The sequence below is a fragment of the Balaenoptera musculus genome, chromosome 2 (genome assembly GCF_009873245.2).
Source record: "Balaenoptera musculus isolate JJ_BM4_2016_0621 chromosome 2, mBalMus1.pri.v3, whole genome shotgun sequence".
In the NCBI taxonomy this organism is placed as follows: Eukaryota; Metazoa; Chordata; class Mammalia; order Artiodactyla; family Balaenopteridae; genus Balaenoptera; species Balaenoptera musculus.
In genome coordinates, this window is record NC_045786.1 from 84450256 (window position 1) to 84738613 (window position 288358).

Below are 288358 nucleotides of genomic sequence, written 5' to 3' on the forward strand. Positions count from 1 at the left end.
TGTCCCCAAGTCTTCCAGTCTTTTAGAGTTGCTCTTCATTTTAATAATAAAACACACACACACACACACACACACACACAGCCCTGCCTGAAGCCCTTCTCTGACTTCCTGCAGAAAATCTATCATCCCTTTCCGCCCTGCATTCCCCCAATAATTTCAAGAATTCTTGGGAACTCTGCTTATTCTTAATCTCAGCTCTGCATCAAGCTTAATACTACTGTCTTATTCTTTATCCACTTCAGCCCAAATGCAAACTTTTTTTTTGCTTTTTGCCCCTGCTCCAAAGTGACACTTAAGCAATGTGTGTAGTCAACTTTATTGAAGTTTGGGTAATAGGAGGGAAGCTAAAGCACAGACGGCTCAGTAAACAGATTAAAATGTAATCTATGCAGTGATACTATGTCTGGGCTTTGTTTCAAAATAATTCATCGGGGTTGGGGATGGGGGAATAGGTGGAGACACAGAAGAAACAAAATCAGCTAAGAGCTGATAATTGTTGAAGTTGAGTGATGAGTACATGGGATTCCTCATACTACTAATTCTACTTTTGTACGTGATTGAAATTTGTATAATAGCTATTTGAGACAGTAAGTTCCTTGATCATCCCTGATGCAGGAAATTTCTCTGGCTTGCAGTCCCTTCTCCAATTAGCCTCCTACCACATTTTGGGACCCCCTCCCAGAACTTCTGAGTCTCACTGCCTCTCCTCCTTCTCAGGCTGCCCAAGCAAGCCTTGAGCTCTGGGACACACTGTAATACAGGGGGAGCCCAGCAGAATGGTTTGCTGATTCCCTAAAAATTCAAGAAACCAGTTTTCACCCTAAGAGGAATTTTGCCCTAGCTTTACAGAATAACATCAGGTAAAACTAGCATAACACCTGGAGTGTATAGAATTTTTTAAAAAGTTAGTTCTCTTCCTCTTACTATTTGTATTTTAATTGAAGTCCTGACAATTGATTCTAACAAAAGTTAATATAGATAGTGTATCAGGACAAAGCAGCTAAAAGATGATATTCTATACCTACAAACAAGCCTTGGGGAGAAATAACAAGTAAACTGTGGCAAAAGGGTAATTATTTTTGCCTTTTAACAAAAGATGTTCAATGTAGACGTTGTGTCATACATAAATAAAACGATCTTTAAAAATAATTTTTTTTTTTTTTTTTTGCTACTCAATTATACTGCAGTAGCCAAGTGCTAGGCAGCTATCCCAGTAGGCTCACCAGAGGTGCATGGGAGGCCTGCGGAGTCTGAACCCTGCCCCCAGCCATGAACTTGGTGAGGGGGGGAGGGAGGTGCACCCCTGGCTCCCGGCTCCTGATGGTGATTAACCCAGTCTCTCTCCTATCTTAGCATCAGTTAGCAACCGCTCCTTTCCCTTTGTCTGCTTTGGCCTAGAAAATGAAAGCTTTGCTTAGTGCAGGTCTGAAGTCAGCTGAGACTAACGTTCAAACCCCCAAAAAATGTGTGCTTACAAAAAGAGGAAATGAGGTCATGTAAGGAAAAAGACTTTTCACGCTTTTCACAAAATACATGTACAGGAAGAATAAGAGAATTCACTCTGGATGATTATGCTAATAATGCAAAGGTAGAAACTGTGCCTGTTGTCCCCTTTTAATATTCCCAAGAGGAAGGAAAGGGATTCAGAGATTTGGGGACGGGGAGGGAGCCACTTGCCACAGGCCTCTGAGCAAGGGACTCAAAAAAGTGGACGTGTTACCATTGGCATGTGCCATTGTCCCCAAACACATGCGAGACAATGTCAGCACTCACTTCTGGCTCTAAATTGAAAAAACACTTCCTCTTCTTCTGCCAGCACCATTTTCCCTCCTCCTCACCCCTGGAGTCTGACACAGTTTCCATTCCGAGGAGACCCGGTAATGACTCCAAGGAGACTGGGTAACATATTCCAATGAAAGAGCTGGCAGACAGCGTGAGACAGCACGGGGATAAGTTTAGGCTGACATGAATTAGGAAACATTTTCAAGTTACCCTTTGAAGTTTTTATTGCCTTATCATCAAACGGCTTCTCTTCTTTGGCTGTATATTGATTTTTCTGACTATGAAAAAACGTTTCATCTCTTCTATGATAATCAAACACAGTCTCAGTCAACGGGCACCTTCTTTTTTCTGAACCGTATTATTGCACATTTCATGGAATTATCCTACACTCCCCATCTGACAGGACCCCCATACAGCATTAGTCTCTTTCTAATGTTATTTTCCCTGTCATGCCCAACAATATAATGTTTACATTCCAAACATATAGCTAGCTGCAGGGATCATATCATTATTTGCGTTTGCTCTAGTCAAGGTCTATTTTATGAGAGCTTCCTGTCATTTGTCCTGATCTATGCTACTGTTTGTCAAAACATCACCTCTGAAATTGCCTGCTTCCCTAAGATGCCAGAAAAAAAATATTTCATGTCAACTAAAAATTAAGTCATTATAAATCCCACAGAGGTTTCTAAATGGGGCCACCCTTGGGGTTTTATTTTTCTTTAAGTATAATGCGCTTTCTAATAGTCAAAGTGATTGGACTTGAAGAGTATTTTTGTCATATTTCCCCTCTAGCCCCTGGCACATCAGGAAATAGTCACAAAAAGGTTGCTTCTTTTTAATCTACTTGTACAATGTGTGATGACAGGGCCAACCTCATATTTGGTTCAGTGTTCATACCTGAGTGGAAAGTTGGGTTAACATCTTTCCTGAGTGGAGAAGGGGTATGAGACCCTTAATCAGGAACCTGGAAACTAGCCCTACAACTGCTGTGGTTTGGTTGGTTTCGTGACCCCAAACACATAGCCTCCTTTAGGCTCAGGCAGTTCATTTGTTATCTAACAATGTCTTAGGTCAGCTTGAAAGATGCAGTCCCTGTTTTGTTCTTACAGTTTCTCACTGTCATTTCCATCCATCTTTCCTTTGCCATCCTCTGTGCTCATTAGCTGGCTATTTTGGTGATGGCTTCTTAACCTCATTGTCACAGACATCAGATTAATATCAATTCCTGAAGCTCAGCTCTGGTGATGTTACCCTTTGCCCCAGACTCTTCCATGGCTGGCCATTGCTTCCCTGGTGTTTAGGACCCAACAGAGTGAACCTGCAACCTACAATTCCAGGATACTTACCAGCGATTTTCTATATGTCCTTTACACTCCAGTCTATTTGAACTTTCCTTTTGCCATTTTATGAATATGCCTTGTGTCTTCTTTGTATTTTCAAGGTATATCGCCTACTGCAGAGATTTCTATATTTATCTTACTTCCCCTGCTAGATGGTAACATTCCTGAAGATGATTGTGACCATTTATTGACCAAATATTCTTTGCTATGGACTGTGTGAGATACTTTACATCCATCAACTCTAGATTTTCTAATAATGTAAGGTGGATATTACTATCTTGATTTTTCAGATGGGAAGATAGTGGTTAGATGACATCCTCAAGATCATGTAGCTAGCATGTGACAGCTCATGTCTTAGTTGTTTCACGTATATCATCTAGAAAAACACTAAATTGAATGAATGATGATGCTGGCACTTGTTCAGCACACAGATGCTAGGCAATTACAAGTGTGAATAAATGAATGAATGACGGGATTTTATACCTTAAATTAGCCCCCTAAATTTAGATAATTGCCACCAGGTGGCAGTAGTTCTCCACAGCCATACAGTCTGGTCGCAAGATTCACTAAATGGAATAAGAGAGCTGGAAGGGACCCTGGAGATTATCTGACGCGTTTGCCCTATTTTATGCTAAGAAAATTGAGAATCCGTAAAGTTATTTTATTTACTCAACATCTTTTAGTTAGTGAAAGAGCGGAACTTAAACTTAGGTCTAAAATTCCCAAATCCAGTGTTTTACCGTTAGACCAACTTGTATATTTTTTCTTCAAAACTTATAATTTATAGTAATAATTTTCCCACTGAGTATTAAAATATTCAGTAAAATAGTAAATGTAATCAAAATTAAACAAATATATTTTATCATAAAGTTTTAAGTGTTTCCCTTAACCAAGTAATATAGTTTTCATGTTAAAAGATGTTAAGCTATAGATAATGCAAAAAGGAAAAATACCAGCAATTCCAACAGGCAGAGATAATCATTATTTTGGAATATATTCTCCCAGAGGATTCTTTACTCATCTGTAAAACCCATTTTTTAAAATTAGGATCAAACCAAGACATAATTTAGTAATTTGTTAACTATAATTTCTCTCTATAATCTTACTTTCATAAATAGTTAATTGACATTATCTTTAGGAGACCTCCTGGATCTTAAAAATTCTCCCAAATTAACCACGTTTAGTTGCTAGTAAAGGAAGACCATTTTCAAATTTATTTTTATTTATTTATTTAACATCTTTATTGGAGTATAACTGCTTTACAATGGTGTGTTAGTTTCTGCTTTATAACAAAGTGAATCAGCTTTACGTATACATATATCCCCATATCTCCTCCTTCTTGCGTCTCCCTCCCACCCTCCCTATCCCACCACTCTAGGTGGTCACAAAACACCCAGCTGATCTCCCTGTGCTATGCGGCTGCTTCCCACTAGCTATCTATTTTACATTTGGTAGTGTATATATGTCCATGCCACTCTCTCACTTCATCCCAGCTTACCCTTCCCCCTCCCCATGTCCTCAAGTCCATTCTCTATGTCTGCGTCTTTATTCTTGTCCTGCCCCTAGGTTCTTCAGAACCATTATTTTTTTTCTTTAGATTCCATATATATGTGTTAGCATACGGTATTTGTTTTTATCTTTCTGACTTAACTTCACTCTGTATGACAGACTCTAGGTCCATCCACCTCACTAGAAATAACTCAATTTCGTTTCTTGTTATGGCTGGGCAATATTCCATTGTATATATGTGCCACATCTTCTTTATCCATTCATCTGTTGATGGACACTTAGGTTGCTTCCATGTCCTGGCTATTGTAAATAAAGCTGCAATGAGCATTGTGGTATATGACTCTTTTTGAATTATGGATTGCTCAGGGTATACGGCCAGTAGTGGGATTGTTGGGTCGTATGGTAGTTCTATTTTTAGTTTTTTAAGGACCCTCCATACTGTTCTCCATAGTGGCTGTATCCATTTACATTCCCACCAACAGTGTAGGAGGGTTCCCTTTTCTCCACACCCTCTCCAGCATTTATTGTTTGTAGATATTTTGATGATGGCCATTCTGACTGGTGTGAGGTGATACCTCATTGTAGTTTTGATTTGCATTTCTCTAATGATTAGTGATGTTGAGCATCCTTTCATGTGTTTGTTGGCAATCTGTATATCTTCTTTGGAGAAATGTCTATTTAGGTCTTCTGCCCATTTTTGGATTGGGTTGTTTGTTTTTTTGATATTGAGCTGCATGAGCTGCTTGTATATTTTGGAGATTAATCCTTTGTCAGTTGCTTCGTTTGCAAATATTTTCTCCCATTCTGAGGGTTGCCTTTTCGTCCTGTTTATGGTTTCCTTTGCTGTGCAAAAGCTTTGAAGTTTCATTAGGTCCCATTTGTTTATTTTTGTTTTTATTTCCATTTCTCTGGGAGGTGTGTCAAAAAGGATCTTGCGGGCTTCCCTGGTGGCGCAGTGGTTGAGAATCTGCCTGCCAATGCAGGGGACACGGGTTCGAGCCCTGGTCTGGGAAGATCCCACATGCCGCGGAGCAACTAGGCCCGTGAGCCACAACTACTGAGCCTGCGCGTCTGGAGCCTGTGCTCCACAACAGGAGAGGCCGCAATAGTGAGAGGCCCACGCACCGCGATGAAGAGTGGCCCCCACTTGCCACAACTAGAGAAAGCCCTCGCACAGAAACGAAGACCCAACACAGCCAAGAATAAATAATAAATAAATAATAAATAAGTTAAAAAAAATTTTAAAAAAAATTAAAAAAAAAAAAAAAAAAGGATCTTGCTGTGATGTATGTCATAGAGTGTTCTGCCTATGTTTTCCTCTTCCTAAGAGTTTAATAGTGTCTGGCCTTACATTTAGGTCTTTAATCCATTTGGAGTTTATTTTTGTGTATGGTGTTAGGGACCGTTCTAATTTCATTCTTTTCCATGTAGCTATCCAGTTTTCCCAGCACCACTTATTGAAGAGGCTGTCTTTTCTCCATTGTGTATTGTTGCCTCCTTTATCAAAGATTAGGTGACCATATGTGTGTGGGTTTATCTCAAGGCTTTCTATCTTGTTCCATTTAAATATATTTCTGTTTTTGTGCCAGTACCGTATGGTCTTCATTACTATAGCTTTGTAGTATTGTCTGAAGTCAGGGAGCCTGATTCCTCCAGCTCCGTTTTTCTTTCTCAAGATTGCTTTGGCTATTCGGGGTCTTTTGTGTTTCCAGACAAATTGTGAAAATTTTTGTTCTAGTTCTGTGAAGAATGCCATTGGTAGTTTGATAGGGATTGCATTGAATCTGTAGATTGCTTTGGGTAGTATAGTAATTTTCACACTGTTGATTCTTCCAACCCAAGAACATGGTATATCTCTCCATCTGTTTGTATCATCTTTAATTTCTTTCATCAGTGTCTTATAGTTTTCTGCATACACGTCTTTTGTCTCCTTAGGTAGGTTTACTCCTGGGTATTTTATTCTTTTTGTTGCAATGGTAAATGGGAGTGTTTCCTTAATTTCTCTTTCAGATTTTTCATCATTAGTGTATAGAAATGCAAGGGATTTCTGTGCATTAATTTTGTGTCCTGCTACTTTACCAAATTCATTGATTAGCTCTACTAGTTTTCTGGTAGCATCTTTAGGATTCTCTGTATAGTATCATGTCATCTGCAAACAGTGACAGCTTTATTTCTTCTTTTCCTATTTGGATTCCTTTTATTTCTTTTTCTTCTCAGATTGCTGTGGCTAAAACTTCGAAAACTATCTTGAATAATAGTGGTGAGAGTGGACAACCTTGTCTTGTTCCTGATCTTTGAGGAAATGGTTTCAGTTTTTCACCATTGAGAATGATGTTGGCTCTGGTTTTGTCATATATGGCCTTCATTATGTTGAGGTAAGTTCCCTCTATGCCTGCTTTCTGGAGGGTTTTTATCATAAATGGGTGTTGAATTTTGTTGAAAGCTTTTCTGCATCTATTGACATGATCATATGGTTTTTATCCTTCAATTTGTTAATATGGTGTATCACATTGATTGATTTGCATATATTGAAGAATCCTTGCATTCCTGGGATAAACCCCACTTGATCATGGTGTATGATCCTTTTTTTTTTTTTTTTTTTGATCCTTTTAATGTGCTGTTGGATTCTGTTTGCTAGTATTTTGTTGAGGATTTTTGCATCTATGTTCATCAGTGATATTGGCCTGTAGTTTTCTTTCTTTGTGACATCTTTGTCTGGTTTTGGTATCAGGGTGATGGTGGCCTTGTAGAATGAGTTTGGGAGTGTTCCTCCCTGTGCTATATTTTGGAAGATTTTAAGGAGGATAGGTGTTAGCTCTTCTCTGAACATTTGATCGAATTCGCCTGTGAAGCCATCTGGTCCTGGGCTTTGTTTGTTGGAAGATTTTTAATCACAGTTTCAATTTCAGTGCTTGTGATTGGTCTGTTTATATTTTCTATTTCTTCTTGGTTCAGTCTTGGAAGGTTGTGCTTTTCTAAGAATTTTTCCATTTCTTCCAGGTTGTCCATTTTACTGGCATATAGTTGCTTGTAATAATCTCTCATGATCCTTTGTATTTCTGCAGTGTCAGTTGTTACTTCTTTTTCATTTCTAATTCTATTGATTTGAGTCTTCTCCCTTTTTCTCTTGATGAGTCTGGCTAATGGTTTATCAATTTTGTTTACCTTCCTAAAGAATCAGCTTTTCGTTTTATTGATCTTTGCTATCGTTTCCTTCATTTCTTTTTCATTTATTTCTGATCTGATCTTTATGATTTCTTTCCTTCTGCTAACTTTGGGGGGTTTTTTGTTCTCCTTTCTCTAATTGCTTTAGGTGTAAGGTTAGGTTGTTTATTTGAGATGTTTCTTGTTTCTTGAGGTAGGATTTTATTGCTATAAACCTCCCTCTTAGAACTGCTTTTGCTGCATCCCATTGGTTTTGGGTCATTGTGTTTTCTTTGTCATTTGTTTCTAGGTATTTTTTGATTTCCTCTTTGATTTCTTCAGTGATCTCTTGGTTATTAAGTAATGCATTGTTTAGCCTCCATGTATTTGTATTTTTTACAGATTTTTTCTTATAATTGATATCTAGTCTCATAGCATTGTGGTTGGAAAAGATACTTGATATGATTTCAATTTTCTTAAATTTACCAAGGCTTGATTTGTGACCCAAGATATGATCTATCCTGGAGACTATTCCATGAGCACTTGAGAAGAAAGTGTATTCTGTTGTTTTTGGATGGAATGTCCTATAAATATCAATTAAGTCCATCTTGTTTAATGTATCATTTAAAGCTTGTGTTTCCTTATTTATTTTTATTTTGGATGATCTGTCCATTGGTGAAAGTGGGGTATTAAAGTCCCCTACTATGATTGTGTTACTGTCGATTTCCCCTTTTATGGCTGTTAGCATTTGCTGTATGTATTGAGGTGCTCCTATGTTGGGTGCATAAATATTTACAATTGTTATATCTTCTTGGATTGATCCCTTGATCATTATGTAGTGTCTTTCTTTGTCTCTTGTAATAGTCTTTATTTTAAAGTCCATTTTGTCTGATATGAGAATTGCTTCTCCAGCGTTCTTTGATTTTCATTTGCATGGAATATCTTTTTCCATCCCCTCACTTTCAGTCTGTATGTGTCCCTAGGTCTGAATTGAGTCTCTTGTAGACAGCATATATATGGGTCTTGTTTTTGTATCCATTCAGCCAGTTTATGTCTTTTGGTGGGAGCATTTAATACGTTTACATTTAAGGTAGTTATCAATATGTATGTTCCTATTACCATTTTCTTAATTGTTTTGGGTTTGTTATTGTAGGTCTTTTCCTTCTCTTGTGTTTCCTGCCTAGAGAAGTTCCTTTAGCATGTGTTTTAAAGCTGGTTTGGTGGTGCTGAATTCTCTTAGCTTTTGCTTGTCTGTAAATGTTTTAATTTCTCCGTCACATCTGAATGAGATCCTTGCTGGGTAGAGTAATCTTGGTTGTAGGTTTTTCCCTTTCATCACTTTAGATATGTCCTGCCACTCCCTTCTGGCTTGCAGAATATCTGCTGAAAGATCGGCTGTTAACTTTATGGGGATTCCCTTGTATGTTATTTGTTGTTTTTCCCTTTCTGCTTTTAATATTTTTTCTTTGTATTTAATTTTTGATAGCTTGGTTAATATGTGTCTTCGTGTGTTTCTCTTTGGAATTATCCTGTATGGGACTTTCTGTGCTTCCTGGACTTGATTAACCATTTCCTTTCCCACATTAGGGAAGTTTTCAACTATAATCTCTTCAAATATTTTCTCAGTCCCTTTCTTTTTCTCTTCTTCTTCTGGGTCCCCTATAATTCAAATGTTGGTGTGTTTAATGTTGTCCCAGAGGTCTCTGAGACTGTCCTCAATTCTTCCATTCTTTTTCCTTATTCTGCTCTGCAGTAGTTATTTCCAGTATTTTATCTTCCAGGTCACTTATCTGTTCTTCTGCCTCGGTCATTTTGCTATTGATTCCTTGCAGAGAATTTTTAGTTTCATTTATGGTGTTGTAAGAACACTCACAAAAAGAGAAAAAGGAAAAAAAAAATATATCATTGCTCCCCAAGTCCACCACCTCAATTTTGGGATGGTTCGTTGTCTACTCAGGTATTCCACAGATGCAGGGGACATCAAGTTGATTGTGGAGATTTAATCTGCTGCTCCTGAGGCTGCTGGGAGAGTTTTCCCTTTCTCTTCTTTGTTTGCATAGCTCCTGGGGTTCAGCTTTGGATTTGGCCCCGCCTCTGCATGTAGGTCACGTGCGGGCATCTGTTCTTCACCCAGACAGGATGGGGTTAAAGTAGCAGCTGATTAGGGGGCTCTGGCTCACTCAGGCCGCGGGGAGTGAGGGGCATGGAATGCGGGGTGAGCCTGCAGCGGCAGAGGCCATTATGACGTTGCAGCAGCCTGAGGCGCGCCTTGTGTTCTCCCAGGGAAGTTGTCCCTGGATCACGGCACCCTGGCAGTGGCAGGCTGCACAGGCTCCTGGGACGGGAGGTGTGGAGAGTGACCTGTGCTTGCACACAGGCTTCTTGGTGGCTGCAGCAGCAGCTTTAACGTTTCATGCCCGTCTCTGGTGTCCGCACTGATAGCCATGGTTCGCACTCGTCTCTGGAGCTCGTTTAGGCAGTGCTCTGAATTCCCTCTCCTCGCCCACACCGAAACAGTGGTCTCTTGCCTCTTAGGCAGTTCCAGACTTTTTCCCGGACTCCCTCCCGGCTAGCTGTGGCGCACTAGCCCCCTTCAGGCTGTGTTCATGCAGCCAACCCCAGTCCTCTCCCTGGGAACTGACCTTCGAAGCCCGAGCCTCAGCTCCCAGCCCCCACCCATCTCAGCCAGTGGGTGAGCAGACAAGCCTCTCGGGCTGGTGAGTGCTGTTCAGCACCAATCCTCTGTGTGTGAGTCTCTCTGCTTTGCCCTCTGCACCCCTGTTGCCATGCTCTCCTCCATGCCTCCAAAGCTTCCCCCCCACTACCCACTGTCTCCTCCAGTGAAGGGGCTTCCTAGTGTGTGGAAACTTTTCCTCCTTCACGGCTCCCACCCAGAGGTGCAGGTCCTGTCCCTATTATTTTGTCTTTTTTTTCTTTTTTCTTTTGCCCTACCCAGGTATGTGGGGAGTTTCTTGCCTTTTGGGAAGTCAGGTCTTCTGCCAGCGTTCAGTAGGTGTTCTGTAGTTGTTCCACATGTAGATGTATTTTTGATGTATTTGTGGGGAGCAAGGTGGTCTCTACGTCTTACTCTTCCGCCATCTTGAAGGTCCGACCATTTTTAATATATTTTTCTTCATATACTTCTTGAGAAGATTCCCTCAGTGAAAATTTCAGTTTCATTTATATTTTTCCCTTTTCTCATTCTCTTTTCAGTAAGTAAAAGAGCAATGTCAGGGCTTCCCTGGTGGCGCAGTAGTTGAGAATCCTCCTGCAAATGCAGGGGACACGGGTTTCCTCCCTGGTCTGGGAAGATCCCACATGCCGCTGAGCAACTAAGCCCCGTGCGCTACAACTACTGAGCCTGTGCTCTAGAGCCTGTGAGCCACAACTACGAGCCCGTGTGCTGCAACTACTGAAGCCCACGTGCTTAGAGCCAGTGCTCCGCAAAAAGTGAAGCCACCGCAATGAGAAGCCTGTGCACCGCAACAAAGAGTAGCCCCTGCTCACCGCAACTAGGGAAACCCTGTGCGCAGCAATGAAGACCCAATACAGCCAAACATAAATAAATTTTTAAAAAAAGAGAGCAATGTCAAAACACTGTGTACACAATCCATCCAAATGGAGATGTCTTTCAGCAAAAGGCATTTTACTTTCACTTTTGAGAAATTGTTCCTCCCCACCTCACCTCTCTTCTCAGGATGATGATACAATACTAGAGGGTATTTCTCAGCTAAAAGGATCAGGTCAGTTACAAAAATAGTATATTTTACACTAATGAGCAGAAGATAAAATGGCTCCAAATGCCTAATCAAAGATCACAGTATTACCTTTACTTGAGTGATTACATGCCTCTTAGCGTGGATTTTGCATGTAAAGCTTTCTCTGCGTCCAGGGATGCTCTCTGAATCTATAATTATTACTACAAAAATTATCGTTGAATTTTGGCCCACATGATTTCTGTCCTCTGTAATTGTCAATTCTTGTAACTCAATCTATCACCATTACCTTAAGGGTATATGTAGTAGAGGTTAGCAGTAGGAAAAGAAAGTTGTGAGGGGTGGGGGTTGGGGGGTGTGTGTGTTGGTGTGTTGGTGCTCTCCTAACAAGGACCACTGCTGGAGCTGAAGTGGGGAAAGAAGAGCAAATGAGAAGTTGGATCAAGTGTGATTTGGGGATGGTCAAAGCAAGAGGATCGGGGTAGGTAGGAGCCCTGCTGAGAATGGTCTATATGACAACTTGGACTCAGTACTTATGTAATTATGTTAATATGTCCAAGGTCCATTAACCCCAAACACAAAACTCCAAGTACCTACATATCTCAGCCCTCTAGTCTTCTCATTCTTTCACTGATAAGATGGAAAATGAATTTGAGGAAATAATCATTTGACATCTCCTGCCAGGTGGGATGGAGATGGTCACATGGCAAGAAATACAGTACATTCCCTACATACACACGAGTTCCGTTCTGAGAGCGCGTTCATAAGTCCAATTTGTTCCTACGTCCAACAAAGTTAGCCTAGATACCCAACTAACTAACTAACAATCAGCTATACAGCAGAGGATTGTAATAGGTTTATAATACTTTTCACACAAATAATACATAAAAAACAAACACAAAAAATAAAACATTTTTAATCTTACAGTACAGTACCTTGAAAAATACAGTAGTATAGCACAACAGCTGGCATACAGGGGCTGGCATCGAGTGAACAGGCAAGAAGAGTTACTGATTGGAGGAGGGAGAGGAGGTGGGAGATGGTAGAGCTGAAGGATCGTCAGCAATAGGAGATGGAGGGCAAGATGCAATTTCACTCACGCCTGACGTTGATGGCAGAGGTTCTGGTTCCTTGCTGGATTCAATTCTATCTACCCTCTTGAAAAAACGATCCAGTGGTGTCTGGGTAGTAGCTCTTTTATTCTCATCGTAGATGACACGGTAGCACTGGATTGCATTCTGAACGGCTGCTGCAACCTTTGTGTACCGTTCTGTGTTCAGGTCCTGTGCCTCAAAAACTAACAGTGCCTCCTCAAATAAAGAAAATCCCCTTGCCATTTCCTGCGTCATGAATCTCTTCGGTTCTTCAGTTACTTCTTCTTCCTCTTGTCTCTCTTCATCCCTTCTCTGGGCCTCCAATACCTGGCACTTCTTAGCAGTACCAGCTACATCACCACTGCTTTTATGCTTGCTTCCGGACATCCTGGGCTTGAAATAAAGATACTGTACTACTGTACTCTGTACAGTACTGTAAAGTACACAAAAGCAAACCACTTGTAGAGGATGCACATACGTGACAATGTACGCCAGACACATGAACTAACTTACGTGATTGGACATGCAGATGCATGTTCGCATCTTTGAAAGCCTGCAACTTGAAGGTTCATACGTAGGGGACTTACTGTACTGTGTAGGGAAGGTGCTCTGAAATCCAAATCTTGGGCGTTCCCCCACCTATATCCCCCCATTCATTTAGGCTGCCTGTTTAAACACTAGTATGTAGCTTCCTCTACAGATAGCCACCAAGGGAAATTAACTGAAGGAGCATCAGATTAGTTTGTAGGAGTCTCCCTGATTATTTCTCTTCTGATGAATACAGCACCAAGGACAGGAGTGGATAGTGGGCATCATTAGTGAGTGAGGCAGAACTGTCAAGGGAGAGGAAAACTGCCTAGTTTCTGCCTGGAAAGAAACTGAATGGTAATTGCTATTCAATTTGTAGTTAATTGATAATCAAAGTGCAGCCCTACATGTGAAAATGATGCTTCTCTTTGGTCATCAGTAAAAAACTGGTTTCCTTTGTAGCAGAAAGGAAGACTTGCCCTAATAAAGTGCTGCTTCTTGGTTTTCCTTTGCTACCAACTGAATCTAGCTGACTGAAATAAGGCAAAGCTGAAATGAGCTCAGGAACCAAGCCTCATTAACATAGGGTTTCACTTCCTAGAAAACTGGTCCAGACCACTATTTAGGTGTTTCTATTCTGCAGTTATTCACTATTCCATCCACTTTTGTTTCATACTCTTTTCTAAACGTTGTACTTCATAATAAAACAAAGTAAAAATATTATATTTGAACTTTACATACATAACAGAGAAGATGTCCAATAATCCCAACCCAACAGACTGTATTGTACTCTTTCACATGGCATTTCCTTTTCTTGCTTTTTCCATATGGCATTTGCACTTTCTTTGCTTTTTTCACTGTTTTAGGCAAGTTCCATGAGTCTGCCCTATGCCACTGTTAAGGAAAAACAGCTTTTATCCTTCCTGTGTAGGGAAAAACCTAGTTCTTTCCTAACATCTTTCCTCCCTGTGAGTCTCCTTTACTACTCACAGAAAACACTTCACTTCTGGGCACCAAACGTGTGCAAGCTTTTTCCCACACCAAGCAATTCTCTGACACCAGCTGCATGTTCTACAATTTCTCAATTCTGACACTGTGTACTTGGAGATAGCCTCAGATACTGCAGGTTAAGGGCTCAGTCCCATAAGACTGACCACTCTCCCCCAGCCATCCCTCCCACCACACTCAGACACCAGCTGCAAGCTCAGGTTTTCACCTGTGCTTCTGACCAACTACAGAAGTTCCAAAGACCTCCTCTCCTTGGGGTCGATTAATTTGCTAGAGCAGTTCACAGAACTCAGGAAAACACTAATGTTTACTAGTTTATTATAAAAGGATATAAAAGATACAGGTGAAAATACAGATGGGAGAGGTGCAGAGGGCAAGATACGTGGGAAGGGGCACGGAGCTTCCATAACCTGTCCAGGCGCACCACTCTCCCAGCGCAACCTGTGAGCTCTCTGAGCCCTATTTTTGGGGGGATTTTATAGAGGCTTCATCACGTAGGAACGATCCACGATTACTTCCAATTTCAGCCCTTCTCCCTTCACAAGAGAATGGGGCTGGGGGGGGGGCACGGGGTGGGCACTGAAAATTCCAAGCTTCTGATCATGTCTCGGTCCGTCTTTCCAGTGACCAGCCCTCATTCAGGAGCCATCCGTGTCAGGAACAGAGGTCAAAGACCAATATAGAACAAGAGATGCTCCCAGTGTTCTTATCACCAGGGGGTCAGAGACCAATATCTATTTTCTGTTATCTCACAGCCACTCTCTTCTATAGATTAAATTCACTGATCCTAGCTTCAGTCTCTCAGGTCACATATGACAAGCCTAATTCCCTGAGTCTTTAGACTATAAGAACATCTATTATATCCCTGGGACCTTCTCACCCCCCACCCCATTCCTCCCATCCCAACAAATACACTTCTCCAGACAAAAACCAAAACTTAAGACAAAAAAAAAACTCCACACCAGGTCTCTCATCTATCCCCCATGGATATCATTCTGGTCTCTAATTTTAGAGTAGCTTTAGATCTGAGCATCTTCCTTTAAGTATGGTACCAAGATGGAAACATATTCCGGGTATGAACAAACTAGAGGAAGATTTTCATTAACCATCTCTTCCATTCTATATTCTCTTTACCACTCGAAAGACTGAAGATACTGCAAAGAACATGAGCTTTGAAGCCACAGGACCTGAATTTTAATAGTGGTCATCATTAGCTGAAATGTCTCTGAGCCGATTTTTGTTATCTACAAAAACTGTTTTATCTGTTCTCCCACAGGCATGTTATGAGAAAGAAATGAGCAGTTTGTAAGTGCTTAATATAGTGGACTTAATGTTAACAGTGTAAGCTAAGACCATATCTCTTGGTAGTCACATCATACTCTTTGTTCGTATTCAACTGTTACTATGTATTGGTCAGGGTTCAGAGAACCTGACTGGCTAGTTTAGCAGAAAAGAATTTATTTAAATTTTACTGACTTCAGAAATAACTTATACCATGACCCAGTACAAACATGCACACATAAATATATAATTCAAATAATCTTCACAATTTTACCCATCTGACATGTTGTCCTCTGCAGTTTTTCTATTCAATTTTTTTTTTTAATGCTAGTTATGACCCACTGAGTTGATTTCATGACTCACTAATGAATCGTGACCCATAGTTACATTTCCAGAGTAATGGAAAACACTACACTGCAGGGTATTAAATGGCCTAGAGAATCACTAGAAGGACAGAAAAAAAAACTCTAACCTGTGTTTCCAGGAACTGGGTGGCCAAAAGAGCTGCCAGCTCCAGAAGCATTCCATCTGTATGACCCACACCTGCAAAATGATGCGTTTTGAGTCTCACACTAGTGCATCTGATTGAAAAAATCCTGGTGTAAAGGGGTTTGGGAAATGCAGAAAAGGAAAGCACACCAAAAAGAAGGCTGCAATAGATGTTACTCAAGCTAATTCATGCTGCCGAGACTTACTCAAAGGTGCTTGGTTTGGACAAACCCAGTGGCCTAAGCATACCTCTTTTACATCTATTTATCCCTATTAAATTGTATATTTTCTTGGATGCAGCCTATTCCTGCTACTTCAGTGAGGGAAACTCACATAACTACAGTTTACTTGATAGAATGAAATTCAGAAGAACCAACCAACTGGAAATTCCCAAGTTACATTTCCTTTCACAAACACACCTCTACCCAGTTAACCTGGGGTCTACAAAAAAGGGAGGTTAAAAAAAAAGGAAAAACCTAAAAATAAAAATAATAAACTGAGGATTCTCTTCTTCCCGCCCTCACAAAGAATCTTAAGTTTAAAAAGACATTTTTTAGATCACTGAAGAGAAGGGAAGAATTAGGAATAATTTTAACTTCTTTTTATTGTCCTTCAGTTCAGTTTATACAGTAATTTGTATCTGTGAAAGAATTCAAATTTATTGAATGAAAGGCATTGCTTATGATATATAAAGCAATTAAAAAATAAGTTACTGAAGGGATAATATATAGTGAATTAAATAATACAGGTTTTGGGGTAACTGATGTGCATTTAATTTAAAAGAAACTGTGTGAGGTCACCACACAGATTTATATAACAGTCAAATGCAGAAAAACACAAGAAAGTAAGTTTCTATGTGATCCCAACAGAGGTATCCTTTCCTTGATCATAAGAGAACCAAGTATTTTTAGAAGCTAAAACTGTTAAGTTTACAGAAGTGCAAAACACCAGAACACTTTAAGCAAAGTCTTTATTTTCAAGGAAAAAGTATATTTTCTCATTTTCTGTTCTTGGCGTAAATTTTAATTATTTCCAGTGGAACCAAAACCTCCTGAACCCCTTTCAGTGTCATCTAAAACCTGAAAAGACATAAAGGTAGTAAGCCATGTAGTTAATTTCAGATCCTCTTTCAGTTCTCTCCAGCTCTAAATTTGTAAGACTTTTATTCTTGCGATACCATTGTTTCAAAAAGGAGATTGCAGAAAATTAAATTTTTTAAGTTTCAGAAATTAAAATATTGAATAAGTTCCAAAAAAGCTAAGGGAACAGTAGAATTTCACAGGCTATTTCAGTGGTTTATTATCCAAAGTAATGCTGTATAAGAGCTATGGAAAACATTTCAAGAAATACTAAGATTTTAATTTTGCCTAAAATAGGACTAGTCACATTTTCTACTACAGATGGTCCCCAACTTAGGATGGTTTGACTTATGATTTTTTGACTTTATGATGGTGCGAAAGTGATTTGCATTTGGTAAAAACTGTGCCCCAAATATTGAATTCTGACCTTTTCCTGGACTAGTGATACACGGCGTGATACTCTTGTGATGCTGGGCAATGGCCGCGAGCTGTAGCCACCAGTCAGCCATGCCATCACAAGGGTGAACCACTGATAACACAGCTGTTCTGTACTCATACAACCATCCTATTTTTCACTTTCATCATGGTAGTCAATAAATTACATGAGATATTCAACACTTTCTTATAAAACAGGCTTTGTGGTAGATGCCTTTTGTCCAACTGTAGGTTAACGTAAGCATTCTGAGCACGTTTAAGTTAGGCTAGGCTAAGCTATGATGTTCGGTAGGTTAGGTGTATTAAGTGCATTTTCAACTTAAGATATTTTCAACTTACGATGGATTTATTGGGATGTAATCCCATTGTTAAGTCAAGGAAGATCTGTATTTAGTTACAAATACCATATTAAATCCTCAAAATTTTGTTTTTCCTTCACTGAAGATGTTACATCATTTATTCCCTATTCAGCTTTTATGATACTTACTTGAACTTCCTCTATTTCTGGGTAAAATATCCGTTCACAAATGAGCTGTGCAATTCGATCACCCTTTTTGACTTCAAAGGAAAAAAACAAAACAATTTATTACTGATATTGAGGCATTCTCTGTATCCTGCCCTGTACAGTACAATGAGAATTAGAGTAGTATGTGTTACTTAGACATACATAACTTGGAAAACTCACTGCACTTATGTGACTGCATGTATTTGACATACCTTCGAACTTTTCTTTGCCAAAATTAAACAGTACAACACCAACATTTCCTCTATAATCTTCATCTATGACACCAGCTAGAAAAAAGAAAAATAATATTAGCTTGGTTTATGGTACCGAAAGATTAAGGGTATATGATTACCTCAAAATCATTCCTAAGTAGCTCTGAGAGTTTTATCCTTACAACGAATATGTGAATCTTGCTTTGGTATTATGTAAAGCCTCAAAACTAACAAATTACTAAAATGCAAATAAGAATTAAGAAAGTGGTCCTAATTTTCCAACCTGTCATCCTTACAAATGGTGACCACTACCTACTCTAAAATTGGGAGTAGGCACTTAGCATCTCAGACAAGTCATCCTGAATTGCTCTCTCCAATCCTACTATTTGTGGCACACCTGCCCAAAAGACTAGGAGAAAATTCTGATTTGGGTTTTAAAGGCTTCTCCTGGTAGCAACTTCCCACTAACATCCAGATTGAAATATGATTGAGTCATAAATAAAAATGTCAAAAAGCCTAAAGATCTGCAGTAGAGTAAGTCAATGTTAAGCAGCAGTCTAGCAAATATCAGAACATTCCATTTTTATAATGAAAATGGAGCTGAATCATTCAGTTCACATTCTTCTTCTCCTTTTAATTTAAGCTACCAGCCTTTCTCAGAGCATGATCTCTCAGAAGACATTAGCACATAAGCTTAATAATGAGTACACTTCTACACAGAACCGTGTGTAATTAGTACCTGTTTGAGATTATAAACACAAAGGCAGCAAATCTTTGCAGGGGAGAAACTTGAGCCAGGGCCCTGCCTTGGCCCAGAAAAGTACATTTACCAGACTTGCTAGCATTTATCTTTGGTCCAAGAATCCAAAACATTTCCATAAACACAAGCACAGATAATATAGGTGCACCAGGCCTTCTCATTTCCTTTTTTAATATTGAGACATAATTCAACGGTTCTTAGCATAATCAAAGTTGTGCAAACACGACCACAATCAATTTTAGAACATTTTTATTACCACAAAAAGAAACCCCCTACCTGTTAGCAGTCACTCTCCTACCCCCTTCATCCCCCTCAGTGCCTGTCTCCTTTTATACATGTTCTTTCCCCCCAGTTTGTAAAATGCTGGATAGGATTCATGTGAATCTAATTAAACGTACCTCCATGTCACATCTTACAGCTTCTTACTAACACCTCACTTCTTTAGAAAACAAAACAAAACTCTTATCAAAGAAGAGAAAAGAAAATAAAAAGAATCAGGAATTTAGCTCAATGGGCACTAATGCTGGTTGGTCAGACTCATAATTATTTGAAGGTTAACTGACAAAAACTTTTTTTTCTTTTTTAGAACAAGGGTAAGCATCCCCTTTCAATTTTCTCATGTAGGGGTAAAAAAAAAGCAAAATTTAAAAAAGTTCCACCATGGGGAAAAATATTCAGAAAACCAACATTTTAGATTTTTCCAGTGGATTAGAGTAGAAGTTTAAATGAACCCCTGTGGTTTACGCATGAATTACTAGGGATAAGTGAAACTGAACTTAAGCACTTCTTAAAAGGTTCCTGATACAACACTTTTAAGAGTTTGAATTAAAGATAAACACATTTTTAACAGTGAGAAGGGTGAGTATAAAAGTGGCTGAAAGTGGTTCATATCATGTCTAGACTGAAGGAAACAGTATTCTTTTCTGGTTCTACAGCAATAAAACTTTGACCAATTCAAAAAATACTGAAGCCTGGCATCTTTCCCCACTGCCAGTTGATCATTAAATTAGTCCTTGATATTTATTGAAAGAATGGATATAAAAATGAGACCAGCTGTTTTCTATATTATCTAGATGTAGAAAGTTTCAGCTGCAGGAACAGTTTAGATCAGAGTTAATGAAGGAACCCCTTAGCAGCAGGTCATTCCATGCCTCCCATGCCGGAACAAATGACCACACGAGGCCTTGGCATCTCCATGTGGGAGTGCTGAAGTACATTCACCTAGAATGCATTAGATGAAGGCAATGTGGGCTGACTTCTGAACTCTTGTTTCATTACCCAAATAGTACAAATACATATGAAGTAAAGGCCAATAATGTTCCCTGACCCTCCCTCAGGTAGCCAATGTTACAATAATATATTTTACACATTTTTTCCACCTAAAATATTATTGATATCCTTGGGGAGTAATATATCTAAAAGTCATTCTTTTAGATCCAAGATATGGAAATACAGCACCGTTATTTCTAACTATTCTCTTATGTAACATCAGACATTCAGGTTGTTTTCACATTTTTCCCATAATAATCAAGGCAGTCCTTTACATACGTTCTTGAGTATTAGTGTTTTTTATTCTCATCAAATAGTTTCAAAAAAGCACTTTCCTGGGTTGAAGGGTGTGTATATTTAAAATTTTAATGGATATCGCTAGATAACTTTGCAAAAAAGGTATAGCAATTCAAATTTCTATCAGCGACATTTAAGAATGCCCATTTCCAAACTCCCTGACAGTACCAGATAGTAGCAATCTTTTAAATTCTGGCCAACCTGATGAGTAAAAAATGGTATCTCATGGCTTTATTTAATTTCCCTGATGACTAGTGAGGCTCGGCTTTTTTCCTCCTTATGTTCATCGCACATTTGCTCTTCCTCTTGTACATTTTATGATCAGTTTTGTTTTTTTCTTATCTGTTTGGATATTTAACTCTTTTTCATATGACTTGCAAGTATTTATTTGTTTACTTTATGGTATCTTCTACCATACAAAAACACTCCCTTTTGTAAAGGCCTTTGCTATGTATCTGTAAAGTAGTCCTATCACACTTACATGTTTGGGTGTCTTGAATTCTGCAAAGCCAGATTATCTACCTAGATTTTATGCTTGGCACACAAAAGTTTGAAAAGTCCTTAACTAAAAGAAATGAAGTCATTTGAAGTCAATTAAAATGTATAACAAAAAAAAGGCCTTTCTTTTTTTTTAAGTATGAATGCCAATAGTATAAAAAAAAAATCTAATAGTTCTAAGTTCATTTATTACTTATTACTCAAAGGCAAACTGACCTTCAAAAAAAACCCAAGACTTACTCCTTTTCTACATAAGGGACATAAACATCAGGGATATTTCTCTTCATGAGAAAGCAGAAAGTATTTTGAAGTTATCACTGGAAAAATCATGCATTGGAACTGGCGGAGTGATTAACTGACTTCAGGCAAAAGTTTTACTGTGTCAAGACTTTGGCATGTCATTTGTTGGAAACCCTCTTTAGTGAAAACTATCCACACCTACCAGATGTGAATTCTGAACGGAATCCTGCATACTCAACTTTTCCCTTTGACCCTTATTTACAGCCTGGGATTTCTAACAACATCCCTCTTCTGAAATAAAAACTGTGGCCAACTATGATAAACTTGTGCCTAACAGACATTTCTAAGATACTATGCATCCAAGAACACACCACAATGTGATTGTGTGAATAATACCACACCAACCACCAGGCAAACTAACTTTCCACTGCTTTTACATGAATTTTTTTCAGAGGATTGTTTTAAACAGAGCAAAAATTAGTAACAAAGTCGGAAAAAAAGTTTCCATTTAAAAAATAAAAGATCTGATAAGTCCCTAAGGGACAGGAAATATTAGATACATTATCATTCAATCTTCCCATCCTTCAGGGACAAACACACTAATTTTCATTGTTACAGATGAGGAAACTGAGGCTCAGAAAAGTTAAGTAATAACTAGCTTGTTAGTGACAAAGCTGGGGCCCAAATCCTGTTGTTATTCCAAAGCTCATGTTCCTTTCACAACCCTTTGAAATTTATTTAAAAATATATACATACAGTCTTTTACATCCTTAAGTTATAGGCCTAAGTGACCATACTGACCTTGTAAAAGTATTTTTGAAAGTCAAGCATAACTGAACCCAGGCAATCCTCAGCCCCCGAGGTCTGTCCATCTCAGTCAAACTCTGCTCCTCTTCAGTTCCTAAGACCTACTTTTAGGCTCCCGACTTGCCCCACAGCACCATCTAGTGACACCATGGGGAGACAGCCCAGGGACAGGCCTCAGCCACATGTTAACCCCTGAAGTGCAGGTAACAGTGAGCTAATTCAGGGCAGGGCTCCGCTGGTGGAGGGAAGGGGCAGGGTAATTCACAGTATTTAACTGCAGTGGAAAGAACAAGGGGATTGGAATAATATGGATGGATTCCAGTTTTTAACGTGTCAACTTGGGCTCATTTCCTTTTTTTTTTAATAAATTTATTCATTTATTTATTTTTGGCTGTGCTGGGTCATCGTTGGTGTGTGTAGGCTTTTCTCTAGTTGCGGTGAGCAGGGGTTACTCTTCATTGCGATGTGCGGGCTTCTCTTGTTGCAGAGCATGGGCCCTAGAGCGCATGGGCTTCAGCAGTTGTGGCATGTGGGCTCAGCAGTTGTGGCTCACGGGCTTAGTTGCTCCACGGCATGTGGGATCTTCCCGGACCAGGGCTCGAACCCGTATCTCCTGCATTGGCAGGCGGATTCTTAACCACTGTGCCGCCAGGGAAGTCCCAACTTGGGCTCATTTCTAAGCCAGTTTCCTGGTCTGTTAAAAAGTAGCTTTGTAAAAACGGCAAGAGGTGGAGAATTTAGCATATGCACTTATCCGAGGGCCAGGATGTCTTGTTAGAGAAGCACTCACTGAAGTTGCTTAAATAATGATATAAAAGCTTTTCCTTTCCTTATAATAACAAACTTCCTTCTATGAATAGAGTCATTTTTGGACTAAATGCTGATTATCACTAAACCAAGGCAAAATCCTATCTGTCAGATAGTGTCTAGCTTATTAGGAAAATAACATGCATTTCACATAATGGTCATTAAAAAATTAGACATACTCAAATAGCATTTAAAACTATATCATAGTTGTAACTTCAGAGACAGAAATTTCTAAAAGGCAAGACACAACAAAAATCATTTTCTTTTCTTGATGATAAAAATAAAATTTGTCATTTGATTACTGCCTCTTAAGCAAAGACAAAGTAAGCACTTGCAAATATTTACAGAATAAAAATGTAAATGTATTACCTCCTACATCTATGAAGTGTTTTGCAGCCAAGCCAGAACGTGGAGCTACAAAACAAAAAAGGAGAAATTGGCTGTCTTAAGAGGGAAGGGCAATACTGAATATAATTGACAGAATTTAAGCATGTCGCTCTCATCTCCTATAACATCCGTATCTGAATCTTAATCTTAGCAGATGGCTCTGAATTAAAAATGTATTTATCACATTGTATTACCAAAGTAGAAAAGAACAGTTTAGAAAATGTTGACAAGGTTTGATTCAAAACCAAGTTAAACCACTCCAGCATGTCTTTAGGCAACTGAGGATCTATGGTGGGGAAGCTGTGGGCCGCTGGAATGAACTGGGAGGTGAACAAGTGGGGACAACTGTAGACAACTCTGTCCAGACGTCTGGTCACAAAGGGAGGATGGTAGCTGGCAGGGACATGGGGCAGAGGAAGAGGACTTTTATTTTAAGGTAGGAAATCAGAGCATGTTGCAGTATGGGAACAGACATACATGGGAACATGCAGGATGGGAACATCATACTGGGAAGAAGGCAGAGAGAGAGAGAGAGAGAGAGGCATAAACGCAACCACAGAGTAGCAGAGCTTAGCCTAGAACTTGGAACTTCTACTCATAATTCAGATGCCAAAAGACATGTTTGTATGAAACATATGAACCAGAGTAAGAAGCTAAGTTTATACCTTATTCTTGCTGACTTGAGCATCAGACCTACCATTAATTACCCTAACTTCTAGTATTTTATTCCAGAATAACCTAAATCAGGCACTTTGTCAATAAATGCTACACCTTCCTGCCTTCACTGTTATTTCACCCCATCTCCTAACTGCCCCCCCCGCAAAATACACTAAAAACACAGTCAGTGCTGCCAAAAAGAGATGAAGAGAGAGCTCATCTCATTTTTCTTTTAAAGGCTGAAGTATTAGCAGTTCTCTGACTCATGGCTAACAAGATTCCCCCGGGGATCACAGTTCCATTTGCTCCTTTATGTTTACTCTGAAGTTAGCAAGTAATTATGCTCTTGAAAAGAAGTTTTAAACTCTTTCTATAGTGACAACTGACTCGGGGCAGAAAAGTCAAACCTGTTGACCTGCCCTGCATTTTGTCCTCTCTCCTCCCACTGTGAGGCATTTCCCTCTAGTGCACTGAAGTGCATCCCTTACCTAGCACACCCCATGAGAGGATACCCAAAGGGTGAAAGGCTAAGGGGCCTGATGTTTTCAGGGGTTAGAAACTTTACTCTCATAAGATGCCATGTGCCATTATCCTGAGCCTGCCTCTTTTTTCTTATAAAACAAATACCACCTTCACAAAGAAATCTGACTTCATATGCAATCTGATCCTTGAAGGGGGAGTTGGTGGTAAGACTGGAAAAAGCACCAGTTAAAAATCACCTATACTTTCAGTTTTTCTCACAGTGAGTAGTTGTGAAAACAACCTCCTGGGCCAATGTGAGTGTCCTAAAAGCTTAAGTAAAGGAATTGAAAGAATAAAAAAAAAAAAGCAAAGCGATAGAGGCAAAAGTAGATATGTAAAGGAAAGTTTTCAAATGACTGCAATTGCCATCACAGGTGGCACGTCTTTATTTTAGGACACAGGCCGAGCAATACCCCTTCCCTCATTTATACCCCAAATGAAACTAAGATGAAAGAACGTATCACAAAGGAAGAGCCTGACAAGGAGTTACCTGTGTCTCAAATCACTTACCTACTCTCCCATAGCACCCAGAAGGAAGAGCTATCTGAATGTCTGTTTTCACAAGGGCTTTCTCCATAGGTGGTACTGTGTAATCATAGGCACTAGGAAAATAATGAAAGATAACTGGTATTTAGATATAGTAATCTTCTGTGCATTTTTTGGTGAAAGAGGTGACATGTAAATGTATTCTCCCCTGAACAAAATTTTGTTGGCAAATTGAGGTAATTATTTAGCAGGAGGGGGCTGAAAGGCAGACTTTAAAAGGTATATGCTTCACTAACATGGTATGAAAAGAGGAAAATAAAGAACCAAGAAAGAAGGGTAGATAATAGCAAATAATAGCTAACATTTATTAAGCCCTTACTGTGTGCCAGGCACAGTTCTGATTGCTTTGTATAACTCATTTTATTCTCACAACAATCCTCTAATCATTAGGGAAAACATGTAGAAGGAAAGGAGAAAATAGATGGCCAACATAAATGGTGGTGGTGGGCGGGGGGTAGGTTCAGCTGTGTTGCATCTGTTCTGGTCTTGGTAGTATACCAAGCTTACCAAGCGGTGGCCATGAACTTCACTGGCTGAGGGAGAGAGCTGACCACTGTGAACAGGCCCTGGAGATGGACACTACTGAGGAACTGATTCTCTAAGGTCCACCCACCAAATACTGCTACTTTGTTATTACTGTAGCCCTCTCCTTGATAGAAATTTAAGAGATTTTACAATAAGCAGAACTGGAAGTTACTTTTGAGCCCTTAATTAAGACTGGTAAAGTGGTGCTATATTTTTACTTCTTTCATTGGAATTTCCTCTCTTGAAATAGTTAAAACTCTAATTTATCGAAGAGATATTTCCATGTCTATTTCAGTATACAGAAAGTCACCTGTGTTAGGAGGATGCTTACAAAGTATCTTAAATCGAAGTCTCTCCTAAGACTCACAACAGCGCCCAGATATGGTGTAGTCAATGTACATCACTCTACTTTTATTCATGAAAGTAAGGGACTGAACTATATCCATTTCAGCTACAACAGTCTATACCTCACTTTTCTTTTTCCTTCTTTTCTCCCACTATCATCACATACTCCTTTCTTCCCTTCTGTGGTACTTATGACTTAGACCAGTGGTTCTCACATTAGAATTATCTGGGATGCTTTAAAATAAATCCTAAGGCTTGGGACTTAGTCATGTAATCAACACCCCCTCCTCCCCAATATCACTTTTCACCTACCTTAATGGTTCTAAGAACTGGGGACAGTAGTCAAGTGGGAAAAAAAGCACTGAATTCAGGGTCAAAAATTCTATTATATTCAAGCCCTTGGGCAATCAATTCATCTCTTCACAAACTCCCACATCTGTAAAAAGTACCACTCATCTACTTCAGGATTGTTGTTGAGTATTAAATACAATAGCACATGTGCCAGTTTTTAGTACAGGTAAAAAGTGCTGTACAAGAGAGAAGGTGGTAGTATTCCCAACATCCCTGCTTTTCATATTTGGACCCTTTTGGAAATTTCCAGTCCTCGGAGTGAACCTAAATACGGACATATAGAGAAATGTTACTAACCCTTAAAGGCAGAAGCAACTTTCATTAATCTTTCTTAGCTACCTTATTACCTAAGAACCTAGGCTCCTACTCTGGCTTTTCTTTCTACTGAGCACAGCATCACTCTCAGGCCACTCCTTGAAGGCCAAAGTGGGCCTTCTTCATCTCTACTTTCCACTTAGAAAGGGCGCAATAAATGTTGCAAAATAAATAACACCTGGGCGGACATTCACTGGTATTTACCACTCCACACTCTGCCCAAATCCGTATTTAATTTATGCTAAAGAGGAAAGCTAAAATTTTCAACATTAAAAAAAGGCAGAAACCCTATATAATGCAAAAAGCGTTTGTTTCTGTACTTTTAAGCGGCTGTTTCAAGCTTTGGCAGCAGCGGGCTGGAATGTAAGCTAAGCTGAGAGCGCTATACCTCGGGAACTGGGACTTCTCTGCGAGAGGTAAGGATGACGGGACAGAAGGCGGCCCTCTCAGCCTCTTCGCCCGGGCCGGCCTTCCTCGGGGACGCGGGCGGACAGGGCGCCCACTCACCTGTATAGGTCATAACCCGCGGCGCGCTCGGACCCCCTGGTCGGAGCGGTGGCGTGCTCCGAAAGCCGGACAAAGCGGAGCCGCATGCCGCCCTCCTCCGCAGGCCGGGCCCGTTTGCTGGGGGAGATGACTTGTGCCTCTTGAGAGCAGGGCATGGCAGGGCAGAATGTGAGCACGAGGGAACAGGCGGAACAGGAGAGAGCAGGATGAGCGCAGCGCGCCGGTTCTAAACTTCCCGCCAACAACTCCCCGCCCCGCCCCCACCCCCACCCCCTCGGACGAGCCCACGGTTCTGGCTGAGAGGGGAGATGGGTCTCAAATTTGGGGCTGGAAATCCTCCTCGGAAGAGATCTGGGAACAGAAAGCACTGAGCCTTTTAAAGCTTTCCAAACTCAATGCATGGATCCAAAGTTAGTGGCAGCTTCTCTGGCCTTGCCCTCACCCCAAAATAGAAAACCATTCCCCTTCCCCATGAGGAGACGCGAATGAACTCGCTCCCGCGCCGCTGGGGCTGCGGTCCCTCCCACTCCCCCCAACGCCCAAAGCCCAAGGGCTTCTTCGGGGACTGAGTGTTGGCCTGCAGGCTCCCAGCCTCCCCACGCCGTGTCCTTCCAGCCTGGGCCCCGACATTACTGGCGCTGCGGCAACCTCGGCTCAGACTGCGGGCGCTGGTCAGCGGCCGGAGCGCCGGGAGCTGCACGGCCCCCCGCGGGGTGGGATTCAGGGGCGAGCCTGGCCAGGAGAGCCCTGCGGCCTCCGTCCCCGGTCTTGCCTGGCGCGCGCCGTTAAACACAGAGCGGAGCAAAGACGGAAGGAAATGGTAGCCGAGCACTGAGCGAGGGCAGAGGGAAGTCATTTGCCCGGGTTTGGGCGCAGGTTGGCGCCGCTCCTGCAGGCGCGCGCCAAGTCTGCACCGAAAGACGCGTCCCAGTCAAATGACCTCGGAAGCAGTAACCGCCGGCGTCTGACGAGGGGCGCACGGAGGCGGCGCATCAGCAGCCCTCGGGCGGGCGTAGCCCCGGGTTCTCCCGGAAAGCTGTGCACTCGGCGTCCTGAATCTCGCTGCTGCCTCCGGCTGCCTCTGCCTCCCTCTGTCGACCCTCACCTTTCATCTGGCGCTGGTTTTCCGAGGTCCGGACCCAGCGCTATGCCGATTTACCTGGGGCGGTGCAGCCCGCGGCCATGACTCGCCGGCTTCTAATCACAGGGGCCCCAACAGCCACGGAACCGCATCACGATGCCCGTAACGGTCACCGCTCAGTGCTGCGCCCTAGGCGGTGGGCAAGGCAGCGAGTTCGATTTCCTTCCAACACTGAAGAGTGCAAGCTGGAGTGTTGTGGAGTGTTGTTTATTCTCAAAGGGGGCGGGGGACACAGTCTTGAGGATAACCACGGGGACCTCTCGGTTGAAATCCTAGCACTCTTTCGGATGACCCCACAAGAGCACAGAGGAGGACCCCTGTGGCTGTGATTCGAACAAAGGTTCCGGGCCACACTGGTATAATTTACAGTGGAGATGAGGAAATAACTTTTCAGGTAATTGTAAATTGATTTTTCTAGGATACAAGTATCTCCACTTACCTCTGGAACTGATGCTAAAATCTCAAAACTAAATTGTAATGCATTTTGTCAAAAGAAATACAAACTATAGGGCAGTTTTAGGAAAATGACAAACAAAAATGTTAGGGAATTGTTGGGGAAGTTTTCAGACTTCCTGGCTGTGCCTTTCCTTACAGGCCCCACCTTTTCGGTCTCCTTCACTGGCTCTTCCTCTTAAATGCTGGAATTCCTCTGTGCGAGGAATGATCTATTTACACTCTTCACCCATGGCTTTGAATATCTGTACTCTGAGGACTCCCCAAATTTATACCTATAGCAAGGTGATCTGGGCCCTCTTCTTCAACCTTCTCTAGAGCCATCTGGCTCTCCCCTGCTGCTCCTGGCCACAGTGGCATTCTAACAGGTTCTAGACCCACCAGCCTTTCCTGCCTGGGAGTCTGTACACATCCTTCCTTGGTTTATGCTCCATGTGTTTCAAGTCTCACTCATCTCTGAAAGACCTTCCCTGACAAACAACTGAAGTAGCTGCCCTTTGTTTCCCTCACCACCATTTTCTAGCACACAATCAGTTTTTTTCTATTCACACCACTTGTTACTGCAGTCTGTATCTCTTCTATGTATTTATTTTCTTGTTCATTGTCTATTTGCTCTAGAAGACAGAAGCTCCATGAGGGCAGGGACCAAATGTGTCTTCATTCACCTTTGTATTCCTGGGGCCTAGCTTAGTGCCTGGCTCAGAATGTGCTTGATAACTACTTGTTGTATGAAGGAATGAATGATAAGAGATCTCACTGCCTATTCCATCGGGACCCTGCATATGATCTCAAAGTCTTCTGATTTTTCCGTCCATTCCTTTAATTTTTAATCAAAAGTTTTCTCCATATAATGCTTTTTCAAGGTCTACACTGAAAAACATCAATCCCTTTCCAACCCCTCCACAAACACCCTCCCTCAACTCTCACTCCTCAGGGGCAATACTTCCAACTTTTTTTGGTTCTTTCTATTGGAATCTACCTCCTTGTTTCTAAATTATATGTTGCTATTTATTTTTTTTATGGCATAGAAATGACCTTCTGAATTAGAGTAGTTGAGGATTAAGTCTCTTAACCCCCTCTCCACCCCATTCTGCCAATAGTTTGTAACAATTTTTTGTGTAAGTCAGCAGTTAGTATTTACTTTATTGTGACTGTTAAATATCGACTTCAGAGACAAGTAATATGTTAAGAGTATTTCATTTTTTTACACCTGTCCCCCTCAAGTTTATAACTGCCTTATTTTCCAATTTGCCTTTATTGGTGATGGTGTTTTTGATTCACCCATTGCTTGTTTTTTCCAAATGTTCCAGGGATCCTATACCTTAAACATCTATCGCATCAAATGAAACACTGAAACTTAAATTCCCTATCAGTTTGAATTTTCCCTCCCTCATTCCTCTATTCTTTTGCTCTGGTCTGTGCAAGTGACCCACTAGTCCTGGTGAATAACTGTTATCCTGGGACTTCCCTTTGCCCCTATCTTATGTTGAAGCCCTGGTTTTATGGCTCTAGTATCTTCCTTTTAGTTTACTTCCTCATTTTGCTGAAGTACTTTCTCTAGTAATTTCCTAAGGAAGTTTGCATTAAAGATAGTTTGAGTCCTTGCATATCCTAAAATGTAGTGACTGTAATGACTTCCTTTACCCAGACCCACACAAAAATCTCACTTCATTCGTGAAACTTCCTTAGACCCAGTAGTGAGAGCTCCCTTATCTTTTATAACACTTACCATATCATTCATTACCTATATACTCCCATGGTGTAATCATCTCAAGTACATGCATTTATCTTTCACATTAGTAAGAGTCATAAACTTTTATGAATGCTTCACAGCACCTACTTCAGTATTTTACACTGGAAATGTTTTGTTTGGCTCCATATAATAGCTAACACCAAGAAAGTATTAAGCTATTTCTTCTATTAATGTGGAGACTGAAAATTGTATTGTTGTCACTTTTTTTTTTTTTTTTAAAGGGGATGGATTATTGGGGGATTTTTTTTTAATTAATTAATTAATTTATTTATCTTTGGCTGTGTTGGGTCTTCGTTTCTGTGCGAGGGCTTTCTCTAGTTGCGGCAAGCGGGGGCCACTCTTAATCGCGGTGCGCGGGCCTCTCACTATCGTGGCCTCTCTTGTTGCGGAGCACAGGCTCCAGACGCGCAGGCTCAGTAGTTGTGGCTCACGGGCTTAGTTGCTCCGCGGCATGTGGGATCTTCCCGGACCAGGGCTCGAACCCGCGTCCCCTGCATTGGCAGGCAGACTCTCAACCACTGCGCCACCAGGGAAGCCCTGTTGTCACTTTTCATCTGAGTTTATTTTAGATAGAAAAGGGAATAATCCAGCTGGAAAAGAGTAACAGCTTAGGGGTCTGAACCACTAAGCATTTAAAGAATATTCCTTATGACACTGAAATATAATTTTATATGAAAATACACCTTAAATTCAAGATACTACAGTAAAGAAGAACCAGACATGTTTATTTTGTGCTGTATATTGATCAGAATATAATTATCCTATCAGTCATGCTGATAATTTAATTACTTAAATCTTGTGCCAGTGTGAACCTACTGAGAATGCAAGTCTGTACTTTACAAGCAAAGTTGTCCTTCCTATCTTTGCCATTTTAGGGACTTTTCTCTTTTTTTAACAAGGACATACATGGTGATTACTTTATATTCCAGGTATAGTCTAAGTGCTTTATAAATATTAACTCATTTAATCACAACAAACAGAGAAAACAAGTGCTATTACTATCCCCATTATACAGATGGGGAAACCAAAGCACAGAGAGGTCAAATAATTTGCCTAAGACCACACAACTCACAACCAGAAAGAGATGGAGCCAAGATTCAACTTCAGGTAGTCTGGCTTCAGAGTCCTTGCACTTAGCCACTCTCTGGGTTTATATATGCCTAATGAGACTATGACAACTCTTCTTAATACTGAGCCTGGCCCTTGTTCTCCAGGTCTGGGAAAGATGTGTGTAGAAAATTAACCAGACATTCTTTTTTTTTTTTTAAACATCCACATTTTTTTTTTTAAAGAAATTCACGTTCTTATTGATTGATTGATTGATTGCTGTGTTGGGTCTTCGTTTCTGTGCGAGGGCTTTCTCTAGTTGCGGTGAGTGGGGGCCACTCTTCATGGCGGTGCACGGGCCTCTCACTATCGCGGCCTCTCTTGTTGCGGAGCACACGCTCCAGACGCGCAGGCTCAGTAGTTGTGGCTCACGGGCCCAGTTGCTCCGTGGCATGTGGGATCTTCCCAGACCAGGGCTGGAACCCGTGTCCCCTGCATTGGCAGGCAGATTCTCAACCACTGCGCCGCCTGGTTAGGGAAGCCCCTAACCAGACATTCTTCGTTTCACAGTTGACCGTGCCCTCCTTGTTGAAACATTTCTTCACGGAGCCACACTCTGGTTTTCCTCCCACTTCACCTGCTGTCTCTTCTCAGTCTCTTTTCTGTCTCCTCTTCTCTTTTCAACCTTTTCTCTTGCTCAAGATAAAAAGCCTTAGAATCTTGCTTCCTCCCCTTTTCTCTCAGATCTTCCCTTATCTAAAAATAGTGTTCTTCTAAGCACCACCTAATGCTTTACCCTATTTGATTTTTCTTCATAGCACAATACTACATGAAATTATGTACGTAGTTATTCATTTCACTTGTATGTTTCTTCCACTAGCATGTAAACTCCATAATGGATTTAAATCTATCCTAATTTGGGATCCTTTCAGGTGTTCTCTCTTTCTTTTTACCCCTTTTGCCTTCTTTTAAATTTTATTATTTTATTATTAATTTTATTTAAATTAATATAATTATTTTATTGTTTTACTTTTCCCTCTATTTAGAAGTTTTACTCTCTGACTCTGTTGTTTCAGATAAATTAAAACATGCATGCTTAATTCATGAGTTTCAAAGGTCTAAAACTAAATTATTATCTTTCTCCTGGATAACATAAGGACCTTAGAATGCTTTAACTCCATTAATTTTTCTTTTGGCATATATACTGTTACTGTCTGGTACTTTAAACATATCTTTTTTTGTTGTTGTTGTTATTTCTGAGATATACATTTTAAAGTAATAACTAGAATTATGACTTATAACATTATACCAGAACATATAAGATTTTTAGAAATTTCATGTAATGTCTGAAACATTTATATTAACATATTTCCATACAAATAACCCAAAGAAAGTTTAGTATTAGTTGTTTTTTTTGTTTGCTTGTTTTTTTTATACTGCAGGTTCTTATTAGTCATCAATTTTTTACACATCAGTGTATACATGTCAATCCCAATCGCCCAGTTCAGCACACCACCATCCCCACCCCACCGCAGTTTTCCCCCCTTGGTGTCCATACGTTTCCCCCCTTGGTCTACATCTGTGTCTCAGTTTCTGCCCTGCAAACTGGTTCATCTGCACCATTTTTCTAGGTTTCACATACATGCGTTAATATACGATATTTGTTTTTCTCTTTCTGACTTACTTCACTCTGTATGACAGTCTCTAGATCCATCCACGTCTCAACAAATGACTCAATTTTGTTCCTTTTTACTGCTGAGTAATATTGCATTGTATATATGTACCTCAACTTCTTTATCCATTCATCTGTCAATGGGCATTTAGGTTGCTTCCATGACCTGGCTATTATAAATAGTGCTGCAATGAACATTGGGGTGCATGTGTCTTTTTGAATTATGGTTTTCTCTGGGTATATGCCCAGTAGTGGGATTGCTGGGTTATATGGTAGTTCCATTTTTAGTTTTTTAAGGAACCTCCATACTGTTCTCCATAGTGGCTGTATCAATTTACATTCCCACCAACAGTGCAAGAGGGTTCCCTTTTCTCCACACCCTCTCCAGCATTTGTTGTTTGTAGATTTTTTGATGATGCCCATTCTAACTGGTGTGAGGTGATCCCTCATTGTAGTTTTGATTTGCAATTCTCTGATAATTAGTGATGTTGAGCAGCTTTTCATGTGCTTCTTGGCCATTTGTATGTCTTCTTTGAGTAAATGTCTATTTAGGTCTTCTGCCCATTTTTGGATTGGGTTGTTTGTTTCTTTAATATTGAGCTGCATGAGCTGTTTATATATTTTGGAGATTAATCCTTTGTCCGTTGATTCGTTTGCAAATATTTTCTCCCATTCTGAGGGTTGCCTTTTCGTCTTGTTTATGGTTTCCTTTGCTGTGCAAAAGCTTTGAAGTTTCATTAGGTCCCATTTGTTTGTTTTTGTTTTTATTTCCATTGCTCTAGGAGGTGGATTTAAAAAGATCTTGCTGTGATTTATGTCAAAGAGTGTTCTTCGTATGTTTTCCTCTAAGAGTTTTATAGTGTCCGGTCTTACATTTAGGTCTCGAATCCATTTTGAGTTTATTTTTGTGTAAGGTGTTAGGGAGTGTTCTAATTTCATTCTTTTACATGTAGCTGTCCAGTTTTCCCAGCACCACTTATTGAAGAGTCTGTCTTTTCTCCATTGTATATCTTTGCCTCCTTTGTCATAAATTAGTTGACCATAGGTGCGTGCGTTTATCTTTGGGCTTTCTATCTTGTTCCATTGATCTCTGTTTCTGTTTTGTGCCAGTACCATATTGTCTTGATTACTGTAGCTTTGTAGTATAGTCTAAAGTCCGGGAGTCTGATTCCTCCAGCTCCGTTTTCTTCCCTCAAGACTGCTTTGGCTATTCAGGGTCTTTTGTGTCTCCATACAAATTTTAAGATGATTTGTTCTAGTTCCGTAAAAAATGCCATTGGTAATTTGATAGGGATTGCATTGAATCTGTAGATTGCTTTGGGTAGTATAGTCATTTTCACAATATTGATTCTTCCAATCCAAGAACATGGTATACCTCTCCATCTGTTGGTATCATCTTTAATTTCTTTCATCAGTGTCTTATAGTTTTCTGCATACAGGTCTTTTGTCTCCCTAGGTAGGTTTATTCCTAGGTAATTTATTCTTTTTGTTGCAATGGTAAATGGGAGTGTTTCCATAATTTCTCTTTCAGATTTTTCATCATTAGTGTACAGGAATGCAGGAGATTTCTGTGCATTAATTTTGTATCCAGCTACTTTACCAAATTCATTGATTAGCTCTAGTAGTTTTCTGGTAACATCTTTAGGATTCTCTATGTGTAGTATCTTGTCACCTGCAAACAGTGACATCTTTACTTCTTTTTTTCTGATTTGGATTCCTTTTATTTCTTCTTCTTCTCTGATTGCTGTGGCTAAAACTTCCAAAACTATGTTGAATAATAGTGGTGAGAGTGGACAACCTTGTCTTGTTCCTGATCTTAGAGGAAATGGTTTCAGTTTTTCACCATTAAGAAGGTTTGTCATATATGGCCTTTATTATGTTGAGGTAAGTTCCCTCTATGCCTACTTTCTGGAGGGTTTTTATCATAAATGGGTGTTGAATTTTGTTGAAAGCTTTTTCTGCATCTGTTGAGATGATCATATGGTTTTTATCCTTCAATTTGTTAATATGGTGTATCACATTGATTAATTTGCATATATTGAAGAATCCTTGCATTCCTGGGTTAAACCCCACTTGGTCATGGTGTATGATCCTTTTAATGTGCTGTTGGTTTCTGTTTGCTAGTATTTTGTTGAGGATATTTGCATCTATGTTCATCAGTGATATTGGCCTGTAGTTTTCTTTCTTCATGACATCTTTGTCTGGTTTTGGTATCAGGGTGATGGTGGCTTCGTAGAATGAGTTTGGGGGTGTTCCTCCCTCTGCTATATTTTGGAAGAGTTTGAGAAGGATAGGTGTTAGCTCTTCTCTAAATGTTTGATAGAATTCGCCTGTGAAGCCATCTGGTCCTGGGCTTTTATTTGTTGGAAGATTTTTAATCACAGTTTCAATTTCAGTGTTTGTGATTGGTCTGTTCATATTTTCTATTTCTTCCTGGTTCAGTCTCGGAAGGTAGTGGTTTTCTAAGAATTTGTCCATTTCTTCCAAGTTGTCCATTTTACTGGCATAGAGTTGCTTGCAGTAATCTCTCATGATCCTTTATATTTCTGCAGTGTCAGTTGTTACTTCTCCTTTTTAATTTCTAATTGTATTGATTTGAGTCTTCTCCCTTTTTTTATTGATGAGTCTGGCTAATGGTTTATCAATTTTCTTTATCTTCTCAAAGAACCAGCTTTTAGCTTTATTGATCTTTGCTACTGTTTTGTTTCTATTTCATTTATTTCTGCTCTGATCTTTATGATTTCTTTGCTTCTGCTAACTTTGAGTTTTGTTTGTTCTTCTTTCTCTAGTTCCTTTAGGTGTAAGGTTAGATTGTTTACTTGAGATTTTTCTTGTTTCTTGAGGTAGGCTTGTATAGCTATAAACTTCCCTCTTAGAACTGCTTTTGCTGCATCCCATAGGTTTTGGGTCGTCGTGTTTTCATTGTCATTTGTCTCTAGGTATTTTTTGATTTCCTCTTTGATTTCTTCAGTGATCTCTTGGTTTTTTAGTAACGTATTGTTTAGCCTCCATGTGTTTGTGTTTTTTACGTTTTTTTTTCCTGTAATTCATTTCTAATCTCATAGCGTTGTGGTCAGAAAAGATGCCTGATATGACTTCAGTTTTCTTAAACTTACTGAGGCTTGATTTGTGACCCAAGATGTGATCTATCCTGGAGAATGTTACCTGCGCACTCGAGAAGAAAGTGTAATCTGCTGTTTTTGGATGGAATTTCCTATAAATATCAATTAAATCTATCGGGTCTATTGTGTCATTTAAAGCTTCTGTTTCCTTATTAGTTTTCTGTTTGGATGATCTGTCCATTGGTGTAAGTGAGATGTTAAAGTTCCCCACTGTTCTTGTGTTACTGTCAATTTCCTCTTTTATAGCTGTTAGCAGTTGCCTTGTGTATTGAGGTGCTCCTCTGTTGGGTGCATATATATTTATAATTGTTATATCTTCTTCTTGGATTGATCCCTTGATCATTATGTATTGTCCTTCCTTGTTTCTTGTAACATTCTTTATTTTAAAGTCTATTTTATCTGATATGAGTATAGCTACTCCAGCTTTCTTTTGATTTCCATTTGCATGGAATATCTTTTTCCATCCCCTCACTTTCAGTCTGTACGTGTCCCTAGGTCTGAAGTGGGTCTCTTGTAAACAGCATATATATGGGTCTTGTTTTTGTATCCATTCAGCAAGCCTGTGTCTTTTGGTTGGAGCATTTAATCCATTCACGTTTAAGGTAATTATCGATATGTATGTTCCAATGACCATTTTCTTAATTGTTTTGGGTTTGTTTTTGTAGGTCCTCTTTCTTGTGTTTCCCACTTAGGGAAGTTCCTTTAGCATTTGTTTTAGAGCTGGTCTGTTCGTGCTGAATTCTCTTAGCTTTTGCTTGTCTGTAAAGCTTTTGATTTCTCCATAGAATCTGAATGAGATCCTTGCTGGGTAGAGTAACCTTGGTTGTAGGTTCTTCCTTTTCATCACTTTAGGTGATGCCACTCCCTTCTGGATCATGCCACTCCCTTCTGGCTTGTAGAGTTTCTGCTGAGAAATCAGCTGTTAACCTTATGGGAGTTCCCTTGTATGTTATTTGTCCTTTTTCCCTTGCTGCTTTCAATAATTTTTCTTTGTCTGTAATTTTTGCCAATTTGATTAGTATGTGTCTCAGCGTGTTTCTCCTTGGGTTTATCCTGTATGGGACTTGCCGCGCTTCCTGGACTTGGGTGGCTATTTCCTTTCCCATGTTAGGGAAGTTTTCGACTATAATCTCTTCAAACATTTTCTCTGGTCCTTTCTCTCTCTCTTCTCCTTCTGGGACCCCTATAATATGAATGTTGTTGCATTTAATGTTGTGCCAGAGGTCTCTTAGGCTGCCTTCATTTCTTTTCATTCTTTTTTCTTTAGTCTGTTCCACAGCAGTGAATTCCAGCATTCTGTCTTCCAGGTCACTTATCCGTTCATCTGCCTCAGTTATTCTGCTATTGATTCCTTCTAGTGTAGTTTTCATTTCAGTTATTGTATTGTTCATCTCTGTTTGTTTGTTCTTTAATTCTTCTAGGTCTTTGTTAAACATTTCTTGCACCTTCTCGATCTTTGCCTCCATTCTTTTTCCGAGGTCCTGGATCATCTTCACTATCATTATTCTGAATTCTTTTTCTGGAAGGTTGCCTATCTCCACTTCATGTAGTTGTTTTTCTGGGGTTTTTTCTTGTTCCTTCATCTGGTATATAGCCCTCTGCCTTTTCATCTTGTCTATCTTTCTGTGAATGTGGTTTTTGTTCCACAGGCTGCATGATTGTAGTTCATCTTGCTTCTGGTGTCTGCCCTCTGGTGGATGAGGCTAACTAAGAGGTTTGATGGGAGGGACTGGTGGTGGGTAGAGCTGCCTGTTGCTCTGGTGGGCAGAGCTCAGTAAAAGTTTAATCCACTTGACTGTTGATGGGTGGGGCTGGGTTCCCTCCCCCGCTGGTTGTTTGGCCTGAGGCAACCTAATGCTGAAGCCTACCTGGGCTCTTTGGTGGGGCTAATGACAGACTCTGGGAAGGCTCATGCCAAGGAGTACTTCCCAGAACTTCTGCTGCCAGTGTCCTTGTCTCCACGGTGAAACAGAGCCAGCCCCTGCCTCTGCAGGAGACCCTCCAACACTAGCAGGTAGGTCTGGTTCAGTCTCCCCTGGGGTCACTACTCCTTCCCCTGGGTCCCAATGCACACACTACTTTGTGTGTGCCCTCCAAGAGTGGGGTCTGTTTCCCCCAGTCCTGTCGAAGTCCTGTGATCAGTTCCCACTAGACTTCAAAGTCTGATTCTCTAGGAATTCCTCCTCCCGTTGCCGGACGCTCCAGGTTGGGAAGCCTGACGTGGGGCTCAGAACCTTCACTCCAGTGGGTGGACTTCTGTGGTATAAGTGAGTCAGTCTGTGAGTCACCCACCCACCACTTACGGTATTTGATTTTACTGTGATTGCGCCCCTCCTACCGTCTCATTGTGGCTTCTCCTTTGTCTTTGGATGTGGGGTATCTTTTTTGGTGATTTCCAGTGTCTTCTTGTTGATGATTGTCCAGCAGCTAGTTGTGATTCTGGTGTTCTTGCAAGAGGGAGTGAGAGCACGTCCTTCTACTCTGCCATCTTGGTTCCTCCTCCTGGTATTTTAAACATATCTTTTCTTGAATCCCAATAAGCGTTATTATTACTAATTTTAATAGTCATTTAAAAAAATGTTTACCCAGACTTTTATCATTTTCTTTGTTTTTCTTTCTGCACCTGAAACCTCCATCTCAGATTAATGTCCTTTTGCTCAGGCTTCCTATGGAGAGGTTTTCCAGTAGGTGAACTTTCTCAGTTTTTGTCAGTTTAAACCAGGGGTCCGCAACCCCCAGGCCACAGACCGTTATCTGTCTGTGGCCTGTTAGGAACTGGGCCACACAGCAGGAGGTGAGTGGTGGGCAACTGAGCGAAGCTTCATCTGTATTTATAGCCACTCCCCTGTCAGATCAGCGGTGGCATTAGATTCTCATAGGACCGCGAACCCTACTGTGAACTATGCGTGTGAAGGATCTAGATTGCATGCTCCTTATGAGAATCTAATGCCTGATGATCTGAGGTGGAGCTGAGGTGGTGATGCTAGCGCTGGGGAGCGGCTGCAAATGCAGATTATCATTAGCAGAGAGGTTTGACTGCACAGAGACCATAATAAATCAATTGCTTGCAGACTCATATCAAAGCCCTATCGGTGAGTGGCAAGTGAAAACAAGTTCAGGGCTCCCACTGATTCTGCATTATGGTGAGTTGTACAATTATTTAATTATATATTACAATGTACTAATAATCTAAATAAAGTGCACAATAAATGTAATGCACTTGAATCATCCCAAAGCAATCCCTCCCCCCACCCCAGTCCGTGGAAAAATTTTCTTCCATGAAACCGGTCCCTTTTGCCAAAAAGGTAGGGGACCGCTGGTTTAAACAAAACTCTTGAACTCTTCTTCAGGGGTAGTTCATTCTTTGACAATCATTCAGGAATGGAAACAGTAAGAATATTAATGGGAAAATATCATAATTCCCCATAACTGCACAATCCTGTAGCTGAATTTAGAACATCCCAACATTGGCAAAAATAGCTCATTTATCATGCCACACTTCATCTTGGCTAGAAATATGTGCAGGCCCCAAAATGGCAGAAGCCATATTTTGGGTTCTGTTACCAAAAATGTAGAAGTTCTCCTTTGTTTCAAGCCCAGAGTTTTTTACACCAAGGAAAAGCACCAGTTAGCCTGAAGTTGGTGAGTCATATGCCTAGCTTTTGTAAAAGGGCAATTATAATAAAGAAGATGGGAAAGAACTAGTATATAGGCAGATCAATTTCAGTAAAAAGTACATATGTATCACTATCTAGAAGTTCATTCTTTTAAAATTGTTTGGTCCAGAATGCCATCAAGATACCTCCTGGGATGTCTTTTGTTCCCCCAGGAGTATCTATAGCCCAATTTTAAAACACTAAACTAGCATATAGCTTGTGAAACCCACAAGAATGTTCCTACCAAGCTCTTGGGAAGAACACAAAGATCAGATAAATATATGTAGCCTTTCAGTTTCATAAAATCAGCACATGGATCTTAACCATAGAAGTAGCTCAGAAGGTTGACACTAAGGTGAGCGGCTGTTAAAAAGCAAGGAACTAGCCGATAGTCAACAAAACAAGTATTTATTGCTACAAAACTACTTTCGACTAACTCACGAATTACTGCCACAAAAGTCCAAGGGGATCAGAATAATTAACATACAGACTCAGAACTATAGTTCTCACTATGCACTGAGTACCCAATCTCTTAACATAATAATGAAAAGCTGACTCTGAATTATGCCATTCTGTATAGGAGTACCAGAAAGTGAAAGTTCTGTAAATAACAGCCCAGAGAAGGACTATTGTTATTTCATTTTAAAGCATCATCAACTTTTCAGGAAGAAAATAAAAGCAGATGGCTTAAGAGCAGGGTACACGTGAGAATCACCTAGAAAGACTGGTCAAATGCACATGTCCAAACCGTACTACAAACTGACTACTCGGGATCTCCAGGGTGATTCTTGTTGCCCACACTTAGTTAAGGACCACCGCTCTAGGGAATTTATTTCTAGAGAATCTGCTGGGGTCAAGACTTGTTAGAAAGAATTTCTTCACATTTAACCAATATTATGAATTTTACCAAAATCACTGTACTCAGGATCATTTTGATAGAGATTCCATTACCTTAAAAATAGAGGCAGGTCCAAGGCCTTTGTTCTTAACAATAAACAATATAATTTTACTAAGAATAATTGCAGACCAGGCATCATTCAGAATATCTGCTAGTTTCTTGGTTAAGCCAAAGGGAGGCCATCAAAGTAGGTCACAAAAGGTGCTCCACCAACAGTTAAATAGGACTAAAAGGCTGAAACTTACTATAGAATGTAAAGTGAAAGTTTGAGCAATAAGAAACGATATATTTGACAATTTTAATTGCAAGACTAGGAAAAGAGGAAAGGGTTAGGGGAAGGGGGATTATATGGATTAAACTGGAAAGTTGTCTGAGAACTAAGTCAGCTCTAGACTTCTACTGTCTTTCTTGGCTCACATGATCTCTTTCAAATCATGTCTCCCTCTTTCGCCTTTGAAGAGCATCTGATTGGACTGGAAAATTAGCTATATAATATATTGTCATATCCCTACTCACTAGCCCCCGGTTCAGAGATTAGTTGCATTGTCCACTCTGGCCAGAGTAGTAGAAATGGTTTCACCCCAGCACACTGACTGATTTTATCAGTAGGGCTGTGTAACTGGTAAATGCTGCAAGACTTTATAAACCAACCAGTGTATTCCTATTGTTCAACATTGATGATGAAGCCCCTGGAAAATCCTGTTGACCAGTCTCTCCAAGGACTCTTTTCAGGGCATTTTCAGCAGTATTCACTAACCTTCCACTTTGAACTTTGGCAGGTCCAGAAGAGGCACTTCAGACCTTCTGATATTTACAGGAGCTTAGTTTGAAAACATTGCCATTTGTAGGCTCTTGAACAGGGAAGTCGAATGAGTAGTGTGATAGTTGACAAGAGTTGGGTGAGTAACAGTTTCTAAGATGACCTAGAGACTTGAGAGCCTGGAGAAATTAAAAATTTTCTATTGTGCTAATCCAAGCTTGAGGTGAGGAAGACTGTATAAGTTTTTACATTGCTGCTGTAACAAATGACCACAGCGAATTACCTTAGTGGCTTAAACAATACAAATTTATTATCTTCAGTTCTTTAGGTCTGAAGTCTGGCATGGGTCTCACAGGGCTAAAATCAAGGTGTTGGCAAGGCTGCAATCCTTTCTAGAAGCTCTAATAGGGAACCCATTTCCTTGCCTTTTCCAGCTTCCAGAAGCTGACCACATTCCCTGCCTTGTGACCACCATCCTCTATCTTCAAAAACAGCAACAGCAGATTGAGTCCTTATGCTGCCATCTTTCTGGTTCTCTGATCGTAGCTGGGAAAGTTCCTCCACTTTTAAGGAATCATGTTATTAGATTTGGCCCACCCAGATAATCCAGGATAATCCCTCTATCTCAAGGTCAGTAATCTTAATGACATCTGCAAAGTCCCTTTTGCCATATAAAGTGTAACATAATCACATTTTCCAGGGATCAAAGTGTAGATATCTTTGGGTGCCATTACTATGTGTACCATAAAACACCTAGAACAGCTCTTTTAGGCAATCAATAGGCCTTCTCTTTTAGCTGGGTTGATGGCCCGTAGAGTCAGTTTGGTATGGAAATGGGGTGGAAGAGGTAAAAGAAGATATTGAGATCAAGCCTAGTCATTCGGGTAATTTCACCCCTTTTCAACCATTCTAAGATGGGTGAAAGTCTGTCTGCCTACTGCCTCTAAGAGGGCCAACCTGCTTCTCACGATAGCATGGTGTCGAGGGGAAGCTTCCAGATTTGTGATCAATAAGCCTTACAAAAGCAGGCCTGGTTTTTTCCCCAAATGTTCCCAGGGATGGGCTTATTTTCTCACATTCCCTGAGAGCACTGGTGCCTCTCCTGTTGGCTCCCAGTTGCTGGAAGCCATCTGCCTTCTTCTCCTCCTCTTCCCTCACGTGGGCCCCATCTCAGTCAGGGTTACTTCTTGGAGGGAGCAAATGGGACCAGGGAGCAGGATGTGGAGAATGACTGTGGAAGCAGAAGTCAGTGTTGGGGCCACCCTGGAACTGTTATGCTAGTGGAGACCCACTGGGTAGTTGATTTGGGTGCAGGCAAATGTTGTGGCAGTCATTCTGAGCAGAATGTGAGCACCAGAGCCTTTCTGTACCACTGGGAGTGGCTCCAGGAAAAAGGATGCCTAGCTAAGACACTACCTCTGAGAGTTTTGATATCTTTATTTCTCAGTCTCATTGGTTGCGCCTGATTTCCTCCATGACATTAAACAACTGTTGTATGATTTTTCTGTTGGTAGCACACAATTTTTCCAAATTAAAAAAAAAAAAGACAGGAACAAAAAGGTTATGCTTTTCATCTGTGTCTGTGTAAACAAACCCAGTAATTACCATAACTCAAATTGCTGCTGAAGCTCTCCATATTTTAATGTGCACACTGTAGCTCTTGCTACTAAATCTCTGCATATATCCTGGGAAGTTAATCCTGAATTAGGAAACAGAAAAACTGATTAAAATAACATTGGGCCAAGTCCATGATTTTTATATTCATAAGATTCAAAATTTCTGTGAGGAAATGTGCAATGCAAATTGAATTACCTTCCAGAGTAATAAAAAAAAAAAAAGAAGGAAACCAAAACAATGGTAAAATATGGGTATCCATACAGAGAGATGTATGAATTAGGCTTTCTGTGGTTTGCTTTGATTGTGATTCAATATTCCACTCCTCTGAAACAACCTTTACTTACCAGGCTGCATAAACTCAATTCTCTTCAGTATAAAGTGAATATTATCCAGTTTTCAAGTAGCAACATTTCCTTAAATTCTACACTTTTATCAAAAGAGGTTTTTCACTGAACTTTGAAGATAACATTATTAGTCCTTGCAAATGTTCTAATCACGGTCTTTCTTGATTGCCTTTAGGACAAAAGAGCAGTTGTAAATGTTCAAAGAAAAATGAGGAAGGTGAAAGGCCATTGTTTTTGTGCCTATTGTCATGGGGTAGGTGAAACTGAGTATTAAGGAAAGAGTGTAGAAAATTCAGGTCTCCACATTTTCTTTTAATAAATTGGGCTAATTTTAACTCTCTCCCACATATCTTTCTTTTTTCCCTCCATACCCACTCTTGTCCCTTTCTACCCTGTTTCCTGCCTGGGAAGGCTGACCTGTAGGAACTGAACCAATGAGCTCTCTTGCTCTCTGGCTTGCGTTTGGGTTTGGCAATAGACAGCCCCAGCAAGAGGTCAGAGGGAGAGGGGAGGGTAAGGTCAGAGTTCCCTCCGCATGGCTGTGCCTCTCCGCTGAAGACCACTGCTCTTGTCATGGTTGCCCTTTCTTCCAGGCTCTGGAAACTGCTTTCTCCCCCTTTTCCTTCAGGCCTGGCACTGTTTGGTATAAGCTTCAGGGTACTGTACTCTCCTTTGTGGTTTTGCTTTCCCATATCTTGCCAAACCTTTATATATACCCTCTTTAGTAAACACTCCTCAAATTATTCTAATTTGACTGAGCTCTGTTTCATATTTCAACCCTTACAGAGACAGAATCTGCCTCATCCAGCCCTATATCTAAATTCTTCCCACGTCCTGGGCCCACCAGGGCTACTAACTGACCTTTCTACTTCTACTCTTTTTTTTTTTCCCCAAAGGGAACGCTATTTATTTATTTATTTATTTGGCTGTGTTGGGTCTTCATTTCTGTGCGAGGGCTTTCTCCAGTTGCGGCGAGTGGGGGCCACCCTTCATCGCGGTGCGCGGGCCTCTCACTATCACGGCCTCTCGTTGCGGAGCACAGGCTCCAGACGCACAAGCTCAGTAGTTGTGGCTCACGGGCCCAATCGCTCCGCGGCATGTGGGATCTTCCCAGACCAGGGCTCGAACCCGTGTCCCCTGCATTGGCAGGCAGATTCTCAACCACTGCGCCACCAGGGAAGCCCCATCTACTTCTACTCTTTATGGCTCGAAATCTTATAAAAGTTTCTCATCACAAATATAGTAAAGTCCAAATTCCCTACCATGGCCCAGGGGCCTGTCACACTGTTAACATTCAACTTCATCTTGAGTCACGCTCATCTCCTAGGTTCTAGAACACACCAACTTCTCTTTTGCCTGAGGACCTTTGTCCATGTTGGTCACTCTGCCTGGGGTGTTCTGCTCCCCGTCCTTCGTATGGTTAGCACTGCCAAAGCCAAAAAAATGAGTAAGTGAGGAGATGGATTTTATTCAGGCTATTGCAATAGGGAAACACCTCAGATCTGAAGATTAGAGCACGTATTAAGTTTCCTATGGTTGGTGTAACAAATCATTGCAAATTAGCGGCTTTAAACAATAGAAAGTTATCCTATTATTGTTGTGTGGGCCAGAAATCCAAAATGAATCTTATGTGGCTAAAATCAAGGTGTTGGCAGGGCTGTGCTGCCTCTGGAGGGTCCAGGGGAGAATATGTTCCCTTTCTTTTTCCACATCTAGAGCTGAATTCCTTGTCTCCTGGTCCCTTCCTCTATCTTCAAAACCAGTGATGTAGCATCTTTTCTCTGACTCTGCTTCTCTCTGCTTCCATCACATGGCTGTCTTCTCTTTTATCTATGGTCGGGTCTCCTTCTGCGCCCTTCTTACAAGGATACTTGTGATTCTGTTTAGGGTCCAACCAGATAATCCAGGATAATTGTCCCGTCTCAAGCTCATTAATCACATCTACAAAAGCTCTTTTTCCGCATAAGGTAAGATATTCATAGATTCCAGGGATTAGGACCTGGATATCTTGTAGGGCCATTTTTCAGCCTACTACAGCGTGTCTCAGCAGAGGGGTTTGCCTTAGATTTTTATGGGGAGGAGGAGACAAGTTACAGGTGGGGTTATTTATAGTTGGGATTGTTTTTTCAATCAAAGCAAGTTTCAGTGGAACAGGAAATGCTTAGCTGGTTTCAGGGGAACAAACAATTCTAATCTTGGCTAATTATTCATGAGACAAAGAAGAAAGAGGATCTCTGACCATGTCAACAGATTCAGGCAAAAGGAGAATGGTCTGGGTTTAACCTTGTCACCAGTAAAAATGGGAGCCATCTACAAATCTTTTGGGAGTCCTGAGAAAGAGTGGATAGCAAGTCTTATCTAAGCCATGTGGGGAATGGTGGTTCCTTGCAGTTAGTCATTTTCTAGAACACAAAGGGGTGGGGGATTTGGGGAGAAAAAGACTGGGGAGATTTCTTTACCATCACTGTTTTCTGGGAGCATAGAAGTCAGGTAAAGTTCAACACTGTCATCACCTTCTCATCCTTAAGTATATTTTCATAAATGCCCTCCCTGAACACCCTATGTAAGTACCGCCCTCTGCATTATTCTCTGTCATAGTTTCCTCTTTATTTCCTTCACAATATTTTTCACAATCCATAATTATTTTGTATACTTATTTGCTTGTCTCTCTAGACCATAAACTTTTTGAGGACAGAAAATGGTTGTCTTATCTTAAGAGCTTAGAACAATGTATCTTTATATCTTTATAGCCTGGCACATTTTTGTTGAATTGACAAAAGAAGCAATACCAGATGGCCAATAAACTCATGATAAACTGTCTAGTAATTACCTCATTGGTAGTGAAATAAATAAGGATAAAAATAACAGTGAGGTAGACAAAAGAGAGTCAGACATCGTAGGCAGCAGGACCCACATGTTCAGAGACACACAGTGGTGTGTGTGGAATGTGGGGCATGGCTGGTGTGAGATGGGACCTGAGCCTGGCAGGCTGAGGCTCCACAGTGAGTCAAAGACCAAACCTCAAAGGAGGTGGGGCTCTATACTTCCTATTCCCCTCAGTGCCTGCATTCATTCATCCTTTCAACAAATATTTTTGAATGTGTTCAGTTTGCCAGGCACTGGTCTAGACTTTGGGGACATAACAGAGAACAGACCAGACAAAAATTAGTCTGACAGTAAATAGAAGAAGTGATTAAAATAAATAGTGCTGAATGTTAAAGAGAAAAGCAGAGCAGGAAAGTGAAATGTGGAATGTAGGCTTGCAATTTAGAGAGTGGCCAGGGAAGGCCTCAGTGAGAATATGCTACCTGCCAGGTGTGGGATTGAGGGTGGAGGGCATGTAACCAAACTTGAAAGAAGTGATATTTGGGAGAAAGGCATTCCAGGCAGAGGGCACAGCAAGCACTCAGGTCCTGAGGTGCAAACTCACCTGTAAGAAGGCTGGTGTGGTCTAAACAGAGTGACAGAGAGGGGTGCACAGTTGTAGGAGATGAGGCCACAGAGGCAAGGGGTGAGGGTTGCAGTTGTAGGGCCTTATAAGCTTTTGTAAGGACAGTGGCTTTTCCACTGAGTGAAATGGGAAACCATTGGAATAGTTTGATAAGAGGATTGACATGCTCTATTTCATTTAACAGGATTGCTTGGGCTGCTGTTTTGAAATGAGACAGAAGAGGATCAAGGCCCAATGCAGGAAGACCCTTTAGGAGGCTACTCCGTGATCCAGGTGAGAGATGATGGAAATAGCATGTATCAGGGAGGTAGCAGTGGAAATGATGAGAAATGGTTAGATTCCGGATATACTCTGAAGCCACTAGAATTTGCTGATGGGTCAGATGAGAAGTGAGGGAGAGAAGTCAAGGATGACTACAAGATTTACGGCAAGGATGGGGTTGCCATTTACTGAGATTTGGAAGAATACTAAAAGAGCAGCTTTGGGAAGGAAGGTCAAGAACTCAGTTTGGGACACATTAACTCCAAGGTGCACAAGTAATACTTTTAAAAATAGAACTCATTTTGAAAATGTTCCTGTGAACATTAGGAAATTATAGAACTGGTGATCATCTCTCTCCAGTGTGCTGGTTGTGTTAGTTTAATATCTTTCAAGACCTGTTATTGCTTACTTCTCTGAACTTCTCACCTTCCCGGAGAATATTTCTACCACTTCTTTGTTGGGAGAAGTACAACAGGAAAATTAGAAAATCTAAGTATATAACTGCTTTGGAAATAACAATAGAAAAGTCTGTATGTGAAATATCTCCTTTTCCTGATCTCTTGGGCATCCAAAAGAGCAGATGAATTGAATTTGGAAGTTGAAGAAAGCCACCAGCTTTGGGGAAAGAGCTGCATCAGAACAGAGGCCCAGCTTTGGCCCCCAGGACTCTGCAGCTGAGTCCACAGCTTGGCAGTTACCATGTCTTTCTCTAAAAAGTTGACTGCCTAGCTTTGGCCTCAGGCAACCCTGTGCTGAGAGATCTTCCAGGCAGAGAAAGAGAGCCCAGGCTCCTTGCTCCAGATGTCATTGCTTGTCACCTGCTCTGAAGTGATGACACTCATAACCTAGATCTTGGCCTTAACCTCTGAGTTCTTCTGCATCCCTCATCTTGAACTGCCCAACCTGAAAATACACTCTAAGTCTCACACAAGAGCTCCATACACTCTGCTTCACTGCAGAGTCATTCCATGTAAATTAATTTTCCAGGTAACTGAAGCTTAGCTGTCCTTTGATGTCAACCATATGAAGGAAAATTTTTCTGAGGCTGAACTGTAAACATTCTTGCTTTCTTAACCAGGGCACCTAGAACAAAACTGAACTTTTGTGACGTTAGGCTGTCTCCTCACAACTTGATGATGCCTTCAGGCTCTAGTGAGGTATGTAGAGTCTGTGCCTACTACACTTACAACCTCAAACTGCTGTGTATTCGAGGCTTGTATTTTCTTTTTTAAAATGTTTTTGTTGTTTTGCTGCATCATCCCTGCTGCCATTGCTAGTTACTGCTTGATTATTTGGATGCTTCACAGACCATTTTTAACTTATTATCTGATTCCAAGCTTGGGTCTTAGTAGCTAAAATATGATCTTCAGAAATGCAAGATAGCATTTGTGGTCGACAGAATTGTAAGGTGGCCTCTTCATGTTCACACCCTGTGTAATCTCCTCCCCTTGAATCTGATCAGGACTTGAGTATGATGGGATGGCCACTCCAATGATTAGGTTACCTGTATGTTTGGCAAAGGTGAAGGGACTTTGATTATGTAAAGTCCCATAATCATTTAACTTTAAGTTAATCAGAAGGAAGATTGACCCAGGTGGGCCTGACTTAAGCAGGCAAGCCCCTTAAAAGATGATCTAGAGGTTAAGAGGTTTTCTCTCCTGTTGGCTTTGAAGAAGTAAACTACCATGCACCTATAGCAGCACCTATCTATAGCAGCAAAAAAATTAATTTGGCCAAAAACCACATGAGCTTGGAAGAGGACCCTGAGCCTCAGATAAGAACACAGCCCTGAGCAACACCTTGACTGCAGTGCTGTGAAACCCTGGGCAGAAAATCCAGCTTAAGCTATGTCTGTACTCTCAACCCATGGAAACTGTGAGATAATAAATGGGTATTGTTTCATGCTGATAACGTTTGTGATAATTTATTATGAAGCAATAGAAAACTAATACAGTATCCTATTTGGATTTTGTATTTAAAAGGGTAAAAGCATACTGCACTTGCAATGCATGGGTTCATACAAACTTAATCACATTATTATAATTACCCCATCCTACTATGCATAATAGCAATTCTGAGTTTTATTCATCTCGGGAAATAAAACTCCAGAACCTATTAAGATTATGCTTGTCCATTCCTGAGCTTCAGCAAATAAAATATGCAGGGCTCTAGTGGAAATCCAACTCAATATTTCTTTTCTCTACTAATTTTTCTACCCAGGAGAGAATCATAAATTAGAAAAAAAAAGATCTCATGTTTTAAAAAAAAACTCAAATGGAACAAAACTAAACTTATCAGTGGCTGTGTGGTGGGGTCAACTTTTTCTACATGATATTTTAGTTACCTATATTATAAATAAATGCAAAAAAAATCATGATAGTATAATATCTCTTATATTTTTGAGCATTTTATAAAACTTTAAAAAGTTTATTTCATACGACCTTCACAATATATGTCACTTCAAACACGAATTAAGAACTAAACACAGCCTAGCAGGCTAGTAATTTGTTTATTTATATATTCAATTTTTTAAATATTGTTTTTGAGTAATTATTATTGGTGCATAGTAAAAATCAAATCTCTCTTTCACAGCCACCTTCATTAATCTTGTTTTCCTCTCCAGAGTCAACTCTTACTGGTTTCTTGTACATTTTTCTAGAGGTACTCTCTGCAGTTACAAATAAATATTCAAACATGATGTGTTAATTTTAGTAATTTATATTTTACTAGAAATTGATATATTTCACTGGAATTTAAATAATTTACCGGAATAAAGTTTTAAAGGGTGTTCTTCTCCATAGTTGTACTCATCGTTCCTTGCTCATTTGTAAATTAGTACATTTATATTTTATCCTTCGACATTCCTTTTTTTTTTAAGCGATAGCAACAAACAGCACTTGAGCTTATCAGTTGTACTGTTTTTGTCTGTCCTGGTCTAACATTTAGTTAAGTACTTACCATAAAGTGCTCAGCCAGGTACTGTGCTCTGCTTTTAATACACACGATCTCATTTCCCTGCAACAACCCTCCAGGGTAGATCTTTTAATAATGCTCATTTTACGTATGAGAAAGTGGATTCTGCAGGAGGCCAGGTAATGAGCCTTCCACTAGTAAGTGGGGAAAACTGAGACTCAACCCCTCTCTTTCTGACTCCAGAACCTCAGCTTTTAATTTTACTTCCCTGCTTTTCTTCCTTAATGTCTTCTTCATGCTTTCCTTTAATTATCTTGCACAGTTTCTAACTTCTTGAGTTGACCATTAACTTTCATTTTTCGTATTTATTAATAAATCCATTTATAGATATAAATCTACCTCTGAGCCTGCCTTATCAGCATAGACTATGTTTTGTTATGTGGAATTTGCAACGTCATTTTTGCTAAATAGTCAAAATGTGTTATTTCTTTCTTTTTTGACATGAGATATTTAGAATTTTATTTTCCCAGTGAGTAAGGTTTCTCATGTTGTTGTTTATATATTTGTAAATAATATTAGTTTTATTGTATTGTGATAAAAGCGTAATATTTCCTATTTCTACATGTTAGAATTTACTGAGTTATCTAATATATAATTTGTTTTCAAAAACATTCTATAGATTTCTAAAAGACAGTGTAGTGTTCGTGAGTGAGCACTATGGTACCTATTAAATCCATTTTTTTTTAAAATGTAGTTTGAATTCTCCTATTATTGATCTGTCTCAAAGTTGGAGAAATAGGTGAGCTGTTTCCTAAGAAAATTGACTTTCTTAGTGACTCTCTCCTCGCTTCCAATGATTCTTGTGTTATTTATGTCAATATGATGTTATTTATTTAGATAAAGCTCCATTATTATCATAGCTATATTATGGCTATATATCTTTTATAAATATAAAAAATGATGCTCTCTTATCCCTCCTAATTCTTTTAATCTTAAACTTTGAAATTAAAATTGCCAACTCTATTCTTTTTGTTTGAATGTTTCTCTATATTTTTTTATTCTTTTGTTTTTAGCCTTTTGGATATATAATTTAGAATATTATGCTAGCAGATCAAATAGAGTTTGATTTTATTTATTTTTTATTAAATTTGAGAGTCTGTTTAAAAAGATAAACACATTTATATTTTCTGGTTATTTCTTGTATGTTTCATCTGTCTTTTATTCTATTGTATGATTTCTCTTTTTTTAAATGATAATTTTTTCCTGACTTTTTGGGATTATTTTTTCCTTGTTTTTATGTTCTTTATGCATCAGAATTTACATACAATGTTTTAAATTCTGTTAGAAGACAAATTTAAGCTATTAAAAAACTGTACTCAAACCTAGAATTATCAAAATTATTAAAGCCAATGACAAAATAGTGTCCACTGGCTTTCTCTTGTGAGAAATGCTGAGTCACTAGTGCTCCTTCTGGCACTGAGGATCTGTCCTGTGAGAAAACAGACATAAAAAGAGTGGAAAGGTGAAAAGAAGAGTGGGACTTTCAAGTGGTACCAAATTTATTTCACTTATCATTTCCTTTTTTTATATGCACAAGAATGGTATGTGATTTAAAAATCTATACCTACATAAGCCTAAAAAAAGGCATCTCAATTAATATAACAAAATGCCAAGTGATAGGATATTATGTCATAATTTAAATCGCAGAAATTTTTCTTCCTTAGTGGGACCTAAAATAGTGTGTTTAGAATGGTGTCATAGATGAGATGAAATATTATATATTCTTTTTGAAAACACTTTTCTGCATTAAAAAAAGGGAGGCTGAGATGGTTCTTTTCAGCATCAGAAATCCTAAAGAGGTAAGACTGACCAACACACCTTCCCTGGACAGGAGATTTTGCCTGTAGACCAGGGCTGCCATGCTCTGGGGCAGCTGGTGGCCCCGTGGGAATGCCTGGGTCAGATGCTGGGCCCTGAGCACTCTTGGCTTGACCTCTTGGCTCTTACTGCAACTCATGGGGATGCCCTGATCTGTCAGCAACTGGGACATTTGAGTCACACCCAAAGAGGAATTTCTCCTGTTCTCCCCCTGGGAGTTCAGACAGATTTCATCCTTATGTCAACACGTCCCCTACATCTCTGCAGAGGAAAACATTAGAAATATCTAGGTGGACTGGCTCCAGGTGACCTGTGCAGCATTATCCAGCCAGCAAGGATCCTGCAGATGCTAAGTCTGACAACCAGCAGATGTGCTGATCTTCTGTGAATGACACAGGGACCTTCACCACATCACCTGGTTATCGTTACAATCCTCCTATTTAATTTTAGCTAAAGGCCTGGTTGATCCTGACTTGTAGTGCCAGTTTAGGAACCCAGCAGCCTAAGAACAGTGAGACCCAGGGACAAGATCGTCCATCTCTGAGTTTTCTTCTCCGTACAGTATTAGGAGAATTGTGCATCGAGGGCTGATTTTCTCTTTGGCTCAGCCTCTATTGCTGGCACATATCTTTCTGGTGCCTTTCAAGGACACCTATGAGATGCTCCACTGCAATACCCATGTCTGCTTTGAGTGCTCACTAAGCATACCATTTGGCCTCTCCAGGCAGCCATTTCTGAATATTCTCAGTATCCAACAAAAGGGATCCCACCCAGTGCTGCACTCTGTCTGTCGTACCTTCAGCTTCTTACCTTCACCTGCACACTTGGGGGAGGGGTTAGTGGAATTCTCCCAGGGTCTCCTGGAACTATTTCCTGTGACATGTTGGATTTTTCTCAGGAGCATTTGTTGCAAGCTGACCTTTTCTAGCTTTCATCAATCTCATCCCATGTAAACTCCAGCTTGATTGTATTTCTAAAAATATTATCATGTGAATGGCATCCTTCCTTAGTTTCCTGCCATGACGCAGAACTTTCCTATTTGTATGTCTCTTTGGTCATTTCAGAAAGGATCTGATAGGCAATGGAGAAAGAGAAATAGATGCCTTTGCTCTAGTTGTGTGTTTTGTTTTGTTTTTAACAGAAATCTGGTCATTTTGCATTTAGAGTGTCTGCAGGATATACAAAGAGAAACACCATGAAAATTAGTGATTGAATATATGGAACTGAGACTTAGGGGAGCTCTGTGTTAGAAATATAAATTTGGGAGGCATCAGCCCATGGTGGGAGTCAAGTCACAGGAACAGGGAAGACTGCCTAAAGCAGGAGTTCCAAAATCTTGTGGATCATCAGAATATACAGATTCCTTGGTCCTTCTCCCATAGATTCTAATTTAGTAGGCTTATGATTGTCCTCAAGAATCTATAATCTTTTTTTTTAAAGCTTCCATTGAAAGAGCTCTAAACTTGAGTACTGAGGGAAGAAATTGTAAGGCAATGCTCCCAGTGTGGTCTTCCTTACATAAGAAAGTTTTACGTCTATATGTACCTGGCTATGTTGTAGGGATGGTGGCAGGGTCATCAACTGAAAAAGTGATGAAGATTTTGAAAAGTCATTGTGAGAAAAGGGTAGGGATGCTGATGAGACACATGTACAAAGTGAGGGGACAGAGAAAGCTGGACATCAATGAGCATGAATGTGTAACCTTCTCCTTCTTGCTCAGCAACCTGAGTATAGACATAGAGATAGTAGGAGGTTGGGTTAATAGAGTTGGGTAGATCAAAGGACAAGGACAGGACACTGAGGACTACAAAAATCTGTTGGCATCTGACCATAGCCCCCATCCTTTCAATTTTCTGCTACCCTAACCTATTCCCAATACAGCTGCTCTTGACCTCAAGATCACCAGTCCCTTACTACCACCCATCCCCATTTTTCTCAGTCCACATTCTCCTCCTTTGTTAACCTGGAACCCAAGGGACATCCCTTCAGTCATTCTTTTGCCAATAACCCTCAAAATATTAAATAACTAGTTTAAGGTAATACCACTAATAAATGGTGAGACTGAGACTTGAACTTAGGCCAGCCTGAGTGTTTGTTTGTTTGTTTGTTTTTTGACCAATACTTTATATGACCCCTGCAGTTGGCATGGTGATATCCCACCCAGACCCTGTTTAATGAAGGACTTATTGCCGCAGCATCTGCTGTCAGCAGACAGACTTCAGCTGTCAGGCCCTTTGGTATGCCTCACTTGCAGAGAGTTGCCTCATCCAAGTTCACACTCCTTCCTGGGCCACCCACCTCCAATGACCGATAAGTGTGGGAGTATACAGTCCTGGCCCTCTCAGCCCTTCTTGGGACTACTCTGAAGGGACATTCTATCTCCAGAGCTCCCTGTGAGGTCACGGAGACTGTCCTTGGGACTGCATCACAGCTCACCTTTCCCTCACCCTTCCACAGGTGTTGATCCCAAGGGCACTCCTTTTTTTTTTTTTTTTTAAGGCATTGTTTACTTTGTTTATTTATTTATTTTTGGCTGTGTTGGGTCTTCGTTTCTGTGCGAGGGCTTTCTCTAGTTGCGGCAAGCGGGGGCCACTCTTCATCGCGGTGCGCGGGCCTCTCACTATCGCGGCCTCTCTTGTTGCGGAGCACAGGCTCCAGACGCGCAGGCTCAGTAGTTGTGGCTCACGGGCCTAGTTGCTCCGCGGCATGTGGGATCTTCCCAGACCAGGGCTCGAACCCGTAGTCCCCTGCATTGGCAGGCAGATTCTCAACCACTGCGCCACCAGGGAAGCCCTCAAGGGCACTCTTTAATAAACATGCTCCACGCTAAACTCTCTACGAGTCTGCTTCCTAAGGGACCTAACATAACAGCTTCTTCAAGAAATAAGAGCCAGAATTTACTGTTATAGAAGTCATATGACTTTTCACCTTTTCCAGAGACCCTATCAAGTGTTTTAGGGAAGTGTCAGATCCAGATGAAGCCGGGTGCTCCTTGCCCTGGTCACCAGGATGGCATCTAGCCATTTGGATTTCAGGTACATAGGGCTCAAGAGAGAGGGCTAATCCAGGCCTCAGTTAAGTCCAATGGTGTCAGATTTGGAATAGGGATAGCCTTCTTAAGCTTTGCTATTTCTCTTTTCCCTCCCTAGTCATCCTTCTGAGGCCAGAGTCTGGCCTGGAAGACTAATCTTGAATCCCAGCTTTAAACAACCTGCAGATGAGGCAACTGATTGAAAATTTCAGGCTCACATCTGATACACCATTGCACTGTGATTTTAGTGACTGAAAGGTAAAAACATGACCTAGGCCAGAGCAAATGAATTTAAGTGGTTTTATTTCAGGTTGATTTTTTCCCCTCATATTTTATCAGTTAGAATAAACAGTCATAATATGTCAGGAAAAAAAATAATCAAGCCATCCATCAGAAAAAAAATTTTGGTTGTTTTTTAATATGATTAAGTATTATAGGAACACTAACAAATGAAAAAAAATCGATACTTGTATATTTCAAATTTGCAAGTTTCTCCACTTCACATTTTAATTATTCTTTTAAATCTATACAATCACTATGTAAAGTAACTAAATATATGATTCAGGATATATTTCTTTATAACAGTTAGAAAATGTGTGGTATTTGGTTTTCAATTAAACATCTATGAAGACTTCATCTGTGCTACCCACTTAATTAGAAAAAAAATATGCTAAGTAATACCATGCTGGAAATGTCTAAATAGGGAAAGCAACTAAAATTTACATATTAAGGATGGAATATATTGCATTTAATTGGAATATGTTGCCTCCTAATCCAGCTAATATATTTTTCAATCAGCCCCAAATTGAAGCCATATGTTATCAGCGATCACTCAGATCACTCTAAGTATATAATCTGTGTTATATTAAATAACCTTATTTAGGTAACTGCTTTAAACATTGTGTAGAAGCAAGTACTTCTTAAAGGTTTCAGTTATTGATTTTCAAATCTTCTTTGTAGGTATAAGCTTCTCAGAAGGCCAAGCATAATCACGTTTCCTGCCCAGTTGGTCTTTTCCTTTGATAACCACCCATGGTTACTATACCAGCCTGTCAATAGTCATTTAATGAGAAACTGCTGGGGGCTGAAGCCTCTACCAGGGCCTAGAAGCAAACAAAAGATTAGGTGTGCCTGGAAAAGCTTACAATAAATTGGTGGTTTTCATGGGCATAAGCCAGCATGGGTTTGCTTAATTTTCTTGTTTTTCAACAGCAATGACAAGATGTTTTTCTAGGGGTAGCATTGGCTTTGACACCCCCTTAAGCTGATAGAAAAAAAAGAATAGCTCCTATTAAGTAATAATAAAAAAAATGACAAAGTTTACTTGGTCTCCAGAGGTTTGCATATCCACAGATTAGATTTATAACATGAAGTACTGAAACATGTCTCCTACGTATTCATACATTAAGTTAAAATGTGTTCTAATCCTTTATCTTTTAAGAATAAAATGTCAGGACATTTTTGTGATTTCCTCTAACTAGTAAGACAGGAGGGAGGTTCTTCGTGAGGATTTCCAACCAAGCCATGTACAACCAATCTGATATAGATCCTTTTCTTGCCACTGGAAGGCTCCTGACAGCATGGAAGAAAAATAAAGAACAAACGTGACAATTAGTACAGGCAGTAACATCACTAGTTATCTGAGCTATGTAATAACAAGTGGCCTGAACCTTTTATGTGCCTTCCCGACAAAATGAAAGCATGGAAATTATTTTGAATATAGATATTAAATTGATATATTTCTCAGATAATATAAATATCTACAAACCAGAAAAATAGGCTTGGGCATTGTAGGGTGGAGGCAAAGCATACATATAATAAATTTTCACTCTTTAAATAGAAAATGTGATCAACCAATACCTCTCCCCATTTTTGGAAAAAATGATTTTTCCTAATAGTTTAAAGCTATTACATTTGGGAGAAACAGCTATTTGAGCCCTACCACCCAATTCAGGAGAACAATCTATGTCTTAAATGGATAGTCCTCCAGTGTAGACCTTGTTTGAAGACATACTTACCTTTGTACACAGGAGTCAGTTCATGAGGTATAAATGTGAAATTGTTGGTTTTCATGTTTAGCAATGAATCTTTAGGTAAACATTCATATTTTCAGCAGGTACACCCCTAACATTTGTGGAGTGGAGGGCAAAGAGTGGAAATGGAAAAGCCCACTCCTTTATCTCCTGCCCTGGCCTCTTCCCCCATGGTAAAGAGCCTTGCAAACATGCTGTGGACTCCATACCTCAGGAGCAGCTATCTAGGGAAGGGGCCTGGGAACCTTGGTAGCCAACTTGGGGCTAATTAGGCAGGGAATTCCAGGGTCAGGTTCCCTGGAACCTGGGAGGAGCCAGGGTTCTAGATGGGCATTCACTATGCCCCTGGCCCTTTGGGTGGGGAACACCTGGTGGAAAGTCCAAATGGAGCCCTCTAAAGCCCATGGGCCTCAATTGTCAGTGTCTCAGGGTGGCCTTTATTTTCCCTTGCTGCCTAAAATCCCACATGTTCCAAATATAACTTTCCACCTGAATAGTTGTGGGCTTTTAAATTCACAACTAAGGTTTCTCTGTAACAATCTTAAATGTCTGCAATGATACTTACAGGACTATTAGATTAGCAGCTCTTGAGTGCTCCTGTAAGAGTTCATTCAGTCGAACTTGGCGGTAACTCTGTGGACAACATTCAGATTTTGTTGAGGGCAGTTTTCCCAGAATTATGAATGAGAATTTATCTTCTTACCTCAAATTATGGACAAGTAGAGAAACCTCATTTAAAAGAATTACAGTTATTTCATTCAGGTTTGGAAACTTAACAGTGTTTTTAAAACTCATGGGAAATTTTAGAAACATAAAGAATAAGACCATTGTGCTATAGTGGCTTATTAAATTCTAGAAGAATAAAACAAACAAGCAACATGGATAATGGTAAAAAGAAGATAAGAATGGCCAGTGCTGGGGAACAGGTTTGCAGCTGAAGAAAACCTAATCTTGATACTAATTTGATATCCTAAGAACATAGGTTATACCCTAGTCTATCCTTATTTAAGCTCTTTGATTTTTACCAGCACAGGGGACTGGTTTCAATGAAAGAGTCACCAAAAGACACATTTGGAAAAATAACTACATTAACTATTTTGCAGTGATGAGAGTAATATTTATTATTACATTTCACTGGTTCAGAAACCAAGGTTTAGATAAGTGATTTGCTCAATTATATGAAAACTTTTTGTTAGAACTGGGAAGTTTATCACACACAGAGCTTATGATTCTTAGCTCAGTATTTTTCCACTAAATTTGAAAGGCTTTTAGTATCTCCTGCTCTAATTTGTTCCAACTTCAGCTCCTAATATAATTTATTTAAATTTTGTAGTTTAGAGGTTCTTGTGGTCCTTTTCCTTGAATGTCTAATCCAATTCAGATGTCAATTCTACTGCCTTATTTTTATGTCCCTGCCTTTTTCATCATCCTCACTATTGCAACTTCATTCAGCTCAGGCCATGTGGGTAACTCCCATTTTATTGGGTTCTCTAGAAGAGCCCACCATTTTACATCCGTCCTACAAGATGTGCTGGATCCAACTTTCATATTCATTGCTCCAATTACATATTTTCTCAGATCCCTGTGTTAGTTTTTATAGCTAACTTTATCAGGTTAAAATTCTTTGTTATTGTCTCAAACTGTGAGTCAATCTATATTTACTTTTCATATGTATTGACTTAAATTATTTTAGACTGATGGGTCTGTCTCCTATTCTATAAAATTAAATTGGAAAGAAGACTTCACAATATGTATCAATAACCTGTTTTTAACTTAAAAATTGATTTTATACTAAAAAATGAAAACAATTTTCTAAATCCTCATATTCAATAATATGATTGAAAAATCACTTGAAATATGGAGAAACCCTGGATCTTGAATAATGAAATTCTATAATAGATACATTACTTCTTGATCTTTAAATCAACCATTGTTTTCTTTTTCAGCTAGTTAAATAGCAAAGTAAAGGTTAAGGGAGACAAGTCCTTACCTTTTCCTTGACTGCTTCCAGCTCTGCATCTGTAATTTTCCACGGAGTTTCTCTCTTTAATTTCTCAGCAGTTGTTAAATCTTTGCAGCTTTCATGGAGACGATATGGTTCAATCATTTCTTCAAAGAATTTCCAGCTGAAATTGGAATTATAAAAGAGGCCTCACAGTGGGAAACCAACTCATTATTTCACAGATACTCTAGGTATGACTAGCTCTGCTGGCTGCAGAATCAGAGCTGAATGTCATGCAAATCTTTTAAGAATTATCTTTGCAGGGGACTTTCCGTGAGTAAAACCATGGCTATAGTAGTGCCTCCCTATCCAGGGAAATGCCTTAACGTGTGTGAGGCCTTGATAGCCTACTAGGCATTAGATCCTCAATATAAATACACAAACACACAGATAGTAATTATTCTGCAAATACATGTTCTACATAATATAGTCAAAGACACAGTTGTAACGTAGACACTTCAGCCCATAAATGAGTTTTCCATCTGCTTATTTTATAGATTCTATGGGAGACATTCATGAATTAATGTAGGAGATGAACTAGCATCCCTGAGAGTTGGATAGGCTTGCCCTCCTCACCTTTAGTCCACATGGCAACTCCCACTCATGGCAGGAGGCTGCAGGCAGGTAGGAGAATAGTAACTAAGAGGAGCAAGTAAGTGCGTTTAATGGCTGTAAAACAATTTGAATGTTTGCTGTAAATAATGTAGCCTTTGTCCTTCTGGTATCTGATGTTGCTGCCTGAGATTTTCAAATGGCTATTGTTCAGGTGCATGTTAGAGGAAAACACAAAAATCAATAATATTTTAAAATCTGAGGGCATTTTAGAGCGATTAAGAAGAAATCACTGAATAGAAAAGTAGGAGCAGTATCTCAGAGCTGCGGAACATTTTAAAAATTGCTGAAAAATCTCATTCTTGTCTTTCATAAGAATCTCATAAGACTTTTTTTTTTTTTTTAAGTAGAGGGAAGGATTTTTTATTTTATTTGTTTATTTATTTTTGGCTGTGTTGGGTCTTCGTTTTGTGCGAGGGCTTTCTCTAGTTGCAGCAAGCGGGTGCCACTCTTCATCGCGGTGCGCGGGCCTTTCACTATCGCGGCCTCTCTTGTTGTGGGGCACAGGCTCCAGACGCGCAGGCTCAGTAGTTGTGGCTCACGGGCCCAGCTGCTCCGCGGCATGTGGGATCTTCCCAGACCAGGGCTCGAACCCGTGCCCCCTGCATTGGCAGGCAGAGTCTCAACCACTGAGCCACCAGGGAAGCCCCAGACATTTTTTTTTAATAGATTTATTTAATTAATTTATTTATTTTTGGCTGTGTTGGGTCTTCGTTGCTGTGCGCGGGCTTTTCTCTAGTTGTGGCGAGTGGGGGCTACTCTTCATCGTGGTGCGTGGGCTTCTTACTGCGGTGGCTTCTCATTGCGGAGCATGAGCTCTAGGCACGTGGGCTTCAGTAGTTGTGGCTCGCGGGCTCTAGAGCGCAGGCTCAGTAGTTGTGGCGCATGGGCTTAGTTGCTCCGCGGCATGTGGGATCTTCCTGGACCAGGGCTCGAACCCGTGTCCCCTGCACTGGCAGGCGGATTCTCAACCACTGTGCCACCAGGAAAGCCCCAAGACTTATTTTTAAAATAGCACAAAACAAAGTTTATAATTTATAGGAGTAGTTGTCTTTACTATGCTACTGTAAGATGATATCAAATATAAAGTTTTCTTTGGTTTTATATAATGTGGCTTACTTATAATTTAGTAACTTTGGAATGAGTGATAATTAGAATCAATGTGCTGTTAGGTTAAGAAATAAAAATATGAAGCAATGACTTCAGTGATCTCATCAGTTGTCCTGATTTAGGATTTGTACGAAGTACAGAGATTACAAAGGAGTAGGTTGTCCCTACCAGTGTGCTTTTTTTAAGGGATTGAAGAGATACTTAATGCAGTAGATTTCTGATGCTTTGACTTATTTAGAATGGTAGACAATGACAGGGAAGGAATAAGACTGATAGGCCCTATTATTCTTTCAACCACACAATACTTTTATTTGCTATTCCTCCCAACAGTGCTGTGCTTTCAGAGACCTTGGCAGTAATCAGTGCAAAGTTGCTGGCCTAGGAGAAAAGAGCCTGGGTTCTTGCTCCAGCTCTTCCATTGTCCTCCTTGACCTGGATAACCTTGCCTATAATAGAGGGTAACAATGGCTGCTCAAAGCTGGCACGTGGTTGGTGTGAGTGTTAATATGATGATTTGGGTGACAGTGCTCTGAAAAGTATGAAGAAGTGCCCTGTAAAAGCAAGGCATTCATTTTACTCAACAGCCATAGGACTGAGGTTAGCAATTGACAGTTTCTCTGTTTAAGCTCTACATATAATTATTTTGATCAGGATAAGAGTTTTCTTAGCATCTCAGCCCAGGTGCTTATTAGAAAGAGCAGTTCAAAAATAGTTTCCTAAGAAATGGAAAGTGGAAAGGCGATTGCTGGTTGTCCCCCCGGCATGCATACTATGTTTCTCCATTGTAGTTTGGGTGGGAATGACTCTATCCCCAGCATCAGCCAGTCAATACAATTCTATTCCTTCTGCCAGACTGATTGGCCAGGGTGGGCACATAACCCAGGAAAGCTTGACCAATAGACACCTTGCATTTTACTAACCACAGCAAGTGGCTCAGTGGCTTGGGTTGGTGCTACCTGAATGCAGCCAATAACCTGAGTTCAACAACTGGGGAAGAGACAAGCTTTTTCTCCCACTGAACACAAATGAGCAAATATGTAGTTCTGGCTACTATGGGCAGTCACCTTGGTTTTATAAGCTAAATCAACTTTGATTGATGATTTCATAATGTAAGGTAGAGTAGAGAGAATGAAGGAGAATTAGTCCTTAATTGTAAAATTAACCGTCTAGATCAAGCTTCACCTGAAAGCCAAAATACCCTTGGATTTTTCAGTTAAGTTTGATAATAATTTCCATTATTTAAGTCACTATGAGTTAAGTTTTCTTTTCCTTGCAATTGAAGCATGCTAAGTGACACAGTAGGTTATAATGGGGCTGTATTTGTTCATTTATTTTCTCTAAACTCTTACTGCTCCTTATCTATGTTTATCTTTGATTCCTTCATCCTAAGGCTCATCCCTGAGTTGGCCATTTTCCATTCTCCTAGCTTGGTTAACCAAACGTAGCTCAAGATTTCTATTTGATTCTTATTAAATCTGATCTTTCTTATAATTATTTTTTAATTGATTCTAGAATAGTTCAAGTATTACATACTATTAAATATAAGTGAGAATTAATTTAATTAAAAAAATTAACTTATAGCTGCCCTGCCTTCCCCATCCTTGTTCCTCATAATAACGAAGTTAAAAACATTTTTTGACTGCATAAAAATTTCCCCCTAAGTTCATATAAGAGTTCTTCTCTTAAATTAATGTATTTGTTGTTTTTGTGATCACACTAGCATCTTTCAACTAAATTATCTAGTTAATTGCTTCTAGTTTCTCTCTGATTTCTGTTTAAAGATTGCTGTTCTTTTGGCCTATTACTTTTAATTCAGTCTATGCAATAAAAAATGAAATTTAACCACAAGAGCTTTTCAGTTTTCCCTGGCCCAATTATTTTTCTCATTAACTTTGCTTTTGTACTCCCTTTCACCCTTGCTCTACCATATTTATAGATAATATTTTTATGATAGAATGTCTCCATCAAGACTTACTCATGTTTTATAGGTAGTTGAAAGATCTATTAAAGGCAATTGAAGGGCAGTTAACATTAGCCTCCAACATGGAAATCACTGACAAACTATTTTCAACATTGTGTGAAAATAGTGACCAAGAAAGAACAGTGACCAGGAGATAGCTGTTAGTGGTAGACAAGGGCTGCCTGACCAACAAGGCCCATGTGAAAGCTGAAGTTGAGACAGTGCTGTAAGCTTTGGGCCCTGGGCCTGGGGCTGCATCAGCCCAGGGGAAGAGTTCTCTTTCTCTTATTAAACCACTCAGAGGAGTTGCCTTTTAAAAATTATCACAAAGGTGCTAGGTGTGCTACCAGTGGCCGTTTGTGAGATTTACTGAATGACCATCCTCTGTTCTAAAATTTACCTTCAAATATTGGAAAAGCCATTGCCAGCATTGGACATGTGGTTGTTTTATAGAGTAATAGGGCATCAGTTATAGCTGAAGACTGAAGAGAGAAGGATGGCACTTCCAGCACACCTCTTCTTGGTGGCCTTTTGTCTTCACACCAGGGTACATTCACTGCAGTTATTCTAGTAAGAATGGACTTTTTTTCCTGCATCTTCCTCAAAACTTTGAAATATCACAGAGAGAATCTCCACAATTGTGAAAACTAATTCATTTTTTATTTTTTTCCTGAGAAAGGGAAATAGATCTCTTCACTGCAGCATGTGGAGGATATGTAAGAAACACCAAATCAGAATGGCGTCTAAAGTCAAACTTAGATACCAGGGCAAAGGCGCAAATGCCTGGGTCCTTTGTTTCTTACGACTGTGCATAGAGTTTTCTCCTTGAGAAGAGGAAACCATGGAACAAAGGTCAGGGGTAGGAAGATGAAGAGTGTCTAGCCTGTGATGGACACTCAAAGAAGGAAGAGGCATGGTTAGTAAAAGAGATACATCGGCATCCTCAGTGATAGGACAGAAAGGATGGGTATGCAGCAGGTGACCACGGCAGCTGGGCAGAGACTAGCACAAAAGAGAGGGAAGGAAACAGGAACTTGGGTAGAGAAAACCATATTGATGGATAAAGAGGCAAAGGATATAGAAACAAATTAATCAGCAAGCACAGACAGTCCTTAGCTGCTGATAAGACAAACAACAGCAAGAAGAATTCACCTACAAGAAGTAGGTGACTGATCTGTGCCCAGCATTGAGCCAGGGCTTATAGAAAATCCAAAGTCAGTAGGGGACACTGTGCCTGTGCTCTAGACAACAGTAAGTGGTCCTGTACTTGCAGAGCGCTGGCAGGCTCTGGCCTGTTGCTAAGTGGCACATACTAGGGAATCACTGGACCTGCTGTGTTATGAAAGAGAATGCATTCCCACCAATTAGAGCTATAAGATGAGCCCTTTTGATCACATCACTGCAAAAGCCAAGAGGCAGCGACTTAGGAATTAAAATTCTTCAAGTGAAATGTGGAAGGCAACCAGAGGTTACCACATGACAGTTCACTTCATATCAGAATGTTAATTCCATTTACCAAGGAGGATAAATCTGTTCTTAATTTTTCTTAACTGTTTGTAACTGTAGAAATACAGGAATGAAAGGCATTAGTGGTATATATGATGTAAGGAAATACTACATAGTAATAATCCAGGTTAACCCTGTCAATTATAGCTTTCTTATCACAGTTAAGATGTTTCATAAAGCTGTTTTAACTGGCCCATAACATTGGAGGAATCATGAATACCCTCAAACTATATGAAGTTCGAGGTTGCCATTTGGTCAGTAAGAATGCATCTTAAATCTGGATGATTTTCAGTTAGTTATTAAGCTCATCTGGGATAACAATGAATCAAAAGGAGGGAAGAGCAAGAAGGCTCAAGGAATATGGAATTGCAATCCATGAAGAACTGCAGGAGGAAGGAGAAATGATGGTCAACAGAAATGAGAAGAGGTCCAAGAGTCCAGCAAGGACCTAAGCCATACTGAGACCTTCGTGTCTCCCTCTACTCTAACCCTTGGAGACCCCATTCCACACCAAATCAAATGTATTAAACTGCATCTAGATGCAACAGTAAATATGATTTTGGACTGTAAACAATGGAAAATATTTTATAATTGCTAAGTCATTGCTCTAAGTACTTTATAATTGGCTATGATTTTCAGACAATCTTCTTACACCTCTGGGAACTCCTTTTAAGATCTACCTACAAATTGTTTTCAAGTATCATGGAGTTGACAAATTTAACAATCAATGAAGTTAAAACGATGTTCTTTTGAAGACATTTAAACAATTTTTTCAATGCTTTTCATTTAAAAATTTTGGAACCAATACATTTTCTTGCCAGGCTTCAGATAGTTTTAGAGACCCCCTTTAGGGGCTCTCATAGGCTTCCCATTCAGGATGCCCCACCAGTAATGTAAAAACTTACCCTGACTGCTCAGGTCAGAATTGTCTGAGCTTGTGCTTCCTGTTACTCTTGCCACCATAGAAACCAATAACATGAAGGGCAATTCTAAAATGTTAACTAAATGGTGTTTCAACAATTCTTCCTCTCAAGCTCATCTTCACCTTAAAACCTTTTCCTTCCATTAGAACGTGATAGCTCTGTGTCATGATTATTTGAAATCCCTTTTTATTATATCCTATCAGGAGTCACTGCAGTAAATCCATAACAGTTTTACCTTCTAATAATCAACACAGAAGAGGAGAGAGTACCACGAATAAACAATGGATCTTGTTAAATATTTCATACCTTTCTTTGTTTGGCTTAATGTTGATGTCACCAATGACATGGATGTCTGCAAATTTTATCCTAAATTTGCTCAGGAGGGAAGCCATTCTGAAAATATAAGAGAGAAACACTTCATCATTGCATATTTAGCTATTTTCAATCAAAGAGTTTTGATTTCATGTCTTATTTCAGCTTAGACTTCGGACAAAGGCTTCGGTTAGTGTTTGATTTTCATTACAGTACTTGATGAATACAGATAAATGTGGACCAAGTTATTCCATTGAAGGCAAAGAGAAATTTCTGTACGTGCAGTCACTGGAAACAGCAAACGCAGCTCTGCATTCATGTTTCAGGGAAGATAATGTGGAGCTGTCCACTCTTCCTTATCATTTGGGAAAAAGAGAGCAAGTTCCAATACTTATTGACTATTATGGATAATTTTTATAGAGTTACTGACAGACTACTGACAAACTAATAATTATTATATATTACATCATTATAGATTAAAGGTTTTTTCCCCTAGAAACTGAACATTTTGATATAATTTCAAAGTTACAAAAAAGTTACAAGAATAGTGCAAAGAAAGCTCAGATTCACCAATTGTTTATATTTTGCCCCATTTGATCTGTCATTCTCTTTTTCTCTTTTTCTATCTACATCTGTCTATCTATATATTTTTTGCTTGCTGGCTTTCTACCTCCTACCTATTTTCCATTTTAAAGTAAGTTGCAGATATCAGGCACCTTTACCTCTAAATACTTCAGTGGGTATTTCCTAAGAACAAGGACATTCTCTTTTATAAACAGAGTACAGTTTTTGAAATCAGGAAATTTAACACTGATGCCCTACTACCATCTAATCCACCAGCCATTTTCAAATTTTATCACTTGTCCCAATAAGGTACTAGAGGCTCTAAGAAAATATAAATTATTATAGACCTCATGTTAGTTTCCATTTTAGTATGACTCTCTTTACGAGGAATTAAATATTTTTAATACCTTTCTAAGAGGGGGGAGAAAATGTGAAAAACTACTGAATAAGAGCCAGTCATTATTTTGTGATTTCTGGAAGTAGCAGTTCCAGGAAGGGCTAGGACTTAGGCATGTCATGAGGGACCAAGTGCCGCCAAAGGTCATTCTCCAGATTTCCGCCAGAGACCTTTGGATGCACCACACTCTCGGCATGCCTGTTGCTCTCACAACTACAGATCAACTCTCCATGACTAAAGTAATAAGAAAGACACAGACTTACACCGTGGGACTTATTTATTTTTTTAATTAGAAGAGCTATCAACAGTCATCCATTTAAACACTTTTCACACTACAAGTGAAAAACTGGGGACCCAGATATGTGCAGTGACTGTTGCGAAGTCCTGCAGCTTGTTGGTGGCAGAGTTGTGGCTTGGACCAGATGCAGTCTCTCTGTTCTCTCCTAAGTGTGCTGTGCTAGAGTGACTGCTGTGAATTAATAGGTTTGAATCTCCCAGAAGAAACTATTGGACACAAATGCCTTCAGGCTCTTCCTTTCTTGGATGCATTTACGAGTCAGAACAAAATAAACATTATACAAGATAATGATACTCTCATTCAAGATTTGAGATGAGGCTTCTGTGCCAAATGCTTGTTGGAAGCATTTGTGGAAGGGGATAAAAGGACTGAAGACAATGATTAGAAAAATTACACAGATAATTTACTGACCAGAAACAAGTAAGCTTGAGGCCTATCATGGTGACTTTGTCTTTAAATTTATTGTGCCTCAAAGATGCTTACAATTCTTAAAATTAAAGCATTAAAACAGCAAACATCCAAACACAGGAGTGATAAATTACTTACGTAATTTTTTCTTCTTCAATGCGATTGATCTTCCCTCCGACATAGATTCTTAATTTACAGTCTTTCCATTTTTTTCTGAGAGTCAAGATATAGGGGATAAGGAGTGTTAACCCTAACAACAAAAAAAGAGTAGATTATGACAAAAGAATGAGCATATCCAACTGAAAGGAAATGAGTAGCTTCATATCTTTAGTCTTTCCCACACTCATAGCTCCTACATAATTTAAATCTTTGGAGAACACGGAAATGTTATTCTTTAACTGATATCGTTTCATATACGTTCCCATGCAGTTTGTTAAATTTATCAACATAGAAATTCTGCTCCCTAGTGTATATTCTGGAATTTTTTACCTCCATCATCAAACAACCACCAAACATCAATTGTGCCTTTTCCTTGCTTCTTTTTAAATTGGGTGCTGGCTTCCACCAGTTTCTGGTTGATCTCCCCCACATGCATCGACTGGATTGTGTTAATGCTGCTGTCTGTAATGAAAGAGAAAGTAGTACATCCATTTGTCTTTTGAGGAAAGAAGCAAAATAACTTTCTAATAAATCTCTTCAGGAAAATAGAGGAAGGGTCATGAATTTGTAAGTGTTTTTTATGCTTATGGGTAAATAGTGAGTCCTATTCTCCAAAAAAGGAGAGATGAAGGTCAAATTCCACAATAATTTAGATCACCTTCAATAGTTCAGAAAAACTTGATATTGATCTTATGATTACAGTTTTCATTATAAAGCAGCAGATTTTTTTTTCAGATCCTTAGTAATGTCTCTCAGAGCAGAACTATTATTTAGACAGGTAACAATGCTAAATTATCTGATACGAAAGCCAAAATATCCCGATTTTTCCAAATTTCAGGTATAACGCAACTTATATTTTCAGATGTACTTAAAAGTAGAACATGTGGTTATTGGTTTTCTAGAGATAAGCAGAAGAATCAGAAGTACTCCTTCACTAGACAATTTGTTCATTTGAGTGCAATTTTGGTGTAAATTCCATCAATGTCTGGATTATAAACGTTGCCAGGGACCATGAGCATCTTGACTCTCTATGACCCTTTGGTCCTAATGTGGGCCTGGCTTACTCTTCTGTTTTCTCTTCAAGGAATCTGTGACTCTAAGGTAAAGCCATTTGAGCTATTTGAATCTCTGTGAATGAGATGAAAAAGCCAGGAAATATGATTAAAAATACCTTTTCTTGAGTTATAGTTAAGAGTGTACATAAAGTACTTTAAAAAAAATTTTTAATGCAATTTCCACCCTCACATGGACACAGCAAAAGTGTACCAGGGAACTAGGGCAGTGTTTGCTCAGAACCGTTGTTCCTATTTCCCAGTAGGGGTTTCTTTCCTACTCCATATATATTATTTCTCATTTCCACATCTTTGAAAGTTGCGACTTCATTGCTCTATTTCAAAGCGATGGTGTCAGCATAGTGCTTAGAGTAGAGCTGACAGCCTCTTCAGAGCTTCCTGTCTGATCTAAGAGGTTCTGAGGGTGCTTTGTTCCGTCTTTTGTTGTTTTCATGTTTGGGCCTGTCGGTTCTGAAGCAATTATCTCATATTGTTTGTATCTCCCTAGGACCGCTAAGGGAGAAAGTTAAATATCTTTACAAAACGGACCAAACTCTGCCCCCACTTACATGCAAATCAAAGCATCCAGAGGACTGTGTATGAGTGCCTGGAGGCAGAGTTGGTCCCAACTCAGAAGAGTCGTCAGCTAACAAAGGCCTGGAGCAGTGAAGGGGCCTACTTCAGAGCTGTGTTTGAAAATTTAGGTGTTGGAAACAAAACATAACATAATCTTGCTTTTCTGAACAATGAGACATGTTGACTTTCAGAGGTGTACATTTTTGCCCAAAGTATTGCGATGCAGAAACAGCGTTCTAGAATAAATGAGTCCCACTTTCACTAATAAGGACCTTAATTCTTCCCTCCTCCCCATCAGCTAGAGAACAGTATGGGTTATGACTTCTGAATTTTCCATTGCTTTTCAGATTGTACCATTGCATAGTGCAGATTCAATGGATAGTTAATTCTTCTCATGGGTACACGAAATAATTGAAAAGGAAAGAAGATAGTAGTTAGTATCCAGATGGTCTTATTCTAATATTTACACCCTGAAAGACCTCATGTAACTCCAACTTTGGATTCAAACACATCATTTTTCTAGAAAATGTCCTTTTAAGGGGACAAAGGCACAGTAGGTTCTCCCCTAGTCCATGGAATGTTCCTGGCACCCAAGGGTACCTCTAGTGTTTGAAGAGGGGAAATGTTTGGATTTCCTATAATTCTATGTAAATATATAAAAATGTTGTATTACAGGTTAAATTTAGTCCTTGGGTCACAGTAGGAAAATAAGCAAACAGAACCAAACCTTTTCCAGGGTAGGAGACAACCTCTTTGAAGGGCCTCTTTGAAAGGTTGGCTCTTATTAACCTAGACCAGCAGCTAAGTCTCAATTTGGATCTTGCTACTTGACTTGGAGACCCTGCCAGAGAAATGATCTTTCCTGGGCCTTACACCAGTGAATGACTTCAGTAACTATATAGGATTATTTGTGCATGAAAGAAAAAAATGTTAACATTCTAATTTTCTACCAGCAGAGGTCGCTGTGGACCTCATTAAACTCAAACCGGCAGCGTTTCTGGAAAGAAAGCAATTTTCCAAAAAATCAGTTATTTGAATCACCTGTTTATTAAACTTATAAGAAGGTCTCATTCTGTGGTCCTCCATTTCTGGAATGTATACTGAACATTCAGAGATAAGTGTACCATTCAGCCAAGATCTGCAGGTAATTAGTGTCAATGAAGTTCCAAGTCCGGAATTCTGGTTTGTGATAGAGATGCATTTTTGAAATTAGAATTCTATCTGGATCCCTTATTTACCTGTACCCGTCGACTTTCAATCTCCTGAAATGTCTGCAAGGTGTGCGTGAGGTGTGTGGGTGTAGATAAACCAGTTTGGGGGCTGGGTCACGAATTTCTGTCCCCTTTACATCTTAACTAAGAATTTTCTATTTTATGACGTTCCATCTGCTTAAGCACGGTATGACTCCCAAACCAAATATTATTTTAAAACAAAGTTTTTACAGTAAGATGGTACAAAGGGGTGAATGTTGTTGATAAATGACAATAGCTTCTACCTTTTAGCCATACTATCTTCTCTTAAGGAAATATCTTTCAGTCCTTACCTACACTCAATGCCCCCAACGTCTTAGATGCTGACTACTGACCCCTATAGACACTCAAGTCGTGGCTCGTCTTGTAATCTTTCCTGTAAATTTTAAAGGCACTTACCTTTCTTGGGAGTTGGCTTAGTAATGTTCAGCTTGCCAGCTTTTTTAAACAAGCCTCTGAGGCCTCCACTTTCTTCTTCGCATTCATTATCTTTGATAGTGGCTTCCAAGGCCAGTCTCTCCTGTTCTAATTTCTCTAATTCATCTGATGAAAGAAGACAAAATCACTTACTCTGCTCAGAGCAACGAAGTTTCTAGGAACAATCTTATTAACGATTTTAATATTAAAAATGGTGTCTATGCAATTAAATGATTATTTATACATAATATGATTTTTCTGAATGATTATTAAAATAACGTATATCACTAAATTGTATTCAGAAAGTAACAACTAGCTCAGAAAAATGACTCTATGTGTTGTTATAATACATGAAGACACTGGGTTTTTTATGTGTGAGGGCAAGGGAGGCTATTTAATGCCATCTTTATTTACTACTGGCAACACAAAATACCAGATCCACTGTAATAAGATCTTGTACACCGAAAGCTACTGATTTACTGACCTAAGCTACTGGGCCAGATATTTTACAACTGGGAGTGACAAAAATTACGGAAGTATACTGGGTGTATATCAGGCACAGAGCAATGCCTCCTGAATTGAAACATAAAACTAGAGAACAAGAATTAAGGAAAGAGAACCATATCTAATAATAAACCCTGTGGGCTCCAAGTACAAATTACAGTGAAAAATATCCACCACCAACAATTCTTTCCAAGAAGGAAAATACTTTCTGGAGTGAGTGACCAAAGCAAAAGAAATAAAAGCTGAGGTTTCTGTGTGCCTGTCAGAATCCACATTGCTAAAAAGGGCCTCATGACACTGGAGTCTGGAATAAGAGTCAAGCTGTGCCAAATGTCCTGTCCAGGGTTTAGACCTACTATCCAAGCTTTTATGTTGCGTTTAGCTGCCTTTTATCTTTTTTGGATTCTGATTGTGACGGAAAATTCCTAGCTGCTATGTAATCATTGCATCCCTCTCTGACCTTAACCTGTGCTGAATCAGGGTAAATAAGACTTTAAAGGCAATCATATGGCTGTGTTAAAGAATGATGGGCATTCTTGCTTACAGTCGTAAGGTGGCACTCTTGTCAGAGTCCCTCATCTTCTTGCCTACTAAAGACAGAGCCTTAGAAAATGAGCCAGGTTCCGAGGAAGAGAGTAGAAAACCTAGATTCAGTGTCATGAAACACAGGTAGGGCTACTGTAAATGTCAACCCTCGGAGCCTGTTGCCTTATCTATCTGGGAAGTGAAGCTATACAAACTCTAGATTTATCAATTTTGTACTAACTAAATCTGTCAGGCCAGTCACATCCCTAGATGGTGCTGTTATTCAGCTACACAGAATTGTCTGGCCCCTTTCCAGGTGCTAGCAATTAATCTTTTGCCGGTGGCATGGGATTTAAGGTCAAATCACCCATGTGATTTCCCCAAAGCTTCAAAGGTTCTCAAGACCAGCAAGCAGCTATAGAAAATCTAAGAAATCAGATAGATGGTATTAAAGCTTAGACAGGAGTTGCTTACCCCTGACTTTCAAAAGGTGAACACGAGCTGCATTGCACTGGGGGTCATAACCTATTACAGCTCTGCTCCTGGCTTTATGTGACATTGGGCAAGTCATTTACTTTTCCTGTGCCTCTGATTTCCTATCTGTGAAATGGAAAATTGTAACCCTTCGCCTTTCCCACCCTCCTAGTGTTGCAAAAAAGAATAAACAGCTCCTGAATAGTGCTTGGTTGCTCCTTAGAGAACAAAGCAATGAGTGCATTTCTATAGGCAGTGTATTGATGCAACTTCTGGAAATCGGCTTAGTCATGCAAAGCAAATCAAGTATTTTGAGAAGGCTGGGAGTTATTTTAGAATTTAATATTTATTGTACACTCTTGGGTGCCAGGGACTGTGCTGCATATTATTCATTCCCAAACAACTCTGAGAAAGTTACTATTATTATCCTCATTTTGTAGATGAAGAAACTGAGGCTCAGAAAGTTTAAGTAATTTGTCTGATGTCACCCAGCAAATAACAGGGTTCCTGTGCAAAGAAGTCTGCTTGACTCCAAATTCTGTATGCTCTCCTCTATGAAGACCTTCTGCTGTTGGCTTATTGCTATTATTTCAGAGTTGTTTTTATTAACCTCCAACTCTTTATCCTCAGATGAACCTAAACACTCAGGCACATGGTGTAATGCCAAGTTAATTCCCCAAAACTGTGGTCCCCTCAAAATTGTCATTTTAAAGAGAAGACTCTAAGGATATGGGTACATATGACAGGCTGCCCCAGAAAAGCAGCATCACTGTTCTGGGTGATGGGTCACTAGCTATTACCCATTCTGTGGGTTGTTGCAGGGGTCAGCTATGGGGTCACCCGTTCTTTGCAGTCCTCTGGAAGGCACGTATTTGTGAGCTGCTTTGGGGGCAACTGCAAGGGTTACACTGGCGAGGGGGTCCTTTTACTTTTCTTTTTTTAGCATACCCTGTGATTAGCCACTACTTGCCATGTTCTTTGTCCTCTAATTTGGACAAAGGAGGAAAAATAAATAAATCCTCCTTTGTAAGGATTCAGCTGGCTGAGTGAACCGGGAGCTGCTCCAATAATTTGCTCAAAGGTATGTACAAAGCCTATCCTGGACAGGGCAAACTGCAAAATCCCAGGCCTGAGAGACAAAACTAGACTTTGTGTGAATGAGTCAGATTCAGCAGTTCCCTCAAAGACGACAGAGACAGAGGGTGACAGAGTCAATTCTAAAGGCTAAAATCTGCCTGCTTGGACATCTTGGATTTTCAGATCCACACGGTGGTATGACCACTCACAGTGATTTTGCAAATTCTTATTAAAGCGAATTCTTAATTATTCACTTTGTAGGTGATCTAAGGCCTCCTTCTGTGCACTCCCTCCTTTTCTCTTTTCAGTGCTAGGTAGAAGTGACATTTTGATTATCTATTCTCCTGAATTAGCTATCTGACCTACTGTTTGCCTCTGTTTGCATGAGAAATCACGAGTAGACTTTGTCCAAACATTTCTTTCAGCTGGAGTACTGGCTAGCTGACTTGCAAAAGTGTACCATTAATCACAGGAGAGATAAGGCAAGGGAGTTAGGAATGGATAGATGTAAACTGATTTCCACGAGGCTGACTGAAAACTACTCATTTCTTTACTGTTTCCACCACCACCACCATACACTGTGATGTTCAGGATTCACAATGCCCTTTCCAATAGTATTTTATTTCATCCCAGCACCAATACTGGGATGCAGGCAGAGCTAGTAGCATTCTCCTCGTTCTCCCCATTTTACTGTGAAGGAAACTTGGGTTCAGACTATTCAAGTGATTTGTCCGAGGTTGCATAGCTAGTGACTCAGGTCTTCTGTTTCCAATTCTAGTGTTCATCCTCCTACCGTCGTTCATCAGTGATATGCTCTGACTGCCAACACCTGTCTATTGAAAAAATACCCAGTATGCATTTTTTGAAAAAACCATCCTCAAATTTCTGTCAGAGAAATTTCTGTAACACTCCATATTTCCATAATATTCTTCCTCAACCTTTATTCCACTAACTATAACTATGTGACATGGAATAGAGTTTTAAGAGACATGTCTGTTATAACCCCACTAGTCTGCAAACTCCTGGAGGGTAGCTTATGTCATATTTCATTACCCCCATTTACTGAAAGTTTATTTTGTTTGAGGTACAATGCCAAGTACTTTGCAGCCATCATATCCTTTAATCCAAGCAACAAATCTGTGAGGTAGGTACTATAATTATTCCCATTTGGGTAACTGAGTTTGAACCCAGGCCTGTCTGATTCCCAAACCTATGCTTAGGCTTCCCAGACTCCCTCTCACATTCTTAGTTGTGCCCCTGCCTTGCTAGTGCTCACCACCATAATCACTCAAGAATAGTTTGTTGAAATAAAAGAACAGCTCAATTCTGTTCCCTACAGTTCAATACATTTGACAGCATTATCTCTATAAAGGAAGAAAAACATGTGAACTGTTGTCAGGGGTGGGAGTGTGTACAGTATGTATGTATGTAAGGGGGGTTGGTACAAAAGACAATGTTTGAAAGAAGTAGAGTTAATGCTACTATATACAGAGTTATAAAAAGAGGGGCTGATAGCAGCTGATGGTACAAACCAGGCTGGAATGTGACAGAAGGTAGGACAGGTGGGATTAATCTGAAGAATGCGAGGCAAGGAAAGGGCCCCTTACCCTGGAAAGCGCCACCACCTGGGCATCTGGTGGGACTCTGAATCTTGCATATTAGTTTCATATTATATCACATTTACAAAGCCACATAGCTAGGGAGAGAGAGTAAAAGCCTGCCCTTCTCTCATGCCAAGATTAAGAGGATCCCAGAGGTTCTAATGACGGAAGAAAAAGCTTAGACTTTTTGGATCTATCAGTTGAGAGTGAGTTTCTGAGTCTTCATATGTTCCCCAAAACAGCTCTCATAGGAAAAAACAAAGAGTGAATCCTGAGCTGTATCCTCATGCAAATGCCAAAACCACTTGAACAGTAGTTTATTTTCTAGTCCTTTATAAACTGATTGCATGATAACCAACTGGAGTGACTATTTTGAAATTCAGTTTAGTTGTCAAGATTGCCTCGAATGGTCTATTTCCAGTCTTTTTTTTTTTTCTTTTTTAGCAATGTCTTTTAGAAGTAGGCAGGAGTCTACACATTGCAGTTCAGTCTGAATCTGAAAGATAGAGAATAGTCAAATATCTGACAACAAAAGAGAGAGCAGGGAAACCCACCGAGGAATCACGTATCCTCCAACTTCACAGCATGCTTTTTCTTTATTAATTATTAAATTATGATTCTTTCTTGATCAATCAACTCAAAGCTGTAAATGCTCACATGAATCAATGTGCCGTACCCCAGGTGAAGTCTAGTTGAATTGAAGGCAGGAAGGAATCCTGCAGTGGTTGCCTTCCAATCAAGTAATTATTTACTACACTGCCATCTGTCTTTATTTTGCTAAGCCACTCTATCAGACACAGCAGAACCCTCGTGCTCTGAGATGGTCATAAATCGTGCAGTACTTACGTGGAACACTTGACCGCAGTATATTGCGAATCACGTTTCATCACGTTATTTCCTACCAGTACAATTTGGACTCTATGTTGTAGTTGGCAAACTTGCTAAATACCCGTGGGAAGTGAACAATATGAAATACTGCATTTTTTTGTGTTGTCAGGCAATAAACTAATTTCTTAAGAGAAACTATCAGCCATCAGTACTGGATGAGTTGCTGCGCTATACAGGTAATAATGCTATGAGCATCAATCTTATTTACATAAAAAGTTATTCTCCTCACATAAGCCTGAGACACAGTATAGAAATAATTGTCATTAGCTGGTAAATCACCTATAAAGTTGATTTCTATTCACTGCTTTATTAACTACAGTATATGGGCACTCTGAATTGCTAATATTTCCTTTAAATTATAATCTGTGATGACACTGTGGTGTCTGTTTTGGAAAAGCTATAATGATTATCATTACCATATTGTAATGCAATACTTAAGATTTATCAGGCTCTTATTAAGCCCTATATTATAGCATAATACAATTAAATGCAAGCTTATTTCTTCCAATTCAAAATCTAATATGAGGGTTGTGTCATAAATTACGTAACTTCAAAACAATGCATGGAAATGTGGGGTAAAGTTAATTTCTATCATTATGCTGTTGTTTTTCTGCATGTTCATGTATTTGTGTAACGCTGTTTTTTCATTTACTCTAGATAATTGGTACTTATAATTATTTTATTAGCATCCTACTGCATTTTCCCTTTCTTGACTAAGAAGCAAAAATATTTCAAACATCAAAGTTGATATAAATTAGATACATCCCTTGGGAAATTAAAAGGGGATGCAGTTCACTGCCAGGATTCTTTCAGAAACATGCAGAATTTGCTTGCTGTATTGCTTTATAGAACTAAATTGACGGTGCATTTTGGCAGATGGAGTAGCGAGGGGTGGGAGCTACATCACATCTTTCAGCTTGAAGAGATCAACATACAAAACAAATGCAAATGTATAATTCAATACAAATTGTATTTTGCGTTCTCATTTTTTTAGATGGAAAAACAGTACAGCACAAAAGGCTGAAAAATTAAAGTAAAATGTAGAAGGTTAACAGAACAGGTCTCTTCATATTAGGTTCTTGTGATTGTCCTCGACATCATGTCTATCTCACCACAGTCAGGCAGCCTCTATGCTGCATTTCTGAAGGAATAGCCTTGTTCCATTCCCATCTCTCAGATTTTACCACTGCTTCTCATTATGTAAGTCGTTTCCTCTCTAGCTCTCCTTTTAGAAAGGTAGAATAGAGGCTTCAAACAGACATAGGTTTGAATATTAGCTCTACTAATTACTAGCACTGTGAATCTTAAGGAAGCCTCAATTTTATTAGCTGTAAAATGGGGACAATGATTGTATTTTCTTTATAGGGTAGTTGGGATGATAACTGTTACACGTGAACATGAAGCATAACACATGGCACATAATAAGTGCTCAAAAATTTGAGCTACTATTGCTACAATGTATTAAGTTCTACTAGGAAGGAATATAAATGAATCATGAACACCATGTAGAATTAGTATATCTGACCTGGAGATATAAAGGGTCCATGAAAAGGAAAAGGGGCATAAAAAAGGAAGGCCGAAGGCACCAAAGATAACCTTTATATTGCAATTTTGCATAGGATGGACTCTACTCTCAGTTTTATTTTTTAAAGCTCTTCATACAAAATCATAGAGTATACATATCAGATAGTGGTTCTCCATCGTTTACAAGTGCTTGATTTCTAATTTCTTCTTCTTTCTCCTCTTCCCTTGCAAGAAAAGAATTGTTGCATCACAAAAATTCACCTAATTCACTCATGTTCCCTTCTGTTAGGATGCAGACAATCATGAAATGCCCAAATAGAATCTGAACCCATTAGGCACCTGCACTCTCAAATCTGTTGCAGGCTTTTCCTTTCTGTGAACCTATCCGGCAAAACCCTGATCCTCTTTACCCTAGAGACCAAGTGCCACTAGAGAAAAAGCAGACAGCTAGCAAAATTGCTCCAACTACATAGAGAGAATTGAGACTGTTGTGCATGATCTTCCTCAATTTACCACTCTTACAAATCCACAGACCTCTTCATCAGTCCTCCCCTCTTCACTGTAATTTTAGAAGATGAAGCATTTTTCTTCTGTGTTAGGCCAACTCTCATTCATGCCCTTCCCTGGATTCTTCCTGTTCCTCCAGGATCTTACTCCATGGTCATCTCTTTCTTTACCCTCATCTTCAATCTCTCCTACTCTCTTGAGCCCATCTTTTTCAGCCTGGAAACAAGCCTTTCTCCCATTCTAAGGTCTATAGGTCTCCCTGTAGGAAACCTCCTCAACCTCATTCCTCTCCTTAACTTCCAGACTTCTCATATGGTGGGCCACATCCACATTCTCTGCCTCATCATCGCATATTCTCTCCTTGACCTACTGCATTCTGGATTCTGCCAACACCGCTCTACAGAAATTGTTCTAAGATCATCTGTGCCATGTCAATTATATTTCATTTGCAATTTTACTGGTATTTTTTGCTGCATTTGGCAATGCTGATAATTCTTCTCATTCTGAGCACTCTGCTCCCGACTTTCATGACAACACAGACTCCTGGTTCCTTTACTTCTCTGGCCGCTCCTTCCCTGCTCCTCCTTGGGGACCCTTTTCCTGTGCCTTGGGGCTCTTGACTATACACACTTTTAGGGTTATATTTTCCAGTGTCACAGTTTCAGTTTTCACCTTAATTATGATGCCTCTTGTCTTAATTTGGTGGGGCTGTCATAACACATACCATAGACTGGACAGAACACAACCGAAATTTATTTTCTTGCAGTTCTGGAGACTAGAAGTCCAATGTCAGGGTGTTGGCAGGGTTGGTTTCATTCTGAGGCCTCTCTCCTTGGTTTGTAGATGGCCATCTTCTCCCTTTGTCTTCACATGATCTTTCCTCTGTGCTTGTCTGTGTCCTATCTCCTCTTTTCATAAGGACTCCATTCACATGGGATTAGGACCAAACCTACTGATCTCATTTTACCTTCCTTACTTCTTTAAAGGCCCTGTCTCTAAATACAGTCACATTCTGAGGTTAGGACCACAACATACGAGTTCTGGAGGACACAATTTGACCCAAAACATCTAACTCGACATCTCCAGCTCAGATTTCTCCTTTAAGACCAGGACTGTCTAAATGCCTATTGGACAATTCTGGTAGGATTTCCCACAGGACCTTGTTTAAAACTGAACCAGACATCTCTTCATTAAACCTGCTCTTCCTCCTGTGTTTCCCATTTCCATTGGTAGCACCACCGTTCATTGTCAGCCAAAGAATATTTTTTCACTCCTCCCTCTCCCACATCCCACACATCCTATCAAGCCTAAAATGCTGCTCTTTGTACCTCCAAAGTACTCTGTCCTTTTCTCTCCATCCCCTGAGAGAGGCTGCTCTAGTCCAGGCTGTCACCTTCTCTGGCTCTATTACAAAAATCTTTTTGATTTGTGTTTCTGTCTCTATTCTAGTCCTCTTCACGTCCGTGCCTCATGTAACTGAAAGAGTATGAGATCTAAAACTCAAATTTCACCATATTATTCCCTCACTTAAATCTCTTCAGCAGTTCCTCATTGTCTATAGAATATGGCCCACAATTTTTAATATGACAAATGAGCCTTTTAAAATCAGGATCTTATATCAGCAGCTTCATATTTCGCTATTTCACTATTGTCTGCTTCATACTTTTTTTTTTTTTTTTAAGGGAGCTTCCCGGACCAGGGCTGGAACCCGCGTCCCCTGCATTGGCAGGTGGATTCTTAACCACTGAGCCACCAGGGAAGCCCCATACTTTTCACTTCAGTTACATGAATCTGCTTTCGGTTGCCCATATACCCCATTCCTCCATATTCCTGTGTCTTCACATCTTTGCTAATGCTCTCCTCTTTGCCAGGAATACTGTTGCTCAAACTCTCATTTTTCTCTCTCCCAACATTGCCTGGTTAACTCCTACTCATCCACTAGATCTAAAATCAAAGGTAATTTCCTCCAGGAAGCCTTTTGGAGTTAAGTGCCCCTTTTCTCTTTCCCATAATACCCTATTATCACACTAACAGTACACCCATTTTCATCATGGGGCTGTGAGTGTCTTGAGATTACAGACTCTTATTAGTCTTAGTCTACCCAGCGCTGACATATACACCATGCCTGGTACACAAGAGGTACCTTTTGTTTTAGTGTCATCTTGTCAGTGGACTCTATTGTGAAGTTTAGCTAAAGAGATAAGTAATGGATTAGAGTTCTATCTTAATATTTTAGCGACTCTTTAGGTGTGTCCTTCACTCCATACACGAGAGGATGTGTTTAAACTCTAAGACTAAACAAGTAGTATATGGAATCCTCTACAGGGAAAAACCAGAATCACTAAACTGAATTAGCGTTTCTGCCTCTGACTTAGATTGGTGATTCACAGCATGATACATTCAGGCTCATTTCCATGTTAGCTACAAACCAGATCATAGACTCTTAAAAACAAAATACATGGTTTTCTGAGGAAACAATCTTCATTTTCTGAAACATCTTGCAAAAATCAATTTGGCAGTTTATTTTACCAAAGGTATTTATTTTTAGTGATGCTAGCTTTGTGGTTTTGTGACGAGAAGAATAATTGATATCTGCCCTGAATGATTCTATATTTTTGGTTAGCAGGACAAAGGCCACTTGCATTAGCAATGAGGAAAACACTGGGAAAGTGTACACAGCTCGTGTCAGCACAAGAACGTTAGCTGCACTGTTGGGGATTTTGTCTGTATTGGGTACTGTGCTATCCCCAGAACCTAGAACAATGCCAGGCAGGGAGTAGGTGCTCAATGAATATCTATTGGTTGAGTAAAGAAAATACATACCTTGCACCTGAAGAACCTGGGAGATGTCAAACCCTTGGCTGATTCTGACTATGACAACACCAATCTCAAAATCAAACGCATCACTGAAAGTGGAAGCAAAATGGTTAGTGATTTAAATGACTCCTTTAATCCTCAAGATTTGGACTAATACTGAACTTGCTTCTAGGATTTTAATGTAATTAAACTACAAAAATTCACTTTCAAACATAGCCAGGAGCTGATAGCCTTTTCTGTTTGTTTGTTTTCCCTTGATGTCTTTTAAAAATGTATTTTGAGTAAAGGTAACTAACTCTTATTCAAACAATACCATCAACTAGAATTTTGATTAAGATTAGAATTTTGATTATTTAAAATACTTGATTCTTTTCTAATGTAAACAAAACAATTGCTGAAATATTTAGAACAGAAGTTTCAAGGCTGCAAAGAGCCTTTGAAATTATCAGTCAAACCTCTTACCCATTGAGGAGGAATCCTACAACATTTTGGACATCAAGTTCCCAGTTAAAAACGTCTCCAGTTCCTCTAGGGAACTTTTATCATTGACTTTGGAGAGACCATTTGAAGCAACACTTTTTCATGGCAACTCTATCCTGTTGAAATTGGCAGTTGTGCCTTCTCTAAACCCAACCCAATGGAATTAGATTATCTAGAAGGGAAAGAAAGCCTTGCTCTTTTAACTGTGTTCTCGCAGAACATTTTTTCTTTGCCCTTAAATATTTGGCAAACTGATTAGTACTTTGAGTTCATTTGAAATATTCTCCTTGGGAGTTCCTTTGTTCAATCGTTTATGGATTGAACGAAGCCCAAGGAACCTTTCCGTTCGGTTGTCCTTTCCCAGAAACAATGCAGTTTGTGATTGTCTCACGATACGCAAACAAGTCTCTAGCCAAAGTAAACCTGAATTTTCAAATAGTGGTATAAATAAGTTCAGTATAATATGAATATCCATTCAAAATTTGAACCGTAAGTGAACTTCACTTAAAAAAATAGATCCATTCTAGCAAAAGTGCCACAAGGTAAATTTCTGATAAATCTTGTTTGAGGTGTCCTTGATTATAAAAAGTAGACAGTGTGTTCCACAAAAAATATCTGGATTCTGCGTTAGGCAGAATAATTGTGGATCCCCAAAGGCATCCACATTCTAATCCCTGGAACCTATGAATATGTTACTTTACATGGCAGAAAGGACTTTGCAGATGTGATTAGGTTAAGGCCCATGAGATGGGGAGACTATCTATCCTGGATAATGTGGGTGGGCCCAGTGTAATCACAAGGGTCCTTAAAAGTGAAATTGGGAGGCAGAAGAGGAGGTCAGAATAATGTGGTGTGAGAAGGACTTGACCCATCAAGAGCTTTGCGGATGGAGGCAGGGGCCATGAGCAGTGGGCAGCCTCTAGAACCTAGAAAAGGCAAGCCCAGGAATTCTCTCCTAGAGCCTCCAGAAGGGAAAACAGCTCAGCCCACACCTTGATTCCAGCTCAGGAAGTTAGTGTCTGAGCTTTTTTATAAAATTGAAGTATAGTTGACTTACAATGTTTTATTTGTTTCTGGTGTACAGCAAAGTGATTCAGTTATATATATATATTCTTTTTCATATTCTTTTCCATTATGGTTTATTAGAGGATATTGAATATAGTTCCCTGTGCTGTCCAGTAGGACCTTGTTGTTTATTTTATAAATAGTAGTTTGTATCTACTAGTACCAAACTCCTAATTTATCCCTCCCTCACCCCCTTTCCCCTTTGGTAACTAAACCTAAGTTTGTTTTCTAAGTCCATGAGTCTGTCTGTTTTGTAAATACGTTCATTTGTGTCATATTTTAGATTCCACGTATGAGTGATATCATATGGTATTTGTCTTTCTCTTTCTGAGTCTCAGACTTTTAACCTATGTATTTGTAAGCTAACACATTTGTGTTGTTTTAAGTCATTAAGTTTGAGGTAATTTTTTATGGCAGCCCATGGAAACTAATACAATTATTTTAATTAAAATTAAACCATACTTAAGAATATTACAGAAATTTAAAATCTTTTAGTCAAAGAAAAATGGTAAAATATTGTACTATTGTAGTGATACCCCTTTATGTTAATAATAATACTGTGCTTTACATCATAAAACAGAACAGAACAAAAAAGTTAGAAAGGGAAATACAACATGGATGTCTGATTGTCTTCCTTCTGTATTGACTGACCCCAGTGCTGTTGTAATAAAGTCATTTAACTTCACCAAATCAGCTAAGTTTTATACTATTACAAATCTAAGCCACCTTAACACTGAACTTTATTACCAAGAAGACCAATCATTAATTTGGTATGAAAGCCAGAAGTCTCCTCAGCTTGATATTACTGGGTTTGATTATTTTGGTCCTTTGAATTTTTACAATGTTTTGGATGGTAGGGAGTTTGGAAGACGAACTCAGATAATTTTGTATCAACTGATGGACTCTTTGACTGAAGATTCACATATTTCTTCCTATTTGCCCCACCCTTTTTTGTTCCTAAAGGTGAGGACAACATTTTACTGAAGAATCTGGATGACAGAGTGTGGATCTAATCCATTTCTAAGAATGTCTAGTCAGCAACTGAGTGTGATTTAAAATATATCAAAATGCCGTTTGCTAAGCCTGGCAAAATTCTGTCCCTGATCACCTGGTTTAGCCTTAACCTACTGAACTTAGAGCACCAGCAGGAGCCAGATAGCAGCACGTGGCATCCAGCCTTTATATGTTTAGGGAACACAATTCAGGAGGATACATTTAATACATGGGTTCCCCAGGTTAAGAGGACTGTTAAGTGAATGTTTGGTCAGTAATGCATATAATTTCAGAAGATGAAAATTATTTTCTTATGCTTCTTTTTTTTTTTTTTAAGGAACTCCTTTATTTACTTGTTTATTTATTTATTTTTGGCTGTGTTGGGTCTTCGTTTCTGTGCGAGGGCTTTCTCTAGTTGTGGCAAGTGGGGGCCACTCTTCATCGCGGTGCGCGGGCCTCTCACTATCGCGGCCTCTCTTATTGCGGAGCACAGGCTCCAGACGCGCAGGCTCAGTAGTTGTGGCTCACGGGCCTAGTTGCTCCGCGGCACGTGGGATCTTCCCAGACCAGGGCTCGAACCCGTGTCCCCTGCATTGGCAGGCAGATTCTCAACCACTGTGCCACCAGGGAAGCCCCCCCATGCTTCTTTTAATAGAACTAATATTAGAATACTTTTGTTATGTTCCCTAAATCTCCCCCAAATAATGGTAAATGTGATGCTCATTCTAGCAGGGGCCGGAGGACAGATCCTGGTATAAGGAGCACTGCGTATATGCTTGCTTTGCAGGGATGAGGATTTCTTTCCTGTGTATTAAGGACTTTTAAGTGCAGCCAGACCTCTCAGCACGTTCTCCACCCTGTGGTATGAAATCAGAGCGAAGTCAGAACCCAGACAGAGGAAATCTTCCATTTTCAGAGCTGTTGACACAAAAGATGGCTGTTAGGGGTAGCTAACATTGCCCCCCTTGAGACAAAGCTGGTTAAGTATGTTCAAGCCTGGAAGAAAGGCTCAATTTTCTAGAATGGTCACTGAGGACACCCTGAGCTTCTCTGTATGTGTAGAATTTGTTTTCTCTTACTCAAAAGAAGGAACCAAGCCAGGTAATACTTTGTGTATATATATACTTTTTGGAGGTCGCATAGCATTGGGATCATTAGTTTAAACTTTGAATTCAGTTGGTCCTGGGTCAGATTTCCAGCTTTGTCACTTATAAGACTCTGTCATTTTCTGCATTTTACTTAATTTTTTATTTATTTATTTATTTATTTATTTATTTATTTATTGGCTGTGTTGGGTCTTCGTTTCTGTGCGAGGGCTTTCTCTAGTTGCGGCAAGCGGGGGCCACTCTTCATCGCGGTGCGCGGGCCTCTCACTATCGCGGCCTCTCTTGTTGCGGAGCACAGGCTCCAGACGCGCAGGCTCAGTAGTTGTGGCTCACGGGCCTAGTTGCTCCGCGGTATGTGGGATCTTCCCAGACCAGGGCTCGAACCCGCGTCCCCTGCATTGGCAGGCAGATTCTCAACCACTGCGCCACCAGGGAAGCCCCATTTTACTTAATTTTTAATGTCGGTGTCTCTACTTTAAAAATGGGAACAGTACTTCCCATTTGAAGTACTTACTTCAAACGCTTCTTGTGAGAATTAAGTGGGATAATTCACGTTAAGGACATTAGCCTGGCACCGGCTAGTCTTTTAAGGATTATCATTATTATCCCTTTCCCAAGACTTCTTCAATTTTTAGATATTAGATGTCACATACCTTTTAGAACTTACTTTTTGTCTATAAACCAACACTGCTACATCAGTAAAGGGAGAGCTGAGGCTCTGGGGTAGTGAACTCATTATCCAAGGCTCGGGATAAGACAACGACTGAATTGAGCACACCAGTCAACCGAAGATCCAAGTGTTTTCAAAGAACAATTCCTTCCTTACCTAGCTGTCCTTTGCTTTTGCTCTTATAAATAGGTTTTAAGATTGTAGCTCTTAATATTTACCTTTTTCTTTGACACCAAATTTCCCCAACCCTGCCTCCTCTGATGCTATGATTCCCTCAAGTTCTATTATACTGGCAATGTTTTCTCACTTTGGTGAAGAATTCAGAGTACCAGGGGAATGTCTTCTTCTCAGGCAATTTATTCTGTACAACAGTGTCAGTTATGTACTGCCCTGGTTAGTGCTTTATAAACAAGAGCACGTCTTGAAAGCCATCACTTACTGTATGATTCCCACGTAGTTTTCAATCTCTGTCAGGGGAGCCTTCCTCCAGTTTTTTTTATATCCGATCACCAGAGTGTTTGGTTTCATTCTTCCTAAGCCTGAGGCCTAAACAGAGGAGATAAACACATGGGCAATCCTTACCAGGCCAGGAAACTACCACTGCAAATGAAAAATAATGTCCAAAAGAGCACTGAAGTAATGTTTGAAGATTCTGAAGATTAGATTACAGTTTAGTGCAGGTCCTTCATGCCTGTACTCAAGCATAAAATAGAAAGATTAGTTCTAAATCATCTCAGCCATAAATGGATTTTAGATGACAGAAATGAAGCTTTTCTAAATTAGCAGTCATTTGCATTTCTTCTGATACACTCATTAAAATGGTTCAGTAATTTAAAATCAAGTGAGGGTCGGCTTATCTGTTGGCATGCGTGTTGTAACTTAGTGGTTCAAAGCTCATTTCCACCTGCTGTATCCATAATGTCATTAGCAATAAAATCCATGTTTGGAAAGTTCTTATATAGAAGGATCGCTGAAACTTCTACTTACATTATTTATTGAAGAATAACTGAACTATGTTTCCAGAACCTAAATCTCTTACATGACAGTATCATGAATAACCATCTTCCATATCAGAAGTTTCACTACCCCCATTAGATGACAGAATACGGCTTCCAGTTAATTAAATTTAATCCGGCAATATTACTGAGCACCTATTAATTGCAAAGTGCTGTGTTAGGTGCTGTGAGAGAGTAGTGAGGCATATTCTTTGGCCTGAAGGAGCTTAGAATAAGGTTGAGGTGATGAGATATATAATAATTATAATTCAAGTGCAAATGCAGTAGGAAATCATATGGAAGCATAAAGGAAGAAAATTTGAATTCCAGCTAAGGATTCATGAATGGTTTCATGGGAGAGGTGGCATTTGTTTTGGATCTTGCAGGTTGGTTAGATGTTGCCAAGTAAAGGTAAGGAGAGCAGTGGAAGTGAAGGAAGGATATTCTGGGTTATGGGAAGAGTGAAACAAATGATCAGAGGGGGGTATTTTAGAGGGGACAGTAGCAAGTGGAAAGAGATAGGCATTGATGGAGGGTTCCTGGAATAAACTTTGCCTCCACCACATTTGGTGTATTGCCCTTAGAAATGTACAGGTAGCAGAACAGCTCCTTAGAGCTGTCATCTGGCCCCTGGCAGATGCACGGCAGTATGGATGTAGTCTTCTCCATGACTACAATTTGGGGATGTGGTCATTGATACCATAATTTCTTTATTCAAAATGCTGTAGTTCGATTTTTTAGTTTTTTAAGGAACCTCCATACTGTTCTCCATAGTGGCTGTATCAATTTACATTCCCACCAACAGTGCAAGAGTGTTCCCTTTTCTCCACACCCTCTCCAGCATTTATTGTTTCTAGATTTTTTGATGATGGCCATTCTGACCGGTGTGAGATGATACCTCATTGTAGTTTTGATTTGCATCTCTCTAATGATTAATGATGTTGAGCATTCTTTCATGTGTCTGTTGGCCATCTGTAGAACTACCATATGACCCAGCAATCCCACTACTGGGCATATATCCTGAGAAAACCATAATTCAAAAAGAGTCATGTACCAAAATGTTCATTGCAGCTCTGTTTACAATAGCCAGGACATGGAAGCAACCTAAGTGTCCATCATCAGATGAATGGATAAAGAAGATGTGGCACATATATACAATGGAATATTACTCAGCCATAAAAAGAAATGAAATGGAGGTATTTGTAATGAGGTGGATGGAGTTAGAGTCTGTCATACAGAGTGAAGTAAGTCAGAAAGAGAAAAACAAATACAGTATGCTAACACATATATATGGAATCTAAGGAAAAAAAAAAAAAGGTCATGAAGAACCTAGTGGCAAGACGGGAATAAAGACACAGACCTACTAGAGAATGGACTTGAGGATATGGGGAGGGGGAGGGGTGAGATGTGACAGGGTGAGAGAATGTCATGGACATATATACACTACCAAATGTAAAATAGATAGCTAGTGGGAAGCAGCCGCATAGCACAGGGAGATCAGCTCGGTGCTTTGTGACCACCTAGAGGGGTGGGATAGGGAGGGTGGGAGGGAGGGAGTTGCAAGAGGGAAGAGATATGGGAACATATGTATATGTATAACTGATTCACTTTGTTATAAAGCAGAAACTAACACCATTGTAAAGCAATTATACTCCAATAAAGATGTTAAAAAAAAAAAAATGCTGTAGTTGTCAGTGCTTCCCTTTAGTGCCACTCTGTCCTGCCCTTTTTGTCATGACCCCTCTGTACTCCACCATTTTTCTTTGAAGAAATTCAGGTGAACAAGCTTTATGCACTGTCGAAATTTTTTACAATTTCTTCTGGATTAGCATATGAATTGTTTCCCATACCAATGTCCTTTCAGTCCCTCTTCTTATTTTGTGTCTGTCCTCTCATTCCTAGTTGAAATTTATTATTTTACTAATCTTCCATGATAATTTTACATTAAATGTGTAACCTTCCCAACGTATTTAACCAAAGAGCTACTGAAAAGTAACTCACTACTGAAAGAAAAATCAGCATCTTGCAATGACACCTATTTCTGTGGTTTATCAAATTAAAAGCAGATGAAAAGAGACTCATGGGGGTACTAGATCTTTCAGAAATGGTTTCTCTGCAGACAGAAATGCATCAAATACTCTTACTCTCCAAAATATTACAGTTTAATCAACATGTTTTCTTTCTTGCCCGTATAAGCCATCAGAGTTACCTGGAAGCAATCCTGAATTTTGACACTCCTGTAGGTGGCAATTCTGAAAGCTAAATACATCATTTAGTATATGTAGAATCAGGTTTTCCCAACCATATTAAAGCCCAAATTATTAGAAAGCCAAGCCCTATAATTTCTGAGTTTCTCTTGGATTGTTTTAGGATTCCCTGGCACTCTAAATTATGAAAATCAGAACTAGGGAAAGACTCTATATATTTATTATAGAAGGTGAGGAAAAAGGAAAGAATAAGGGAAAAAAGATGGAAGGACTGTGGGTTTTAGTGTTGAACCACAGATATTATTACATTTTATTTAACATTCTGGAAATAATTTAGGAGGAGAGGGAGATTTTATGCCCGGGATCACCAGGAATTTATTTAGTCCAGTCTTGCAGCTGCCCTCACACCATTTGCAAAAGAAAAAAGGAAAAGAATGCCTGACTTGAGCATTGCTATATTCAGTATGAGATGTAAAAATAGTTTGAAGTTTTAATAGGATCTTGAATGTCGTCAACGATCAGAACAAATTTGCATTTCAATAAGTATGGGGACAGAATATATGCTGTTGGCCAAAGGCAACCTCATTTTCCATTTCCAGTGAATCACTCATAGTTCATTGTAATAGAACCTCTCTGCTTCTGTTTTAGCTTTGCCTATCCCCAGGAATTCAAAATGAATTCCTTAACCACCTGCATCGATCTCTGATGCTAGTCTGCCTAACTGGAGCCATTCCATTTGGGAGCTTCATTAAAATGGAGTGCTAATTAATTGTCTTTTGCCTCTGTACTCATTCCCTCAATGCCAGCCTTACCTGAAGGAGACTTCGGACACCATCCCTGAAACAATCTGCCGCCACTGCTGCATAAAAAGCCTTGATTTTGTTTTTTATAAGCCAGGCCTGCTTTTTTGCCATGCCACTGTTCATCTCTTTAACACACAGCTTGCGCGGTCCCTGTACGACACAATCAGATACTGGTTAGAAGCCCTGCTATTATACATCACACTGCTGTTGTTTTCTAAAGGACAAAAATAGCCAGCAATGCCCGCATTGAGTTAAGAAATGGGAAAGAGGGGAAAACACCTCACTAAACAGGATTCACAGAAATTCAACCTTCTGGAGAGGAGCTGGGTTGCTCACATTTTTCAATTTCCATGCAGAATGTCTAGATGTATTAGCACCTACTTAATTAACTGCCTCATGTCGAAAGAAAGAGCTGAGGGCATCATGGCACATGAGAAAAATACTGAAAATGTGATTGAAGAAGTTGAGGATAAATTCACAATCAACCTTCGACTCTATAGCGAGAGCCACATTTAGGAACACCAAGGAAATCTCAGCTAGAGCCCAGTTTCAAGAAATGTGACAGCACTCCTGGGAGCCAAAATATGGTGAGTTGCAAATCCTGGCAGGAACTACCACATCTTGACAATTCGATTAGGCCCATTCATTGCTTTTTGTGTATGGTGAAGACACCTTTGTACCACTTTTCCCTGTGTAATGTTGACATACTCCTATTTGAATTAACATTTCCCACTACTCAATGAGGTTGGTGGGATTAGAAATTCACATACCTATGGCATAGGAAGAACAGATTAAGAGAGAAGGAGGCAGGTGTTGCGGCGGTAGATGAAGCATTTTATAATTTCAAGATTTGAGTTCTGGAAGCTCATTTTAATTAAGATTTCTGTTCCTGTTTCTTCTTCCTTAAATGTCCAAGCTAGCGCTAGTCTTTGCATGTTTCAAATCAATCCCAAAGGTATTTCTGATTATCTACCATGTGCCTGACAAAGGTAGAAATCTACTATTTTCCTGGGAAATTCTTTCAATTCATAGAGAGATTTGGTATTTTATTGAATTGTCTTAGATTTCTTACTAACCACCTCAGATCTTGGTAAAAAGCAGTGAGCAGGACTGGAATGGGGCTTAAGATTCTGCATTTCTAACAGACTCACAGATGACACAGATGCTGCTCGTCCTCAGATCATGCCTGGAGTTGTAGTCTTAGAGGGTCTTGGATTGGAGAGAAAGGGCGTGGTGTGTATGAAAAAGATATCAGGTTTTGTGGTCAGACAGAATTGGGTTCTAAGTTTGGCCACTTTGGAGGTAGTTAATGATGTCTGAGCTTTGATAAGTTATTCTAGAAACAGGGATCAAATAGCTATCCTGCAAGGTCATCTCAAGCAGTCATAATAAACTACCTAGTATGATGTCTGGAATATAGTAAGTGCTCATCCAAAGTTGATTCTTATTATAATAAAAGAGTCCTCACAATCTTGTTGAAGTCCCAGACCTTATTCCACCACTGTGTCTCTTCTACAACAGAGCTGAAACAGTGCTCAACTGGGAGCTAGAGTGTAGGGTTTAGATCTGGTTCTTGGCACTGTCTAGCTGATACCCTGGGTATGCCATTTGTTTTCTCTCAATGTGGGCTCTACATTTATAAGAATAAGGAAATTGTCTAGGCCATCACTGTCCCTTATGCACATGTTGATATTGAGCATTTGAAATGTGACTAGTCCATAAAGAGAGGTACTGGAAATGTAAAACATACACTGGACTTTGAAGCCTTAGTATGAAAAAAAGAATGTAAAATATCTCATTAATACTTTAATACTGATTGTATATTGAAATGATAATCTGGATGCATTGCATTTACCTGTTTCTTTTTACTTTTTTTAATTGGCTACTAGAAAATTTTAAATTACATTTGTGGCACATATTATATGTCTATTATACAACACTAGTATTCTCTGGGGTCACTTCCATTTTAACATTCTATTTAAATTGGGTCAGATTCTTTTTTGCACTTATTTTTACCAGAATGTTTTCTAGAACTTACCAACATATCAAAACAGTTTGGATAACTTACATTACAGTTAAAAAATAAGAACCTCCAATGAAGATGGAGAAGGTAAAGGCATAGGAAGGATAGTTATTAAACCAGAAGACCTAGCCTGAGGAAACATATGTCATTATAGATCAAATTTTGCTCAGGGTTCTAACTGTCAATGCATTTCAACCACTAGTCCTTCTTGGTCATCCTAGACACCATCAATTGCAAAAGAAAGAAGAAATATTTTATTCAATGAAGTTGAATGGTAACAACAGCCATGACATAGAAGAATAACCAACAGCTAGGAAAGGTATCAGACTATGAGTATATTGAGTTGTACCACTATGACTTTGAACCCCTGGGGAAACTGGCATTTATTTAAATAAATATAGTCTAATATATATCTTTTAGTATTACAGAAATCCAAATTAAACATTAATTGTGACAGAGAGATTTACTTTAGTGCCTAAATTTGCCGTATTGAGAAGTCATAAAAATATTTCACGTAGAATCTCTCTTGGCTAAAAGCAATTATAATATCCTTGTAGCACACGTATTAATGTGAGGCAAGGCTACAATACAAATGTAATATGGAAAAAGCGAAGTAACAGAAAGGGAAGACACACTGGAATATAATTATTCAACATCCAAATACGTCATAGTCACAAAAATGAATTTAACCACCCAATTAAAATATTATAGAGGTTAGCTCAGTTAGGATCCAAAATACGAGTATATAAGTTAATTCAGGATTTGAACAAAGAAGCTCTAAAACTTTTGTATATATTATAACTTTGACATTGATTGAGAAAGGGGTAAAGGAATTCTAATTATTTAGTCTGGAGAAGAAACTGATGTGACATTACTTCAAATAAATGAATATTATGAAAAAGAATTTGCAAAGGATTTCCAATATTATTGGGATCAAATAGAGGAATTTGGGCCAAATGCAGTGTTCTTTCCAACTCTTACATTTTAAAACATTAAGAGTCTTATTGGTCTGTCTTTGCTTTGCTTTCCTTGCCTCTCTGGTTGGAACTGTGGGAAAGAAAATTTTTCCTTTTCTGATTTGGTGCATATTTCATTTCACCATGGATGCATGGTGCCCAGTCATAGGTCACTTCATTCTTCCCGTATTTTGTCATGTCATTATTTTATTAACATCATGACAGAGACTTAATGACTATAAAAGAATAAATTCATCTAAAAAAAGCATTTTCTTCTAGACGGAGGTGAAAGTTGAGATTAAAAGAAGGATGACAATAGAAAAAAAAAATGGAAATTTTAATTTTCCCTGTGTTATCTATGCTTGAACTGCCCTCCATGAGCCGTAGAGTTAAAAGTTGGTTGTCTTACCTGAATTTTCTAATTTTCTTAAGAGATTCTTTGAATTCAAAGAGAATTTTAGGCTTTATTAAGATATTTTGTAAATTTTCCAAAAAAAAGAGAGAGAGAGAGAGAGAGAGAAAGGGTAACAGGGTGATATCTTGTTAAAAGGGGATCTATATGAGGAAGCTGGTCAAAAGTTATTCCTTTTCTTCTTTACAGTGAGAGGGGAGAACAGGACAATCAAGGTTTAAAGAATATTAATGAGTAGGAAAACATTAATCAAAATAGATCTACATCTTGGTACACATAGGTGAAATGACTAGAAGAAAATCAATCAAACTCAGATAACATTGCCTTTGGAGACAGAGAGATCCCTGGGGCTGAGCAGCTATAAAGGGGACTTTAGCTTGATGTGCAATGGTTTATTTCATTTAAAAAGTGAGTGGAAGCATCTAAGAAAAATGCTAACTGTTGTTAATTAGGAGAAGTAGAATATGGGTGTTGTTTTATTGACTATAGTTTCGTCATATGAAATTGCCAATATTCAACAGCTTTTGACATCCAAAAATGTAAATTTCACATGATTCAACCTAATATTTTTCTTAACGCTTCAAAATAAAAAATAGAAGCAATCTAAAAAAAAAAATCTTTATTTTTCAGCCAACACAACACAATGTACTTAATAAAAGATGCCACTGTAAACTTGAAAGCCTTTTGCAGTTTTAAGACAAAATTTAGAAAAGAAGTAAGTGTTGCATTTTCTGGCAATAATGACTTTATCTAATTGGCATTTTAAATCCCAGATCAATTGGGCCACCTTTCCGTATTTAAAGTATATTTGTTTTAATAAAAAAAAAAAAACAACCTTCCTTTAAATGCAAAACTGAGAAGTAGATGAGTGAGTGACTGCTGAAGCACGATGCCTTTTCTCTTGATGAACTGACAGTGTAATACTTTTAGAACTGAATGTAGTGTACCCAGAGAATTAAGGGTACATAAGTCCAAACTAAGTAATCTGCAATGATTGGTTTTACTATCTCTCCAGCTACTATGAATAAGTGAGGAAACTAACTGACAAAGAAAGGCAGTGTTTTTTAAGCCACGGTACATAGGGTAGAATTGGTGGAGATCACAACCCTTGACTTAATATTTGCCTGTTGCTGAGCCCACTGAACTTGGCTATGCTCAGAAATACGAGGGGATGCTAGAAGGTGGAATCCTACTCCTAGTCTTCATATGGTGAGAGGAGTGAGGCACACAAGAAAAAGAAAATTACTTACATGTTGAATATAAAGGCTCCTGGGATATAAGTATATCACTGACTTATTATAAGGTAATTTACAGGAGAAGAATAGACATTATTTTAAGTTACCAAGCTGCATTCCTTAAAAAGTATCCCCTAATTTGTCCTGATGAGGAGTCCCTCATCTGAAATCTTTAGGCTTAGTAGAATAAGGCAAGAGGTAGGAAGAGGCTCTGATGGGTGAGTGTAAGAGTTAGTTGAATAGTTGGAAGGCTACAGTGTGGGCTTGGGGCCCAGCAAAAGAATAATTCTTAATTTCAACTTCAGCAGCTTGTAGGGCTACAATGTCTAGTCCTTTAAAAATGCCTCTTTGCAGGAAATGGCAGCTGGGGGCATGTGTTTTCTGTCTACCCACCAGCATCGAAATGCCAGTGAGCTCTGTGTCTTGCTCCTTCCTTGTAGTGTATGGCACTTCATGTCAGCACGTCAAGTAACTGGAGGTCACCAGAGGGATGGAGCACAGAGCCTGCTGTCCGGTGATTAGTTGCGTGGGAGTGCGTATCTCACTATTCTATCCTGATCAAGCCATTGGATACCTAAGAGTCCAAGATCCAAAGTTTGGACCTGGTTTCTCTAAGAGAGGGTGTTTTAGGTTTCTGTTGAAGGGGATATATTTTCAGAATGAAAATGGCAACCATGGTATATCGAAAATATACCATAATAATGACAATATCAACAGTAACAACTAAAATTAATTGAGCATTTACTATTTGACAGACACTGAGCTGACTACTAGAAAGCTTATCTTACAGATTTCTCACAACCCTGTAACAAACATAGGTGCTATCATCATCATATCATCATCATCATCATCATTATTGTGCCCATTTTATACCTGAGAAAACTGAGGCATAGGGAGACTAAATTATGGGCCCAAGGGACTCACAGCTAATAAGTGGCAAAACAGTGATTCAGAACTTGACTGTGTGTCTCAAAAGTCCATGAGCATGAACTTCCTAGAGTTAAAAATTAAATTGTTATCTCTCAACATCATTGTTACCATTTAACCTTTGCCACAAGGTTGGCCTAACCACCAACCGCTATGCTTTTGGGAAAAAAAATTTAATGGTAGGTCGACTTCTGCTACATTCCCTTCCATCTGTTTCTTTGCAAAGATGATTGACAACAGCATGGAGTTGAAAAATGCTGACAGCATCTGCAGCCCCAGGAGCTCACAGAGGGTAGCTAATTGGAAAGTCAGTAACTGATACAGTAACTATTTTCTGTCCCCAAGAGAACCTCAGCACCTGGGAGCAAGGCTCTTGGGCCTTACTCAGAGGGACCAGCATAGTGTTGTATAAAGTGGTCCAATATACATGTCAAACAACCAGGGCCATTAGAGATACAGACCTAAGTACCTATTTCACATGAAATGATATTCCAGAATCATACTGTTTTATTATAGTTAAAGCAGCAAAGGGTTAATTTAAGGTAATATCTCATCTCTATAAAAAGACCTTTTCTCCCTTGGTAATATATGACTGTTTATACTCCAAGTTCATTTCTCCTGTCCTAAAGATATTTTATTGCCTGCTAAACTAAGTTTTCTCTAAATTGCTAGAGAAGAAAAGCCCCCCAAACTGCTTATTCCATCAAAACTGGCTCCTGTGTTTTATTGGCCAAAATGAAATCCACTAATCCAGGGCACCAAAGACGAGAGAAGGGTTCTTGATAAGATTTTTAAAAATCCTCTGGAGTCACTGTTGGTCATTACTTAACCTGTCAATCTTATGTAGTCAGTAGGATTCCCTCTACCCACTACGGGATTATTACATTGAGTTATATTGTTTGAGTTATTATCATATAAGCACTGAGAGGAAAGAGAATATGACCAGCTTGCTTCATATTGCATTTTAGAGTATTGCCAAGTGTAAAAAGATGCTTAAGTGCTGGTCATGATGACATGTGGTGAATTAACCCCTGCATCATTGCACAGTCGGCTGGCCGCAGGGTTACGCAGCTTCCTGACAGCCCTATTCCCCAGCAAGTATTGGAAGTTTCGGGAGTGGTACCTGATTCTGACAGCACTCTCAGGGATACAAGTCTGCTAAGGCTTTCTCCTCATGCTGTAACACAGAGCACAATTGGGTGACTTGGACCGATATGCTGGCTCTGCCTCTTTCTTGTCATGTGACCCTGTGCATAATTTAATTTTCCTGAATCTCACTTTTCTAATCAGTATAGTGAGAACAGGGCTTCTTTTCCTCTCTGCCTCACTAGCCTGTTATGTAGATTGAAATAAGAAAAACTGTAGGAAAATACTTTGAAGAATAGGTAAGTACGATAATAATACACTGGCATTGTTGAGGATTTTGAGTGGTATGTGGGCATGAGAGAGAGAGAGAAACAGGGAGACACATACACAGAGAGAGAGAGAGCACGTGAGAGCACACTGTGCGAATACAAGTAGAAGTAGCTGGTTTGGAGAATTTAGACTTATTATTTTGTTATAATTTTAATGCTTTCTCCTCACTTTATAGATTGGTGATTGGTCAGTAATTATGGTTAAATGTTTAGCATCTACTTTGAATACCTCCTGGGAAAACCACGAATAAGTTATCATTAGTCTACCACATACTTCCTGAACAAAAAAGGAACTCATTCAGCTCTGAGTATTTATCTAAGGCATGGAGAACTTGGTTTAACTCCCTAGATATCTGTAGTGTCATTAAGTTTATCCAAATATTTAATCTAGATTCTACATGCTTTCATTTAAGGCCATTCTGTCTGGCTCTCTCCTCATCAGTTAATCTATATAATAGTGCTCTCTGGCTCTATCCTTTCTATTCTATCCTTTCATATTTCTGGGGACAGTTATCACCCCAAATAATTTCATTTTATTTCTGAGCCAATTCTCTTTTCCTTGACTCAAAGACCATCATTTAGAAATATTTATCACTTTTAGTTGGTCTCTTGTGAAATCTGAAACACATTGTATCCACTCATTTAAGTTCAGGATCATGGGCCCTTGCTAGTCCTTGCTATATGAATCAAGGAAAAGCGTCCTTGTCCAAACTGCCTTGCCATTCTCCAATCACTGTGTGTACCTGTTAGGCTCATCTAAAAGAACACAAGTGAGCAGGGAGGAAAAAGCACCTTCAGGGGAGGAAGTGGCTCTTACCACAAAGACTTCACAGCAGATGCAAAGGCCACTGTTCTTGGTAAAGGCGTGAGTTATATCCAAGAGAGCAGGTCTTGTCATGGGTCCCCCTGTTAAGACAATGCACTGGGGCCTGGAAGTGGAGAAGAGAAGATGTGAGAACTGGCCATGGCAAGAAGCCTGTGAGCCCAGAACCACCCCAATGGAATGGGCTGGTACAGAAGGCTTGGCAAAATGGGACAACCGCTCTCCTATTTCTTGGGTTTCTCACTAGAAGTCTTGAATCATCATGACTTCCTGCGAATCTTGCCATCTTTGCATTCTTAGTTTAGTTAGTGACAGTAAAAATGTAAAGTAAGGAAAAGGTAGTCTTGGGTTCCCCCTGTCTTTTTCCTCTGGACAATACCCTATCCCAAATCCCCAATACAACCTGTCCTTTTCCAACCAGTATTTTCATGTTATTTTCCTTCACCCTCCTTTCAAAGCTTGTGGTTTGAGGTTCCATTCAAAATAAGATATAACTAATGAAGAACTTAGAGTGTAACTTCTCCTAAGGGAATTCAGTAAGCCACAAAGCCTTAAGCTGAATGGAGACAGCAACAATGATTAATGTGTGTGGGGATTTGGGGACATCTCTCTGAAATCATGTCACTGAGATCCCCTCTCTATCTGTTCATGGAAGGTGACAGCCAGCACTATGAGAGATTATAGCTGGGGGTGAGCATAGCTCAGAGTAGAAGAAAAGAAGCACTCATTCATAGGAGGTGCTGTTGTGAAAATGCGGCAGTTTTGTAAGACTGCCTATCTTAGAATATATCCATAAAGCGTGTAACTAGTGCATTGGTCTCCCGTAGAGGAAAGCTACTTCTAATGTGAAGTAACACCAGGATGCCTGAGAAGCCAGTTTTACCTGAAATTTTTCACATGGTCTTCCACTGTAGTTAGTTCCAGAGCATTGTCTAAAGCACTCACGTAGGAAAGAGCCTGTGTGGAGGAGCCCCAGTTCACATCTGTGGACGAAGGAGAAATCTGGCATAAAAGCACCCAGCTTCCCTCTGTATACTGTGAATATTTTTATAAGCCACCCCCTTCTATGATTTTCCTTGGCTATGTCAGCAGTGACGAACACCCAAGTAAGAGAAAACATAATGTAGTATTTCCTAGAAAGAGAAGTGTGTCCTTCTATGAACACTTTGTGAATTCTTATAAGTGAGACCTCTCTTTCCAGCTAAGGATCAGACTTTAGAGCTGCAGCCTAAGAAACCTTACTCGGTGGGATAGGCTGTGTTATAACCACATTGCAGGCAGATAGATTTGGGAAAATGGTCAGCCCCTGAATAAATTCAAGAGGTCTTCACAAATTCTTAAACTGAAAAGAAAAGAGGCATTTCTGCATACATAAGACAGTGTGCAGTAATCTTTATATTTGAATAATGAAACTGAATAGCTCGGGAATTCTTACTTCCAGGTGTCCATGAAGAGGGTCAATCTTTAGCAAGCATTTTAGTTTAATTTTTTTAGGACCTAATCTTCATAACAAGGGAGGTAAGCACTGCCATGTCCTGACTTAAATTAAAAAAATTAAATATTAGATGGATCCTCTAAATTTTATAAGAAGTCCCTGATGGGAATGTACAGATTCATCCCAGATGGCAGACAGAACCATCTCCGCAGTCTTGCTCAGAATAGCCAGGAAAATGATGAGATATAATTATCTGGAGATAAAGAAGATTAATATTGATTGTGTTGACTATGCACTGGGCATTTAGCATAGCTTAGGTTCTTTCATTCTTTTAAAAGCCCTATTAATCAACTGGATATTTATATGCAAAAAAAATCAGCCTTGAGCCATTCCTCACACTACAAAAATTAACTCAAAATGGATGAGACATAAATTAAAAATTTAAAGCATTAAAACTTTCAGAAGAAGTTTGTAACCTTGGATTAGGGAAAGATAGATTAGAAGCAAAAAGCCCAACCATAAAAGAAAAACATGATAAATTAGACTTCATAAGAATTAAGAATGTCTGCTCTTCAAAAAAAAACTGTAAGGAAAATGAAAAAACAAGTCACAGACCTGCAGAAAACATTTGCAAAACATGTACTGCTAAAGGATTTGCATCTAGAATATATAAAGAGGTCTTACCACTGAATAATAAGAAAACAAACAACTCAAAAAATGGGCAAAAGATTTAAACAGACACTTGACGAAAGTAGATATGTGGATGGCAAATAAGATGTTTGACATCATTAGTCATCGGGAAAATGCAGACCAAACCACACCGATTAGAATTTTTTTTAAAAAATCAACTGACAGTAATAAGTGCTACCAAGGATGCAGAGCAAATAGGACTTCCATTCACTGCTGTTAGGAATGGAAAATGATACTGCTACTTTGGAAAACAGTTTGGCAGTTTCTTATAAAGTTATGTGTACACTTATTATATAATCATAAATCCCACTCCTAGAGAAACGAAAACATATGTCCACATAAAGCCCTGTGTGTGAATGTTTATAGCAGTTTTAGATATAATCACCCCAAGCTGGAAACAACCCAAAGGTCCATCAAAGGTGAATACATTTTTTAAAAAATTGAGATATATTCATACAATGGAATACTACTCAACAACAAAAAGGAACAAAATACTTTTACCTGCAACAACATGGATGAATCTAAAAACCTCATGTTAAGTGAAAGAAAGCATACACAAAGGCTACACACTATTTTATATGGTTCTGCATAATACTCTGGAAAAGACAAAGCTATAGGAACAGAAATCAGAAAAGTTGTTGCTAGGGGCTAAGTTGGGGGGAAGAGATTGCGCAGAATCTTTCAGCAATGACGGAAATGTCCTCTATCTTGATTGTGGTGTTGGTTACAAGACTGGGTAAGTTTGTTACAACTTACAGACTGTACATCTAAAGGGGGTTAATATTACCATACATAAATTGTACCTGATGTTAAAAATGGATAAAGTGATAAAGAAAAGCAACAAAAGCACACCCTCCAAAGTAGTTACTAGCTTCTCTGTTTTACTTGTGGAGTAATGGTAAGGAGAGTGTGAGGATGGCTCAGGGCCTGTCTGGCCCCTGAGACTGGACCTCTGAGTACTGCACTCCTTAATCTCTAGCCTCTGCCAGCTTCAATCCATCCTTCTCACTGGTTCTAGAGGTAACATCCAAAGTTCATATCCAACTGAATGATCTATGGTAGCTTCTTGCTGCTCCATATTCTTTAGCACGACACTTAAGTTTGTGTATCTGGCCCAACCTACCCTTCCAGGCTCACCTTCAGGCCCCTTCTCCTCAGCACCCGAGGACTCCGTCGTGCTAAAGGCCTTGGAGCTTCCTAAATATGCCACACACTTGCATGCTTCCTAACTTCACTCACACTTTTTCTTCTGCCTAGAATAACCTCCCCTGGCTCTATCTGATTAACCCATCCTAGTCTCTTGCCTTTTTTTAAAAAAGTAGCTTATGTGTTCATTCAACAAATATTTATAAGTGCCTACTGAGTGCTTGACCCTGGGAACGAAAGCCATGAACCAGGGAAGTTTTCTTTTCTTTTCTTTTCTTTTATAAATTTATTTACTTTATTTATTTATTTTTTTGGCTATGTTGGGTCTTCGTTGCTGAGCGTGGGCTTTCTCTAGTTGTGGCGAGTGGGGGCTGCTGTTCGTTTCAGTGCGCAGGCTTCTCATTGTGGTGGCTTCTCTTGTTGCGGAGCACGGGCTCTAGGCGTGTGGGCTTCTGTAGTTGTGGCTCACGGGCTCAGTAGTTGTGGCTCGCAGGCTCAGTAGTTGTGGCTCGTGGGCTCTAGAGCGCAGGCTCAGTAGTTGTGGCACATGGGCTTAGTTGCTCCGCGGCATGTGGGATCTTCCCGGACCAGGGCTCGAACCCGTGTCACCTGCATTGGCAGGCAGATTCTTAACCGCTGTGCCACCGGGGAAGCCCAGGGAAGTTTTCTTGTACATCTCTACTCACAGTTAGTCATTTCTTCTCCTTTTCTGAGTAACTTGTTCATGTCACTCTCACGGCGCTTGCTATATTGTAGTATAGTTAATTGCTTATGTGTAAGACTGTGCTTCCTGAGGACAGGGACTATATCTTGTTTATCAGGACTTTAGAAGGTGATATAGTGGACAGCTTGTGGGGTTTGGTATCATACACACTCTAGTTAAAATATCAGCTCCATCCCATCCTGACGGTCACCTCAGCAAGTGGTCATCTCTTTGAACTCTAGTTTCTTCATTTGTAAAATGGGACTAATAGTACCTAATATACAGCACTATTGTGAGGATTAAATGAGTACATTTAAGGTGCTCAACGAGTTTAACTATTGTTATCATAGTACATTATATTATTAATATCCACCATACACATGGCACAACTAAACACATAGAAGCTGCCAAATAAACATCTGTTGAGTGAATGGATAGTTAGAGAGTTCTTAGGAAACCCCCTGCAATACAATCTTATCTTACCTGGCTTCTTGTAAGTCACATAGATATAGAGGAAGAACTCAATGACATAGGTGATGACAGCTGCCCACCAGTTGATGACAAACATGACTGCACAGCACAAAATAGCTCCAAAAAGAGATACCCACATGTTGTAAATACCGTATGCAGGTCTCCATCCTGAAATTTAAAAAAAAATCTATGTGCCCAAGAAAAACATCCACACTATCACCATCATACCACTGTGTATTATTAGACTGTAGGTAACATGGTTTCTTTCCTAGCATAAAAATCAGAACTTTTACGTCAAGTTCCTAACTCTATTATTTGTTTTCTGTGATCTTGGTCCCTGGCCTATGAAGGTGTAATTACACCAAATAAGAAAGCTGTGAAATGTAGAAAATGTGTCAATCATAGCCCCTCCGCACTTCCTGCATGCCAGGATGTCTTCCCAAACAACGAATCCCTAAGCATCTGATATCTATGCCATCAAGAGTTGAAAGGAGGCAGGAGAGATGGAAAGAGTGGGGAGTAGCTGGTGGGGGGGTGGGTGCTTGGGGGATGAACACCTTGGTGGCTCAAGAAAGAGAAGGTTAAGACAATAGGCTTATTGTTCCCATGGGGAAGGCAGAGCAGTCATCAAAAGTCAATCCACTGAAAAAAAAAAAGTCAATCCACTGACTTCGTGCTAGCTCTTCTTTTACTCTAAGAGTATCGTGCTTGCCCTTTCAGAAATAATAATCTATGGCAAAAGAGGGAGAAATTTTTCTGTAATGGCTTCTTAAACGTGATGCATTAATTTATCATGCCTTTTGCAAAGAAAATATTTCTCACCATTCATATATGCATGGGGGTTTCCGTGTTCTATTAGTTCCCTGAAATGAAAGAAGCTGGGAGACAGTATGGTCAGGATAAAGGAGCTCTGATTTGAACGGCACATTTGGTCTACGGGTAAAGCATATTTTAAATTTGGAGTTGCCAAAACACAACAGAACTTTCCGTCTTCAGGAGCAATTTCCAAAGTGGCCACAAGATGGAAATAGCACTTCAAGAACATCACTGGAAATGCCTTTATTTTTCTCAGTCTGACTCGTGTGTGTGTGTGTGTGTGTGTGTGTGTGTGTGTTTCTGTGCTTTCCTGTTTTTCCTCTTTTCCTCCTTCCTTTCCACTCTTACCCCTGCCAACCTCAGTTACTTCACTTTGTTTTTTAAAAATGAACACAACATGGTATGGCAGCACACATTTCTATGATCTGCTGTATTCCCTGACTAGAACCTTCTGTTCTCTATTTAAAACAAGGCAACAAAACAGAAACAAAAATTCTTCAGTTATCTTCTGGAGCCTAGTGGCCTTGAGTGGATGAGGCTCTCCTTCCATGTATATTTTGTCATTTGCAGCAGGTTTTCCAAAGGAGGTTTGAGTTCCTGGCAGACCCTAATAAAGTGAAGATGTGTTTATATCCTTGATAAAAGTCCTTGTAGTGAAGAACTTTCTGAGGGCTGATAAAGACAAGTCTCTATTCTGGTGGAAAGGCAGAAGAAAATTAGAATTTCTTCTAACTGGCCAGTGGAAGCAAAGAAGAGGTGAGGGGTGACAAAGATAGGGGAAGGTTCTTTGGTGTGAAATTTTGCACCACTTTAAACAACAGTGTGAGGAGTGTAGGGATGTCACCAGCTTCAATGTGAATTTGCACTGACTGCACTCAGCAGGCAATTATGGGAACTATCATCCTTCTCTTCTGCACCATGGGCAGGAAACAGATTGATAGTAAGGAAGTTGCAAATACATACATTCATTCCACTTCTGTGGTCACTTTCACCCTGGAAATAAATGGTGGTGTTTTTCTATTGCTGAAATAAATGTGGTTTCTCTTGCAATGAATAATTTATTGCTGCAGGAGAAAATTGACTTTATGGTTGGTCAAAAAGGCCATTGCTCAAATGATTCTTTTTCTATTTCAGAAGTCATCCCCCAACTTACCAAAATAAAGTGAATTACACCACCCACTAGGATATAAGGAAACATATAAACACAGATCAGGCACTTTTCACTGACTTATTTCATTTTATTGAGACAAACTGTTTGCTTAGATTTATTTTAGTTTTGAAAAGTCAACTTACCTGGAGATTTGGCATAAGAGGCATGAAAGCAGGAGAAATTAATAAGTGCGTATGAGGCCAGGAAAAAGTTGGAGATGATGGGAGCAATGGTATTCAGTTCCGCTGTGAACGAAGCAGAATTGAGTATGTACATATGAGTGATGAGACCAGGGGCTGAACAGCTGTTATAGCCTGGAAGCTTGACTTTATTTGGAAATTGAAAGCATAGCTAGCATCTATCAAAGTTTAAGAAGTTAGTGATTTTTCTTTGGGGCTGCACTCATTTACAAATATATTTTCAGCCAGGGTTTCTATAAAGTAAGAAACGAGAAAACTTACCAATCAAAAAATATAGACAATCAAGACCTCTACCTACAGAAGATTCGAGTGGGAGTGGATAGAGTATTTGGAGACCAGGCAGATGACAAACTCCCCTGTAGCTATTTCAGAGGTACCAAACATAGTGTTCTTTATCTGCTTTGTATACAATCAAAAGGTTCTGCAGGGTGACAGGTTAGTTAAATACCAGTGCACCAGAATCATCTAATTGGATACATCTCTGCATATACCCAGCTTGCTCTCTCTGACTTTCAGAATTTTTGTTAGTCATTTGTACTTTTCTACATCTCTAGAGAATTCTACCTCTCAAGGTTTGCCAAAAAAAGTTTTACCTCAGTATCTAAATGTCCAATATGGTTGAATCCTAGCTGGGTTGTTTACTATATGATATAAAAATAATTTAGAGACATTCTCATTTATCTGAAAATCAGACAGCTATCAACCTCAGTGATGCAAATGTAGGTGGCAGCTGGGTGTGAATCTAGAACACGGACGCCAGCAAGAAAGTAGGCAAAAATAGCTGCCACGAAGCTGGCGCCACGAAGCTAATCTACAGCGTTCTGAAAGAGTGACCTTTGAGAGTATTATTTAATTTATATGATTTTTAAAATATTGGGCTATTTGATCACTTAAATGCAGTCTAGGACAATAATTTGAAGTCTTAAAGTTTAAATTACACAATTGAAACATATCTACACATAATCACTTTTTTTACTTAATTTTTAAAAATGTAACAAACATAGATTTAAAAAAAATAAACATTAGAGTGATTATGTGTAGATATAGAGAGTCACTTCCTGAGTTTATGTGATGAGGAGGAGCCCCCACCGTTTGGCACCACTGCTGAATCTGGCTCTGCCTGTCTATGCATAGGTGCCATCATCCTTGCCTTTTGCTTCTTTTCCTCTAATATGCTCACCCACAGTCGTGGTACCCTAGGGAGGGGTGAGGAATGTGCAGGCTAACTATGATGCATGTGCCTCTCCAAGACTGTGTAGCTATTTCTATATTGCTTCGGGAGGAGGAGCCGAGATTATTGCTTAAGGAGAAAGAGCTGAGCTAAGTGGTTCTCAAACCTTAGTGGTCTGTGAATTTCAGGAACTTGTAAGAATCAGATTCCTTTATCACCAGAGATTCTAACCCTGGCCTTGGGCCTAACGAATCTGCACTTTAACAAACCCACAGGTGATTTTCATTCTGACACAGGTGGTCAACAGACCACATTTTGAGAGCAGACACTTCACCTCTCCTGCTGGCTGTCAGGAGATGTAAAGACAGGTGGCAGCTGGGGGACACTGTGGGATTAGACAATATTGGGTGGGTTGGAGGAAGGCTTCGGTTGCATTTGGTTGGATGGATTTCCCACATTCAGATTCAAAGAAGAGATTAAAGTCCAAAGCCCACCTCAAGTCCCCAAAGGTCCTCCACACACAGGATTTCTCATTTCCTTCTTAGACAGACTCCAGTATTCCCAAATGGGGTATTAAACATAAAACAGGTAATGCCTCGAGCTCAAAGGAAAACCCTATGAGTAATCAGAATTCTTTGGCTTTCAGTAAGAACAAGAAAACTACAAACCAATAAGAATGAACGCCATGGCTATAACAAAAGTGAGAAAGTATCCTCTCAGGGGCTCATTGTTTTTCCCATATCCCTTTGCAAAGAACTGCAGGGCTTTGTAGATGTTGTCCTTGCACAGAGCCTAATGGAAAAGAAGAGGAGAAATTCGTCATTTATATCTATGCACAGTCATTTTCCCTGGGTGATTCTAACAAGATTTAGGGAAAGACGAAGTGATACATAATATGAAGCACAAGTTAACACTGCAGTTTATCATTCTTTATATTATTTGAATTGATCTTGACTATGTGGCAGACATAGCATTGGAGCCAGGTGCAAACATTAAACTGCTTCAGAAAGTGATGGAAAATGATTGCCGGTGAGAATGGATATTTCAGCTTGATCCATGTTCAGTGGCAACAGAAGGAGGGAGAAGCACATGCTCTTGTGCCTTTGTCACCTGGAAAACTTTGGGTGCGCTGACGAGGGAGGCCAGGGCCGAGGAGAGTGTTGCAGAAAAGATGCCAGCAGTGATGAGGGGGCCAAACCCTGACACCATGCTCATGACCTTGAGGAGAGAGGTTCAAGTTAGGCGACTCAGCCAACAGAGAGTAAAACAAAAAAAATTTAAGCCAAAATTTTATGCACATGCTTCCCTTTCCACTTTCTGTGATTTGGAATCTCTTTAATGAGCTATTTGCTTCTAGGCATATATTTTTTCCCCTGCTTCATTCTCAAGTTCTTAATAATTGTTTTTTCCAAAATGGAAATGGCTTTGTTATTGTTTGTTCTTTTTCTTTTTTAAATAAAAATAATAAATGCTCACCACAATACATCCAGAAGATACTGTAAAGAATAAACAGGGAAATGATTTCAAGGATTTTGACAACATTTTCCCCCTCTGTCCTTTCTGGGCATCTGTTTCTTGGACAATGGGAAATTCTATTCAGCAGAAAGTGGTATTTTAATAAGGTTTGGGGAGGGACCCAGCTGTTTACCAATCTTTTTAAAGGCATTAGCCTTTCTTGTTCTTCCTGCACATAGAGGCTTTTCAAACCTTTGCTTTTTCTGTGCTCATTAAACATAATTTTAGATCTGAGACATGATGAGATTCTATCAATTTAAGTCATATTTTGGAATAATGACTTCAGCTGAGTTAATTTCTCTTTGTTGGTTGTTAAACTAGATGAATGAAGCCTTCACGATAAATTTGCTTCTCCCTCTGCTCACCAATCATTCAGACAAATTAATATGTTTTAAGTTCCACAGTTTCCCCAACTTCCCTTGTTCCTTCCCCCTCACTTACCTCCCCGCAACTGCCACTCACAGTTTCCCTCTTGGCCTTGTCCTCCACACACTCCAGGACCACAACAGAGGCTTCTCCTAAGCTGAAGCCCAGGCATGAAATGCATTCCTAGTGCTAGCTAATCAAAGTCTCTCCATCTCCCCACCAGGAAATCTTACACAATTGATTGGAAGATGCATAATGGCGGTGGTAATCTTTCCCTGGTGACGCAATTCATACCACTGCCTGTCCTCCCCCCACCACAGTGAGTGTAACCACATAATGCATGCCTGTATGACTCCCTTCCCTCCCACACGAATTGTTCCTTGCTGAGTTCCAATCAGTCAATAACCAATCTGTTGCGGAGTCAGAAGTTTCATTATACATGATGTTCTAAAAATGGAAGCAGTATCAATAAACATTATTATTTTCTGAGGTTCGAACCTGGAAATTGTTCATCAGCCCATACTGACATGGTTCATGTCGACATCTTGAGAAGTCGTAGCCTAACCCACAGGCTGCTGAACCATTGCAGTTCATCCCAGAAATGACGGTGTCATTCATGCTCCCGGTGGCATCTCGGACCACACAGGCCCCTGGGAAAACAACGAAGCCTTGTCATTTCTTTATATGAAGGGTTCTGCTCCCTTAAGGTTTTTCTTCTGAAAACACACTTAGTTTACTTTGACCTATCCTGTCTTCATTGTCAACACTTCCTCTGACTGGTACCTGGAAGTTCGCATCCTCTGAGGCCTGGGAGTGACCCCTATCTCTAAGAGGTTGCCGCTTCCACTGCCTTGGGTAGTTTAAGTCCTAGCTTTTTGCCCGCCTCTGGAAGACACTCGGGATTGAGACTCCCTTCCTTTCAGCAGTGCTTTGCACATAATATTGATTCAATTCAAATTTCTGGGTTAGTGCTACTGATTGGGAGTTTTTCAGATAGAAGAATTTATTTTCTCATCTGTGAGAGAACCAAGGGATGACATTACTGAATTCTAGTGATTAGGAGAACTGAGCTCTTATTTTCAACTAATGATTTTCCTTGCCTAACTTTTTTAAACCATTATAATTTTACTTATACAATTTTAATGGTTTAAATGATACAGAAAATACTTTGAGATAAAATATTAAGAGTTCCTAGGTAATAGTCATGGTCAAATAATATCCTATCAAATACTTATTTCAGTCTATCCTATTATTTTTATACATTTGGGTATTTCTGTTATTTTCCATTACAAACAATCCTATGAACATCTTTGCACATAAAATCTTTCTTCTGTAATTCGAAGAATTTCTCTAGGATAGATTCCCTAAAATGAGTTATGAACTTTTTAAAGATTCTTGATATATATTTTAATCACTGACTGTTATTATTAATTTTTCTAACTGTAATCTCTGCCATTATGTATTTGATAGGATTATTGAAAGGTATGAATATAGGTGTGAGATATATATATATATATATATATATATATATATATATATATATATATATATATATATATAAACTTTTCTGAACTCCCTGAAGGATAAATACTTTGCAAACTAAATGCCAGTCAATGAAACTGTTCATTTGGCTTTTCAGTCTCCAGGCAGGGTGAGTTCTCATTCCTTGCTAATTATTTTAAGAGACGTCCCAGCAACAGATACTAATGGGAACCCTCAATTATAGTCATGGAATTCCTGCTCTTTGAATCTGGGGAAGACTTAAAGCTTGTAGAATCTTTTAGTTGAAAGAGCCATTTAAAATAATCAGTGCAGGAATCCTTTTTATATAGCCCTGAGAAGTGGCCTGCCAGCCTCTGCTTAAGTACTTTAAAGTATGGATGTTGGTTACCAAGCAAAACGATCCATTTCAGATTTTACATTTTTGCATTGTTCATTTATGTTGAGCTGACTTTTTAAAATCATGTGTTTTAACTTCTGCATAGTAGAACTCCCCAAATTCCTATGAAGCCAAGCCATGAACCATTATTTGCTCTAATGACAGGCCAGGGACCCCATGACTATCCTTTTCTTTCTCTGGAAAAAGTATAGAAACACAGATTTTTCTACCCATAAGAAGCAATAAAGGAGAAGAATCTCTGAAGTCAGGTCTATTCCTTTACTCATTTCTTCCTCCTTACTTTGTGTGAGAAAGAAAAACCATTTGGGAAATTTAGGTGATTTCAATGTCATTAAAAAATGTTTCGATTTCCTAAAGCACTGGAATAAAATCTCTTTGCATGTAACTAAACTTGGAAATGTCACAACAATACAATTAACAACATTATCCAATTTCTTGAAATAAGAGACAGTGAGAGAAGAAAGAACCTAAGTTAATTGTTTTGTTTTTTTCTAAAGAATCCAACTCCAGATATATGTACTTTCTCAATTTCCTTTATAGTAAGCAGAGGACAATTAGGATATGCCCTTTTAAATGGCCATCTGGGCTTCCATAGTGGTCCAGCCTGGAGCTGTATTCCTGAGTGTGCACAGAAGAGTTTTCTTCTCTGAATGTTCCACATTCCTTCCTCTCCAATAATGGCATAAGCTTGAGGTGACCCCCAACCAGGAGGAGGTGTGGCTGCAGGCAGCACGTGGAACAGAAGTCAGCTTAAGAACGGCAGGCGTGACAGTCTCTAAGTCCATCCACCTCACTACAAATAACTCAATTTTGTTTCTTTTTATGGCTGAGTAATAAGACTGTCATACAGAGTGAAGTAAGTCAGAAAGAGAAAAACAAATACCGCATGCTAACACATATATATGGAATCTAAAAAAAAAGAAAAAGGTTCTGAAGAACCTAGGGGCAGGACAGGAGTAAAGATGAAGACGTAGAGAATGGACTTGAGGACACGGGGACGGGGAAGGGTAAGCTGGGAAGAAGTGAGAGAGTGGCATGGACATATGTACACTACCAAATGTAAAATAGATAGCTAGTGGGAAGCAGCCGCATAGCACAGGGAGATCAGCTCGGTGCTTTGTGACCACCTAGAGGGGTGGGATAGGGATAGGGAGGGTGGGAGGGAGACGCAAGAGGGAGGGGATATGGGGATATATGTATATGTATAGCTGATTTACTTTGTTATAAAGCAGAAACTAACACACCATTGTAAAGCAGTTATACTCCCATAAAAATGTTAAAAAAATAAAATAAAATAAAATAAATTTTAAAAAAAGAACAGCAGGCAAATCCACATATTTTATGCTCACTGAGCAATGTGGGGGCTGGCTGCCCACACCGCTGGCAGCTGGGTCTAGTCTGATTGCCTGCCAATTGGTGACAGTGGCATTTCCATATTAGGGACAGCAGTGCAAGGAGGAGACACAGTCATCAATTCTGTATCTTGTGTACTTTCCTAAGGCTTTTGTCACTGTTGTTTTGTTTTTTGGGCTTCTTTTCTCTTACTCTGTTCCTCACCTGCCTCCTAAAGGCAAGGGAGGAGGGTGCTGGAAATGGTGGCTTCCTTGGCAGTGGAAATATCACCTAGAGCAGCAAAATGGGATCCTTTCTGTGTTCGGGTAGAATGACAATCTGATTACCTCTACTCTATCCCTGACCCAGAGACACCTGTGTTACAGCTTAATTGCATTCAAACTCCTAGAGCATCCAAGAAGGGAATTAAAATTGTTACCTATTTAAAAAATTTCAACTTACGTTCCATGGAAAGCCCACTTGACATGAAAAACAACTGGACCCCTTGTAATTCTGGCATTCTGACACCAGAGACACACAACTTACCTACACAAATAGCAACTCCTATGTAGGCGACAGTGGTGATGAAGATGGCCAGCATGGTCCCTCTGGGGATAGCATCTTGGGGATCCTTTGAAAAAATAATGTGGAGGAATGAGGAGATAGAGTGGAATAAGAAACAGACATCACTTGGAGTTAGTTCTGTATTTTGAAAATTTTAGGCTACCCTTCCTGAGGCGAGGTCTAAAGAAAAAAATCAAGCAAATGGCAAAGTGGTGAGCTCCAGTTCTTTTTGGACAAAGACAGGGTGTTTAGAGAGAATAAAGAAATCTGTATAACTTTGTGCTGAACAGAAGAGATTTATAACTGTCCAGGAGGGAGTTTTTATAGAAAAGTAGACTAGTTAGTTCACCACTGCCTTCCCCTCCCCTTTATCTCCTGAGAATTTCATGCAGATGTATCAGACCTTAAAGTATTAGGGGGGACACACAAACATACCCGGCACATTGACGATATCTGTGTGTGTATTTGTTTTGTACTAAGCTTAGGCTTACTTTAAAAAAAATTACTTTTGACTGAGCAAAAAGATGATCTGCTAAATTCTCCAATCCCTCAAATCTCCCATTTGGAATCTAGTTCAGGAATAACTACAATGGGAGATATTGATTTCCATAAGCAGGCATAAAGAAAGAGGCAAATTTAAGCTTATACCAGAAAATGGGCTTTTCTCTTGCCCATAAATATATATAAATTCACTGAGCTGAGCTCACATCATATATAATATACCACTTTATATCCTATTTTGGGGGCTAAATCATATAATAATCAATTTCCAAGCAGCATAACTTCTAAATAATAGAATTCAACTTAACAGGGATTATTAAATAGAGATTTCAGTGCATTCATTGCTTATAAAAGACAGTGCTGGCATATAGTAGGAGTCAATAAATACCGAATTGAAGAAAGCACAACCTCAGTAGACATCAGTTCCCCCACCAGAGGACATGAGACTCATCGATACAAGTGAGCAATCAATGCAGTCAAAGTCTGAGTTTTGTGTTTTGTTAACTTAAATCTGCTGATCAAATCCATCAGAAAAATCAACTCATGGTGAATGCAGATGCAACCTGACAGCTGGAAATGTTAACTAAACCAAGCAAATCTGCCCCCACAGGGGAGTAAGCCAGCCCTATGGAGCCACTCTGTAATTACTCATTCCTTCCCATCCTTGTAGGAATATCTCCACACATGGTTTGTTCTGATACAGACATATCCAACCTCTTCATTCCAAACTACTGTCTCCAAAAGAGAATGTGGCATGTGTGTGTAACTGAGTAGCACATAGAAGGAAGAAGAAGGCAACCGTGGCTGAAAGCGACCCCACTCAATCTCATTCATGGTATGTTCAAATTTTATTTTATTGATTAAGGATTTCTTGGGATCTGAGTGAAATGTGAAGAATTGATATAAGTGGGAAGAAAGGAAGTATATATAAGGAAAAGAGGTATGAAGATGGACAGCAGTCTTATACCTAAAACACAAAAACTTAGTTTATATTTAGAACTATCTGCTACAAGCTCTAAATTTACTTATTTAGGACTTACATGAGAGTCAAACTTGACCTGATATAAATCGGGATGCCAATATCTTAATGTCTGGTCATATACTCACGTTGTCTGCTCTGGATACATTTCCCCTAGACAGGGCTCAGGACGTAGATTCTTAGTTTTCACTCTAAATGTTAATTTTCGTCCCTTAAGCAGTAACCCAAAAGCTCACCTTCCTTCACCTTTCTTTATTAAATATTTTATTTTTTTCCTTAGGACAGAATGCAGTCTACTAGATTGATGCTGGTTGAGTGTCAACCATATCCTAATCTTACATCTCTGAAACTGCATCTTAACTGTCCTGATTAGACCTGGGTACCTCCCAGATCTTCTCCCAGGCACATATTTACAGATCATCAATACTGTGTTAACAAATAGAAGGTTCAGGATGGGAGCCTTGTAGCATCCCCTTGTGCTAATAATGCTTGTTAATTGTCACTGGCAGCCTGAAGAGCCATCTTGAGAAGGATTCTGAGGCTGTGAGCAGAGGTAGAGTCTTGCATATCCTCATAGTGTAGAAACAATACATGTTTACTAAATTGAACTGAATCTATTATGTTCTAGTTTCACTCTCAGAAAGAAATATTATCTATAAGTTCTGAAGTTTCCTTGCCACTTCCCAACACATGGTCACCTCTCAGTCCTTAACATGCTTGACCACTCTGGCTTTTGATCATGTTAATTACTACTTCTCATAGCATTCTTCTCTCTTGACTTTCTCTCTCTTGGGTTCACCTACCTCTTAGCTCTTTCTTTTTCTTCTCTGTGGACTCCTTTTCTACCATTTATATTTTGAATATCCCCTGGGCACTACCTTGGTCTGCTTCTCTCCTCCTTCTTACCCAGACCTGGACGGACTCATCCATGCCATGGCTTCCAGTCCTGGCCTAGTTTCTTTCCAGAGCTCCAGACTCGTACATGTAGCTGCCCATTAGACATCTCACCTCTGATGTCCTTCTGCCATTTCAACCCCAATGGCCAAATCTGAGCCTCTATTCACCATGGAATCAATTCACTAGGTTACTAGCCAGCATGAAAAGAATACAGTAGAATAGAACTGATGTGAAAATATCGGAAGACATCATTTGTAATACAGTATTGAACTGTTTGGAGAAATTTTTGCATGTAGGCACTTGGTTGTGATATATAATGTTTTCTTACAGCAGATCATAGTAAAAGAAAAGCATCCTTTCCATTTCCTCTCCTAACTCTAACAAAAGCTGACCACTTTGATCCATTTTCCCTGCCATGGCCTTAATTTAGGCTCATGTCATCTCTTATCCAGACTACTGTGATATCCTCTAACTGATCTTCTGCCTCTGGTCTCCCTACCTATCAACCCCCACCCTCTAATCCATCCCTCACAAGCTGCTAGCAAACGCTTTAAAATGAGTATCTAATCATGGTACTCTCTGATCTAACTTCCTTAGTGTCTCTAGCTAGTTGTGGGATAATATCCAAACTCCACTGTCCGTAGTTTAAAGGATTTCTGAGTTCTACATAACAGTATACAGTAGTGTATGTGCTAAAAGTTAAACTTAATTGTAAAACCACCCAAGTATTTTTAAATAGAAAAAATGCAACTTTTTACAACAATACTATGACCACATGTGCCCTAAAAGTCATGATAGGACATCTTTACATGTAAACTCATTTTCTTTACAATGTAAACTCAAAATCAGAGGTTTCTCAGTACAGATTGATAGATAAATAAAATTCTTTACTAATACAGCAATCCTAAATCAAGTTAGCACTTATCTTGGGAGAAAGGAATTCTAAGCCTTGCCTTTTTTTTAGATTGGGATATCCTCTAGTTCTTTGCTTACTTCCAGAGTGCCTAGGACACACAGAAGTTCCTTTATAAATATGTTTATTAATATATTGATGAAAAGATTTTACTTGCATACCCCACTCCACACATAAAATAATTTCCATCAGCAGCATCTTTCTCTGAGCCTTTTTACAGTCCTTGTTTTCTGTTCCGAATGTCCCTCCCTTCTTTGTCCTATTGATGAACTCCTATTCATCACTTCAAATCTGGATTGAATGTCCCCTCCTCTGAAAGACTTCCCTTACTTCTCTGGGGACAGGCAGTTACTGTTTCATATTTCCCTTGCACAAGATTTTGTTCTTGTTTTTTTATGACTCATATAGAGTTAATCTGTCTCTCTCTTAGACCATGAGCTCCTTGAGAGAAGAATCAAGCAAGCTCTTCTTCGCTTCTCTTGTGCCTGGTGTAAGTAATAAGTGTTGGTTGAGCTGAACTGACTACTAAGCATCTAATAATACAAACTTGTTTCTGAGGAGTCTAAAGAAAGCACAATATTCTTTAATTTAAATGTGGTCTTACAGTTTACAGAAATGTATATCAGTGACCTCTGATACTTTTCCAAATCTGAGAAACCAGAAGCTCAACGTCCAGAGCTAAATTTTGCTAAGCAGTACTACTTACAACTTGAATCATTTTGAACAAGTTACTTAATTTTTCTGAGCCTCATCATACTTTTTTTATGCCATATCTCTGCTCAAGAATTTACCATGGAGAGACCTTCAAGATGGCGGAGAAGTAAGACATGGAGATCACCTTCCTCCCCATAAATACATCAGAAATACATCTACACATGGAACTGCTCCTACAGAACACCTACTGAATGCTGGCAGAAGACCTCAGACCTCCCAAAAGGCAAGAAACTCCCCACGTACCTGGGTAGGGCAAAAGAAAAAACAGAGACAAAAGAATAGGGACCGAACCTGCACCTCAGGGAGGGAGCTGTGAAGGAGGAAAAGTTTCCACACACTAGGAAGCCCCTTCACTGGGGGAGACGAAGGTGGGGGAGGTGGGGTGGGAGGGAAGCTTCGGAGCCACGGAGGAGAGCACAGCAACAGGGGTGCGGAGGAGAGATTCCCGCACAGAGGATCGGTGCCGACCATCACTCACCAGGCCGAGAGGCATGTCTGCTCCCCGGCCAGGGCAGGTGGGGGCTGGGAGCTGAGGCTCGGGCTTCGGAGGTCAGATCCCAGGGAGAGGACTGGGGTTGGCTGCGTGAACACAGCCTGAAGGGGGCTAGTGTGTCACAGCTAGCCAGGAGGGAGTCCGAGAAAAAGTCTGGAACTGCCGAAGAGGCAAGACACTTGCCTTGGCTATCAGCGCAGACCCCAGAGACGGGCATGAAACGCTAAGGCTGCTGCTGCAGCCACCAAGAAGCCTGTGTGCAAGCACAGGTCACTCTCCACACCTCCCCTCCCGGGAGCCTGTGCAGCCCGCCACTGCCAGGGTCCCGCGATCCAGGGACAACATCCCTGGGAGAACACACGGCATTCCTCACACTGTTGCAATGTCATGCCAGCCTCTGCTGCCTCAGGCTCACCCGGCATTCCATACCCACCCCCGGTCTGAGTGAGCCAGAGCCCCCTAATCAGCTGCTCCTTTAGCCCCGTCCTGTCTGGGTGAAGAACAGACGCTCTCAGGCAACCTACACGCAGAGGCAGGGCCAAATCCAAAGCTGAACCCCAGGAGCTGTGCAAACAAAGAAGAGAAAGGGAAATCTCTCCCAGCAGCCTCAGGAGCAGTGGATTAAATCTCCACAATGAACTTGATGTACACTGCATCTGTGGAATACCTGAATAGACAACAAATCATCCCAAAATTGAGGCAGTGGACATTGGGAGCAACTGTACATGTGGGGTTTGCTTTCTGCACCTAATTTGTTTCTGGTTTTATGTTTATCTTAGTGTAGTATTTAGAGCTTATTATCATTGGTAGATTTGTTTATTGATTTGGTTGCTCCCTTCCCCTTTTTTTAATATATATATATATATTTCCTTTTTCTCTTTTTGTGAGTGTGTATGTGTATGCTTCTTTGTGTGAGTTTGTCTGTATAGCTTTGCTTTTACCACTTTTCCTAGGGTTCTGTCTGTCTGTTTTTTGTTTTTTTTTTACTTTAAATTTTTTTTTATTTTTAATTTTAAAAATTTTTATTTCAATAACTTTATTTTCCTTCCTTTCTGTCTTCCTTCCTCACTCCCTTCCTTCCTTCCTTCCTTCCTTCCTTCCTTCCTTCCTTCTTTCTTTCTTTCCTTCCTTCCTTCCTTCCTTCCTTCCTTCTTTCTTTCTTTCCTTCCTTCCTTCCTTCTTTCTTTCATTCTTTCTTTCTTTCTTCCTTCCTTGCTGCTTTCTTTCCTTCTTTCTTTCCCTTCTTTCTTTCTCTCTTTCTTTATTTTTCTTTCTTTCTCTCTTTCTTTTTCTTTCTTTCTCTCTTTCTCTCTTTCTCTTCTTCTCTTTCTCTCTTTCTCTTGCTTTCTCTCGTTCTCTCTTTCTCTCTCTCTCTTTCTTTCTTTCTTTCTTTCTCTCTCCCTTATCTTCTGGGCTGTGTGGCTGACAGGGTCTTGGTGCTCCGGCTGGGTGTCAAGCCTGTGCCTCTGAGGTGGGAGAGCCAAGTTCAGGACATTGGTCCACCAGAGACCTCCCAGCCCCATGTAATATCAATCGGCGAGAGCTCTCCCAGAGATCTCCGTCTCAATGTTAAAACCCAGTTCCACTCAATGACCAGCAAGCTCCAGTGCTGGACACCCTATGCCAAACAACTAGCAAGACAGGAACACAACCCCACCCATTAACAGAGAGGCTGCCTAAAATCATAATAAGGTCACAGACACCCCAAAACACACCACCGGGCGTGGTCCTGCCTACCAGAAAGACAAGATCCAGCCTCATCCACCACAACACAGGCACTAGTCCCCTCCACCAGGAAGCCTACACAACACACTGAAGCAACCTTAGCCACTGCGGGCAGACACCAAAAACAACGGGAACTATGAACATGCACCCTGCAAAAAGGAGACCTCAAACACAGTAAGTTAAGCAAAATGAGAAGACAGAGAAACACACAGCAGATGAAGGAGCAAGGCAAAAACCCACCAGACCAAACAAACGAAGAGGAAATAGGCAGTCTACCTGAAAAACAATTCAGAGTAATGATAGTAAAGATGATCCAAAATCTTGGAAATAGAATGGAAAAAATACAAGAAACATTTAACAAGGACCTAGAAGAACTAAAGAGCAAATAAACAATGATAAACAACACAATAAGTGAAATTAACAATTCTCTAGAAGGAATCAAGAGCAGAATAACTGAGGCAGAAGAACGGATAAGTGACCTGGAAGATAAAATAGTGGAAATAACTACCGCAGAGCAGAATAAAGAAGAAAGAATAAAAAGAATTGAGGACAGTCTCAGAGACTTCTGGGACAACATTAAACACACCAACATTCGAATTATAGGGGTCCCAGAAGAAGAAGAGAAAAAGAAAGGGACTGAGAAAATATTTGAAGAGATTATAGTTGAAAACTTCCCTAATGTGGGAAAGGAAGGGGTTAATCAAGTCCAGGAAGTGCAGAACGTCCCATGCAGGATAAATGCAAAGAGAAACACAGGAAGACACATATTAACCAAACTATCAAAAATTAAATACAAAGAAAAAATATTAAAAGCAGAAAGGGAAAAACAACAACTAACATACAAGGGAATCCCCATAAGGTTAACAGTTGATCTTTCAGCAGAAACTCTGCAAGCCAGAAGGGAGTGGCAGGACATATTTAAAGTGATGAAAGGGAAAATTCTACAACCAAGATTACTCTACACAGCAAGGATCTCATTCAGATTTAACAGAGAAACTAAAACCTTTACAGACAAGCAAAAGTTAAGAGAATTCAGCACCACCAAACCAGCTTTACAACAAACGCTAAAGGAACTTCTCTAGGCAGGACACACAAGAGAAGGAAAAGACCTACAATAACAAACCCAAAACAATTCAAGAAAATGGTAATAGGAACATACATATCGATAATTACCTTACATGTAAATGGATTAAATGCTCCAACCAAAAGACATAGATGGGCTGAATGGATACAAAAACAAGACCCATATATATGCTGTCTACAAGAGACCCACTTGAGACCTAGGGACACATACAGACTGAAAGTGAGGGGATGGAAAAAGATATTCCATGCAAATGGAAATCAAAAGAAAGCTCGAGTAGCAATTCTCATATCAGACAAAATAGACTTTAAAATAAATACTATTACAAGAGACAAAGACAGACACAACATAATGATCAAGAGAGCAATCCAAGTAGAAGATATAACAATTGTAAATATTGATGCACCCAACATAGGAGCACCTCAATACATAAGACAAATGCTGACAGCCATAAAAGGGGAAATCGAGAGTAACACAGCCATAGTAGGGGACTTTAACACCCCACTTTCACCAATGGACAGATCATCCAAAATGAAAATAAATAAGGAAACACAAGCTTTAAATGATACATTAAACAAGATGGACTTAATTGATATTTATAGGACATTTCATCCAAAAACAACAGAATACACGTTCTTCTCAAGTGCTCATGGAACATTCTCCAGATTAGATCATATCTTGGGTCACATATCAAGCCTGGGTAAATTTAAGAAAATTGAAATCATATCAAGTATCTTTTCCGACCACAACGCTCTGAGACTAGATATCAATTACAGGAAACAATCTGTAAAAAATACAAACACATGGAGGCTACACAATATGCTACTAAATAACCAAGAGATCACTGAAGAAGTCAAAGAAGAAATCAACAAATACCTAGAAACAAATGACAATGAAAACATGATATGACCCAAAACCTATGGGATGCAGCAAAAGCAGTTCCAAGAGTGGTTTATACCAGTACAATCCTACCTCAAGAAACAAGAAACATCTCAAATAAACAACCTAAACTTACACCTAAAGCAATTAGAGAAAGAAGAACAAAAAAACCCCAAAGTTAGCAGAAGGAAAGAAATCATAAAGATCAGATCAGAAATAAATGAAAAAGAAATGAAGGAAACGATAGCAAAGATCAATAAAACTAAAAGCTGCTTCTTTGAGAAGATAAACAAAATTGATAAAGCATTAGCCAGACTCATGAAGAAAAAAAGGGAGAAGACTCAAATCAATAGAATTAGAAATGAAAAACAAGTAACAACTGACACTGCAGAAATACAAAGGATCATGAGAAATTACTACAAGCAACTCTATGCCAATAAAATGGACAACCTGGAAGAAATGGACAAATTCTTAGAAAAGCACAACCTTCTGAGACTGAACCAGGAAGAAATAGAATATATAAACAAACCAATCACAACCACTGAAACTGAGACTGTGATTAAAAATCTTCCAACAAACAAAAGCCCAGGACCAGATGGCTTCACAGGTGAATTCTATCAAACATTTAGAGAAGAACTAACACCTATCCTTCTCAAACTCTTCCAAAATATAGCAGATGGAAGAACACTCCCAAGCTCATTCTATGAGGCCACCATCACCCTGATACCAAAACCAGACAAAGATTTCGCAAAGAAAGAAAACTGCAGGCCAATATCACTGATGAACATAGATGCAAAAATCCTCAACAAAATACTAGCAAACAGAATCCAACAGCACATTAAAAGGCTCATACACCATGATCAAGTGGGATTCATCCCAGGAATGCAAGAATTCTTCAATATATGCAAATCAATCAATATGAAGGAGAAAAATCACATGATCATCTCAATAGATGCAGAAAAAGCTTTCGACAAAATTCAACACCCATTTATGATAGAAACCCTCCAGAAAGTAGGCATAGAGGGAATTTACCTCAACATAATAAAGGCCATATGTGACAAACCCACAGCCAGCATCGTTCTCAATGCTGAAAAACTGAAACCATTTCCTCTAAGATCAGGAACAAGACAAAGTTGCCCACTCTCACCACTATTATTCAACATAGTTTTGGAAGATTTAACCACAGCAATCAGAGAAGAAAAAGAAATAAAAGGAATCCAAATCAGAAAAGAAGAAGTAAAGCTGTCACTGTTTGCAGATGACATGATACTATACATAGAGAATCCTAAAGATGCTACCAGAAAACTACTAGAGCTAATCAATGAATTTGGTAAAGTAGCAGGATACAAAATTAATGCACAGAAATCTCTTGCATTCCTATACACTAATGATGAAAAATCTGAAAGAGAAATTAAGGAAACACTCCCATTTACCACTGTAACAAAAAGAATAAAATACCTAGGAATAAACCTACCTAAGGAGACAAAAGATCTTTATGCAGAAAAGTATAAGACACTGATGAAAGAAATTAAAGATGACACTAACAGATGGAGAGATATACCATGTTCTTGGGTTGGAAGAATCAACATTGTGAAAATGACTATACCACCCAAAGCAATCTACAGATTCAGTACAATCATTATCAAACTACCAATGGCATTTTTCACAGAACTAGAACAAGAAATTTCACAATTTGTGTGGAAACCAGAAGACCCCGAATAGCCAAAGCAATCTCGAGAAAGAGAAATGGAGCTGGAGGAATCAGGCTTCTGGACTTCAGACTCTTATAAAGCTACAGTCATCAAGACAGTATGGTCCTGGCACAAAAACAGAAATATAGATCAATGGAACAGGATAGAAAGCCCAGAGATAAACCCACACACATATGGTCACCTTATCTTTGATAAAGGAGGCAAGAGTATACAATGGAGAAAAGACAGCCTCTTCAATAAGTGGTGCTGGGAAAACTGGACAGCTACATGGAAAAGAATGAAAGTAGAACACTCCCTAACACCATACACAAAAATAAACTCAAAATGGATTAAAGACCTAAATGTAAGGTGAGGCACTATAAAACTTTTAGAGGAAAGCATAGGCAGAACAGTCTATGACATACATCACAGCAAGATCCTTTTTGACCCACCTCCTAGAGAAATGGAAATAGAAATAAAAATAAACAAATGGGACCTAATGAAACTGAAAAGCTTTTGCACAGCAAAGGAAACCATAAACAAGATGAAAAGACAACCCTCAGAATGGGAGTAAATATTTGCAAATGAAGCAACTGAAAAAGGATTGATCTCCAAAATTTACAAGCAGCTCATGAAGCTCAATATCAAAAAAACAAACAACCCAATCCAAAAATGGGCAGAAGACCTAAATAGACATTTCTCCAAAGACGATATACAGATTGCCAACAAACACATGAAAGGATGCTCAACATCACTAATCATTAGAGAAATGCAAATCAAAGCTACAATGAGGTATCACCTCATACCAGTAAGAATGGCCATCATCAAAAAATCTACAAACAATAACTGCTGGAGAGGGTGTTGAGAAAAGGGAACCCTCTTGCACTGTTGGTGGGAATGTAAATTGATACAGCCACTATGGAGAACAGTATGGAGGTTCCTTAAAAAACTAAAAATAGAACTACCATACGACCCAGCAATCCCACTACTGGGCATATACCCTGAGAAAACCATAACTCAAAAAGAGTCACGTACCGCAATGTTCATTGCAGCTCTATTTACAATAGCCAGGACATGGAAGCAACATAAGTGTCCATCAACAGGTGAATGGATGAAGAAGATGTGGCATATATATACAATGGAATATTACCCAGCCATAAAAAGAAATGAAATTGAGTTATTTGTAGTGAGGTGGATGGACCTAGAGTCTGTCATACAGAGTGAAGTTAAGTCAGAAAGAGAAAAACAAATACCATATGCTAACACATATATATGGAATCTAAAAAAAGAAAATAATAATAATGGTTCTGAAGAACCTAGGGGCAGGACAAGAATAAAGACGCAGACATAGCGAATGGACTTGAGGACACGGGGAGGGGGAATGGTAAGCTGGGATGAAGTGAGACAGTGGCATGGACATATATACACTACCAAATGTAAAATAGATAGCTAGTGGGAAGCAGCTGCATAGCACAGGGAGATCAGCTCGGTGCTCTGTGTCCACCTAGAGGGGTGGGATAGGGAGGGTGGGAGGGAGACGCAAGAGGGAGGAGATATGGGGATATATGTATATGTATAGCTGATTCACTTTGTTATAAAGCAGAAACTAACACACCATTGTAAAGCAATTATACCCCAATAAAGATGTTAAAAAAAACAAAAAGAATTTACCATGGCACTGCAGTCCTTAATATAACAAATCTAAATGCCTTTATTCATTCACTCAATAAATATTTTCTGAAGCTTTCCTATCTCCAAGGACATAGCAGTGAACAAATCCAAAGGCAAAGTCCCCACTTTCATGGAATTATATTCTAGGGTAAGCCTCTCTCGCTCAGGTCCCTTCCGCAGCCGTTCTCCTTACCTTATAAGGTTACCCAGCCCGTCAAGGCTTCTCCAGTTGAATCGTGAGAGACTCCTTACTGTCCCACAGTTTTCCCATTCCTGTCTGTTCTTTTGTTTTTTCTGCCTGGAATACCCTTATATTTTCTGACCTGTTGTCAGTATCCAGCCTTTGCTTTTAGTTCCTGCTCAAAAGTTACTTTGTTGAGAAAATCATCCCTAATGTAATTATTTCTTCATTATTTTTATTTCATAATGAACTTGAACAATGCATTCAGTTTTCATTTATACCTATCTCCTCATGACTCTTGCAAATATTTCTTGTCTTCCAAAGTTGATTATAAACTTATTGAGGTAAAACCTGTGTCTTCTACTTTTTTTCACGTGTGGTAGAGACTATTTATTGTCCTGTAATATACATTTTCACCTTCCTCCTTTTAATACGAGAACCCCCTAAAATTTTATCTGGTGACATAGTTGTCCAAGTAGAAATTACATTTCCCAGTCTTCTTTGCAACGAGTTAAGGTCACAGAGACTAAATTCCGGTCAATGGAATGTCAACAGAAATGATTGTTTGCCCTCTACTTCCTTATCCCCCTTCCTATGGACTGGAATGTGATCTTGGAAGTGATCAGTCATCTTGGACCTTGAAGATGAGGGCAAACCCCAAGGGCATGGTAATACAAGAGAGGTCATCTGCGTTTTCTGGGCTACCTTTTGGAGCAGACCTTTCTTATTCCAGTAGATGGCCTATGGCCTTGAATTTTTATGCACTAGGAAAACAAACTTCTGTCTTAATTAGGTCACTGTTCTTGGCCTTTTATAAAACATTGAAACTAATATCCTAACTAATACAATGCTCCTTACACTACTTAACATAGAATATTATGAGTAGACTGCTAAATAAATACCTATTAAGTGAGTGCACGTACCTCTGAATTTAATGACATAAGTATTCAGTAATAAAGTGATTTGGTTTTGGTTTTGTTTTTTCTTGAATATTCAGTTCATTATGTGTTTAAAAGAGAAGGGGTGGTTCTGATATATTTTTTAAATAAATTTATTTATTTATTTTTGGCTGCATTGGGTCTTTGTTACTGTACGAGGGCTTTCTCTAGTTGCAGCGAGCGGGGGCTACTCTTCGTTGCGGCGCGCAGGCTTCTCATTGCGGTGGCTTCTCTTGTTGCTGAGCACAGGCTCTAGGCACATGGGCTTCAGTAGTTGTGGCATGTGGGCTCAGTAGTTGTGGCTCATGGGCTCTAGAGCGAAGGCTCAGTACTTGTGGCGCACAGGCTTAGTTGCTCCGTGGCATGTGGATCTCCCGGACCAGGGGTCGAACCCATGTCCCCTACATTGGCAGGAGGATTCTTAACCACTGTGCCACCAGGGAAGCCCAGTTCTGATATTTTTTTTCACTGAATTATATTCATTTTGTTGGAAATATGACACACTGTCAATATACTCTGTCCTTCTGATATCACTGAATAAGACTTTTGGAAGAACTATCTGGAATAGGATAGTTTGGCAGTAAAATGTGTCATTAAAGTGAGAAGTTTTAAATAAATAGGAAACCTTGCAGAAATCTTACAGTTTTGAAATCTATAGAGAAACATGGTCACTGTTGATGTCTGTAGCTCCTTGTCCTGTCCAAGTGCACCATTACCTCGCAGGATTACAAAGCAGAGGAAACAACATACCTCCAAATCTCCCGAGATATTGGCACCAGCAAGAATCCCAGTTGCTGCTGGGAAAAAAATGGCAAAGACAGAGAAGAAGCCTTCACCTTTTGTGAAGCTTGGCCCAAAGTTTTCTGCAAATATTGATGCTGCAACACAAATAATGAGAAAATTATCATGTAGACTTTCTTCACAGGTAGGAGATAAAGTTACATTTGGCTTCTATAGCCCTAAATGCCAAGTGTTCCTATAATCTAAATGGAATGAGCTTGAAGATATTGGTGTACTCCTGATGAACCTCATGTGAATATTTGCCAAGAGTCAAAATACATGTCAGAAGGTTTTAGATCTCTAGGACATACCCTGAAAAATCAATAATTTTCATGCAAACAGAGACCCATGCTGTCTAACTTCTTTGAATCTAGAAGATTGAAAAGAAGGAAATGGAAAATTCTCTCATGACCCTACTGGCATACTCACAAATATACCACACAACATTGCCCCACACACATACAGCTACATTCTCACATATATATGCACCTTAATCAGCACACTGCTTTTCTATGCCTTTTAAAAAAAAATTATAGGAGAAACTTGTGGGTGAGGCTATCTTACAGTTTTTTTTACTAATGTTCTAACCTCCCTGCCCCTGTCTCTAGAGTTGGATCTTAGATCCTTATACCAAATTCTCATGTATAGGAGACTATATATATATATTCTCTCTTTATATATAATATATATATATATGAAGAGAGAGAGAGAGGAGCTTTGGTCATAAAATAATAATATCCCACAGGTTGTCACCAAATTATTTAAATGAAAAGGAAACAGGGACTTCCCTGGTGGCACAGTGGTTAAGAATCCGCCTGCCAATGCAGAGGACACGGGTTTGAGCCCTGGTCCGGGAAGATCCCACATGCCGCAGAGCAGCTAAGCCCGTGCACCACGAGCACTACCGAGCCTGTGCTCTAGAGCCCACGAGCCACAACTACTGAGCCCACAGGCTGCAACTACTGAAGGCCGTGTGCTCTAGGGCCTGTGCTCAGCAACAAGAGAAGCCACCACAGTGATAAGCCTGCGCACTGCAATGAAGAGTAGCTCCTGCTTGCTGCAACTAGAGAAAGCCCGCGTGCAGCAACAATGACCCAATGCAGCCAAAAAATAATTAATTTTTAAAAAAAGAAAAAAATTAAAATATAGAAAAGGAACAATGTAGAAGAAAAACAGAAAGAAAAACAAAGAAAGAAAAGGAAGGAAGAAAAATATGAACAAAAGAATCTAGGATGATGCAAAAATAAGGAAAGAAAATTTAAAACATGAAAATTACAGCAGGAGCTGGAAGAAGGGAAAAGAATCAAAAGGAAAAGGATTTGCAAAGCAAACAAGACAATTCTACAAAGAAAAAGAATCAGGAAGAAAGAAGTGATGTGATATAAAAAGGGAACAAATACTGACAACTGAGTAAATAATGAAGGGAAATGTAAAAAACCCTCAGCAGTGGATTCTTGAGTAAGCTAGAGTGGAAAGATAGGAAAGAGTGGATAGGCAGAGTAGAATAGAAGAGAGAAGTCAAAATTTATGCCCAGTGCCATGCCATTATCACAGATGCTATATCTACAATCTTTTATGCTTGAAAACCTGACAGTGATGCTCAACTAGGTAATGCTATAAGAAAGCAAGGGACAAAATTCTAGCAGGAAGAAAAAAATGACTGTGTTTGACTTCAGTGCTCTCAGTGGTTGGACACATTGTCTGAGCTATGCTCTCTTTCTTGTACACGCACTCTACTTCTACTATTTGACAGAGACAACAGTGTGTCCAGAACTTTAAGGTTTTCAAAGCACTTTAACATCTGCTATCTTACTTGCTTTTCAAAATCCCTTTAGGAAGTTGTTATCATCACCCCCACCCTGGCAGGAAAATCTGAGAAGCAATCATGGCAGTTTGCAGCAGGATTGAGACTCACTCTGGTTCTCCTGACTCCAACCCCAGGCTCTTCCCTGGATCACACTGGGATTCCAATGGCTGGGGTAGGAATCATGGGGATGGTGATGGGGGCAGGCAATGGAGAATCATTTATTGCAGAGTAAGTTATTTGTCATATGTACCTTGGTAATTAAAGAAACCTCTGGACTTTTTGTCGTTGTTGGATGGAATGACAGTTCCAATGAAGAAGTTTACAATAGCAATGAGAAGAATGATCAGAAGAATCACTTGAGCCTGGAATGACAAAGTAACAGGAGGTCAAATTAGATTTATTCAATGACTTTTTACATAATTATAAAAGTTATAAGTGCCCACTGAAGAAAGACCCTATCTAATAATTCCAGTTAAGATTCTACTATCCAAAGTAGGTAATAAGTTATGTTCTCATAAAACGGCATCTTAATGAGCCTTATTTGGCCTGAGTATAGATGTTACACTTTCAATGGGTGCATGTGCTTGGGCACTTGAAGGTGACATTTCAAGAGCATTTCAAGTACTAAGTGGGTAACTTAGTGCAGTGTTCCTAAGAATATAAATGGAGCCAAAAGACTGAACACTGACAGAGTTGGTTTCTTTCCTAGGCAGAGCACCTATGGATTCCTCCCCTTCCCAGTAATAACTGCAGAAGGAGTATGAGAACACAGAATGATGCATAGAATTCCCATGATGCCTAGTGCACTTGACGTTGGGCTACCATACCAGTGTGTGCCCAGCATAAGCGTTCTGCAAGGTTGACCAGCCAAATCACTGTTCTTTAGTCCATCTGACATTTCATAGAGGTTACTGGCTTGGCATTCCCATATGCTGTTCCCTCTGCTGGAAACACACTTTTCCCTATACTTTGCAAAACTGTATCTTTCCTCTCATCCATTATGTATTAGTTACCTCCTCAGAAAGGCCTTTCTTGATCACTGAATCTAAACAATAACAGCTAATGTTCACAGAGGGCTTACAATACAACAGATGCACATCTAACTTTACCAATATTCTTTCAGGTAAATAATACCACCCACAACTGTATGAAGTAGGTAATACTGCTATCATCATTTTAAAGATAAAGAAACTGAGAAACAGAGAGGTGAAGTAATTTACTAAAGGTCATATAGACATAAACCAGGTTCAACTCCACTCTAACTACAGAGCTGGAGCTCTAAATTCTACCTTCTACTGTCATGAAACTACATTGCCTCCCTGGGGGAATAATCTAACGTATGTTCCCCCTGTTATGTTCTATCTCAGTGCCCTGTTTATTTACTTTATAGCACTTTCACAATTTACCATTCCATATTTACTTGTTTATGTGCTTGTTTATTACTCAGCTCCCCATAGACCATATGCTCAACTATGGCAGGGATTGTGCCTGTGTGGGTCACAACTGAACATACGGTGCCTAGCAGAATGCCCAGCACATGATAAGCACTTTGTCAATTTTTGTTTAACGTATGAATACATAATCTGGAAATAAATGCCAGGTGGGAATGTTTCCTATTGCCTTATGCAAGTGGGAGGCTTTTGCTATCTTTCCATTTCTGGTGACCACTTGATGTCTAGTTACTGCACCTCCAGGCACATAGGAACATGGGAGTTTCAATTGTACTAGTCACTGTAGAGAGTTACAAAGCAAGCAAAAGACATGCTCTCCATCATTCAGAAATTTACTAACTGATTTACTAGTAGTTAAATCCAGATATTCTCTAGTTCCAGGGCTTCTGATGCCCTCAAATTTGCTGCTGGAGTACTGGATTTCAGAGGGGAATGATAGTTTCTGCCTGTTATTTTCTCCCAACACACTTGCCATTTCTTGTGGGTTTCAGCACTCACAGCCAGCTTGGAAGGGGATACCAGGGTGTGAAGATGGCAGTAATCTTGTTGGCTGTGTTACTGTGACTATAGCATAAAGGACAAAGCACAGGCCTGATCACATGAGCTGTGAGTTACGACTGCCTGGACTTCGTGCTTTGAGGGCCTGGTGTTCCACCAAGCACTGACCTGGCTCCTTTTATCATAGAAAGTAATAATAGCAATTCTTTTTGAATATGGAGTTCCTTCTATTCCTGCAATTTGTTCGGGAAGCTGACTAGCAGTTGTTGGTAATATCATCTTGGGAAATTCACCTTTGCTTCCCATTCCATTCCAGCTACTGAAATTCCCAAAAGAATCACCACTGTGATGGAGCCTATTATCCGGATGTCATTGGTTGGATCCACCATCATCGAATTACTCTCCTGGAACAACAACAAAAAAATCACTAAAATGGTTAGAAGCTTTTTTTGCCTATTTGTCTTATTGTAGAATTTAACAGTAAGAAGAGATACCATGCACTAATGTCTGGGGCTACACAGGATAATGGAAAAATGAAATGCTCATAAATTGGAGAAGATAAAGAGTCTAATATTATTTTTTCCTGTGATAATAGGCCTTTGATAGCCAAGGTTAGGAGTTACAAATTTTAGGGATTCATTCTAGGCACAGCTTTTAAATCTACTGTAACACTAAGTAAAATTATGGGTACATACAGATATCATGTTTTGTTTCAGAAGAATGACTAGTTATTTTTATGTGTCAAGGGGAATCTTAGAAGAATAAAAATGAGTGGTTTCCAATGTGAATATCAAAAAAAAATAAGTTCTACTCGATTAAAGAACAAACTATGAACTATATAATCCACTCATTTATTCCATCTAATTTTCAAATAGAGGTACCAGTTGAATTCAGTGTCTGCCATCACTTCCATGAAAGGAGGACCAGAAGTTAGCTCATATTCTAGCTAGTTAATGTGTTCATATATATACCATCCAGATGGGGCACCTAAACTAAAAAAAGCCCAGTTTCCTGCAGTGAGTTCTTCTAATGTTTGAACTTTCTTTCCCTTTGGAAATCTATAACCATAATAGTAATATTGCTGCTGACAATAATTCCCATTATCTTTTCTTTCATATTTTACACTGTATTTCATGTACATGATTTCATTTGATCTGTACCACATTTCTGTGAAAGACATAAACAATATTATTAGCCCATACTATAGATTTGAAAAACAAGGTTCAGATGAACAGAGGGACTGGTCCAAAATCTCTCAGCTGGTAAGTGTGAGAGCCAGGACTCTGAGCCAGTTCTGATGCCAAGCCTAGGGCTCCTTCAACTATATTCAGCTTCCACATTCTGCAGAATAAATCTGTTTCCTCTCATCTTGCTATAATGATATCCCCTAGTGCCCTGAAAAAGCAAAATAAACCAAATTATCTTGCTTGGCTGAAGAAAAGAAAAGCTTTTAATTACCTTAAGAAGATCTACCACAGTCTCAGCAAATCCCACCACATACATAGCAACAGCCACTGCATTGGCAAAAGCAAAGATCAAGCCTATAGACCCACCAAACTCGGGCCCTAAGCTTCTGGAAATAAGGTAGTAGGCCCCACCTGAAACAAGAAATGAACATGCTTTACATTGAGGAAATTTTAGAGGATTTAGTTTATATGACCAAATAATTTTGAATGTCTGAGAACATTTAAAATACTAATTATTCTAATAAAAATATTATAAATCCTAGTAATTTTAGAAATCTTGTTCACTGTAATGAATAACTTAGCCCTGCCTTATGTTCTGTATATAATCTACAATAGAACTACTCTGACTAAATAAAATCCAATTTATTGAAACCTATAATACACAAATGCTACTAATAAGAATACAGCAAACTTTACCCCACAAATTCTTTGTCTTTTAAAAAACTTCATTGAAGAGTTCAAATTAATAATGTAACTGAAGTAAAATTTCATATCTGAAATTTCCAGGAACAGGCAGGCCCAGGCAGAAAATGAAGTGGATAAAGTTTATCATTGTCGTTCTAACTTCCTTTCTGGTATAATTTCTGGTACACTTTTACTACATTAAAAAGGTACCTGTAAAGTGCTATGGATTATCCGCTCTATAAATCAGACTTAGTTTTGATGGTTTTAGCTCAAGAAGGCATGGTTATTGCCAAATACCCATATGTGTATGGGTGTGGCAAATGGGAAGTAAGGTAGGGAGGGCCTGGAACGATTGCTTCTCCCTTGGACCTTGAAAAGAAGGTTCTGCTCATGGCTGTATACTTCTGGGCACAGGAAAGACTGAGCCAGAATAGTTAACTACCTCAGGAGTTCTGAGAGCATGTTACTGAAGGTTAAAATGACTAGATGTTGAAAGGCCTAGATAACTAGATGTTATCACGGACCATAGTGAATCAATGACTTCCTATACTGAGCTAGGCTTAGAAGTAGACAGAATTGGTAAAGGAATGACACTGAACACACATATCTACAACCAAAATTATCTTTCACTGAAAAGTTTTCACTGTTTCCTCCACTATAGTAACTCCTTTGGGTTAAGACAACAGCATCCTCTCTAAAAATGTAGACTTTTATTTGGGTGGGGCAAATCCCCATTACTTTCTTTGTCCTGATTACATTAAATCAGTTAGCAGCAAGTTACTAGGCTTGGTCAAAATGAGAGACAGGCAGGAGCTGTGAGAAGAGCAGTTTTGTAGGTAGGATGGTGTTTTAGAAGGCCCTGGGTAGGGAGATCTGGATAAGGTACCCAAGTAGAGACCCCAGGAGCCAAAACAGAATTGGAGGGGGAAGAAAGGAAGCTAGAAGAACAATGAGACAAACTTCAACCCCTCATTCTCTGCCCAGGCCTGCTTGTTCCTGGATGATTTGAAAGTAACTCTTTGTTTTATTTGTTTTTATTTTCTTTTTAAGAATCTTCTCAAGCTTATTGGCCATTAGGAGCGTAGTGCTGGGGTGAACTCTGAAGGCTCACTGAGTAGGAAGAGTCAGCAGTGTCAGCTGGGGTGCTGGAGAAGACCCCTTCTGAGGGGCCCTGAGAGAGAGCCAGTGGGGTCCGTCCAAGGCACAAAGAAACCGTTTATTTCACTCTAATACTCTATGCTTTCTTTCTGGACACCTGGTCATTCTCTACTTTATAAACATGTTTAATCACAGGAAGTGGGCCAAAAAATCTTTTCTGGAGATCTCTTAATTTTAGTTGAAAAGAATCATGCCTTGCTATTTAAATTTTGGATTATTTTGTTTTGTTTTAGGGCTTCTGGGGACTAAGTATCAATGTACAAATTTTACTTCCAACATTAAACCAACTCTAGACATTACTGCATAATCAAAGCTTATAGCCATAAGTACATGAATTGGCTTACCTCCTCTTACTACTCCATTTGTGCAAATAGCGGACATAGAAATACCTGTGAGTGTTGTCACTACCACACTCAGGCCAATGATGATGACTCCAAGACCTGAAAAATCCCCCAAGAAAGGTGTTTGGCTCCAGTACTTCAAGAAGTCACCAGTACTTCAGGAGGCAGCAGTCTGAATCTTGCCAAGGAAGGAACAGTCTCCCTATGAAAAACCTGAAACGTTCTAAAAGATCCCATTCCATCTAGGTCTAGGAAGGTCTAGGAAGCACCTGAAATGTACTAAACTTTAAAACTGAAGCTGTGTCGAGAAGTCATTTTCCAAGAAACACCAGCAAGAGGTGTGCAGTAGCCTGAAAAATAAAGCATTTACCCAAGGAATTTGAGCATCTGGAAATCATGACCTGCAACGTGCCAGAGAGGACCATTAGAAAAGAGACCACAGCTGACGAGAGTAGACCAGGACTATACACACAGTACCTTGTGTTTCCTTCTGTGTCCAGCTCATCCACATAGTTAGCCAGGCTTCAGGAACGTTGGGCTACTTTCTTGTTCCCACCAAAAAGAAGTATAATAAAAAGTTTTTGCCTACCCGTAGGAAGTGATGAGAGCATTTAGATATCTTAGAAATTTTACCTCCACGAACAAACCCGTTAGTTGCTATTGCAGAAGTTGACAACCCAGTAATAGAAGTTACCATGGTGGAAAGAAGAATTATGATAACTCCAAGACCTGTTAGCAATGAAAGACAGAAGATATTACATTTTACTTTTCTTCCTTGGATTCCCTATTGCTGCAAACTATACTGCTTTGAATTTAAGTGTTCACATCCAAGCCTTGGGCCCCAATGGAGTTCCTTCGTGCTAAGGAGAAACGGGTTTGCCTGGCGTAAAGACCAAGTTGGAAAACTGCTCGTTATGATGAAGGATGGTTTCCAAAAGCAAACACAATCTAAAATGCAGCCCTGGAAAGGAAAAGTTGACTTACGCTGGTGTCCTGGGAGAGAAACTACCCTGGCTGCGAAAAGAGAAAACATAACATTTGACCTTCTCTCTTGCTGGAGAGGAACCTGAATGAGAAAGTTGGAGGTTTGACAAAGGTTAAATCCTTCTCCATTTTTCTTGCGTCTCTTTTTGCCTGGCAGGGGGGGAAAAAAAAGGAACCAACTTGGATTACCTTTGAAAACACTCCAGAAAGGTCAGTGGTGAGCTATTTGAGCCTGTGTTGCCTTTACCTTACAAATGATCATGCGGGTCACAGGTTTAATTACCTCCTCTGACATATCCATTTGTAGCAATAGCAGAGGTGGATAAACCAGTGATAGCAGTCACTGTCACGGCTAAGCCGATGATAATCACACCAAGACCTCAGTTGAGAGAGGAAAAATAAAGGCAATTAAATGGTGGAATAACCCATTAGATCATTTACATAAAAGCCAGCACGTCTAGAGTAATCACCAAAGGACCATATCTGAGTTTAACAAGTTGGTCTGGAAATAACCACAGAGTAAATGCCTAGCATTGAAGTTTTCTGCCTGAAGTAGCACAGATCCAAGAAACTCAAGACCTAAGATGTGCAGTGCAAAGATTCACATAACTGAACAACGATGGCTGGTCAAAATTCAACATGAACCTCACTATTTATGAAGTTCCAGACACCCATAAACATAATAATTGGTCTGAACAATCCCAAGCTGTTAATATTACTAGAGTGTAGATGTTCATCCTTCCAGGGAACTATCTTTTTATGTATATTTGATTGTGTAGGAGTGGAAAATTACATATAGTATAGAAAATTGTTCATCTGGCAGATGAGTAAAGTAGAAAGAATCAAATCAAACTGCATTTACTTACTGGCTATGTGAACTCTGGCAAGTTACCTATTTTCTGAGCCAAAAATGACAATGAAATTAGAAAGCATGTGCGTGTAAAGTGGCCGTGTATAAAGAAAGTAGTGGCATGTATAAAGACAGAATGCATGTGTAAAGTAAAGTAGCATAGTGCATAGAACACAGGACATAATCAATGGCATTGCTTTTTGATCAAATCCACAATAGTCATAACAGCTGTTGTTTATTAAAAGCCAACTATATATCCAGCTGTGCTAGGCGGTATGTGAAATGCAAGGAAAAATAAAAATGAAAAAAGCTGCCCTCAAGGATCTTATGGTTCAGAATCATTTATTATGAGATGGAGAAAGTAGACCAGAATTCGGAGGAAGGCAAGGCTGCTTTCAGTTTCAGGAAATACACAGCTAGGAGGACACTGAAGGGTAGCAGAATATGCTGTCCCAAAATTTGCCGCTTTAGCATAAGGATTATTTTGAGCTAAAGACAGTTGAAAAGAAGAAGATACCTCTTATTTGCCTAAAGGCAGGACATAAATTTGTAATGGTGTCTTCTCTTTCCTCTATACTGGGGACAGTTAATCAGCTAGAGACTGGAGACAGCTGGAGATGGTACTAGAGGAAATTACATAGACTTTACTAACTAGCCCTTATCTTCCATTAGTTCCCCCATGTATTTGCCTTCCCACAATGTGCCACTCTAGAAACTCAGTCTTTTCCTTTGTCTTGTTACTTCTCTAAAAGTGTGTTGTTCTGTTAAGATGCTTGTATAAGCCCAAGTTCTAACCACCCCTTTGAGTTACTCAGTGCTGAAGATTCACATGTACATGCACGATGCACATGTTAATAAACTTCTGATTGTTTTTCTCTTGTTAATCTGTATGTTGTCAGTCTACTTTACAGGGCCCTAGCCAATGAGCCTAAGATGAGTAGAGGGAAAACAGTTTTTCCTCCCCTACATTACCCTCCTCAGGGGAGATCAACCTCAAATTCAGGGAGAACTTGTAGGCACTGAAGTCACCCTGGCTCCAGCCAGAATGTGCTTGCCTAGGTCTGTTTGGTGTGTTCCTTGACATAAAGTGAATGCTTCATAATTGTTGTTGATAGCCTCGCTTGTTCCAAGGATGATAAGAAGGGCAGTTAGCCAAGAGAGGCTGTGATCTCTCTGACCATGCCCTAGAACAAGGGGAAGTGGAAGGAAGTTAAGGACAGAAATGGGAATGAGGTATTGGAAGCTGGCTCTTTTGATGCCTCCAGTTATATCCTGGCTCTAGCAGAAGTTTCTAGGCTATTTTACAGTTAAAGTGCAGTAGGAAGAGGCTAACCATGGGTATGAGGTGCAAACTTAGACTATATTGGTTTGGTTTGGCCCCTATAGATTCCTAAACATTTGGTGTCGTAAGAAATGCTTGCACTAAATTCTTTGTATCTTTTGCAGGGATCCTGTGGTGAGCATCGCCTCTACATCACTGTGCAGTTTCAAGTCTGTGTGCCAGTAAAGGTGACTTTTTTTTTTTTTTTTTTTTTGCACTTCATTTTAACTCTTGACTTTATTTTGAGGAAGTTTGATACCAAATGTTTAGCTCACCCCAGCAACAGTAGAGAACCAAATAGTTTGCATTTCACGACATTAAACCTACTCTGACTTTTATTATTTCCCTACCCCTTATATTCCCTTTGCCTTTATTTTCCAAACAATTCTTAATTTATCCTTTGGCATCATATATATTTCTGTAAACCATTTAAAATCCTGGAACAAAGTTGCATGCATTTAAACAGCAAGGGATTTGCTTCCCTCTCACAATCAAACATAAAATCCCAGGGCAAAAAGCAGCTTAGAAAACATTCAGTTCATAGTTTTCTCAAACTTCAGTCCTTGAACCACCTGCTTCAGGAAATGCCTGGGGTGCTTATTAAAAATGCCCAGACTTACTGACTTTGGATCTTTCCAAGTGAATCCCAGGATCCTGCAGTTCTGTAACTATCTTCCCAGGTAATTCTTATGCACCCCACAGTCTGAAGATTATTGTTGAGCTACCCTCAGCCAATCTCAATCTGTGTCTGCCTGTTCAGCAAGGTTCTTTAGCTTTCTCTTCAAAGAATTGTTTGGGAAACAATTAATCCAGCTCCCTAATTTTCAGATGAGACAGTGAAACGCACCAAATGTAAATGACTTGCTTCAGGTCATACTTGCTTTTCATGCCCTTCTTCCTTGCTTGATGTTTAAGTTTACTGGATACCATCATGCCCCAGCCAAGGTGGTCAAGACAGAGAACAACTAGATGGCATTATCAGCTCATTCTACCAATTGCTTTTGGGGACAAGGCAGCCAGAACTTATAGCCCCAGATGGTTACCCAAGGACTGTAGCTACCATTACTCCTGGCTACAGCTTCCTTCTGGCTTTTTTCCCAGGGTCTGAGCTTGAAAGTGTATTCAGGTATCTTCCCCAGGCTACCCCCAAAGCCAGAAGGGGGTACTGCTTGTACTTGTTTGTCTTCTTTCCCAGTAAAAGGGACCCAATTTGGACCCAGATGGTGACTTAATCAACTCATTCAGCTTTAAGTTCGTGACAAAGTCCAGTAAAACTGAGTAAGGGTGATAGCAAGTTTCTACTACTCACTAAAGTCTATTTTCTCGGAATAAAAACAAAAACAAAAAAAACCCTCCATTCAAAGGAAAACCCACTGGACACCCATTGAGGTAGAGCTCTATTCTTTTCTGAAGTTGGATTTGACTACTTAAATAAAAGATCCTTATTAAAACAATACTGATGTTTGAAAGTATAATAAACAGTTTAGCAGAAGATAGAATTCTTCATATTCTACAATTTTGCAATAAACATGAAACTGGGTTGACTGTGAAGAATAATGTAAGATCTGATTAAAGGTCAGATTATTACCCAAACATATGGATTTTAAATAAGTTGCATTAAAAAGAATCACTCCTGCCCTGGGCTACACTCACACCTCCAAACAAAGTAATGTTTCCTGATGCTCTCAATAAGTTACTAAACTGCCCTTAAAAAACTAATTTTGCATGAAACCCTGGAGCAATAACTTGGCAATATTAAGATGCAGATTTTCCATGGAATAGCATATACTTATTTTGGACCCTGAGGCTGTAAATGTTCATTTGATATGCATCATAAAGCCAGCAAGAAGCCCTTTGTCAGGAACCCAGCAGTTGCCAAACACACAACGAGGAAAAACTATGGGAACTGGTTCCAGCTCTTTCTTTTTCGCATTAAGTCTTCTGGTGATTCTGAATCTGTTTTGAGGAGCGAAGGCAATAAATAATGACCAAGTATCTTTTAAATGTGAATTGAGATACATTTTGGAGTAGAATCTGAAAGCACATCTGAACGTCTGTGTTCTTGATACTAATGATTTATAGGTGTGCCCCCCACAAAGTGAACCTATAGTGTATTTTCCATATATAGAGTAGAACATCATTAATTTTTATCACATTGAATCAGAAACTTTGATATAATTCAAATAAATTTTTATATAAATTTTAGTAGTATACTCGCAATAAAAATATTTGCCACAGGAAACAATACTTTAAATAAAATACAATATTTAAAAACATTAAATAAGCACTCAAAATAATTTCAACATCATCCATTTCCATTTAGAAAAATTATCAATAGCTATATACATTATCTTAGTCTTTTTACCTATCTTTTTTTAAGCTTCTATCTGGCAATAGTTTATTAACCTTTGTTTTCTTACTACTTGTACCTGCAAGTAACACTATTTTCTCTGGAAAATGTTCAACAATTCAGCATTTTTATTAGTCAAGTCACAGTTTCACCAGTTTTCCCACAAGTTATTTTTGTTTAGTGATGTTTTGCTAATAATTGTAAGGGGGAATACTCTGATGAATGTCAGTATGCCCCAAAATATGAATACTATTATTTAAAATGAATGTATCTCTATATACTTGTACACCTAAAACTCTATGAAAAGATGAAATATTTACTTGAGCATTTATCTGGTTGGCAAGCTGGAAAATTCCAGTCTCCCAGGAGTTAACACTTTACCTGTCTTCTCTGACAAACAGTGTCAAAGAGGCAAAGTAAAAGAGCCCAAGTGCAGATTAATTCTGTGATGTTCATCTCACGTTCAGCGTTAATGGTGAAAACAAGTTGCTTATTGAGTTTTTAATTTACACTGAAAACTACATAGGAGGGAAAAAGTGCTTACCGATCCCAGCTTCTCCAACAATCCAGGAGAGGCGAATGAAGAGCATGACACCCCAGATGTTCAGCATACATCTTACCTGTGGGTTGAGGGAGCATGGAAAAGGACATGAGAAGTGACAGTGGGGCAACACCCAGCCATCCTTGTAACTCTAGTGTTCAGGCCTTATTAACACTTAGCCCACTAGGACATTGAACAGATAGTTTCCATTTGTAAACACAGGAGCTTTCTCACCAGCACACCTTTCACCCATCCAAACTTCACGACACCGGCTTGATCTTCTTCCTTGTTTTCAGCTTGTTCATCACCAGGCATCCCATCACCGTTGGCAACCACGTCAGCTGAACCCGGGGCCACTGATACATTCTGCATTTTTACAGATACCGAAACATGGTATTTGGTCAACACATGGTTCCATAAAACTTCCAGAGGCAAATCAAAACAATTGACATAAAACTTGAGAAAAAAAACAAACATATTCCAGTCATTTTAATAAGATGATTATTTTTTGCCCTGGGAGTTTATGCGTTCATTTTGTGGGTGATTTCAGGCACCACCGAGACTGTGAGGGTGGTAAAGGAAACTGGGCAGTTCTTCTACTGTTGAGAATATTACCTTAGGAGAAAACCATGGGATTTGGATAAATTTAGAATACAAAAAGATCAAAAGAGAGAAGAGGGAATGCAAGGTGGGGAGGAAAGCTTATCAAGAGTGAATGAGGGTCTTTTAGAAGGCAAGGTAAGAGGGCCAGAAAGTTAACCTTCCTCACTAATGCAGTGTTTGGCCTTCTTTCCATTAACCTCCCTGGGCTTCATTTTATCCATCTAAAAAAAATGATAACAAAACTTCTCCACTCACGTCAGAGTATCTTTAAGAAGATTCAATAGAAGTAACACATAGAAGTGTTTTCTTTTTAAAAAAAAAAAAGTTTAGAGTATTCTTAAAATACTCTAGAGAGTTGTTTGTTCTTAACTTGAGAGAAACTCAAGTTGGTTACTTGGGTAACCAATGTAATACAATGTGATAAGAGTTATTGTATGTGAACTGAACTGGAGGAAGATGGTGGTATGGGTTATTTCTCAGTACCAACCAAGGGCCTGCCATTCAGCAGGCCATCGGTAAACAGTATTGATTTGAAGGCCACCCGATCTCTACCACTTAAAAGCAGATGACCTAGCTTCTTTTAATCCATTCTTGCCTCCTATTTCTTTTTCTTCCTTCCCTATTGGGTATTCCATTTCTCAGTGTTTCCTCTGTGCAGGCCACATTAAATAAGAGACAGAAAGGGAATGAATCCCAAGTCAGATCATCTTACTATTTTGTGACAGCATTAGGAAAAATTTGAATGGCATAGGAAACTGAAATTAAAAGTTAAAATTTAGTTTTGAATTACCTGAGAAATATCTTAATCTTAAGCATCCTCAGTCCCTATTTATGCAGATAATTGAAAGCTGACATCATATAGTCATATTAATGGAAGATATGGATAAACAAAGTCCATAGAAACTGAGGCTGAACTGGGCAGAAACTGGTGATTTATAGCAGCCACAAATGCAAGTCATGCATGTAATTCAAAATTTTTCAGTAGGTACTTCAAAAACAGTAAAAAGAAATTAGTGAAATAACTTGGGGTCAGATATGGATCCTTACATTAAAAAATACATTTCTTTTTTGTAGAGTATCATATTTCCCATATTTATAATATAAATATTCATTAGCAGTAGGGGCACCCCACCTTGTAGGAGGGACCTGAATTACAGACTATTTTAATAATATACTTTACTTAATAGATCTGTATAAAATATTATGTCAGCATATGGTCATTATAAAAATATTGATGAGATATTGTACATTCTTTTTTTCCATACTGTGTCTTTGGAATCCAGTGTGTGTTTTACACTGATAGTACATCTCAATTTGTACTAACCATGTTTCAAGTACTCAATAGCCACATGTGGCTAGAGTTATCATATTGGATCCTCACATGTCTATACAATACAGTCAATTACAGATGGATGAAATATTTGAGGTTCTTCTCCAGTCAATTAAAAATTATATTTTTCTCTGAAAGGATTCTACATTCATAAGGCAGCTGAGTAGTTCAAATGTAACTTTTATTTTGCGTAACTGGAAAAATCAATGAGAGCAAGGAATTGAGGAATGTGTTAAAATACTCATGAATGTTAAAGAGATTACTTGGTCAGGAGATTCATTTATTTGATTTGATTTGAGAAAAACTTTTAAAATTGTCAATATTCTAGTTAATCAAGATCCCATGGCCAGGGCTTCCCTGGTGGCGCAGTGGTTAAGAATCCGCCTGCCAATGCAGGGGACACGGGTTCGAGCCCTGATCTGGGAAGATCCCACGTGCCATGGAGCAACCAAGCCTGTGGCGCCGCAACTACTGAAACCTGTGCGCCCAGAGCCCGTGCTCTGTAACAAGAGAAGCCACTGCAATGAGAAGCCCACGCACCACAACCAAGAGTAGCCCCCGCTTGCCGCAACTACAGAAAGCCCGCGCGCAGCAACGAAGACCCAACGCTGCCAAAAATAAATAAATTAAATAAATTTAAAAAAAAAAAAGATCCCACGGCCAGACCATCAGCGGCTACTCAGTCAAGGAGAAGGCAATTTCCTTTTTCTGGGTTAATTGGGGAGTCCATGAGACAGAGCTTTAGTCACTCACTTTTTAAAGGCAATCTTGGGAATAAAGCCCATGTTTCCTGATTAAACCTGAACTTGAGGGTTTGGTCCAGGAAACTGCTCTGCTCTCTAATGAATTCTGATAGTAACTTTGACCCTTAGATCTGGATTGATGAGAATACCAATGATTGTAAAAAAAAACAACAAACAAACAAACAAAACAATATCTTACAATGTAGGCTAAAGAATAAATGGGATATTTTAAATTTCTCCTTAAGTGAACATATCTATCTGATGGATACCCTTCTGGTTACAGTTTAACAGTTCTTCAGTTTATCACTGGGACATCACAATGTGAAGCAAAAATAATATTCTATGAGGGCATGTCAAGGAAATCATTATATATAGAAATTAGTAAGGCAATAATTTTCTAAATTATTAAAAAAATAGAGTCACTGTAGGATTTTCAACTCTCTCTTAGGTAATATGTTCAACCTGCTAGAGTTTCAAAGTTTTAAATATATTTATAACACAGAGGGGAATAATCCCTCGAATGTATATTTCTTCTATTGACAATAAAGGTCTGATGGTAAATTTATAAGTACAGAATCCATTTCCATTCCTTGCTCTCATGTGGGAGCTGAAAAATCTCTGCACCATATAGACTAGGAGACTTGGAATCTAGTTTTGGCAATGCAGTTAATTCAGCACTTGACCTCCAGCAAGTTACTTTACCTTTCCTGGATACTGCCAGTGAGGATAAATCCAGTGGGTTTTCTGAAAATCTTCCTTTGAAGTAGTTTACTCTAAGGCAAAATCATTTCTCTATGCTTGCCATCTCCCTCTTCTAACATGTCAAAACAAAACTTGGTTTCACTCTTTAATAAATGCCTCCTTTGTAAGCCCAAACAGCAATTATAAAGTTAACTTATCATCAAAGTACAGAAGGAGACTTCAGGTCGAGGGTTTGACCTGAAGGGGGGACTTCATGGCTGTGAGCTATAACCGGTGGCTGGCAGACTCCTGGCTGGTGCATGTTCTTGGGACCAAAGTCTCAAACACTAAAAGTTTTATGACTGCTACCTGAAACCAGTTTTTTCCATCATGCTTTGAATTAATTTGTCTGTTCACACTCCATTACCATATATGATGACCCACAACCTTTCATAAATGCACTTTAAATTGCATAGCTGTAGGGACTGATTATTTATTTACCAAGAGTTTTACCTGTGCATTAAGTATTTAGAGAAAGTAAAATAAAGTATGTTAGAAAGAAAGAAAGAAAGAAAGAAAAGTTTGATAAAGGACTTTCCCCCCTCCAATATTGATAAACTAGTAAAGATGCAATCACATGCAATTTAAGTAAATTCCTAATGGATTTTTCTAGAAGATGAAAGATTAAATTATTTTATTTAGTATAAAATATGTGATTTTTCAGACCATAGAAAAATGACAAATGCCTTTCTAGCTATCATCAAAGAAGAAAAAAATACATATCTTTATTCTTTAAGTTCTAAAGAGATAATATTTGCTATGATATATGTTTTCAACTTTTCAGCCTTTAATCTCAGGATGGTGGAAATCTTAGACCATCAAAGAGGACTAGTTCCATAAATATGTAGGCCTAGGTGATTCCCTCCCCATTGTTTTAAAGTTTCTTTTACTATTGAAATATTTAAACATATGCAATAGTAGGGAGAATAATATATCTCATGTACCCATCATTCAGCTTCAACAATTATTGACATATTGCCAATATTATTCCACTTAAACTTCTCACACCCCTGCCACTGAATAATTTTAAAACCAATCCCAGTAAGGACCAGATAATTCCTAAGGTTCATTTCAGAATGAAAAATATGTAATTCTAATCATATTTCCATATCTTATTGATCAATATTATTATGTTTATACATTGCTATCCCTTTATGGTAAAGGGGAGTATTTTAAATTATGAAAATGAGAGGGATTTTTTTTCTTGTTTTAAAAGTTACTATACACCATGCCACCAGTGGTCACACTTTATAATCACAGTATTTTTATTATATCTGAAAACACATAGCTCACACACAAATTGACTTGTATTTTTGAAAGCTGAAGCCAAAAGGTAGCTACGTATAATAAACCAGCATGAGAAAATAAAATTAAAAGATTCTTAACATTTTTCAAGTGCACCTTTAAGGGAACTCCCATTCTATTCACCACCTATCACTGAACTAGTTATAATGTGAAATTAATCATTTTTTGTTTTTTGTTTTGTTTCCACAGATTAGTTTAATAGTGCAAGCTCCCAGGGGAACTGGTCTTGGGTACTAAGAAACTCTAACAAGTATTCAAATGAATCCTTAGTTGCAGAGTTTCATTCTAACAAATAGTTTAAGGGTGCCTTCTGGTCATCACTGGCCTTCAGAGCATTTATTGCCTATTTTATCTGGCTGTCATTAAATTAGTGATTATTTATAAATTTGGATATCCCCAATTTTAATGCAAAAGTTCCAAATTTGAACTTTGAAGCGTTTAGAAAAGATTATTTTCTAGAGAAAGCATTTGTAGATTTTTGTTTGTTCTTTTACAGAAGATAAGCACTTATACATTGATTTATGTGGTTTAATGTTTAACTTGATTATATGTCCTTTACTTCTACCCATAACTATGGCTTTTGACTTATAAAATAAAATTCTAGAGAGTAAGGTCAAATCTCTTTAACTCATTTTATACAGTAGCTCTTGTAAATAAGTGGCTAGTAAATGCTTTTGATAATGACAATGAAAATGACTAAGACCTACAATTAATTCTGTAGGAGAAGCAGCATGGTGTCTTGCCACAGTGCCTCCAACAGGGAAGAAACTAGGATCTCCTGCCCAGCCCATCATGACTGAGTTGAGATTTCTTCCTTGTGCATGAGTTCCACCATTTTCTATAGCTGTCGAATGAGCTGAGGCAAAGTTCTGTGGGAGAGTAGGCTGAGGATGGAAAATAGTGACAAAAAGCTTGGACTCTGGAGTCATGCAGCCATGGGTTCACCTTATTACCCATGTGACCTTGGCCTCCTGACCTTGGAAATTTACTGACTTCTTTAAGTCTTTATTTTCTCTTCTTAAAGATCCTTAGGATTTTATAAAACCTTCCCCATCTTTAAAATAGCAGTAATAATAGTACCTACCTTGAAGGGTTGTCATAGGATTGAGTGAGAATTTGTCAAGTGTGAGTACAATGTCTGACACATCAAAATTTCTCAATAAAATTTTTGTTATTATTATACCGAGTCACTCTTTTTTTTTTTTTGGCCTCGCAGATTGTGAGATCTTAGTTCCGCAACTGGGGATTGAACCCGAAGCAGTGAAACTGCCGAGTCCTAACCACTGGACCACCAGGGAATTCCCCGCGTCACTCTTAATGCTTTTATTTACAAATTATTTTTAGTTGCTAACGGCCTAAAGACCCAAATGTGAAGTCATTCCATTGTTTTTGTTTTAATTCAGTTTCTATGCAATTGGCTTGTTAAAAATAATAATATTTACATCTTAATTTTCATAGTATTTTATACTTTTCATAGACAGTTTATTTCAATGACATGAGAACAATGACTTTAATTGAAAGGCTGTATATTTTCCTCAATCCTTTGTAATTGTATTTTTCTGAAATGCCAACAACAATGGTGGTAGTAAGGCTTAAAAACAGTTCCCTTTTCGTTAGCCCTGTAGTTAGGAATTGTGTATAAAAAGGTGGGCAGAAGAATTAGGTTGGATACTAAAAGAATTATATTTACAAAGTAGAAATACTAGATATTTTTTTGCCAGATGTCTAATAATCTTTATGCATGTTTTGATGTGGAAAGACCTCCAAAGTATGTGGTATAATGAAAACAGCAGAGTGCAGGACAGTATTGTAAAATATGTCCCAATACTTGTTTGCAAAAATACAGACAAAAAGTTAGACAGACAGGCCTATATGCTTGTATAGGCATAGAAAATTTCTGGAAGGATTTATAAGAAACTCTCAGTAATAATTGCCTTTGAGAGAATAACTGAAGGTTTACTTTAGATAAGAGACATTTCAGTATATATTTTTTAGTACTTGTTAAATATTTTTTCAGTGTGTATTTTACTTTTTAAATAAAATTTAAAATAAAAATTATCTGGTATAAAAATTACCATGACCATCATGAATAATCATTTATTGAGTTTCTACCCATTATAGGTAATGTGCTAGACTTCGTCTGCATATAAACTAATATTCACAAGCATCCTGCAAGATCAGTCAAAGTTATGTAGCTTGTACAGTACTGCAAGTAAGGGATGGAGTCATTTTTTTCTGATTTTAACCAGAGCTTCCAGAAATCTGTAATTCATGGCCACCAGTATAGGCATTTAGCTCTTTACTACATAGAAAATGAAAAGGATTTCTTCACTACGATCTCAAATCACTGGGATTACAAATTCTGTCAGTATCTATCACTCCTAGAGTTTTATTTAATGTAGAGACTTAAAATAATGTCTTTCAAACCGAGTTTTCATTTTACCTCTTAGGACAAACTTGTCATATAATTTTTTTTTCCAACTTGGAAGCTATAACCAGGATTTTCACAAAATTCAACTGATTTCTGACTAAATTTGTTCTGCCACTTAGTATGAATGTACCATTCCTACATAGCTTTTAAAGCATTATATTAGGGATACAAAAATTATCTCCTAACTTATGTCAATTATTTTCTACTCTTACATTATTTAAGTAAACACCATCATTTTTTTGTATACAAAATCAGTGACATGTCTGAGTATTATTGTACAATGTTTGTTATATTGATCATTTCTAGTTGTGCTTTGAGGAGCTACCATAAAACTGTCAAGGGCCACAAGGAGGTGGCAGCATAGCTACATTATACTGCAGGTCTTCATCTTTTATTTGGGAGACGGGGGGAAAGCAGGGGGAATAGCAGAATCAAATTCACTAGCAAGGAAGAAATGAATTGAAGAAGGCCCAGACTGTTAATGTCTGAAGGAGAGTACAGAAGTAGAACATGTGGAATAAGTGCTCACAGGCTCAGCGACACTAGAATGGTCCTGGCTGTGGGAATGTGCCCATTGCAGATTCCATGGTTATATACCGATTCTGCTCCCAATTTGGTTATGTGGATAGTTCTGCATGATTTAATCAAGGTGAAGTACACAGAAAGAATAACTAAATTACTTGTTCAGAATTACTTGTTCAGAATAACCATACTTGTTCAAACTATACTTGTTCTCAATTCAGGGCATTGAGACTAAACCTAATTTTTAATGTATTTAATTTGCCATTCCTTCATATCTGAGAGAAAAAAATACTGTAAGTTAATGTTAAGTCCTTAGTCTCATTTTATCTTTTCAAAAATAATATGATATCCCAAACAGCCATCAAAACTGTCAAACGCAGCTATTGCATTCCTCCCGTTTAGTCATTCAGATGGTTTTCTAACAGCAGTGGCCTCAGAGCTTTTCTCCCCTTATATAAAGATTTACATAAACCGTGGCTTTAGAAATTACATATCAGCTGCTTTCCTCTCTCTAGAATATCAGTCCTAACAACAACGTGAGTTGACACCATTTCCTTTTTAATAGAATTAAAATTTTATTTTCTTTTGTTGTAAATTGGGGAAGGAAGTGAGAATATTTAAATTTTGATCGCAATTTTAACAAAGGATGCAGCTTTAAAAATTAATGAGGTAGGGTACCGTGGAATAAAATTTCAGGTCTATGAAGACTTTGGCTCGTCTACCTCTTCAGAATAAATTGAAGTCTCTTCATAATGTTCTAAATTTCTCTTTCTGCCCTCCCCATTATCTTGATATCTTGGAAACTCCTTGTGCCTTCTTCTCCCAACCTTCTTTTCCCTCTTTTCCTTCTCCCTTCCCCTTTTCTCACGTAGAAAAGGAAAGTGACACTTTAACACCAGGAACTTCACATTGCCCTGCTTCTCAACAATCTTCCTGGGGGCTGCCTTTTTGTCTGAAATCACTACATTGCTAACTTCTTTTGATTAAAGCAGCAGGTATCCCAGATAAAATCTAAATCTTATGTCTATAAAGAAAGCAGCCATTTGGCAGAGTGCTGCTAATACAGTACACAGCACAAATAAGGCTTGGAGTAGAGAGGGGTAAAGAAACAGGGCATGGCACCCTCTCTGGAAGTCGCTCAGTCTTCAGTGGTAGGACCCAGAGTCAGGGACCCTGAGCAGCCAAGGGGAACAGGTTATGGAGAGAAGTTTTCTTGTGGAAAGAAGGATGAGCAGAAACTAAATGGAGCTTTTCACCTTTACTAGCATCGTTCATGAGAGCAGTATTCCGAGAATTCCCAGAGTGGGCAATCATTTAATTAAAAAACTGTTGAATGAATGAATAAATAGGAAAGGAATTGTTCCACTCATTTTTTTTTCCTTACCTTAAAACCTGGGCAAGAGTAGACTGCATTTAGATATGAGACAACTAATTATTCTTCTTAGCAAGTAATTATATTCCATAAAGAATGCTACTCATTCCAAACTGTGGTCCAGAAGAACAGGAAAATAAAGTGCATCAACATATTTTAGAGCAAGTTACCGAAGAAGAAATCTACTAAGCTTATAAATGATTTGCTACAAGATTAGAAAAAGTGCTGCCTCATGCTTCTAGCAGATTGGGAACCCTGGCTATATTCCTTAAATAATGAAAAGTGTAGCCACTTCTGCTGCTTCTGTAGTTTAATTTAGTTACTTTTATATGCTTAAGTGCCTTCAGGAGCCTTAGGCAAGGTTTTGAAGAAGAAGGGGTAAAATGCTGAATCTTATAAATCTCTTCTCTCTCTTTAAAGAGTATAAAAAAATACCCATGTACACTAAAGGCTGGTACAACAGTGTTAACTACAGCAAACACCAGTGACTTTTTTTTTTTTTACAACTGCTGTGGAGGCATTAATACTAAGGTGAAACCAGCTTAGTATTCAGTTTGATATGTTTAACCAAGTGTGAATTGAATAGCCTATAATTGTAAACAAGATAGCACATATTGCCTAACTTTCAGAATTAACTTTTTAGTTCTCTGTCCTCAGTCAGCAAACATTTGAGAAGCACTTTTGTCTATCTTCTGTTTATTGGGAACTAGGGACAGATGTGTAAGTAAGATGGACGGTTTGCAATAGACCTCTTCACCGGACACTTTTATATTTATAGTGTTCGTAAGGAGCAGGAGATCACCTGAAGGAGTAAGGAGGATACTTTCCTGTACCTTTAAGCTTACCTTTGCCAGTTGCTCGTGAATCTCAAGCAGACTGGGCCGGTTGACCTTGGGCCCACTAACGCTGCCCGTGTTGCGATAGTACTCGATCTTGGGAACGGCATCCATGGTGTTGTGGCCAAAGGTTTGTAGGTAGTATGTGTTTGTGTGAGAATCGTAAGCATGAAAACTGGCATCTGTTTTAGCAGTTTCTCCAGTTTGGAGGAAGTTGTCATAGCGGTCCTGATTCCCAGGTCTAAAGCTGATTCTGAATCTGTTCTGGCCTTCATCCCCAAAAGAGGTTTCCTCATAATGTGGGGGGTCGGCGTTGTCATTCACAGCCACACTGCTCTCATGGCTCTCATTTATGACATGAACTTGAAAGCGATTGGTATTACCGGGCGCGGAATCCAGAAATACATTGGAAGAGTTGTTCAGTGACATCTTCCAAAACGGATTTTTTGAACTAAGCTGTCTGCTTTACGGTTGTTTAAAAAGAGTCTATAGCTTTCCTCCTCAAAACAAACACTAATGTGTTTACATTAGGGAGCTCCTGGCTTTTGTTCCAGAAGAACTCAATAAATAGATTCTTGATATATTGTCTCCTATACAAGCTTCAGAATGTTCTTCAAAGCTGTCATTGAAAAAGAAAATTAGACTTGTTCCAGATAATATAAATATATTTAAGTAGGGTTGGGGGGGTATGAGGGAACAGTTTTCTTTCATAAGACATACGATTTTAAATTCATTTCCTGAAAAATTACCTGTCCAGGAACCTTAGTTACCTGGGCAATTAAATCCCATAATAAATAACTGGGGACCTGCTTCAGCAAACAGAATTTCCAATGGAGTCATTAAAATGTTACCTGCGTTTGTAGTATTTGCTTGTACTCAGTGCGATTGGATTCAATATGACTTTAGAAAAGATATAACGCTACCAACTGAATAGGGTAAGAGCTGATGAGAATATTCTCAGCCTGAAACAGAGTTCATTGACAGTACTAAATGTGGAAACTGCCAAGTATTTTGTGATTGATATTAATATATATTATATAATGAATACATTTAAAAAATATTTTTTAAACTTCTAAAACATACATTCTTGTCAGGTTATAAATATACATCCTGTCAAGATGTCTCTGTGAATTCTTGGGTCTTTTACTAGCCTTCAAAATGTTTCATTTGTTCATACATTTGTTTGTTTAACAAATGCTATTATGGAACCTTTAAAAAAAAATAGGAGTATTCAGGGTAAGGAAATAAATCTCAGTCCTTAATAAAGTTGTATGCTATATTTAGGTAGAATAATTATGCTCTACTGATTCCCTTTAAAGAAATATTCTAGTCTTCAAGAGGTTTTTATTTGACTGTGAGATAGACTACATAATCATTTTCACAATCCACGATATAAGCCCATCTTAGAACATTCTTTCATCAGAATAATATCTCTTTATTGATACCTTAAAATTTGGCTTTTCAAAGAAAGTTCTACAAAGATAGATAAATACAAAAAATAAATTAAAAAACCCAGAAAACCTTGCTTCCCACCAGCAGTTATTAAAGCTATTTCTTTGAATTAAAAAAAAAAAAAATCTCAACTTCAACTCTCAAATAATCATTCCTGGAGAAATTATAAGTGAAACTATTACCTCTTTAGTTTTTATGGAACCTCTCACTTCTGTTCATTACCCTTGACATCCTCACCTTTACTCCACTCCTCAGAATCTACTTTATGACCTAATGTTAAGTATGATTTTTACCCTGCCCAGAAATGTTTAACTTACCACCCAGGAGCCTTCTCAGGAAGCATAACCTACTTCAGCATCACCCAGGCATATATGCAGCACTTAGCTTTCACCCCCAAACCTTAGGCTTCTTCTTATTGGTTAAAATCTTCCTTGAAAAAGATGACGAGAAATGATTGGCCTGGATTAATACTGTAGGCCCCACCCAGCCATTAGCACAGAAGAACCTGAAGTACTACATCAGCTAGTAACCAGGAGTAAACCATTAATCCTTTTAGACAGGAAGACAAAGTTTCTTTAATTCATAAGGGGAGTTGGATTGCTCAACAGCAATCATCCAACAAAATATGAGCAGTGCTTCAGTCTGAGGCTAAATAAATTGAATCTTGCCATCTCATTTCACATGATTCCTAGTGACCTCCTATTGTTCAGGATATGCAGCAAAATATAGGCCTCCAGAGATAATTTCTATACTTTGTAACTAGACAGTGGTATTTGAGATTATTTTATCTTGCTTATAGCAGATATTATCTTGATTCTTCTCTGCACAGGAAGTGAGCAGATTGAGAGTATGATCAACGATTTATTGAAAATATTTCTACTTAATGGGAAAACTCTTTCAAGCAGAAATCAAACTATGGGTAAGTTTTCCAGCGGCACTGCTAAATGACCTTTTTGCCTCCACCTGGCAAAACGTTTTTATCAAAACTGGTTTTTGAGTTTTGTTGAGGGTAAGGTTTTGCTCAAATCTGTGAGGTGTTGATTATTAAGACAGCACAAACAATTCCTCTGTGCAGGTTCTGTCCCTGGTTTTCAATCGGGATGACTGAAGGAGTCCTCCTCATGTTTTTTTGGAAACTATTCAAGTGATTTCCAGTTGCCTGAGCGGCAGAGTTGTGGTGTAATACAGACATGAGGAGCAAGTCTCTGGGGTCAGCATGCTTGATTCACATCCTGGCCCTGCCACTTCCTATCTATGTGAACACTGGTTAGTTAGTCTCTTTGTGCCTTTCACTTTCTCATCTGTAAAATCAGTTGTGAATAATGCTGTGTTGTAGACTCATTGTGAGGGTTAAATGAGTTAATTTGTATAAAGGGTTACTGTGCTAATTTTAGAAAGCACCAGTTTGTACTTAGTGCTTGCTTTTACTATATCGGCAATATTTACAAGTTACTGATAACTTTTGCATCCAAGATTCTGGGGTGAATCAATAGAGATTGGTATAGGTACTATGCCTGTTAAAACAGGGGGAAAGGTAAGTTGGTGAACAGATAGCAGATTATAGAAGGGAGTCTGGAGATACCTCAGTAAAACCCCTCAGAGGCTCTTAGTCAGGTAACTGTCATGCTAATCAGTCAGGCTGATGTCATGAGGCTGTATCAGAAATTGAGACAGAATTACAGGTACCTATAACTCATTTTGCTCTTAAAGGCCACTGGTACAAGGCATTTATCTGTTCAAGAAAGTGTTCTGACTTTCCATATGGTAGGTGTAGGGAGTAGTCTCATTTCAGACTCACCACCAGCTGGGTGGTGCTGGTTATTTAGATCCGCTAAGATGAGGCTGGGACTCAAAACAAGTCTATTCACCGGCCTTGTAGAGGAACTGGGAACTTACTTGCAGTTATTTCTGCCACTTCTAGTCTCCCTTTCCTTCAACTGTTCCCTCAACTCTGGTCCTCTTTCAGGAGCCCATCTATTTATTCCTCAACCTTTTCCCTCTACCAAAGACTATGAATGCCTCTGATAGCCATCAATTTCCTCTTTCCTTGCTGACTGACTACTTGACTACAATGTAGGGTGAATTGGTTTTGGTGTTAGTCTTACATCAACTAGACATTTTCTCTCTAAGCTTTTTATCTCTAACTGTGAAATGAAAGTCTTTGTTCTCTATTAAGGGGATTCAGACATTCTGGAGCAGATGGGAGATGGTTTGGGGTATATGGATGAAATTATTACACCATCCATAAACAAACCTTGAAAGGCCTTTCAGACAGGTGGGTAAGGTAACAGGGGGAAACTGTCCGGAGGTACTGTCTATCTTTTCTCTTGTCCTCCTTGACAGGGCTCTTGGGAAAAGGCAGCTAGGGGATAATCTGGCTATGACATTGGACATCTATTCCTAGAAGGGTTAGCATTTCATGAAATTTCCATGTTCTCCATGCTATAACCATCCTTTATATCTCACATTTTTTTCTAGCTCTAAAAATACCGATTCTAACCTCTCCGTCCCCTCCCCTTTCCCCCAGGAAGTCTAAGGTACACAATAGGCCATGAATAAATGCTATGAATGAAGACACTTTTGGTTAAAAGAATTTCTCTTTAGTAGGATTAGAAATAATATTAAGGTGGGGTTGATGATATCTGAAAAGCTTATGGGTGTTGAACTTTCAGAAACAATGCTCATACTTCACAAAGTTTTCTTATCTTTGGTTTTTGGGGTCTTTTTTCTTTTTGAGATAAAGATGGGGCCTTGTTAACATCACAGGTCTAGTCACCAAAATGGAAGGTCTTGTTGGGTGTCTTCCTTGGGAGACAAATGGGAGCATCTGGTACTTGGGCACATATCTTAGTGAGTACTTCAAAAGCCGGGGTCACAAAGGAGATGACTAGCATCATGGACATTTACAGCTTTCAGTGTGTCCCGTTGACTTGGCTCAATGAGCTCTTCTTGGACCAAATTACGAACTGGCTACAAGGTATCCCAGGCTGACACTCCAGTACCTACTGGGGTTCAAAGAGTCTCCTTAAGGTGTGAGTTTGGTCCAGAAGATCCATAGCCAACACAGATGTGTTCTAAATCTACTAAGAGATGAAAAGTGTCAGGGACTCTCACTGAGACAGCCGGCTGTGGAGTGCCTTAGACCTGAGCAATAATCATATTTGTAAGATATGTAGAAATGTTGTGGACAGTGTGTGGGAGTATAGCATGATATTTACAAACAATGACTATGATTTTGATGAGAGTGTAATTCCTAATACAATCACTCCCTAATTTGGTGACCTTGGGAAGTTACTTAATCTCTCTCAGCTTCAGTTCCTTATCTGTGAAATTGAGCTAATAAAATGGAAATAGTAGTACCAAACTCAAAGGATTGATAACAGTATCAAATTTCATAATAAATGGAAAGCACCTAATTTAGTGCTAACTCTCAGTACATATTAATCCTTTTTTTTTTTTTTTTTGGTGTGTTTGGCAGTTCTGTGTTCTCAAGTGACACAAATATTTTTGTATTTATTTATCTTCTGGTATATTCCTCCATTCAGTTACAGAGAGTCAGAATTTTGTAGTTGGAAAAAATTTTAGAATTATATGATTCTATTTTTTTTAATTTATCAACTGAAGAGAATGAAAACTGGAGAGGCTGAATAACTTACACTGAGCCATTACTTCTTAAGGTTTGATAATCTCTTTAACAATTACCAACAAGGATAATAAATAATGATAGCAAGTTATGTTTAAAACGTGTTTTCTGGTTTTCAACACTTTTGTAAAACATGCAGGATAGGTTTCTTTATCCTTGTTTTGCAGATACGGAACTTAAGTTCCCATTAGGTAACTTTCTAGGTCATGTTGCTTGTTCTTGGCTAGGCAACATTAGAATTCAAATCTCAGAGTTTAGGCTCCTAAACTGAAAAACTTTTCATGACGTCTTAAAAATCCTCATTCATCTCAGATCCCTGGGTTTCCAGGTATATTTGTAGAGCTCATAGGGCACTAGAATTAAAAGGGATGTTAAAAATCCTCTGGTTAGCTTCCTCAATGAAGTCTACAGAGGTAAGATGACTTGGCCAAGGTTGATAGCTCTATTGGTGGCAGAGTGGAGACTGGACTTCTTGTTTCTTGTTTCCACCAGGTCATGATGAAAACTCCCTTTTTAATGCTATTTATAAAAGGAGAAGAGGAGGGGGTATCAGTGTGATCCCAAGCTAGGGGATTTTATTGCAAGAGATCCTAGAAGGAGAAGAAATAGAAGGGTCAAACTGTGACATTTGGGGAACTTTATGGCCTATGGTTGCTTGTAGGGTTTCTGTGAACATTGTGGACCTATGGCTATTATTAGGAAAATCATATTCTATTTATTCTTTGGACTGAGGGGTCCTTATCTTTGACACCTAATTCTCTAGAACAAGGGGGCCAGAGTCAGGAATATGGAGAGAGTGTCTGGGTGTTGCATAGGGGCAGATGCAGGAAGAATAAAGACATTATATGTGGCTGGAGTTATCCTTATGCTCTATTCATTAGAAACCTCAATGTGAGGACAGAGGAAAGTGAGGAACCCCAACAATGGTTTATCACTTACACAGCATGGTGGATAAATTAACCATACACGTTTATTGAATTCAGTGAATGAAATGATCTTCCTCCAGCACGCTGAAGGAAATTACAGTTGTGTCCACCATGCGCCCCAGTGGTATAACCCTAAAAACTATAAAGCTGGAACACTCAGGCAAGTGCATATTCAAATGTCCCTTTATCAAACTCTTCAACTTCGCCTTCCCATGTAGAGGAAGGCATGCTACTATATGGGTCTAACAGGATTTTGAAGCATCTGATGATAAGAAGTCCCAAGAAGATACACAAAATCCCAACAAAAGCGAAGCCAGTTTTTTGCTCCAGAGTCAACGAGAAAGCTGACACTTCATTGACACTCATCTTAGCTGAAGAGTTGCCACAGTAGGTACTACTCATTATTCACTGTCACATCATTTTGGCTCTTCAGAATTCCTGCTGGAGTCACCTCTTGGCCTAGATACAAAATTGGACTCAGTTTAGTTTTATCCATACATGGTATTAGGTAGGTAATTGTTTTGTAAAATCTGGCAGTTTTCAAACTCTCTTGACTTAACTCACAAAAGATATATGAAAACATTATCAGATATGGATCAGGATCAAATTAGTATTGGAGATGCTACTTCTATTATAGTAATTAAAGAATTGCCTTTGTGGACACACAAAACTATACCTATGCACACTAAATATAAAATCAAGTATGAAGGGGAATAGTCAAATAATTAACCCTAAAAGCATTTGATTCATTGCGAGATGGTTAAGTCATTGCTTCTTTGACCCAAGTTGTCATCTAATTTTCATTTCATTTTTGCATGTATCAGTAAAACTGTCAATACTTATAGGGTGTAAGCTGGTCAAGCTCTCTAAAGTCCGTGTTTTAAGGTCTATCTCCAATGCCATTTTGTCTGATAGGTTCTGATCCTTTTAAATAGGTGTAATATCTTCTTTCTTTTTCACTCCCCTCCTTAGCTTTTAGACTTATGTTCTTGTATTTTCTTTTCCACTACCACTTCATACACTAAATGCTAATTTCTTAAAAAGAGAAATTGTGTTTTTAAAATTATGTTAAAAAGAGCAGTACCCAACATAGTAGCTTGCAAGTAACAAGCTGCGGTAGTTGTGGACCATTAACCATCTCACCACCATCTCCATTGGCTCTCACACCCTAAATAGACATAAAATCCAAGTTAAACAGCATGTTTTCTATGAAATTCAGCTGCAAGTCAAGCTCCCAGACCCCTTGCCAACCAGATTCCCACTATCTCTAAGCTCCTACTATATTGAGAGTCTAAAACTACAGCAAAAGTGTTCCAAAAGTGTGTGTTGAATTGAAGCAAAATAGATTTTTCCACTTGCTGTCTTAAAGTTAATTAAATTAACTAATGAAAAATCAAGATTAGTTAATTAAATGGTTACTAACCCACAGCTGCCCTTCTTGAGAGGACTGTCACCAAAAAGCTTGTCATCCAATAACTGAGAATAATAGACTGCTGGTGTTTTTGTCTTTGTTGTTGCTTCTTTTTATAATTTTAAGAACTGTGTTTATTAAAATGACTGACCCTTCAGGTTCTTTGGGGTTCAATTTTCAGAAAACAACTGAGACAGAACAAGGAATGGGAGGTAGGGAGTGGAGAAAGGGAGTGATTAGTAAGAACAAGCCTTGTAGCTTTCAAAATTGTTCACCAACTTATACTCGAGTTAATATCAAACAATATTTATTTCATACTGGTTTGGATTACAAAAGAGCTCTGTCTTCAAACCTTAAGTGTTAGAAATATTCAGTACATTGTGGGATATGCTGGTTATTTGACTTTTTTGTTTAATAGAAGGAAAAAATGTTGTTTCAACCCCATTTGTTGAATTTCTTTACACCTAATCATTTTTCTACCCTAATAAGTATGGTATACTGAATATATTTTAATTTTTAAAAATGTCAGACCACTTAAGTGTTTCAGAGTGATTTTTCTGAAGATTGAGCTCTTGTTGTACAATTTACCCTGTAGAAAGTAGGGGAGACTGGACTGAATATCTAATGACCTTGGGACTTAACTAGAACTTTTTTTTCTGACCAAATCTTTAGTTTTATTGCTTTGTCATTTAAAGGTCTTTTGTTGAGATTCATACACCCTCTGGTTCATTTTTTTAATGGGTGGACAAACTGAAAAGAAGGATATTTCTACATGGAGATGCTGGATCAACCATTTGACTGATTCAGCCAAGTAACTTGTTGAATTTTTTTTTTTCACAAGAGCCATGACCTTGCTAGGCTATACCATTTGACTATTTCCTGGGACATGTAGGTAAGAAGAGGCAATAAGCCTGGTTTACTGGTGGACACAGTAAACAAACTCCCTTCAGTGAAGGACTTGTTGCCCAGCACGTGGGAGGGCTACCAGCCGATAATCTTCAGCTGCTAGCTCCTTCCATGGATTGTCTCAATAGCAGAGAGCTGCCTCTCTGTAACCCAAGGTTAACCCAAGGTTACTTCACTTCCAACAGCAAACAGTTTTCAATGACTGATTAATGTGAAAATAAAAAGGCCTGGCCATCTTGAACTCTGAAGAACCATTCTAGGGAGGGAGACGCAAGAGGGAGAAGATATGGGAATATATGTATATGTATAGCTGATTCACTTTGTAATAAAGCAGAAACTAACACAGCATTGTAAAGAAATTATACTCCAATAAAGATGTTAAAAATAAATAAATAAATATGTAAAAAAAAAAAAAAAGAACGATTCTAGCTCTAGAGTTCATCATGGGGAAAACCAAGGCTGTTCTTTCATCACAGTTCAAATTCTGCCCACTCCTGCTTAACTCCCCACTCTTCCACAGGTGTTGAGCCCAAGGGCACTACTCAGTAAACATCCTGCACACTACTCTCTGTCTCAGAGTCTGGTTTCTGAGGAACTTAACCTGCAACAATTGGTATCACCATAATTAAAACATCTGGGCAGTTTTAATGATCTGTGCATTTTTCAGCTAGTTCATTTTGCCACCATGCAGAAATAGCCTAAACTGAGTATAGTTATGATATTAGCTAAATTTATTTACATGTGTTTTAAAATCATGAAGTAGACATGTACACAGGGTCATAACTGATCATTAGAAGACTTAAGTCAGTTGGTTCTTAGCTTGTGATTAATCCACTAGACTCTGTTATTCTTATAAAAACCCACCAACTGACCAAACAAACCAAAAGAGACATTTTCTAGCTGTAGCAACAAAACACGCAACTCATTTTTCACTATTCCACCATTAAAACAAGGTATTTTCCTACTTAGAAATACAAAATCCCTTAAATTTTATATTACTATTTGTCTAACGTGTGGCAGACATATGTTATATGTCTGTCATACATTAAAACACAGCATAATGTTTTGTTCCTAGAGTCTTAGGCAATCTGTGAATTGAATTACTTATTTTAATGGAAAAATAACTACTCCTCAAGCAGTTACCACAGTTTCTGGCATGTTGTAGGTATTTAATAAATATTTGAATTGAATTAAACTAAATTTATTGAAAAATATAATTTTTGATGAATAAAGTTCTGGTTTTAAAAAATCTAATTTTTAAAATTCAGAAAACATATTTAAAATGAAATGAACAAGAAAACTTTGATTTAAAAAATATCAGCTTTGAAGATACACATTAAAATTCAGCAGCTCATTCAGAGTTCAATATTTCTGGTTTTTTAAAATAATTGATTAGTATAGCATTCCCAGAAAGACTCACATGATTTGTAATATTCAAAGGTAGGGAAAGTAGATCTTTTCTATCAGCCTTGTTAGTTCCCTTTTATTATCTATGGAAAGGTATGTAGCCATCATATTATTTTGGCGTTTACTACCAGGAAGTAGATAGTTAAATTTTGTATTCAATCAGAATGCCTTTGTTAGCTTAAGACTTCTGGTATAATTACCCCTTCTTCCCCTGACTTTGCCTTCTTTATTACTTGGCTGCTCTGGTTACCCTTAGCTAAGAAGGGTAAAATACTTCAAAGATACTTAGCTAAGATACTTCAAGAGCTTTTGCAATTGGGTAGGAGTACAAACAATGAATGGATATATGGAGCCACTGTTAGTAAATGAATAAAGTCACCATTTTTTATACTGTCTTGGAAGAACAGATAAATGGTTGTCTCGTGGCTAGTTTATAAGACCTCTTTGGCTATCTATTGTTGGTACCAATATAAATGAAATGCAGGACAAAAACTGGGAGCTGAATGAGGTTAAGGTGTTATATAATAATGATTATAGCAATTACATTTTAGTTATTCATTCATCCAGTATATATATTGAATATCTGCTCCATGTCAGCACTGTTTTTGGTCCTGGATTATAATGATGAACTACAGAACAATGTGCGCCTGCCATAATGAATGGAGGAGGAGACAGACTCAATTATTTTTAAAATTGTCTATGTATCTATCTATCTATTACATATCAGGTAGTCATAAATGCTACGAAAGACAGCAAGCAAGTTAAGAGGAAAGAGAATGATAATGAATAAAGGGCACTTCTTTAATTAAAGAAATCAGCAAAGGCTTCCCTAGGGAGATGACATTTGACCTGAAGTCTGAATGATGTCAAGAAGGGAGCCATGAAAATATTTGGAGGAAGAGCATTGAAGTTTGAGGAAACAGTCATTGCAAAGGCTTTGAGATGAGAGGATTTCATACACAATATGTTCAGGTAAAGAAATTGACCAATAACACGTTAAACTCCCTACTTGTACAAGATGGTTTAATGGTATCAGTTGACAAAGAAAAGGCAGAAGTACTTAATCTACTTCTGTCTTTTTAACCCATGTAGAATGCTCTTTAGAAATGACCCCAAAATCAAACAATAAAAGGAGACAAGAAAGTAGTAGAATAACGTTTAGCTGCATTAGATGAGTTAAAACTCCCAGGATAAGATGATTTATAACTTGATGAGCAAAAACCTTTGAGAAATACCTGACCATGAGAGTGCTGCCAGAAGTATGGACTTGGACAGACAAAGTGTCAATTTTCAGAAAGAGCAATGGGAAATTGTGAAAATTATATATTGGTAACTTGGAATTAATCTTTGTTACAAATCCGTAATTAATTATATTAATTAATTAAGATTAATTTAAATGCTAATTTGTTAGCACTTAAGAAGTCACTAAAAGTTAAGATGAGGTTAATAAGAAGTAATGCCAAATTCACTTCTTTTTTGGAAAGTTTACTACTAACATGGAATATCAGGGAAATAACATCGACATGGTTTAGTTGATGCAAATAGCACAGCAATGCATTTAACAGTCTCCCATGATATCTTTTTTGGGGAAGATGGTGAGATATGCCTGGATAATATTATTTTTATGTAGAGTCATAGTTCACTGAAGTATCCTAATAAAAATTGGGCTCTGTAATCATAGAGACAGCTCTCTAATATAGTATCACAAAGGTCTAACTCTATCTACATCCTCTTCAGTGTTTTTGAACAGTAACTAGGTTGAAGACATTGAAGTGATGATTATTAAATTTGACACAAGGCGGGTCTGAAAACTATAAGTTAGCTCACAGAATCAAGATTCAAGACAATTCTGATGACTGGAATTCTGGATTGAAACCTGAACATAAAATTTAATTTAAAAAAATTTTAATAGAAACACTTCTCAAGTCCCATATTTAAGTGGGAGGGAGGGCGATACACCAAACTTAGATGGGGGACACTTGACCTGGAAGTTCATGTGAACAGATGTTTTATTAATATCTTAAAAGGAAGAACTTAGACTTTTATATTCATCTTAAAATTCTACCTTACACCAAAGGTGAAAACAAAATACAAGCCAAGGAGAACACCTGAAAGGGTAGTACTCAAATGCTGAAAAAAAAAAGTCTGGCTATTGCTGCAGGCATTGTGTCCACACAAGCAAATAAGTAAAAAGCTGAGCAATTGCCTAACAACATGTTCAGAAAATAGATACCCTTGGGAATTTAAGCCATATATGTAGTGGTTAAAATACCAGTATTTTCAGGCCTAAATTTTTCAAATATTTGCCCAAACTTTCCATTTTGCTTGCTCTATTAAATGAACGACTTGTCTCATTTCAACACCGAGTCTAATGTTTTTGAGAATATACTGCTAAGTGTGCTGAGCTTTGCACCTTTCAATTAATATAGAGCATAATATGATATAAGAGTAATAACAAAATACTAAGAATCAATAGAGGTCTTCAGATACAACACTGTTTTTTTCATAATTAATAAGGTATCCAAAATTACTCGACAGCTGTGGATAAAAGATACATTTCTTTCACTTTCTCTAATCTCTGGAACAGAAGCAAAAAAAAAAAAAAATTAGCAGGTTCTGCAAAACAGACATTTTTTTTTTTTTCTTAATACTTTTTTTTTTAAAATTTATTTATTTTTGGCTGTGTTGGGTCTTCGTTTCTGTGCGAGGGCTTTCTCTAGTTGCAGCAAGCGGGGGCCACTCTTCATCGCGGTGCGCGGGCCTCTCACTATCGCGGCCTCTCTTGTTGGGAGCACAGGCTCCAGACGCGCAGGCTCAGTAGTTGTGGCTCACGGGCCTAGTTGCTCCGCGGCACGTGGGATCCTCCCAGACCAGGGCTCGAACCCGTGTCCCCTGCACTGGCAGGCAGACCCTCAACCACTGCGCCACCAGGGAGGTCCCAAAACAGACATTTTAATGCCTACCTCAAAAGGAAAATATCATCTTAATATCCTGTTTATAGGGAAATAGAAAATGAAAGAAATATGGGAGAATTTAGACCATGAAGTTACAAAACTAAATAAATAAACCCTTATGAGAAAAAAAAATTGAGAATAAAGAAATGAATTTTCAAAATAAGAGTAGAGTGTAAAATTATGTGGTAAAAGTTATCTTTAATATGCTCTGCCACAAAAAATGGGTAAAATTATCAACATTGTACAGTTTAAATATCAGTGTCTATGTGTGTTTTATGATTGAAGTATTTAAGTATATTTCTGTAGTACTACTGCAAATGATAAAATATTACCTAAAGCCGTGTTAACTGGAATCAATGTTTAGGTATTCTAGAAATGAGAAAATGAGTTGAAAGCACATTATTTCCTTCATGGCAATTGTCAGGAACTGGGATTTCTAAGTTCTGATGAGTCATAGGATTGGGCCAAGGGTATACCTGTAGATACCAATAGGCCCAAATCTCACTGAGCTGCTTTGTAGTTAGTAACCAATAAATAAGCAAAAACAGTCTTTCTATGACCAGTCATACAAATCATACTATTGTAAGTAGTCAAGCAAAGATAACAGTATTTTTACACCTGATTTATAGACTTTCATATACATGAATGTTATGTGCGATTTTTTTTTCTGTGAAATAAGTTTATTGATTGGATATATAAAAATTTACTTTTCAGAAACATATAGTCATTTAATCATGCAACAATGTGTAACTGCAGAAACCAATATTGAAAAGTATGTGCCTATTAAAAAAAATTCCTGTATTTTATTTTAATAACAGGTTTTTTTTCTCCTGTTTATTCATCTATTAATAATATTCCAAACAATATATCTAAAATAACTATTATAGTGGAATATGGTGTTCTAGATGAAAACTATTATGATACTGGTCATTAGATATAATAATCTCTAATGCTAATGATATGAACATTCATAATTTAATGAAATGAGACATATAGGAAAACCCAAGCTTAAAAAATAATGAATTCTCCCATATACACACCCCTTCAAATATCAAGATTATTAAATCCCATTAAAAGAGGAAAAAGAAGCATTATTGAGGCCACATCTGCACAGAGCTAGTTAGTAATTTGGAATGGAATATGTTGGAATCAAAGGAAAACCTTAAATAACAAACCCAGATGTCTTCATCATGATGAAGTGCATAAATTTCAGGCCTCCCCAGGAATCCAAAACCTTGAGATATGCCAAAATCAACCTCCCCCCAACCTTTCAGATTTCAACCTTTAGAGAATTTCCCTCTTAAGAGAATCTTTGAATGGCTCCTCAAGGACTCTGACATTCCTTTTTTTTTTCCCAGAAGCACTGGAAACCTGGTCTGAAAATTCTCAAAATGTCTCACTAGAGAAACCTGGACTGTCATTATCATTCTGCCTTGTTTGTCTCCAGTTCTCTTTGGACATATTAAACTTAAGAAGCATAGAAACCACCTACCAAACATTATGGAAGAAACATCAGCAAGCACACAGCACATCCACTTTTTTTTTTTTTTCCTTCCTTTTGTCAGCAGCATCAGCAGAAACATGAGGGCTCTTTCTTCTTTAGAATTTGAACTCAGCAGACCTACAGACTCCTTCCCCCTCTCCTCCCTCCCCACCTCCTTTCCTGCTCCCCAGCTTCAGAAATACAAGAAAAGGAGACATGCTTTTCATCTGGACCTGCACTAGAATCCTGTCAGTTAATGCGAAGGGTAGGGGGAGAAAGTTACTCCGCAGGGAGAGGCGTCTCACCGTCCATGCTTGTTGCCATGGAGATGAAATCCAGCGAGTAGATTTAAGTGTTGGCAGGTTTGTCTGTGTTCGCTGATCGGTTCGGTAACAGTGTAAAAGACGTGTCCTGGGGAACCTGCGTGGAGTCACAGTACCGCGGTTAGCGCTTTACCGGCCTACGTGTGTAAATGTCTGTATCTGTCGGTGAGGGACAGAAGACGTGGGCGCCCGCGAAGTACGTGTGCGCGCGCGAGTATATTTGCAGGAAAATGTGCACGGATCTCTTCCATGTGGCAGTGTGTAAATATTTGCGCGCGCGTGTGCGTATGTGAGGGCGTCTGACCGTGTGTGTCTGTGAGAGAGAGAAGCGGTGGGAAGTGAGAGGGGGTAGGGAACCGGCCACGGCAGCAACAGGCTCCATAGTCTTCAGCTCTGCAAAAAAATTAAAAAAGGCTCATTTTCACTCATATCACACTTGCAGGTTAGCAATCGGAGTTCATCACCTATTTGTCTTTCTAAGGCAGTGGAGGTGTTAATTAATGTATTGTTAAAATACTTGTTTTCCTCTTCTGTCTGCATCAGTAGCTGTGCCGCGGTCATTTTGTTGTGCTCGGTGACTGCAGTCTCAGTCGAGGAGTAGGCAATAAATTCCTACGTCTTTCTTCTCATCCTATAAAGGAAAGACGTGGATGACGGGTGTATTGGTTTAACTGGGGACCGCATGCGTCATTTGGAGTTATTTTTCCCTACCCTTCGCCTTGCCTATGCAAACCCAACAGCATCCCCTCCTCTTCTTAGGAGTAGGTGCCTAGGCGCTGTCCTTAGTGCTGAAACGTTGCGTAGTATGACCTAGCTCCCACAGACGAGCTGCAAGACAGCAAGCGAGGAACCCTCCGATAAAGCCCACAGGAAGTTCTGAGACACGTTTTCTGAACGGTGTTGAATATTTAGAAACCAAACCTAAACCACATTGAAAGCAAAACAAAACAAAACAAAGACAGGCAAACAAACTCAGTTGTAAGGTTCCGGTTCTATTCATCTTTGGATACTATATCCAGAACCTACAAGTTGCAAACACTTGTAGATTCCTTTAAAACTTAATCATTACTTTATGAATTATTAACTATTCAGAGATTGGGAAAAGTGTAGATGCAGAATTAGGTCATTACTCATGTAAAAAAATGCTGAAAACAAGTAAAAGTGTGCTATAGTTCAATAATAAAGTGAAGACAAACTTTATGTTCATTTAGCGTATTTACTAAATTAGGAAATTTCATGGTCTTACAAAAAATGCGCAATGTATGACTGTGAGTTCATACAAGACTATACTCAAAAAAACTTACTCTTTTTCATTTAAAACTATTAAACACCCTATAATATAGGCCCACCAAGGAAGAGAGTGGAAGAAGTGTCTTCTTCTGGGAACATGTTCATTGCCATGGTTTTATTGACTCTTTTTTTTAAGCTTGCTAAGGGCCACATCCATTTTTGGTACTATATACTAGAGCAGTGCTTCTTGAAATTGAATGTGAATCCCCTGGGGATCTTGTTAAAATGCAGGTTCTCATTCAGTAAGTGTGAGATTGGGTCTCAGATTCTGAATTTCTGACAACATCCCAGGTGATTCCAGAGGTTGCTGGTCTCAGGACTAAACTTAAAATAACAAGGTTCTAGAGATACTGTGTTCTGGCCATGCAGTCACCCACAGAGTATGCAAAAGGAGGTCATTATCTTTCATCTATTATTCTCTGTATGTTTCTAGACTGTTGCAAGGATATGCTATTCAAATAAGTTCAGAGATTAACCATTTTATTTGCACAGTATTAACAAACTGTTTATGAATTTATCATTTGATTGATTTTGACATTGTCTAGACACATGCTACAGTTTGCTCCACTCTATATTTCCATACTATGATCTGCAATCACCCATTCTCTTTGCAAGCCAAGCTTAAGAAAGCAGAAACAAGTTACGTGATTCTACTACTGGTATATAGGCCCCACTCCAAGAATTTGTTATCATGATTGAAGACTTAAATTTGTCATTTTATGACTTTAAATATGGTTCTGTAGTAAATGCTCATGATACTGATTTTAAAAATTTAGACATTATAGATCTAATTCTCACCCAGTTTAGAAAGTGGAAGAGGACCATTGTTTCACAGACCTTTTGAATGAAATCTGATCTGTCATATCATTGACATAATACATTTATACTTAGATTTTGAAGAAATCATCCTCTGGATGATTTTCTGATTTTTAAAAAAATCCATACCTACATCAGTTGTACAGTGCTTTCAGTTAATGCTTTTGAGTTGATGCCAAAGGAAAGTTTTGACTATAAATTAGGTTCCTTGTGTTAGTTGGTGCATGACCTTGACCTTTTTCAAGCTATATGAACAGTGGTGATGTTCTGGAAAGTCTGCAAAGTGGTTCATTCAGGAAAGTGTAATGGATTAAACATCAATTATGTTCCACTTCCTTTGCTATATGCTGGGATACAAAAATGAATGAGATTTGGTCTCTGCCCTTGATGAGGTATTTTGCAAAACAACATGGCAGATTCTACAAAGTTCTATAGAAGCATAGAGATTAATAATGTATGTTTTATTCTCCATTGCCAAAGAAGTGATGAAGAATAGCAAAATAGAAAAACCCAGGTGTATTTAAAATACAGGTGTATTTCAGGTCATTGCCAATGTCTGCTGCCCAACTTTTAATTACAAATTGTTGAAAGATATGATATATATGAACACTTTTCTAAAGCACACATGGTTAACCTGTACTTCTGGATTGTCTATGATTTATTTTCAGAGGAATCCAAATTATTAGAAAGGTAAATATATGGGTGGCATTGGTTAGACCTCCTCCCAAATTAATTGCCTTTACTATGCATTGACTTTACACTTACAGCTTATATGCAAGTATTTTATATAAAGCAATCCTTAGCTTACACAGCCTGCTCTATGTCTGCTATGCGATTGTTACTAAAGACTTGCCCAACACATCCTTTACTATTCCTAATATGACATCCCTCCAAAAACATTTCTCTCAATACCAGTTTCATGAATTGAACTCTCACACCCCTCCTCTTCACTTAAATCATCCCAAGGTAAGTGGTGTGTTCTCTTCTTATATACAGTATATATCCTGTAGCTGATCACATGTGCCTTTTCTTTTAGTTACCAGGGATGTCAGGGTCAAATTAACAGCTAAAAATTAGTAACTGTGTAAGATCTTCAGGCCTCTATATGTGTGTTCTTTCTTTATTGCCTTGAATACTGCAATTTTGTTTGCTCAGGTATTGGTATATTATTTTCTTTTAATTATCTGTTTTAATGTGTGTCCTCATATAAATGTCCTCATGGAATCAGAAATGGAGTAAATAAATAAAAAAATAAGTAAATAAGTAAATTTTTTCTCTACTTTTTGGCAAAAAAATGTTGACTACTGGGTGAATATATATGGTTGTTTTATAAATTTGTTTTTAACAAGATATTAAGTATAGAAGAAATGATTAGTTAGCTATGAAGATAAAAGTCTAATTTATTATGACTAAAAAATAAATGTTGTTAGTAGAAGAAAATTTCACTTTATATAACTACAGATCAACTTTATTTCAAAACACATCGTTTCCCTGTTTCTCCTTCTATACACTAAATAGTGTCCCTTGTATGACTAGGACTTTTTCTTATGTCAGCGGGCAGAAGTATTAATTATCTACCTTGTTAGAAGATGTGGTAACTATAGAAATTTAAAGAACATGACATCCCCATTCTAATGAATATACTATAGTATGAGGGTGTCACAAAGGAACCGAAAGCAAGAATTTCCTCCAACAAGTCAGCGCAGGATTCTTTTCAGAGGAAAATTTTGCTTGCTATGAATTCTACTCACCTTGATTCCAGCTGACTTCTTGCTCTCAAGTTTTCTATAGTGGGATCCTCTCTTGAACTTATTAGGCCAACATGTTACCTCCAGCTTTTCATGGAAATCTACATCTTGTCTGGCTTAAGTTTGTTTATTCTTTCTGAGCGAAAATGTTTCAGAGTAGCTCTGCTTTTCTATTTGAAAAATATTGTTATTTACTCAAATATTGGATATTACAACTTTCAAATGCACAACTTAAAAAATATATTAAAGACAAATGTGAATTACTTTTGTTATAAACATTAAAAAATTAATCCAATGCTTATTTAGCTTTACGTGGTATTAGATAATTAGCTATGTCCAAAAGTCACCTGTTTGCTTTCTAAAAATACATACCTGTTTTGGAATTTTTAGGTACTTATGCCTTATTTTCTACATAAGTGGTTTTATTCTTTTTGGAGGATTAAGAATGATTTTGAAATTTCAATAGGAAATATATGCCCTCTCCCTAAAAATATACACACGCAGATAATTTCAATCACAATTCAGAGCTTTCATGGCCACTTGGAAGTCCATTTTTGTAATCCCAGAGTAATCCAAGGAATGCTTTAAAAATTTCTGCTATAAATGAATGGTCCATGGTCTCATTCTCAGTTTCACAACTAAGTGTTGACTGTCTTAAAGTCCTGTATTTTTAAAACCACCCTATTAGTTTTCTATTTTCTTTCCTCGGAGTTCTTCCTCTAGGTCATTTTACCATCTCTAGAGAGTAGTCAATGCTGAATATGCTGAAATAGGATTAGAGAGTACTGTAATAAGATGATTAAATTTGATTACAAAATGACAGTGGGATTTTTGTCAACAGTGAAGAAATTATCTAAGTAAGTGGACTCATAAGTGAATTGAGCATATGACACTTCAGTGTAGATAATGATCTAATGCAAGTCTATTTGATGAGTCCCATTGAAAATGAGATGTTATGTTTTGCTGGTAAAACTTTTCTGCAAAGAAAACTGCACTAAATGTGTCAGTTCAGAGTGAACTATTTAAATGAAGTTTCATTTAATTGATTTTAATTTTACTGCCCATAAGCCTTTCATTTAGACTGTACTTCAAGTCCTTTCTATAGTTACTGTTTATAATGAGTATGATAGGGTACCTTGGGCACAATCTCCATGAATGTGTGAGCCATAACCACAGTATAATATTTAATTGGTGTAAGTTATTTTGCTGGGTTAAAGAAACAGAGAAATAGAATCAGTTTATTCTGCTACAGTGTATGTTTCTGTAATATGAATCAGTTAATATGTAATTGACAAAAGAATGGGGATGTCAAAAGAATGTGAAAATCGGTTGGTTTATACACGATTTTCCCCAATACATTAGTGTCTTGACTACCAAATAAAAGCAGTTTAACTCTAAGTCCACTAACAAAGCTGAATGCAGCAAGTTGTGGAGGAAAGCAGTCCTATACACACTGCTCGTTCACTCTTCCTTCTTCCTCTTGGCTCAATTTGGCCATATGCTCTGTCTTGAAAATGCATATTGAGTAATTGTTCCTGATCTTTGTGCATTTGCCCTTGTTTTCATAATTCACCCTTTCCTTACACTTTTTCATCATTCTCTCTTAATTAAAAAAATTTTTGTGGAGTTCTAGATATATTGTAATGTATATTTTAACTTGTATTTTCAACTGTGCTAGTATTTTCATTAGGTTTATAAATGTTTTTGTAGTGTTTTTGTGAAGTTTCATGGGTTTTACATTGGTTTTTCCCCAACATGATTTTTTTCCCTAAATATTGCCAGTTGTTTTTTAAATTGAATGAACTTTATGTTTTAGATAGTTTTAGGATTATATAAAAATCAAGCAGAAAGTACAGAAAGTCCGGTAACTTTCCTTCACCATTGGTGGGAATGTAAATTGGTACAGCCACTATGGAGAACAGTATGGAGGTTCCTTAAAAAACTAAAAATAGAGCTACCGTATGACCCAGCAATCCCACCCCTGGGCATAGATCCAGAGAAAACCATAATTCAAAAGAATGCATGTACCCCAATGTTTACTGCAGCACTATTTACAATAGCCAGGACATGGAAGCAACCTAAATGTCCATCAACAAAGGAATGGATAAAGAAGATGTGGTACATATATACAATGGAATATTACTCAGCCATAAAAAGGAATGAAATAATGCCATTTGCAGCAAGATGCATGGACCTGGAGATTGTCATACAGAGTGAAGTAAGTCAGAAAGAGAAAGACAAATATCATATAATATTGCTTATATGTGGGATCTAGAAAAATTGTTCAGATGAACTTATTTGCAAAGCAGAAATACAGTCACAGATTAGAAAACAAATTTATGGTTACCAAGGGGGGCGGGGGGGAGGAATTGGGAGATTGGGATTGACATATATATACTATATATAAAATAGATAACTAATGAGAACCTACTGTATAGCACAGAGAACTCTATTCAGTGCTCTGTGGTGACCTAAATGGGAAGGAAATCTAAAAAATAGTGGATATATGTATATATATATAACTGATTACTTTGCTTTACAGCAGAAACGAACACAGCATTGTAAAGCAACTATACTCCAATAAAAAAGTAAATTTAAAAAAATCACCTGATATATCATAAGTAAAAAAAAAGAAAGTACAGAAAGTTCCCATGTATCTCTTTCCCCCTTACCCAACAGTTTCATCTATTATTAACATCTTGCATTAGTGTGGTACATTTGTTACAATTGATGAACCACTATTGATATATTATTACTAACTAAGGTCCTAGGGTTAACTCTTTGTGTTTTACAGTTCTATATGTTTTGCCAAATGCATGTCATGTATCCAGCATTATAGTATAATTTCACTTCTCTAAGTATTCCTTGTGCTCCACTTACTCATTCCTCCCCTTCCCCCTAACCCACCATGTTAACCCCTGGAAGCCATTGTCTCTATTATTTGCCTTTTCCAGAATATATGTATGGAGTCATACAGACTCTTACCTTTTTCAGACTGGCTTTTTTTCATTTAACAATAAGCATTTAAGTTTCCTCCATGATGTTTCATGGCTTGATAGCTCATTTCTTTTTATCACTTAATAATATTCCGTTGCATGGATATACCATAGTTTGTTTAGCCATTCACCTATTGAAGGACATCTTAGTTGCTTTGAATTTTGGGGAATTAAAAATAGAGATGTTATAAACATCACATGCAGGTTTTTGTATGAACATAAGTTTTCAACTCATTTTGGTAAATTAGTAAGAGTGTGCTTGCTGGATTGTATGGTAAGGGTATATGTGTCTTTGTAAGAAGCTACCATGCTGACTTTCAAAGTAGCTGTACCATTTTGTATTACCACCAGCAATAAATTAGAGTTCCTCTTGCTTCACATTCCTCATCAGCATTTGGTGTTGTCAGTGTTTCGGATTTTAGCCATTTTAGTAGGTATGCAGTGGTATCTAACTGCCATTTTCATTTTCGATTCTCTCATGGCAAAAGATGTTGAATATCTCATGCTGATTTTTCATCCGTATATCTTCTTTGATGAGGTGTCTGTTCAGATGGTTTCCCACTTTTTAATTGGGGGGCTTGTTTTCTTATCGTTGAGTTTTAAGAGTTCTTTGTATAGTTTGGAAATATGGCCTTTATCAGATACATGTTTTGCAAAGATTTTATCCCAGTCTGAGTTTGTCTATTCATTTTCTTAAGTTGCCAGATATTTTTAGGGAATGGTTTTGTAGGACATGAGTTTTTGTTTTTGTTTTCAGAAATGCATGCATTGTTAAAGAAGAAACACTTGTATACTTGATATCAGATTTCTGAAACTAAACCAGCTAAACTGAGCTCACACCTCTCATAAGCAAAGCTAAGATGAATGAGTATTTAGTGAGATTGGCAAGGCCTACAAAGGGACCTTAGCTCAATACTACATAAAAGTTGGTATAAAATAAGTTGAAGCTAGTGGCTATTGTATAAAACAGTACTTAAAACTATGAAGATTTTAAGGACAAAGTATAAACCTGATATTTTGAGGACTGATTAATTTCAATATTTTTTACATAGTATTCTATATACACAGTAATTCTTTTTTTTTTTTTTTTGAAGTTAAGCAACTTTATTGAAAATGCACTGGAGAGCAGGGAAAGATTTTTTTTTTAAAGGTCAAGTCTTCATTTATTTTTGGCTGCGTTGGGTCTTCGTTGCTGTGCGGGGGCTACTCTTCGTTTCAGTGTGCGGGCTTCTCATTGTGGTGGCTTCTCTTTCTGAGGCACACGGGCTGTAGGCACTCGGGCTTCAGTAGCTGTGGCACGCGGGCTCTAGAGCGCACGGGCTTAGTTGCTCCGCGGCATGTGGGCTCTTCCCGGACCAGGGCTCGAACTCGTGTGCCCTGCATTGGCAAGCGGATTCTTAACCACTGCACCACCAGGGAAGCCCCCACAGTAATTCTTCTATGACTGCCCCAAGACTTTAGATGATGCTCAAAGCAATAAACAGTTGGGAAGAGTAAGATCTGATTTTTCAGAAATGTTTTTGGCACTAGTTTCCAGAAATACTAGGAGTCCAGATGCAGAAATCAAGGTTGAAGTAAATGGACACTTATGCAAGCCTATATTTCCTTGATGACTTTGGGACTGTCAGACAGAAATACCATGCATAATCTGAAGGATACTTTGGGAAATTCACAATTGAGATTTGTTAATGGACTCAAAAGAATAACATAAATTACAAATGTTTTTACATATTTAACCTTATTTAGAGATGCAGGGATTCCTACGTCTAACAGACACAATGAATGAATGGATGGATGAACAAATAAATATAGTTATTCTCTCCTTTGTTTTGGGATACCTCAGAATATATACCGAATGGCTTAGACACTGTACCAAATATTACTCACTGATACTCAGCATCATCCTCACGCTTCTTTTTTTTTTTTTTTCAAATTAAACCTTTCTTACAACACTTCTTAATTTTATTTATTTATTTTTGCTGTGTTGGGTCTTCATTTCTGTGCGAGGGCTTTCTCTAGTTGTGGCAAGCGGGGGCCACTCCTCATCGCGGTGCGCGGGCCTCTCACTATCGCGGCCTCTCTTGTTGCGGAGCACAGGCTCCAGACGCGCAGGCTCAGTAGTTGTGGCTCACAGGCCCAGGTGCTCCGCGGCATGTGGGATCCTCCCAGACCAGGGCTCGAACCCGTGTCCCCTGCATTGGCAGGCAGACTCTCAACCACTGCACCACCAGGGAAGCCCCATCCTCATGCTTCTAATCTCTCCCTTGTATGAGACATTTCTCAGACTCTGTTGCCAGCAGTATTCCAACCTAAATTCTACTAATGAGAGGCACTGGTATAAAATTTAAGGGGAGGGAGAGGAGAAACCACCAATCTCAGCAGAAGCAACCTTGTACGCATCAGCAAATGGCAGATGAGATGTTATGCCAGCAGCTTCTGGGCATAAGGAAGTTCTGACACTTATCTGCTGCCACATGAAACAAAGATAATTGGTGATGGTTCCCATGATTGCTGCCCTTCCTAATTTTTCAAACCCTAGCAATAGCTCCTAGACCTTTGCTCCATCAATCCTACTAATTATTGTGTAAACCTCTGTCTTTGTGCATTAGCTCCTACATGAAATATCTACGGCTGGATCGAAAGCTTTAATTCTTTTCCTGACTGACTACCGAATAAAGCAAGAAATGAAAATCATGAAAATATACCTAGTCAACTTTGTTTATATACATCTATATGTTTATAGTTGTGCGTATATACGTATATATTTTTAGCATGTTTAAACAGTTTGTGAATTGAAATATAATGACATGAAATCACTTCAGCCTACCATTCTACAATACACCATGAAAAAAATATATCACATTTGTATACTACTGAAAAAATATTGTTTCCAACAAAGTAGGCTCATATGCAGCCATCAGGAATGGTGTAACCCTTGTTTTAAAGGGTTGCAAAAGGGTAGAATTTTTGGATTCTGTTCAGTTTCATGAAAATGAGGTAACAGAAATCAAATGCAATGCCTAAAGGCAATGGAGGTTCTTTCTCTCCCCAAACAAGAAGTTCGGATATAGGCAGTCTAGGGATTACACAATGGCTCTGTGAGGTCATTGGTGTTCCAGACTCCTATTTTTCTGATTTGTCATCCTTAGCTTGTGGCTCTTGTCCTCAAACCTGTTACCTCATGGTTTCAGAGGGATACTTCACCCTCTAGCCTCACAGGAAACAAGGAGGGCAAAGAACTTATTAGGAAAGATCCTTCTAGAATCCAAGTGTATTTATCCTTACAACTTCTTAGATAGAGTTGTGTCCTATGGCCACTCCCAGTATTTTAGCTGGGCATATTGCTACTAGACAAAATTGTGATTCTGTCAGTAAGAAAAAAAGGGAGAATGGATATCAGGCAGGAAACTTGTAGTGTTCTACAGCATACAGGAAAGGAACAAATAAAAACAAACGTGAATGATGTCCTCAGAGAAAATAAATTTAAAGCAGTATTTGTGTGACCACACTGTAGAGGAAACTATTCAAGCAAATTGGTTATTACAATAAAAAATTATGACCATCAGGATTAAGTTCAACTGTGCATAATAGAAAGACTCCAAATAGTAGCAAATTAATCAGGATAGAAATTTTCCTCCTATTGGAAACAAGTTTGAGGTAGGAATGTGAGCGTTGTTACTGTGGCTTCATGGTGTCATCAGAGACCCTAATTCTATTTTCCTGTTCTGCCATCCTCAGTACTTAGCTTTCAGTCATAAGGTCACTTCATGGTCCATCACATTTGCTATTGCTGCAGACATCATTTCTCCATTCCAAGCCAGCAGCAGAAGGAAGCAAGAGAGGACAAAAAAGCCATTCTTCCAGTTAAGTCAGTTCCTTCTAAGGAACCTCCTACTCAGTCCTCACAACATTTCTGCTCATACCTTAATGGCCAGAACATAGTCACGTGACCATGCACAGTGGCAAGTGAGGCTAGGAAATGTGGACTTTTGGCAGTATTCACAGTCATCTAAAATAAATTTCTATTACCAAATAAAAAGAGGAATTGGATTATGTTAGTTATTAAGTCTATCATCACCATTTATAGGATTATATTCAAATATGCAGGACAGTGTGTGGATTGAACTTTATTATTCAACACTCCAAGAAATGTATTTTCCCTTCTAAATGTTGTCATTGAAAATTGAGAATGATATTGCTAAAAGGGGCAATTATTTAAGTTAAAAACAATATTTGCTATAAAGTAACCATTTTCATTAATACTCTTTGAGTTAGGATACCAAATTTGGAATAGTTAAAAATATTATCATATGATATCCATGGCTTTGGGCAGATGAAGCCTAATTCATGGAATTACTCAAGAGGAGGGAGTAACTATGCCTATAGGAAGGGAGGTAGGGCAGAGCTGTTGGAAATTTGCTCTTCTGATCTTCCTTTTAATGGAGTTACTGGGATGAGATTGAGGAAAAGGCAGGGTGATTTAAGTTAAGAAATTAGAACGTGAAAAAAAATTGAGACTCAAGTAAGTAACCAGGAATTACAGCAGTCTTTAGTCTCCAAAGAAAAAAACTGTCCCAATATTGCTTACAAAAATCAATAGTAAATCTGTTAATGGGCAATGACCCTAGCATTGTAAAGTGGAACAATGAAACAATTATCTAAGGAATTCAAGCAAAACTCTTGGTATTATCTGAATTATTTGAATAATTGAGGTGAAAGTGGAATTTCTGCCTGGATTATTCAGATAATTGCTTAATTCTAAACTTCTCTGGCTAGTAGAGAACTTTCTTCAGTATGTAATTTTAGATGGTGAATGCTAAAAAATAGACCCTAAGTTAAGCAGAGTAATAGAAGGAGGGAGGAAGGGAGAGAGAGAGAAAGGGGAGAGAAAGGAAGAGAGAGACAATAAGCAGTTAATTGTCAGAATAAACCTGTTCTTTCCAGTGACAATAGCCAACATCCACTTTTTCACCATAGAATTCTATGGTGAAAAAATAAACTATATATGGATTTCAGTATAACCTGTTATATTTTTAAAGTTATAAATTCCTTTCTAAGTTTCAATTCTCTAAAGTTGGAAACAGTGGCTCAAATCCAGACATTTCATTTTGTCAAGCCAAGTAAACTGACTCTTAAAAATCATAGTATACTTTTTCTTTGACCTTCATATTATTGGTCTTTGCCTTCAGTTCTTTAAGGCAAATTAAAAGGATGCTAGTTGCTACTCTATTCTCTTCTTTGGTAGCAGAACCTAGGCAGTGAGCCAGCTGAAACATTATTTGCCCCCCTCCCTTACAGCTGGGTGTGTCATGTGACCAAGTTCTAAGCCGTGAGTTGAAGTGTTGGGTGAGATTTCTGGATAGAATTCTTCTTTTCTGAACTGCTTCTGGCCTCCAATGCGACAAGATGCCTAGATCTCCTGTAGCCCATCTTGGACCATAGGGTGACCTTAAGAATGTTAGCCCACACACTAGGATGGTGTGAAAGGTAAGATAGAAGAAACCTGAGTTCATGGTCATTGTGGAGCTACTGTATCTGCTCTGGAATGCCTCCCTCTGCACGTTTTTACTTAAAGGGTAATAAGTTCTATCTTGTTTAAGACACTGTTACTTCTAGGCTCTGTTACTAGCAGGTGAACACAATTCCTAAATGATACACATATTAAGTATTATTTGAAAATATTTTGGAATTTTAGGGTTAAGTTTCCAGATATGTATAATGGTTCTCTCTCTTCCGCCTTCCTTCTGCTACTCTATTACAAACACCTGTAAACACACACATTTCAATTTGTAAGAGAGAAAACTATGTGAGGTTGTATCAGTAATACATTTTGTGCAATTGCAAAGGAAGGATTTTGCAGTAGGAATTGTGAGAAGATAAAAGCTAAAGCATTAACTCGAGGATTTTTCAGTATGTGTATATGGACTAAAAAAAAGTAAATAAGGAAGGAAGGAAAATATAGAAATGGATTGTAGTGATAGGATGTTAGTAAATTTTTTATTTTTTTATTTTTTTCAGGTTTAAGGTAAGTACAATATTAATAGCAAGCGAGGGAGGCGAGATCAATCTACAGAGCACTCAGACAGAATAGTAGGTATTAATCATTTTCTCTTCAGAAGCTGCCCCAATTCTCTCCATCTTTTGAGATTCAGCTCTTCTATGAAGTTCTCACGGCTCCCCCTATAGAAATTAACCTCTGCTCTTTATGCATTTATCAGGACTAGGGCTAAAGTACAGTGAGGGAGGTGTTTGTCTTAGGCACACCATTTAAGGGCTGCCAGAAAGCTCAGTAATCAAGATAAATATTTTAATGAAATATTTTAATTAGCACATTACAGCATGCAAGCCAGTTTCCTCTTTTTCTAAATAAATTTTTAATTATACTTCACATTTATCTCTATTACAGCACTCAAATAGTGCTTTTTATAAATGTTCTCTCCCAACAGAATAGGCTGTACTCATTTTTGTATTCCTCATGTGCCTACTACTCTATTTTAAGCATAAAGACCTCCTAAAAATATTAAATTGAATCTACTGAAGGATTTTGCAAGAATGTACTATATTAGAGACTGCAGGGTTAAGTTTTTATCTTAAATTCAACAATAGCCAAAGAATAACAGTGATGAATGTTTTCAAAGTACCTACAATTCAGTTCTATGACTATCACCTGACTTCTCTTTGACTAAAACCCTGCTCAGCCTGGAGAAAGGGAATTGTAATACTACTTTATATTCATATAGCACTCTGCCCTACATAAAGTGTTTGCTTTTAATCCTCATCTTAATCTTGCTAAGTAGGTATTATTATCCTTATTTATTATGGAAAGATTGAGAAGTTAAGTGATTTGCCCAAGGAGTTACAGGCAAAAAGTGTCAGAGCTGGGGTTCTAACCCAGGTTTTCTGTGTCAAAATCCAATGCCTTTTCTGTACTCCGAATGCTAAATCTTAGGGGATTGACTGAAGAGAAACAATTCATGCAGCATCTGTAATAGCCTGTGTTGTGTTTATGAAACAATGTCAGTAGCACCCTAAACAGCAGTATTTTACCAGTTGTACTCATCATGATTAAAATTGTCCTGATTCTTATGTGTGTGTGTTTGATGAAGTAGCTCAACTCTTCTGGCATAGTATTGGATGTTTTATGGCACTTTTTAGTCCAGGGGAAAAACCTACACATTGAAATGTCAAAGAATGGGGGAAAGTGAAGAAATTATGTATTACCTGAGTGTTAGTTTCTAATACAGCTTTACTGCTAATGTGTGCATGATATTCTGCAAAACATGTAAATCATACATGTTTGCCTCTTTATGAAAAGAAAGATTTGGTAAAGTCTTTGAACTTTTCAGCTGAAGAAGTTTATTTCAACATGAAATATTATTATAGTACTCCCAAGTTAGGAGTTAAGTTTAATGGGTTTCTTTTTCATACTTAGAGGAAAAACTCTATGACTATATTTTAAAATTCCATATGGTAATTAAATTTGTTTGAGAACCTGTAACTGCTTCAAATATAATTTCCATCAGCATATAATAAACACAACCCAAAACCAAAATGTCCATTACTGGCCAACCTAGTAGAAGATTTCTTATGAAAAGTATAGTTTCTCCTCATTGATTGCTACCTGGAGAATTAAAAACTTCAGTCTTTTTGTAAGCTCATGGCGTCATTCTCAAGAACAACCAGAACTCAAAGAAATTCAAAGCCATTCATTCTGGTGAATTGCAACCTGTCATCAATAACTATTTATTGAATGTCCACAGGGTGCATAGGCATTGAAGTGGCTAGTGATTTATTTGCATTATTCAAAGGATTTCTAAGGAAGTCTGAAGATTGAAGACGTTTTAAAGATGCAAAGCTGTGTGTGCTACTCTAATTTAAACTGCCCCTACACGGAATGGTTAGAATAGTCTGGGTTTCAGAACTCTAGGGATTTCGAACACCCAGAGCCGAATTTTTAAAGCGAAGACCCCATTGGGTGCCAAACGACAGATGGGGCTGGTGGTCAGAACACGGCCCCACCAGGGGCTTCTGGACAAATCAAGCCCTCCCCAGGCTGGAGCAGGGCCGACTGCGGCCGCGTCGGTCATGACCTGCCACCCCATCCCCTCCAATCCCCTCCCCTCCCTCCCCTCCCCCCTCTCTCCTCCCCTCCCCCCTCCCCCTCTCTCTCCCCTCACCCCCCCTCCCCCTCCCCTCCCTCCCCTCCACCCCGCACTCCCACCCCCTCCCCCCATCAGCTCACACCATCTCCCAGTCTCCAAGCCCGACCGGTTCTCGCGAGATCCGGGCAACTGAGCGCTCGGGGCCTTTTCAAATCGGGATCCGTTACCGCTTTCCCAGCCGCCGCCATTGTGGCGCTCGGAGCCCCTCAACGCAGGCGGCGCAGGCGGAGGCCGTGGCGGTGGGATGGCCGACGCCGACAAGCCCGAGGTGCTTAGGGCAGCTGGCGACGACAGCCCGCATCGGCAGCCCGCGGAGCCGCCGGGCGAGCCTCGGCGAGAAGCTCACCCGCCCGAGCAGGAGAAGCAGCCGCCGCAGCACAGCAGCAGCTCCAATGGCGTTAAAATGTATTGTCTTTTCCTCTGGGGACCGGGACGAGGTGGGGGGGGTCGGGAAGTCGACCGGAGGGGGGGCCCCACGCAGGGCTGAGCCTTGGGCCGTGGGCGGCGGGAGGTGCAGGTGCAGCCGGCCCTCTCCCGGACCCTCCCCGCCCGCCCCGAAGCGGGGGATCCCGGGTGTGGGCCTGGGGTCTGGCGCCCCTCCCCTGCTTCTGGCCCAGGACCGCGAGTCACCCCTTCTTCCCTGACTTCGGCTGGAAAACCTTTAAGCAGAGCTCTGCGGCCGCCACGGTTTGCAGAAAAATGGTCCCCCTTTTAAAGGCCAGTAGTTAGTGTTCATCACTAGGGAGTAACTAGGGATGACATCATCGGACATTTTCTCTTAACCAGCGAAGACGTTTGTAAAAGGAATATCCTCCCATCTCCCCGTCCTCATTCTGAGCTTTATAAGTTCACTGTTGTTGTTTTCTAAAGTATGTATTCATTTCTTAACTGATCTATAGCAAGAGGAAGTTTAGTAATATGCTGTGAGACTGAATCCATTGTTACCCTTGAATTGCTAAGAGGTACTTTAAAAAGGCAACTGTGCGTGGTGCCTTGCTCCGCCCACCCCAACTCCCTCCCCATGTTTGTCAGCCACGCAGGCTATTTAAAAAAAAAACCTCAGTGCGGGATGGTAGGATCTTAATTTTGGTAAAATGGTAAAATAAGATCTTTTTTAGTTGAAGAAAACCCACTACTTTTAAGATTGCAGCTGTCATCAGTACGGATAAAGAATGTAGTCGATTCGAATCCATAATAGTGCTGTGCTCCCCTTTGTTCTTGTTATATAGGGGGAATATGAAGTCAGGCATTTGATTTGCACATGCCCACCTCTTTAAACCTGAAGTTGAAAGTATGTTAATAATTTAGTGAAAACACTAAATTTAGTAGAAAGTGAAAGTGAACATAATGCTCACACAAAAATAGGAAAGGTAAATGTTCTTACTTTTCTTTTGTATAAGAACCTGTGTAAGAACAGACCTGAACCAGTCTGTTTAAGGGTTGACTGCAGATAAGATAAGGTAGGTCTCCCAGCTGTTATGTACTCTTGCTCTCAACTGGATTTGAATAGGATAGGCAGTATCTTCTAGGCAAAACAGAGGTGGAACCTGGTGCACTTAGTAACTGAAGACCCAGAAAGTGAATGAAGCACTTTCTACCCTGCCTGCCAAAATGTGGGCTTTCAGGGATTTGGCATCATAAATACGAATGAAAACTAGTAGAATGATAAAAGCATTTTGTTTATACCTAAATATGGGCCTGCCACCTCCTGAACAAAAAGTACAGCCTTGAATTATGGAGAGAAGCCGTGCTATACTTGGGTATGATTAGTGTAATAGTCTTGGTACAGATAAAGCTGGTATCTAAACCTCCATTAGATCTAAAAGGCTCTAATCCCTTTTAAAGTCTCACTGGGGTTTAGCTAGACAGAAGAGGACAGAGGTGGGAAAAGAATCCCTTTCACTTCTGATTGAGGAAGAGGAAAATATAAGGTGAAGCAATGTTACCAGTAAATACAAATGCAGATTCTTTTCAAATTCTTATAATTCATCTCTCTCCCTTCCTCTTTTCCCAGTTGAGTACAGAAGCCAATTTACTATCAGGGATTTCTTGTACTGCTTATTCCTTAAGAACATATAATGGTCTATCATGGGTCACTCACACTGAATAACTAGGGACATTTACCTGCATCAATCTAACAGCCTTTTTTTTTTTTTTTGACCCTGGGCACCAACTGGAGTAGTTTACAACCCAACACATAAACCTTGAGTTGATTCACCATATATTTTTAATGATAAGAATTCATAGAGGTGATTAAAAATTACCAAATATTGCCTTAAAATATATGTTGCTTATAAGTGGACAGAGTGCTGTTTGTCATCAAGACTGAAATGATTTTTACTGAGGTTAATTCATAGTAATTAAGGATGGAGGCAGCTATGTCAGAGACAGCTGTGTCTTACTCCTGTTTGTATTTCCCAAGTCCTTATATTTAAAAAGGCGCAGTAAACATTTAAGAAATGTAGAAGTGAACTTATATGATCATGAAACTCAGGTACAGAGGATTTATTTGTCATGTTCACATCTTTTGACAAGAAATTAAAGATGTTTCCCTAGGTCTAGTCTTTTTCTTTATGCCAAGATGGTATACTAGCTCTCCTTTTCTTAAGTGAATGGGAAGAAAAATAGCAGTATTGTTATAACTCTTTATTATTCATGTGTGACTCAGTAACACCTTGGAGCATATGGAGATTCAGAGTTACATTACGGTGGTTGTATAAAATATTAAGTATTGCAGCAAGGTGTAGTGTTTGAAGTAGAGTAGTATTTTTTATTATATTAGGAGTAAAGAATGGAACCGGGCTTGATTTTGGATCTCATAGCATTATGCTTTTTAAGTCACATATTGAAACTGTGTGTCCTTATTTGTTGTTGGATACTGATTTTTCAGAGATTGATGTTAATTCGGGTAGACATAATTTAGTCTTAAGAGTAGATAATGTTTTTGTGACTTAGAATCATCACAGTCTTTATTTCAAGTACATTACAAGGGAGATTGCTTAGATAAATAGTTCCGGAATTATTACATGGAATTCTGGATATAGTGCCAATATTTTGATATTATGTAGTATCATTTTCCTGTGAGTTTTCACATATATCTTTACTGTCTTTCCCATAGTGTATTTATGACTTAGAAATGAGTTCAGAAATTGAGTAATTATAGTTCACTTTCTTAATAATCAGACTACACCTCTAGCAACTAAACTGATCTACCTTCCATAGTAATCTTAATTTATGCATTGTAGATGAGCAGTTTAGCAGTATCTTTAAGATGCCACTAATTGGGGAAAACTTGAAGAAATCTCTCCCTCTGGTCATCCCTTGAGTAATAAAGAACATATCCTATATGATAACTTTACCACTTCTTTTTTTTTTTTTTTTTTTTTTAAGAAATTCACGTTCTTTTATTTATTTATTTATGACTGTGTTGAGTCTTCGTTTCTGTGCGAGGGCTTTCTCTAGTTGCGGCAAGTGGGGACCACTCTTCATCGCAGTGCGCGGGCCTCTCACCATCGCGGCCTCTCTTGTTGCGGAGCACAGGCTCCAGACGCGCAGGCTCAGTAATTGTGGCTCACGGGCCCAGTTGCTCCGTGGCATGTGGGATCTTCCCAGACCAGGGCTCGAACCCGTGTCCCCTGCATTGGCAGGCAGATTCTTAACCACTGCGCCACCAGGGAAGCCCCACCACTTCTTAATGGAATTGTCAGATTGTTGTAAGCTTACAACATCCATGTAAGAATAAAAGAACATAGCGAGTGATTCAGAACTTTGTGCAGTTTTCACAGTTGGTTTCATCTAGGAATAAAATAGGCAGGGGAAGGTGTATTTGGATAGGGACTGTATAGATGTCTGCTCACCTGAACAGAGACTTAGTTTATTTTAAAAAACCTTCATTGAATTCAGCCTATTATGTAAGTAGGTTCTTTGGGGGATTAAAAAGAAGGATTTGTTCTTGTATCTACTGTACTCAGAAACCAGAGGAAAGTGCTCTGTGGCTTTTTGACTGCTTGCTGCCATTTATAGGAGTGCCACTCTGTTCAGACAGGTAGGTACTTGCTAGAGTTGGACAGTTGAGAAGACCACTTCCAGGCATGCTGTTTCTGATGAGGGAAGATGTTTGATAGTGAAGGTGTCCCTGTCAAGGTCTGAAGAGGTAGCAAAGCATGTTTGGCCCTAATGTGTCTTCCTTGATTTTAGCAGTTTTTCTGGCAGACAGTAGCATCATCTATGGGTTCTTAATTGACTTCATTCAAAAATTAATATTTATCGAGCACATGTTACCACGCTAGATGCCGCTGACACCAATGCAGATAGTTTCTGTTCTCATAGAGTTTTACGTACTATATTTATGGCTGTGTTGTTACCTGCTCAGAAAAACAGTGTCTGAAAACTTCACTATATTGTGGAACAAATGACTACAGTAAGAGGTGTGTGTGGAGCACTGCAGTGTATAGATTCCCACAGTCGCTTGGCTTAGAAGATAATATAGAGCCTGGATTATGAAGCCTGATTGGTTGTCAGAATAATCCAGAAAGCTTTAAAAGATTCAGATTCCTGGATGTCATTGCCAGAGATTTTTCTTAATATATGTTTGTGAAAAATTGCTTTAAAATCGAAGTTTTAATTAGTTTTAAATTCACTAGGGTAATTAGTGACTTAAAAGAAATCTATTGTTTCTTCTGTAAAAAAAAAAAAAAAATTACTTTTGAAAAGTAAATTGCATTTTTAAAATGTATCTCCAGATTTTTATCTTTAGGGTTTGCTTTAAGTGTATACTTAACATGTTATAGGTGCTTGGTGGATAGCATCATATAGTTGTAATGTGATTGCAGTATTATAAGTTAAATATTTTTTCAGTTAGGACCTCATTAAAAAGTAGATTTATAAAATTCTGGTTCATGTTGCATTTAAGTACTGCTTCCCTTCTCCATCCCATCCCACCATTTTAGGTGATACTACTAATAAAAATGGCATGATTCTATGAAGTACGCTATCCTAGTTTTATAGGTTAAAACACAGAAAATACTGGGCATGAAAATAGGATACCTTATCATTTTTCTATGTTGACCAAATTGGGAAGAGACAAAAATTATGAGAGTCATATGGGAGTATATAGATAAAATTATGTTTTAATTATGTTCTTAAAGTGATGGAAGAGGAAAGTTCTGGGAGGAAACCATTAACCTTTAAGAGAGAAACTTTTTCTGGGTGTCATTTTGTAAATTAATTTCTGTAGAGTTCTGAATGAGGCCCAGAAAGTTAATTCTCCATTAAAGGTGGAAGTTTTAATATACTCTAGGAATAAAATCACCCATTTTACCCTCTTGTTAGGTTCTAACAACGTTTATTAAGTAGTATGATGGGAAAAACTGGGTTTGTTTGAATGCTGCAGCTGTTTAATACAGAAAAAAAGGAGGGTTGTTAAATGAGAACTTTGGTAATATGCCCAAATCATTGCTTTGAAAAGACATTGGGTAATTTCAAAGCCAGTAAGCTGAGTCTCCAGCTGCTTTGCTGAGGTCTAACTTAGGGGAGAATTTTGTGAAGTGAAGTGATAAACATGAAATATTTATTTAACGTAGACTTACATTATGGAAGCCCCGCTGAGGTTTTCTTTTTGTTGTTCTGTTTTTTGTTTTATTTTTAATTCACAGGGAGAATGATGAATCAGTCAAAGAAGAGAAATCTGAATTAAAAGAAAAATCTACAGGAAATAAGAAAGCCAACAGATTTCATCCTTATTCAAAAGACAAGAATTCAGGCACTGGAGAAAAGAAGGGTCCAAATCGTAACAGAGTTTTTATTAGCAACATCCCATATGACATGAAATGGCAAGCCATTAAAGATCTAATGAGAGAAAAAGGTAACTATTTTTGATAAACCCATTGTTGGATTATTTTCATATAGAATGAGGAGGGAGCTAAGCAAACTTTTTTTTATTCCTCTTAGCCACACAGACTCAAAAAATTGATTTTTTTGACACATAAATTAATCTTTTCCTCTTCTTTCACTTGACACAATTTCATTACAAGGTAGTATGGATAAATGAAGTTTTTTTTTTTTTGCCATTTTAGTGGGGTAGTAGCGAGCCAGCATATGCATGCCACCAAGAATTTTGTTAAAGTGATTGCTTTGTCTAGTTGAAGTTTTTATAGATTTTTAAAGGCCTATTGCATTAGGTAAGCAATACATTTAGCGTGTTAATGTATGAATAATAAGGTCTGATTATTTTTTTTCCAAAAGCTGTTTTGTTATTATCTTGGTGGAGTCTGGAATCTGGCTGTGGAATTCATTTTGTTTGCATTGTCATGAATGCCATGATGCTGTCTCTGCAGTTCTATATTAAAATTGCGTTACTGCTGTTGCAGTTTTGTTTTCAGAATAACCTGAAAACTTTCATTTTATATACATGGTTGATTTTGGGGAAAAATATTTTTAATACTTGATCTTGTAAAAGTTAGTTTTGTTATCTCTTGAAAAATTGAGTTTCAACAGTCCTGCAAACTACGTACTTGGTTTTGAGGCTGATCTCTTCTAATAAATAAAAAAAAATTTGCATTGGTGTATCTGTTGTAAGGTGACAACTATTTGATTGGTTTTATTCATTGACTTTATTTAGAAAGTGTGTGGCTTGCTGTGAAGCATGACTTGTAAATTTAGTTTACTGACGGCAAACAAGATTGAAGACATTCAGGTAGAAAGTCACCTTAAAACAGCTGTTGTGTGTAGGCGACCAAAGTTATTTGAAAAGTGCTAATGTTGATGTTTTTAATATGATAGGCTAAGGGACCATTTGTATGTACATGTGCATTTGTTCACCAACTATATCATGCTGGCCAAAATATGATCTGTAGCATGAATTAGGTTAATATGGTTGTTAGCTTTTTTAGAGAATGTGGATGATGTACATTTCTGAAAATTAGTTAAATTTACATAGCCATTGACAGGAGGTATGTTGGTCTGGTTTTGATTGTTGGTGAATAATAGGTGCTTTTCTGTAGAGTTGTGCACAGGTGTGCAGTAAAGCAAGATATTGGTGTTTAAATGTATTGTTTCTTGGTATCTTCCTTTTGTATGTCTTATGTAGTTGGTGAGGTTACATACGTGGAGCTCTTTAAGGATGCGGAAGGAAAATCAAGGGTAAGTGCTGTGGGCAATAATCTGCTTGAGGTTTAAAAGTTCCTCAGCAGTTTACTTTTTGTATAATACTTGTACCAGTTTTTGGAAACTTAAGTTTCATTTTGTTTTACTTTATTATGAAAGATTTGAGGCTTTATACTAGCAAGTCTGACACTTATACAAACCAAACTAGCTGCCTTGAAGGGATGGGTTTTGTAAATGCTCATAAAGGGCGTTCACTTTTCTAATGCTCTAAGGTAATGCTTCTTAGCCAATAGATTTTAATATAGGATTTTTTTTGTTGTGTTTTGATGTCTTTAAGGATATTTTAAAAATCACTGAATTGATAATATTTCCTAAGAGTTCTATGAGAGGCCTGTAGCTTAAAGGTGTTAATTCAGAATGTACGTTTGAAACTTGCACTGAAGAGCCTAATTTGGTAGCCTGCAGGACTACATAAAAGGCAGTGCTCTGACCAATTGTTATGAATAACATTGATGATTAAATTGACACAGAAGGAATTGGTTGATAGTAGATTTTGATTTTTAGCAAGAAAGCAATATATTGAAGAATATAATGGAAAGGTTTTTAGCAATGTTTAATTATACTAGCAAAAACCAGTTGGGTGCATGAGAAATAAAAACTTTGTCATCACATTCAAATGGCACTTTGAACAGTAATATTGATAAGGAATTATTTAAAAAATGATTCAACTAATTTGTTTCTTTAGCATAGTTTTTTTTTTATATATACTTAAAACTGGATGCTATTAAATTGTGTGCAGCCAGTTTTGAGAACTTTGTTTAACATTAGATTAATATTTCCTATTTTGATTTTAATAAAAATTGAAAAATTTACATCAAAAACTATTTGTGTACCATATATCTTTCAAAAATATTTGTAACAATGTAAAGATAGGTATTTGAGAGCCTTCAGTTACTTCCTTGAGTTACTTTTGATTGAATTTGTGGGATGACATTACTTTAGTTTTAAAGAAGAGTCATCTAAAAGTAAAAATGTGCTCCAAGCTTGTTAGATGCTAGATTCTACAATCTTAAATAGATAGATCTAAAAATTTACAGAAAATTTGTGGTCACGTGCCTGTTAGGTTCTGGAGGTCTAAAAGACAAAGAATGATTGTATTATTGATTTTTAATGATTTAAATGTTAGCATCTGCCATTAACTTCGTCTACTGATCCAGAACTTTTTTTCTTTTGCATATATTGACAAATCTACCTGGATATAGGGTTGTGGGTAAGAATTTTCTTTTTTTAAGTATCTTAAGTCAAATTTAAACTTATGATTGGAAAAAAAATCTTAGTACATAAACATTTCCTATAAATTTTTTCCCCATTAAGTGTGGTTGAATTCAAAGATGAAGAATTTGTCAAGAAAGCACTAGAAACTATGAACAAATATGATCTTAGCGGAAGACCCTTGAATATCAAAGAGGTAAGATTTCTTATATTTGGAATAATTTAAACATTTGAATGTAAGGACATGTCTTGTTTGGATTGTCATCTAGTAAGGTTATTTATCTGATTACAGCATTTTTTTTTTTAAAGGGTAGATGCTTATTAAAGCATTATACAATTGATGATAGTTTTGCTTGTACATGATTTCCTATTTGCCCTTAAGCAGTATCCTATGTATATGATTTGTTCCAAGTTATTATAAGCAGGGGTATATGATTTAAAAAAATTACAGGACACAGAAATTTAAAGATGACAAACTTAAGGTGCTGACTTTACTGGGTATAAACATTTTCAGTTTTTAGACTGTTTTAGATTTAAGAAATATTGTAGATATTCTAGTTGATAATTAAAGTTTGCTTAATAATGCAAATTCCTTATGGATGTGAATAAAATTGATATTCACTTTTAATAAAATTAACCTGAAACTATGCCAGATTAAAATTTAAGAAAAGTTATAAATCGGTTAGTGAAATTTATAACTGGAACTTGGAAACCCCTAAAGTGGAGATGTTCCCGTTGTATGAAACAGTGTATAAATATGTTGACAAAAGAATGATCAGAAGATACATGAAAAACTGTTTACAGTTAGGTGTAATTTACCTTGGAAATGATTAGCTTGAATAGAAGTCATTTTCATGTCTTTCTTTAGTTCATATTGTTGATCTTATCTGAATAGTTGATCACAGACCACGTATGTATATATCCTTGCTAAAGTCTATAGTAAAAAATGATAGAGGATGTAACTTTGGGACCCTGAAGAGTTTCCACCAACATGGATACAAATCATTGTAGAGCAGTACTGTCAGTCACAATTTAATTTAGTATGATATTGGTTTGAGTCCCAGCTCTTTCACTTTCTAGCTGTGTGACTTAGTTGAGTTATCCTCTAAACCTTAGTAATTATAATAGTATACAGATAATACTTACCTAGTTAGGGTTTTTATGAGGATTAAATGAGATACATTTATGAGGATTAAAAAAACTCAGGCTCTGGCATCAGAGAATCTGACCCAGGGCAAATTACTTAACCTCTCTGTTTTATTATCACTAAAATGGGTGTGATACTAGAATCTATCTGATAGTGTTATGAGGACTCAAAGAGTTAATATATGTAAAACAATAAATGTTACATATTTGTTATAATTCTATTATATAAAGCACTTAGCACAGTGCTGAAAATATTGTAACTACATAATAAATGTTAGCTGTAATAATAATTTTTTTTAACTTTAAAAAAATTTTTATTTATTTTGGCTGCATTGGGTTTTTGTTGCTTTGCACGGGCTTTCTCTAGTTGCGGCTAGCGGGGGGGTTCTCTTCATTGCAGTGCACGGACTTCTTATTGCAGAGGCTTCTCTTGTTGCGGAGCACAGGCTTTAGGTGCACTGGCTTCAGTTGTTGTGGCACTTGGGCTCAGTAGTTGTGGCTCGCGGGCTCTAGCGCGCAGGCTCAGTAGTTGTGGCGCACTGGCTTAGTTGCTCCGTGGCATGTGGGATCTTCCTGGACCAGGGCTCAAACCCGTGTCCCCTGCATTAGCAGGCGGATTCTTAACCACTGCGCCACCAGGGAAGTCCCTGTAATAATAATTTTGATTGTTGTTATTCCTGCCCAAGGTGGGAGTGTTACTGGTCCTTGGTCTCTTGTTCCTGGATATGAGGTGATAATAGCTTAAAATTAAAGGCCATGCTGCCAACAAATACAGGTATCCCATGTCCCTTTATTGGAGTCAGCTTCTGAATTTCTCTAGTTCTATTTGAGCCTAGGGGCTTATTCTTTCCTTTTTTTTTTTTTTTTTTTTTTAATATTTTGACTTGAGATGTAGAAAATCGGTAGAGAAAGTTTAGACTGTTGTAATCTGTGCCAGCCATTTATTTGGTTATTTTTATGCGTAAGCCAGGACCAGTTTTCCAGAAATATGCTGATACCCTAATAATTTCCCAAAAGGTGACATTTGTAGAACAGCCACCATTTGGGAAATTATTATTTTGAGGATTATGACTTGCTTTTTTATGATGTTTCCTATTCCTCTTCAAATGACCAGTGTTATATGGAATTCCTTGGCGGTCCAGTGGTTAGGACTCTGTGGTCTCACTGCCAAGGGCAGGGGTTCAGTTCCTAGTCAGGGAACTAAGATCCCATGTGGTGCACAGTGTGGCCAAAAAAAAAAAAGACAAGTATTTTAGATTCTGTGTCTTTTTTTTTTTTAAACTGGAAAAAAAGTTTATTGGATGCTAAAGGCCAAGCCCATATTGTTTGTGTTCTTTTAAGTTTTAGTACATTGTAGATCCTCAGTAATATTTCAGAGACCCTATAGTAGAGTTATGTGATCCAAGTTGATACAGGATACTCCCATTTTTTACTTCCTAAAGAGAGAAATGGTTGAGTTTGGCCTGGCTAAATGATGAGGTGTTCTTTATTCAGTTAACTTTTTCAGATTAATATCTCTAAAGGTCCCTGTCTTGGAATTATCTGATTTCCACATGGGTGTCTGGGGTCAGTGCTGAGAAATACTAGTTCGAGTCTAGGGATAAGTATATTTCCAATGTTCATTAACAGATATTAGAATTGCATTTTTAAATTTAATTAAGTGAGGTTTAATAGCAGTTGTAAACTTATTATAGGCCCTCTCATAGCAATAGCAGGCAATGACTGGCAGGCTGACATCTAAGGAGAAAAGAGGAATAAAAATCATGCTATATAGTAGGTGGTTTTACATAATTTGTATTTTATATATGTTTTATGATATATGTGTGTTTATATTTTTGTGTGTATATATGTTTATATATATGTCATACCTAAAAAAATCAAAATATAACAATATGTTTTATTAATGTTAAGATGTGAAGGACAAACAATCTATCTTAATGGTTCATGAAGCATCTTCCCTGCTATGTCCTCCTCCTTACCCATAGGTAACCACTATTCTAAGTCTGTATTTGTGCAAGATTTTGAAACCTTAGACCTGAAGCATTTATTTATTAACTTAAAGAGTTTTATAGCATTCTTCAAAACGTTAATTTCTTTGCTTTTGTATTTCTTTTTATTTCTTCATGGTGATGGAATACATTGGATGCCAGAATACCTTTACTCTTACATTCACTTCACCTTCTATTTCCCAGCCTTCCTAGAAAATTTATTAAAGTCATCCAACTTTCTTTTTATTAGTATTCCCAGATGGAGGCCAGCAGAGTAGAGTTGATGGTTACATATATCATAATCATTTGGTATTGCAGGTGATAGTCTATCTGTGTGTTTATGTGGTTTTTGTTTTCTTTTTGTACTCTACTTACTGAGATGAGTGAGAAGTGTGTTTAAGCTTGCCTTTTTTGCTTTGTTTAAAGGCAGCATATTTCTCTTAAAAGTCAATGAACTAAAGAAAACAAAACAAAAACCAAACAGTGTTTAGTACCATTCTTCATACCTTTATCTCCCTTCTCCCTCCGTCTCAGATCATAATCATTGTTGAGGATGGAAAGAGTTTGGAAAGTGGATAATTGTATTTTGTTTGGGAATGAAATTTACACATTATAACAGTTCCCCTCTACCCCAGTATTCCTGGGTTTTATAACAGGCTGTTCTGCTGTTGAAAACTTTGAGTTAGTATGAATTTGGCATTACATTGGGCATATAGTGGTGAGAATAAGAGTCACAGTAAGTATTTTGTTCCTCTTTGAGTTATGTGGATTTATGTGTGTGTGCCATATACTTGTATACCTGTATGAGGACAAAATTAAACTAATTTCAAGTTCTTAAGTGACTTTAGTGATTGGAAAGAGGTATTTAATTGACATCCCTGGAGACTGAAATCTTTTGTCTATCCACAGGTTTTTATGGGACTGAATTCTCTGGATGAGAAAAAAGCTCACTCTTCAAGAGGGCCACTAATTTGAGCCAGTTGGGATAGCTGCTGTAGAATTTGAAGTTGTTATTTTAGTGATATAGACTTACTGATGTATCTAGTGGCATTTAACATTCACTGTATGTTATAGGATCCTGATGGAGAAAATGCTCGTAGGGCATTGCAACGAACAGGAGGATCATTTCCAGGAGGACATGTACCCGACATGGGATCGGGATTGATGAATTTACCACCTTCCATTCTCAATAATCCAAACATTCCTCCTGAGGTTATCAGTAATTTGCAGGCTGGTAGACTTGGTTCCACAATTTTTGTTGCTAATGTAAGTTTAAGCTTTACTCTAAAAATTTGCCATTCAGATATTTAGTTCTAATCATGAGATTATTTAATTAGATGAATGGGTCATAGGTTTATAGAACATTTTGCTTGGTTTTAACTAAGCAAAACAGTAATTATTGTAAACTCAAACCCAATTTAAGTCCATAAATATAAGGTCAGAGTGTAAATACAAGTATTTAGGATTTTTTAAAACAGAACTGTGGAATTTATAAACACTTAAGCAGTTCTTGAAATTATGTACTTACATTATATGTGATTTTTGTTCATATTGGTAAATGGATTTCTTTCTTTAGCTTTGATATTTGTGAATGTGCATGTTGTAGTTGGTTTGTCATTTGTTCTAAGCTTTTGAAAGTCAGTGATATCAACCATACTTTCCAAAATCTGAATTTCTGTCAGTAAAAATAGATATGAAAGTTTCAAATGTACAAAACAGGATTGAGCAGCTCTGAGAGACTGTTTTGGGAATTAAAAAAATTAAGGGTAAGGAACAATGTAGATGTAGCTTAACCGTTCTTTAACAGTTTAAGATGTTTCTACGTGAATACTATTGATATATTGTTTAACAAGAATTATAGTTCTTTATATTTTTGAGAGTTTAGAAAAGATTTGTATTATTTATAAGTGGGGAGAGGAGTTAATAGGTATGTAACTTTATATAATTTTATATTAAGCTTGACTTCAAAGTTGGTTGGAAGAAGCTAAAGGAAGTGTTCAGCATAGCTGGAACTGTAAAGCGGGCAGATATAAAAGAAGACAAAGATGGCAAGAGCAGAGGAATGGGCACAGTCACTTTTGAACAAGCAATTGAAGCAGTTCAAGCAATTTGTATCCTGATTTACACTTTAGCATTATTTAATAAGGTTGAAGAAGTTTGATACCATTTTGTGGGGATTATGGAATTTAAGGTTGCCTGGCTTAGAAATGTGTATTAGAATTTGGTCTCCAGCACATAAAACCTTTACTATGTCCAAGTACTAAAGTCACTCTTAAAACTTGAATTAGCCATATTGTATAGGCCTGGTATGAACTTTTTTCTACTTTCTCTTCCTACCACAACTAATTGTATACATGCTATTGACAGTAATGTAATTCATTGTACATTAATACAGTTGCTTTAAATGAAGCCTTGTTAATTTTCTTTTTGCAGTGGTTGAATTAAAAGATATTTATAAAATAAAACTATAAAGCAAAGAACTGAAGATTTTTGAGTATGCGGAAGAGACTAATACAAATAAGTAAAATACTAAAGATGTTTTTAAAAATATTGGAGATAGTCTGATGGTGAATATGATTATTAAAAATGTGTTTGTGTTCAAGTATAATTTCATAGTTGCCTAACTGGCTTTCCTTGACTGAACCAACAGCTATGTTCAATGGGCAGTTTTTGTTTGATAGACCTATGCATGTGAAAATGGTGAGTTCCTGTATATCACTTCAACTCTCCAACCTCTTCAGATGTTTTATCTGCTCTCTTCTATGTTACAGATCTTTTTAATTATATATTAACCATATAATAAACTTTTTTGCAATTAGGATGACAAGTCTGTCCCTCATGAAGACTACCGTTCACATGATAGTAAAACACCACAATTACCACGTAAGTAAAAGCTATTATTAGAAGTAATACAGACTGTTCTTTTTCAGTTTCATTATATGCTAAGCAAAACTTTATTTTTGTGCCTACTTCCCAAGTTGTCCACAGTTTGGTGTTTGGAGTTATGGAGCTAGTTTGGCATAATTGATTATATGTGACACTTTTCTTTCTTTTTGTAGTTTTTTCTGATTATAAAAGCAATATATACTAAAAAATTTGTTAAGCTCATATGTGAGGGGGAAAAAAATCGTTGTGATTTTACCACCCATAAGTAACCTCCATTATAACATTTTTGTGCATTTCCTTCCAGTCTTTCCTTCTAGGTGTATTTTTTTACATAGTTGAGAACTACCATATAAATAATTTTTTATTTTTTTGTTTAACAAAAGCATTATTCTATGTTAAAATTTCTTTCCAAAATTTATTGGCTATTAATAATTATCATATGGATGCTCCATAACTATTTCACTGTTATGTATATATTTTAGGTATTTTAACATTTTCCCTTTAATCACCAATAGAGTTTTTTCTTTTTCTTTCTTTTTGTATACAAATCTTTGGTATGTTTTTGGTTATTTCCTTAAGATAGATATCTTGATGTAGATTTACAGGTTTTCAGGTATGCTCATTGATCAGTATTATCAAATTGTTTTCCAAAGGATTATAAAACAGCAATATGATGTACTTAACATCTGTGTCTCAATACCCCATGTTCAAAATGAAGATGCTTGATAGTACCTACTTCATGGGGTTGGCATGAGTATTACATGAATTAATATATAGTATATGTAAAGCACTTAGAACAGTTCTGGCATAATGTAAGCACTCAGTAAATACTATCTCGTGTTCTCTATTTCTTTGGGTATAGTCTCTTATTTTTGTCCTAACTCCTTAAGTTGAATATGTACTTCACTAATTTGTAGCCTCTTTTTTAATACAAGTAGTTATGACTATAAATTTGGCCACTATATACAAGTTTTGCTATAGAGTGTCTTTATTGTGATTTAATTTTTTTTAAATTACCATTATGATTTCTTCCTAAGTCATATATTTTTGAATTTCCAAATGTATACGTTTTTTTCTTACTAATTTCTAACTTAACAGTATGGTCATAGAAGATGGTCTCTGTGATTCCTTGGAATTAATTAATTAATTTGGACTTTGCATTGTGGCCTAATATATGATACATTTTAATAAATACTCCAGGTGTGCAGTATACTGTTCTGTATATGTCCATTAAATCAAATTTGTTAATCATTTAAATTATATCTCTGCTAGTAATTTTGTCTGCTTGTGTCATCAATTACTGAGATAAGTTTATGGTAAAATCCCCTGCTATAATGGTGAATTTGCATATTTTTTCTTGTTTTTACTTGAACTATTTTGAGACTAATTCAGTAGGTGCATGCAGGTTTAGAACTGATATATTTTCTTAGTGAATCAAGATTTTATCATTATAGAGTGATTTCATACTTAGTAACTACCTTAAAGTCATTTGTCTAATAGTAATGTAGATACAACAGCTTTGTTTTGTTTATTCACATTTGTAGATTTATTTGGATTAATTCCCATTATCTTATTTTGTGTTTTCTTTTTCTTTTTTTTTTTTTTTACAAATGTTTATATTTATTTTTCTCCTATCTTTCTCTTTTGGTTATTATCCTGGATATTTTAATATGTCTATATAATGTCTGAAGTTAATATAATTATTCTCAATAGTAGAATGACCTTTGAATGCTCTAATTCTAATCACTTTCCTACTGAATTATGTGCTATTATTGCTCAGTGTTTTAGTTATATATTGCTTTGTTTCCAGTCCCACAAATTAGGCATTATTATTACTTATCATCTGCTTTCACAGGCCTATTTTTTCCCCCTGAAGCATGTATTTTAAAAGCTCTTTCAATGAGTATCTGTTGTCAGTAAATTCTCTTAATTTTGGTTTGTCTATAAATGTCTTCAAAGATAGTTTCGCTGGTTATATAGTTTAAGGTACTTATTTTCTCTCAACACTTTAAAAATATTCCAGTCTACTGGCTTCTATTGTTGCTATCGAGTCAGCTATCAGTTGAACTGTCCTTTCTTTATAGATTAGCTGTGCTCTTCATGTAGCTGATTTTAAGATCTTTGTCTTTGGCATGCAGTTTTACTACAGTGTGGATGTGGATTACTGTTTATAGGGCTTTCACAATTGAGAAATTAGTTTTTTAAAATAAATTCTCGAAAATGCTCAGCTTACATGTCTTTGAATATTACCTGTTCTCCCTTTGTAGGGCAGTCCTTTCCTGCCCTTCCTTATCACTCAGGGTGTCATCTTTTAATATCCTGGTTTTATAAAGTAGGGGCTTTCGATTGACTTTTCCACTGTTAGTACTTTTCAATTTATTTAGATTTAAAAATTACATTCATACTTTTATATCTGTTCTTTTCAAGATTTCTGGTTTTATGTACTCTATTGAGATGTAATAAGAACTCATAGACTTTAACAGAATCAGTTTGTTGTTTTAGTTAAGTTAATCATTATTAACCTCCCTATTTTTTTCCTTTCTCCCCAACCCCCCACTTCTTTTTCTCAAATTATTATAACTTGGTAAGTGGGGGCCTCTCATTTCCTATGCCTCTGCTATTACTTTCTGGTGAAAATGGGATTTCCCAGATCCATGAAGATTTTTCTTGTTCAAAGACATGAGATTGGCCTACTTTCAAAGAGGCCTGGTTCCTTTTAGTGAAGAATGATATCAGAGATGAAAATAAGAGTTTTAGGTGTAGACATGAGCATTTTTGATAGTCAAGTGTGCTATTGCTTTGAACCATTTTTAAGGACTGAGCTAAAAAAGATATTTCTTTTACCAGGTCACATTGCTCTTTCTCCAATTTAACACTACATGCTTCTGTACTCTTTTTAAAAAAACATATATAGTATATGGTTTTCTCAGCCCTTACCACTTACTAATTGCTACATTGACTAGCAAGAACTTTTAAGCCAAACTCAGATTTAGGAGAATAAAACAGTTCCCACTGCCTTTAAGTCATCAGATTATCTTCTTACAGTCTCTTTTCAGTGAACTTAGTTTAAGAGAGAAAGTAAAAAGAATACTGGATTTAGAGACAAAAAACTTGAATTCTAGTCTTAGCTTAATCACGTAGTTAAATGGCATTGTACAAGTAACTTAACAGTCTCAAAAATTACCTCATCTGTGGATAATAGATGTGAAAACCCTGTATGCCATAGTATATAAATAAATTAAAATACCATATAAATATAAATAAATATATTTATTTATATAAATAAATATGTCAATGATAAAACTAGGTAGTATAATGTTTGCTTTATTCAATGTTTTCATGTTTGTTGACTTTTTAGTTTGATTTGAACCATCTGAAAAGTAATTCCTAGGTTTTAAGAGGGTCTACAGATTCAAGCAATATTCTTATTTTCAGATATGTATGTCATTTATAAGGTGGTTCAAAATCCTCTTGGTATTTCATTACTCTTTTTCAGTATGCCTTTAACTGGGATATAAGATGGATCTGCTTCATAAAACACTTCTCATTAGTAAATGATATTATAGTGAGGCTTCAATGTGCTGCATTCCAATTAAAAGAAGAACTGGTGCTCTTATTTACAAATTTGCCAAATTTTAGAAATACTACTACAGGCATATAGCTTTAAAAAAATTTTCAGTGCCAGTTAGTTGATCATATATAAGTTGGTAATAATATTCTTATTTGTGTTTTAGGTGGTCTTGGAGGCATTGGAATGGGACTTGGTCCAGGTGGACAGCCTATTAGTGCCAGCCAGTTGAACATAGGTGGTGTAATGGGAAATTTAGGTCCAAGTGGTGAGTATTCTAACTTTATTATTTCTTTTTAAATGATACATTTGCTACATTGTAAAGCTTATATTTACTAGTTTGTAATGATATTTAAAGGACTGTAGTTTATAGTTGAATATTTAAGATGTTACTTTAGTCAGAAAAAGGAATGAAACCTTGGAGAGCAGAGAACATGAAAGAGGTTGAACAGAAGGTCAGGAGGGTTCCTCTGAGGCCAGCCACGTTACAGGTAGCCTTTTAGCACTTTGGATTTTGAATTGTCTTTAAGGTAGAAGGAGAATGTTCAACATAGTCTATGCCTTGTGTATCATGGATATACAGTATTTGTGGAATGGCTGAAATACTACCATATAAGCAATTAAAATTTGAATATCTAGTTGGGAGGGTAGCTTTTCAGATAGCTGTTTGACTATTCACGTAGACTAACCTACAGTTTATCTTTGAAGATTGATTTTTAAACTTTTTGGTTTCAGAACCCTTTTATACTCTTAAAATTTGTTGACCCCAAAGTGCTTTTGTTTATGTGGTTATATTTGTCAATATTTACTGTATTAGAAATTAAAACTTAGAAATTTAAAAAAATTTACATATAACAATGATAAACCCATTATGTGTTAAAATAAATGTAATTTTTAAGAAAATAAATTGTATTTTCCAATACAAAAATTAGTGAGAAGAGTGATATTATTTCACCTTTTTGTACATCTCTTTAATGTTTGGCTTAATGCAAGACAGTCATGCTCTTACATCTGCTTTTGCATTCAATTTGTTACAGTGTCATCTATTGTGTAGTTTCTGGAAAATTCCACCTTATACTCATGAGAAAATGAGAGTAAAACAGTCAATATCTTAGTGTTATTTGGATAATGAAGGAGTTTCAACCTATTGAACCCTCAGAGGTCCTTAGACCATATTTTGAGAATTGCTGTTTTAATTGATGGACTAATTAATGCTATCTGGTTTCTATTTTTGTTGAGATGCTATAGTTACATTTTAAATTGTGAGGGTAGTTATGGTAATCATTATGATCTAAACAGATGGAAATCTTCTCCCTTACTCTTAGGCCCTCTACCCTCCTAAACACATACTATTTTTATTCTTTCATTTTTTACTGCTCCCTTAGCTGCCATGTTTAAAGGAGTCCTTACTTTCTGACCTGATCTCTCAATCTGCTGTAGTGATATTTGTGTGTCTGAGCTGAAAAAAAAAATGAACGATTACCTAGTCCTAGGTATTCTCTAACTGAATGTGAGTATGACCAGTGAATTTTGTTTTCTTGTCTAATAAATATTCAGAGAGGCCTTTTTGAAGACTCATGATTAGACAACTGCTGTGGCATAGCACTTTAAACCGTCCCATCTGTGCCCTGCTGCTTCTCTAGTATTCCACTGTGATTAGACCATTGGTATCTATTTTGCTGTGTTGCATTATGTCATTCTTCAGTCATTAAAATAAGATTTACTGAAAGTACATATTGTGTATTTTATTTGAGGTATGGGAATGGATGGTCCAGGTTTTGCAGGAATGAATAGAATTGGAGGAGGTATGTATAAGCATTTGTTTTTTTTGTATGTACCCATCACCATGTTTAGTAAGTTAGAAACTATGTTGAGAATTCCAAGGGAAACAAAAGTCATGGTTTATTGTTGGCTCACATCCTAAAGGCTGCTAGCAGAAATTGAGCCTGGTACATACTTAAGGGATATGGGAGGTGATGTGTTAGGAAGCAGTTGCACAAGGTAGGGTGGATGAAGAGCTTACTGATGAGACTTAATATTTACAAAATGTACCTTTCAGCTATATAAATGACAGATCTCAAACTTAATCTTTATTCCATAGGAATTGGGTTTGGTGGTCTGGAAGCAATGAGTAGCATGGGAGGATTTGGAGGAGTTGGTCGAATGGGAGGTAGGTAAATGTATGTAGTGGGATGTGTATGCTACAGTTCATTTTCCCCGTTATTAAAAATGTGCCCCCTTTACTTAGGAATGGATACTGTAGAGGTTTTCAGAGGAGGTATGGGCACCAGGGGATAGGGCCAGGCAGAGCGGGACTGGGGTATCTGTGGCATGTGAAGTAGGTCGGGTAAATCATGGACTTCTTGTATTGTGACTGTTGCTGTCATTACAGCTTAGTTTCAATAAGTTCCTAAATGGATCACTGTTTATTGATAATACTTGAAAAAGGGTTAATTTGTTGCATAATCTTTTCAGAGCTATACCGTGGTGCGATGACTAGTAGCATGGAGAGAGATTTTGGACGTGGTGATATTGGAATAAATCGAGGCTTTGGAGATTCCTTTGGTAGACTTGGTAGGGCTGGCTGTTTACTTCTTTTCCTTTTGCAGGTTGTATTTTTCGAAGTTTGGCTGTCTTTTTTTGTATGAAAAATTAGAAATTTATAATGTTTCATGCAATTTATTACTTGAAGAAAAATACTTCAGAGGTTTTAATGTACTAGCTCTCTTTTTCAGTGTCTTACATATTTGAACCCTATTTGTAGAAGACTTTATACTTTTCAGTTATTGTACATCTTCTGAGAGCATAATACCTTGGGAATTTTAAACTATGATTATTTAAATTAATTAGTATATTATCTTTCCATCCTTGTTTAGGCAGTGCAATGATTGGAGGGTTTGCAGGAAGAATAGGAGCTTCTAACATGGGTCCAGTAGGATCTGGAATAAGTAGGTTTAAATTTTACTAGAATTTTACAGTAATATTTGAATACTTGCAAAAAACTTTGCAAGAGTAGTTATTGTAGTGTTGTAATACTTTGTTCTTATATGTTAATATGACTTGTCATAATTTAGAAATAAATTTTGATATTTATTGAGCTTTACTGATTTATCGCTGTTGGAAATTTCTAAACTAACTTTGAATTTTACTTCTTTGACATTTCTAAACTAACACCAGAATATGTGTTAACTGTCACCCAATTCAAGAACCTTTATTCCAACTAAAGAATCTGGGGCTTTTTCTGATCATATGTCACGAACAACATTAGCTTTAGCACCAACTCTGTTTCTTTGCTTATTCTCTATAACTGCTATTGGAGACTAGCTTATTTCATCTGTGAAAAAAAATTGTGTCTTTTGGTAAACACAGGTGAATCACCTCAGATCTAACACTTCTGGAGACCTCCTGAGGTTGAGGGCAAGGTTAAAAAAATGCTTATTTCCTTGCTTCTTAAACCTTTTCTTTGATAGAATCAAGAGTACTATTGTTGCAAAACTGGGGAATGCCAAATTTCTTCCGTCTGTTTCCACTACTACATTTTAGGCCTTATATTAAGCCTTAACACAAGGCTTAGTTTTTGGCCCGTGTTGCTTACTGAACCATGTCTATGTGAGCTCTCCATAGTTACCGACTTCCTTTAATTGATTGAAATCTCACAAATAGGAAACAAAGTCTACTTGAACTCTTCTAAGAGTGAGTTAAAAAAATCTTGTCAGCTGAAGATACTTACTTCCATTGTACCGTGCTTCTCATTTCATTCCTTCTTTTCATCATCTTTTCAGCCTTGGCCATTTTCCTGTTAATTATAACTTCCCTACCTTCCTTTTTCACCTCAGTGTTTATACTTCTGTTCCCCTAATTTTATATTTGTTATTCACAGCATGCCAATTTGAGGGTGATGTTAATTTTTAGAATGGGGATATTAGGTATGAGAAAAAAGGATACGATTGAGGAAGAGTAGGAGTGGAATAGTTAAAGGGGACTTGACGTATAAGAGTCAAGTGGGTACGAGCTACAAGCTAGATTTTTAAGCTCTGGCTAAAGGAGTGTGATTCCAGTTTTTGTTGTTATCTCCACAAGTTCTGTATAACATAGAGACTAAAAGTTAGGTTTTTCTGTGGTTATTGAAAATCGAATTGACATGAAAAGAGCAATTGTATGCGAAACAAGATACTGAGGTGAAAGGTAAGCTAGGAAAAGAATATTATGTAGGACAGTATGATGAGAGCAACAGTTGATGTGTTGGAGTTGTAATTATTTGAATTTACCCCATATGTCTTTGTTCTAACAATTACTAAGCTTGGTATTATCAAAAGATAAAAATGAGGATGCAAACTACTATAACATTAATGAATAAAATTCATAGAAAATAAAATTGATAGAAAATTTATGTAACTTATGTTTTATGATCAGAATATAATTTTTTAGAAATGTATATGTATAATAGAATGAACAGATTCAGTTAGCCATTAACATTCAACTAACTGAATAGATACAAAATTAAAATCTGTTCCTTGGAAGATTGTTATATTGTGTGTATAAAATAATTTTGTTTATATATTGTCTAATTACATAAATGAATTAATTTTTCTCTCTTTCTTTCTCAAAAATGATTCTCTCCCTCCTCTTTTTTCTCTCCTTCTTCCTCTTCCTTCTCCTTTTCCTTCTGTTTTTAAAACAAAAACACCAAACTCCCAAATCCTCCCTTCCCTTCTTGAAAATCCAGGTGGTGGAATGGGTGGCATGAACAGTGTGACTGGAGGAATGGGGATGGGACTGGATCGGATGAGTTCCAGCTTTGATAGAATGGGACCAGGTATAGGAGCTATCCTGGAAAGGAGCATCGACATGGATCGAGGATTTTTATCGGGTCCTATGGGAAGCGGAATGAGAGACAGAATAGGCTCCAAAGGCAACCAGATATTTGTCAGAAATGTAAGCAACTAAATGTAAAGTATACTTAAAATTATTTTTCTCCTTGTGTATCTGTTACTAATACCTTTTTTCATTCTAGCTGCCTTTTGACTTGACTTGGCAGAAACTAAAAGAGAAATTCAGTCAGTGTGGTAAGTATGCCAATGACTGTAGATATATTGATATTGATTATGGAGGAAAAATTGATTTTAAACTTTTAAATACTGCTTAAACCTTTCTTTTCCTGTCCAGATGCTTATTCCTGGGTAGTATGACAGGTTTAATTCCACTTCAAAGAAATGAATTATTTTGCTATCCTCTGACGTACAGCAGTGCAAATTACTACTAAATAACAAGATTTAGAGTAGAGTCTGTCATTGTCTCCTGTGGATAAAGAAAGGGCTTATTTTATTACCTGATTTTTAAATGGTTACCATATCATCATTGCTTGAATTTAAAAGGATGTTTTTTATGTGGGAAATACTAACGAATGGTATATTTATTTCTTTGTTTATAATGTAGTACAGTGCTTTGTCAACATGACCCAATGAAATGCTGACATCCAAGTGATATGGAGTTAATAGATGAGACCCATTCTGCGCACTCTGTCACCTATACAATAAAGGAAACTTAGTTGATAGCGTAGAACCCACTGCCTAGAATGCCTTAGACAGGTACATTCTGGTGGCCCTTCTGTTTTTTTTTATAAACTGTTCTTGGCTATAATGATACTACCTATACAACCGTAATATGTTCATTAGGTCTGTAGATGATTAGGTGGTTTATTACTTTTAAAAGAGGGCCTTTTTTATTGTAATGATGAGAGATTTAGTGTGAGTAGAACAAAGTAACAGATTTCCTGCTAGTATTTTTTTGCTATTGCATGGTAACCCAGAGAGTATAATTATTAATAGTACAACTATGTAGGTGGGATATAATGATGAAAAATAGCTAAGTAAAAGTGGTACATTCAACCTTTGAGAGTTAATGGAAAGTTAAGAGTATTTGGAATACATCTTTAATTTCTGGAGATCATGAAGGGGATAAGTTTAGTGTTCGCCCACAAAAGTAGCCTTTGTAGCCACTGTCACAAGGGATCAAAGTGATCCTTCTGGAAACTGTTCTCTAATGTGTTCTCAGAATACTTTATACCTAACTTTCTTGTAGTAATCTGTTCACATGTTTTCTTCCCTCCCAGATGGAGGCTCTTGAGGGCAAGAACCATCATCTTTTTATTCTAGCACCTTTCGTTGCCTCTGCACGTATAGTAGGAGTTTATTAAGTGTTATGAATGAGTTAAGCATTCTGAAAAGATCTTCATTCATTTATTTGGTTATTTATTAAGTAAATCTACAAATACTGCATTTTTGGTAGTCTGCTCGTCATTAGGATTAGAAAGGGGAAGAAAGTAAGATATTACCCCTGCCCTCAAAGAACATAGTGTGGATCTGTCTACAGTGTTCTAGTGGCTCCTTTTTGTTGATCATCTTTTTATTTATATTTGTTTACATTTTATTCAAAGAAGAGAAAGAAAATTTTTCTTGATAAAAAAGTTGTTGTAAACAAGTCAACTAGTAAATAGTCGCTACTAAGAGAAAGCAGAATTATCGAGTTGTTTTGAGGTGTTGGTAGTCTTTGTAGGAGTAAGGAGATCTACCAGGATGAGTAAGCAGCATCTAGCCATGAATCCCATAGGCTACAGGGGAAACGAGCATATTACGGCCTTAGTGAGATCCATCAAATGAGGAGCAGTGGCAGCAAGTATAGATAATCCCTGCTGTTGTAGTTTCAGTGAAAAAGAATCTCCAGATGACATATGACTTTATTTTAAAAAGTAGAAATGAAACAAGATAAAGAACAAGGTGGGGCAAACAAGTGATGTTAGTGAAAATGTGACCAATACTGAGTTGACTGTTTCCTTGTACGTAGGCAGATTTCCTTTCAAGATCAGATATGAGCAAGGCTTGCAGCAAATTTGAGGTCTTTTGGTGGGCTTGTATACTTGTTGCTGGCATTGTTTTGACAGAAGGACATCAACAATTCAAAAACATTTTTTAAAAGCAAAAACTAGTCCCCAAATCTACATTTAAAAAATCTGTACAACATTTTAGCCAATAAAATAAAGTTCTTAACTCTGTTATTTTAGCTCTATTTTTTTTTTTTAAGGAATTTATGTAATTTTAAAAAAAACTTTATTTATTTATTTATTTATTTATTTATGGCTGTGTTTTGGGTCTTCGTTTCTGTGCGAGGGCTTTCTCTAGTTGTGGCAAGCGGGGGCCACTCTTCATCGCGGTGCGCAGGCCTCTCACTATCGCGGCCTCTCTTGTTGCGGAGCACAGGCTCCAGACGCGCAGGCTCAGTAGTTGTGGCTCACGGACCCAGTTGCTCCGCGGCATGTGGGATCTTCCCAGACCAGGGCTCGAACCCGTGTCCCCTGCATTGGCAGGCGGATTCTCAACCACTGAACCACCAGGGAAGCCCCTTAGCTCTATTTTTATGTCCCTTTTTGATCAGTCTGTATTATATCATGAGAGTAATGATTTTTGTTTTTGTTTTCTCAATTCTAATTGTAAAAGCTTTTGACTTTCAGATTTATATTAAGGTAATACCGTACTAAATAATTTCCTACCGTCTTCCTGTTTTTAACCTTGAACTTACCTTGATGGAAAGAAAGATAAGTTACAGTAATAATTTATAGAATTAAGTGTCCAGCTATTGACAACTATGGAAATTATCTGGCTTGTATGAACTGAACCATCTATTTTTCTGCCACACCACTTTATTAATTTTCAGATCTTAGAGCTTTTCTTTCTTAGAATGGAAAGTTTCTTTTTAACCTGCTCCAAGCCAGTAGTGGCCCTTTTCACAGCAGAAGTCAGTTTTTTGCTGTTTTTTTAACCCCCTCAGCCCAAGGTGAGTAAGTATATTCTCTTGATTACTTCTTAGTAGGAGTCTAGTGGTACTCCATGCTCTCCTCTAGACAGTAACTGCTAGTAAATGGCCCATCAGCGAACCCTCTGATTATTAAATGTCTAGAGTGGTTAATTGTCCTTGGTGGGGCAATTACAAAGATTGAGAAAATGTTGGAGTATGAGTTATATAACCCTCAATACAACATTTCCTTAGCGGGTATAATTCAGGAAAAAATGTGTTCAGATACCCCAAATATAACAAGATGAGAAGGAAGTGAGTATAGTAAAGTAGATCTTCTTTTATTTTGCTATATGTAATTCCTCAGAATACACATTTTTAAGAAGACTGAGTGTAAATAACTGACCCATTCAGAGTTGGACCCCACATTAGTTCAGGTTGTGTTAATGAAGTCAAATAGGTGTAGTTTTTCAAACTTCCATATTGTCTATGCACTTTAACTATACTCTGGCTTAGTATGTTTTAGAACTGCAGTGCAAGGAAAGCCCATTCTTAATTATTCCTGCTATAAACCATGCCAAATATAACGTTGTTCCACAGGTTTCCATTATTTTCATTTTTTACATCAGTATGCTACCTGTTAACTGCATAGAAAATGGAGACTTGTGGTGGATTTTATTTACTAAAACACATGGTGCTTCAAGCATGACTAGTGGACTCTAGATTAACATAACAGTAAAAATAATGCAGTAAGAGTAAAAACAATGTATGAAGAATATTCATAGATAGTCACTTTCTTTTGTTTGTAAAGAAACACTCAAACTTTGTTTTTTGTCTCCCATATCATAATTATAGTTTCTTGTAGAATATCTGATTTTGCTTTCTTGTCCTGTGGTTATGTTACAGCTGTACTTTGGAAGTAGGTTTTATTAAACCATTTATTTATTTATTTATGCTTTAATTTGGTCTGTTTTTAGATATGCTTTTACATCATCATTTTGCAGAGTATACCCCACAAGATTACTTAATAGGCTGAGTTAAATAAAATAGAAAGTTTTCTTTTATTGCAGGAAAGTCATTTTTTGTAGTTAGTATATGTAACAGCAGTATCTTTGATTACTGTAATACTGATTTCTCATTGCATACTCTTTTATCTTACACTGTTGCTAAAATAGCAGCCCTATTTTGTTTTTCTTGGAATCACATAAGATCAGTAGATATTTAAGTCATTTAAGAGTCCTCGGAACATGTACAAAACCAGAGAAGTCTGATTTTAATTAATTAAAACTAAATTTTTTTCTCCTCAATTATTTATCTTTAGAAAAGAAAATATCTCAATTGGTGTTTTTATGGGATTAAGAAGAAAGTTAGAAAACAACTTTCTAGTTCTATACCTAGGGGTTTTTTGGGACAATCTAACCGTGAAACAAGTATCTATAAGCCACTTTCTCTATAAACCTGAGTGTCCAAACTGTAAGAAGGTTCAAGTATCTTAGCTGATAGACCTTGTCAGCTAGAAAAGCCTTGAGATCATTGTGAGGTCAGGAATTTGGTGGTTTGAGTCATGGTTCCTAAACAGAGAGGAAATTTAAGAGAAGAAAAGAGAAACTTGTCCTGGGAGATTAACAGATTTTGCAAGAGATTATTACATATTTTCCTTTGAAGTTTTGAAGATTTCTTGCTTGAGTGAACCTTAGTATTGCTAATAAACCTATGGTGGGATACTTATGTTAAGAAAAACAGGTAAATTTAGGATAATGAAGAACCTTTAACCTTAAAAGCTCTTGAAAATTCTCCACAGTCCTCTTCAAAATCACTGTAAAGAGCTCCCATTTACCAAGGTATGCTTCTTTAATTAAACTTGCTTTTTTTTCAGGTCCCAGCATTTGAGATACTAAGAGGACTCTGGAAATTGCTCTGCATTTGTCTTTAAAGCTTTAAAAATATATATAGATAGATAGATAGTCTCCAGTTTCATTTTATGATGTTTGTTAGAAAATGTGATTCCTGTATTTTTAAAAAAATTTTTTTCTTCCAGTTTCGTTGAGATATAATCGACATATAGCACTGTATAAGTTTAAGGTGTACAGCATAATGATTTGACTTACACATATAAAATGGTTATCACAAGAAGTTCAGTGAATGTCCATCATCTCATAGATACAAAATTAAAGACATAGAAAAAAAGATTTTCCTTGTGATGAGAGCTCTTAGGATTTACTCTCTTAACAACTTTAATATGTAACACTCAGCAGTGTTAATTATATTTATCATGTTGTACATTACATCCCTAGTACTTATTTATCTTATAACTCGAAGTTTGTACCTTTTGACTCCCTTCCTCCAATTTCCCCTCTCCACTCCACCCCCCGCCTCCGGTAACTACAAAATGATCTCTTTTTTTTCTCTGAGTTTGTTTCTTTGCTTTTGAAGTATAATTGACCCACAACCCTGTGTTAGTTCCTGTTACACAATATAGTGATTCGATGTTTCTGTACTTTTCAAATGATCATCACGATAAGTCTGGTTACAATATATCACCATAAAAAGATATTACACAGTTACTGACTATATTCCTCACATTGTACATTTCATACCCGTGACTCATTTATTTTGCAATTGGAAGTTTGTACCTCTTAATCTTCCTTTCCTATTTCTTTCTTCTCTCCAGCCCCCTCCACTCAAGACAGCCACCTGTTCCTTCTCTGTATAACTGTTTCTGTTTTGTTACGTTCATTTCTTTTGGTTTTTAGATTCCACATATAAGTGAAATTATACAGTATTTATCTTTCTCTGACTTATTTACTTAGCATATAATACCCTCTGGGTTCATCCATGTTGTTGCAAATGGCAAGATTTCATTCTTTTTTATGGCTGAGTAGTGCAGGCTTAGGTGGCTTCCATATCTTGGCTGTTGTAAATAGTGCTGCAGTGAACATAGGGGTGCATGTATCTTTTTTAATTAGTGTTTTTATTTTCTTTGGATAAGTACCCAGGAGGGGAATTGCTGGATCTTATGGTAGTTCTATTTTTAATTTCTTGAGGAATTGCCATACTGTTTTCTATAGTGGAAACACCAGTTTACATTCCCACTAATGATGCACAGGGGTGTGTTTGGTTTTTTACCTGTTGTAGGTTAAAAATTTTTTGGATCTACTTTAACCATATAATAATTTCTCTGGGAATTAGTCTTTTTTATACTTTTAGAACACAGTTAAAGACTGCCTGGCTTGGGTTACAGATCATGGTTTTGGTTCAGTGTGATATTTATTAACTTGAACCATTTAATTAGTATTGAGTGGGTGAGTGATTACCTATCAGTTGGTTTTAAAAAAACACAGTAATGGGGCAGAGCGGGGATGGATGAATAAACAAAAGAAGAAAAATAGTCTAGGATGTTGTAGAAATCATTCAGATCAAAATCATTCAGATCAAAATTTAAACAGGAAAAAAAATCTTACCCATGCATTGGGATTAAAAATTCATCCCATTGCCTGGAAAGGGCTTATGCAATTTTTTGATAAGCCCTTTTTAAAATTAATTAATTTATTATTTTGGGCTGCATTGGGTCTTTGTTGCTGCACGCAGGCTTTCTCTAGTTGCGGCGAGCGGGGAATACTCTTTGTTGCAGTGCGCAGGCTTCTCATTGAGGTGGCTTCTCTTGTTGCAGAGCACAGGCTCTAGGAGTGCGGGCTTCAGTAGTTGTGGCACGTGGGCTCAGTAGTTGTGGCTCGCAGTCTCTAGAGCGCAGGCTCAGTAGTTGTGGCGCACGGGCTTAGTTGCTCCACGGACTGTGGGATCTTCCTGGACCAGGGCTCGAACCCATGTCCCCTGCATTAGCAGGTGGATTCTTAACCACTGTGCCACCAGGGAAGCCCAAGCCCTTTTCTTTGCCTTCCTCCCTTTTCCTTTTTTTGTCCTTTTATAGAACTAAATATGTCTGGCTCTTTGATTTTATTGCCAGACTAAAATTAGCCCATAGTGATCTGGCAACTATAATATTCAAGGGGAGGGAAACATTATGGTAAGTAGTCACACACCTCACATCTAAATCTGTGTGAACTGGGTTATCATACATCCTTGTATGCCTGGGGATAGTCTCAATGTTTACATCTGTTATTTGTGTGTAATTATTAATAACTCTCCCTTTTACTCTCTGAAGTTTCTGGTTTGGATGATGGATTTTTATGGCCATGTATTTTGATAAATGATATTCATTTATTTCAAATACCAGTCTGTATAGAGTCAGTAGTGATATTAACTATAAACAGAACCATTGTCTGGTTTTCCTCCTCCTGGAAGCTTCTCTAAGGTTCTTCTTTGTGCTCTTATCATCACTGTTTTCTACTTTTATTGATTCAAATCTACAGTATCTCGTCCATGCCTGTTTCCGTAATACACTTGGTGCCACTCTTACATGTGGAGTTCAAATTGTCATATTGAATAAATGACTTTGGCACTGTGGTTGAAAAGCAGAATTAGCGGAGCTCTTTGTGGCCTGGTAAAAATTAAATTTCTGGGCAGTTGCTACTATTTTCAGGGATAAAAGAGTGAAATGGAGGATAAAAGGGAAGGAAGAGAGATTAGGGGATTGGGCATAAAAGAGCAATTGTTTTTCTAAAAATAATTTTGTTTGAATTTGTAAGTTTGTTATTAGGCATGGTGACTTGGTGTCATTTTGTGCTAGCTTACCTTATCTTGCTATAAAATTCACTTTAGAAGTAAGGATTTAACATTAAAAAATTTTTATTTTAGTAAAATACTAAATCCTAAGCAAATTTATTTTGATTTCAATTTTGTATATTATAACCTATATATATTCATTACTTTATATGAATTGCATTATATTCAGAATATAAAATGATGAGAATAATGCTTATATGATGTGCTGTTTTAAAATCATTGATGTTTTTAGCCAAGTTGTCATTTCATTGGCTATGAGAAATTTCAGACCTGTGTAGTGAAATGGAACCTGTTTAAACAGACTAGTAATTCTATAATTTTTCTTTTACAGGTCACGTAATGTTTGCAGAAATAAAAATGGAGAATGGAAAGTCAAAAGGCTGTGGAACGGTCAGATTTGACTCCCCAGAATCAGCTGAAAAAGCCTGCAGAATAATGAATGGCATAAAAATCAGTGGCAGAGAAATTGATGTTCGCTTGGATCGTAATGCATAATTTGAAACCACGGTTGGAACATTCTTACATCTGTTTTGCTGAATCTCCTAGTAAAAGTCATTTTTTTAAGTAATACTGTATGCTTACAAAAGTTGTAAAGATGAACTTTTAAAACTCCCACCAGCTTTTAACAGTATAGTGTTAATATACTGTGATTTTTGTTAATCTCAAGTTTGGATTTTTAAAGACAGCAAGTCTGGTCATTCAGTTTAAATGAATGGTTATACTATTTTTAATGAAATAAGCCATTTTCTTGTTATTTTCAGTTCTGCATAGTGGGATTTGTTTGTCCAAGTGTCCCCAGCTTTTATCAACTTATTGTAAGGTAAAACATAGATGGTTTTTTCAAAACTTCTGTTTAATATATGTAATTGTCCTTGAAAAGAAAGGGCTCAGACAAATTAGGATATGATTTTGGTTGGTTTTAAATTTTTCTTGGTGATAAAGAATTACTGTAAGTAAGTTTTAGATTCTAAAGTTCAGAATATTTTTTATTTGACTTAAATGGAGAATTGGAGTTTTCCTTCTCTGCCCTTCCCCATCATTCACATTTTCCACATAACATTAACCACCACAGCCCCTTATTTTATTATTTCCAATAATTCCAAGTTCATACAGAACTGATAACGTTGCAAGCCCCAAGTATAATAATAGGCAGACTGCTCCCAACTTTCTGTCTAGTTTCCAGCCATTAAGGTGAACTGCTAAGAAAAGAAAAATAACTGAAATGTTGAGAAAGATGGTTATGTAAGTTAGTCCTCTACTGTTCACTTCTACAGGAGCAGATGCATTTATAAATGTAGTTTTAATAAACCATGGAACTCCTAGGCACAACATATCGAACACGTTGGATCCCACGATGTTAGACATAGCCATATCTCCCTTGCCTGAAAAAAAAAAAAAAAAAAGCATGTTGTTAAAATATGCGCACCAATACTGTATTTTATTAATAAGCTTCATAAGAAAAAACACTGGATACTTTCTCTGTTTGTTTTGGAAAATTGTTGTATTAGAGCAAAAGTCTTAATGAATTTGTATTTTTAAATTTGGGGGGGTTAGTATTTAAAGTCTTAACATTTATTTATCTAATAATAATTATCTTTATTTATTAAACCATTTTTCAATAAGGTATGTAGATTACTTGTTGCTTTTCATTCTAACATGGTTAGTTATGATTTAATGCACATTTCAGATGAATATTACTTGGGCAATTAGATTTAGTGAAATTAATCTGCTATTAAATAGTAAATCCTTCCTCTGAGTCACTCCTTTTTTTTTCTTCGAAGTATGTTACTGAGGAAATAAATATTTTAAAGGTACCTTTGCTCAGTGTATTTCAGCCAGGCTTTTAAGAATGGGCACTGCAGCTTGAGGGACCTACTTCTTACCTTTTCTTGCAACCAACACACTTGCAATCGTGTCTGGTATGCTTGTTCCTGCTGCTAATAAAGTAAGGCCCATTACTGTATCTGGAATTTCTAATGTTTCCCCTGTAATAAACATAGATATTACAAGTTACAAATCTTATAGATTCGCTAACTGTTCTCTGCAGATATTTCAGATATTTCTTTCCTGAAACAGAAAATAGGCATATTTAGATTTCAGAACCAATATGTATTTACTTAGATTTTAGCTACCAAAATATTGAATAATATTGGTGAATTGGTAACCCAGGTAGCACAGATTTTTAATGACAGATATCGATATTTAATACACAAAATTCTACCAAGGAGTAATTTCCCTACCTGGTATGCTTACAGACGTTTTGGCTGTCCACTGTTGTCAAGGCTGTTGCTTAAAATATGCTAATGAGATTGGTCATTTTCTCTTTTCCCTTTTAAAAACATTTGCTAAAGAGGTGAGATTTAAGCAAATCATTTGTAGCTGTTCTTAAGCTGTAAATATGTTAACACGGTATGCGTTTTTAAATTCCTACTTTAGTGACAGACCTTCGTTTAGTGTTTTCTTTGGGAAATCATAAATCTGAGGAAAACAAAATAGGATTCGGCTTGAGTCTTTCTAACTTTATGGTCCCAGTTTAATACTTCTGTTAAATCTGACGTCAGTTCAACATTTTTCATAAATGTATTCATTTTGGGAAACAGAACTAGAGGGAAGTTTTAAAAAAAAAGTAATTGTAACTGCTCTTAATATTGTAATTGAAAACTTACTTTAGAATTTTTTTTCTTAAAATGTTAATTAAAAGAACTTCAAGTAGCATATTTATTGCATGCTTATATATTGATACTGGAATTGTAATTGGTTGTTAATTTTGTTACTGGTTTGCCAGAGTTCATATGTACATAAATAACACTAATATTTATCATCTTGGGGACTGTTCTATGATCTAGTACTTCATTTTGTTCTTTTCTTGCTTTCCTAATGTCAAATGTGATCTGTCTGAGAAAATTTAGCGTTTTAATATGCAAGCTATTGGACTTTTTCATTGTGCTCTTAAAAAAAAGTAAAAAGAAATAGAATAGCATACTATTCTAAGTCATACATTAATTTGAGAAGAGTCAGAGGTCAGCAAACTTTTTTCGAAAGAGTGAGATAGTAATTATTTTAGGCTTTGCAGGCTATATGATCTCTGTTGCAGTCATTCAGCTCTGCCAGTGTAATGTGAAAGCATCCATAGATAATATATAAATGGATGGGCATGACCGTGTTCAGTAAAACTTAACTCTCAAAAGCAGGAGACTCAGCGATTTGGGCACACAGGTGGTGGTTTGCTCATCTATGATGTAAGTCCATTCAGCTTAACCTTTCTGGGAGAAATTCCTGATTTTTTTGTTCATTGTTTATATTCAGTTTTTCCTTCTGGACTAGGAGTTCTGTGGGACTAGAGCTGCTTATGACCAATCAGTAATAGTGAAATCTTAATCATGAAGGTAGTAGAAACCTAAAATGAAACTTTATTTTATACCCTTTTTATTCGTTTCATACTACGTTTATATTCCCATATTAAAAAGCAAAATAAAATGTAATCCAGTTAAACAGTGAGTACCCGTCGTTTTCTCGAAACACTGGCACCTTGCTATATTTTTTATTATGGAATGGAATTCAATATAAAGACTATATTGTGCACCCATGCAATGTGATTTAATTATTAGCATAATAGAAAGACATTCTGTGAATTTGATTTCATTTATAACATGTACATTCCTTTGACTTGTACCCCTGGGCTGTATAACAGTGAGAATGTAGTTGACATGTGATATACAACTCACAAAACCTGAATGAGCTTGTTGGTGTATTAATATTTAATCTTTCTGTAAATAGCACTTATCTTTAGTCTTTGCTGAAAAAAAATTTGCTCTTTAACTAGACTACACTTAGTGAATATATGCTTTGTTCTTATATAAAACTGATTATTTTATTTTTAAATTGTGCTCTTATACTTAAGATACATACCAGTTATTGTGACCATCCAAACCAGGATATATGTAAATGCAGATATCCACAGTGCTGACATGAAAAAGGTTATCACAAAGTAATTTTTCCAAAACTTTCTTCTACAATCTGGTGTGGTTAGAAAAAGTAGTATAATAATGGGAAGGGATAGTACCCAAAAAATTCTTTTCAAGTCTGCTTCAGGCATGTTGAAAACACTTGGTGGATCTGTTAGGGAAAAATTAAACGATTTTGAGTTTTCTCAAGTGGCCTATTAAGTTAGAAATGTTCATTTAGAAAGCTGTATTGAAATAAATTAGCTGTATCAGTTTTTAAGAGGCATTCTAATACCTCATTACTGATATTGCTGGCAAAGAGAAACTAATTGAGACTTCAGGGCTGATGGTGTAAAATGTGATACTCAGCGTTTCTTGATTTGGGGCCTTAAATCCATCAAGATGTCTTGGGTCATTCACTAAGTATGTTAGAGACATAATGTTTATGAAGTGTCAGTTCGACCTCTCTTGGTTTTCTACAGTGTGGATGGTCTTTAGTAACTTTTGCTTATGGGATTAACCGGGTGTCTTAACCTTAGGTATCCCCGTTGTTTCCATTTCCCAATATTGATGATACCTCCAGCCTGCCCTATGTATCACATAATGTATACTTAGGGAGTATAACATAATTATAGCATAATCTTTTTATTAAGTGGAATATTTCCAATTCTCATTGTAAGTGACTTTAGGGGACTTGTTTCATTATTTTCTTTAATTAATTTACCAAACACAGAATTCACCACAATTCTTAGAAAGAACCTTAAGAAAATAGGCACTAGTATAGAATCTACAATGTAAATTATAAGACTTGAGTATGTTTTTTAAATTCAATTTGTTTTATTAACTTAGTGGAAGACAATAATATATTGGATAAAAAGGGGAATTCACTTTAAAATTGTTTGAAATTTGTATGGCATTTATAAAATACTATACCCATATATTAGGTCACATTACAACTAATGCTAGTAAAATAACTCATAAAAAATTTTTTGCCAAGCCTCAGCCAATGGACCAGAAAGTAACAGATATAATTTTAGTGTAATAAAAAATGTTTGGACTGGTTCTTTTGAGTTTCTTGTTACAAAATTTAACTTAGACATGTGTACCTCTTGCGCCTGAAAGACTAGAAACTATAATTTTTGTAAGAAGGGGCATAGTCATATTTTAACTTTTTAAGGTAATAAATTAGAATAAGTTCCCTGTCTAAAGTACTAAATAAAATTTAGAATCTGTTTCCTACAACCACTTTATAAAAAAATAACCACCAAATTTGTATTTCTGGCCGTAGCTGAATTCGACTTCCTACTAAATATATTTACTTAAGTGTTTTGCTACTGCTTCAGATGACATGTTTAAAATTCAACTGTTTCCTTCCTACTTTCTTTTTTCCCACACCAGCTTTTCTTCCTTAATTCCTAGTTTTTGTAAGTCGTGTTCTTATCTTCTTAGTCATTATCAAAAGCCTCAGAATTATCTCTGCTCCCAAGTAGCCCTTCAGTTGCCTGGTCTTCGTGATGCTTCCTTTGCAATGTCTCACATCTGTTCTCTTGTATTCCCCCTGCCTTCACTTTGTCTAGACATCTGCTAAACACATCAGTTGGTTTAGTAGCCTCTTAAAGACCTCCATGTCCTTTATTCCATATTTCAGTTCTGATAATTTCTCTACTCACAAACCTGCAAACACTCTTAATCTAGCATTTAAGACTCTTTCTATCCTCTTCCTTTCTATCCACCTTTCTTCTGCTTCCATTCTGCACATTCAGTGCTCCAGTTATGTTAGTACTTGAGCAGGCCTTTTGCTCATGTTACTTCCTTGTCAGTCCATGGAATACTCTTTACTCTTATCTCTGCATCATTTACTTATGACTAATAACTAACAGCTATTGAAGTCTAGACTTCAATAGCTGTTACTTATTACTCATAAATCAGGTTGTTAGTTAAAATCTTACTATTCTACAAGGCTTAGTTTTAATGCTCCCTTCTCCGTGATAATCTTTCCTATCTAACCATCCTTATCAAATTTTATACCATCTGTCCCATTTAGGAACCACAGTTATGCTTTATTTGTTTCTCTTTACAGTACTTAAATGTTCACATTTTAGCTATTTGGGTTTTTTTTTTTCCCCCCTGTAGTGTTGGAAGCTTCTTTAGGGATAGGTCTGCCTCTTGATCATCCCTGAAATCCCCATAGTGTTTTTTACCTAGTAAGTATATAGTACTTAATGAATTAAGTGAAATGAAATTAAGTTTTGCTAGTGAATAGACTTAACAGTGGCCAGGATGTGGTTATTACCTTCAGAAACCTGACTAAGACCATGTAAACTTATAGAAAGCTGGGAGTAGCCAGAATCCTCATGAAATATCCCACTGTCAGTTCTTGATTGCCTGCGGATGAATGGTTGATCCTCCTCTTCCCATCCCATCAGTGGCTGCTGTTCACTTCTCTCTTCCATTGCTTTGGCAAGGCAGGTGCAGCAAGGACCGCACTTCTTTATAATATATTGGTTAATTTTAATGTCAAAACACAGCACCAAAACATATAATCCGTATATCAAAAGCAGTGAAGTTCCTTCATACCTATGAATTAGAGAAATTTGTGTGTTTTTCAATTAAAAATGTGAAAGTTATTTTAGAGTTAGTAGCTTTTGGGCAGTATCTGCTTAATTTTCGAATGCAGCAATAGAACGGAAATGTTCTAGATAATATTTTGGTTTTGTAGATGTGTCCACCTTTGGTTACAGCATTATTAAAAATTTATTGATGAAAGCTTGACACTGTCCTTTCTGTATTTCAAAAACAAGGATTATAAATTCATTGTCTTAATTTGTAGAATCCTTCCGAATGGCAGGCATAAAAAGTTCTTTAAACATAATAGTAATTGTAGACTTCAAAATAAAAGTGAAACTAATGAATAGTGATGGGCATTCTCCACCTCAGTTCATTGGAAGAATATAATAATTATAAGAAAATATAGTATCTTCATTTCAATTGTTCTGGTATAGGAATTTTGTGTAAAATATTCAGAATATGTTAGACTTTGGAGCTTTTCAGTTTGCTATACAGAGATTTTTTTGACGATTTTAATGTAAATGAGTTTGGCTTGCATTCACAAGAAAGCAAGGATGTTCTCAAAAATAAAGTTATACCTAAGGCACTGAGAATCGTTTTCCTGTACTCTGGTTTGCTGTTTAAAGTATTTTCATTAGCGAATACCATCACATTTGAACCTTGCATCTACCTTTTATTTTATAGCCAGTGAATCTCTGCTACTGCTTGAAAGCACAGAGTTCCTGATTTCCCTCATGGGGGGAGCGTTAGCTTGGATGCTCTCACAGTGACTGTCCCCTTACAGACAACTGCTGAGTCCCAGAAGCATCCCCATTGTAACCAACAGTCTCTCCTTGGGAGACAGGCTAGATTTCAGGATGATGCATTTAAAACATTTGCTCCCTGCGAGGTTTAAAGTTTTTTGATAGCAGGTATTGGTGCAGCACTGCCAAATTGTAGTATTCCAGAGGGGTGCCATTTACAGTGTTTTCTATTTTTCTGGTGATCTCTGGCATTGGGCAATGTACAATCCGTATGGCTGTGTTTTACATTTCCTTATCCGTTAAGATTCCTAGTGTAGTGATAAACACCTACTTGTTAGCTGAAACGGTTACTATCTGTTCACTAAGTCACCCCCTTTTTCATTTTCTTGGAACAGCAAGGCATGGGGAGATTATAAAGAAAGCAAATAGTTTTCAATATTGAAACCTAAACGTTTTTGATTTTTAGAGGAAGAAGGCTATAGTTCGTCTTACTAAATGAACATCAGGGAGAAAGTTGGAGGAATTTAAAGGAACTTCTTTTACTTCCTTTGTCATCTCCAGTCTTGTGACCATGGTCACTTTTAACGGAGGAAAGGTAAACCACCCAATAGATGAAAAAGCCACCTGTTGGGGCTTTAACGGACAAAAAAGCTGGGAGATCTTCTCAACAGGCAGTGGGGAGAAAGAAGGGTGGTAACATCCAGTGGTTAGACAAAAGAAGACTGACTTGACTAAAGAATTGCAAAGAAAGGAGAAGAACCCAACTAGCAATCGTGGTGAGGAGGTTAGCTCAGAGACCTACAGGGAAAATGTACGGAAGTGGCGGATAATTGAGAAGTGATTGAAATAACATTTTTGAAAAAAAAGAAATGTTACTAAACCATCAGAATTTTATAAAAATCCTCTCTGTAATTGTTTTACATTAAGAATAATGATTATTTCAAGCTTACCAGTAAACTTGGTTGTCAAATATTATGGCAAGAACTGCTGCTACACTAATCACGTATGCTGCACAGTCTCTGAATAGGGGCCAACATGATAGCGTTGAAACCTATAAAAATAATTTAATGTTCTCCATTACACTGTAACTTCTTCAAGTACTTGCTTAGTGCAATAATAAAATTGTTTGTATATTTGTAGCTAAATATTGTTATCTTTTGCATATTGCATAGAGAAAGGAATTTTAAGAAAAATTGTGTTTCTAAACCTAGTCTGATTTTCATAAATTTGACCAAGAGGTATTTGTGGGTTAACTTAAAATTGAATACATGTTGTTTTTCGACCGATTAATAAATTTAACTGAACACATTACTAGTGCCTTGTTTGTTCTAGACTCTGAACGGTTCTTATAATTTGTCAAGGCAATAAATTTTGTTGAATAAAGTTTTTTTACATACCACATTAGACAGTAAGCCACAGGCTGCACAGATGCCAAGGAGATTATAAATTGCAGATCCAAGAATGGTGCTAATGCCAATATCGCCCTTTGTGATAAATACACCTATAAGCAAGACAGTAGCTAAGTTAGTATTGACTTGGAGAAGATCAAATCACATGGAGTAAGAAAAAATATAAGGAGCAATATTTACCTAGGAAAGCAGTAACTAATTCAGGAGCTGAACTACCGGCTGCCATAAAAGTTGCACCGGCAACATTCTGGGACAATCCAAAGTCTGAAGACAAATGAAATTATGTTAATGCCTGGTAAAGTGACAAATGAAAGAGTATGTCTTTATAACTAAATAGATATATATCAAAGCTACATCTTCACAGAAAATCACTAATATTAACTTTAGCTGGAAAATAGCCGATAGAGGCAGCATGCTAGGCATTATTTACCCTAAGTCAGAAAGTTAGTGTCAAAGTTAGAACTAAAACTCAGGTTTCCAAGGCTTTGATAGCAATCCCTTGTTGATGTTTATTGTTTGCTATATCTACTGATATTTGACAGTCTTTCCAGACTCTCAGTCTCTGGTGTGCTTTGTTGAGTCCCTTTCACCTGTGGTCAGTATTTCCTTATTCTTGCCTGTGGGGACCATTACCTGTCGCTCACTCTCAGGTCCACATCAGGTTCTACTCTGCTGAGACATCTACCTTTGACATTACTGATTCCTTTTGTTGTTGGCGGTGTGACAACAAAACAAAAATAGCTACAATATTTCTGCCCACATGATTTTCCAGAACCTCTCCATTCCCTATCAAAAAACCAAAACAAAACAAAAAACAAGGTGGAGTTTATGTTTACGTCATCTGAGCCTAGATGAGCCTTTGTGACTGCTTTGACTAACAGTATGGCGGAGCCGTAATATTTCTGAAGCTAGGACATAAAAGGTGACAAAACTTTCTCATGGTTTTCTCTCTCTAGGAACATTTGCTTCAGAGCCCTAAGTGATTGCATAAAAACCCTGGCTACCATCCTGGAAAGACCTTGTGAAGAGCCCACATAGAAATAGAGGTCCCTGAGGAACCCCGGCTGGTTCAGCCCCCCAGTTTTGAATCTTCCCATCCCAGGCGCCAGATATGTGAAGGAGGGAGTTTTCAGATAATTCTAGTCCTCTCTTCTTACTATAGCTGCATGAGAGACCGCAAGCAAGAACCACTCAGCTGAGGCCAGTAAACCCCCAAAGCTGTGAGAGGTATGAAATGATTGTTCTTTTAAGCTACTAGTTTTGGGGTGATTTGTTAAGCAGCCATAGATACCTGGAACACCTGACTATTGTTCATTTATTTGTTATTTATCTATTGACTACCTAGTATGCCAGATGCTTTTTTTATGTGCTAGGAATGTGGCAGTAACAAAACAGACAAATGTTTCTCATCTTCTGGAATTTAATTATAGTGAGAACAGACAGACAAGATAAGAAAACTATGTATTATGTTAGAAGGAGCAAGAGCAGGGTGGGGGGATATAAAATGTCATGGAGGAAAGATTGTAATTTTAGATTGGGTAACCAGAAAGGACTTCACTGAGATGGTAACTTAACAAAGACTTCAAAGTGAGGGAGCTAACCTCGCATAGACCCAGGAGTATTCTAGGTAGATGGAGTGAATGCAAAGGTTTTGAGGTAGAAGCTAGCCTGTGTGTTCAAGAAACAGAAAAAGACTGGAGTGTCTGGAATAAAGTGTGTGAAGGAGAGCTGTAGATGATGAGGTCAAAGGTAATAGGTGGCTAGATCATGTAAGGCCTTGTGGATCCTAGCAAGGACCTGGGCTTTTATTGTGAAGAATATGGGAAGTGCTTGGAAAGACATCCACCATATTGCTTGCTGGTGATACCAGCCGCAGTCATCTTTTTTATCCCCATGAGATTATCTGGTCTCAGAGGCCCAACCAGCTTGTTGGGCCACCTGTTATGCCTCCATTGTGAAAAATCCTCTCAGGATAGTTGGAATGATCTAATCCAGGCCCTCTATCCTATTCCTTACTATTTTCCTTTGGTCATCTTGCTTGATGAACATCTACTTGTGGTGACTAATGAAGGGAGAGAAATAATAATTTATGTAAGTGACATTTCATTGCATTTCTTTTACTGGTTAGAGTAATTTTACATATAAATATGTAGCATATATATAGTATATAGAATTTATACTCTTACTACAACTCTGATATGTAGTAGGACCGATTGGCCATGAAACTTAAAATAGAACAAGATGAAGCATATTGTTCTGTTATTAACTTTTTCATTTTATGTATGAAGTAAATAATATCTTATATTCATGGTATACAGTTCACTATCATATACATAATTTAATCATCTCAGCTATCCTCAGATGTGAGTGATGGTATTTCCATTTTACAGATAAAGAAACGGGTCCAGAAGGTTAAGTAACTAAAAGTTACATGGAGAGTAAGGATCTTAAATGTGAGGAGTTAGGGCATAAACCACAGGTCTATTGGTTCTAAACCCAGTGCTATTTCTATTTCATCACAGAAACTCAATATAATATAAGAATGGCACTTAGGCCAATTATGGGGGGCAATTGAGTCATTTTCTTTCCTGCCTCATGGTACTGGTACATAACTACCACTGTTCCATTCCTTGCTAGGGGGAAAATAGCTAATGGGAGTCAGGAATAATTTGGACGTTTTCCAGCATATTCCAGAGAATGTATGAATTTAGTGATATTACCATGAATTCTCTTCTCAAATCAAACCAGGGCTAGATAATATGTGGAGGAAATTGAAAAAGAACAAAGTGCTTTATCTTGAAGTAACTGTCTGAACTTGGGGCAGCTGAAGAGTGAATGGCCAATCTTCATTTAATGCTGGCTGAAGAATGCTTCATTAGAAAAATTCAGTCTTGAGAGAGAAAGGGTGATCCATCCGGCTGCTGCAAGGTAAGAAAATAGGTGGCCCTTTTGAGCACTTTTACTCTCAAAAGGCAGTAACAATAAAGCTTGTTGCTATTCACTGGGCTCTCTTTCAGTTATGAAAAGAAAGGTTCTGTACAGATGGATGTGTAAAACTTCAAAGATATTTTAACAAGTTATATCTTAAGGTTCTAAGCATATTTTGTAAAATGGTTTATACCTTTGAACTTTAGAATCGACTGGCTTTGTCTTCACTGACCCTTGGGTAGCATTTCTCTCTGCTGTAGTTTATTATGAAAGATAAGTTGTTCTGGTTTCCACCCCCCTCCCAAGAGCTATTACTCTTTTCCCTCTCTATTACTCTAAAGGAATAATCATATTTCCTTCAGGATATAGTAGAAATGTTCAAGGTGAGTTTTCTTTATAGGTTTAGATATTACATTGTTTATATAAAGTGCAACTTTATGATAATGAACTGATTACTCATCAGTAACTCATCAGACTTTTTCTTAAGCATGTTCTCTTCTCTGATACCATGTTGGAAAGTTTATAACGGTTTTTGAAAATCCTCTTCTGGAAATATAGTAGAAAGAGTTTTAAACTAAAATGGAGACCTGGCTTCTGGCCTTGCCAGTACCTTAATGTGAGACTTTAGATAAGTCATTCAGACAAGCCTTGTATTTTGCCATCTGTAAAATGGAGGGTTGGACTACACAATATTTAGGTATCTTCTAATTTTATCAATTTTTACAAAAAATATAAAATATGAATTCTATGCCTTAAGCCTCTGTACTGCTTCTTACTATTAAATAAATTCCTTTTATAAATAAAAATCCCCTTTGTTGCTGAAAATTTAGAAAATGGAGGAGAAAACAGAATGGGGAGGATCATTTATAATTTTAACATTGTATTTCAACCACTGCTACCATTCTTTATGTATTTCCAGCTCTTTTCACAATGTGCGTTTAATAGAGTTACAAGAGTAGGCTGTAAGCAATTTGGTGTCTTCTGGCACAATTTTGTAAAGTCCTCAGTGACAGCAAATTTTCATGCTTTGTGAATGGATTTGAATTTTGGAAGCAATTAAAAGTCATTCAGACCCAACTCTAGTGACTAGGGTGGGTAGTCATGCTGAGTAATTCTATTCAAAATGAAGTATGACAGCAAACCAATGTCTTTTATGATTTGCAAAATTGGTTCTGATATTAATTCCAAATATATTCTAGAAATGTTTTGAGTGAAGTCAGCATCGTTGAAATAAATGCCTAGCCTCTCAATGCACAACTGCATGTATATGCTCTGTGGTGCTTTTAACAGTAAATAAAGACATTTGAAGTACTTTATCATCTCATATTTTGTCTGAGCTATAACGGAATAAATTCTGAAACCCTGTATAATGTTTTGAAAGGCCTGATTCCACTGAAAAAGAAAGACTCCCCCATGGCCTAATCTAACAGCTTTAATATTAATTAATTTCCACTTGCCCTAAGTCTATCATATAAAGCATATGTAAGACATTTTATCTCCAAAGCTCACAATTACCTGAGTTTTGTCTCCATAACTTGCCCAAGGTCACATAGGTAGTAGTTGCAGAGATGGGATGGGCAGCTAGACCTTTCTGAGTTTAAAAAGCTGCTCTTTCTGTTACCCATGTAAGTGAAGAGATTAATACATAGCTTTATTATTATTATTATCATCATGATCATCATCATTGCCTGTTCCTGAATAGCATCTTGGTAATATCCAGACCACTTGGCACTTATTTAGATCCATACACCTAGGGTAGATTTAGATGCAATGCAAGGTGACCACAATATATTTATTTATATTTTAAATTTAGATTAGTTTAGATCAGAGGGAAAAGAAAAACAAAGAGGATGAAAATGCTCTTAAGAGGAGAATGAGTGCCTGTGTGGCAGGGAGGAAGCACTATTCTTAGATTCTTTGTTCTTTGGGAAGGCTTTGCCTCTGTAAATTTCATAAGGATTAAGAATCAAACAATCCCCTGAAACTGTCGGCTATCCAAATGCCATACTCACAGAATTATTCCACTCCCTTTCAATTTTATCAATTTAGAATTAATTCTACCTGGAATTAAAACCTGCCTTTCTTTCTTGTTGTCTATTTCTGAAACATAAAGTAGAACATGGGCAAATATTAGCTCAAAGCAGAGTGAATAAGAATAATTTTTTAATAAAAAAGTAAATATTTTGTTTAAGTATGTTTCTGAAAACCTTATTAAGATCATTTTCAGTTAAGACATGTTATACTTCAAAGGATCAACATGGTGGAGGGATTAGAATTACTAACTGAATAGCATATTAGTGTAACATTTAAAAAGAAAAGTTTCATAACTAGCTCATTGTGGACTTTGGGCTATATCAAGTGACCAGTCATTAGGGGTTCACATTTTTCTCTCTAGTTAGCTTAGGAAAAGTTAAAGAAAGGTGATTTAATCAGTGGTTAAATAACTCTAGGAGATCCCCATTACATGTTAAAACAATACATAAAAAGGATTTGTTTTGACTTTATACTGAACTTTTGTGTTTCTAAAAATGAACTGCTTATAAAGATGAGAGGTAATAGTCCTACTATTTGGGCTACAAGTTAATATAGTTTATATTATATATAAATGTGTTCGAAGAATCATCTTTAGTCTCTTTTCCTTTAGAACTTAAATGGATAAAAGAGAAAATAGGATTAGAGGAAGGGGGTATAGCAACAACATTTTCTTGTATTGGTTCTACATAGTTAAGATGACAGCAAAATGTCTCAGGGTATGTGCTTGCTTTTCCAGTTTTGAGGTGGGGAGGAGAGGTTGTGTGACTTTTATGATCATGAGTTGAGCAAGAAAGGGAAAGATCCTTGTTGAAAGCCTCAAGTGGTGGTGGTTCTAATGGTAATTGACAGACCAGCATATATAGCTACAGACAGAGAAAGAGCACTCACTTGCCTGAGCTGGGCCTGGCCAGGGCATCAGCAAGAGGCTCTGCCCTCCACCACTTCCAACTTATCCCCTGCATGGAGACTCCAGTCCTGAGCCTTTTCTAGTCTTCACCTTGCTGAAGACCCTTGTGCTAACCAAATGAACCACTGTTAGTGATTTGAGGAGGGGTTCATGGGGTGATGGGGCTGGGTGGGCCAGGGGTGTGCCAATTCAACCATTGTATCCTAGGTTGGGATTCAGACATGTACTCCATAGAAAGTCATTGCATTATACATGATGGTTTGGTTCCACAGTACTGCACTATGACTTCATATACATCATGGACAAAATGCTTAGTTCTCAGAGTCTAATTATTGCAGGTAACCATTTATAACATTAATTTACAACCCCCAGTAGGTTGCTAAAATTCTTAACTGATTTTTTTAAGTGACTTGGTGGATTCTCACTATTTTGTAGTATACTTCCTCTGTAGTTACAGTGAGTATTTGATGTATTTTTGTGGTCAAAATTTTCAGTGCCCTTGGGAGGAAAAATACCTTTTAAAATTGTTCAAAAAGAACAGTTCTTCTGAAACAACCATATTACGGCAGCTAATCTCAAACAAGGACGTGTAAAATTATATCACACAGCAATTGAAAACATTCTTGGGTTTTGGCATTAGAGAAACCAGGGCTCTCCTGTGTGCTGGCTGTGTAGTCTTGAGAAATTATATATTCTCTCAGCCTCGGTTTTTTCATTAGTAAAACCAATCTAATAGTCCCTACTTTATAGGGTTTTTGTGAAGACTAAATATAATCATATATGTTTAATTTAGAACCATGCTTGGTCTTCTATAATTGTTTTATGATAAATAACTATAATAAATACATAAATAATTAATAGCATTCTAGTACATTGTAGAATGCTCTGTAAATTGTTTCGAGGATTATATTAATACTTATTAGTTGGGTGGGACTATTATAGCTTGTCAAAGAACTATGGGGAAATGTAAAGCGTTTGCAGACTTTCTGAAGTTAGTTTCTGTGGGTGTAAAGACATTCCAGAGAAATTGTTTTTTATTGCTGATGTCCTAATTTGGATAAGACCATGCTAAGACCTTGGAAAGAGAAACGACAGAATTAATTTAGAGGCATTTAAAAATGAATCCAGGGGCTTCCCTGGTGGCGCAGTGGTTGAGAATCTGCCTGCCAATGTGGAGGACACGGGTTCGAGCCCTGGTCTGGGAAGATCCCATATGCCGCGGAGCAACTGGGCCCGTGAGCCACAATTACTGAGCCTGCGCGTCTGGAGCCTGTGCTCCGCAACGAGAGAGGCCGCGATAGTGAGAGGCCTGCGCACCGCGATGAAGAGTGGCCCCCGCTTGCCACAGCTGGAGAAAGCCCTGGCACAGAAACGAAGACCCAACACAGCCATAAATAAAAAATTAAAAAAAAAAAAAAAAAAAAATGAATCCAGCTAGCACTATTTCTATTTCATTTCATTGCCAGTATTTTCAATGCTCAAGACCGGGGTCAATTCTTAGCAGCTGAAGATTTGGCAGTGATGTGGGCATCCATCAATCACACATCCATAATAGCTACTGTGTTATACTTCAGAGCAAAGAGCGATTCACTTGAGAAATGAATGTTTGCTGATGATGTTCCAAAGTAATTCCACAAATGGCATGGTGGAAGTCATTATTATAGATATTTTATGAAGTTGCTTAATGAAGATTATTTTGAAGTAGCAATCTAAATTTTAATGCAGTGGTTTCTTCTGCAGGGCCAGAAAAGTTATCTATTTATTTACTACTCCCAAGACAGGTTTTTATTTTAAAAATTCTTGATGGATTTATTCTTTGACTGAAAGAAGTCAAGTCATTGTTTGGAAATGTGAAAACAAAAAACAAACAAAAGAAAAGTGATTTGTTTGTTTGCTTTCCAGGAAGAGAAGGATTCTAAGTGGGGATATAGTACCTTGAATTTTAAATTTCTTAGTTTTATATAATTAATATGATTTAGTTTTTCTAATGAGAAGTGCGGTACTGGCACAAACATGAACAAATAGATCGTTAGAATATAGAGTTGAGAGTATAGAAAATGGATCAACTTTTGGGAAAAATAGCATTGTATCCTATAGCAAAACAAATTCTTAGTGGAATAAATGAAAATATTAAATATAAATAAATAAATAAATGTAAAAAAAAAAAGAAACTATAAGTAGAAGAAAAGATGACAATTTTTCTGACCTAGGGATAAAAAGGTATTTCCAGGTATAAAACCAAAAGGGGAATCATAAAGGAAAATATTTGTAAATTTACTTAAAAATATGTACACTTCAATGTGATAAACACATAAAATACAAAACCAAACAAACCATAAAAAGTATATCATATAAAAATTGTTTTAGAAAGAGTTAATACCCTTATATTAAAAAAAATCTTGGAAATCAGTAAGTAAAAGACAAATACTCCCATATTAGAACATGGGCAAAAAACACAAAAGCAAAACCACAAATTTTAATACACATATAAAATGTTCAACCTCACAAATAATAAGATAAATACAAATTTTATAAAATAACTTCCATTTGAAAGCAATTAACAAAGACATTTAAAATGATCCCAATAAGAATTATTTTTAAAAAAGATATTATTCATGGTTTTCTGGAATGGAAGCTACCACACATTGTGGAGGTTTTCGTTGGCACACCCTTTGTGAAATGCTTTTGGCAATGTATAATATAAAGCTTAAGATATGCATAGCTCTGTATCTTTATCAGGAAATGATTAGAGAAGTTTGCAAAGATTTGATACAAGTATGGACATAACATCATTTAGAACAAAAAATTAAAACTCAAATGTCTAATAAGATTAATAATTTTAAAAATTGTGATAAATTTCTACTGGGTGCTTATTATGTATAAAAACCAGTGTTGGGTGCTCAAATCGTTTACAGAATCAGGAACTATTGTGCTGCCATGAAGAATCATGTTTTTTGAAGGGTATTTAATAATATAGGGATATGTGCATGATTAAATATTATCTTAGGAAAAGGAAACGACCTCAAATTGTATATGTAGCAAGATCTAAAAGACTGAAAGGAAATACACCAAATGATAACTGTGGGGATCTCTGGGTGATAGAAATGTAGAGGAATTTGTTTTTTCTTCTATTCTGCTTGCATTTCATCAGTCCAAGTAAAAGTATTATGTTAAAGTAATTTAATTTCTATTAAGGAAAACTATCAATGTCAGTGTCGAATGTAGTATCAATGTAAAACTATAAGTTAAATAATAATTATAATAAACTTACGCTGACCTGTTCTATAATTATTTTTCATTAGAGAAATAGGTGTTGAGTGCCTCTGCTATTGCCAGATCCTGTTTTAAGTCCTAAGGATACTGCTGTACTGCACTGAACAAGAGAGAAAATGACTTGTATTTCAGCAGGGGTTGGGGATGGGACCATGGGAAAAGGGAGAAAGGGAGAGTTTACATTCATGCTCTTTCCCTGTGAAGAAATGCTAGCAGTGTGTGTGTGTGTGGCGGGGGGATGCTATTTCTGTGTAGTCCTGGGAGTATGCAGTGGGAAATCTAAGCCTTACCTTTGACCTTCTCTGAAGTGAGCATGCTTAACCAATTAAACTAACTAAGCAGGAGACAGAGACTGGAAACGCTGACACTTTTGCTTATTTGGCATAAAACATCACTGATATCCTGATTTTAGGGACCCGTGTGCTAATGTAAGGTCTGTGCTCAGAATTCTGGGCGATATACATGATTGAAGGGGTAGAACTGAGGGGCTTGGCAGATCTTATTTCCAGAAACCAGTAACTGAGCTTAATGTTTAATTACCTGATGCCAAAGGGCACTTTACATAAGATGCAGGACTTATTTATTTATTTATTGGTTCATAAACATGAATTAGTTTCCTTACTGGTAGGAGGCTGGGAAAGGAAGAGGGAGGAGGGCGGTCCTTAAAGGTATTTGTTTATCATCTACCTTTTTAAAAAAGTTACAGAGATTTTAGAGTAAAAATGAAAAAAATTTTTGAAGTATTTGATGGCAAGTATTAGGAGTCCAGTGTATTAGGAGTATATACCAAGTGCATGTATATGAAACTTGGAACAGCTTACTAACAAACAGCTAGGCAGTACAATAGACAAACTGCAAGTTTCTGGAGATAGGCACTATAACAATAGTTGCTTTGTACTCATTTAAAGATGTTCTGCTGAACATTAACTACAAAGAAAAACCATACTCACGCCAGTCCCTCAAGATACAGGACACCACAACGCAGAAGTCAGCGTTCTGCAGCCAGTTGAGATGGACAGGATTGCTGCTGAGCTACTCCAAAGACAGCTGTATATGTGTGTGGCACTACTGTTCTGGAAAGTTGTAGAGAAGATTTCCAGCTACTTACATTCACTGATGATTTCCAAGGAGGGTAGGAAGTACTCATCACAGACAATAGACATGGCCATGAACATGTAAAGGATAATTAGGAAGTAGATTATGATGCCTCCATCTGCACGCTCCTGTTTTGTGAAAAACCCTTCAGGGAACTCCGATGATGGGGACATAACACATTGGGTGCTATTTCCTGGTAAGGAAAAGGAGGTGAAAATTTGAAGGATGTTGGAGTCACACATTCCAAGCCCACAAAGAGAAATTCCTTAAGAAAACAGGAAGTGTGGGATTAAATCACTTTTGAATATGATGTAATTGTAGATCCTTAAAAAAAAATTAGTCTTTGGGACCTGAAAGAGGTGCTTTAATGAAATAAGATAATGAGAGCAGGTGAATTAAAAAGAGGAAATAACGAAATCAGTCTTCCTTGTCTGCTTCATTACTAAAAGGGAATTCTGAACCCCTTTTCCTCCTCAGTTAGAAACTGTATTTTGAAGATAAAGATTCCTAATATCTGTACAATTTCATTTTCCCATTTCAGAGCCCAAGTTGTCCGCAAAGCCCAAGGCCCACAAAGAATCATCCACTGTTGCAGAGAGAATTTCTAGGATGAAAGAAGATTTCTTTTTCCATGATGAAGTCTCCAACAATAACAACTGAAGACTCTCCTGCTTCATGACGTCTGTGAATTATTTCAGAGCTATCTTTGAGAACTTATTCGAAGGATCAAAAGTGTTTGAAAGCCTACCAAATGCTAAAACTCAGAGCAAATACAGCAGGAAGCATAAGCAAAAGTGAGTCAAGTAAGAATTTCCCTCTCTTTGTCTGTTTATCCATATGTGGCAGCAGCAGCAGGGGTAGCTGACCCCAGCGTCCACCTACCTGTAGCCCTGGGGAGCCGCTGGGGCAGGGAGGCACCTGGGGGAGGCAAGTGTGCAGTAGCCCAGAGGATGCCGAGGAGCAGGGCCCTTCTTGCCCACCGTGGGCCCCGTTTGGTCTGCATTTCTGCAGCGGTCTTTCTGCAACGTGCAGCCTTGGGAAGGGAGAAGAGGAGGATTAAGCTGGATCATGTGAGGAGTCTCCTTCCTGCCCAGTGCCCTGCCCAGGGCACATCACAGCAAGGCCAGTGGACAAGGGAGGGTGATTGGAGCCAGCCGAGCTACTCTGATCAGGAGCCCTAAGCCCCAGAGAGGCTGGAGGAGGCAGAGAGGAAGCAGACAGTCCCGTGGCCCACAGTCCCCGAGGGCAGACCCAGGCGGCTTGCTCTTTACGGAGTGATTTTATTTATTGTCTTCATCCTGGCTCTGCTTTTGACTCTCTCTAGATTTGTAAGGACCTGAGTTTATAACTGCTTCCACCTCTCTCTCCAGCCCTTGCTTCTAGAATTTGCTGGAGCTCGTGTATGTGCCTTCTTTGGCTAGGCTGTCACCCTTTCATATTTCTGTTTTGGCCTCTCGTCCTCTCTCCAGTTAGGAGGCTCCTGCAATAATCTAGTGGAGAAATGATGGTGGCTTGAACCAGAGCAGTGGCAATGGGGATGGAGACAAGTGGGCAGCTTCAAGAACTAGTCAGAGTCGTAGTGGATGGAGGCTATTTGATCATTGGTTAGCTGTGCTCTCTGCCAGAGGTTCTAAAATGCAAATTGGACAGGCCAGGGAGTGTTCAAATATAAACTACTATCCTCCCTACCCTAGCATTTACTGGGCTTGCCAAGGTGTTAAGGACTTCTGGCAGTATAGTAACATGTGGCGAATAGCACAGGCTCTGTAGCCAGACCACGTGGCTTGAGTCCTAGCATTGCTGCTTAGTACCTATATGACCTTGGGTATGTTATTTAACCTCTCTGCTCCTCTGTTTCACTCTCTGTAAAATGGGAAGGTTATAGTGCCCTCTATTTGGGTTGTGTGAGGATTACATAAATGAATGCATGCAATCTGCTTAAAACAGCCTCTGCCCCATGGTCAATGTTATCTATCTATTGTCTATCATCTATATTATTATTATTAATGTATTACTTTTGATTAAGATAGAAGCTTCTTGGCCATAAAGGAATATCTTAGTTTTGCAACTCTCATGGTTCCTTTGCAGAAAAAGCATAAAAATTGATGTGCTTGCTAAGTTTTAAATTTAGAAACTGCGTTTTTCTGGTGGAAAGGAGTAAGTTTGTGATCTTGAGTTGGTAAACATTCTCAAACACTCTTTTGTTTTGCTGGGAATTGCTACCCATTATAAACCTCTCTGAAACCGTCATTTCCAGGAACTGACTATCCAGATACGTGGTGTGGTTGTGAGGCTGGGATGATGAGTCACCAAAGTGTAGCCCAGTAACAGAGCAGATTCCCAGCAAGCAGAGTTCTGACTGCTGACACCTGCAGGAGGTGGCGCCCTGGACCACTGGCCTTTGGCCTCAATGCCAGCAGTGCTAAGCCCCAGGGAAGAGACCACTTACCTTTGTGTAAGTGGAAGTGTCTCATGAACCTTTCCTCTCCAAAATGCAGTAGTTCAATCAATTAATAGAACTAAACATTATAAACAAACAAAATAACAGGAAAACTCAAACCCACAGTGAAAGTGAATACTTACACAATGTATGTTGTTAATCCAGGAAACAGAGCAAGTATCTGAAGATATCAGCCAATTACAATGAAACAATTCCAGTGGACTCTTGCTCATAGTAGGTACTTAATAAACATTTGTTGATTAGACTGTAATGATTCTTGAAAACACATTCCCAGAACACACGTATACTTGTTCTGAACAAACTATCCAATAAAATATAGGTTTACCAAGAAAAGAGAATTTAGGAGGCTCATTAGATTTGCTTTATACATTTATTCTTCATTTTGCAAAAGAATCTGAAAAAGCTTTATTGTAAAATAAAACAGATTTAAAAAGCCACATAAAATAAATGTATAGTTATTATATTACTATTGTTGTTATTTATTTTTATAAGATGGACTTCCTTATAAACTCCCCAGGTCAAGAAATAGAAGTTTGCCAGCCATCCCAGAAATCCTTTCATGTGCTCCAATCCCAGCTTATCCTTTTCTCTGAGAGTAACCAGTCTCCTGGCTTCTATAGCAGTCACCTCCTTGTGTGTATATTTCTAATAGTTTATCGCTCATCCCTAATTGGGGGCATGCTAAGGATACTACAGCTTAGCCGTAAAAGAAGTCGTTTAAGTCTCTTTTAGTTTATAGGTTTCCCCTACCTCTTTTTCTTTTCCCTATAATTTATCTGTTGGAAAACCCCAGGGCATTTGATCTGTAGAGTTTCCCACAGTCCTGATTTATTGATTGTGTCCTATGGTATAGCTCAATATGTTCCTCCGTTTTCTATATTTTTGTTGATTGACAGCTGGATGCAGAAGTTGTTCAGACTCAATACTGCCCCTTTGGCAAGAGTAGCTCTGCATGCTCAGAATCTGCTCTGCTACTGGGCTACACTTTGGCACCACTAAGGTGGTGGTGAGGTCTTTCCCTCATAAAGCACACGGTATCTGCTTCTCTCTTTTGTGGTGATTTTAGCAGCCATTCATGCTCATTAACTAAATCTATTAATTCTTTAGAGCTTGCAAAAGAATGGCATTCTTATTCTATAATTTCTTCTTCATTTATTACTTGGAATATTTTACAATAAGGTGATTTCTATCATCCACTTTGTGGGTACCCAGGGGTACTCGGTTTATGTAGCCTTGGCAATGTATATGCTTGACTCTTCTTTATTTATCACTTCTCAAGATGTTTGGCGCTCTCTTTTCCTTCCCAAATAACCAATTCTATTTAAACAATTATTATGAGTTAGTGTATTTAAATATATTTGATGGGTTCCAATTGTAATTATTATCCTTTCTGAAGTTCAAATTGTCTCATCTTTAGCCAGTGGGAGCCTCTTCAAATTGACTTCTGAGAGCCTTTGACATGATCTTAATAGTTTTGGTAGCTTTCTTACTACCTGATATAAAAAGATGTTCTAGGCCCATCTTATACCTCAAACCAGCCATTTCTCCAAAATGCCTCTTTATTTTTTTAAATGCAAAGTACATCAAGACCATGGCCTAAGAATCTGGGTTGCTAGGCATGCTCATTGTCTCTCTCTGTCTCTGTCTCACAGACACATACACACACACACACACACACACACACACACACACACACACACGCACGCACGCACACACACACACCTCTTGATAGAATACATCATGAGTTCATACTGGTACTTCTCATTCAAGGGTCCCAGTTCTCAAGGGTCCCAGTACTTAGGGGACAGTAGAATATCCAGTGCTTCGTAATTACTCATTTACTGGTGCTATTTACATATATGAGTCTCAAAATAATGATATTGATACCACCACTACTCAAATAATTACTGAGAAGAGTTTTAAGATTTTGCATATGCTCTTTCCATTCGCTTTCTATTCTAAGAGCTATAGCCTATCTGCATTGCCTGAGCATATAGTCATTAAATATATTCTTTCTCCCTTTAACCCTCATCTAGTCTTGGTACTACATTTTTAATGCTTGCCACCACTCTTAGGTTGATGTTTCTCTAGATATTTTGATGCCCAAATCTTATATTCTATTAGATTCTTTGGAAGGGCTCATGGGAACAATATTCCCTGAGTTCTTTCATGTTGATAACATTATTAAACTCTGAACTGTGGTTTGTACTCACAATGATAATTAAAAGAAATAAACAGATAAAGAAGCCCAGAACAAGCCATCTGTTGAAATAGCCAAGTAAGCTAACCTGTTAAAATCAGTGCAGAGGTGGCTATTGAGTTGTGATCAAGGTATAGGCTGGTAGTCATGTTTTTCTCTTGAGGAATAAAACTGTCAAAATTATCTTCTTCAGCTCTTCCTTGCTCACTGACCAGCTTCACCCTCACAGTCTTCTCCCAGATACGTGGACCTCTGCTAAGCTAGCATCTTTTATGTTTGGAATCAAAGCTTACAGTGAAGTTATGTTTACTAAGCATGAGGTACTCATGTGCACTATTCAGTGTAATTCTCCCACTAACCCTAAAGGAGAGAGGAGTAGTTTTCACTGGCTGCTCAGTAGAAGTATCTGTGGCTTTTAAAATTATTGATGATTTGACACTTACCCAGACCAATTGAATCAAAATCTAGGGAGTGGCTTGGGCATGGATATTTTTAAAAATTTCCCAGGTGATTCTAGGATTGTTGAGAACTACTCGGTTGGATATTTCTACCCCTGTTTTATGGATGATAGATTGAGTCAATTGCCTAAGATCTAAGGTTACATAGTTCCAACTAAATGTCAGAGCCAGGATGCAGACAAAGGTCTGTCTAATGCTAAAGTGCAGGAACGTCCTTACCTGCTAAGCTGAGCCAATTCTTCAGAATGTAATTTGCATGCGGGCGAAACTGTGCCTATCTCATTTCGTCCTGCATTTCCAGTGTTCAACATAGTGTTGGGCATGTGATGGGCATCTACTAAATATTGTTGAATGAATGAATGAATGAATGAATGAATGAAATAAGGAATTCCACAATGATTTTTCCTTGACAACATCCACAGGATAAGAATACACAGCATCTTCTATAAGTTGATCCTTTTGTCCCATCCAAGTGCCATCTGCTCAGTTCCCCAAGCATTTGTCTGAAGTGTCCCCTAACCAAGGGGGCTCAGTCAGCTCTCCAGCTCCACCTGCTGGCGCTCCAAACACGGTTGAGCTTTCCAACTTCCTGTTGGAGGGAATACGGAAAGTCTACAATGAGGAACCCTGTGAAATCAGTCATTTGAAAAGAGGTTTCGACTTTCCTTCATGGAATGAGAGCTAGGAATGGTGGTCAGCCCCTGCCTTTTATTATCTGCACCCCAACGCTGAAATGAAGGTTTTTGTAGGCTGCCCCAACTACTGTGAAGACAGAGGAAGGGAAAGGAAGCAGGTGGCTTAAGGCTGGTCCCAGGCTCTGACTCCAGCTTGTCATTATTACCTTTTTATTTTTTAACTTTTTGTTAAAATACATAATATACCTACAGAAGAGGGCACATACTTTGCCATTGCTTTTTGCTATTTAAACAGGCAGAGTCAAGCCCCATGGGCACCCCTTAATGAGATGAGTGATTGATTGTCACCATGTTCAGCACAGCCTGAGAGAGCTGGGGTGCAGTGAGTGTTGACTGTAAGTGCATCGTCATAGGGAGCCCTCTGTGTCTCAGTTGCTGCTGTCCCGTGAGTGGCTGGCTCTCCCTCAGGCTGCTTTCCTAAGAGAGTAACCTGGGAATCCTCGTGACAAGGAGCTTTCAGCTCAGTCTACTGAACTCCTTCATTTTTTATCTCTAACCATCACAGAAGTTGCTAGCTGGGGCCATAGCCATGGCTGTGAGTGAGCAGCAATCTGCTCAATGGTTCACATATTCCCAAGGTACCTGCCGATTTTCTTCACATCCTCATCCTTGGTGAGTTTATCAGCAAAAGCCCAGGGTCAAGCACTGGCTGAGAGTAGGACTGAACATTTCCAATTTCCAACCCGGTTCAGATTGGTCTCATTCACTGCTGCGTGGGTCCAACTCGGTGAAAGTTATTTAAAACATTTTAAATTCCTAGAAGGCCTTCAAAGTTTTCTCAGAAATTGTATTTTTTTTTCTTTTCCTGGAGGGCGTATTCCAATTCTCTGAATACTAAGGGGGGGGGGGTTTCGCGTTTTGCAGATCAAATATGATTTAAAATAAAAAACGTTTTAGAGTGGAAATAATTTTAGAATTAGCTAAACCTGGGTTAAAGCTCCCTCCTCCGTTCTTTCTGAAACTCAATAAATGGGGATAATATCACATGCTTTTTAGGCTGTGGGATTACAGACATAGAACATAAATATTCATCCCCTTTCCCTCTGCACTGTAACTCCATGAGAGCACGTTCTATGTCACCAGAACTTGGCAGAGTGTTTAGTGCTCAGTGAAATTGAATACACTGGGCAGGCCATGAGCTGGGGAAAAAAATAAATAGATAAGGGATTTTCATTAGCTATATTTACCAAAAAATGGAATTTTGCTTTTAGCCTGCATTTTGATCCTTGTTCCACCCACTTCATTTGTGCTAGCCTTACTCTGTCTTTGTTCTCAGAGTTTAGATAGAAAAGCCTTCTGACGTGTTTCAGTACTTGGTGGTTTAATGAGTGATCTGGAAAAGGGCCTGCCCCAACCCGGCTTTGTCGTTTTCTCTTCTAGCTCTATTTCACTGGGGTGTTCTGAGGGGGTGGCAAGTGAGACAAGAGGAGGGGGGACCCTGACTCAAACGTGCTGGAGTGAGGAGCTTTAGTTTCTTCACTTTAATGTAATAAACCCCCTCAGGGTCTGAGCTAGCATCATCATTTTTCCTTAGTCTGCTCTGTGAAGGCTGCCGCCCCTATGTAGGGAGATGGATTCTTCCAAATTTGCTGGGCTTAGAGTTTCTCCCCTAGGCTTGGAACTCAAGAGCCCTAGAGCTCATAAGGACAGAACATAAGAGAATCTGGTCTTGAAGAGGGAACTCCAGTAAGTGCTCCGTATTTCTCTCCATACTGGGATAGGCTATACACATCACCTCATGTGCTTCGAAGTCCTTCCTTAGCAAGTAGAGGTGGAAGTGGTCATAGCTCTGCCACTGCTGTTGTCGTGGAGGGTATGGAGCTAGAGGAGAAGCAGGGGAGTTGACCAAGAGGATTGACCACTGTCATACCAGTAGCTTGTACTCCATGCCCTTGCAGGCCAGGGTTGTTGTTTGTACTGTGACTGTGGTCATTCTTTGTAAAGACCTGCAGGCGTGGTTGGCACAAGTCTCCGTGAAAAGGACGCTTGCTTTCCAGACTGCGGGGCTACTCAGTCTGCTGTGTCTTTGGCTGGATATTCCCAAAGAACTAGAACTATGTTACTTTTTTCTAGAACCTAAGGACACACATATTTCACCTCTTGCCCTTCTCTCCCGCTTTTTCCAGTTCTTCCCCAAACTGGAAGTTCCCTGTAGGAGACATGGACGTGTACCTCCCAGATACCCCTCGAGGGAGGACTTGTTGCCCCAGCATGGGGGGTGCTGTCAGCAGATGGCCTGCAGCTTAGCCCCTTCAGGGACTGCCTGAGCTGCAGAGTCTCCTCACCTGAGATCACACCGTTCCCAGGGCAGCCCACGTCTAAGTAAGGCAGGGGTGTAGAAGCCCAGCCATTTGAGTCCCAAGCAGACCACTCTGACAGGCAGTGCTCATTTCAGAGCTCCCCACTGGTTGGACCAAGGCTTCATTGGACCTGCCTTGAAGTTCAGCTTCTTTAACTTCCAAATCCTGCTTCCTCCCTTTCCTCTCACAGGTGCTGAGCCCCAGTAAACATCTTATACCCCAAACGCCATCTAAATGACAGCTTCAAAGAACCCTATCTGTGACAGGCCCTAGACTACCTGATAGCTTGGTAGAGTTTTATGCTCAGAACTCCAAACTTTACCCTTGATATGTGAACAGTGAGTTGTAGATTTGAGAAAATGCCTTTCTCCTGCAACAAATCTTGGCTTTCAAAAATGTTGTCGTCCATGGATAGAAAAAAACAGATTGAATTTGAAACTCAAAGTAAAGGAATAACTCCTTTGTTTTAGACTGTGTGTACCCTTTTCTTGAAGCAGTGAATGCCACTGATTCCACGGGCAGGTTTCTGGAAAATTTCTAAAGGTTGCATTGTATGCAGCCCATTTTCCTTCCAACTTAATCTTAGTGAAAGATACTGCCCTGGTTGTCATCCATGATTCCTACTTCTCCCATCCCCTGCCACCTCTGTCAATCACCAAGTCCAGATAACTCTTTCTCCTAAACATCTCTTGGGTCAACACACTCCTTTCCATATCCATTGCTACCATCATCTGTTGCCCAGACTTCTATAGTAGCCTCCTTACAAGGGTATCATCTCTCTCACCACTAGCTGTCCTTCCAACACCTGTGTGTCAAGTGGGCAGTTGAATATAGGAGTGCATAGCTCAGAGGTGCAGCCCGGTAGAGGAAGAGGAGCCAGCAGGTGAGTTGCAGAAAGAGGGTCGCTGAGGCAAGAGGGAAAACCAAAGGAATGTGGTATTCCCAGAGCAGAAGATGGGCAGTTTTCATTGAGGACTGGTTAGAGGTTAAGGTGAAATACAAAACACAGAGCAGAGAGATCATGGGTGATTTTAAGAGGGAAGTTTCACTGGAGTCCTATGGGTAGAAGTAAAGCTGGAGTAAACCATGAGAAGGAAAAAAGCAGAGGGTTTTTGTTTGTTTGTTTTACTGTATGTGAAAGAGAAATTGAGGAGCTGGAGGGGAATATTGGATGAGGGAATTGGGGTTTTGTTTGTCTGTTTTTACCATGGGACATTCTATAGCATGTTTGTGCATTGATGGGGATGATCCAAAAACAAGCACGAATTGAAAATGCAGCAAAGAGAAGGGAATCCTTGAGAAGGTGCTGGGGTTAGGGTTTTAGAGCTCCAGAGGGTAGATGGGCTTTTGTTGGAGAAGCTCTGCTTCCTCCATTGAAACAAGAGAAATGGAGGAGATGGATATAGATTCACAGATTAGGTGGGGAAGAGGATACATAAATTCTTACCTGATGGTTTCTATTTTTTAGTCACAAAGAACATTTTAAAAATCATGTTTAATTCATATTTGAGGAAGGTTTGAGAAGAGAAACTGTAGACGATATGAAATAATCTTCATGATATTGGAAAAGCTAATTTACCAGGCAACCATAAGAGGAGTGTTGAGTGTTTTATTCAGGTTTTTGATCATGAATTTAAAGTGAAACTGGTCACCTATATTTTTTGTGTGTGTGTTTATCCTCCAGTAATATTCTAGTTTTAAAATGCAACTGTGGATAAACTGGACTCCATCAGGCGTGTTTTGTTCCAAGCAAGTGTTGACAGATGAGAGAGGTATAAAGGAGGAGAGGAAATTTTCAGGGAGGTGATTATAAATTATAGACTATGTGATCTAAATGAATAAGAAAGAAAATAAAAAGAGGGGACTGACTGGTGGGTAATGAGAACATGGCTGATGGTTTGGGGATGTCAGTGAGGTTAAAAAATCATGAGGAGGGCTTCCCTGGTGGCACAGTGGTTGGGAGTCCGCCTGCCAATGCAGGGGACATGGGTTCGTGCCCCGGTCCGGGAAGATCCCACATGCCGCGGAGCGGCTAGGCCTGTGAGCCACAACTACTGAGCCTGTGCGTCTGGAGTCTGTGCTCCGCAATGGGAGAGGCCGCGACAGTGAGAGGCCCACACACCGTGATGAAGAGTGGCCCCCTCTCGCCGCAACTAGAGAAAGCCCTCGCACAGAAACGAAGACCCAACACAGCCAAAAATAAATAAATAAATAAATTAATTAATTAAAAAAAAATCATGAGGAGATCGGGTTTTCAGAAGCAGATTTGGAGGTGGCGCTGATTGCAGTAATAACCAGGTAGTGTGTGGTAGTAAGACTAGATCGGCTGTAGTAAAGTGGAGGAAAAAGCAACTGGAGATGAGAAGGTCAAGGAGCTGAAAATCCAGAGTTTGGATGTCCTCTCATCTTGCACACATCTCAGCGTTTTGTAGTTGTTAGTCTATCTTTCCAACAAGTATGTTACTCTCTGAAGGAAGGGACGACGTTTGTCTTGTCAGTACTTCCTCCCTAATGCCCAGCATGGTAGCTGACCCATAAAATACTCAATAAATATTTACTGAATGAACAAATAAGTCTATTATTTTAAAAAATTCTAAAAGTTATTCCTGAATTGAGAGGTGCATCCTGGGACACCACTGTCTCGACTCCTCATGGACCACTTTTTGTGAGCGGCCTTGTGGGTAATGACATTTACTGCTGCTGTGGATGCTGTGAGAAGCACTCCTGTTTAATTCTCCGTGGTATTTAGTATAGGGGCTTGCTGAGGAAGTAACTCGCTCCCTTACGCATTATTCCCTCCCTTAAGACCCACAAGGGAAATTTTTTCTAGGATTTCATTGCTAGGAAGACCTGTGAGTCTCCTGAGTGAACAGACAGTTTGTGAGTCTCCTAAGCAAATATGTTTTCCTCTTTGCTCTGCCCATTACAGCCAGATGTGTGGCTGAGGCTCAACTTCAGCAAGTATGCAGGAAAATATGGTATCTGTTTGTTATGAATTATTTTACCCTTTGCTTTATCTGATTATCTTTTCCTGGTTTCCTCATCTTGGTGATTTCTTCTCATGTTTTTGTTTCTATTCTGGAATCTTTCTTGAATATTTAATGCTAGAGTGTTTTCCCAAGGTTCAGCTGGATGAAGCTTTCTCTTGACCACTTCAACTGGTGCAAACTTCTGGTGATCATGTAGAAAGCAAGCCTGTTATAAACTATAATAGTGAAGATTCAGATTAGGTCCATTTATAAACAGTACGCGTTTCTGAGGATTTATTGAGCTAATTTGAGTTAAGCTTAGAATTTCTACAATATATAATATTCAACGTGTCATCTGTCTTGGACAATACCAGGTACAAAATTGTTTACGAAAAAGTAAACACATTTCTGAAGATTTATCAGTTAAATCAAAGGCTCCTATCTGATCCTTTATTAATTTGAGGAATTTTATGAATTTTTGATATATATTTGCTTAATCAAATAATTTAAGAAGTGTAAAAAGAACTGAATCACGTCTAAAGACTCTGGGAGCCTTATAAGAAAGGCAAATGTGGTACTAAAGCAGAGATCAAGATGACACAGATGGACAGAGGCCACTGCGGGATGAGAAGAATAAATGGAAATGAGAAGACGAGTGAAACTCTATAGGACTAACCACATGGGAACACTGAACACAAAGATCTACACACTGTAAAGGGAATGAAAGGGAAAAACAGAGGAAACAGGTTACAGCTGTGAGCTTTGCAGTACACCATAGTGGAGAGTCATTAAATACATTAAGCCCATTAAATACTGTCATTGTGGGAAACTGTATTCCAGAACACTCGTTGACACCTATTTATTTTATAAGAGCTGCTTTCCTCAGATGGAGATGCGAAGCTGGCAGGACAGAGAAGGAGCGCAGCTCAGCAAGGGTGATCACACAGTGGGGCGGAGACCAGACCACTGCATGTATTTGTTGGGGACAACTGAATGCTTCTTTCTCTAAAGTTTGATCACTAGTCTCATTAAGTGTTGTGTATGAGAAGAATGAGATTGTTAATTGTGTTTGCCATGAAATATATGAGTAAGCAAATAAAACACATTAAAAATTTATCGACAACTGTAAAAATATTCCAGAATGATGTAACTTATGTTGGTACAGCTAGTTTTACATATTTTTGTAAACTACCTAAAATCCTTTTCTGGGAGAAGCTGGGTTATTCATTAAAGAATATAAAACAGGACTACATAAAGTCATATTGCCACTATTGATTTTAAAAAATGACCCTAGGGATGGAATGTTTATTTATTAGTGTTATTAAAACTTCTAGTTATCATAGACTGTGAGCTTCTACTATGCTAAGCGATATGCTAGACAATTTTTGTGCATTTAATCCCCATAGCAATCTGATGATGGGTACAATCACTATTCCCATTCAGTCATTCAGCAAGTATTTATTGAGTTCCTAATATGTGCTGGCGACTTTTCTAGAGTGAGTGAGACCAAGACCTTGTTTTCTTGGAGCTTCCCTACTAATGGAGGACAATGAACAAATACTAACAGAATATAGATAGCAATAAATGCCAGGAGGCATCTAAAGCTAGACGAGGGGATGGAGAGTGGCAGGAAGTACCATTTTTGAGTGGTCTAGAAGGGCTTCTCTCAGGAGAAGACATTTGAGAAGAGACTTGTATACAGTGAGAGAGTGAGTCATTTTATACAAGAGGTATCAAAAACTCAAAAAAGGCTAAGTAACTTGTCAAGGGTCACACAGAAAATGGCTGAGCTGATTTCAAGCCTGGGGTATCAAACTCTGGAAGCTTGGCTTTCAGCCATCATACCTCATGCCTCAAAGTTCTGGGCTAATCTCACTGCAGGCCTCGAGGGCAGTTTTGAAGGTAGGATCTCAGCTCCTGGAATTCCAGCTTCCCACATCAGGGTTTGCCGCTCCCCGAGGCTCAGTGGCAGTCCTGCTCTGGCCACAGCCGTTTGGCGAGGCTACAGTTTCATGGCAAAAAGAGAAACAGATCTTTGATTAAAATCTATCGAAGAACAGCTGGGAATCTAATTTTCACAGTTTTGCCGTGTGGAAATTAGCAGGAGGGGAGTGTCCTTGGGAACTGCGTGTGCAGTGTTAGCACCTTCTAAAGCGTTACCTGATGTACCTGCAGATGTTCACACGGCTTGAGGGAAATTCACATTGGGCCCTTGCCTGAGTCCTGTGAGATAAAGCTGATAGTAGTAGAAATGCATTTCCCCCTTTAATCCCCTCTTGTTTATTTTCCCTGTCATGCTGTAGTCACTGCTGGAAGGGCGTGCAAATACTCTGTCCCATTACACTTACCAGACCAGCTTTGCTCAACTAGAATCGCTGCAACCCTCCCTTCTCTCCCTGGAACCCTCAGCATGGATGGCAGATAGTCTCTGGCTGGTCCCATGGCACGGTGTGTATGGGCTGGGTTTAATCCCTCTCTTTCCCAGTCCAAGAATGGGAACTAGTAGTAGGTGCTTGTTCTTAAGAAGGAGGGAAGAGCATACTCTTGAGAGGAGCCTGGATCTGGGATAAATCCCGGAAGAAACCCTGGCACCTAGATGTGCAAAATAACAGTCTTCAAGTTGATGTAGATTTGAGTAAATCTCTGAAGTTTTTGGAGGTGTCACAGATGAACTCAGAAGAACTGTAACCTGTGCACTCATTTGCACATTTATCGAGTACTTATTAAAAGCACTTTGGCTATGCACATCACAGTTCTTAATCCAGGAAATATAGAGAGCACACAGTCTCATGGGAGGGACAGACATGAAGAAGATCATCGCATGGTGGTGTAAGACAGGCAGAAACGGGGTGACGTGGGAAAAACAAAGACTGACTTCAGTGGCAGGGGATCCCAAAAAAGATTCACAGAGAAAGTGCTCTTGGGGTTGGGCCTTGAAGGACGAGAAGAATTTGCCACGGGAGATAGAAAAGGAGGGTGATATTCTAAGGTAGAGGGGATAGCGTGTCCAAAGACACAGAATTCAGAAGTGACCTGGCTCCCTCGGGAAACAGCAAGCGGGCAGGAAGACACTCCTGCAGGAACCGGTGGAGGGATGGCTAGAGAGGAAGCTGGGCCACATGAAGGGCCTTCGGTTCCCAGCCAGGGGTCCGGGGCCTTTTTCTCTCCCGTTGTGGAATGGAACCATATATTTTGGAACAGAGGGGACCTTAGAGAACATCTAGTTGATAAAGAAACTGAGACTCACACGGTGACTAGATTAAACTACGTACTTAAAAATAGAACATGATTTAAGAGTTCATTGCCAAATGAGCATCTCCTGGAGATTTTTGTTTTGATTGAACACATGTATATTACTTATCAACATATTTTGTTTCTCAGGTATGCTCGTTTGCAAATAATGGACAATGTGTTGTTAGGGCTTCAGATTCTGACAGCCATAAGAAGTTGGGTCTGTCAGTGCATTTACTGCACAGCATTAAGATTAATGCTTGGGACACGCACCCACACCATGCAGGTGGGAGTATAAATTGGAACAGCTCTTCTGAAGGGCAGTTTTGTACATCAAAACAACTATGAAATCTGAACAGCATGACCTCAGATTCCTTTTTAAAGAATTTCTCCGAAGGGACTGGCCAGAAATGCGTCTAGAGTATATTCATTCGTTATAGCATTGTTTATAATGTCAAAAAACTGGAGATAACCTACATTTTCTAATAAATTATGGTATAATGGAGTGCTCCGTCAGTATTTAAATGATTAAATAGAAATTTGTTTACATAAAAGTATATTCCTAAATGAAAAAATAGGTTACAGAATAGCATGTACAATGACACTAATCTTGTAAAAATTAGATATGTAGTCTACTTATGTGTACATATGAAAAAAAGTCTGGAAAAATTTATACCAAGATGTTAATAGTGGTTATTACTGGGTGGTAGGATAATAGGCAATTCTTAATTTCTACTATTGGCTTACCCATATAACTTCTAGGTTTTTTGGTTTCACAATGAACAAGCATTACTTGATGACTTGCATAATAAAAAGTTACACATTATTTCCCCACGTGTGTGCAGACTGATTGTTTGCCTGTTTACCACACCTGTTTAAGATTCTTTGGTTGTTTCATCCAGGTCTGTTTGCCCAACAATTAGGGAAAATGAAAAAGAAGCTTGGGGACACTATATTATGGCTGGAAAACTTCTGCCTGTGTAGGTTGTGTCTGAGATGGGAAAGATAAGCTAGGTTTATCTTCACTCCTTTTTGGAAAGCACAAATCTTTAGGTTAAGCACGGCTGGCCGACTTCCAGAATCCATTTCCTTAGCAACTGAGTAGCGTGATAAATTGGATAAATGCATCTGATATTTTTCAAATTGTCTATGTTGTGCAAAAGTCTCACCCGGACACCTGGATCCCCTTTCAAAAACTGTGATTTTTCATATTCTGCACATAGAGATGGAAATAATCTGGGGTTAAGCCAGTCCTCTTAGGGGGCATTGCTTATTTTGTTTTGTCCACTTATTTGGACTCTGGTGTTCAAGTGTGCATCGTCCAAATCTAGTGTCTGTTTCTAACACTTTTAGAAAGGATTCTGTACCTTGGGTTTTATGAAGATGGTAAATGTATTGTGGAGAATGAACTGAACCACCATTCAGTGTTCTTATGTATAGACTGCAAGCTGCAAAGGAAAGATATATAGCAGATTCTGCCCTTTTCTCTTTTCCCTCCTCCCTAAGGAACTTGGAGATAACTTTTTACTAGACTAGCTCTGGTCCAAGCTGGTTTCTTTTCTGCCTGTCTCATGTTGCTCTTATCTGAAAAGCTCCCATCTGCCCTGGGATATCTGCATCTTGCTCTTGCCTTTATTACAGAGTCTTTATTTATGGCAGAATAAAGGACTGATGTATCAACTGGTGTGAGTTTTCCAATTTTTTCTCCTCCTTCCCTGTTTCAGACGGGAAACAAGGTTGTTCTTATTTCTTTACCTTGGAAACTTTTGCAGGGCAGAGAGAAGAAGCTGCCTGAGGTCCAAAACTCTTCGAACATGTTTTAAAATCTTGAGCTCGTCACAGAAATGGTGTTGGGTGTTCTGGAGAAGAGAGATGCAGAGGGAGCGTCTCAAGGACAAGGTAAGAGCAGGGAAATCCCAGGTATTAAGAAGGTCTGGAGGCTGGTTAATCTGGAGAGCAGTTGGGACCCATGCCCTGCTCCCAGCAGAGCTCTGGGATGGGCAAGACTTCTGAGGTAAAGGTCACTGGAGCACCTGAGCAGGATGGGCATGGGCTCTCTGCTTTGAGCAGTCAGACTTCAAGGGATCATGTGGACATAAATCTTGAATACGACAGCGGAAATCATTAGAGAAATAAGGACTTGCCCCTACTTTCTGGGTTCCTTGTAAATCTTCCAAATACTGTAGGGGAAAGAAGCTGGAATAAAGTCTGAGAGGCATTGTATCTACAGCCCTGAATGACATGTGCTTTGAGGTATGCTTAAGCTGATGAGAAGAAAATGCGCTTTCTGGCCGTGCTGTCACTGGCTCTGAGTCCATCAGATGTACTTTTTAGAAGACCTTGTTTCCCTTCGATATTTCTCCAACATGCTGCCTATGGTTCGTAAGATTTCTGAGTTTTGTGGCTCTAAGAAGAGATGGATTAGACTGCTGCATTCCCTTTGTAAAGATGAGCAATTTGGGGGCCAGAAGCTGAATTTTTAAGGACTGTGGTTAGTAAGGAGGTTTGCATCCCTTTGTGTGAAAAAGTCACTTCCAGGTTAGAGCTAAGAATAGATAACCAATTTTTGTAGCTTCATGAGATTTCCTATTTCACATTATTGAACATCAGATCAGCCCTCTCCTCTGTAGCAGCTCCAGCTGTAATTGTTTCTCTATGCTTAGGAGCAGGTAATCCATCTTAGTTGCACTATTAAAAACTATGCCATTGATTATTTCTTGGTTTGTGTCATGCTTTCTGAGGCTGTGGTGATATAAAGTCACTGTAAGTTTGGATCTCTAATCGCTGTTGCTCATGCATCAAATGGGGCTGTTGATGCAGGCTGGAGCAATAAGGATGACACAACGTGAAAATGAACACGGATGACGAGCTGCGGATGACAAGCTGCGGATGAGCAATAGAGACGGCAGCACTGACCTCAGGTTTCTGACAGCCCAGTGGAAAAGTTAGAGCATGGTCACCAAGACCTGTAACACACAAATAACCTAAAACAAGGCAGGAATTAATAAAGGCCAGAATCAAGTTACAAGGCATTATGGGCATTTAAAAAAGAAGGGAGTGTTTGTTCCTGGATGAAGTATTTGTAGAACAGTTTTGAATGATGTGTAGGATTTGTGTAGGCAGAAGGGAAAAGGTAATTCATATGTCTATTTTTGGTGAAGTATTGCAACTAAACTCTGTGGATTTGGTTCTTAAGTCACAGGCTACACAATCCGCCATATGCCATATTTTTCAACCATATCTTAAACTTGAGTTTGGGGTAGATTGGAACAAGGTAAAATCATGTTTCATTTCCTTTTAGGAGAGCTTTAATTCCACTTCCTTTTTCCTTTTCTGTCCTTTTAACTGAAGATTTAATGGAGCCAATGGTGTAAATTCAGGCATTCTCCAGAGATGAGGGATGACTAGGGACGAGGGAAGGTTTGGGACCTCCTTTATCCCACACTGGCCCTCACTATTCTGCCTGTGCTTAAGAGCAGTATTGGAGTAGAGCAGAGGAGGAGATATTAATGTCTCCAGGTTGTTCAGATATAAATTGCTGGATACCAAACATGGGAAAGACCCGAGGCAGAATGAGCCAGCAAAACGTGGGGAACAGTGATCGACAGAAATGTGCTTTCCACGCACAGATCGGATCATCAATGAGGCTATGGCGAAATGGAGAAGCACCTAGATAGGAAAGTCTTCAGATATAATAGTGCCAAGTCCAGTTGTTGTATTACAATATAATTATAATAGTAATATTTATTGAGCACTCACTTGCTGCCAAGCTCTTGACATGCATTGTCTAATTTACTCCACGTAACTATCCCATAAGAGAGATACAACTAACTGTTCTTCCTATTTTACAGATGAGGAAACTCAGGCAGAAAAGTTAAGATGATTGGCTAAGGTGGATTAGCTAGGAGCTAGTGGAGCATTTCAGTCTGGCTCTTGAGCCTCAAAGCATAATTCTTAGCCACACTGACTGTCTGATTTCAGGAGAGCAGAGACGGAGTGTGTAGAGAGAATTTCTGCTGGTGCTCCCAGCGTGCCGGTGGGTAATGGAGGTGTTGCTGGCTTTACTTGCATCATCAGAGATCATTTAAGGGACGTTATTAAAAACAAAAGCAACGGTTGTACTCACAGAATTCATGTCTCTCATTTCCTCAGATGTTTTCTCTTTTATCCTCTGCCATCAATCGGGTGGTGGCTAGATAGTGGCATTCTTGAAAAGCGTCAATAACGAATTAAAATAGCTTTTTGATGAGGGGCTTCCCTGGTGGCGCAGTGGTTGAGAATCCGCCTGCCAATGCAGGAGACATGGGTTCGCGCCCTGGTCTGGGAAGATCCCACATACCGCGGAGCAACTGGGCCCGTGAGCCACAACTACTGAGCCCGCGCGTCTGGAGCCTGTGCTCCGGAACAAGAGAGGCCGTGATAGTGAGAGGCCCGCACACCACGATGAAGAGTGGCCCCCGCTCGCCGCAACTAGAGAAAGCCCTCGCACAGAAACGAAGACCCAACACAGCCAAAAATAAATATAAATAAATAAATAAATAATTTAAAATGCAATAAAATTTAAAAAAAAGTGTAAGAGAGATGCTGAAGATTCAAATATAAATCCAGGTTAAAAAAAATAGCTTTTGATGGAAAAACTATAAAAGAGCAACACTCTTAACAGCTCACCTGGAGTTGACTGAAGAGAGCAAATGAAACAAATTTGCAGCATGTTATATTTTGCTCGTTTCATTTCTGAAAAATAAATAAGCCAATAAACTCTACTATTGAAGATTGCTGGCTGTGTATGTCGAGTTACAGGACTGTAATAATTATTCACCAATCAGGCAACATGAGTTTGCATTCCTAAATATGGCTTTGCTTCTCAGACACATATTTGTATAATTCCTTGGCTTCCTGTAGGAAGTGATGCTGAACCTATCTCTTATGTTAAATTGTTATTTACAAGTTCACAACCAGTTCTAGACTCTACCTCTAATACTAGAAAAGAGGAAACATTTCTAAGAGAACTTTCAAATTTTCATCTCCAACAAAGTTGTGGCACAGATACATTGGAATTAATTGGATATTTAACCTTATGCCCTCCTGGAGTTGACATGCACTATTTTCTAGGACCCCGGTGTAGTGGATCTGTTAAGGGCATTTATAACCTTAAAAAAAAACACACAAAAAAACCCTTATTTATGTTTTGGTGAAAAGGTAACGCATGCAGCCAGCACAAAATACAAAAGGTGTTAATCATATAGCTTGAAAATTAAGCGTCCCCCAGCCCCATCCCCTGGCCACAGAGATTACTGTTTTCCTTTCTCGTGTCACATGACATCTTGATTCAGATAATTTGATATGAGAATAGTTTGACTTGACTGAAAAACAATTAAACTTTTATCTTTAAAGAAATTACCAAATAATAGTCATGCACAAAGCATCACTGCACTCCTCACATCCTCCTTTAAAACCAGTTCTTTCTTTACCACAACTCTGCTGCTCACCCCATTAAGGGGGAGACAAGGGCAAAGGAGGGCGTAAGCGATACTGTGAGGCTCAGGGAGGGGCAAGGGCGATGGGGAGTCAAATCCAGGTAGGATGAGAGATGGAGTAAGAACCCGGACTGTGTGTTGTGCAGATTAACTTTTAAAATGCACCTGTTAAAACTCAAATCGTCTGGTTCATAATGTTGTGCTTTATGTAAGTAAAGCTTTAGTGACCGCCCTCAGGTGAGCTTGGAACCTGATTGGGATATTTGGTTAGTCAACACAACAGGAGTTCGTGATGTAGCCCTGATGGTGAGTAGGCAGGTGTTATACTCGTCCCAGCCTCTTGTCACCAGTGGGCTCGGGCTGCACCCACCCTTTAAGCAGCGTGAACGGGGGAGGTAGGAGGCTGTTGTCGGATGCGTTCCCAGAATTCCCTGAAGCTCTTCCATGCCCACAGGCTATGAATATTTTTGTAACATTTGCTCTTATCCTCCCCACCAAAAAAAAACCCACCCCAAAACAGTTTACCATCACTTCTAGTTCTGATTCATTACAATGTAGCATAGAGGAAGTAAATATATATATATAACCGTAACCCTAACCTTAACCCTAGCCCTAACCTATGTGTGTGTGTGTGAATATGTGTATATATATATACACATATACATATATATATTTTATATATATATATGTGTATATATATATACACATATACATATATATATTTTATATATATATATGTGTGTGTATATATATATGTGTGTGTGTGTGTATATATATATATATATATATATATATGGCTCATTGCATTTTCCAGCAGGACAAGAGAAGGTGGAAGTATAGGTAGGGGACTAGCACGAGCCAAGGCATGGAGAAGTGACAGCCCCTGTGTTTGGGTGATGGGCAGTGGAGGCTGTGGCTAGAGTGTGGGTGAGGAGCACAGAGTGGCCCATGTCTCTAGAGGAAGCTTGGGCTGCATTATGCACGGCCTTGTATGACATGAGGAGCCTTGGGCCATTTGAATTCACAGAGTGGTCACGGTTCAGAATGACCTCTTTGGTCACAGCGTGGAGGGTGGCTTGGAGAGAGAAACCAGAGTTGTCAGTTTCTACCACGCATCCTGGCTAGCAGTCCTAAATGCTACTGTACCAAGAATGCGGGAATATGCTTAAAGCAAATCCTTCATCATATCCTCACCAGAGACATGAGGAATCTGAAAGCCAATTGTTGTCTTATGTATCGGGCTTTGCGAGAAGTGTATCCAGCCATCTGGCTAACTCTTTGGACACTAGCTGGTTTCATTACCATCTGTTTGGGGGTTGGAACTCAGATACTTTGGCCTTCTCCATCATGTCTCAGTTGTTTATGTTTTTCAGATCCCTGAGTTAAGAACTTAAGTTAATCTCTGTGATTGGGCAGGTCAAGATTGTCAGTTTTCAGGTGGATGTACCATGTCCCAAATAGGCTGGAAACATGCTTGTGCAATAATGCAGGCGCAACAGCAATGGCAAGGGCCAAGGTGAGATTTCCAGTATTGGAGCTTTGCAGCATAGCTAACTCACTCCTTCAGAGCTGTGCTCGTGTGACCCAGCCCCACCCAGCAGGGCATGTGAGGATGGTGGGCCATGGACATGGCTGAGTGGTTCCTTAATGGTGAGTACAGGCGGGTGATATGGAGTGATGAGGAGAAATGCTAGGAGAACATGCTCCAGAAGAATTTCAAGAGGAGTAACACAAATAAAAAATGATGAGTGAGAAGCTATACGAGCACAGTAAGCCAGCTCGCAGCACTCAGTGTGGCCCATCAAACTAACCACAAACATCTCCGGATGACCTACTGTGTGCTCGGTACACAAGACAGAGATGGGGGAGAGTAAGATATGCTTTCTGCCCTCAAGCATCTCTCCATCTTAGGGGGAAACAGAACAGGTGGTGGATACATGAGATGGTTTCTCCCTCAGAGCTTCCAGAAGGAAACAATCGTACCAACACCTTGATTTTGGACTTCTGTCCTCCTGAACTTTGAGACAATAAATTTCTGTTGTTTTAAGCACCTACTTTATGGTAATTTGTTACCATAGGAAACTAATATATAGATAAACTCCGCAGTGGCACAGCCTCATTTCCCAGTAGAAATCAGGGTCTGACGTCCCACTGAGAAAAGGTTGGAATGTTCGCGATGCCAGGCACATGACAGCTTTGCATGCGTGGGCCCTGTGGAGGACCAGAGAAGGGGAAAAAAAGGCTTTGATATGAGGCTTCCAAGGGGACACCACATACAGAATTCAATGGCAAACAGCACATTGAAAGTAAGTGGTAGGAAAATAAGGGTTAATTTCCTTATATGAAAAGCTGCTATCAAAAAATCAATAAGGAAAAGATAAATACCCTTTAGAAAAGTCAGGAAAGTTGAGAAACAATCAATATACAAAGGAAAAATGGCAAATGACTAATGTATCACCATCTGGATGACCTGGGCTCATTGTGCATCCTGCCTCCTCTTAAACTGGTACTCAAGATTTGCTCTTTCCAGTGTGTCCCAAAGATGCACGTTCAGGACCCGGCTTGTGAAGACCAGAGAGAAGGCTTATTTCAGGCCAGATGAAGTAAAGGTGGGCACTGCACAGCTTGCTGCATCTGCAGGAGAGATGCTGCAGCACAGAAATGGTTGCAAACCTGGAGCAAAGGGTGTTGTGAAGTAGGAAAGCATCATCAATTGATGAATCAACACGCAAGCATTTGTGGAAAACCTGTTTGGCTCCAGCACTGTCCTGTGTCTTGTGGGGAGCATGAGAACACCACGCTTTGCCCCAGCCCCCCACCCCACCACGGAGGAGAAAAGACTGAGGGCTAAGAAATAACAGGACAGCAAACCAAGGAGGAATGAATTCTTTGGCCTAGATTATATGAGTGGTTTCCAGTTCTGGCGGCACATTAGAATCCCTGGAGAGCTTTTTAAAAATACAGATGCCTACTGGAATGTTCATAGCAGCACTGCTTGTAAGCGCTCCAAACTGGAGGCTATCCAAATGCACATCAACAATAGTGTGGATAAATAATTATGGATTATTCGAGTAATAGAGTACCGCTTAGCAATGAGAATGAAAGATCGACAACTACATGCAACAACGTGGATAAGTCTCTTTAGTGTAATGTTGAGTGAAAGGAACCAGATAAAAAAGTGTCACACTTAAGTGGACCATTGCAATGTAAGTTGCTAACAATAGAAAAAACTGGGTGTGGGGTACACTCGAACTCTCTGTACTGTCTACGCTTCTATTTTTTTTTTTTTTTTGCAAATCTGAACTGTTCCGAAATTTAGAAGTTTATTTAAATATAAAAGTCATACTGTATGGTTCTGTTAATGTCAAATACAAAGACAAACAAAATTCATCCTAAGCTATTAGAAGTCAGGAAAGTGCTTACCCTAGGAAGAGTGTGTCTGGAAGGGTACACGAGGGGACATTGGGGTGGTGGTAACGTTCTGTGTCTTGATCCATGTGTTGGTTACATGGGCGTGTTCCACTGTGAATACGTATCAAGCTAAACACTCATGTGCACTTTCTGTATGTAATATTTTATATCAATAAAATGTTAAAAGCTGTGCCGATCCTACCTAGACTGATTAAATCAGATTTCTTAGAGGAGGGCCTGGGCATTAGTATTCTTTAAAAGCTCCCTGGATTATTCTCATGTGCATCCAGGATGGAGAACCATTGCTATTTGTCCTGTGGGCAGTGAGAGGAGCCAGAAACCAGTACAGAGTGGAGTCGTGGGTACAAACTTCCCAGAGAAGGCAGAACACGTATGGATTCTTAAAGGCTGGGAGGGATTGATGGGGCCAGTGGGGCTCCACTATAAATGAGCATTTCAAGCCCAGGAAACATTCAATTTCCAATTCTCATTTTTCTGTTTTTCTGGCGGTGGCTACACTTTTGCTTAGAAACTTGATTTCCCATCTTAAGTGCTCTTGTCATGTGTTGACCCCTTAGGTTCGAGAGCTGTGAACAGGGTCTCACTGGGTTTCACACAAACGGAATTAAAAAGCAATTAGTCTTGTGTACCTTAAACACTATATTTTATCTAATTTGTACTCGCTTGTGTTTCTGCTCAAGCCTCAGTAAGCCCTCAAGAAAGCATGCTTATAATAAATGACTGGCAAAACAAGCCTCAGCATTTACGTAGGATCACAGACGCACTCCCTATGGTGTTAGTAATCAACTGCTAAGACATAACACGTTTAAGGGTACAAAATTGGGGAAGGGAGACTTCTTCGGGGCAAGGTGTGATGGATTCCTGGCTTATGCAGGAACTTATGTCTGAGTGTATGCCAATGCCGATGATTAGTATTAGTCCAGAGAGTCCAGTGGACTCTCTGATAAGTTTCTTACTTGTAAGGGGGGACAGGATCTGTATGGAATATTCACTAAGAGCATTTGTGAACTTACTGTGCCGTTCTGTTCCGATAGCCATTACTTCCTTGGACTCATTCTAGGTAATTAATGATGGTAACGGCCGGCCCTTTTTGAGTGCTTACATCACGCCAGGCACTTTGCCAAGCCCTTTCCATGAATTATCTCATTTAATCCTCCCTTCAGTCTTATGAATCCCTCCTTGACAGATGAGAAATCTAATGCCCAGGATGAATAATTTACCCAAGGTCCCACCACCTGTCAGAAGCAGAGCCAGTTATGTCAAAGCAGTTGACTTCCAGACCATGCTTTTAACCATGGTGTGATACTGCCTACAGGTGTCCTGCAACGTTGGGATGATGGAACCCTGTAACAATTTGTCCTTAAAGCCCTTCCCTCCGCTCCGTCCCACCTCACCATAAGTCTCACGATTTGTCACCGTGCCCTTTCTTCTCCCTCTGACTTTCTTTTTCCCCCTCCTGGTACTTGCATTTATTCTGGAGAGCTGTTTCTCCTCCGCCCACTTCTCATCTCCAGAAGAGGGGATGATAAATTAAATCATGCTAAGACATTTGGGATTTGCTGAGTAATTTCTCTCAAGAGTGATTGCACTTGAAGAGAAACTCCACCAGGAGGACAGTGCTTACCATCCGTGAGTGCTTATGAAGCTAAGCGATGATGTAAGCTAGCCCAGGGGACAAAACCCGCAGCCTGCTGGCCAGATCCTGTTTTTTTTTTTTCTTTATTTTAAAATTAATTAATTAATTAATTTATTTTTGGCTGTGTTGGGTCTTCGTTTCTGTGCGAGGGCTTTCTCTAGTTGTGGCAAGCGGGGGCCGCTCTTCATCGCGGTGCGCGGGCCTCTCACTATCGCGGCCTCTCTCGTTGCGGAGCACAGGCTCCAGACACGCAGGCTCAGTAGTTGTGGCTCACGGGCCCAGTTGCTCCGCGGCATGTGGGATCTTCCCAGACCAGGGCTCGAACCCGTGTCCCCTGCATTGGCAGGCAGATTCTCAACCACTGCGCCACCAGGGAAGCCCCCAGATCCTGTTTTGGTAAATAAAGTTTTACGGGAACACAGCTGTGCCCCTTCGTGTATTTATTATCTGTGGCTGCTTTGGCGCTACAGTGGCAAGGTTAGGGTATTAGGACAGATGGTATGGACCACATAGCAAGCCTAAAATATTTGCTCTCTGTGCCTTCTAGAGAAACTTTGCCCACCCCTGGGACGCTATGGAAAGGCTCTACTGCAGAGCATGGTGCATAGGCGCTTTATAAATGGCAATTTCCTCTTCCGCAGGTTTCTGGTGTCTTCCTCTGGTGAATTCGGGGCAGGAGGAGCATTCTGAAATCACATCACATGGGTCACTGCTGCCCCTGCCCATTCAGGACAGGCATTGGCGGCCACAATCCTCGCTGAATACTCATCTGTACTTTGGCAAGTGAAAGAGTGACAAGCGTCCTCACAGAAACAAAATGATGTATTATTCATTTTTCAGAGAGTGTTTCCTGGAGTGCAAGCAGCAGGAAAGCCCCAGCTGGGGTGGAAGCAGCCTGAGATCGGAAGCATCATCTCCGTGCCAGGACCAGTGAGCTGGACTACGGGACTGATGCCTCAGCGCCACAGATACAGGACAGTTGTGTGTCCTGATAGCTGCTGCCTTACCAGATAAAAGGAGACAGTTATTTTCTCTTTCAGATTGTGTTTAAAATCTCAAAAACTGAAATTAGTCTTGAAACACTTCAAGTTAACTGCTTGTCTGCTTCCTTATTATATATTTTTTTAAGGACCACTTTCCATCATGCCATCCTTGTTTTCCACTGGTTAGCAGCAGGGGTGGCCCGGGGCTGTTGTAGACAGTATCAAACGTCCAGGCTGCACAGATACTGCTTCTAGCTCCAGTCAAGGAAGCCATTCAATTCAATCTCCCAGTTTCTCCATGAATTCTAATTTCTTTAATTTGGGGAAGTGGCTTTTTTTTTTTTTTAACATCTTTTTTGGAGTATAATTGCTTTACAATGGTGTGTTAGTTTCTGCTTTATAACAAAGTGAATCAGCTATACATATACATATATCCCCATATCCCCTCCCTCTTGCGTCTCCCTCCCACCCTCCCTATCCCACCCCTCTAGGTGGTCACAAAGCACCGAGCTGATCTCCCTATGCTATGTGACTGCTTCCCACTAGCTATTTTACATTTGGTGGTGTATATATGTCCATGCCACTCTCTCACTTTGTCCCAGCTTACCCTTCCCCCTCCCCATGTCCTCAAGTCTATTCTCTATGTCTGCATCTTTATTCTTGTCCTGCCCCTAGGTTCTTCAGAACCTTTTTTTTTTTTTTTTTTAGATTCCATATGTATGTGTTAGCATATGGTATTTGTTTTTCTCTTTCTGACTGACTTCACTCTGTAGGACAGACTCTAGGTTCATCCACCTCACTACAAATAACTCAATTTCGTTTCTTTTTATGGCTGAGTAATATTCCATTGTATATATGTGCCACATCTTCTTTATCCATTCATCTGTCGATGGACACTTAGGTTGCCTCCATGGAAGTGGGGTTTTTGCATTTGTGGACCACTGTCTCCAGGAGCTGTATTTCCCATTCTAGGGATACCCATGTACCTGCATCTAATACTTTCTCCTGGATAACTTAGAAGGTCTTACCTTCTTAATAGGTCACACATGATTAGATATTCTCCATCGTGCCTCTCAGCACTCTCAGTAAGATCTAGTCTCTGTGAGGTTGGTAGAGTGATGGAGATTGGAATTAATATGAAATTTACCCTATTGTCTTAGCCTGGCTTCCCCAGAAGCCCAGGCTTACTGGAACAACATAATTCCAGGGAGCAGGAGTGAGGGCAGAGGGCAGTGAGGCAGGAGGGGTGAGGTGGGGATGGACTGTAGAGCCAGCCTGCCCTAAGTTGCTTCATCTCATGAGGCCATTTTCTAAGAAGAGGTGTAAATTGGATCTCGGGACAGTTGACCCTGAGGCGAGAGAGAGCGAAGAATTTATCCCCCAGCTTCTGTCTTCCCCACCAGTGCTTGCCTAAAAGGTTGACTCCATGGGTTCTTAATGACCCTGTGCATCCTGGCTGCATGCGTGGGCCCTGGGTAGGGTCCTGAGAAGTCCCAGGGCTCCTGGTCATGGGTGTAGCCACTTGGCCAGGCCCTGCCATGCCCCTTAGTGCTCCCGATTTCCCTGTGCACCCTGGCTTTCTAGGCAAGCACCACCTGTAGCTCTCTGCTTTCTTGGATTGAGGAGCAGGCCCCACCCACACACCAGGGAGTTAACGTCCCAGAGAACCTGAGAGTCGCTGGTGGCTAAATACGCTAGCATCCTTGTCCTTGGGTGAACCAACGGTGAAGCCTGTGCTGCATGTTATTCCAGAGGCTTCCAGTGGTTGAGCCTCAGTTACCACTGCAATCACCTGCTCATTACCACACCCTTTATCGGCTTTCTTCTCTTCCCATCTCACTCCCGGACTCCCCTTTCAGTGTTCCAAGGAGCATCTCTGTATCCTTATCTCAGAGTCGGCTTCTAGGAGAACCCAGCAGAAGACCACAGAGAGGCACTCAAGGAGGTGAGAGGCCCGGGACATGGGCACGCGGCAGGTGCTGCTCTACTGCACCTGGGCGAGCGCTCCAGCTGCAGTGACAGCTGGGGCAGGAGTCAGGGGAGGCCGAGAGGATCTGAGGTGGTGCAGCAGGTGTCCAATGGGCATGTGCCATCTGGCAAGAAGGGTTACAGTTCATTGATTTGAAGCAGGCCCTGGGTATTTACCGTGTGTGGAGACCGCACTGAGCACTGCCTGGGGCTCAATGCGCTTAAGGCTCAGCATTGGGAAGCAGGCACCGTTTTCATTGCCCACATTTTACGAATGAGAGAACAAGCTTAGAAGGATGAAGTAAACTGCCTAAGGTAACACAGCAAGGAAAGGGCAAAGGCAGGACTTAAAACCCGAGGCAATCTGCCTCCAGAGCCTGTCCCTGTTAACGGTTAAGGATGATGCATCTTAACCATTACTTTTTGCAGGTTTACCGTGACCCGATTTAATTTTAGGGGACAGAGCCATTCAGGCATCCTGTTCCATTGACCTCCTACCAGACTCAGTTCCTTAGTTGAGTGTGTGAGTGTGAGTGTGTGTGAGTGTGTGTGTGTGTGTGTGTGTGTGTGTGTGTGTGCATTGGGTGGTGGGAGCATGGGAGCTGGGGGTTAAAATGTAGAGACCGCTTTCCCCACAGTGTTACCCAGAGAAATAACCTCCCACTCTTTGCAATCCAAGCAGAAGCTGGTCTGAGTCTTGTGTCTGGGTTTGGGTCCTTTTCCAAGACCAGAGGCTGTTTCTAAATTAGACTCTAACTTACTGGCCAGCAAATAGCACAAAACAAAACAACTTTTTTGATGATTTAAGTGTAAGTAAGTCAGAGGCAGAGAGATTAACTTTTCCCTCAAATACACAGGGGTTAAAAAAAATTATAGTCTCCAGAGAGGCTGGCTCCTTGAGGACTGAGTTTTTGCCAAGTCAGCACTGAATGTGCTGAAAAGAGTTTGTGACTCTCTGAAAACCCCAAGCGCCACTGGCTTCCTTGCCTTAGCTACTTGCTGAACCCAGGAGAAGTTCATCTTCCTAAATCCTCACTGTCTGTCAGAACTGAGAGCCCATTTCTGTGCAAGTGATTCATTGTTATAATTTGTGCCACCTCTTCACAGACTCAGGGACTTTTCATTTTTTACATCGATTCCTGTGTAGTATTTCAACAAGTCTCTTTTTCTCCCCTGCCTCCCTCTTGCGCCTCCACCGTCTCTCTGCCAACAGATTCAAAACAGGAGTTCGCGACAGGGCTTTCTTTGAGCCTAACCCCGAATCTCACTTTGCCTTTGGCCGTATGTTTCTGACAGGTGGAGAGCAGGCAAGAGAAATGACAGCATCGTGCAGAATGCAAGCAAACATAGTACTGTGCATCATCATATTTTCTGCTGGTGTCCCTTTGGGTTACCATGAAGTCACCTATTGGGACAGTTTTTGTTCTTTTACTGAAACAAAGGAGTCACTGTGGACATCATTCATCCCCCAACTCCACGTTTAAGAACACAAAAATTAGAATAGGATTAGAATGATTTTGACTCTCTATGTTCCTTCCATTCCAAGGTTTGGGGTAACAATGTATCCCCCACTGTAGGGTGGCTACAGAAGTGACAGGGCGGGAAGTCCATCGAGGTGTCCCTGAATATTAGCCACAGAGGGTAGCGGGACCGCTTTTAGAAGGAGCACACCAGCTGATCGCTGTGAACACAGCACAAAGTGGACCAGCTTGCCTCAATTTACTCAATTGCAGGCAATTCTAGTTCCAAGGTGGATGAGATGAACAACCTAGAGCCAGGAAAATAAACCTCTTCTCTTTGCATCTTAAAACCAATGAATACGGTTTCCAAACCTGAGCCACTGGCACTTGCCAATTCCTTTGCGTTTGGCGTGGGTTTTAATGGGCACCAGAGTGTAGTTGTCTCTCACAAGCTTTTTGCAGAGTATCCAGACGATGCCTCAGGAGAACTCCACTTGTAAAACCTACGGCGTCCCTACCTGCAACATTCCAGAGAGCTTGTCCACTCAGACGCTTTTTGTTCAGTGGCTCCTGGAAGACTCTTAGATCTGAGTGTGGAACAAATTCCAGGGACCATGCACATCAACTTGTCAAATGTTCTGTTGGGTTGGTGGCATACTCTGGCATCGAACTGTGCCCATTTAATGGCCTGCGTGCAGTTCATGAACTGCAGATTCTGAAGTGCGGGCTGCTCTGACACTGAGCAGCCCGCAGGGAAGCCATGGTAAAGTTGAACAGCAGATGGAAAACTCCACCGAACCTTTTATTGGCCATATGTCACTTCTGAGTGTTGGCCAACAAACTAAATTTGCAGCTAATATATAGTGATTTAAACAGCAGAAAGAGCAGCTGCACTTTGATTTCTGATGCCTTTCCTCCAGGCTTCCCCAGCTCACTGGAGTTTCTTGAGCTACTTTCCTTAACCCTGCGCGATCGCTCTGAATCTTCACCAGGTGGCACCATCTTCGGAGCTATGCTGTTCGCTGCATCCAGCTTAGCTGATGTATCCCTCTGCTCTTTCTTCCTTGCGGGCAGTTTTCTAACTTTTTTGTGATGATGCTTATTTTTTAAATTTCATCAGAAAATGCTACAAAGCACAAGACTCAAGTATTTTTATACTTCTGCCTGCTTGGCTGTTTCTCTTCTTTTCTCAAGTCCCTCTGATTACAGGGCCCATTGCGTTCTCTTTCGGAGCGCCTAGGCTGGTCATCCGCTGAGGCCGCAGGGCTAGTCCTTGGAGTAGACTGTGGGAGGGCAGCTCGTTCTGATTTATGAGGACATGACCTGGGATGGAGCTTCTCTGGAAACATTCAGCTCTCTTACTGTCAGAATCATCTAGAAGGAAATGATTGCTAGCAGGAATAAGGAGAAGAGGCCATCTCTTGGCTGTTTAGTCTCTCTGGCTCTTCTACCCCATGCAGTGGAAGTGCCAAGTCTCTACTCCCAGCCGTGGGCATGCTAAGCTGGCTTAGTGCTTGAAGCCTCACGGAAGGAGGCTCCTTGTTATAAGCTGAGGGTTATACAGTTGTTTCTGGGGTCGGGGTGCTGGAAACTGACAGGAAAGGAGTGGGAGAACAAAACCAATTTAAACTTGCATGACTGCCACCCACTAACCCAATAACTCCATTTAGGAATATAAGATCGCCGAAGCTGTACGACCATAAAATGGCTCTATAGTTGTCACTCTAATGAACTGCAACTCAGGTCTCTATATGAATTCCTGTAAAACTCAGCCACCTCCCTAATGTTATTCAAAAGACTTTGAATAGCACTGTGAATAAAAATTATAACTGACTACATCAAACTCAATGATTTCTATAACATCTGGAGCAAAGCACATTAAATGGGGAGTAAAATGCACATTCATCATGGGTGTTTGGATTTGTTTTCTATTTTTACAGAGAGAGGAAGTAAGAAATATCTTTCCTATAGGGATTTTTAGTTATCTGTTCCTGTGCTAAACTGGACACCTCACAGAAGAATTATAGCCTTGATTTCTGTGTTTATAGGTTGATACTCTTTTTAGGTCTGATTAAGACTTTGTCCTGCAGGAACTTCACTTTGGGGAATTTATTCTACAGAAAGAACTGCTGTGTGAAACAACATATGTACATGGTTAACCATCCTAGCATTATTTATGGAAGTGGGAGATTGGAAACAACCCAAATGTTCATCAATGGTGAAGAGATTAAATTATAATATATCCACACACTGGAATGCAGCTGTATAAAAGAACGAAGATACTCTGTATATACAGAGATGGAAAGAACTCCAGGACGCTTGTTAGGAAAAGTCAGATACAGAATACAGTGTACAAAATGAACTGCATTTTAATCCATGTAATATTTGTATATGCATAAAGAAAGTTTAGAAGAATACATAAGAAAGTAGGCTACTGGGAGAGCAAGAACAGAGCTCATAGGAGGGAATAAACCACTCATTTATTTATTTATTTTAATTGAATATATTTGACATATAACATTGTGTAACTTTAAAGTGTACAAAACGTTGCTATGATACATTAATATATTGTAATACGGTTGCCACTGTATCGATATTTATCACAATACATAATTATAGGACACTATTGTTGTCTATATTCATTCTATAGTACATTAGATGACTATGGCTTATCTACTACTCCTTGCAAGTTTGTACCCTTAAGCAACATCAATTTTATCCCCCCACTCTCCAGTAACCACCACTTTACTCTCTATTTTTCATGAGTTTGACTATTAGATTCTGCATCTAAGCGATACCATACGGTACTTGTCTTTCTCTAACTCACCTCACTTAGCATAATGTGCTCAGGGTCGAAATGGCAGGATATCCTCCTCTCTCATGGCTTAATAATATTCCATTTTATATATATCTCACATCTTTTTTATCCATCCATCCATTGATAAGCATTTAGGTTGTTTCCATATCTTGGCTATTGTGAAAAATGTTGCAATAAACATGAAAGTGCATATATCCCTTTGAAATCCTGTTTTCATTTCTTCTGGGTATATAACCAGTAGCCACTCACTTCTTAATCTCTTGGAATCTGGCTTTTGTATCCACTGTTCTGACGGAAATTTTCCTTACTGACTCCCCTATAATGTCCTAAATGCCAAACTCTCAACCTCCTTAATGTCACTGCCCACTGTTGACCATACACTCTTCCAGAATGAAGTAACTCCAGGTAGTTGAATCAGAGATTCTGCCACTCCTTAGCTTTGTGTGCATGGGAATGCCACTTAACCTTTATGAACCTCAGCAGATACAGAGAGGAAAGAAGGAGGGAGCTAGTATTTCTGAGTGCTGGCTATCTTTTAAAAGAAGTATCTCTCTTTAATCATTACAATGGCATTATGAGGTAGGCACTATTATAATATTATCTCCATTTCACAGATAAGGAAATTGAGGCTCAGAGAGCTTAACTGACTTGCCTCAAGCCATATAACTCCTAGGTGATGGAGTCAAGATTTGAACCTCAGATGACTAGCCTCTAATACAAGCTTATGAGAGCACTTTGTGAAGGCAGGTACAGCAGTGCTTTCCTTCACCACTGTCTTCTCTTCTCTCTGACTCTCCTCTGGACTATTTCTTTCACTCTAGCTGCTGCTCATTTCCTGATTCCTTTGCTGGCTCTTCTTTCTTCTTCTCCTCAAACAAGATTGTCTCCAAGGTCCTGCCCTCATCTTCCTCTCTCTAGCTAATCCTACTTCCCAGAAGAGTTTTGACTCTCACCCTATGGGTTCACCTTCCAGACATTTATTTCCACTTGCTTGATGGACGTCTGCACCTGGACATCTTGCTGGACCCCAAGGGCCAGTATTTCCCAAACCATATATATCATCTTTCTGTTCACAATCTGATTCTTCTCCTTCTCATCCTTTTCTGAGAATACTATCCCCAACCCCGTCATTCCTTAAGCTCAAAACCTTAGAGAAGTCTTTGATTCTTTTTTTTCCCCCTAATAAAGAAAAAATTTAATAAAGAAAAATAATAAATAAAGTTTCTAATAAAGAAAAAATTCTGCTGTTTTGACTTCGACTGCCTTCATATAACTCAGTCCTGCATTAAATCTTGCCTGGGGGGTGCTCTTTTACCTGACCATCCCACTTCCAGTTTTGTTCCTCTCCTAACTAGCTAACTATCTGACAGATGACCTTCATATAGTATGACACCCAAAAGACCTATGTGAGGAAAACTTTCAAATGCTAATGAGAGGCACACACACATAAAAAGACTTCATAAAGAAGGAAATAGCTGTCCCTGGGAGAAGGAGGATCAACAACCCATGGGCACCTCAAAACCATATTCACAAGAGTCTGGATTTGGAAAGAAAAGGACAATGTAAAATTTTACCTTCCTTTCTCAACCTGGTAATGCAGAGATCTTGGAGAGCTGACCCTGAAACATAGGTGTAGAGAGACCTTCAAGATGGAGGAGGAGTAAGACGCGGAGATCACCTTCCTCCCCACAAATACATCAGAAATACATCTACATGTGGAACAACTCCTACAGAACACATACTGAACACTGGCAGAAGTCCTCAGACTTCCCAAAAGATACATATTTTTTTTTCCTTTTTCTCTTTTTGTGAGTGTGTACGTGTATGCTTCTTTGTGTGATTTTGCCTGTATAGCTTTGCTTTTACCATTTGTCCTAGGGTTCTGTCTGTCCTTATTTTTTGTTTGTTTTTTGTTTTAGTATAGTTTTTAGTGCTTGTTATCATTGGTGGATTTATTTTTTGGTTTGGTTGCTCTCTTCTTTCTTTATTTTTTTAATTACTTTTTAATTTTTAATAATCTTTTTTTATTTTAATAACTTTCTTTTCTTTTCTTTCTTTCTTTCTCTCTCTCTCTCTCTCTCTCTCTCTTTCTTTCTCCCGAGCTGTGTGGCTGACAGGGTCTTGGTGCTCTGGCTGGGTGTCAGGCCTGTGCCTCTGAGGTGGGAGAGCCGAGTTCAGGACATTGGTCCACCAGAGACCTCCCGGCTCCACGTTATATCAAATGGCGAAAATCTCCCAGAGAGCTCCATCTCAGTACTAAGACCCAGATCCACTCAACAACCAGCAAGCTACAGTGCTGGACACCCTATGCCAAACAACTAGCAAGACAGGAACACAACCCCACCCATCAGCAGAGAGGCTGCCTAAAATCATAACAAGGTCACAGACACCCCAAAACATACCACTGGGCACAGTCCTGCCCACCAGAAAGACAAGGTCCAGCCTCATCCACGAGAACACAGGCACCAGTCCCCTCCACCAGGAAGCCTACACAACCCACTGAATCAACCTTACCCACTGGGGGCAGACACCAAAAACAACGGGAACTACGCACCTGCAGCCTGCGAAAAGGAGACCCCAAACACAGTAAGTTAAGCAAAATGAGAGGACAGAGAAACACATAGCAGATGAAGGAGCAAGGTAAAAACCCAACAGACCAAACAAATGAAGAGGAAATAGGCAGTCTACCTGTAAAAAAATTCAGAGTAATGATAGTAAAGATGATCCAAAATCTTGGAAATGGAATGGAGAAAATACAAGAAATGTTTAACAAGGACCTAGAAGAACTAAAGAGCAAACAAATAATGATGAACAACACAATAAATGAAATTAAAAATTCTCTAGAAAGAATAAATAGCAGAATAACTGAGGCAGAAGAATGGATAAGTGACCTGGAATATAAAATAGTGGAAATAACAGAATAGACAGAATAGAATCAGAAATTGACCCCAATGCTTTTATAAGAATTCAGGATTTGATCAAGTTGCATATTTTAATCAGTGGGAAAAATTTACAATTCAATAAATGGTGTTGGGACAATTGGGTAGCCATCCGGCAAATAATAAATCTGTATTTCTCCTAAGTTTTATACCAAAATAAGTGCCAGATGGACTACCAACATGAAAATTAAACTACCAAGGTTCTAGGGAAAAATGTAAAAAAAATTAATAATCTTGGAATAGAGAAGAACTAAGCATGATAAAATTCAGGAGACATAAAAAAATATTGATAAGTTTGACTCTAAAGATCAAACATTTCTGCAAGGTAGGAAACTCTACAAATCAAGTCAAAATACAAATCATAAACAGGGAAAAATATTTGTAACAAACTTGTCAGACGAAGGGCTAAATTTGTTAAAATATGAACTCCTATAAATCTATAAGAAAAAGATCAACACTCTAATAAAAAACACTGGCAAACAACATGAACAAGTCTATCACAAAGGAAATACAAATGGTTCTAAGATAGTTGAAAAGATACCTAGGTTCCCACACAATAAACAAATATAAGCAAAAACTGTATTTTTCACTTAATATCCAAAGTTTCTTAAAATGTATTTTTGACCACCTAATTTTGACAAGGTTGTAGGAAAACAGACATTTATACATTTTTGAGGTATGTAAATTGATACAACCTCTAAAGAGGGCAATCTCAGAATATTTATCAACATTTAAACTGTGCATATCCTTTCACACATCAGCTCCATGTTTAGGAATTTCTCCTACAATTACATTTAAGCTTGTGGCCGGAGAAATATATAAGTATATTCACTGCAGCACTGAGCGTAATAGCGTATTTTACCATCTCAAAAAAGAAATGAAGAAATAGTAAAGCATGGAGCCTGCCATGTTTACCGTCTACTTTAATCCCGTCATTGTTTTCCCTCAGCTATTGAGATTCTTGTGATCTGGCCCCAGCCTACCTTTTCTCTCTTGTATCTTGCTTCTCTCTACACCCCTTACACTGGGCCAAATGAGCAAAGCACATTGTTTGCCCTGCACACTCCCACCTCCGTACCTCTCTTTGTGCTGATCCTGTTTCCTGTTGCCTGACATGCACTGTTCCCAGCCTCTCCCCTCTTCCTCATCTATGACAATCCTAATTACCCTTTATAACCTCACTCACATGCTACCTTTTCCTGAAGATGTCCTTGGACCTTGGATCCTCTACAATGCCCTATCCTTAGTTGAAAATTTCTACCTGCTCTGACTTTTTTATTTATTTGGCTTCTCATAAAATCGCTTTATTTAGATTCCAAACAGACCAAAGCAGAGAGAAGAGGTGACCTCAAGTTAATCCGTCCACTCGCGAGCTGGGTCCCCAAGTCCCTGGCTCCAGCCGGCGGCAGCTGCAGACAGGCCCGGGGTCTGTGACCCCCAGGCACCGCCTCCACCCCGCGCCGGCGCCCAGCACGCTAGGGGCCCGCAGGAGGCGACGGCGGGCGGGGCGGGGCCTCCCTCCAAAGCCAAGGAAACCCGGGGCGGGACCTGGGGACCGGCCCGGGGCCGGCAGCGCACACCTACCCGAGGAAGTCGAGGCGACAGAGGCGCCCGAGAGCCCACACGGTCCGTCCGGCTGAGGTAAAATTTGTTAAGCTTATTGGTGGGGATGCGCTGTCAGGACTCTTCGTGGCCCGAGTCGTCCCCGTCGTCCCCGCCCCAGCTGCGGGCCTCGGCCTGGGCCTCGCCGCCCTGTAGTCGTGCTGGCAGAAGAGGTCCGAGCCCCGGTCGGGCACCGGGCCTGGGTCTTCCCGCAGCCCTGGGCCAGCGCGGTGGGACCTTCCCGCCGTCCCGCTCCGCGTCCGCCTTGGTCCCCAGGACCCGCCTCGGGTTCACGTGCGCGTGCTTCCGGTCCTGCCTTCGCTCTCTTCCCGCTTCGTGTGCGTCACGGAAGCGTGCACGTTGGCAGGTGGAAACAGCGTTGGGTTCGCTGAGGAAGGTGGTGATGCTCAGGAAGATGGTCCTGTGTTCTGGGTGGGTTCCGCCGCTCTGAGGGCGGGTCCCCGCTCAGGGGGTAGGAGGTAGTCGAGCGGGGGTTGGAGGATGGAGACGCGCAGCCTCACAGACGTTGGGGCCCCGCATCTCGGTCAGGAACAGAAAGGCCGGCGGGAAGTAAGGGTAGTCGATGGCGATCTTGAGACGCGCCGTCAAGCAGCTGCCCTCGGAGTAGGTGTTGGGGGGCCCGAAGATGGCCACCTCCCAGTTCAGGCCGCCCTTGTCCACCAGGGTCATCCGAAGCCCTCCACCGGCTCCTCCGGCAGCCCCTTGAGCTCCAGCAGCAGCGCCTTGGGCGAGCTGGGCGCCAGCGGCCGGGGGGAGGGGCCGCCTTCCTCCGCTGCGCCCCTGGGTGCTCCCCTGCTCTGACTTTTGACGTGTGACCCTTTTGTCACGGCAAGTTGGGACCGGCTCTGGAACTGGAATGACAGTGATACTTTGATGTCCTCCCTTTGATGCAACTCTTTTAATCTGGGGATACTTTGATATAAGACAATTAATGTACATCCTCCCCCCAAATGAAAATATCTTCTGTTTCTGATTATATAAGATGCACATACAGTTGACCCTTGAACAACGTGGGTTTGAACTGCGTGGGTCCACTTATACATGGATTTCTTTTTCAATAGTAACTACTACAGTACCACAGGAGTTGCAGTTGGTTGAATCTGAGAATTCGGAACCAGGCATAGAGAGGAACCCCGGATAATGGAGAGGCCACGTATACAGAGTGCCCTACTGGGTTCTCTGAGCAGCGGGTTGGCACCCTTAATCCCCCGAATTGTTCAAAGGTCAACTATACTTAGAAATGTGGAAAACCTTAGGACTCACTCCTGTGTGTGTGTGCTGTGCTCTGTGTATGTGTATAATGGAATAAAAGAAAAATAAATTGCCCGAAATAAATTACTGAATCAAAGAATATACACGTTTAAAATGTTAACATACGTTGCCAAACTGATCTCCAGAAAGATTTATGATTCATTCAACATTTATGGAGATCCTAGTGTGTGCCAAGTACTGTGTACTATTTAGGGTACAACGGTGAGCAACACCAGGTGTGGTCCCCGCCCTTGTGGACTCTGTGTAAGTATTACGAGGAGAAGACACATATACTGTTAGAAAGTACAGTAGCGTGAATTCCTTCTAGTTGGGGGGGTTCAAGGATGACTTCCTGGAGGAAGTGACATTTCAGATAAGGCCTGAAGCTTAAGTAGGAGGTAACTAGACTAATAGGGGAGATAAGAGCGTTTTGGCCTCAGCCTGTGCAAATGTGGCTGCTGGGGGAGTTGAAGAAGGCTTGTTTGGCTGGAGTGGAAAGAGAGGGGAAGCACCGGGCAAAATGAGGCTGGAAAAATGGGTAGGAAGCATGCCATAGGTGGCTTCACAGGTCTTGCTAAAGATTTTATTGTTATTCCAACAGCAAGGAGAGATAAAAGCAATGATTGGGGATCCTCTGTGTTTTAAAAAGGTAACTTTGGCTGAGTAGAAAGAACTGATGAACAAAGGCAAGAATGAACAGAGGTTGACAAGGTAGGGGGCTATTATGGTTGTCCAAGTAACAGGTGATAACACCTTAAACTAGTTTGAAGTATAGATAATAATAAGAAATCAAGGCAGAAATATAGGAAAATGGATGCTTTTATGATTTTTACCAGTTAATACCACTATTAGACTGAATATCATTGATCATTTTTGTCTTTGCCAATCCAAGGGGTGTGTGTAGAGTATAAATTATATATAATATGGATTGTAGATACAATTTATAATATGGATTATGTATACAATTTTCCTTTGATTGGAAAGTAAGGTTGGACTTCTTTTCCTTTTTCATTGGCCATATTCATTTTTATTCATTTCTTCTTTTGAGTTATCTGAACATATACTTTGTCCATTTTCTTCTGTTCCAGGATCCAGTCCAGAATCCCACATTGCACTTAGTTATCATTTCCCCCTTGTTTCCTCTGGTCAATGACAGTTTCTCAGGTGTATATTTTTATTAGTCATTTGGATAAACCATTGTTACACTGATGCAGGGCAGAGCTTGGTAAGAATCTAAGTGCATAGTCAAGGCAAACTTAAACCAACTTAAAAGAAAGCAGATGGCAATCTGTGATCTATGTTGTGAATATTTTTCCAGTTTTTTTTAACTTGGTTTGTGTGTTTGTGTATATGTCTGTTTATGTGTGAAATCATAGTCAAATCAATCAGTCTTTTCCTTTATTATTTCTGCCTTTGGTATAATGCTTAAAAGTCCCTCCATCCCAACAGATAGAACTATTTCTGTGAGTTATCTTCTGTTACTTTTACAACTATACATTGTCAAGTTATATCAAATAAAATGCAATACATACATCCTAACCCTGTTCCTTATTCTCTCCAGCCTCACCTTCACTAGATGGGGCAATAAAAATCAGTACTTAGGTGGCACTTATGATATAAAATCAGCAATGTCAAAATGAAGATGTCATAATGTCTTGCTCTGCTCTGAATTTCTTTGTGGCACCTAACTTGGGTCCTGACCAAAGCCTTACCCGTGTCAATGCTATTCTTTAATTGTCTTACCAATCCTACCACATCATGAGTTCCTTGAGGGCAGGAACCACGTTTATCTCATTTTGTGTAATACATCTGTGACTGGGCCCTCCTTAGTAGACTCTGCCAACATAGCATTTTAATGCATCTATTTCCATGAAGAAAACAGAAACTCGAAACACATTGATGAAAATGTAGATTTTTCTCAACAGTTTTGTGAGGCATTTATTGTAAGTAAGAGTCCATCATAAATCATACAGCAGGACAATCAAATTTCTACACCAGGCAGCATTTCTCTCCCCTTGCTCTACAACTTCTCTCTAGTGAGAGTAAAAAGTCTAGTCAGCAAAATAAAACTCTCCAAGTTAGCCTAATAAGCACCACGTATTTTTCTTCAAACTTCCCTTAGGGGTTCATCTTATCACAGCTGTGTCCCTTGAATTTTTTTTTTTTAATCAGAAAACCTTGGGCATGACAGAGAGTCAGTCAATGCTTGTGGGAATCAATGAATTGGGCCACACTGCTGCTCTGATAGTGGATTTATGCAGTGACTTCTAGGAGGTAAAAAAGACTATTTACTTTTCTAATTCTTCCTTGTTTTCATTTTATGGAGAGCATTAGGACTCTATTGGAAACCCACCATAATTTTACGGGCTACCAGGTGAAGTTAATTATAGTAAGGCTCCATCTTAAATTCCCACCAAAGGGCTTAGTTACTGGAGCAGCATTTTCTTAAATGGGCCCTTAGCATAGACCCAGAGGACAGTGTTACGGAAAAATGAACAGATGGTCTGGATGAGCTGAGAATATGGCTATCACCTGTCTATTCTGGGTGGCCAGCCAGAGGCAAATCCATCTGGAATAAAGCCTTTGGGCTAGAAGCCAACAGCCCCCAAATGGGATGTTTTCTCTCTTCCCTGAAGAGAGAGAAGAGAGGAGTTGAGAGGCTAGAGCAACCCTAGACAAAGTAGGTGTAAACAGTCTTAGTCCTAAGGCGCAAGCCATGTGCACACAGGTGAGCAAATGAGATTAGAGGTGGCTGGGAAGGTAGCTGTTTAGCTTCAGATCACCTGCTGCCTCACTCAGAGTTGGGTTAGGAGTGGAGCCATGGAACGTTTGAATATCAGCTGAGCATCAGGGCACAAGGTAGGGTCCAGTTCACATTATTAGAAGGCTTGTGTCCTGGCACCTAAGTTCTGGCCTAATGATGAGTGGGGTCAGTGCCCCTCTTTTCCTCCCCTCTTTAATTTCCTAATGGCTTCACCCTGCTTCCTGAGCCCTGCTCAGCCTTAATTTACCTATAACAAGTTCCCCTCATATGAACTGATCTCTTGGTGATAATGTGACCTCTAGAAAAGTCATTTTGTCTCTCTGAGCCTCAGTTTTCTCATCTGAAAAATATAAGGAAAATAATGAAAGATAATGTGGGTAGAGCAACCAGTACAGTACCGGGCACCTAGTTGGTGCCCCTGTTGTTCGTCTTAGGAGAAGCTAAGGCTGTTTCCAGCTGTCGGGGCACCTGAGGCTTCACATTCTCTCAGGCCATTGGAGGGGGACGCCTCGAGCAGCAGGGGCGGCAGGAGCCTTGCTTTTCCTGATTCTTTGCTGCATCAAAGTTCTCAGCACTTAGATTTCTTGCCTGTTTTGATGCCCAGATGATGGCTCCCTGGTATCTCTTTGAATGCCTCAGCCCATGAGTTATAGCGTCCGCTGACCTCTCTGCAGGGTAGGACAATGGGCTAGCGACAGCTGTGGGAACCACGGTAAAGAGCCAGCAGAACCAAAGCTGCAACTGGGTTAACGACACTGTGGCGTTAGGGTAGCTGTCTTGAGGACTGTAAAAATAAGAAGAAAAGAAATCCAAGCCCCAAAACAAAGACAGATGTTGTGACTTAGGAAAAGAGCATAAAGGGATAACAGTTTAGAAATTTGTTTTCGTAACAGCAAGTAGATACTTAATTGTGTTAAAATAAATCAAAAGACATTTTATGTTTACATCAAAATTAACCAAAAAAGGCAGATAAACGAAAATCTAGTTTTTTTCTACTCCTCCATTTCCCCTTTTCTTTCTTCATTTTCCTCTCTTCCTCCAATACAATAAAACATTCCTCCTCTTAATTATTCCACAGGGCTCAGGTAGGCTGGAATCAGTGCTATGGTAGATGTAATCCGTAAATGGGAATCTTGGAAATTTCACCTCCCCCCAACTTCTGCTGCTAAGTGTACTTGAATCTGACTGAGGCAGAAACCTCTGTTAATATAAATGTGAGTTTAGTGTGCTAAAGTCACAGTTAGAAGCCCATTCTGGGGACAAGTTGGGTTTAAAATCCAGTCTCTGCTCCCCTTGCCAAGACTCTGCCTGCCCAGAGAGGGTGAATTGCTGAGGCCTTGGTAATGGGCCTGAACAAAGGCCCTCCTGTAATTGGGGGCAGAGATGAAGAAAAAGGGAGACATTTTTGAGAGACTGGGACCTGAAAGCCCCATGATGTGACTATGCTTGCAGGATGGTCAAGAGTGCCCAAAAGACAGGAGAAGTCTACAGTAGGCAATACAGTCTAGGAGAGTAGAGAGGAGGCTGAGAGTCTAGTGGGGAGAGGAATCCAGGGAGAAGTCTTCAGGAGGCCGGGGAGGAAAGGAGTCCTTCTCTGAATGTCAGGGTGACTTGGAGCGCAGCCTGTCCTCAATGCAATGATAAGACGCAGAGAAGCCAGACAGGGAGGATGGTGCATCCCACCGGCCACACAGTGATGACAGATGTTATGTTTTGGCTGGGGTGGAGTGGAGGGCCAGGCTATGGGGCTGGGGACAGGGAACAGGTGGAAAGAGGGTGGGGATAATAGTAGAACACAAGAATCAAAAAGACTCCAAGCCTATTAGGCCCTGGATAGCTGTGATTTATCTACTTTTATGTAGTTGAATAGAGTTTGTCCTTTAGAGAGTCTACACCCTGTAGTAAAGTGGATTTGCTTTGTGCCTCACTGAGCCTGACTGACTGGCCTCAGGTTGTACTTCAAGGTCCTAAGGTGGAGAGATGCTGAAGAGAAGTGATGGGGAAAGTGGAAGGCCCAAGGTGGTGTTCAAAATAAGAAAGACCTTCTACTTGGAATACCCTAGACCTGCTTTGTCTTAGAGGGTGAGATGGATTATGGCCTGCAAGACTAGGGCAGGAAACATGAAAAAAAAATTTTTTTTAAGTGACAGCAGAGAGTGAGGCTGTAAAGAGATGGGTAAATCCTAGACTGACTTAGGCGTCTTCAAAAGGGGAGTAACTGCGTTCCTGGATGTCCAAAGAGAAGGTTGGGGGCAAAGTAAAAAAGAAAGAAAGAAAGAAAATAAACCGCTTCCCCAAATACGTTCAGATGTGTAGGATCTGGGAAAAGCGGGAGAGATTCTATTTGGAGAATCCAGGGCAGCAGATGGGTAGCTTAGGGTGAAAATACCATGGAGATGAGGTTTCTGACGTGGGAGTGGGAAGGAACATTGTCTGTAACGTTGTCTGTACTCAGAGCTCAGCCAGAAAGGCATGCTTTAGTCACATGGGACACGAGGAGCAACCAGCGAAGTAGGGTCGCTCTACAAACTGACCTCCACACCTGGCTGAGCCAAGCATGATGTGGGACTTGGTGAAACCCCTGTGTGGCTGTCAGTCCAGAGCCTGCACCCTGGACTCTCCCAACATGTGCTAAGGAGGTTTTCACGTGAGCTGTGTGATCTGAGGGCCCACGTGGGGCTTAAATTATCTGAGAAGGAAGTAGAGCTGGACAGTAATCCTGTTTTACCACCTGGTTTGGAGGCTGAGGAAGACAAGGGGAAAGATGCAAGGAGTTTTGTCATGGAGAGAAGACACACTGGGTTGGATGGATGAGTTAGATGGTGGTTAGCCCTTCCACAGGCAGCTGATCTTGTTTACTCAATGGGCCCCTTGGTTTTGAAGCTTCTTTTCAGTTCTCTGAGACTGAGGCAGACCTCACCCTCACTCCCCTTTACTTAATACCCTCAGCCCGGTCTTCATGAAGTGCCAGAGTCTTGTCCATATTAACGTCATCCCAACAGAGGCGCCCCAGTCACCCTGCACGGGAAGCCAGTCTCCAGACTTCAGGGCCTGATGCGCCAACCCTGTGTGTCGGCCCTACACGCCACAGAATGCCCCTTTGTCATGGCCACTGCTATCAGTGTTAGCACACACTACCCAGAATCATTGTCTTATTTAGCAGATGAGAAATTCAGAGTTCAGGAAAGGTAAGTGGCCTGCCCAAGGTCATAGAGCTGGGGGTCAGACCAGACTGTGTTTTTCCTACTCTACCTTATTCCCCCCAATTAAGTCCTTCTCCACACTCACTCCTTAAGTTGTCCTCATTTCCTCAAACTCCCCAATTGTCATTTCACAAAACAGCATTCTGTTCCTCGTAGCTAACTCTAATACCTCCACAGAAATACTGGTCACTGGAACAGACACACTCACAAAAACTCACCCTCGGAAAACATTGTCAAATTCAGATTTAGGCCAGAAAAGAAAATCAGACTAAATTATATTCTTATGTTTCTTTAATTCTACCATAAAACCAAAAACCTCCAATGAACCGGAAAATCTCTCCACAAAAATCATTAAGTTAAAAATAAACTTTAAAAATTGAATGGCAGTCAACAAAAATAATAGAAAATGTAAAACCTTCAGACTAGAGCAGTAATTATCTTATTGATTTGAAGGCTAAATGGGAAGAAAGGGAACTTGGGGATAGGCTATGACTAATGATTGCTGCCCTTTGGCTGGAAACTTCGAGGCATGATGGGTGATTAAGTTTTAGGATCCCAGATGGAGGCCACTCTCTCCCCACCTCCACCGTGAAGAAGTTTATTCAACAGACTGTACCCCAAAGCACTTTTGCTAGCAGTTCTAATGTGGCCCATACGATCAAATAACAGTTCTTTGTAAACTGTGATAGACATTACAAAGGCAGGTGGTACCTTATAAGGTCTTGTAGTACCTTGGATCTGGACCACTGTTATATCTTCAGAGGGCCTGGACTTCTTAAACGTTTGTTGAACAAATGAGTCAAATAGCCTACAGATAACACCTTTCTGATATTACTCCTTCTGATTATATGCAAAGATTTGGGTGTGGGGTGGGGGCAGGGAAGATACTCATTTACCATCTATTTGCAACCTAAAAACTGCCCTAATCAACGACTGTGGATTCTTACCCTGCTTGGAAGGATCCTAGAGAAAAGGAGTCCTTTTCCTGAGAAGGAGGTTGGAGAAGATGGCATTGCCAAGATTCTAGAATGTGGACTCATCAGGATTCTCCTCGTGACACCACGTGATTTGCCCTTTACCTTGCTCATTGCCACCCTCCTCCGTAGCCTGGCTGGGCTCTCTCAGGACGTTCATTTCAGCCCCTGGAAATTCTGACATCACTTGATTTCTATGATCCAGTCCTTGGAATTTTCCTTTCCCAAACACAAATAAATCCACAGAAAGTACACTGAAGAAGTTTTTTAGGTTTCTCTTGAGGATAAACTCCATTCACTCATTTATTCAATAGATATTATTGATGACTTACCAGGTGCTAGGCCCACTGCTATTACTGAAGATCCAGCCCTGAACAATACAGACTAGTGCCTCTTCTTAGGGATCTTGAATGTTAGTGACTGGGAGAAGGGCCCCAGTGAAGTGGGCTCTGCCGTGGCTGGGCTCCACCTCCCATCCCATCCCAGGGCAGGTTTTGCAATAGGAAAGGGAACAGTAGCGTGTCTGCTAACTTTGGGTAAATAACGGAGGTGACATCAACAACCTCACTCTCAGCAAGTTTAGGCTAGTTCACCTTGTTTTTATATGGTCTTTAGGGTTCTTTACATTCTGATTAGCCAGAGGAATGGGCTGCAGGTGCAGATGGCCATGTAGGGTAGAAGGAACTGCTCCCAGCCTGTTCCTGCACCGCCCTTGCACCTTTTCCCTGTCTCTTGGTAGGAGCTGCGCAGCATAAGTTGAGTCTGCTATTCATTGAAACTATTTGGGTTGAGACTAAGGGACAACATTTGCTATCTTGTCCTCAAACTGTGCTGCTCTGGTGTGAACCTTTTCTTCTCTCTATGGAGCCAAGTAGTATAGAACCTGTTAAGCTCCAGGTCTCAGCTGTGCACTTGGGACTCTTAAGGACTCCTTCTAGGGTCACGGTAGAGCAAGGCTTTACTCTGCTCCAGGAGCTCTGTGAGGATGCTTGGCCTCATGGAGCAGTGAGCTCTTGCCCCCCCTGCCTTGGGCTCCTGCAAAGAGCTTGTGGGGAAGGTGGGGCACACCCCCGCCCCGCCACCAAGGCCTCTTGCCTTCTTGGGCTGTAGGAATGTGTATAGTGAGGTACTACCCAACCCTCCAAAAAGCTCTGATGAAAGGAGCTGACAAGTCGGTGTTTGGGTTTCCCTCAGGGGTCTGTGCGATGGAGTATTTCACCCAAACCCTGGGATGACTCCAGCCAAGTTGTCAGTTTCATTTTTTGGGAGTCCTTGAACAGGTCTGACCTGGTCATCGGAGCTAGTTTGGGAAGGTAGCTCCATATCCTATCTATTCCCAGGGAGCTTGAGTCATTTGTTCAAAGATTTGGGATTGTTTCCTCAATTGTTAAAATAAATTAACCACAGGAACTTCTTGAAGCTACCTAAATCCATTCTTGAACAAGGTGAGGTTATAAATACAGAAAATAATCAAAATAAAGAATTGGTGGTTGGTGGTAGGGAACCATGGAGAGAATGAAAAATTTCCACAAGACATGCCTTCGCCGTAACAAGAATTTACCTTGTAGAGCTCTGTCCATTTCACCCTGTTCTGTTGCCTGATGATGTACACAGCTCTTTCTCAATAGCTTGAATTCTGCCTTCCTCTTTGCCTTTTCCCACCCCTCCCTTGAAGTGGGGAAGCAAACAACCAAAACACAAAAGGAACAATGTCCCAAACTACAAAATATTAATGGAATAGTCACTCCAAATGAGATTTTAAAGAGGCACTTTAAATGCAGCAAAGACCTAAGCACTAACGTCAATGTTCCTGTAAGCAGAAAATAAAATCTACAAATAAAGTTTCAGTGGAAGGTGTATCATTTTATTTCATTAATATTCATATTCCAAACTCATATACGCAATGACATAGAACTTCATGAGATAATTTTGCTCCTAGGAAACAAACAACAGCCTCAGACCAGCCTAATAAACATTCAAAACATCATCCGCACCAGGCACAGGTGTTCTCCACTTGCCGCCTGTACTGGTGTTTAGTGGGCTAGAGCCCTAAGCAGCGTCATAACTGGTGCTCTGGTGCTGCATCCCACATGCTGCTGGAATGAGATGGGCTGATTGGTCCTGCCTCTTTGTCGGAGGGTACAGGGTCTCCAGGATCTTCCTAGTCATACATGTATTCTGGCTTTCCATATTTGTGGTCAGAATGACACTTCTCCCAGCCTCCCCTGAGTGATCAAGGACAGGCTAACTCTGAAGAAAGGTGCTTGAGAGTCTTCTGGCCTCTGACTCACAGCCAAGCCCTGCTGAGGTCTTTAAACCTGGACTCCAGTGACCTGCTCTGTGCAAGGTGCAAGGTGGTGAGATAATGTACATACCACACCCAGAACCAGGAGGGTTTGATTTTTTGATAAACTGACCTGGCCTTAGAGAGGATCTACTGGACTCTAGGAAATGATGGTCTTTGCTGCTTGTAAAGAAGGGATATACTCACTGCGTTATTCAACCTTCACAGTAGTGTTCCCGTTTTGCCCCCGAGGAATCCAGAAGTGACTTTTCCACTTTACAGGCTCTGAACACTGGGCTTTTGTTCCCAAGTTCAGTGTTGTTCTCCTCATGCCAAAGCTGCTCTAAAAATAAACTGAGGAGCATTATGAATTCCCAAGGGAATTTCGTCCACATTTAAATTCCTTACAGTCATGTGGGAAGGAAGGCCAACAGAAGAGAACATTCAGATTAGAGTCACAGGGAAGAAACCTGAGGGAAAACCAAGGATTTCAGCAGAATACATTTGAATGGGAAGGGATCCTAAAGACACTCCAGGGGGGAAAACCACACACATTGCAGCTGAGAAAACTGGAGAAGTGTCTGACCCAGATAAGTAAGGTTTGGTTTAATGTCTAGATTCTGGTTGCTTAATTCCCTGACTGTTTGCTGTCAGGTCTGCGCAATTAATTGGCCTACGGAGATAGGGGAGCTGTTTAGATGAACATCGGAAAGAAAAAAATGGCACATTCTCTGGTGGAAATGTCAGTTTTTCTTAGCTGACAGGCAGGGAAGGTAGGACAAAGAGGAAATGCCTGAGGGTTCCACCACATTCCACCTAACTGGACAGATCCCTCTGACTTCCCGGAGCCTGGGTCCACTCACCTCTCCCCACTGGGTTGGGTGAGACTAAGGAGGAGGTGAACAGAGTGAGAGCGCCATGAACACAGAAGGCACTGCAAAGGGAGGGCATAACTTCCTTATAGGTCAGGGGACTCATCTTCACCCTCAAGGAGCAGAATAACAGAGTGCTTCAGAGCACAGGCATCTGAGACGGATTTTCTGGGGTTACGTCTGATGCTGCTCCTCTAACTTGGGCAAGGGCCTTAACCTCTCTGTGCCTCAGTTTCCTTTCCTGTAAAATGGGAATAATAAAGCTGATGTGCACGTGATCAAATGAGTAACCTTTGTTTACAGCAGTGCTTGGCACATAGTAAGTGTCATAGTTATTATTATGATTACAGCTACTGCTATATTTTCTGTGACAGCCTCCAACCAGGTTTCATTTATCCAGACTCTCCTGTTTCAATAGCTCCTCGCTGTTTATGGTTCCTGGACTCAATTGCCGATCTACAGAATCAGAATCTCAGTGGCAGGAGACTAGGAATCTGTATTTTAATCAATGTCCCAGGCAAGTCTGGAAAATACTGGTCTGCTGAGCAAATTCCTCATCTGGGCCCTGGAGCCAATTTAGGATCAAGCTTCCATCACTTAGGCCCACCTTGCCTCTCCTCAGCTACTCTGCCCACTGGCCGCATCTTCCTCTGGGACCATGAAGCGTTCTATTTTCTCATCCTTGTGTGAGGAATTGCTATTCTCCTCCAAGTACACAGGGACGTTCCTGTATCCTGGCTGTGCTCAGCTATCCCCACTGCCTGAAAAACTCCCACTGCCACTCCTATTGCCAAGCCTTCCCCAGTTGTCACTTCCCAGTGTTAGGCATTTTTTCTTCTCTGCCTCTTCCCCTGGTCCAGCAGAAGTCCTCATGCAACAGAGCCAGCGGTGGTTGTCTCCTCCAGAGACCTGTCTCCCAGCTCATCTACAATCCCTTCTAAGCTGGAAATTGGATCATGAGAAACTAAGGAGCCCTGACCCTGTGTTACCAGCTGCTGGCTCTTCACCCAGTGATGGTGGGGTGCAGGTGAGATTATCTTCTTCTCTCAGGAGTCAGATCCTGCACTTATTCTTACACTCGCTGGTACTGGGCCTGCATCACATGGCAAACCCTTGGTCCCTCCACGCCCTGTTTAAGCCCTTTTCCCTGTGTTTGGCCCAGTTTCCCAGAACTGCTCTGTTGCCACTTTGCTCTGTCCACCATCACTGCCCACACAGGATGTGGGTGCCCTCCCCACTGCCCTTGCTCAGGGTTTGAAACAGCCCAATGTAACCACCACCTCGGTCTGGCCTGCCCTGACCTGGACTGCTGAGTGCAACCCTCCTTTCCAGGCCCTGTGGCCTCGCTGCCAGTGGGAGAGAATTCTGAGTCCTGGATTGCGATGCCCACCATGAAAAGGAGGTCAGAGAGGAGGCTTGGGACTGCAGTCCAGCCCCAAATGGCAGACCTCTCTGGAGATGCAGGAGCTAGCCAAGGGGCAGCCGAAGGGCAGGCATTCCTGGTGTTTTGGCTGCTGCCTTTGCCACTCTCTGGGGCTTACCACATGCTCTTTTAGGTCTGTTGTTTGGCCTGCTTTGTTATCAGGTCCTGTTCCCCTCCTCCCAGCCCTCCCTTTACTCTCTCCTCTGCCACAAAGGGGGTGAGAGTGGAGAACCTAGCAGTGGGGTGGGGAGAGATTCACTTTGGGGTGTGATCATGGTGCAGGGAAGCCCTCAAGGCTTGGAGCCGCAGCTGGGAAAGGTTCTCTATCTTCCCACATTGTCATTTCTCTGAGGGCAGTGAGAAGGTGCCAGTGGTGGTGCTATATCCCAGGACTATTTATTAACTCCTTTTTGTACAGATTCTATTCTTTCTCCAATAATCAAAGCTGACTGTTTGCAAGAACAGATACATGACTTACCCTTTAATTTATTCTTTGATTCAGCAGATATTCACTGAGAACTCACTGCCTGGGCCCTTGGGGTAGAGGTGGTGTGGGAAGAAGGCTTGTGCAGTAGGTGAGACAAGCCCGTGGCTGACACAGTGCCTGGGGTTGAGTAGGCTCGGAGAATGGCGCTTAGATGGAATCAGGCCACCCTGATGAAGGTGCTATGAATAAAATATGAAAGGGTCAGAGGATCTTTCTCAGCTGCAGTGTCTGGGGGAGGTGTCAAGGTAGAAGTAGCACTTGGATTGGACTTGAAAGACAGTGGGTATGTGTAACCAGACAGGTGAGGCGAGCACCCCAGGTGGATGAATCAGCCTCAGGAGATACATGGAGATTGAAAGGTTCTGGTATGCTTGGGAAGTGAATAATGTTTAGCTTGGCAAAAAACCTCGGGTTTCTTAAGGGAAATAGTGAGTGAAAAGTCTAGAAAAGTTGGCCAAATCAAGCCTATGGAAGACCTTAGAGCCAAGACTAGGGGTTCTGACTTGATTTGGTCAGATATTCTCTCAGAGATAAATGAATGACAATGACAACAAATTAGGCTTTAAGAAGCCGAATCTTGCCTTCTAGACCAGGAAGACCATCAGCAAAACAGCTTGGGAGGAAAAGGGTGATGGCAATGTGAATAGAAAGGAAAAGAGATACTGAGAGTGGTCCTAAGGGAGACTGAGCAAGATTTGGCGGGAATCAAAGAGAGCTGAGGGACTAGGAAACCATGTGCTTCTCTATAGATTCCAGTTGGCCAGAAAGCTTCTGAGATCAATATTCACAAACATTTTCCAGTGCTTACCATGTGTCTCGTGTGAGAATAAGCAATATAGGAACAACGAAGGTGAACAAAACATAGTCCTTACTCCAATTGAAAAGAGGACTTAGAGGAGAGGCCAGGTTGGCCTACACTGTTCTATTTGGAAAGAAAGTCAGAGATGATTGAATGTTTTCTTTAGTATCTTCTGTGAAGTGTAGATGAGGGAAAAGGGATCCAGGTCCACTACTTCCCTATATAGTTCAGTGATTTTGTTTGGCTTTGTTTCATTCAGTAGCTATTTCCTTTGACTCTAACATGGGATATGTATTGAGTCACAAAGTTGAGAACTCCCCTAGGGTCTCCTAGTTTTGGAGGATGATCAGAGGCTCACACACAGAACTACAGGGCTGGAGTAAGGAAGAAGACACAAGCGATTAGTATGGGATTGAAAGGCAGGTCTTATGCCTCAGTTAGGGAAAGGAGCTGAGGGGAATCTTTGTGGGAGAAATGACATTTAAGCCAGACTTAGGATGGAGTAGGAATTCAATAAGCAGACATAGGGGAAGTGAGAGTGGCTTTCCTGGTGAGAGACTCATGGAGAGCAAGGACAAGGAAACAGAGAACATGGGGCATGTTTGGGGAATGTTATATTGTCTTGTTCAAAAAGCTTATAGGCTGAGCATAGCTTTGTTTATACTAGGATTTTGTTTTGTTTTGTTCTGATAATGGAGTCAAGAATAACAGTTGGAAATCCAATTAAGTGGTTTAGAAGTTGTGGTTTAGTTGTTTCCAGTTATACAACGTGCTGGGCTTCTTGTTGCCCTAGAAGACATCCTTGTTTGTTAGCCAGCTGTCAAGAGTTCTTTGATTAGGTGATTTCTCCATTCCAGCCCGGAGGTATGTCTGTGGAGCTTTTATTTTTGGAATTAATGTATCTTTGAGAAGGAGACTCTGATTACTCACTATCCAAGGGGTGGAAATCATGCTGCTTTCAAGTCTGTTTAGTGTGGGTAACAGGACATATATGGAAATCACCAAGTTGCGTAAACATATTCAGGGAAACTGAAATGCTCAAGGCCAGGACCAGGCTGAAATTGGTCTTTAATACTCTCTTATTTCATCATTCTGGATCTTCCTTCTCTCTCAGAGTTGTTGATTCATCAAAGAGCAACTAGAAATATTACGACAACGGTATCTTTCTCATTCTAAGTAAGAGGACAAGGAGGACCACCCAAGGGTAAGAGGCATAATTAGCCAACTTAATAATCAGCAACAAATTGTCAATAATTCTTAACTATGTTCTTTTGGTAACATTATGTGCTAGTATGACTAAAGTAAACGCAAGAGTAGATTTTTTGTCTTTTTGGCAGGGCCTGGTAGGGGGATGGTGGTTGGAGTTGGGAAGTTGCTTGCCAAAACAGAAAGGATTCTAATAAATCCATTAGAACCAAATCCTAGACATGTCTTCAAGCATGAAAAATTGAACCTGGTACCTGATTGTATTGCTTTCCTAGGGCAATGGAAAACAATACAGTGTTTTGATGTACCCAAAACAACAGAAATTAATATTCTCACAGTTTTGGAGACCAAAAGTTTGAAATCAAGGTGTTTCCAGGGCTGCATTCCCTCTGAAGTCTCTCAGGGAGAACCCTTCCTTGCCTCTTCCAGCTTCTGGTGGCTCCAGGTGTTGCATAGCTCGTTGCTGCAAACTCTAATCTCTGCCTCCAGCTTCACATGGCTTTCTTCTCTGTATGTCTCTGTGTCTGAAATCTCACTCTGTGTTTCTCTTATAAGGCCATCTATCATTGGATTTAAGGCCCACCCTAAGTCTAGGATGATCTCTGAGATCCTTAGCTTAATTCCACCTGCAAAGACCATTTCCTAAGTAAGGCCACATTCACAGGTTCCAGGGATTAAGAAATAGACATATCTCTTTGGGGGCCATCATTCATCCTATGACACTGAAAATGCATTCTCTGCTGGCACAAGAATGTGCCTCTGGATGTTCAACAAATCCTTGTTGATGACCATGGTTAGGACAGCCGAGCAGGGTTGGACTGGATTCAGTGCAAGAAGAATTGAGGTTGTAGCCAGTCTAAGTAAACTGCACTTGGAACAAAAGGAGTCATGTGATTTACGTATGGACAGATATTATAAGTTCATTTTACTAATCAGAGTGTATTCTGGAACCATATCAACTTTCCTGATAGACTCCAAGGCTGAGAATTAGAGATCATCCAAAGAAAGTCATTTACGTAGTACATTTTGTCATTCAGAAGGTATTTTGTTGTTTCTTGATTTTTTTCTTCTCTTTTAAAAATAGAAAACTTTAAGTTGATCCAGTTGGACGTCTGAAACTCTGAGAGCTCTGAAACACTGAAATGTTATGGAATAAAAAAGTACATTTTAAAGAAAGTCTCCCTTAAATAGATGGAAGACAGCCCAGTAATTGTACACATCTAAGAAATTTTCGGGTGTAATTAATGATACCCCATAAGGATCAGAGTTCCTTGTTTTTCGTATGGACGTACTAAGATGTAGAGAAGCCAGGGCCATAAATGCAAAGTCAGCTCCCTAAACAATAACTGCAAAGTTCCTTTTCTCTTCTACTAGCTGAGAAACATAGCCACGTACATATGCCTGCCACTGTCCCCCAGTGCTTTGCGATGGTACTGGAAGATTGCTGGGAGAGCACTGACTCACTGGAAAGGTTCTCCTTTCTAAAGTAAACAGCCAGAATGAAATCATGTCAGCAACATTTACCAATTTTATTTTTAATTGGTTAATATGCCTTTGATCACTGAAGGGGAATAAGTGAATGAGGGCTAGCTTAAGCCTAAGGACCAGCAACATTGCCTTGTGTGTTCCTTTAGATCATTTCCCACCATCCACCTGAGATGCAGTTATTTATTAGCATAATATGGATAAGATCTATCCGCAGGGCTTAGAGATGGAAATTGAAACTCTGTGATGATTTAGCTGAAAGTTACTGGAGCATTCATAAAGCTGTCAGAATTACAAGAGAAACCACATTAAGAAAATGCCAGCAATAGTTGCTATTAAATGGATATTCAAATATCATCAGCACTGTTAGCCATAGCGGGCTGGCCTAATTTATAATTTATCTCCTGTACAAGGGGATAATGGTAGCTGCAGGTTCAAAGGAAAGTGGATCATAGGAATGATATAAGGCAGAGTGATAGCATATTTTTTTTTATAAATTTATTTATTTATATTTATTTTTGGCCGTGTTGGGTCTTCGTTTCTGTGCAAGGGCTTTCTCTAGTTGCGGCGAGCGGGGGCCACTCTTCATAGCAGCGCACGGGCCTCTCACTGTCGCGGCCTCTCTTGTTGCGGAGCACAGGCTCCAGACGCGCAGGCTCAGCAGTTGGGGCTCACGGGCCCAGTTGCTCCGCGGCATGTGGGATCCTCCCAGACCAGGGCTCGAACCCATGTCCCCTGCATTGGCAGGCAGAGTCTCAACCACTGCGCCACCAGGGAAGCCCAGCATATTTTAACACATAAATCAGGACATAGGACCAAAGACTTTTCCCTGATTTGTTAATTTATTTACATCTTTAAAAGGTATTCTCAGTAATAAATTACATTTATAGAAAACAATAAAATAAACTGAGAAGGCACAAGCTCAACTTTTATTCATTCAACAAATACTTATTGAGTGCCATTTGTATTCTGGGCACGGTTTTAGGTGCTGGATATGATGTAGACTAAACAGACAAAATACTGTATTCAGTCATTCTGTCCACAAACGTTTTCTGAGTGGCTGCTGCATGCCGGGCATGTGCTACGGCTTATATTCTGTCAATTCACAATCATATACATTTGTGATCATATATACTTGGGAAATGACGTGCTACTGATTCTCTGACCCTGAGAATTCCTGGGAGTACCTAGGTGTCTCCTGTGAGTCAGCTGGGTACTCTTGACCATTGCCTACTAGCCAAGCTAGAGCTCCCGTGGACTGGGGCCTCAATGAACAGAGTAGCTGTTGTGAGCCGAAATTTTACTCCCATATACATGGCTGCCTTCATGTCTGTAGCCTCAGTGGTGGTGGAGCTGGAAATCTGGGTGTGATGTTGGTACCCCTGGAATAGAGCCATGTGCCCCGATGATCTTGTCATGACTGTGAATGTGCTCCTCTCCAGCACACTGAGCTCAGGTTGCTTGCGCCCCCATTGTTACCGTCTTTAGCCAGGCAGTTCTTTCCATGATCTTTCCCAAGCAGAGACTCCATTGCAATCTTGCATCCCACCTGACACGTCTATACCCATTTCCTCAGCCCCATGTAAATCTAGGATGTTAAGTGTCTCTAAGGAGCATTGGAGGTACCTCCTCCACTCATTGTGAGCCCCTGAAACCTGGACCCCACCAGGCCAAGACATCCTGTTACACTCACATGCATCTTTGAAAACAAGATGGCTGGAAAAAATCTTGGGCAGGTGGATTTAAGGAATACAGCCACAAGGCCAAAACTGAATACCACAAAGTTCATGGTAGAAAAGCTAGTATTCTATGGAAATAAACAGTTAGGAAGATGAACCAGGAAGCAATTACTAAGGCAATAAACACATTTAGGTATGAGCCCCATACCCAGAATCGAGGTTGAAATTAGGGTGCAATAATTAGAAACATGGGAATTTGCACTTATGATTAAATTAAATTAGCAAAAACTTAATGAACTACACTTGGATCTTCACAAGGGGAAATTATTACTTACATTTATTCTGCCATTCAAGATATGGATACTGAGCTCTCCTCTGATGCAGACCCTGCACTAGGTGATGGGGAGGTAAGGATGAGTCCTTTCCTTGCCTTTAAGCAGCTTAGAGTCTAAGACAAGAGTCATAAAAGTATGGCCCTTGGGACAAATCCAGTGAACTTCCTGTTTTTGTATAGCCTGCAAACTAACAATGGATTTACATTTTTATATGGTCAGGAAAAAAAAATCAGAAGAGTAATATTCCTGACACATGAAAACTGTAAGAATTCCAACTTCAATGTATATAAAGTGTTACTGGAACACAGTCATGCTTGCTTGTATTGTCTGTGGCTGCTTTCCTGCTACAAGGGCAGAGTTGAGAACTTGCCACAGAGACCTTAGGAGCCACGAAGCCTGAAATATTTACCCACCCCTGATCTGACAGAGGGCGTTGCACAGACAGAAGTGCATGACTTAGGGGAGAGTGTGGAGGTAAAGATGTATCCAAGGATACTCTTAGAGTCCTGAGGAGGGGATTAGAAAGAGGCACAATTTTCAGTTTCTTTAAGGTTACTAGAACAAATGTATACCCAATCAAAGAGAATTTTAGATTTTTTTTTTTTCCTCTGGTACTTAAACAAGGAGCCAAAGGAATAACAACAACAAAAAAATTATTATATTTCCAGCTTAACTATTCTTTTTTTTTTTACTTATTTTATTAGTAGTAGTAACCATATTTCAGCTTTGTCTTAATACCAGTTTATACACACAGGTATAAATTATGCTTTATTACCAGTTGTCTTATATGTGTTATTAAAACATTATTTGTTCAAGAGATGCTGCATAGAATGGAGTTTAAAAAATAAAGATTCTTTGATTTTTAAGTAGTCTGAAAGCAGTGGCCTGGAGCAGCTCGGCAGGGCTGGTTCTCTGCACAAGGTTCAAATGGCAAGTCTCCCAGTTCGGCCTGAGACAGGGGTGCCCTCTGAGTGATGCCTTTTTTAATAGATTGGTCTTCCTAGGATGGGGAGGGGTGAACCTTCAAGCTAGCAGGACAGGGGTATACCAACCGTGGCAGTTAGCTGTGCATGGCTGACGTCAGAGACATTTTTAAATAGGACCTCATCCATACCTGTCCCACGAGAGCTGAGGAGAAAAAAAGAAGATCTGGGGCTTTTGATTCCCATTTTACTCTCTCACTTTTGGCTTCCTCTAGTGACAGTAGAAGCTCATGCTCTAATGGCAAGTGGTCAAGGACACAGGCCAATAGTCCACACTGCCTTATACCGAGGGGCAACATAGCATTGGTTGTGGGGTTCTGATGCCTGGATTTGAATCCTAACTCTGACATTTGGCAGCTTTGTGGCTTTGAGAAATCCATTTAGCTTCTATGCTTCAGTGCTTTCTAAATGAGGAAAATAATAGCAGCTATCTCCTAGGATTATTGAGGATTAAATAAACTCATCCATGACAACCGTTTAGAACAATGCCTGCCACATGGGTGAGTCCTTAACATTTGCCATGATGATGACGATGATGATGGTAATTACTGTTACTTTACTCTCTTGGAGATACCCATTCGGAGTTAACCGTTAACATTATTTTGGCTCTTGAAATTTTTCCTGGCACTCCATCTTCACAGGGGGAATCTTTGTCTCTTTCTGTTGCTCTCTTTTTTTTTCCTGAAGTCCTCCCCCTGGATTCTTACCTCTTCCATTGTCTATTCTCTTTTTGTCTTACTTCAATCTTGTTAATCCTGACTATAGCAATCTAGCATATATGTCCAGGCACTAACTTTTATTATCCATGTGAGGGGGAGCCCAGTGGAGTGATGAAATACTCTAGAGCAATACCATTGATGATCCGTTTTGGGTTTTAAGGCATCAGTCATTTCCTTCGCAGCAGAGAAGGTGACCAGTACATATTCGTTGGACCGAATTGAATTCTATTCTTGCTCTGACAGTGATGAAGATCCCATTCTCAAAAATTTATTGCTGCTTTAAATTAGCCTAGAGCTTGAGAACTGGACAGGTATCCATTTATGTACATTTAACTACCTGGTATCTTCTGCCTGAATGTTTTGCCCTGGGAAGCTGAGTTTGGAATCTGTGGCTCCTGATTTATTTAGGGTATGTGTTATGATCCTTTAGGCGGGCGACCCTTATCCACAATTTCCTGGGTGTCTTGCTTTAATTGTATCTTTACTAGGCTCCTTATCTGTTCACAACTAGTTTGCTACTGAGTCAGCTTGCTCCCTTTCCTTGCACTTAGCTGCTCATCTCCGAGTTTCAGAGATGCTTGCCAAGGGCTGATTTAAGATTGTAACAGAGGATGAGTGCGTGTTTTAGTTATCTATTTCTATGTAAGAAATTACCTCCAAGCTTAGTAGCTTGAAACAACAAACATTTATTATCTCACAGTTCCAGTGGGCCAGGAAGCTAGGAGTGGCTTGGTTGGGTTTTATGGCTCAGGATCACTCACGATGCTGCAGTCAAGGTGTCAGCCAGGACTTGACTGTGTTGGAGGATCCACTTCCAAGATCATGAATGTGGCTACTGGCTGGGGGCTTCAGTTCTTTGCCATGTTGTCCTCTCCACAAGGCTGCTCATACAGAATAGAAACTGGCTTCCTCCAGAGGAAGTGAGCCACATGAATGAGCAAAAGAATGCCTCAGATAGAAGCCACGGCTTTTATAACCTAATATTGGAGGTGGCATATTACTTGTTTTCTGTGTAGCATTGGACATACAGATCAACACTGGTATAATATAGGAGGGGTCTACACAAGAGTCTTAATAGCAGAACGTGGGTTCCTTGGGGGCCATCGGGGAGGTTGACCACCATATTCTGAACCTCTGGCCCCTAATGATGCACATGATTCCCCCATGAATACATTCATTCCTGCACAAGGTCCCCCCAAATATCTCTCTAAAGCACCAGCTTGAAATCCAAAATCTTGTTATTGAAATCAGGTCCAGGAGAGGAAAAGTCTCCTCAGGTGTAGTTCCTTAAATGCAACTCCTCAAGTTCAGTTCCTCTTTTTTTTTTTTTTTTTAACATCTTTATTGGAGCATAATTGCTTTACAATGGTGTGTTAGTTTCTGCTTTATAACAAAGTGAATCAGTTATACATATACATATGTCCCCATATCTCTTCCCTCTTGCATCTCCCTCCCTCCCACCCTCCCTATCCCACCCCTCTAGGTGGTCACAGAGCACAGAGCTGATCTCCCTATGCTATGCAGCTGCTTCCCACTAGCTATCTATTTTACATTTGGTAGTGTATATATGTCCATTCCACGCTCTCATTTTGTCCCATGTTACCCTTCCCCCTCCCCATATCCTCACGTCCATTCTCTAGTAGGTCTGCATCTTTATTCCCATCTTGCCCGTAGGTTCTTCATGACCATTTATTTTTTCTTTTAGATTTCATATATATGTGTTAGCATACGGTATTTGTTTTTCTCTTTCTGACTTACTTCACTCTGTATGACAGTCTCTAGGTCCATCCATCTCACTACAAATAACTCAGTTTCATTCCTTTTTATGGCTGAGTAGTATTCCATTGTATATATGTGCCACATCTTCTTTATCCATTCATCTGTTGATGGACACTTTGGTTACTTCCATGTCCTGGCTATTGTAAATAGAGCTGCAATGAACATTTTGGTACATGACTCTTTTTAAATTATGCTTTTCTCAGGGTATATGCCCAGTAGTGGGATTGCTGGGTTGTATGGTAGTTCTATTTGTAGTTTTTTAAAGAACGTCCATACTGTTCTCCATAGTGGCTGTATCAATTTGCATTCCCACCAACAGTGCAAGAGGGTTCCCTTTTCTCCACACACTCTCCAGCATTTATTGTTTGTAGATTTTTTGATGATGGCCATTCTGACCGGTGTGAGATGGTATCTCATTGTACTTTTGATTTGCATTTCTCTAATGATTAATGATGTTGAGCATTCTTTCATGTGTCTGTTGGCAATCTGTATATCTTCTTTGGAGAACTGTCTATTTAGGTCTTCTGCCCATTTTTGGAATGGGTTGTTTGTTTTTTTAATATTGAGCTCTATGAGCTGCTTGTAAATTTTGGAGATCAATCCTTTGTCAGTTGCTTCATTTGCAAATATTTACGCCCATTCTGAGGGTTGTCTTTTGGTCTTGTTTATGGTTTCCTTTGCTGGGCAAAAGCTTTTACATTAGGTCCCATTTGTTTATTTTTGTTTTTATTTCCATTTCTCTAGGAGGTGGGTCAAAAAGGATCTTGCTGTGATTTGTGTCATAGAGTGTTCTGCCTATATTTTCCTCTAAGAGTTTGATGGTGTCTGGCCTTACATTTAGGCCTTTAGTCCATTTTGAGTTTATTTTTGTGTATGGTGTTAGGGAATGTTCTAATTTCATTCTTTTCCATGTAGCTGTCCAGTTTTCCCAGCACCACTTATTGAAGAGGCTGTCTTTTCTCCACTGTATGTTCTTGCCTCCTTTATCAAAGATAAGGTGACCATATGTGCGTGGGTTTATCTCTGGGCTTTCTATCCTGTTCCACTGATCTATATTTCTGTTTCTGTGCCAGTACCATACTGTCTTGATTACTGTAGCTTTGTAGTATAGTCTGAAGTCAGGGAGCCTGATCCCTCCAGCTCCGTTTTTCTTTCTCAAGATTACTTTGGCTATTCGGGGTCTTTTGTGTTTCCATACAAATTGTGAAATTTTTTGCTCTAGTTCTGTGAAAAATGCCAGTGGTAGTTTGATAGGGATTGCATTGAATCTGTAGATTGCTTTGGGTAGTAGAGTCACTTTCACAATGTTGATTTTTCCAATCTAAGAACATGATATATCTCTCCATCTGTTGGTATCATCTTTAATTTCTTTCATCAGTGTCTTATAATTTTCTGCATATAGGTCTTTTGTCTCCTTAGGTAGGTTTATTCCTAGATATTTTATTCTTTTTGTTGCAGTGGTAAATGGGAGTGTTTTCTTCATTTCACTTTCAGATTTCTCATCATTAGTGTATAGGAATGCAAGGGATTTCTGTGCATTAATTTTGTATCCTGCTACTTTACCAAATTCATTGATTAGCTCTAGTAGTTTTCTGGTACCATCTTTAGGATTCTCTATATATAGTATCATGTCATCTGCAAACAATGACAGCTTTACTTCTTCTTTTCCGATTTGGATTCCTTTTATTTCTTTTTCTTCTCTGATTGCTGTGTCTAAAACTTTCAAAACTATGTTGAATAATAGTGGTGAGAGTGGGCAACCTTGTCTTGTTCCTGATCTTAATGGAAATGGTTTCAGTTTTTCACCATTGAGGATGATGTTGGCTGTGGGTTGGTCATATATGGCCTTTATTATGTTGAGGAAAGTTCCCTCTATGCCCACTTTCTGTAGGGTTTTTATCATAAATGGGTGTTGAATTATGTCAAAAGCTTTCTCTGCATCTATTGAGATGATCATATGGTTTTTCTCCTTCAATTTGTTAATATGGTGTATCACGTTGATTGATTTGCGTATATTGAAGAATCCTTGCATTCCTGGGATAAACCCCACTTGATCATGGTGTATGATCCTTTTAATGTGCTGTTGGATTCTGTTTGCTAGTATTTGGTTGAGGATTTTTGCATCTATGTTCATCATTGATACTGGCCTGTAGTTTTCTTTCTTTGTGACATCTTTGTCTGGTTTTGGTATCAGAGTGATAGTGGCCTCGTAGAATGAATTTGGGAGTGTTCCTCCCTCTGCTATATTTTGGAAGAGTTTGAGAAGGATAGGTGTTAGCTCTTCTCTAAATGTTTGATAGAATTCGCCTGTGAAGCCATCTGGTCCTGGGCTTTTGTTTGTTGGAAGATTTTTAACCACAGTTTCAATTTCAGTGCTTGTGATTGGTCTGTTCATATTTTCTATTTCTTCCTGCTTCAGTCTCGGCAGGTTGTGCATTTCTAAGAATTTGTCCATTTCTTCCAGGTTGTCCATTTTATTGGCACATAGTTGCTTGTAGTAATATCTCATGATCCTTTGTATTTCTGCAGTGTCAGTTGATACTTCTCCTTTTTCATTTCTAATTCTGTTGATTTGAATCTTCTCCCTTTTTTTCTTGGTAAGGCTGGCTAATGGTTTATCAATTTTGTTTATCTTCTCAAAGAAGCAGCTTTTAGTTTTCTTGATCTTTGCTATCGTTTCCTTCATTTATTTTTCATTTATTTCGGGCCTGATCTTAATGATTTCTTTCCTTCTGTTAACTTTGGGGTTCTTTTGTTCTTCTTTCTCTAATTGCTTTAGATGTAAGGTTAGGTTGTTTATTTGAGATGTTTCTTGATTCTAAAGGTAGGATTGTATTGCTATAAACTTCCCTCTTAGAACTGCTTTTGCTGCATTCCATAGGTGTTGGGTCGTCGTGTTTTCATTGTCATTTGTTTCTAGGTATTTTTTGGTTTCCTCTTTGATTTCTTCAGTGATCTCTTGGTTATTAAGTAGTGTGTTGTTTTGCCTCCATGTGTTTGTATTTCTTACAGATTTTTTCCTGTAATTGATATCTAGTCTCAAAGTGTTGTGGTTGGAAAAGATACTTGATACGATTTCAATTTTCTTAAATTTACCCAGGCTTGATTTGTGACCCAAGATATGATCTATCCTGGAGAATGTTCCATGAGCACTTGAGAAGAATGTGTATTCTGTTGTTTTTGGATGGAATGTCCTATAAATATCAATTCAGTCCATCTTGTTTAATGTATCATTTAAAGCTTGTGTTTCCTTATTTATTTTCATTTTGGATGATCTGTCCCTTGGTGAAAGTGGGGTGTTAAAGTCCCCTACTATGATTGTGTTACTGTCGATTTCCCCTTTTATGGCTGTTAGTATTTGCTGTATGTATTGAGGTGCTCCTATGTTGGGTGCATAAATATTTACAATTGTTATATCTTCTTCTTGGATTGATCCCTTGATCATTATGTAATGTCCTTCTTTGTCTCTTGTAAGAGTCTTTGTTTTAAAGTCTATTTTGTCTCATATGCGAATTGCTACTCCAGCTTTTGTTTGATTTCCATTTGCATGGAATATCTTTTTCCATCCCATCACTTTCAGTCTGTATGTGTCCCTAGGTCTCAAGTGGGTCTCTTGTAGACAGCATATATACGGGTCTTGTTTTTGTACCCAATCAGCCCGTCTATGTCTTTTGGTTGGAGCATTTAATCCATTTACATTTAAAGTAATTATTGATATGTATGTTCCTATTACCATTTTCTTAATTGTTTTGGGTTTATTATTGTAGGTCTTTTCCTTCTCTTGTGTTTCCTGCCTAGAGAAGTTCCTTTAGCATTTGTTGTAAAGCTGGTTTGGTGGTGCTGAATTCTCTTAGCTTTCGCTTGTCTGTAAAGGTTTTAATTTCTCCATCAAGTCTGAATGAGATCCTTGCTGGGTAGGGTAATCTTGGTTGTAGGTTTTTCTCCTTCATCACTTTAAATATGTCCTGCCACTCCCTTCTGGCTTGCAGAGTTTCTGCTGAAAGATCAGCTGTTAACCTTATGGGGGTTCCCTTATGTGTTATTTGTTGTTTTTCCCTTGCTGCTTTTAATATTTTTTCTTTGTATTTAATTTTTGA

General features: G+C 39.1%; 5 protein-coding genes, 1 long non-coding RNA gene and 1 pseudogene across 17 annotated transcripts; 2 read left to right on the plus strand and 5 right to left on the minus strand.

Annotated features, from left to right (window-relative positions):
* Positions 1-16536: 16536 nt before the first annotated feature.
* Positions 16537-28023, minus strand: DUT (deoxyuridine triphosphatase). Of its 3 annotated transcripts, none has more exons than XM_036843050.1 (7): positions 27604-28023; positions 26956-27094; positions 24877-24968; positions 23170-23214; positions 18123-18197; positions 17893-17963; positions 16537-16970 (listed from the first exon to the last, which is right to left on the minus strand). In XM_036843050.1, exons 1-7 carry the CDS (start codon positions 27809-27811, stop codon positions 16914-16916), a joined length of 687 nt encoding a protein of 228 aa, XP_036698945.1. In that variant the 5' UTR covers positions 27812-28023; the 3' UTR covers positions 16537-16913. The 3 variants fall into 3 exon arrangements, with proteins under 3 accessions (XP_036698945.1, XP_036698944.1, XP_036698943.1); XM_036843049.1 differs by having other exon boundaries at positions 27589-28023; XM_036843048.1 differs by having other exon boundaries at positions 27526-28023.
* A 114-nt stretch (positions 28024-28137) lies between these two features.
* On the plus strand, positions 28138-114140 carry LOC118890332. Its single transcript, XR_005018725.1, has 6 exons — positions 28138-28490; positions 47054-47142; positions 48209-48287; positions 111189-111353; positions 113738-113797; positions 114092-114140. It is a non-coding gene; the product is annotated as an uncharacterized LOC118890332 (long non-coding RNA).
* Positions 55239-148306, minus strand: SLC12A1 (solute carrier family 12 member 1). 6 transcript variants are annotated; one of them, XM_036843037.1, is made up of 28 exons: positions 148285-148303; positions 146525-147134; positions 136867-136998; positions 136636-136711; positions 131220-131315; positions 130590-130685; positions 128675-128814; positions 127510-127620; positions 125518-125629; positions 123431-123558; positions 110000-110084; positions 106720-106871; positions 105451-105558; positions 105009-105132; positions 103113-103214; positions 101016-101171; positions 97442-97541; positions 96553-96664; positions 88777-88917; positions 85202-85308; positions 80455-80537; positions 70514-70657; positions 67567-67698; positions 67216-67327; positions 65405-65491; positions 58976-59111; positions 57551-57618; positions 55239-56524 (listed from the first exon to the last, which is right to left on the minus strand). In XM_036843037.1, exons 2-28 carry the CDS (start codon positions 146942-146944, stop codon positions 56389-56391), a joined length of 3396 nt encoding a protein of 1131 aa, XP_036698932.1. In that variant the 5' UTR covers positions 146945-147134; positions 148285-148303; the 3' UTR covers positions 55239-56388. The 6 variants fall into 6 exon arrangements, with proteins under 6 accessions (XP_036698932.1, XP_036698931.1, XP_036698933.1 ...); XM_036843036.1 differs by lacking the exon at positions 148285-148303 and adding an exon at positions 148150-148200; XM_036843038.1 differs by lacking the exon at positions 130590-130685 and having other exon boundaries at positions 148285-148306.
* Positions 127533-207493, plus strand: MYEF2 (myelin expression factor 2). Of its 4 annotated transcripts, XM_036843045.1 has the most exons (19): positions 127533-127651; positions 133867-133929; positions 148797-148886; positions 181687-181895; positions 183120-183172; positions 184399-184406; positions 184511-184604; positions 188617-188808; positions 189500-189653; positions 190193-190242; positions 190362-190425; positions 194163-194264; positions 195751-195801; positions 196098-196166; positions 196472-196570; positions 196873-196944; positions 198723-198931; positions 199011-199062; positions 206799-206962. In XM_036843045.1, the coding sequence occupies exons 4-19, from the start codon at positions 181856-181858 to the stop codon at positions 206960-206962; spliced, it is 1473 nt and encodes a 490-aa protein (XP_036698940.1). In that variant the 5' UTR covers positions 127533-127651; positions 133867-133929; positions 148797-148886; positions 181687-181855. The 4 variants fall into 4 exon arrangements, with proteins under 4 accessions (XP_036698940.1, XP_036698941.1, XP_036698938.1 ...); XM_036843043.1 differs by lacking the exons at positions 127533-127651; positions 133867-133929; positions 148797-148886 and adding an exon at positions 176277-176437 and having other exon boundaries at positions 206799-207493; XM_036843044.1 differs by lacking the exons at positions 127533-127651; positions 133867-133929; positions 148797-148886; positions 196873-196944 and adding an exon at positions 176277-176437.
* Positions 152482-161346, minus strand: CTXN2 (cortexin 2). Of its 2 annotated transcripts, none has more exons than XM_036843052.1 (2): positions 161003-161346; positions 152482-152995 (listed from the first exon to the last, which is right to left on the minus strand). In XM_036843052.1, the coding sequence occupies exon 2, from the start codon at positions 152936-152938 to the stop codon at positions 152693-152695; it is 246 nt and encodes an 81-aa protein (XP_036698947.1). In that variant the 5' UTR covers positions 152939-152995; positions 161003-161346; the 3' UTR covers positions 152482-152692. The 2 variants fall into 2 exon arrangements, with proteins under 2 accessions (XP_036698947.1, XP_036698948.1); XM_036843053.1 differs by lacking the exon at positions 161003-161346 and adding an exon at positions 153621-153702 and having other exon boundaries at positions 152693-152995.
* Positions 207488-226442, minus strand: SLC24A5 (solute carrier family 24 member 5). Its single transcript, XM_036843047.1, has 9 exons — positions 226251-226442; positions 225382-225561; positions 215312-215395; positions 215120-215223; positions 214673-214773; positions 212705-212988; positions 210377-210583; positions 208351-208452; positions 207488-207849 (listed from the first exon to the last, which is right to left on the minus strand). The coding sequence occupies exons 1-9, from the start codon at positions 226369-226371 to the stop codon at positions 207527-207529; spliced, it is 1506 nt and encodes a 501-aa protein (XP_036698942.1). The 5' UTR covers positions 226372-226442; the 3' UTR covers positions 207488-207526.
* A 35630-nt stretch (positions 226443-262072) lies between these two features.
* LOC118889845 lies at positions 262073-269016 on the minus strand (annotated as a pseudogene).
* Between the last annotated feature and the right edge of the window lie 19342 nt (positions 269017-288358).

Bases quoted from the DNA above. Each gene is read 5' to 3' on its own strand.
- MYEF2 (XM_036843043.1), top strand. From the start codon at position 176,277: ATGGCCGACGCCGACAAGCCCGAGGTGCTTAGGGCAGCTGGCGACGAC. The intron at 190,243-190,361 runs GTGAGTTCCTGT...TTTTGCAATTAG, and splicing joins GACCTATGCATGTGAAAATG to GATGACAAGTCTGTCCCTCA. The intron at 196,167-196,471 runs GTAGGTAAATGT...TAATCTTTTCAG, and splicing joins AGGAGTTGGTCGAATGGGAG to AGCTATACCGTGGTGCGATG.
- CTXN2 (XM_036843052.1), bottom strand. From the start codon at position 152,938: ATGAGTAGTACCTACTGTGGCAACTCTTCAGCTAAGATGAGTGTCAAT.
- SLC24A5 (XM_036843047.1), bottom strand. From the start codon at position 226,371: ATGCAGACCAAACGGGGCCCACGGTGGGCAAGAAGGGCCCTGCTCCTC. The intron at 214,774-215,119 runs GTATGTAAAAAA...TTATTTTTATAG, and splicing joins GTGGCTTACTGTCTAATGTG to GTTTCAACGCTATCATGTTG. The intron at 210,584-212,704 runs GTAATAACCACA...TTTCCCTAACAG, and splicing joins TCTTAGTCAGGTTTCTGAAG to ATCCACCAAGTGTTTTCAAC.
- SLC12A1 (XM_036843037.1), bottom strand. From the start codon at position 146,944: ATGTCACTGAACAACTCTTCCAATGTATTTCTGGATTCCGCGCCCGGT. The intron at 105,133-105,450 runs GTGACAAAGGCA...CTTTTCCATTAG, and splicing joins GCGCACCCAAAGTTTTCCAG to GCTCTGTGCAAGGACAACAT. The intron at 59,112-65,404 runs GTATGAAATATT...TTCCAATTTCAG, and splicing joins ATTAAGCCAAACAAAGAAAG to CTGGAAATTCTTTGAAGAAA.
- DUT (XM_036843048.1), bottom strand. From the start codon at position 27,811: ATGACTTCCCTCTGCCCTCGCTCAGTGCTCGGCTACCATTTCCTTCCG. The intron at 23,215-24,876 runs GTAAGTGATTTG...TTTGTTTTGTAG, and splicing joins TGGGTGCTATGGGAGAGTAG to CTCCACGTTCTGGCTTGGCT. The intron at 17,964-18,122 runs GTATGTCAAATA...TTTCCTTTGAAG, and splicing joins TGGCAAAGAAAAGTTCGAAG to TCAAAAAGGGTGATCGAATT.